The 224,125-nt window shown below is 50.1% G+C and overlaps 5 protein-coding genes across 17 annotated transcripts; 2 read left to right on the top strand and 3 right to left on the bottom strand.

The window, feature by feature from the left end:
* Positions 1–16,912: 16,912 nt before the first annotated feature.
* On the top strand, positions 16,913–63,447 carry Bmerb1 (bMERB domain containing 1). The gene is made up of 6 exons (XM_048333296.1): positions 16,913–17,009; positions 49,692–49,815; positions 57,728–57,801; positions 58,606–58,720; positions 59,876–59,958; positions 62,166–63,447. The coding sequence occupies exons 1-6, from the start codon at positions 16,922–16,924 to the stop codon at positions 62,276–62,278; spliced, it is 597 nt and encodes a 198-aa protein (XP_048189253.1). The 5' UTR covers positions 16,913–16,921; the 3' UTR covers positions 62,279–63,447.
* Positions 63,448–64,891: 1,444 nt separating this feature from the next.
* Marf1 (meiosis regulator and mRNA stability factor 1) lies at positions 64,892–101,857 on the bottom strand. 5 transcript variants are annotated; one of them, XM_048332943.1, is made up of 27 exons: positions 101,761–101,857; positions 97,644–97,845; positions 96,206–96,877; positions 95,386–95,560; positions 93,425–93,651; positions 91,686–91,803; positions 90,994–91,166; positions 87,601–88,026; positions 87,275–87,408; positions 87,073–87,189; positions 86,557–86,746; positions 85,749–85,927; positions 84,386–84,466; positions 81,782–82,018; positions 81,544–81,663; positions 80,802–80,977; positions 79,633–79,853; positions 78,499–78,641; positions 78,203–78,336; positions 77,241–77,443; positions 75,376–75,603; positions 73,024–73,254; positions 72,402–72,614; positions 71,107–71,167; positions 70,897–71,013; positions 68,773–68,943; positions 64,892–67,288 (listed from the first exon to the last, which is right to left on the bottom strand). In XM_048332943.1, the coding sequence occupies exons 2-27, from the start codon at positions 97,785–97,787 to the stop codon at positions 67,041–67,043; spliced, it is 5,139 nt and encodes a 1,712-aa protein (XP_048188900.1). In that variant the 5' UTR covers positions 97,788–97,845; positions 101,761–101,857; the 3' UTR covers positions 64,892–67,040. The 5 variants fall into 5 exon arrangements, with proteins under 5 accessions (XP_048188900.1, XP_048188901.1, XP_048188902.1 ...); XM_048332944.1 differs by having other exon boundaries at positions 86,557–86,689; XM_048332945.1 differs by having other exon boundaries at positions 86,557–86,683.
* Positions 101,858–104,609: 2,752 nt separating this feature from the next.
* On the top strand, positions 104,610–142,393 carry Nde1 (nudE neurodevelopment protein 1). 4 transcript variants are annotated; one of them, XM_048332948.1, is made up of 9 exons: positions 104,610–104,872; positions 114,890–115,013; positions 116,751–116,904; positions 121,206–121,354; positions 123,831–123,967; positions 124,713–124,904; positions 126,377–126,468; positions 127,814–127,965; positions 128,796–129,405. In XM_048332948.1, exons 2-9 carry the CDS (start codon positions 114,931–114,933, stop codon positions 128,884–128,886), a joined length of 1,050 nt encoding a protein of 349 aa, XP_048188905.1. In that variant the 5' UTR covers positions 104,610–104,872; positions 114,890–114,930; the 3' UTR covers positions 128,887–129,405. The 4 variants fall into 4 exon arrangements, with proteins under 4 accessions (XP_048188905.1, XP_048188908.1, XP_048188906.1 ...); XM_048332951.1 differs by lacking the exon at positions 128,796–129,405 and adding an exon at positions 141,404–142,393 and having other exon boundaries at positions 104,614–104,872; XM_048332949.1 differs by lacking the exon at positions 104,610–104,872 and adding an exon at positions 105,634–105,700.
* Myh11 (myosin heavy chain 11) lies at positions 131,530–191,056 on the bottom strand. 4 transcript variants are annotated; one of them, XM_048332940.1, is made up of 43 exons: positions 190,940–191,056; positions 181,020–181,380; positions 177,432–177,588; positions 170,061–170,088; positions 165,671–165,773; positions 164,296–164,316; positions 162,514–162,606; positions 162,019–162,082; positions 161,481–161,579; positions 160,251–160,394; positions 157,602–157,697; positions 156,159–156,277; positions 154,647–154,799; positions 153,618–153,791; positions 153,125–153,298; positions 152,006–152,120; positions 150,628–150,821; positions 149,094–149,215; positions 148,921–148,990; positions 148,604–148,764; positions 147,982–148,090; positions 146,758–146,889; positions 146,447–146,653; positions 145,882–146,019; positions 145,306–145,429; positions 144,968–145,139; positions 143,793–144,005; positions 143,539–143,683; positions 142,734–142,940; positions 141,879–141,983; positions 141,632–141,784; positions 141,290–141,538; positions 140,253–140,465; positions 139,926–140,138; positions 139,651–139,812; positions 139,430–139,558; positions 139,166–139,254; positions 138,739–138,862; positions 138,115–138,323; positions 136,659–136,767; positions 136,401–136,573; positions 134,458–134,496; positions 131,996–132,127 (listed from the first exon to the last, which is right to left on the bottom strand). In XM_048332940.1, the coding sequence occupies exons 2-42, from the start codon at positions 181,362–181,364 to the stop codon at positions 134,466–134,468; spliced, it is 5,838 nt and encodes a 1,945-aa protein (XP_048188897.1). In that variant the 5' UTR covers positions 181,365–181,380; positions 190,940–191,056; the 3' UTR covers positions 131,996–132,127; positions 134,458–134,465. The 4 variants fall into 4 exon arrangements, with proteins under 4 accessions (XP_048188895.1, XP_048188896.1, XP_048188897.1 ...); XM_048332938.1 differs by lacking the exon at positions 134,458–134,496 and having other exon boundaries at positions 131,530–132,127; XM_048332941.1 differs by lacking the exon at positions 164,296–164,316.
* Positions 191,057–199,168: 8,112 nt separating this feature from the next.
* Cep20 (centrosomal protein 20) lies at positions 199,169–210,374 on the bottom strand. 3 transcript variants are annotated; one of them, XM_048332763.1, is made up of 5 exons: positions 210,297–210,374; positions 207,213–207,410; positions 204,601–204,685; positions 201,000–201,136; positions 199,169–199,340 (listed from the first exon to the last, which is right to left on the bottom strand). In XM_048332763.1, exons 1-5 carry the CDS (start codon positions 210,322–210,324, stop codon positions 199,282–199,284), a joined length of 507 nt encoding a protein of 168 aa, XP_048188720.1. In that variant the 5' UTR covers positions 210,325–210,374; the 3' UTR covers positions 199,169–199,281. The 3 variants fall into 3 exon arrangements, 1 of the variants encoding a protein (XP_048188720.1); XR_007208831.1 differs by lacking the exon at positions 201,000–201,136 and having other exon boundaries at positions 204,467–204,685; XR_007208832.1 differs by lacking the exon at positions 199,169–199,340 and having other exon boundaries at positions 201,007–201,136; positions 204,467–204,685.
* Between the last annotated feature and the right edge of the window lie 13,751 nt (positions 210,375–224,125).

The following is a 224,125-nucleotide window of genomic DNA, read 5'->3' as shown; positions in this document are numbered from 1 at the left end:
TGCTCCAGTCTACCATTTTTTAAATTGTTTGTTTTTTGTCAGTCATGAGGCTTGAACTCAGGGCTTGAATGCTATCCCTGAGCTTTTCACTCAACGCTAGTGCCCTACCACTTTGAGCCACAGCACCACTTCCTGTTTCCTGGTGGTTCACTGGAGATAAGAGTCACACAAACTTTATTGCCAGGGCTGGCTTCGAACTGTGATCCTCATATCTCAGCCTCCTGAGTAGCTAAAATGACAGGTGTGAGCCACCAGAGACTGGCTTATTCCAGCATTTTGCTGGCTAAGTGAAGAGACAGTCTTGTAGATGTATCCCTTTTTAAAATTGCATCTTTATTTTTGGTGTCTTTCTGTTGATAGAATTTTTGTTGTGGGAACGGTTTATTATAGTTGAACTTGTGTGACTGGGAGGGGAATAGTAAGTAGCTGTCAGGAAATTAATTTGAAGTGTAGGAGATGAGACATTCTTGTACACAACATTCAGCAGTTATCTCTATGATTTGAACAGGGACGGAACAAATGAAATCAAGTTACATGTAGAGCTCAGGTTTGGGGTTTGTAAACTTTTCAAGCATTGTTCTACCTGAGTGTTTACTGCTTGAGGGTTTTAAATTACAGAACTGAAACCCGGCAATGAGGGGCTGAGAATATGGCCTAGTGGCAAGAGTGCTTGCCTCGTATACATGAAGCCCTGGGTTCGATTCCTCAGCACCACATATATAGAAAACAGCCAGAAGTGGCACTATGGCTCAAGTGGCAGAGTGCTAGCCTTGATCAAAAAGAAGCCAGGGGGCTGGGGATATGGCCTAGTGGCAAGAGTGCCTGCCTCATATACATGAGGCCCTGGGTTCGATTCCCCAGCACCACATATACAGAAAATGGCCAGAAGTGGTGCTGTGGCTCAAGTGGCAGAGTGCTAGCCTTGAGTAAAAAGAAGACAGGGAGGGTGCTCAAGCCCTGAGTCCAAGCCCCAGGACTGGCAAAAAAAAAAAAAAAGAAGCCAGGGACAGTGCTCAGGCCCTGAGTCCAAGCCCCAGGACTGGCAAAACAACAACAACAACAAAAAAAAAACTGAAATGCAAACGACTAGCCCAAAGGGAAAATCTTCCCTGTGTACATGATTACTCCAATAATGGTAAAAAGTCTTGTAGAATTAGGCTGTTTTCTGTGTGTGTGTGTGTGTGTGTGTGTGTGTGTGTGTGTGTGTGTGTGTGCCAGTACTGTGTCAGGATAGAACTCAGGGCCTGGAGGCTGACCCTTATCTTTTTTTTTTTTTTTTTTTGCTAAAGGCTGGAACTCTACCACTTGAACCACATCTCTACTTCTAGCTTTTTGCTGGCTAAGTGAAGGTAGGAGTCTCATGAATTTTCCTGCCTGATCTGCTTTCAAACTATGGTCCCCAGATCTTAGCCTCTTGAGTGGCTAGGATTGCAAGAGTAAGCCACCAATGTCCCCCCCCCCCTTTTTTTTTTTAATGATAAGGTCTCACTATCTAACCCAGAATGGCCTACAACTCACCTAGGTAGCTCAGGTTGGCTTTGAATTCACAATCCTCCTCCTTCAGCTTAGGCTAGTTTTAGTACTTTTATTAGTAAAGAAAAGTGGAGAAAAAAAAATTATACCCAGGTTGAATTCCAGAGAAGATGCTTGCTAATATTTAGAGGACTTAATAAGGGGATATGAAGTCTTACATTAATAAACTGAACAGGATGCTTGATATAAACCCACAAGGGAGAAATAATAATCTGTCAAATTTTTGCAAAGTGTTTTTGCTCCATAATGATAAATACTTCTAAGGCAGAACAAGATTTCTAGGCTTTTGGCCAATAAGGGCTTTGTAAGTAAAAGTAGCAGAGAATTTTCTGCAGGTGATGAGTAGATTCTTGAATAGAGCTAACAAATGCACGTAGTTGATTTAACCCTCTGGGAGAAATTGTAAAGAGCAAAGTATCTATGTCTTGAGTCATTTCTTAACAGTAGGGAGTGATTATATTTTTGCTTGGAGAAATGAACATTTTCCACGTTGCTAAAAAACAAAAAAAAAAACAAACCAGTGCCAGATGCTGGAGTCTCATACCTGCAATCCTCGCTACTCAGGAAGCTGAGATCTGAGAATCATGATTTGAAGCCCACCCAGGCCAATCATTTGTCACTTATCTCTAATTAATCAGCAGAAAAGCCAGCAGTGGAGCTGTGGCACAAGTGGTAGAGGCCCATCTGTGAGCTGAAAGATATGAGGGATGGCAGTCAGGCCCTGAGATCAAGTTCCTAATACCTGCACGGGTGTGCACACAACACACCCATACACTCACACAAATATATGTAAACTAGTAAATTATAAGGCAAGTGCTAAAAGATGTAATCTTTACATGTGAATATGAAGAAAGAAAAAATTACACCTGTGGTATAGCTTGGTTGTAGAGAGGAGGCCTTAATCTCAGCAACACACACACACACACACACACACACAATACAAACCATCAATGAAACATTAACAACTTATTCACTGCTGCCTGCTTTCCTTTTCCTGTCTAACTAGACAGATTCCCCCTTCTTCCAATCAGAACATCTGATACTTGCTCAGTGGTCCTTTCCTAGGATGTTTTGCTCTTGGCTCCTCTGATTGGTGGCTCACACCTGTCATTTGATTGTTGTTGCTAGGTTACTGATTCATTTCCCCTCTGACTCTAGAAAGTGTTGGGATGAGCTCCACTCAATAGGACCTTCAAATAGGGCTTTCCTTTCTTACAGGGTTTAGGCCCCTGGTCACTGAAGAGCGTTGAGCCATGTCTGGGCCTGCATGGCTGTATCTATGTGGGAAATAAACACGAAGACAATGAGAGCCAATGTGTACCTACTCCTCCCCCCACCCCAATACACGCCTTATACCTAGTGGTTACCAGGCCCACCTTTGAACCTGACCCACCAAGGAAGCTTCCAGAGAAAGGCAGCTGGCTCTTCATTTATTCTTCACCAAGTCTATTAATCATTGTAGACGTTTTATGCTCCAGCACTTGAGGATCTGCCTCTTGGCAATCAGAGCTAAGCATTTGGACTTTCTTTGGACATCTTCCTTTCTGTGGATGAATTTTCAAAGTCCGGTTTGAAATCCAAAAGCAAATAACTGACTGACTTCTAGTTTCCCTGCACTGAGTTTCAGCTTTCTCTTCTTTCCCTGGGGCTGGGGAAATGCCATTTATAGGATAAGTGGTGGAGGGGAATTCAAAGGAATAGGTTTCTATAAAACCATTCATTCAGCCACCCATTTAGTCAAGCATTTGTCTATTTTATTTTGAACTCGGGGCCTGGGCTCTGCTCCTGAGCTTCTTTTGCTCAGGACTAGCGCTCTCCCACTTGAGCCACAGCATGAAGAGCTCTATTTTTATTTGAGTCCGGTCTGTGCAGGAGCGTTGTTCAAAACCACAGCCTTCCTTTATTGTCATTTACCAGAATAAATAATGGAACCAAGGGAAAAACTAAGCTGTTTATCTGACCTTGCAGGAAATCAGGATTAGAGCAAGATAGATCAAGTTCCCAGTTTCCATTAGTATGAAAGTGAAATTCCTTCTTCCTTAATCCTTACACAAAAGAACTGAAATAACTATGCCTTCAGTAATCCTTCATTCCCCTATTATTCTCTCTCCCTTCCTTGCCTCAGAAACCTCAAAACGACCAACTCTTTTTGTTTATGTGTCTGTCTTCATCAAGCCCTTCTTCGCCAGTAAAAACATCAATCTCTCCTTTGCCTGGATTTCCCAGATCCTTACTCTATTTTATAGTTAGCATTCCTCAATCTTAGGACTGAAAATAAAGTCCATGCATAGGATTGCACTGAATTGTCATCATTTGGCATAGAGATGTACCTCAGGTGGCAGAGTTCCAAGCCTTGAGTGGAAAAAGCCAAGGGAGATCATGAGACCCTGAGTTCAAGTCCTAGCATTCCCTTTCTCTTACACACACACACACACACACACACACACACACACACACACACTCACAAAGTCAAAACATCTAAATTTTTAAAAAAATTGCTCAAGTCAGGCACGGAGCACCCATGTGTAATCCCAGCGTTTGAAAGGCTAAAGCAGGAGGATTAAACATTTGAGGCCAGTTTGTACTCCATTCTTGAGACCCTGTCTCCCAAACAAACCAAAGCAAAAAACTGCTACAACAAAAGATGAATGAGTTCCCATGATTCCCCATGGGCTGGTTATTTTGAGGGCCTTGGCTCCTACCCACCTCTTCCCGCCATTAAAATCCCCCATGATGGACAGGCCTGGCTGCCGGGATGGAAAAGGGCAAAGCCCTGTCCCTCCTTAGCTTGGACCTAGCTTGGCAGTAGGGTGTGGCCACACTAAAATTGAGGACTCAGACACCAGACACAACCTGAGCCCAGTCACATGTCCCAAATACATATGTGGCAAGCAGTGCAAGATGGATCATAGCATGGTGCCACTAGAGGAAGACTGAACTTTTGTTCCTCGCCTACCATCTTCCAGGGTACTGGCTTGAGCAATAGGTTTAACTAGACAAAGAAGTAGGAATGGGGCAAAAGGTAAGACTGCATAGTTAACCAGTGCTGGAACAGGTGAACGTTCTGGTGTCCCAGTGGTCAGAAACAGTGGTAGAGTTGGTCTCCTGGTTCTTTGTCCCCAAGACTAGTTACAGAGTCACTACCTCCTGTCCACACCCTTCTCCCCATTCCAAGAGGGCCGCAAAGTGACTGTAGGAGAGAATGGCTCAAGACAAAGGACATAAGTAAGCCAGATGTCAGTGGCTTACTCCTGTAATCCCATCTGGGGCTGGGAACATGGCTTAGTGGTAGAGTGCTTGCCTAGCATGTATAAAGCCCTGGGTTCGATTCCTCAGTACCACAATAAACAGAAAATGCCAGAAGTTGCACTTTGGCTCAAGTTGTAGAGTGCTAGCCTTGAGCTGAATTGCTCAGGGACAGTGCCCAGGCCCTGAGTTCGAGCCCCAGGACTGGCAAAAAAAGACAGACAGACAGGAAGAAAGAAAGAAAAGAAAGAAGGAAGGAAGGAGGGAATGGAGGGAGGAAGGAAGAAAGGAAAAGAAACTGAGATCAGAGGATCCCAGTGCTAAGCCAGCTCAGGCATGAATGTCTGTGAGACTTTTTTTGCCGGAGGGAGGTGGGGGGAAGGAGGAGGGCTGGTTGTGGGGCTTGAACTCTGGGCCTTGGTGCTGTCCCTGAGCTCTTTAGCTCAAGCTTAGTGCTCTACCACTTGAGCCACAGTGCCACTTCCGGTTTTCTGCTGGTTAATTGGAGATGAGAGTCTCATGGACTTTCCTGCCCCAGCTGTTTTTTTTTTTTTTTTTTTTTTTTTTTTTTTTTTTTCGCCAGTCCTGAGCCTTGGACTCAGGGCCTGAGCACTGTCCCTGGCTTCTTTTTGCTCAAGGCTAGCACTCTGCCACTTGAGCCACAGCACCACTTCTGGCCATTTTCTATATATGTGGTGCTGGGGAATCGAACCCAGGGCTTCATGTATATGAGGCAAGCACTCTTGCCACTAGGCCATATTCCCAGCCCCGCCCCAGCTGGTTTTGAACTTCGATCCTCAGATCTCAGCCTCCTGAATAGCTAGGGTTACAGGTGTGAGGCACCAGCACCTGGCCATGAGGCTCTTATCTCCAAACTCTTAACTACCAAAAAGCCAGAAATGGTGCTATGATTCAAAGTAGTAGACCAGTAATTCCTTCAGCACAAAAAGCTCAGGGACAGAGCTCAGGCCCTGAGTTCAAGCCCCAGGCCCAGTATGCACATGCACAAGCATGAACACACACAGGGACATAGATTAGAAAAGCAAAAGCAGCCTGGAAGAGCTAGTTTGGACCGTTCCTTCCTAAATATCACTAGAAACCTCATCCTTCTCCCTCTAGGCACCAATTCAGAAACAAGATTTGGGATTCTGCCTGGTTTTAGCAAAGCTATTTATATATCTCTCTGAACTCCACACAGCATTCTTTCAGAGGATTTTAACCTACATAGTATCAAACACGCCTCACCTAACCTTTAGAATGGATGCCATAATTGCAGGCATTGAGCTATAGCTGACTGGATGACATTAGAGTCTCTAGTAAAGGCATTTAAACTGGAGTGTTTTTTTTCTACTTCCTACTGTGGCCAGAATGTCTTTTACAGTAAAGGACCTGAGTCTGGACTTTGGAAACAAAGACTGTAAAATATACAGAACGTATGCAATTCAATAAATACTTGAATGCTGGGCATCGGTGGCTCATACCTGTAATCTTAATATTCTGGAGGCTAAGATCTGAGGATCATGGTTTGAGGCCAGACTGGGCAGGAAAGTCTAGTTTATCCCCAATAAACTACTTAGAAAAAGCCAGAAGTGGCACTGTGGCTCAAGTGGCAGAGTGCTAGCCCTGAGCAAAAGAAGGTCAGAATAAAATAAAATGCAGTAAAATAAAGAATAAATGCTGGATGAAATGGGTGACTGAATGTATGGTTTTATAGAAACCTATTCCTTTGAATTCCCCTCCACCACTTATCCTATAGATGGCATTTCCCCAGCCCCAGGGAAAGAAGAGAAAGCTGAAACTCAGTGCAGGAAAACCAGAAGTCAGTCAGTTATTTGTTTTTGGATTTCAAGCCAGACTTTGGAAATTCATCCACACAAAGGAAGATGTCCAAAGAGTTAGAGTCCAAATGCTTATCTCTGATGCCAAGAGGCAGATCCTCAAGGGCTGGAGCATAAAACGTCTACAATGATTAATAGACTTGGTGAAGAATAAATGAAGAGCCGGCTGCCTTTCTCTGGAAGCTTCTTTGGCAGGGCAAAGGAGGTAAACCCCTCCCCATGGGGGTGAGGCAGGTCAGGTTCAAAAGTGGGCCAGGTGGGGCTGGGAATATGGCCTAGTGGCAAGAGTGCTTGCTTCCTACACATGAAGCTCTCGATTCCCCAGCACCACATATATGGAAAACGGCCAGAAGGGGCACTGTGGCTCAGGTGGCAGAGTGCTAGCCTTGAGCGGGAAGAAGCCAGGGATGGTGCTCAGGCCCTGAGTCCAAGGCCCAGAACTGGCCAAAAAAAAAAAAGTGGGCCAGCTAACCACTAGGTACAAGGTGTGTACGGGGGTAGGGGGAGGAGTAGGTACACATTGGTTCTCATTGTCTTCGTGTTTATTTCCCACAAAGATACAGCCATGCAGGCCCAGACATGGCTCAATGCTCTTCAGTGACCAGGGGCCTAAACCCCATAAGAAAGGAAAGCCCTATTTGAAGGTCCTATTGAGGGGAGCTCATCCCAACACTTTCTAGAGTCAGAGGGGAAATGAATCAGTAACCTAGCAACAACAATCAAATGACAGGTGTGAGCCACCAATCAGAGGAGCCAAGAGCAAAGCATCCTAGGAAGGACCATTGAGCAAATATCAGATGTTCTGATTGGAAGAAGGGGGAAGATATCTAGTTAGGAAAAGCTTAGTGGACAGCACAGCATTTTAAAGCAAATATTTCCCTATCCTAGGAGTGCTTACATGTCTAACTGAAGCCATCACAGCTCAGGGGTAACCTTTGTTTTCGTTTGATTAAAAGTAGAAGATTATTGAAAGCATTTACCTTGGAGGATAAATCTCAAACTAGAGCTATGACTGGAAGGAAAATGGTAAAAAGCAGTCTCTGGTCATTCAAGGATTGGAGTCTCCTAGTATAAGTAGATTCTGCTCCGATTTCACTGAATATTTGTTCCAATCATTTCCATTTGTATAGACTCAGGGAGAGGGGGTGGATTTGGGGTGTCTTGCATTGCTGAGCTAGAAGTGGGAAGCGCAATACTTCTGGTTCATTGGTGTTGCTCTGGGTAGAATTTTGGGCGCTACTGTGAAGGAAACACTCTGTTTCCAGAAAAAGCCAACAGTTGCACACACACAGCAGTAAGGATTTCCATTTACTGCATTATATCCTTCTTTTATTACTAAAATGATTAAATTCTATGATTATTATTTTTTTATATCAGTACCTGCAAAGCAACAGTCTAGTCTGCTTTTTACGACACCTCTGAGCTTTGAAGACCTAGAAAATTTTGTATTAAAAATCTTCTAACTTGGGGCTGGGGATATGGCCTAGTGGCAAGAGTGCTTGCCTCATATACTTGAAGCCCTGGGTTCGATTCCCCAGCACCACATATGCAGAAAACGGCCAGAAGTGGCGCTGTGGCTCAAGTGGTAGAGTGCTAGCTTTGAGCAAAAAGAAGCCAGGGATGGTGCTCAGGCCCTGAGTCCAAGCCCCAGGACTGGCCAAAAAAAAAAAAAAAAAAATCTTGTAACTTGGACTTAAGAGTCTGTTTTTACTAAACGCTCTGACTCTCCACTCGGGTCTGCAGATGGGGAAATAGTTATCAAGAATCAGGATTAAAAACTTGGTGTTTCAGATGGGTGTTGGTGGCTCACGCCTATAATCCTAGCTACTCGGGAGGCTGCGATCTTCTGAGGTTTGTGGTTCGAAGACAGGGAGGGAAGGAAATTCTGTGTGACTCTGATCTCCAAGAAACTACTCAGAAACAGCCAGAAGTGGCGCTGTGGCTGAAGTGGTAGAGAAGTAGCCTTGAGTACAGAGAGGCTCAGGGATGACATCCAGGCCCTGAGTTCAAGCCCCAGAACTGGCAAAAATAAACAAACAACTTGGTGTCTCTGCCTTTATTATTTTTTTTTTTTTGGCCAGTCCTGGGCCTTGGACTCAGGGCCCGAGCACCGTCCCTGGCTTCTTCCCGCTCAAGGCTAGCACTCCGCCACTTGAGCCACAGTGCCGCTTCTGGCCGCTTTCTGTATATGTGGTGCTGGGGAATCGAACCTAGGGCCTCGTGTATCCGAGGCAGGCACTCTTGCCACTAGGCTATATCCCCAGCCCCTCTGCCTTCATTTTTTAAATCTGTCTTCATTTGGTATCCTAAGCCTGGGGTCAGATTCCGGTACAGCTGTGTCTAGAGTTAATCATATTATTTAAAAGTGCTCACATGGGCTGAGAATATGGCCTAGTGGTAAAGTGCTCATCTCATACACATGAGGCCCCGGGTTCTATTCCTCAGCACCACATATACAGAAAAAGCCAGAAGTGTCGCTGTGCTAAAGTGGTAGAGTGCTAGCCTTGAGCAAAAAGAAGCCAGGGACACTGCTCAGGCCCTGAGTTCAAGCTCTAGGACTGGCAAAAAACAAAAAGTGCTCACAAACACACACCCCAATCTGGTAATACAAAGTGGATTAGTTCCACCAGGCTCTGGTGGCTCACACCTGTAATCCTAACTACTCAGGAGGATGAGATGTGAGGATAGCTGTTCCAAGCCATCCTGGGCTAGGAAAGTTTGTGAGACTCTTCTTGTCTTCAATTAACCAGTTAGAAAGTTGGAAGTAGAACTTTGGCTCAAATAGTAAAGAACCATGTCTTGACCAAATCAGCTAAGAGACAGTGCCTAGGCCCTGAGTTCAAGTCCCAGTACTGGCCTAACACACACACACACAGACACACACACCAACAAAGTTACTCTAAGTTTACTATCTGCCTTTTTTTTTTTTTTTGCAAGGCTGAAGACACTGAGAGTAAGATACATTTTCAGCTTTTCAGGGACATCTTAACCAACACATTATTCATCATCAACCTTTCCGAGATCACCAGAGCGACAGCAGCAAGTCTCATCTCCAGCTAGTGACTTCAGCCTTTCAGGAGTTATTGCCTAGTGCTTGTCCCCTCAGACTCCACGTTCATCCTCGGGCCTGTTCCCTGAGGCATTTCTCCTCAGTTCAGCTCAAGTGCCAGACAGAGTGCACCTCCTTCCAGCCCATCCCCTCCCTTACCTCCAGCCAGATTGTGCAGTTAGAACCAGGAGGAACCAGGTCCTGGTTTGACTGCCTTGGTGAAACCACAAGCCCTGCACTTCCCCCTCCATAATCCACCGCTCAGATCCGGACCTTCAAGGCATCACCATGGGGTTGCCATGGTGACCGCTCCCCTCCACTTGGCTCTCCTGGGATAAGTGGCCGGGCCTGGTCTGTGGGGACCCTTGAGAAATCAAGCCTCTGGCCGGGTCTCCATTAACACTGAGCATGTGACATTTCTAAAACAGGGAATGCCAGGCGCTGGTGGTTCGTGCCTCAGGAGGCTGAGATCAGAGGATTGAAGTTCAACTCCAGTCTGGGCAGCAAAGTCTGTGAGACTCTTATCTCCAATGAACCACCAGAAAAATGGAAATGGAGCTGTGGTTCAAAGTGGTTGACTTCAGTGAAAGAGCTCAAGGACAGCACCCAGGCGGCCCTGAGTTCAAGCCCCAGGACCAACCCAAAATAAAAGAACTGGGGGAAATGGGGCCACAGGGCTGCTAGACTTCAAGCTGGGGTGTCAGGAATCTGCTGTCTCCCCAGACAGCTCACTATAGAGCTCCCTTTCTACCGTCTTATCACCCACCTAAGGTATTCGTGCCCTCCATCTGCCCTGTTGTCCTCTGGGTTCGCAAGCCCCCATTTGGATGGTACACTGCAAAGGTGACATTAATTACAAGCTCAGCTGATAATGACTAGCAGTGATTTCCTATTTCCCATCACTGAAGTGGGAGAAGGGGCTTAGTATGCTCAAGGGCCTGGGTTCTATCCCCAGCAACCACAATGAAGTAATAACGTAACAACAATATTCCTTGCAGCCATCTGCTGGTGTCTTTAGGAACCTATTGGTCAGAGATGGTCTAATTCTTTCTTTATATTTAGCATATTCTCTATTAATAAAACTAACATTTGGGCTGGGAATGTGGCTTAGTGGTACAGTGCTTGCCTAGCATGCATGAGGCCCTGGGTTCGATTCCTCAGCACCACATACACAGAAAAAGCCAGAAGTGGGGCTGTGGCTCAAGTGGTAGAGCATTATCCTTGAGCACAGAGAGGCTCAGGGACAGAGCCTAGGCCCTGAGTTCAAGCCTGAGGACCAGCAAAAAGCAAACAAACAAAAAAACTAACATTTAGCCAGATGCTGGTCGATCATCCTTATAATTCTAGCTAGTCCGAAAGATGAGATCTGAGAATTACAGTACAAAGCCAGCCTGGGCAGAAAAGTCTGTGAGACTCTTAGGTCCAGTATACCAACAAAAAAAATGGAAGTGGAGGCGTAGCTCAAGTGATAGAGGACCAGCCTTGAGTGAAAAAGTGAACGGACAATATCTAGGCCCTGAGTTCAAGCTCCAGTACCAGCACCAAAACCAAACACACACAAAAAAAGAAAGCAATATTTGATGGGGCCAAGTGTGATTCAGTTTTCCAATTACCTTTTCATGACAACAACAAATGTTTTTATGATGAGCCAGCATTACCTAGATGCTGACCAAAATGATGTCCCCCATAAATATTGAGTCATCAAAAAAATGTTCCCCTCTGGATGGTGAGTACAGCTCATGTCATGTGCCGTGTTTGCCGTTTGGCCATCTGTGTGTGTGTGCTGGCCCCAGGGAGAAGCCAACCACATTTTCTCACTGTGTGCAAGTATCATTATGTCATAATGAATAGGTAATATTAAATCGGGCTGATGAGTCATATTACAGTAATACAATATTTCCCTTGCCGAATCCCCAAGGTCTCCACAAGGGAATCTATTCTAATAATAAGAATTCTGAGACATGGGCCTTGTGGTGCTCGGGGTGTGCGTGCTAGTTTTGTAATCTCTGGCTGAGCAGGTGCACTTGTGTCAGCCCCAGTGGAGTCAGGCTTAAATGAGGTCCTATATTTGCAAGCTTGAAGGCGCATAGTAGGACCAATTGAACATAGTAGGCCCAGCTGTCTCTCAGCAGGTGACAACACCATCACTGAGTCAAGTCCCCATGTAAAGTGGCATAATATCTGTCTGTCACCTGTGCACATAACTAGACAGAGCACAGGTGCTATTCGGACCTTGAAGCTATTCAGTATGATAACCCACTGTGCATGCCAGTTACTCCTACACACTTTATGTCACCTCTGGATTACTTGCAAGACTCACTACAATGCAGTGTTTGGTTTTATGCTTGAACTCAGGGCCTGGGCACTGTCCCTTTGCTTTTTGCTCAAGGCTAGTGCTCCATTGCTTGAGCCACAGCCTTACTTCTGACTTTTTGCTGGTTAAATGGAGAGAAGAGCCTCATGGCCTTACTTGCCTGTCTGGAGTGGCTCTGAACTCTAAATAATGGCAGGTACAGGTTGGCCTGTCCCACCATGCCTGGCTAGAATTTGAAAGAAAAAGAAACAGACCCAGGTGAGGTGACATGCCATTCGGGGTCACCATCGCGGTGGGTGGCAGCGTCAAGGCTTGAATTCAGATCCTCACGATTTCAAAGACTGGTTTTTTGTTTTTGTTTTTGAAAGCCATGCTGTTCTGATGAGCTTGATGTCATGGATCTTGGAAAGTGCCAACACGTCGAAAACGTGTATCGAATCACCAGGAAGATATTGCATTCCTCTTCCTTTCCATCAACCCTAATGACAGGGATAAAAGTGTCTGGCACTGTCCCCTGCTGCCCTGGCTCTGTGTCCTGTCGCGCGTCCCTTCCGGTCCTTGGCATTCCCGGCAGAGCTGAGGCGCTGGGCCAGGATGAGGAACCAGGCCAGGAAGAGGCACTTAATCACACCACACAGAGGGTTGCCTCAGCCGGTTATAGGACTTGAAGGATTCTATCGCCCTTAACTGATGCAAACAGACGGGACTCAGGCCCTGACGGCAGCTGGCTTTGCTTTGTCCCTTCGGCTTGCTGCGTTCTATGATGCTCATGGCTTTAGAGACTGAATTTACTCCCTCTCCTCCTCCAACCCCACCCCCCCAATTCTTTTTGAGTGATAGAACAACAGCTGCTCAGGAGAGTTGAACGCCATAAAGAAAAAGATCTCTTCCAGTGTCAACTGTGAAATAACCACTGACAACAAGTATATTGGCATGCGGAAGGACAAGCATGGTGGCGCACACCTGTAACTCCAGTGACATGGGAGGTAGAGATAGGAGGAACACAGTCTAGCCCAGGCAGAAAGTGAGATCTTATCTGGAATAAGAAAGAGAAAAACCAAAGCAAAAAAAAAAAAAAAAAAAGAGGTGGGGGGGGCAGTGGGACTGGAGGTATGCTCAAGTAGCGGAGCACTTGCTTAGCAAGCACCAGGCCCTGAGTTCAAACCCTAGTACTGGCTGGACACTGGTGGCTCACACCTGTCATCCTAGCCACCCAAGATGATAAGATCTGAGGATCGGGGTTTGAAGCCAGTCCAGGCAGCAAAGTCCTGGAGACTCTTACCCCCAATAAGCCAGCAAAAAGCCAAAAGTGGAAGAGGACCAGCCTCCAGGGAAGAAGCTAAAGGACAGTGTCTAGACCCTGAGTTCATGCCCCAATGCTGGCATTTTTTAAAAAATTTATTTGTTTATTAATTGAACACAAATTTTTTGACAAGGTGTTGTGCAAAAAGGGTACAGTTACATAGTAGGGCAGTGTGTACATTTCTTGTGATATCTTATGTCCTGTTTTTCTATCTCTTCTCTAGGTCAGGTCCCAATGCTGGCATTTTAAAAACAAAAAACCAACTTCATGGGCTGGGAATGTGGCCTAGTGGTAGAGTGCTTGCCTGGCATGCATGAAGCCCTGGGTTTGATTCCTCAGCACCACATAAACAGAAAAAGCCAGAAGTAGTGCTGTGGCTCAAGTGGTTGAGTGCTAGCCTTGATCAAAAAGGAAGCTCAGGGTCAGTGCTCAGGCCTTGAGTTCAAGCCCCAGGACTGGCAAAAACAAAAGAAACCTCATGAACCAAAACCAAAACCACAACAAAATAGGGCCTTGGTGTAGTGGCAAGCACTTTGTCATCCCAGCCATTTGGGATAGGGAGACAGAAAGATAGTGATTCAGGGCCAGCTCTGGCAAAAAGCCAAAACAAAATCAAGGTCACTTTGTCCAGAAACAAGCCCAGCACGGTAGTAAACACCTGCAATCCTAACTATCCATCCTTTTTCTACAGAGAAGCAGGAAGTAGTCCAAGATCAGCTGGTTACAAAATCAGGAGAGAGGGCTGGGAATATGGCAAGAGTGCTTGCCTCATGTACATGAAGCCTAGGTTCAATTCCTCAGCACCACATATGTAGAAAACGGCCAGAAGTGGTGCTGTGGCTCAAGTGGCAGAGTGCTAACCTTGAGCAAAAAGAAGCCAGGGACAGTGCTCAGGCCCTGAGTCCAAGCCCCAGGACTGGCAAAAAAAAAAAAAAAAAAATCAGGAGAGACTGTCTCTAAAAACAAGTAAACAAACAAACAAAAAAACAACTAACTAAAAGATAAAGCTAAAGGGCTGAGTGTGGCTCAAACTCCCATAGTGCAAAATGAAAATGATTGACCTTGGTCTCTGATTCTAAAAGGAATACACACTAGCGGGGTAGGCACATTGGAGAATACAGGTAATCATTAATTCTCCTGAAAGCTGTAGGAGGTCATTAACTATCAATAACTTGATGTCTTTTTGAGGGTTTTGGAGACTAGTACTGGTGTACAATTCCTGGGGGTTGAAAGTAAACGTGCTATGTTACCCAGCTTACACGTAATTTAAAAAGTCATGCATAACTTAGACCTTATGAGTCATTTTTATTTGTGGAGAAGTTAATAAAAGTTATTCTCTTATTTTTGTACTGTAGTTGGGCTGACTTTGGACTAAGATCCTCAGATCTCAGCCTTGTAAATAGCTAGGATTATAGGCATGAGATACTGGTGCCCAGGGCGATTTTTTTTTAACTAAGAATAGTAAAAATAGCACAATAAAGATCATTGAAGCCATGTTTTTCCCTGTACAGATTATAGTAGATAGTATAGTAGATAGTACAGTAATGGATCTTATTCATTGTCATGGAGTATTTTACTACATAAAATCAATAGTTATTTCTCCAAAGCAGGTACACATATAAATGATCAGCAAACATATGCAATGAAACATAATCAATCATTAATCATTAGGGAAATCCCAATGAATAACCACAATGAAATATCTCTTCATACCAATGAGAAAGAATAACAAATGAAAAATAACTCTTATGGAGAAACTGACTGTCTCGTACATTGCCAAGGGCATCTAATGTTCAGCTTCCATAGAAAACAGTTTGGTCATTTCTCAAAAAAAAAAAAGTTAAGAGTTGGGAATGTGGCTTAGTTAGTGGTAGAGTGCTTGCCTAGCATGCATGAAGCCCTGGGTTCGATTCCTCAGTACTACATAAACAGAAAAAGCCAGAAGTGGCGCTGTGGCTCAAGTGGCAGAGTGCTAGCCTTAAGCAAAAAGGAAGCCAGGGACAGTGCTCAGGCCCTGAGTCCAAGGACCAGGACTGGTAAAAAATAAATAAATAAATAAATAAATAAATAAAAACTACTAGCATAGAAATGTTTAATAGAGTATGATTCACAATAGCCAAAGGGTAAAAAAATCACTCAACTATCCACCAGTGGCTGGCAGGATAAACAAAATTTGGCTTTATCATACAATGGAATATTAACCAGTCTTGAAAAAAAAGAATGAATAATGCTACAATGTACAGGAAACCTCAACAAAAGTATGCTACAGGGAAAGGAGCTAGGTCCCAAAGCCATGCACTGTGATCTCATGCCTATGAAATCTCCGGAAGTGGAAATGTGCAGGGAATGACAGCCCGAATGGTTGGCAAGAGCTGGCTATGGAGTAAGGAATGAGGATGATTAATAACGGGGAGGCCTTGAGCCCAGAAGTTTGAAGCCAGCCTGGGCAATATAGCTAGACTGTGTCTCAAACAGAAAACCCAAACCCCAAACAAAACAACTTATTAATGTTAATATATAGTGCCCTTATTATCTAGGCCTAAATATTTCAGGATTTTGTATGGCATTTCCTTGTTTTCCCTCCAGCTATATAGAAATTCATCATTGATAATAACAAAATTTTTTTGTCATTTGTGGAGTTTGAACTCAGGACCTGGGCACTGTCTTGAGCTTTTGTGCTCACTGCTAGTGCTCTACCACTATGAGCCACAGCTTCACTTCTGGTTTTCTAGTAGTTAATTGGAGATAATAATCTCACAAACTTTCCTGCTAGGGCTGGCTTTGAACTGTGATCCTCAGATCCTCTGTCTTCTGAGTGGCTAGGACTACAGGCACGAGCCCATGGCGTCCAGCCTACTTTATATTTTTAATGCTTCCATCTTTTGTCAGTAAGATGAATCTCCAGGTTCCTGAAAAGTAGAGACCCAAACAGCTTTGTTGTCCCAGTGCCCAAAATCAATCCTCTCTCCCTTCCTGCCCCCCCCCATTTCTCCCTCCCTCCATCTCAGGTCATTGTAAATGCAGAGTCAATGTGGGAGAGGTCCATTTCATATTTAAATCACACATGTGAGCAGACAACAGAAATTCCCATAAAGCCCAAAAGAACACAGGTCAAGGATCATACTTAGCGTGTGCACACTTTTAGAAAGATGTATCTACAGCTGGGGGGGGGGGGGGAGAGGGAGAGAGAGAGGAAGGGAGAGGGCAAGAGGGGCCCCACCAAAACCCTACCAGCCGGCTGACAGCTCACAACGCCCCCTCTTACCTCCCCCCCACCCCAACCAGTCCAGTGCCAAGCTCCGCTTCCAGCTTCAGTATGGGCAGAAGCCCTAATCTTACTTCTTTGCTTGGTTTTACTGTAGTTGTGTTTGTTGTTGCTCTTAAGAGTTGAGCATCTGCCCTCTCTTTCTCCTTACCCAGCCCCCAAAGGCTCCCTTGCTCCGCTACTGCGCATGTGCCCTGCATCCCTGCCCCCCCACCTTGGGTACCAGTCGGAGGAAGAGATGGAGCAGCGCCGTCACGAGCGCCCAGCCCCTTAAAACGCTGCTGGCTGGAGCCGCTTCTTTCCCTGCAGCCCGCGGCAGGGATGGAGTAAAGGGGGGTGGGGGGACCCCTGGACCTACAGGCCGGGCTCAGCAATGGAGTTAAAGCAATCTTTATCCACCCATCTGGAAGCCGAGAAGCCTTTGCGGCGCTATGGGGCGGTGGAGGAGACGGCTTGGAGAAGTGAGTGGTGGGGTGGGGTGGGGGATCCCGTGAGGGGGGCTGGGGGTCCCCGATCCCGCGGAGCTCAGGGGGCATGCTCAGGACGCGCCCCCACAGCCTGGCTGGCGGTGTTGGGGCGCGCAGGGACGCGCAGCCCGCGCTCCCTGCGAACAAAGCGGGAGCCTGGGCTGGGCTTTGCCCGCAAGCCGCCAGGCAGCTCAGCCTGGACCGGGCTTGGACTTGGGAGCCCCTGCGCGGAGGAGGGCTCTCCTCTTCTGCTTGTTAGGGATGCTTTGGGAGGGGGAGTCTGGAGAAGGGGGGAGTGTCCACTGGCAAGAGGTTCAGGGCACACCCGAGAACCCCCAGCGTGCACCCCAACCTCCTCCGGCGCTGGAGGGGGAGGGGAGAGGGCTGGGAGAAGTCAGTCCTGAAGACCCCCCCCCTTTTTTTCCTTCTTCCTGGAGTTAATTTCTGCCCCTAAAGCAAATCTCTTGTGTTTATTCTTCTCTTAATGGTGTTTGGGGGGGGGGGTGCAGAGCATCCCCAAATAAAGGGTTTTTGTTTATAATGAACAGGACACAATAGCTGAAACTCATCTAAGGGTAGAGGCAGCAGCCTTAAAAGCCCAGGGTCACCAGCTGCCCCTGCCAACCTCCAATACCCCCCCCCCTCCAGCTCAGGTGTGTCCCCCACTATCAGGGTGAGAAAGACCCTCTTGCCTTCCCTGAGACTCTGGTAAGACCCTGGGTGACGGGGCTCTGTGCTGTTCACCACCACGAAGAGTTATGTTGGTAAAAGTATTGGAAATGTATTCCTTTTGCTGTCTTTACCTGGAAGAAAATGTGTGTACATGCACACACGTGTGTGTGTGTGTGTGTGTGTGTGTGTGTCCACTTGCTTTCTCCATATCTGGTGCCATCAATTCAGAAAATCTTGGGCTGGTTGAACCATATTCAAGTTGAAAACCACACTCAAATGTGTTCGTTTCTCTTTCCCCTGCTGTAAGGGGTACCATAATGCCATCAGTTTTTTCCTTTCTTTTCTTTCTTGTTTTCACAGATGAGTCCCTTCCTCATCATTTGTATCCTTTCCAATCCCTTTGGCTTTGGTGCTTTGGCATAGCCCCTGTGGCTCACAAGCTCAAAATAAAACCAAGGATGGCCGTCTTTTATGGCTGAGTTAACACTCCCCAAAGAACCCTTAATGTAGCATCTCATCCAACTCCCCAAGGCAGCTCCTGTGGTTTTCTAACTCCTCTGGGCCTGGCTGAAGAAACTAGGACCTATTAGGAGAATTGACTGTTAAGTAGCAGAGTCAGGATTTGGGGATGGGTCGGTGAGAGAGTCCCAGAAGCTGACCATTGGTTTTATACATATGCAATCATCTGGAGCAATGCTGGGCTTTGTAGAGGGAAAGCTGGGCAGGAATGCCAGGAAGCCCTGCTTTAAGACCTTGCTCTGCCCTGAGTGAACTATGTGATTTTTTGGCACATTTCTCTGTGCCCCTCTGTCTCTGTTTTCTGTAAATGGCAACAATAAGTAGTGTCTACCTTCTGGCTTTATTGGGAACAGTAAAAAAAAAAAAAGAAAGACTGTCTGGAGAGCTCATGATAAGTGCCTGATATATATTGACGTTATATATGTGTGTACATGTGTAAATTATTACATAGATTACAGAATCTACATTATTTGCTGTAGAAGAACTTTCCTTGATCCTTGGCAAAGAATCACACAGAGGAATGGGATTGTAACTGCTGTGTTGGACAGTTGCTAAATAAATACACCTGGCCGGCCGTGGTGGTGCACGCCGGTAATCAACAAGGAGGATGAGGCAGGAGGATCACGAGTTCGAGACCAGCTAAATAAACATACCCATACCTTTCCGGTTTCTCACCATTCTATTAAGAAAAAATCAGAGCTAGAGGAAAACTGCAGCCAGTGGCCCCTGAGGATTTTGTACTTCTAATTCCTAGACTACAAACTGTTAAAAGTCTGGGAGAAAGACTCTCTCTCTCTCTCTCTCTCTCTGTGTGTGTGTGTGTGTGTCCTGGGGCTTGAACTCAGGGTCTAGGCACTATCCTTTAGCTTTTTCACATAAGGTTGGCATTCTACCACCTGAGCTAGTTAATAGGAAATAAGAGTCTCAGGGACTCTCCTGCCCAGGCTGGTTTCAAACCACAATCCTCAGATCTCAGCCTCCTGAGTAGCTTGGATTATAGGTGTGAACCACAAGCACCAGCCTTGGAGAAAAGCTTTTCACTCTTTCTCTTCCAAACCCTCAAAGATTCTGAGGCTTATTTCCTGAGCCAACATAAGATCACAGCATTTAATTTTCTTTACACCACTCCCCAATCTATCCCCCCCTTTTCTTCAATTTGTAGATTTCCTTAAATCACACATCCCAAGTACCACTTCTGAACCTTTAATCTGGCAAGTTTTGGTCTTTAGGCTCTTCTCACTTCTGCAAGCATTTTTTTTTTACTAAAATAGCTTTATAGGAATACACAACTCACAGAGGATCCATTCCATAAATCTGAGCCTCCATTTATTTATTAACGAAGTGTGAAAATTAATACTATTGACTCAAGGGCATAACGGTTACTGAACCAATGTACTGGTGCAGGAAATGCTGGAGAATAGAAATTATACATGAAATAGAAGACACATTGTTAACTATTTTATGCAGGACATCGAATATGTATAAATTAAAAAGAATAGAGCAGGCACTGGGGGGCTCATGCCTGTAACCCTAGCTACTCAAAAGGCTGAGATCTCACGATCTCAGTTCAAAGAAAGCACAGGCCAAAAAAAAAAAAAAGTTTGTGAAACTATCTCCAGTTAACCAGCAAAAAGCTGAAAGTGAAGGAGTGGCTCAGTGGTAGAGCACCAGTTTGGAGCAAAAAACAAAAAAAGGTAAGGAACAACACCCAGACCCTGAGTTCAAGCCCTAGTACTGGTGTACACACACACACACACACACACACACACACACACACACACACACACACACTCACAGAGAGACTGTAATATGAGTGGTTTCTAGTTAACGTATCAGGTACTGTCCCGCCTGTCAACCACAGCTTTTAGAAAAGAGCTGATGCGATGCACTATAGCACAGTTTGAACTCTGAAGTGAAGTGAGTGGACTTTACAGCTCCAATCTTTAGGGTGTCGATGTGGGGACCTGACCCTTGCACACACTCCTCTCTGCCCGGTGCTTGTCCTAAGGAGACTTGAGTGAGAGGCACGAGGCGGTATTTGTAGATTCTTCCAAGGTTGACAGCCACAGCTTTCCATCACTGCCATTTACCTGTAAATTCTGTGTAATGACTGTACACCCTTCCCTGTCTCATGGGGAAGGTTTTTCATTACCACTGGCTGCTTGGTTTTCTTTTGTAGTACTGGAGAATCGAACCAGGGTCTCAGGTCTATCCCTAGGATCTTTTTTTGTATTTGACACAGATTCTAGGCGATTGTGCTTATCCACGTTGGGCAGCGTTTTGGGACAGCAGTGAGGTTGTTGTTTTCATGGTGGGTTTTTGTTGGTTGGTTTGCTTTGTTTTGAAAACTCAGTTGGCAAAAATGCATAGTGACATCTCACTGTGGTGAGATATAGAAAAATATTGCTTGCAACCAGCTGTAATGAATTGGAGGAGACACAAAGACAAGGTGGCTTTTGGGAAAATCGTTGAGCTTCTGAAAAGCACAATTGTAGGGTGCTGTGGCAAATGTGAATGTTCCTTAAAGAAAGATGGTTGGGAACAGGTGTCTGTGCTAGCTGGGTCAGAACGCCAAGAGGCAAAAGCGTCAAGATAGAAGTAAATAGGCTGGGAAGAGGAGACACAGGCAGCAAGCTTCCCTCAGGCCCGAGGGAGATGACTGTTATTTAAAAGTCTAAGGATGTGTACTGACTAGCAAGCAGATCATTAAATGGGCTGGTGTTTCCTGCTCCATAAACAAAAATGCAGAGGCAGAAATAATAGAGATTGCTTGACAATCTATGTAACAAAAACCTTCTTGGTGGAAGGTTTGTATATATATTTTTTCATCTGTGTGATTCAATGTTGCTTTCATTATTTTACCTAGGTTTAATAGTATTATTTCGTGTGTGTGTATGTGTGTATGTGTGTGTATGTGTGTGTGCACGTATGTGTATGCTGATTCTAGGGAACTGAGTGCTTGGGTGCTGTCCTTTAGCTTTTTCACTTGAGGCTGGTACTCTACCACTTGATCCACAGCTCCACTTCTACCTTTTTTTTTTTTGTAAATAATGGGACTTGAACTCAAGGCCTGGGTGCTATCCCTGAGAGCTCTTTTGGTCAAGCTCTTTCGGTAGTTTCTCTACCACTTTGAGCCACAGGGCCACTTCCACTTATTTTTGCTGGTTAACTGGAGATTAAAGTCTCACTGAATTTTCTTTTCTTTTCTTTTTTTTTTTTTTGGCCAGTCCTGGGGCTTGGACTCAGGGCCTGAGCACTGTCCCTGGCTTCTTGTTTTGCTCAAGGCTAGCACTCTGCCACTTGAGCCACAGTGCCCCTTTTGGCCGTTTCCTGTATATGTGGTGCTGGGGAATTGAACCCAGGGCTTCATGTATAGGAGGCAAGCACTCTTGCCACTAGACCATATCCCCAGCCCTCACCGAATTTTCTACTTGGGCTTGCTTCAACCTTCAAACTGCTATCTCAGCCTCCTGAATAGCTAGGATTTCAGGTGCACACGCATGCGTGTGCATGTGCGTGTGTGTGTGTGCCAGTCCTGGGGCTTGGACTGAGGATTTGAGCTCTGGGAACTGTCCCTGAGCTTCTTTTGCTCATGGTTAGTACTCTATCACTTGAACTACAGCTTCACTTCTAGCTGTTTTGGTAGTTAGTTGGAAATAAAAGTCTCTTGGATGGGGCTGGGGATATGGCCTAGTGGCAAGATTGCTTGCCTCATATACATGAAGCCCTGGGTTCAATTCCCCAGCACCACATACATAGAAAACGGCCAGAAGTGGTGCTGTGGCTTAAGTGGCAGAGTACTAGCCTTGAGCAAAAAGAAGCCAGGGACAGTGCTCAGGTCCTGAGTCCAAGCCCCAGGACTGGCAAAAAAAAAAAAAAAAAAAAAAAAAAAAAAGTCTCATGGATTTTCTTACCCAGGCTTGTTTTGAAACATAGTCATCAGATCTCAGCCTCCTGAGTAACTAGGATTATAGGTGTGTATATTACTATTATTATTATTAGTAGTAGTAGTAGTATAGAGTGTTAGAACTCAGGGCTTCACACTTGCTAGGCAAGCATTATACTGCTGAACCACATCTCCAGTTGTGAGTTTTGTTACAAAAGCAATGTGTTATTTAAAAAAAAATTCAAGTTCCTCTGAAATATAAAGATAAAAAGTGAAAGACAGGTCTGCTGATGGAGGTAGGTGGAAGAGTACTTGCATCATAGCTAGTTCAGACACCGCCACAAACATAAAGAAAAACAAAAGGCAGAAGATGACATCATCTGCTCCCTCCCAGGTCCATTTGTTCATTGGGTAACTATGTGTGTGTGGGGGAGGGGGCTGCTAAGTACCAAGTGCCATTTTAAGGGCTGTTGAAATACATGGTACTGGGCATGACAGAGGCCCTGCCCACAGCAATGGTCCCACCCACAAGGAGCTCCTATTTAGGAGAAATTTCCTACCAGGCACTTAGGAAATCCATCTACTCTCTTTTTTTTTCTTTTTTTTTGGCCAGTCCTGGGGCTTGGACTCAGGGCCCTGAGCACTGTCCCTGGCTTCTTTGTGCTCAAGGCTAGCACTCTGCCACTTGAGCCACAGCGCCACTTCTGGCCGTTTTTTCTGTATATGTGGTGCTGGGGAATTGAACCCAGGGCCTCATGTATACGAGGCAAGCGCTCTTGCCACTAGGCCATATCCCCAGCCCCTCCATCTACTCTCTTAAGAGATGACTTTGACATCTGTTTGAATGCAAACACCTTTGATATATAATACATGGGAGAGTCAAATGATCAGTGTCTGGAACCCAGTAAATTAGAACACAAGTGGAGATTACTCAGATAGGAGTCAGTATAGGTAGGAATTGTAGTTTGTTCGTTTGTTTTAAAGCCCAGGGTTTATCACTGTGGCAGGATACAGAACTGTAGGATTTTCTGCAAGGGACTTACGTGCAATGGCTATTGTTTCCAAAAGATCACATCAGCTACCAGGTAGAGAGAGATTTAGGGCCATAGAAAGGCCTAATCATTGTCAGTTTAAGCATTATAGGATGTAGCCCTTGCTTCCCCACCGAATCAATCCCATTGTGGGTAAGAAGTAGAAACTCCCTTCAGTGGGACAAGGCTAGAAACAGGAGGTGAGCGGGGGGTTAAGAATCAGAAGATGTGATGTTGGATAGTTCATGCCTGTAATGCCAGCTACTTTGGGAGACAGATTGGAAGGACCATAGTTCTAGGAAAAGCCCAGGCAGAAAAGCTAAGACCACCCTCCCCCAACCCATGGCTGGGTGCAGTGGCGTACACTTTGCATACCAAGGTACATGGAAAGAAGCTGCGATTAGGAGGATCGAGGTTCCAAGATAGCCTAGACAAAAAAAAAAAAAAGTTAGAGACACCTCATCCCCACAGATGGAAGCGGGGTGCAGCTGTGCTTGCCTATCCGTCCAGCGACGACAGAAAGCCTAGTCAGCAGATCATGGCTCAGGCAATCTCACGGATGGAAAGTGAGGCTCTATCTCAAACATAATCAGTGAAAACCAGGACTGGAGGTGTGGCTCAAGTGGTTGGGCACCAACCTAGCAAGCACAGGCCAGGAGTTCAAATACCAACATGGTAAAAATACACATACACATACACACACACACACATACACACACACAATGACAATCTTGGTCAGGCATTTTTGGGGCATGTCTATAACTCCAGTTACTTGGGAAGTGGGGAAGATAGGAAGATCACAGTTTGAGACTAGCCCTGGGCAAAAGCACAAGCTCCTATCTGCAAAGCAAAGGAGTGAGGGGTGAGGAGTGGGGCTTAAGTGGTAGAGTACCTACCTAGTACCAGACGCAGAGACACAGAGGCAGAGAGAGAATTAGAAGATGTAGTTGTGCCTGCTCCACTAGCTAGACCACCAGCTCTACCAGCTCATCAGGGAGCTGGAGGAGCAAGGAGAGGAAGAATGTGAATGTGGTCACGAATACCTCGGAGGTAATTTTGAACAAATCCACTGATGTCTTTTTAATATAACTTTGTGCTTCATTTTATTTTATTTTATTTTCAAATTTTTATTATCAAACTGATGTACAGAGAGCTTACAGTTTCATACGTTAGGCATTGGATACATTACTTGTACTGTTTGTTACCTCGTCCCTCATACCTCCCCTTCCTCCTCCCCCTTTCCCTTTCCCCCCATGAGGTGTTCAGTTCACTTACACCAAACAGTTTTTGTGCTTCATTTTAAATAAGCGTTTGCTTCTAAATGTGTGCATTGTAGGACAAAAATCAGTGGTGCCTAGTCTTGGCCTCTGATGAGTTATTCAACGCTTATTAATACTAAGAGCAGTGCAGGAGTTTATGAGCTCAGTCAGTTCAGCTTTCCCGGCATTCCTACATCTCACACAGGATTCTCATGCCCTCTTTGGGCAGCTGGGGTTGGGGGAGTTAAGAAATCTGCTGGGGTGCTCCCTCAGTCTCCAAGTCCTCCTTGTCAGGGTCTGCTGTCCCTGGTGCAATGCTGGTTGTTTTTAAGATGGCAGCCCCGACCGCGATCCTCCTATTTTAGGCTTCCCTTCGTATTTGGATGACAGGCACACTCCACCTTATCCAGCAGCTATCGGTAGAGGGGGGTGGAGTCTCATGGATTTTCTGCCCAGGCTGACCTGGTACCATGATCCTTAAATCTCAGCCTCCCAAGAAGCTAGGATTAGAGGCGTGAGCTGCAATGCTCAGCCAAGGTTGGCTCTTCACCGGGAGACTCCAGGCAGGAAGCCAGGAGGAGTATTTATTTGCCTTAAGCAGGAGGCTAGAGTAGAATTTCCAGAGGTGAAGGGAGGAGGGGAGGGCATGTGGGGTGAGCTGCCAGCCCAAAGCAGGAAGGATTTCAAAGGCCAGAGTCCTCTGTGAGCCAGCTTTTTGTTTGCTTTTATTTCCTGCTTCTTTCCCCCTCAGCGTAATGAAATCTGGGTCTGCTGGCTTCTGGGTTGTGGGAGTCTGGGCCTGTGTGGTTCACACGTGACTCTCCTGTTACAGAGAGGAGCTGGGGGTGGCAGTCAGCACAAGTAGAGGCTCCCAGACCAACACTCACAAGCGCCCCCGAAGATGCAACTCATTCCTTCCTTGACTGTTCATTTGCTGAAGGGGCCTACTATGTGAATGGCTACTGTGGGAGTGCCTACTGTGTTTCCGTCCCCACACTGCTTCTACCTAGTGTTGCAGAGCTGGGTAATTGGTCCAACTTCCTTAAACCTCAGTGTTCTCATTCTTGAAATGGGCACAGTCAGTCCCGTAGTTCCATGGTGTAATAAGGGAACGCTGGCAGAGTGGCATCTACCATCTACATGTCACCAAATGGTATTGGTGCTGGCAAGATTAAGGTCAGCTCAGGCTAGATGACAACACGCACTGAGCAATGCTTGCCAGGCTGAGAGGAACAAGCTGCTGGTGGCACTGCATGAAAGAGCTCAACTAGATGGGCTCCAGGAAAATCCAAGATGGAAGAAGACTACAGTGCATGACATGGATTATTTTTCCAAACAGGTCATTCATTCACTCACCTATTAGTCTGTTTGTCCATTCATCTTCCCATCTATCCATCCACCCGCTCATCCATCTATCTACCCACCCACCCATCTATTCACCCACTCATCCATCTATCTACCCACCCACCCATCCATCTATCCATCTACCCACACGTCCACCCATCCATCATCCACTCACCCATCTCTCCATCCATCCACCCATCATCCATGCACCTGCCCATTACACATTAACTGACAGCCTTGTCTATGATAGCATTGTAGGCACAGTCTCATTTGGAATAGGGGACAAACGATCCTTGAGCTGGGCTGATTTTAGGTCTAGTGGAAATAGTCCCTGTTTCCAATCATGTAAATGCAGACACTGAAAGATCATTTCCCTCCCGGTCTTCCCAAAACAGAATCAAGGCTGCCTTGCCCTCACAGTTAAATGCTGGCGAGAGATTAATTCTGTTATTTTGCCACAGGAGCGCTTTTGCTGGCCTTTGAGAAGAGGAGTCTTAATAGGGTCAAACGCAGCTTTATGGGCTAAACGGAGAACAATTATCAGCTTCTGTCATCCTGGGAGGCCATGGCCAGAGAGATTCTGAATGCCCTCTCCTCTGCATGCCCCAGGCCCAGTGTCAGGAGCACCGCCCAGCCCTTAGAAGCTTCACCTTCAATCAACCAGCTGCTCAATGCTGGATCCGGTGGCTGTTGATCCATGAAGCTGAGGGGTGCAAATGATCTCATGGTATTTTGTAAATGTTCAAAACAAACAAACAAACAAACACAACAACCCATCGATCAGCTGGGTGCTGGTGGCTCACGCCTGTCATCCTAGCTCCTCAGGGGGTTGAGATCTGAGGATCTCGATTTGAAGCCAGCCTGGGCAGGAAAGTCCCTGTGAGACTCTTATCTCCAAAAACCAGAGGTGGAGATGTGGCCCAAAGTGGTAGAGCGCTAGCCTTGAGCAAAAGAGCTCAGGGATAGCACCAAGGCCCTGAGTTCAAGCCCCATAACTGACCAAAAAAAAAAAAAGAAAGAAAGAAAGAAATCCAGTTGGCTGGAGTCTCGGTAGGTCTGCAGGCCCTGCTCATGGCTTATATGGGCTGCTTCTTGGTGAACACTCTCATTTCCATGACAAGGAATGGCCTCCCTGACCTTGTGACCTTGGGCAGTGGTCTCCGGGGATCCATTTCTGCTTAGTTCCTTCTGTGCTTAGGTATGTGGCACAGGTGAGCCTTGTGGCTCCTAACATCACTGCCATGTGTAATACACTGGATCCTTGTGGAAGCATCCTGATCACACACACAGAGAACAGAATCCTCTCATGCACCGGTAGCAAGACTGCACAGGCCATAGTGCAGTTGTTTCAGGAAAACAATCCAGTAGCCACTGTTTGTGGATGTGGTGGTGGATAAACAACTTTTTTTGTTGGGTTAGTTTTGTGCCAGTTGTGGGGCTTGAACTCAGGGACTGGTTGTTGTCCCTGACCTTTTTGTTCTCAAGGCAACTCTACAACTTGAATCACAGTGCCACTTCTGGCTTTTTCTGATTACTTTCTTGGCAATAGGAGTCTCATGGACTTTCCTGCCTGGTCTGGCTTTGAACTGCAATTCTCAGTCACTAGGATCCTGAGTAGTTAGGATTACAGGCGTGAGCTGCTGGCGCCTGGCTTGCTCACATTTTTTTTTTTTTTTTTTTTTTTTTGCCAGTCCTGGGCCTTGGACTCAGAGCCTGTGCACTGTCCCTGGCTTCTCTTTGCTCAAGGCTAGCACTCTACCACTTGAGCCACAGCTCCACTTCTGGCTTTTTCTGCTTATGTGGTGCTGAGGAATGGAACCCAGGGCTTTGTGCATGCTAGCAAGCACTCTACCGCTAAACCACATTCCCAGCTGCTCACATTCTTGATGCCCTGTGTGACATTTCTTTCCTTTGAGGACAGGACAGGATACCTGTCATGTGCAAAGGTCAGAGTGACCTTCCTTGTCTGCTGTTTTCTCAAATACTGAGGTGCTGTATTTGGGGGTAGCATGTTACAAACCCCAAATCTTTAGCTTCCCTGCCTTTCAGCCTCTCTGCCTTTAACTTAGGATATTTTATCTGAGTATTTTATCATACTGTCTATGGCTTTGAGTGTCTGGCTGGTGTCATTAGTGTGATGTCTTTGGTTCCACTTAGAGATGGAACACGGGTTTATGCACGCATCTGTGGGTGGGTAACAAAAGATGGAATCCACAGTACCACCAAGCTATACCTCAAGCCATAAACACTCCAGTTCCAGATTCAGAGCTTCTAGCCCAAGAAATAGCCCTTCCCTTCTTTTCCTCTTAGTTCCTAGTTCCTACTGATGTCTCAGTTTTCTGTACACACACACACACACACACACACACACACACACAACAGTATTGGACATGTTCAGGATAGAGCGGAGAGAAACACAATCAGAAGCTTCCTGATGCATAAAGGGTCCTCCCCCAAACAACAGGGATTTGCTTTTCCTTGAGGCGTTCCTCCCCCAGCAGTTTCCCACTCACTACACACCAAAGGAGGAACTGTCAGTTCCACTTTAGCACACAGGAAACACTGCAGAGGGGATGACTGGAAATACCCTCCTGGCTCTGGGATCTGGGTCAGTCTAGAGGGGTTGTGATCTGGATGTGTCAGGAGCCTGGCTGGCTCCTCTCACCCCTATCTAAAGATGTGCAAGGAAAGTTGAGGGGCCAGCCAGCCAGTCCATTGTGGCAAACAGCAAGGAGCATTTCTTTTTGATGAGGTTGGAGAGGAGAAAGAACACATGGATTGCTCTTTTTTTAATGCTTCGCTTCTGAATTCCTTGAAACAGAGCTGTACTGAGAAATTAGGTATTCCAATTGTCTGTCTGTCTGTCTGTCTGTCTCTGTATTCAGTGCTATTGCTTTGCCAGAAGGGATGGAATAAAAATGGTTCATACTTTAGCCAGGTATAGTGGCTTATACCTGTAATCCTGGTTACTTGGGAGGCTGAGATTAGGAAGATCACAGTTTGAGGCCAGCAGAGAATACAGGCAAGACCCTTTCTCAACCAATAGCAGATAGTGGTGGCGTCTGTCTGTAATCCCAGCCATGTGGCTGAGATTGGAAGGATTATGGTGGCAAAGGTAAAAGGGGCAGAAAATTCCACGAGACTCATCTCAAAAGAAGAAACTGGGTGTGATGGCATGCCTGTGAGCTCAGCAGATAACATCACAGACACAGGCCTGGGCAGACTCCATCTCAAAATAACCAGAGCGGGAGGGAAAGAGGGGGAATGACGAAGGGGCTCAAGTTGGTAGAGTGCATCTCTCACAAGTGTGAGGCTCTGAGTTCAATCTCCAGTACTGCCTCAGAAAGAATACCTAAATAAAGATTGATTCATGCTGGAATGGTATAGTGCTGTATTTCAATCTATGTATTAAGAAGTTTTTCAAGTCACTTCTAGTATAATCCATCCACTTCTCCACCTCACCCATTACAACCGCATTATAAATCCCAGCACAGGTGCAAGGTGCTTGTCCTAAGGACTAGACAGGTAGTAGAAATCAGGTTGAACCCATTTGATCAGACTGAGTTGTCTTCCTAAAGAATGACTTTCTCCTCCTGACATTGGATGGCCCAATGCCTGCCAGCTCTCTGTAAGCTAAATACTGAATCGGACGGAGATTATAAAAAGACACGGATGCTGCTCTTAACCTTTGCAGCCATTGTTGTTGTCACAGACTAGGGAGATGTACAAACCATTCGTGATTTGGTGGGCCAGCCTCTGTGGTCAATTTACTCTCTTTTGCTAGAAAAAGTAAAACAAAGATGAACTGAATGTGTAGCTTCCGTGCCTCCTAAAGCAGCAGCTTTCCATGTGCTGCAGAAATGTACCCATAGTTCTCATGGGCCAGGCAGCAGGAGACGGAGGGACACGAGGAGGAATAGTGGGTATTAGTCTGCCCTCTGTTGCTATGACAAAATTGTCGAGATAAAACATCTTAAAGGAGTAAAAGCTTATTTCAACTCACTGTTTCAGAGATCTCGGGCCAGGGGTGTGGTTTGTTTTCAGATCCCTGGTGAGGCAGGACATCCAGGCGGGGAGTGAGTCGTAGCTGGGGAGCAAGAGAGGGACAGGTGCTTTTTCTAATATCCCCTTCAAGGGCCGGCTCCTGTCACTCAAGACATAACTTCTTCCCATTAGGCCCCACCTTTTAAAGGTCCTATCCCTTGCCAATAATGCCATAGGCTGGTGACAAAACCTTGGACCCCAGGCCTTTGTGGGGACATCCCAGATCCTAATGACAGGCACGAGCCACTGAATCTCTTCTTATGTTACTATAGAAAGATGATTTTCAGAAAAATGGTCAAATTGTCTCACAAAGATACAGAAATGAATACCTATTGAAGACGGTGTTCTCCCGAATGAGAGAGCCAAGGAGGTATTAGAATAGTGTTGAAAGATCCCAAAGAACAGTCTAATGAAGGGATGAGAAAAATGGGAATGAATATGCAAATGGAGGACCTCTGGTTTTTCCCAGGAGGCATTGGGAAATCCACTGGACAGAGTTCCTGCGGTTTGGGATTATTTCCACATTGTTATCAGTTCCTTACAACTCACAGCATGTGTCAATGTAAGCTCAAAGCCCATGAAGATCCAGACTCCCACAATCTGCATTTCTATATTTCTCCCAGGAAGCAAACATTTCTTTTCTCCATGATTTATGATCCTCCAATGGGGGGAAGAACAAACAGACAATTCACTTCCTCCATGAACCATCCTTTTTTTCTTTGAGCACACATACACAAAAAAAGCAATTTGTTTTCAGGAGCTTTTCCATTCAGAAAATGATCTTTTGTGCATCAAATGATTTCAAATGAAGTCTGATTCACTGGGCAGCAAGAGGGACTTAGAAAAATGATGGAAAATTCAGCCAATTATTTATCTAGATGTTGGCACTGAATGCCAAATGTCTGATGACTTGACACTTAAAAAATAATCTCAACCCATTAGGCACTAGTGTCTCACACCTGTAATCCTAGCTACTCAGGAGGCTGAGATCTAAGGATCACAGTTCAAAGCCAGCCCAGGCAGGAAAGTCCATGAGACTCTTATCTCCAATGAACCACCAAAAAGCTGGGAGTGAAGCTGTGGCTCAAGTAGTAGAGCATCACCCTTGAGGGAAAAAGCTCTAAGGGATAGTGTGTAGGCCCTGAATTCAAGCCTTTAGTACTTGCATAAAAATGAATGAGTGAATGAATGAATGCCTCAACTTGATGTTGGCTTGATTCAAATTAAAAAGGATGTCTAGCATCTACTGATAACCCACTTAAGTACTCATGAGCCAAAAATACCCACTACAAATATATGTATGTGTGTGTGTGTATGTGTGTATATATAAATATCAGGGCCATGGCTGTGTCATCGCCCAGGCTGTTTGGGTGACAGATCTTCCTTCTGAAGAGAAGACTGCTAACAGAGAGGCCGGCAGGGAGTATAAATTTAATACAGATCTGCCACATTGTGTACTTGGTTTCCAGGCAAGTGAGAGATGTGACGTCACTTCCCAGGGGATGTCTGGACAAGGGAGCGAACAGCTAACAAGCATCTACAATTGGCCTTGGAAGAGAAATGGCTCTGGCCACTGTGGGACTGGAAGCAGGTGTCTAGATTTCCAGTATTTATGCAGCTGCTGTTTTCTCTCACCTAAAAATACTGCTAAGCCGCTTGGAGCCGGCAGGTGGGTTTAAACCCCTCCGTGCATGATGACTTGGGAAGCCGGTCTACCCTGTGGAAAAAAGGGTAGAAGAGATCTGCCTGGCCCCAAAAGAGTGTGACAGAGACAGGGTTTAAAGATAGAAATCCTTTGCCAGCCACCCGCCTTTCTCGAAGGCAGCGTTTTCTACACTCGATCCCAGTGACTAGCAGCTGTTATTTAGCAGGTTTTCTAAGAAAGAGCCCACAAATTTGGAAATCACTGGGTAAAACCTAGGGATGGAGGTTTCTTGGCTAGAGGAATCTATGATTGGTAGGGTGCTGGGAGTGGAGCCCAGTTTTTGACCCTTGTTCTTAAAAGCTTTTATGTCCTTTCATTCCCATCCCAGACTCTGCAATCAGGTTTTTTGTTTTGTTTTGTTTTGTTTTTGCCAGTACTGAGGTTTGAACTCAAGATCCTCAAGCTTTCTCTGGGTTTGCTGGCTCATGACTGGTGTTCTACTACTTGAGTCATGCCCCCAGCCTGTTTTTTTTTTTTGCTGGTTACTTTGGAGATAAAGTCTCATGGGCCTTTCTGCCTAGGCTGGCTTTGAAACTGGATCCTCTAGATCTCAGTCTCCTGAATAGCTAAGATTACAAATGTGAGCCTCTGGCACCAGGCTAATTTTTTTTCTCAGTCATGGGTCTTGAACTCAGGGCTAGGATGCTGTCCATGATTCTTTCTGCCCAAGGCTAGTGCTCTACCACTTTGAGCCACAGCATCATTCCAGTTTTCTGGTAGCCAATCGGAGATAAGAGTCTTAGAGACTTTCCTGACTGGGCTGGCTTTGAACCACATCCTCAGCTCTCGGCCCCCTGAGCAGCTAGGATGACACGTGTGAGCCACCGGCTCCAGGTAGCTTAACGAATTCTGTCTGGTCTTCTCTGCACCCTGTGATCTGTCCCTTCCCTCACATCTGAACCTCCCTCCTCTCCAGGCTCCAAAATGTACCTCTGATACAGACAGATTGGAATCTAGTGGACACATCTCCCTCATCATCCTTGCTCAGACCATCCTGAGGGACGATGGCTTTGGGCTTTGGTCCCAGTGTGGCCCACGATCAGGACCTGTGAATATCAGCTGTTAGTATTGGTGGCTTTCCTATTATTATTACCATTATTATTATTATTATTATTACCTGCATCCCTCCCCCATGCTGTTCTCCCCTCCACCTTTATTTCTTCAGCTCTTCCTGTGCGCTAAACTCCACAGGACATTTCCTGCCACAATCCCCCCACGGCTTTCATCGCATGGGCTCAGTGGACGTCACTGGCCACCCACCGAAGGCAAACCCAAGTCCCAGGTCTACCACGAGGTTGAGCCCCACCACAGGGAAATCAGGAACCAACCTCAGCACTCGGGAAGCCCTGGCCCCTCCCCCTTCCCTCCTGTGAGAAAGAGTTCTTCCATTTCTGATTGCTGCTCTCTCTCTCTCTCTCTCTCTCTTTTGCTCTTGCTCTTTACTCTCGCTCTCTTTCTCGCTCCATCCTGTGCCATTGAATGCTTGGTTGGCCTTGATTTGTTCAGTTGCTTGGGGACCAGCTCATCCTGTTGGTGACAAGTGTCTTAGAGCAGGGAAAAGCCTCACCTTCCCCTCAGCAGCCCCCCCCCAATGTTTTCTGTGCAAGCCTAGATGGAAAATAGGCAAACCCCCAGATTCCAGGGGTTTGCTATCCAGATTCCACCCACCACAGATGGAAAATAAGAGAAAAACGTGTTTGTACTGACATGCACAGACTTCCTCCCTCCCTTCCTCATTCCCTTTCCATTTCTTTCATGATTTTGGAGATCAAGCCCAGGGCCCCACCCATGAGTTGTAACATGGCTTCATCCTCAAGCGCTACTCTGTTTTTGTGGTGGTGGTGGTGGTGGTTTTGTACCGGTCCTGGGGCTTGAACTCAGGACCTGGGCGCTGATTCCATTGCAGAGGCTCCCTTCAAACCCAGCAACAATTCTGTTGGTGGAATTTGGTTTAATGAGGGTTCTGGTGTGGGTTGTGTAGCGTGAAAAATCTCTTGGAATGACGATGGCTGAGATGGCTGGGAAAGAGTAGAAAATGTCATCTGCAAAGTTACCCAGCTGTAACGGGCCCGAGGCTGGTGCCCCTATGTCTGAGTCAAGCTGAAATGATTCTCGTTTTAGTGTTGAGATTCTTTGTCTCAAGGGGCAAGTGAGTGCTCTACCACTTGATCTACAGTGCTACTTCTGGCTTTTTCTGAGTAGTTTTGTTGGAGGTAAGAGTCTCACAGATTTTCCTGCTGGCTTTGAACCACAATCCTCAGATCTCAGCCTCCTGAGTAGCTAGGATGACAGGTGTGAGCCACCAGGGCCTGGCTTTTAGTGTGTTTTACAAAAAAGACAAGTTATACTGAAATCAAGACCAGAGGATCAAAACGTATGACTCACGTTGCGAATACCTAAGCGATCTTCTTTTTTTCCTTTCTATTTTCTAACTTGTAACAGTCTAAGCCACAGCCTGTGATTAAATCTCAGTTGTTCAGGTGCAGAGCCAGGGGCCTGTGCTGGTTTAACCAGTTCTCAGACCATGCTTTGGGAAGAGCCAGGAGAACTGGCAGGACTCCAGCCTCCCTGTCTTCCATTGGGTTGGAGCTTTTCTCCCCTGCCATAAGACCGTGGGTCTCTGGTCCCCACCATGAGTCAACATTTAAACGCTGAGATCAAGGCTCAGATGCCATTGAATCTTTTGCTCCTTTCAAACCCAGCAACAATTCTATTGGTAGAATTTGGCTTAATGAGAGTTCTGGTGTGGGTTGTATAGTGTGAAAAAAATCTCTTGGAGCAAAGATGGCTGAGATGGCTAGGGAGAAGTAGAAAATGTCATCTGCAAAGTTACCCAGCAGTAATGGGTCCGACGCTGGTGCTCCAATGTCCACGTCTGGCTGAGATGATTCTTGTTTTAGTACTGAAAAGTCTTTTTTTTAACTTATTTTGTTTGCTTTGTTGGTTGATATATTGAAACAGAGTCAATGTAGCTCAGACTGGCCTGGAACTGGAGATCTTTGTCACTCTGGAGGGCATGGGTCCCATCTGTGTGACACTCTATGCCCAACTGTGAATCTTTTACTTCTTTTTGTTGTTTGTTTGGTTTTGTGTTTTTTGTTTTTTTTTTTGCCAGTCCTGGGGCTTGAATTCAGGGCCTGAGCACGGTCCCTGGATTCTTTTTGCTCAAGGCTAGCACTCTGCCTCTTGAGCCACAGTGTCACTTCCGGCTTTTTCTATATATGTGGTGCTGAGGAATCGAACCCAGGTCTTCATGTATATGAGACAAGCACTTTACCACTAGGCCATATTCCCAGCCCCTGAAAAGTCTTAATTCCCAGGAAACCATCAGGCTCTGTGTGTGTGTGTGTGTGTGTGTGTGTGTGTGTGTGTGTGTGTGTGGTGTTGGGGTTTGAACTCAGGACTTTGTGCTTGCTAGGCAGGCTCTCTACCACCCAAGCCATGCTTCTAGCCTTTTCTTTTTGTATTGGCTATGTATGTGTCTGTCTGTCTGCCAGTCCTGGGGCTTGAACTCAGGGCTTGGGCACTGTCCCTGAGCTCTTTTTGCTCAAGTCTAGTGCTCTACCACTTGGGCCACAGATCCCCTTCCCGCTAGCTCCAGTAGCTAGGATTACAGGTGTGAGCCACTGGCACCTCGCTTGTGAGTGCTATTTCTAACAAATCTCTATTATTCAGCATTGAGGCTATTTCACATTTTTGCTACTATGAAGAATGTCACCCTAAGTCCCTGTATCCATTTTTGTTATGCCTCCGGTTCCTTCCTCTGTGAGAATTCTTCAAAGCAGAATCGCAAAGTCCAAGGCTTGCCAGCGAGACTTAAAAAAATGTGAGAGACAAGTAAGTCTGACTTCATCTTAAGGGGATTCATTTTAAGGCCAAATTAAAACTTCCCACTTTTAAGAGGACATAAAATAGCACCATTCAGATGGCGGAGAGGGAAACGCAGCAGAGCAGGGGTTCTGAGAATGCCTCAGTCTCAGTTCTTGCCCACAACTCAACTAGCTGGCTGACCTTGGCCAGTCCCCTTGTCCTCTCTGTGCATCTGACTCTTCCTTCAAGTTGTCTTCCTTGTCTCGTGGATCTTCCAAATAATGGAGAAAGTCATTGATTGTTTATGTTGACCAGCAGTTCACCACGGGCTTCAAGGACAGGAACACTCCTAGGTGATAAGCGGTTAGCTGTGTTTGTAGCTTCCTCTGCCATCCCTTGCCCACCAGGACTTAGTCCAGCCACCCTGGCCTCCCTGAATTAACTCTTGGTGTTCACAGTTGGTTTATGCCTCCACGAGTTGGTGGATCCCACTTCTGTGATTAGCAGGAAGGGACCCTGGGCTCAGTGAGCTGGGTGGGGATTGGGCATGTCAGGGAAGCCAGCCGCCAGCCTGCTGCCTCCCCTAACCTCAAGCAACACAGGGAACAACCTTCTTCTCTCTCCCCGCTTCCTTCCCTCTCCTCTTCCTTCCCTTTCCCTCACCATTCATCCCTGAGACTTCATTCCATGTGATCTGTGCCAAAACATAATTCTAGGGACCAGGAACAAAGCAGGTCACCCAGACAACGAACATAGCCATGGTGCTTGGGAATGAATCACACAAATCAAAGTCAAATTTCAACATGTCCTAAGTGCTTTGCTGCCCTGGCTGGCTTTGAACCTGGGTCTTCGGATCTCAGCCTCCTGAGTAGCTAGGATGACAGACGTGAGTCACCAGTGCCCAGCAAGAAATCATTCCTAAAGAATAAGTATACCCAATGCAATTTTTGAGATGCAAATAAATATTTGGGGGGTGCTGGTTATTGGGTTTAAACTTAGGATTGTTTGCTTTCTAGACAGATGCTCTACCATTGAACATACCACCCTCCAGCCTTTTTTTGTTTGTTTGCTCTGGTTATTTTTGACGAAAGCTTGCTTTTTTGCCTAAGCCAGCCTGGACCGCGAACCTCTTATTTATGCCTCCTGCTGTAGCTGGGATGAGAAGTTATGTTTCAGCACGCCCAGCTTCCTTCTGTTGAGATGAGCTCTTGGGGAACTCTTGCCTCTAGGCTCTCCCAGAACCACAATCCCCCTGGGTTCCACTTGCCACATAGCTGGGATGATGGATGTAAGATGAAGCCTTGTGCATCTTTTGACTTAGAAACCTCCATCCTCTCAATCTCTACCTCCTGAGAAACCAGAACTACAGACCTGAGCCCCTGACTGTACATGGCTATACAGATCGTGTCTAGAATTTGAGCACATCCTATGCAATACCTGGGAGATACCGATACTAAAAATGTACCGCGCAATTGAAACCCAGCATCCACAGGACATGCTACGTTCATTTATTAGCTGGGCAGCTTCAGATGCAAGGTGTCACAAGGTCATGTGATGAAAGGACCTCAGCAGGTCTGGGGCCCAGTGGGGGCGGGGACTGCTGAGAGGAGGGAGGAACTGGGTGGAACTAGAGGAGGCAGGAAAGAGCAGAATACACAGTAGCCTGGGCCCTTGAGCCTAAACCAGGACCCCTGGGGCTGAATCCCTCAGACTCTACAGAGAGAAGAGCCAACAGGGAAGTGAATAACTCGAGCACACGCAGGAGGATGCTGGACGAGTAAAAGTCAGGTACACAGTATTGATTCTAAAGATGAATAAGATGAATCAGTGGAGGCCTAGCTTCTTGGGCACATCTGATTCTGCTTGTAAACATCCCCCGCCCAGACTTGCAAACCTGGAGAGAGTTCTGGGAGTTTGTCTTGGGTTTAAATGCAAAAGCTAGTTGTATAGCTGGGTTGCCAGAGAGAAAACTTGCATATGGTATGTCACACAGTCTTTCTCAGCTGCTGTGATGAAAAGTTCTAGAAGCAGAGGGCAGGATGTCAGGAAATCTTATAGATGACCTAGGATGTCAGGTACACTGGGTGACAACCCAGCACTTACCAGCAAGCCACACAGCTCCAGGATGCTCAGCAGAGGTAACCCCATACCACTCCGGAATGCCTGAGGCCATGTCTGGGGACATTCTATTTTGGGTCTGGTATGGGGCTTGAACTTAGGGTCTGGATGTTGTCCCTGAGCTTTTAAGCTTAAGACTAGTATTCGGGGCTGGGGATATAGCCTAGCGGCAAGAGTGCCTGCCTCGGATACACGAGGCCCTAGGTTCGATTCCCCAGCACCACATATACAGAAAACGGCCAGAAGCGGCGCTGTGGCTCAAGTGGCAGAGTGCTAGCCTTGAGCGGGAAGAAGCCAGGGACAGTGCTCAGGCCCTGAGTCCAAGGCCCAGGACTGGCAAAAAAAAAAAAAAAAAAAAAAAAAAAAAAAGACTAGTATTCAACCACTTGAGTCACAGCCTTACTTCTGGCTTTTTGATGGTTAATTAGAGATAAGAATCTCACAGTCTTTCAGACTTTCAGGGCCTGGCTGGCTTTGAATTGCTCAGATCTCAGCCTCCTGAGCAGCTAGGATTATAGGTGGGAGCCAACAGTACCTGTTTCCTTTTTTACGTTTGAGACAGTATCTCACTGTTGTTCTTGCTAGCTTCCATCCTCTTTGTGGTCCTTGTGGGCTGGGATTATAGGTATGTATTATCCTTCCTGGTACAGCCTTCACTTTTTTTTGTTTTATTAATTAAATTTTATTGACAAGGTATTGTGCAAAGGGGGTACAGTTACATAATAAGGCAGTGAGTACATTTCTTGTGATATCTTACATCCTCATTTTTCTTTCCCTTCCCTAGATCAGGTAGGCATATATACCAGTGTATCAAAATCATATATAGTAACTACGTAGGGTACACCAAATAAAATTTACCTAGAACTTTAAATGTAACGTCAACTATAGAATCCTCCTGTGTCCTGCTCTTGGAGTTGTTTTTGCTTATCCTCGTCTTATATGATCATGTGTACTCTGTTGAGCTATTGTGATCCACTGAGAGGTCTATTCTAGACCTTTTTATTTTTAGTAGTTGTTTGGTTTTAGATACATAATGTAAAGTCGCTGACCCAAACATGTGGAAATACCATTTGAAAAGAAGTTTGTTGTTTTGCAGACCTGGTCTCTACTGTTCCCCCCACCCCCAACAGTCATATATCAAGGAGATCATGCCCCCTTGTTCTCTGTGTTCTAGGCTTGTCTCTCTCAACATTATTTGTTCAAGTTCTGACCATTTCCCTGTGAATACCAATATTTTATCATTTCTCATCGCTATGTAGTATTCCATTGTGTACAGGTACCACATTTTTTTAATCCATTCATCTGTAGTGGGGCATCTAGGTTGTTTCCATATTTTGACTATTGTGAATTGTGTAGCAATAAACATAGATGTGCAGATATCTTTATGATATCCTGAGACCTGTTGTTTAGGATAGATGCCTAGGAGTGGTATCTGGTACAGCCTTCACTTTAAATGGGATCAACTTAGTTTTTTTTTTGTTGTTGTTTGTTTTGTTTTATCCCCCCCCCCCCACCAAATACACTGAGTGGCACATAAGCCAATGTGACAATTTTGCGTCAGGAGTTAAATTTGCATCAAATATGATTGAAGTAACTTGTAAGAAAGACAGCCTGTGGCTTAGCAGTAGAGTGGTTGCCTAGCATGCATGAAGCCCTGGGTTCGATTCCTTAGCACCACATAAATGGAAAAACCCAGAAGTGGTGCTGTGGCTCAAGAGGTAGTGTGCTAGCCTTGGGCACAAAGAAGCCAGGGACAGTACTCAGGCCCTGAGTTCAAGCCCCAGGACCGGCAAAAAGAAAAAAGAAAGAAAGGAAGGAAGAAAGACAGCACTTCCTTAACTCCTGTTTTTACCCACATTGTTCTTTTGTTTCTAAAATCTCAAGCCTTCTTTTAGTCATTCCCTTTCTGTTTAAAGGGTTTTTCTTAGCTATTCCATAGGGGCAGGTTTGCTAGCAACAAATTCTCTGAGTTTTTCTCTACCTCAGAATGTCTTTATTTCCCTTGACTCCTGAAAGATTTTTTTTTCTTTTTCTAGGTTAAAAAAAATACACTTGGAAAATGTTGAGGTGCTTCCTGCAAGTTGCCATGGTTTCAGAAGAGAAATCTACCGTCATTCAAATCTGTATTCCCCTTTAAGGAACACCTTTTTTTTTTCCCCCTTCTCTCTGGGTCTGTTCAAGATTTTTTTTTCTTTGTTGAGACTTGAACAATGTGTTCCTGGTAGATTTCTTTGGCTTGGTCTTATTTGAGAAGTTCTCTTTTTGAATCCATCATTGTCTTGATCAAATTTGAGGAGGTTTCAGCCACTGTTTCTTTAAGTATCTCTTCAGATATTTAAATGCATGTGGTGGTATACACCTGCAATCCAGCCCTAGGGACATTGAAACAGGAGGATCAGGTGCTTGAGGCCAGCGTGGGCCACACAGTGACACTGCCTCAAGAAAAGAACAAGACAGCTTTTTCTTCATTTCTGCCTTTCTCCTCTCCTGGGATGCTCATGTGGGAAGATTATCTCTTGCTTTTGTCACCTAAGCCACTGAGTCTGTTTGTTTTTAGTGCCAATCCTGGGGCTTGAACTCAGGGCCTAGGCTTATTTTGCTCAAAGCTAGTGCTCTACCACTTTGAGCCACAGAGCCCCTTTTGGTTTCCTGGGGGTTCAATGCAAATAAGAATCTCATGGACTTTTCTTCCCAGGCTGACTTTGAACCTTGATCCTCAGATCTCAGTCTCTTGAATAGCTAGGATGACAGGCATGAGCCACCCGGCACCTGACCCCCTTTTTTTTTTTTGCCAGTCCTGGGCCTTGGACTCAGGGCCTGAGCACTGTCCCGGGCTTCTTTTTGCTCAAGGCTAGCACTCTGCCACTTGAGCCACAGCGCCACTTCTGGCCATTTTCTATATATGTGGTGCTGAGGAATCGAACCCAGGGCTTCATGTATACAAGGCAAGCACTCTTGCCACTAGGCCATATTCCAGGCCCATTTTTTTAATGAAAAAAATTCAAGAAACAAAACAAGCAGCGGAGGAGGCAGCTGGAACTCCTGTGTGCCAGGAGTGTGGAATGAGTCAGGCTCGAACTCAAGGGCAGCCACCAGCAGCCTGACTCACCCTACGCTGCCTGGAGGAGGAGGTCACCGGTGGGGGGAGACACACCCAGGGGTCCCCCATGTGTACAAAAAAGTAGCCCCAACTCCTGAGCTCTGCTGAGTGCAAAGTGGCCACCCACAATCCATGAACACAACCTATGACGGTTCCAATAAAGCTTGGTAGATGGGCTGAGATTTGAGCTCCATGTAAGTTAGCATCATGGTCAATTTCTCCTCTCAACCATTAGAGAATGCAAAGCTCATTCTTCTTTCTTTTAAAAAACACTTTATTCATTTCACTAATTTGTTGTTTATGTGGTACTGAGGAATAGAACCCAGGGCTTCATGCATGTTAGGCAAGCACTCTACCACTGAGCCACATTCCCAGTCCCTTTTCTTTCTTTTTGAGCTGGTTCTGGGGCTGGAACTCAGGGCCTGGGTGCCCTCTCCTGAGCTTTTTCACTCAAGACTAAAGCTCTACCTCTTAAGGCGCAGTACCACTTTTGGCTTTTCTGGTAGTTCCCTGGAGATAAGAGTCTCACGGACATTCCTGCCCAGGCTGGCTCTGAACTTCAATCCTCAGATCTCAGCCTCCTGAGTAGCTAGGGTTACAGGTGTGAGCCACTGGGGCCCAGCTGGGAGGCATTATAATTTGAATATTTGCCTGCTAGAATTCATGTGTTGGAGACTTTTAGGGGAGTCACTAGAACCAGAGGACATCAGGAAGGTGAGGCCATCATGATGGGATTAGTGGCTTTGTAAGAGGAAGAAGAGAGACTGGAGGGAGCAGGTGGCTTGCTGTCTTATCACACCTCCTCCGTCTGCTGGGAAGGCCCTCACTACATGCTGGTACCTTGGTCTTCCTCTCCCTGGAAGGCAGGACTGTTAGCTAAATAAATTTCCTCCTCCTCCTTTCTGAGACAGGGTCTTGCTATATAGCCCAGGCAGGCTTTGAACCCAAGATCCTCCTGCTCTTAATTGCTGGGATTATAGGTGCGTGCCACCAAGCATTGGCTAGCTAAACCTTTCATCTTCATAAATCACCAAGCCTTGGGCATTATGTTATAGGAACAGAAAACTTACAAGACAGAAAGCAGAATCGACAATTGTCTGCTCTGGGACTGGATGGGTATTTAGAGTCTATATGCTCTGAACAAAGTGCCTTAGGGACCTGCCAGGAACAGGAAAGTTGCTACTTGTGCCTCCTCTTTCTGGAGAAGATGCCTGCCTACCTTTTGCAGGTTCCTGTTGTCTTAAAGCCACCCTTCGAGGCTTAGCAAGCCCCAGAGAGCCATAAAGGTTTATTCATCATCTTCCTGGTAGTCAGGTGGCTGATGCAGGCAGTACTCAGGGAACTGAAATTTAGGGGAAGTTGTGACTTGAATAGCGCAAGCCTTGGTCAGCCACTCCTGGCTCTCAGCAAAGAGCCGAACTTTCTAGCTGGGCTCAAAATAGCTGTTTCTGACGTGGCTTCGCTATGATTCATACTGGAGTTTTCCACACTTGAGGGTACTGTGGATAGTTTATTTTTCCCCATATGAGTTGGGCTTTTTCTATCTGCCCTTAGACCCCATCACATACCACTGATATATCCCACTATCCCCATCATTTGGACGCTGCTTTTTTAAATTTTATTTTGCTTTTTTGTGCCATTCCTGGGACTTGAACTCAGGGCCTGCGTGCTGACCTTGAGCTTTTTTGCTCAAAGCTTATGCTCTATCACTTGAGCCACAAGGCCCCTTTTGGCTTTTTTGCTGGTTCATCGGAGATAAGAGTCTCATGGACTTTCCTGCCTGGGCTGGCTTTGAACCGTGATCCTCAGATCTCAGCCCCCTGAGATGTGAGGATTACAGGTGTGAGCCCCCAGTGCTTCAACATACAAATTTTGAGGGGACACAATCACTTTTTTTTTAATTCAACATTAATTATCGGGGGGAAAATTTAGAAAAATCACAATGAAGGGAAATTCAACAACAACAAAATACCTTAATAAGGGTCCTTCAACACTGTCAAGGTCATTGTCCAGGACAAAGAAAGTCTGAGGCACTTTCAGAGCCAAGAGGAGGCATGATCAGGAGGATTACAGCTCAAGGTCAGCCTATAAATAGCCAAGAGGAGTCACGGGAGATGAGGTTGACTAAAGGTCCTGTGGTGTCTTGGGAGGGAGCCTGGCACGGAAAAGGGCCATTAGGTTAAAAACCGAGGAAATCTAAACAAACTATGCATTCTAGATAATTCTAGACAATATCTCAGATTTTCAGCCTGCGTGGTTCTGGCCTTTGGGGTTAACCTTAAAGGCTCACCTTAGGCCTCCAGCAGACTTTCAGCCTGCCACCCTCGTGTTTCCCCTCTTGGCTTTCATTCTGCAAGCCACTGAACTTGGCTCACCTGTGTAGGTACACAGACAGTGTGGGCTGTCTGGCTCCCTAGTTGGTTGTCTGGGGTCCCCTTCAGTGTGACAGCCACCCCTTCCCCTCGCCAAAAGAAACGTCCCGCACAACTCCCTGGTCTCAACACTGTTTTAAAATGGAAATCTTATTTTCCATAGAGCTGATCTTCCTGTCCTCTTTCCAATGTATGAGGAATGAAAGGAGCCTTGTGATTCCCAAGCTAAGCAATTTTTTTTTAACTGAAAGGTTACATGAGAGAGTCCTAATTTATCCTCTCTCCCCTCCCTCCCCCCGCCATATTCTCAGCATTTTCGCCTCACTGAGTCTGATGTTAAATGCTGCCATCTGCTTTTCCCACCCTTCTGTGTGACCTGGGACCCTCTCTGTTTATTCTGATTGGTTCGTGGATTACAAGTGTTAGGGGGAGCCACCAATCACAGCTCAGCTTAGATTCATAATGGTCTGAATTCGTCCTTCTGAAATTGCAGAGCCAGGAAGGTGTATGTGTGTATATGAATGTGGGATTTCCAAAATGGCATTGGTGAATAATAGGATAAACCATCAAAGTGCTAAAAAACAAAACAAAACAATATTAAGTGGCTTAGGCCATTTTCATCGGTGTATCGTTATTCCCAGCTCATCAATCTTCACAGCTTTACTTTGGCAGCCTTCACCATTTCCTTTGAGGTAGAAATACTCCTGATATTATGAGGTCCCCCAAAAGGCCTCTGAAACCAATTCACACCCTTTCTGTTTGGGTTGGGAGCAGTGTCTCAGTGTGGCTTGGTGACTCATGGAAGGTCATTTAGAAGTGCTGCGGACACGGAGTGATGGGAAATGACATGAATAATCTCCTGGGACTCGGGTGTCCTCGCCCTCAAAGCCCCACATCAGAGGTAACCTCCATTATTCAAAGAAAACCTTTCTGGAATCCTGCTTGGGCGCAGCAGCAGCCTGTCTGTGGCAGAGTCATCGGGACACCATGCTTATTATTAAGTGATTACTCTCCGCCTTGGAAAGGGCATTCCAGAACAATCTGGCCCCAGTGTGAAGTATCCTATGACCAAAGAAAAGAGATGGATTCACCTAGCACTGCACAGAGTTCAGTCACTAGGCTCAGCCAAGAGCAGGTCATCCGCCCAAGGTCAGCAGTTGGAAAGAAGCAGAAGCAGGATTTGAACCCAGGTCAGGTCAGTTTTCCACCAGCACCCATGTCTTAGGAAATGCTGATGATGCACCACCGAACACTAGAGACAAGTCAACTTAGAAAGAGATCAGGCTTCCTTTGGCTCACAGTTGGAAGTTCAAACAGACCAAGATCCATTGACTCCATTGCTTTGGGCCTGAGGCAGGGTTAACAGCTCATGGTAGGAGCTCATGGAAGAGCAAAGCTGTTCATCTGATGGCTGAGAAGTGAGAGAGGAAGAAGACAGCGGGGGTTCTATCATCCCGTTCAAGATCACATCCCAAATGACCAGAAGGCCTCCCATACTACGCCCTACCCAATAGCTCCGAGCTGGGGACCAAGCCCTTAATGTGTGGGGTTTTCAGAGAGCAAAACAAAACTGTAACACCCCTTAGTACTTGAAGGCCAGAAAAATCAAGTGAAGCTGAGAATACAGAAAACTCAGAAAAGATGAAAAAGGTGTGTGTGTCGGGGGGGGGTGGGTGTTGCACAAGCTAGGCACTGGTAGCTTGTGCTTGTAATCCCAGCTACTTGGGAGGCTGAGGTCTGAGGATCAAAGTTCAAAGCCAGCTCATGCAAGAAAGTTTGTGAGACTTTCTTTTTTATATCTCCATTAACCACCCACAAAACTGGACATGGAGGTGGAGCTCAAGCCTTGAGTGGACAAACCAGGCCTTGAGTTCAAGCTCCAGTAGTGGCACACACACACACACACACACACGCACACACGCACACATGCACACGCACACATGCACACACGCACAGGTTGTGTACAGAAAAACAATTTTTGCCAGAATCTGGAGGCAAAGCAGGTACCCTCTGCTACAAAGTGTCCTTGCAGGGTATGATAGAAAGGGACGCTGGATGAAGGGGCCACACTGCCAAAGGAAGGCGACACCTCTCCAGCCGCCAGCCAACCAGCTGCCTCCTTCGCAAGGCTGGCTGGGGGACCCAGCAGCCAGGAGCTTGTGAGTTAAAGGCAGTTTCCTTTCCTCCTTGGGAGACGGTGACTCATTAAGAGCAAGTGACTTCTGTGCCCAACACTCACATTATCACTGAGAAGCAGGGCGGCTCTGCCCTGGGGCTGGCATGAGCAAGCTCCTGTGCTTCAGGACCATGGATGGCAACAAAGCTGGCTGGCCACCGGTAGCTGTGGAAATGCATCCAGAGACTGGCTCCCTGGTGAGAGGGCTCAGGTAGAGTGCCCAGGTATTTAAGGTAACAGGAAGAACTTCCAGTAGATACCTGGGGGGGGGGGGGGAAGGTGAAGATGAGCAGTTTAAAGGCTGGAGCTTAATGGGGCTGCCATGTTTCTACTTAAAGGAGACAGAGTCTGCTGGGTGCTAGTGGCTCTCACCTGTCGTCCTAGCTCCACAGGAGGCTGAGAGCTGAGAACCAAGGTTCGAAGCCAGCCTGGGTTTATTTCCAATTGCCCAGCAAAATGCTGAATGTGGAGGCGGACTCTCCTTTGTTTGAAATGCTTGGGACCAGCAGTGTTCGCAGATTTTGAAGGTTTGCAGAATGGAGATTATTTGCGCGACCCTAATCTGAAAACCCGGAATCCAGGATGCACCAAAGGGTTTTCTGGGAGGAGGAAGGGGGCACGAGATGTAGATCATTCTGGGTTTTCAAATCCCGGATGCTCACTCTGGCCTGTTTCTTCTATGGTGATGGTGACATCACGGAGGTGGTGACACTGGCAGGTACAAAGTGAGCCTAATTAAGGTAAATGACAAGGGTTTGGGAGTAGGGTCAACCTCATTTGACTTGTCTGTTCATTTGTGCAGGGCTGGGAATAGAACCAAGAACTTCACGCTGCCCACTGGGCAGCAGGCCAGTGCCCAGATTCTATTTTAAACCTCACCCCCATCCCTCTTTATATCTGTCACCCCACAGTCCTGACCATACAGGCCAGCTTTGGGGGTCAGGTGAAGTCATGCACAGATCCTGGCTCAGGACAAATGCTCTGTAAATACTATCCTTGTTACTAAGGTAAATTCGGCCTTTTTAAACTTCAAACCAGAGGGGGGAAAATATCACCTAGGCGGAGGTTAGCAAACTTTCCCTTAAAGAGCCCTTTTACAGCTTTGAGAGTGGCCAGGTCTCTGTTGGCAGTCCCCAGTTCTGCCGTGGTTGTGCCAAAGCAACCATGAGACTTAACACGGGCAAGCATGTCCTGTGTCCTAATACAACTTAGCCATCACAGAATGGGGCGCCAGGGATTCACATCTGTAACCCTAGCTACTCAGGGGGTAAGGTGTGAGAGATCCCGGTGTGTGGCCAGTTGGGGGCAGAAAAGTTGGCAAGACTCCATTTCCCAAATAACCAGCAAAAAGCCCAGGCTGGAAGCATGGCTCAAGTGGTAGAGCACCAGACAAACAAGCAAGTTCAAGGCCCCGAGTTCAAGCCTCAGAATGAGCCACACATGCACACACACACACACCCCAAAACAAACAAACACCTTACAACATCGGACCTGGGGCTGGATTCGATCTGTTGTGAAGAATCTGACTGAAATCAAGACTTCCTTTCTTTTACTCTGGGCAGGAAGGCATCCCTGAGCGAAATCCTGCAACCTCTGTCCCAATTTAAATCGGAGCTGAAAGCTACACCTGGGAACCTGGCAGCCGCCCCCGCCCTCCCCCAGGAGGGAGGGAAATGGCACCTCGTGGGGTGTGATGAACGCTGACTACCCCAGCCCCACCCCAGGGTGTGTGATGCCATTTCCAGCATCTCCCCCAGGTTGCCCATCTCAACCGTGATGTAATGTGAGCGTTCCATCCACAGCCACCCATGCAGTTAGCCGTCCCCAAGACACGATGACACGGTGGCTAAGGCAGGCATGGGTGCTTTCAGAGAGAGAGAGAGAGAGAGAAAGAGAGAGAGAAAGAGAGAGAGAGAGCAATAGCACACTGGGTGTCCACTGAAAATGTGCTCCAATTTATGGTGGTATTAGAGGCAGATGAATATGTCCCTCCCCCACTACCTATATAGAGATTGAACTCAGGGCCTTGAGCTTGCTTGCTTAGATGGTGCCTCTACCACTTGAGCTACACCTCCAGCCCAGCTTTGTGCTGGCTAATAGGAGGCGGAGTCTCTCTCAGGTTTTTCTGCCCTGGCTGGCCTTCAACTGAGATCCAGAGGATCTTGGGAAGGTAGGATTACAGACGCGAGCCTGTGGGCATCTGACATCTGACAAGACAGCTGACCCGCCTGTCCGACTGACCATCGTGGCTTGGCTGGCACGGCTCACTCTAGGCATAGTGGTTGCCCCATGAGGGCCTGGGGCGGAGTAAGAGCTGAAGTTTTCCGCCACGACACAGAGTCAAAAGATCAGCACACCGCATTGCTAGCCTGCAGAATGACCTTAAGTTCAAAGTTCAAATTTCCTCCTTCCTTTCCCACCACAGCAGTGCCATGTGAGGCAACTGGACACCCCTCTAATGCCGACCCCGGAAGTTCACGCGCGGAGACGACCCAGTGCGTGAAATGTACCCCACGCGTGGGAAATTTCCCATGAACCCTCTGTTCCCGAGTCTCTCTCTTCCCACGTCCCAGCCACGGTGCCCCGTGATCGCTGCCCCTACTTCCCATCACTCTGCCCCCCACAACCCACTTTGCACCCCCAGCTGCCATCTGCTGCACCAAACACCTGACCTGTCTCCTCTGTGTCGCCATCCTTGATTCTCTTACAAACCCAAGCTGTCCCCAAAGGCAGGCCATGGGTGCCTTCCACCTTGCTGGTTTTGATTGGTGGATGGTTGGCACATGGACAGTCACCTGAGGGGCTACCTGTAATCCTAGCTACTCAGGAGGCTGAGATTTGAGGATTGTAGTTCAAAGCCAGCCTGGGCAGGAGAGTCTGCGATTTTCTTCTCTCTAATGAATCACCAAAAAAGCTGGAAGCGAAGCTGTGGCTCAAGGGGTAGAGCACCAGAGGTTTTATATTTTTTCCCCTCAAGACAATGCCTGTGTCCTGAGTTCAAGCCCCAGACACACAGACACACAGACACACAGAAACATGTAGACACACAACAGAGAACACAGTGCCATTTTATTTTTATTTATTTATTTTGCCAGTCCTGGGCGTTGGACTCAGGGCCTGAGCACTGTCCTGGCTTCTCTTTGCTCAAGGCTAGCAATCTGCCACTTGAGTCACAGCGCCACTTCTGGCCATTTTCTGTATATGTGGTGCTGGGGAATCGAACCCAGGGATTCAAGTATACGAAGCAAGCGCTTGCCACTAGGCCATATCCCCAGCCCCCACGGTGCCATTTTAGACCTGGTACTTCACCCTGGGAATGCAGCCTACATGGATCTCTTAGATGGATGCAAAGGGTCAGTGTTGGGGACACTCCCCTTAGGGTGCCGAGGGAAATCAGTAACTGTGGCCAAAGCTGGGTAAACAATTTGTAACAGGTTGCAAAGAGGAAAGCAGCCAGGCTTTGTCTTCGCTACTGAGGAAGAGCTTTGTGGTGTGCTGAGGCTGGCAGGTTTACAGTACTATATTTGTGTTATTCCACAACAGCGATGCATAGACACACATATGCCGAAGGCACCAGAAGCCACCCATGGATTAACATCTTGCACTACTAATACTTGGGTACATATTGTCACTCTCTTAAAAAATTAAAATTTCTCTGTGTGTGTGTGTGTGTGTGTGTGTGTGTACCGTATATATAAAACTCTATACTCAGATTGCAGATCCCTTATTCAAAGTGTTTCAGATCAGAAGCATTTGAGACCTCAGACCTCTTTTCTTTCCTTCCCAACTTCAGGATATTTGCATACGCATATGCATAATAAAACTCCTTGGGAATGACCGAGTCTGATCCTGACATTCATTCAGGATTCAAAGACACCCTGTACACAGACTGAAGTGGCTTTTTATCTGTTTGTTTGTTGTTGTTGTTGTTTTTAACAGCATTAGTCCTTTTCATGACTGCCGTTATTTTTCATTGTCATATTGTTATTACTGATATTTTATTATGTATTTTTTCAATACTGGGGATTTAGGACCCTATGTTTGTTTGCTAGGTAAGCCACGAACCACTCTTCTACCACACCCTAGTCTTTTGCTTAATAATAATAAGGTAATTATTATTATTGTGTGCCAGTCCTAGGGCTTGAACTCAGGGCCTGGGCACTATCCCTGAGTTCTTTCTGCTCAAGGCTAGCACTCTACCACTTTGAGCCATAGCTCCACTTCTGGTTTTCTGGTGGTTCACTGGAGATAAGTCTCATGGGACTCTCCTGCCTGGGCTGCCTTTGAACATCAATCCTCAGATCTCAGACTCCTGAGTAGCTAGGATTATAGGCATGAGCCACCAGTGCCCAGTGGACCAAACTACATTCGAACTATAGCACCATGGCAAATGTGTTTTCTAGCTCTCAAGGGCCCCCTCACAAGCAAACGGATCTAGGTATGCGTGGCCCTGCCATGTCAAAGGGTCGTCCAGGCTGTCCCTGAACAATAGTACAGCCTGCCTGTCATGTAGTACTTCTTTCTTTGAGACAGCATCTCACTATGTAGCCCCCACCTCCTGGGAACTAGGATTACACCACATCCCAGGGGAACTCGTGTGGTCTCTGGTCCTAAGGCCTGTGTGTCTTGCCTCTGCACAGGCCAGCTGGACGTCATCTCCATGGCTGAGACCAGCATGATGCCGGAGGAGATCGAACTGGAGATGGCAAAGATCCAGCGGCTCCGGGAGGTTCTGGTCCGCCGGGAGTCAGAGCTCAGGTTCATGTGAGTGCCAAGGGTAGGGCTTGGACAAGAGGTGGGTTGGGAGAGCAGCGAGGCAGCCTGGAGAAGCGGATATTTGGCAATTACTCTGTGTGTGTGTGTGTGTGTGTGTGTGTGTGTGTGTGTGTGTGTGTGTGTTGGTTAATTGGAGATAAGAATCACACAGAGTTCACTGCTGGGGCTGGCTTTGAATCGTGATCCTCAGATCCCAGCCTCCCGCCTCCCCTGTTGCTGGGGTTACAGGCATGAGCCACCGTTCTTGGGGCAGGCACAGCGTAGCCTTTTCCTGTCTCATTTCTGGGGCTTGGTGAGGCCCTGAGCTTTACTAGAACAAGTCAGTGCCTCTATTTTATCCACCACGTGCCTGTGAGCTCTTGCTTGAGGCCTCTAGGTGCCCCTCCCACCCCCAGCCTTTCCATCCCTCCCACCAGGCTGGTCCTCCGGCCTCTCCTATCCTGTCCCTACGCATCAAGGAACCCTCCCAGAGGCCGCCCACCTCCTCCAACTCCTTTGCTCACCCTCCATCCCAGCCCTGAGTCACATCATTAGCTTTTAATAACTCCCGCAGGCTCTGGCCGCCCAGCTCCACTTCTCTGTGGCTCTGAGATCAGCAGCTCCTGCTGTTTATCTGGGTTCCAGATAATTAAGCATCTGCTGCCTCCGAGCTGGATGGAGCCGCTTATCTCCATCTCCCGCTTGCTGTCCTTGGGTCTTCATGAAAGGGCTGCCCACCCTCTTTTCTCTGTGTGCTTCCCATGGTTCCATGTTTTAATCAGCCAGTCAGACTCCAAGCTGACAGGTACACTGGAAAGGGCAGATTTCATGAGCACAGCCCTGCGATGAAGTCTCGGAACATGATTTTATGATGAATCACCTGGTGCAATGAAGAGGTCTGGCCCTGGGAACCTGGCCGAGATGGGGGTGGGCACAGCCCTAGAGGGAGAGAATTATCACATGTACCCATCTTGTAGATGAGGAAACTGAGGTACTAAGCCATCATGTCACCCAACCAGTGGTGTAAAATAGCAGAAAATTGTATAACCCAGGCTTTTATACAGCCCATCCAGATGCTTGGGACCCATTGCAACTGGTTTTGGATCTCATTGTTGCTTTCCTCTTCCTCCTCTTCCCTCTCCTCCCCTCTTCCTGTTCCTCTTCTCCTCCTCACTCATCCTCCTCATATTCCATTTATTCTTCTTCTCTTCTTCTTCTTCATCCTCCTCTTCCTCCTCCCCTTCTTCTATTTCTTCTTCTCCACTTCTCTTCCTCCTCCCTCCTCCTCCTCCACATCCATCCTCCCTTCTTCCATTTATTATTCTCCTCCTCTTTTTCCTCTTCCTCCTCCTCCTCCTCCTCCTCTTCAGCAGCATTAGGGATCGAACCCAGTGTTTCACAGTTGCTGCACTCTGCCACTTAAGCCATGTCTCAGTGCTTTTTTTTTTTTTTTGTCTTCAAATTGGGTCTCATGCTTTTGCCTGGGCTAATCTTTAACTCTGATCCTTCTCCTTCTTCCTCCTGAGTAACTGGGATTATAAAGGGCACCCACTACATCTACCGTGCCCATCAAATAGAGTCTTGACAGCTTTTGCCCCGGTTGAACTGCAAATCCTATTTTGTAGCTGAGATTACAGGTATGAGCCACCATGCCCAGCCCCTCATTCTACTTCTAGAGGACACGATTTTGCTCATGATAGCTTTGGTCTTTCCATCTTTACAATGAGGACAATGAAATCTCCCTGACCAGGCTGTAGCAAGGGATGAAAAATGAGTGACAGCCCATGAAAAATGGATGGGCTTTGTGGAGGAGGGGCTGGAGCCTAGGGCCTCATGTATGCCAGGAAAGCACTGTGCCACCGAGATCTGCCTAGCCCTCCTCCTTTATGTATGGACACTGTGTGGGAGTGAGGGCTAGGGTGGGGGGGGGGGTGTCGACTGTTTGCTTCTCCTTGAGAACACTCAGAAGACAGCCCTCCCCCGGAGAGATGCTGGGGTTCAGAGTGTGGGGTGATGAATTCAGTCTCTCCGACTCTCCCTCCCAATCATCAGATGCAGCTTCGCCATGGGGCCTACACTTCATTAGGGATCATTTTCCCCAGACACTTGCATTTTTCGTTTCTTTTTCCTGAGCCCATGGCTTTGAAGTCTGTTAAGAAGAGCTTTAAGCCCCAGTCAAATAAAGCATGTGTGTTTATGCAACCTAACAGGTCTCCGCCACACTGGGGAGCGTGCGTTAACCTGTTGCACTCCGGCTAAGAATAGCATTTGCTAAGAACAGGTCACCTGCCACAGCCCCGGCACACATCAGGGAGTGACACTACCCGCACAAGAGCTGAGAAACAATTTGCCTTGAACAAAATAGACAAGGCTATGAGCGGGGGGTGGGGGGGGGGAGGAAGGAACAGCAAAGGATCAGAGAAGCTGGAGACAGGAGAGAGGGGCGAATATTCCAGAATAGATAGGGCTCTAGATGCAAGGAAGCTCCTGCTGGCTTTGTGGGTGTACTGGGGCTGGGTGGCGGGGGGTGGGAGAGAAATATACCTGAGTCACAAGTATCTTCAAACCCAAGTTGCCTTTTGTGGTCAGAGCAAGGTGTAAGAGCTGGGCATGGTGTTTTGTGACTGCAATCCCAACTACTCAGGAGGCAAAGATCAAGAGGACTGTGTCTCCTGGCCAGCTCAGGTATAAGCTTCATGAAGCCTCATCTTAACCAGTAAAAAACTAGGTGTGGTGCCGCATACCTTTCACCTACACAGAAAGTGTAAATAGGAGGATGACAGTCCTGGTGGGCTCAAGTATAAACATGAGATCAAATTTTGTTGTTGTTGCTTTTGTTGTCAGCCATGGGGCTTGAATTCAGGGGCTGGGCATTGTCCCTGAGCTCTGTTGCTCAAAGCAAGCACTCTATCACATGAGCCACACATGGCTTTTTTTTTTTTTTTTTTTTGGGTAGGTCATTGGCGATAAGAGTCTCATGAACTTTCCTGCTTGGGCTGGCTTTGAACCACAATCCTCAGACCTCAGCCTCCTCGGTAGCTAGGATTACAAGTGTGAGCCATCAGTGCCTCACAAAGAGGGTTACAACTTCAACCTGTGAGCAAGGGGGGAGCACACAGGCACATCCCACCCGAACCCCAGTGCATCCACACCTAGGAAAGAAGAGCAAGCGCTCACTCTAGAACCTGCACCTTGACTTCTACAAAGACCCCTGGAGCGATGTTCTCCGCCAGTAGTCTCATGTGGCTACTTCCGTTTCAATGAATGAAAAGAAAACTTCTAAATGCAGTCCCTCTGTAGCCCCAGCTGTACTTCAAGTACTCATTCATATAGGATAGCTACTGGCTATTTCCTGGCAAGTGCACATTTTTTTTTTGGTTAGATGTATCTATGGTAGCAAGTTGTATAGGGTTGGGTATGGTGACCTATGCCTTTAATCCCAGCATGCAAGAGGCTGAGGCAGTAGGACTATACCTGCCTTATAGACCTTGAGGACTGCATGAGAAGGCATCGGGACCATTTTCAGCGTGGCAGGAAATTGTCCACTGACTGTTAGCTGTTGCTGGTATCAGCAGAAGCAATGGGCTAGCCTGAGCGCTAGGCAGGTGACAGTCCATTGGAGACACAGAAGGACCCAAGCGCTAAGAGCTCAGAATAACAGCATTATTGATGGCAGAATGCTAAGCAGGATGTTGAATTGGATTTCTCCGTGGGTGACTCAGTGCCTTGATGATGCTATCGTCCCTTCAGAATGTCTCTCATGAGATCTGAAAAATTTCCACTGGCACTTGGGGTCTCTAGGCCTGGTTTCCAGGAAGCCTGGGACTCAGTGTCCCCTACCCTCAGCCTGCCTGTCTGCCCCCACTGGCACAGACTGACTGTCCTGGGCTGTCATCACTGCACGACAGGCAAGAAGCACAGACAAGCCACAGCCCCTTAACAAGGGGGCACAGTCTGCTTAGGGAGAAAGCCAAATGGTGAGATAGTGTGTGTGTGGAGGGGGGGTTGCTGAGGGAGGGGAGGAATCACTGATCTAGCCTGGGAGCACCAAGAAGTTTCCAGAAGGAAGTTCTGGGCTGTCTTCAAGGAAGTAGTAGGAGACAAAACTGTTCTGATTTGAGAGGAGGAGTTGGGCAAAGAGTTGGAGAATGGTGGCCCAGGACTCCAGGCTCAAAAACTAGATGAGAGGGCTGGGGATATAGCCTAGTGGCAAGAGTGCCTGCCTCGGATACACGAGGCCCTAGGTTCGATTCCCCAGCACCACATATGCAGAAAACGGCCAGAAGCGGCGCTGTGGCTCAAGTGGCAGAGTGCTAGCCTTGAGCGGGAAGAAGCCAGGGACAGTGCTCAGGCCCTGAGTCCAAGGCCCAGGACTGGCCAAAAAAAAAAAAAAACCACAACTAGATGAGGTTCAGATGGCATGGCACAGAGGGGCTGCAGCCGGGGGTCTTGATCACCCAAGACTGGCCATACTGGTCGTTGGAGGAAGGGGTGGTCATTAAAAAAGACAGGGTGGAGCCAGAAGTGGTGCTGTGGCTCAAGTGGTAGAATGCTAGCTTTGAGCAAAAAGAAGCTCAGGGACAGTGTCTAGGCCCTGAGCTCAAACCCCAGCTCAGGGACAGTGCCCAGGCCCGGGGTTCAAACCCCAGGACAGCAACTGACAAAGATGGAGGCAGACACAGAGGTCATTTAAATGAGGGTCTGAGAGGGTCCAGCCTGCTGACCTGCTCATGTCCGGCCTCTGGGTCTCCAGTATAATACTGAGAAATGACTGAGTCCAGAGGCTCTTAGAGACATGTCAGCATGTCTGTGCTGCCCAGCGACTGCCTGTAAGCTTGGAAAATCAGCAATAGCTGAGCAAATGCATCCATTCCTTTCCCCTAGCAGGAGAGAGGGCAGCTCATCCTGTGACTAGGGTTAGCTTGAGGGGTGACTCAGCTTAAGGGCAAATATCATAGGTTCCTTTTCAGGTGTGATGGTACCCAGATAGGCTGGAAGACTCTTATGAGAGGCACAGACAGCCCTGCAAATGGCTAGGGGGTGTAGCTTAGGGTTAGAGTTGTTTTGTTCTGTAAGCACAAGGTCCTGAGTCCAATCCCCAGCACCACCAAAAGAAAAAAAAAACATGTAGCTTACAACTAGATGGCATCCAGCCAATATAAAGGGTAGAACTGAGAACCTGCTCCCATCTGGGTGGGTAGAAGCAGGTTATAGCCTTTCTGCTGGCAGAGGGGGGCTTTGAGGGGGTGTCACTGAAACCCCACCTTTCATGCATGAGGCTACAGAGGTCCAGAGAAATGACCTGCCCAAGATCACAGGTGTTCAAGGTCACAGAGTAGATAGTGGTGGGGCTGAGACTTGAACGGGGGCCTGCCTACTTATCCCAAACCACTTTTCCATCTCCAAGGTTAGACATCCCTCCCTCCTCTTCCCCACATCCCAAACTTGCCAGAAAGGAACCAGATAAATACTGCTTTTTAAAAGTCAACCCTTTCCTCTGGCAGTCTGCTCTGCTTGCATATTTCAGCCTCTGTTGGTTCTCCACCAGGCTGCCACTAACCCAGCCGCTGGCACCTCCTGACCTGGTCATTTTCAAAGACATCTGGGAATGCTGGGGCACTATTATCCTGACAGAGCCCCATCACCTCCCCCTGCCCAGAGCTGCTTAAAATGACCCGTTTTCTACCACGACCCCAGCAGGAAGGGTTGGGATGAAGGATGGTTGTGATTGCTTTTTCTTCTGCATCTGCCAGATTGTCAGAGATTTGTCTCTCTCTCTCTCCATCATCTCAACCAACAAAACAACTGAGCATGATGGTTGGTGTGCACCTGCCATCCCAGTTGTATGGGAAGCATAAACAGGAGGCCCATGATCCAGGCCCAAGCGTACAGACACACAAGACCCTACTTGAAAAATAAAAATGGCTAGGGGTGTGGCTCAAGCAGTAGAGTGCCTGCCTGGCAAGTGCAAGGCCTTGAGTTTAAACTCTGGAAGTGCCACACACACACACACACACACACACACACACACACACACACATACACACACAGTTTCCAGGTTATCCCATTTCTCAGATCCATCCATTTCTTCTTTCCCCTTTTCCTGCCTGCTTCTTCCTCACAGCGAATTAAAACACAAACAGCACTTCTTAGAGCACACTGTGCACACCCCACCCCCTGGCACTGTGTCCAGTACTTAGCACACACCACAGTCCCAGACAGAAATCCTAGAGTCATTTCTAGTTTCACGATGGCGAATGTGTAACTCACAAGTTCATCCCTGAACACCGTGGCCCCCTTTGTGCCAAAACCCTGGCTCCATTTGTCTTTATGTCTCCAGCTTCTCCTCTCTCACCCTTCCATCATGATCAAGAAAGACTCTGAGTCGGAACCCCACATTTCCGAACTTGAGCAGGGTTTCTTTTGGCCAGGGTCATTGTCTGTGCCCTGAAGTAAATCGATTTAGCAGCCTGCCTGGTATCTACCCACTTGATGCCAGCGGCCACCCCCACACAATCCACGCTGATGCAATCACCAAATATATCTCCTATTGTCCTCAGGGACCAGCGTGCCCAATCTCTGAGTTACTTGTGGAGGATTCTGGAAGGTCTCCAGTTAAATGATTACTAAAGAAACCCACAGGAACAGTCTGTGCCCCTCTGGGTGAGCCTGGCTCCTTGGAGCAGCTGCCACCTGCTTGCCTGTTCTGGGGCAGAGCTTGAGGGATGACTGGCGTGCCTCCGGCAGTGAGAGGTTGAGGGTTGAAGCCAGGGGTCCCTGCCTCCAGAGGGGGAGCAGGCTGGGAGGAGGCTGGAACTGCCACGAGCAGGGGTCCACTCACAGAGGAGCCGGCAGACCTGATTCCCGATGCCACTGCCGAAGGAGGGGCGACAGGTGAAATACTCAGGTGCACCTCACACGACAAAGCTCAGGCACAGGCCCGGTGGACCAGCTGAGCTCCGCTGCCTGTTGCCACACTGGAAAAGTGAGAATTTTCATGCTCTCCTTGTCCTACCCAGATCATTTTCAGAAGCACAGTAGGATGTGTCACCAAATGACACACGCCATCCTCTTCAGAGGCCGTGGAGCACAGCCAGCCTTCCGTGTCCCAGGGCTCCCACACCCACAGATTTGAAAAATAATCGAGGATCACAGATCCTGGGGGGTGGGGGCGGGGAGCAGGACAAGAAAAACAAAACTGTGTGTAAGCCAGGGTACCGTGGCTCCCATTTGTAATCCTGGCTACTCAGGAGGCTGAGATCTGAACATGGACGATTTGAAGCCAGCCTGGGCAGAAAAGTCCATGACACTCTTTATCTCCGATCAATGACCAAAAACTTGGAAGTGGAATGGTGGCTCAAGTGGTAGAGCACCAGCTTTGAGCAAAAAAAGCTCAGGGATAGCACTCAGGCCCCGAGTCCAAGCTTCAGGACCAGCACAACAAACAAAAACAAAAACAAAAACGAACTGTGTCTACACTGCCCAAGCCCAGACTTTAGCACCTTGCCATTCTCTCCTGCATGATGGTGTCAGTGATTTAAAGCACATAGGAGAGGTGTGAGTTCTCTACTGGTCCAGTGGGTTTTGAGGTCACCTTCAGGACATCCTGTGTTCCCCGCCCCCCACGACAAAGGTGTGACTCTATGTCGTCATGGTCCCCCTCTGTCCCAGCTACCACACTGGTAGCCTTGTGAGGGTGGCAGGTGCCATTCCCAATGCCCCAAAACATTCACACAGACTGATAAGGACTCTGCAGTCACCCAGGCGTCCCTCAGTCCAGCCGGCTGCCCCCCTCCCCCCCCCCCCCGCCAGCAGACACTGGCCTTTAGAGATGAGGATGGGCCCGCTCCCACAGGGAGGTGCTGGGTGTACCCGCTGTGTCTTTTAACCTGCTGTTGCATGGTGTCCTGTGTCCCCCTAGGATGGACGACATCCAGTTGTGCAAAGACATCATGGATTTGAAACAGGAGCTGCAGAACTTGGTCGCCATCCCAGGTAATGACTTTACCCAATGTTAACACCTGCTCCAGGTTCCTCGCCCACCCTGCTGATACTCCGGACGTCTAGGAGACTTCCCATAGTTACATTCAACTATTTCTTTTTGTTTTGAGATAGTCTTACTTATGTATTCCAGGCTGGACTGGAACTCGCAATCCTCCTGCCTCAGCCTCCCAAGTACTAGGATTATAGACCTCGCCCACTTCGTTTCCATTTCTTTCTCTTTCTTTTCTTTCTTCCTTGCTTTTTTTCCCTTCCTTCTTCCCTCCCTTCCCTCCTTCCTTTCCTTCTTTCTCTTTTGTTGGTTGAACTCAGGGCCCGGGTGCTGTCCCTGAGGTTCCTCCTTCCACCCCCCCCCACCCCAAGCATTCTATCACTTTGAGCCACAGCGCCACTTCCGGCTTTCTGGTGGTTAATTGGAGATATGTGTCTCAAGGAGGAAACTTCCCTGGCTGGTTTTGAACCACAATCCTCAGATCTCAGCCTCTTGAGTAGCTAGGATGAGAGGTGTGAGCCACCAGTGCCCTGCACCCCTTTATTTCAGCTGTCGCTTTTTTTTTTTTTTTTTTTTGGCCAGTCCTGGGCCTTGGACTCAGGGCCTGAGCACTGTCCCTGGCTTCTTCCCGCTCAAGGCTAGCACTCTGCCACTTGAGCCACAGCGCCGCTTCTGGCCGTTTTCTGTATATGTGGTGCTGGGGAATCGAACCTAGGGCCTCGTGTATCCGAGGCAGGCACTCTTGCCACTAGGCTATATCCCCAGCCCTCAGCTGTCGCTTTTAACAATGTTTTTCTTCGCCCCAGAAAAAGAAAAGACCAAGTTACAGAAGCAGAGAGAGGATGAGCTTATCCAGAAGATCCATAAACTGGTGCAGAAAAGAGATTTCTTGGTAGACGACGCTGAGGTAGAACGGTTAAGGTGAGTGGGCTGTATGGCTCCAGCCCTGGGCTGCCAACCTCCACTGGTCCACGTGTCCTCCAAACTCATCATCACCTGGGGACTCCCTGCAGCACTCCCGGGACTCGGCCTTCTTTTTTTTTTTTTTTTTTTTGGCCAGTCCTGGGCCTTGGACTCAGGGCCTGAGCACTGTCCCTGGCTTCCTTTTTGCTCAAGGCTAGCACTCTGCCACTTGAGCCACAGCGCCACTTCTGGCCGTTTTCTGTATATGTGGTGCTGGGGAATCGAACCCAGGGCCTCATGTATATGAGGCAAGCGCTCTCGCCACTAGGCCATATCCCCAGCCCCTCGGCCTTCTTAGCTAGCAAGCCTGTCCTCTGCCATCACTCCCCAGACACAGAACCCAAACAGATCCCAGCCTTCTGATGGGAGGATCCACCTCCTGCCTGGGTGTCTTAGCTGAGGAGCCCAGTGGGGGATTCCATCCTGGAACACTAGGCAGAACGCTGGCCATGCCTCTCCTGCAGTCTCTACAGACCCCACCCCTCTATGCTAACTGGTTGCCTTCTCTATGTCCCACTCTCTTCTTTCCATTCTTCACTTTAGTGGCTCTGAGGTTCTTTCCTATGTATTTGCACCCAGCTTCTTGACCCAGATGGACCACCCCAGGCCCTGGAGCTGAGGCGAAGTAATAGGCTCCAGAAAAGGCAGGGCCTGGGTTCAGCTCTGAGCAGTGATTCTTGAATGGTTTTGTCTCAGCCAAAAGCTCTCTCGTCTTCCCCTGTGACCTCTGAGTTCTCTTTCCATTATTCCTGGAGGCCTTGAAGGGCTGAAATGACCTCAGCTCTTGTTTTCTGAGACCTGCCTGTGCAGGTTGGAGGAGCTCAGGTGATGGGTGGCTTGAAGGTACAGTTCGCTGAATTTACATCAGGGAAGCTGTGTTCTAGAAAAGTTCCTGCTTCTGCCCTGGATTCCCACTCTAGGGCTGGGATGGCATTTATTGACCCACTGTTGATAGGTCTCTGCTTTAGAATGAGGCTAACAATATCACTACATAAGCACTACCCACAAAGCCCCATAAATGGTCTTGTGGCCTGGGATAGCCTCACTTCAATGGTTTCTTGTTATTTTTCTGTACTTACTATACTTTTCTCTTTTATATACTTGCCTTCCCAGGGAGCAAGAAGAAGACAAAGAAATGGCAGATTTTCTGAGAATCAAGTTAAAACCTCTAGACAAAGTAACGAGATCTCCAGCCAGTGAGTTCACCCCACTTCCTACTGTCCCATAAAAGAGAATAGGAGATTTCAAGCAGGTGTCGGCTGGAGCCAGACGGCTGTCACCAAACACTTCCTAGAGATCAAATCTGAGGATGGGATGGCTGCAGCGGGGGGCAAGTTCATAGGCCCGTAGCCTATGCCATTTCCCAGGGACTCCAGGTCTGGTTCAATGCTACCTTGAAATTCTATTTCTTTTCTTTTTGCTGATCTTTAGGGCTTGGAACTTAGGTGCTCTGTCTCTGAGCACTCTACCACTTGAGCCACAGCTTCACTTCTGGCTTTTTTTTTTGGTTATTAATTGGAGACAGTTTCTTGGACTTTTCTGTCTGGGCTGGCTTTCAACCTCAATCTTCAATTCTCAGCCTCCTGAGTCACTAGGATTACAGGTGTGAGCCACTGGTGCCCGTTGAAATTCTCTACTGCTTGAAATAGGGGCTCTGAACCCCTAAATCTACATAGCTGGTCCTGGCAAACACAGGGCTTGGTGTGTGATTGGTGGCTATTGAGATTCAAGGAACTCTGGCCTCTTATGAGGTCTGGGATCTGTAAGGGCCAGAAGTGCCTCTCTCCGGATGTTAAGAGTGATGACACACCTGGAGCAGAAGTGTTTCACGCCAAATACATTTGGGAAGTGGTACATACTCGAACACTCTCCCCAAGAGGTCCCCAGCATCCATGAGGAGGTGGTAAGTGGTAATGGAACTGCTTTTCCATCAGAGGGTGCACAGCCTCCTGCATGGATGACCCAGAACAATCCCCAGGAAGATGAGATCTCAATAGAAAAATTTAAAAAACAACAACCATAAAGAATTGAGCCAATGAGGGGCTGTTCAAGTACCCAATTTAACACAACTATCTTAAAGAGACTAGTAAGTATACTTGAAGTATTAAAGAGAGAAGAAATGAAAAACAAAATGAAATAAGGATGTGGAGAGAGAATGGGTACAACTGTAAAAAAAAATTTTGCCTTGTGAAAACATCATTGTTCATGAATTAAAAACTCAATGGATTAAATGCAGAGAAGGCCCTGAATCTACACTGTGCTACTGCTAAATCAATCAACCAATCAATATATGAATAAATAAATAGGTGCTGAGGTGTGGCTCAAGTGGTGGAGTATTCACCTAGCAAGCACAAGATCTTGAGTAAGAACTTCAATAACACCAAGAAGAAAGGAAACATTAAAAAAAAATTAAAGCTGTGCACTGGCGGGCTCATACCTGTAATTCTAGTGATGCAAGAGGCTGAGATCTGAAGATCATAGTTCGAAGCCAGCTTGGGCAGAAAAGTCCCTGAGACTCTTACTGCCAATTAACCAGAAAAATGCTAGAACTAGAGGCATAGTTCAAGTGGTAGGACACCAGCCATAAGTGAAAAAGCTAAGCAAGAGTAAAATATCTGAGTTCAAGGCCTGGTACCAACACGAAATAATTTTTTTTTTTTTTTTTTTTGCCAGTGCTGGGCCTTGGACTCAGGGCCTGAGCACTGTCCCTGGCTTCTTTTTGCTCAAGGCTAGCACTCTGCCACTTGAGCCACAGCGCCACTTCTGGCCGTTTTCCATATATTTGGTACTGGGGAATTGAACCCAGGGCTTCATGTATACGAGGTAGGCTCTCTTGCCACTAGGCCATATTCCCAGCCCCACAAGATAATTTTTTAAATGAATTAAGTAAACACACAAACACAGAGGTACAGTGTTTGTAAATTGGCAATTTATATATTGGCATGATTTATAAACTGGAAGGCAGACCTGAGGAAATTTACCCAGAAGGCAGCACAAACAGGAGGTGGAAAGTAGAAGACAGAATGACAAGATCCAACTTGCATTTAATAGGCATTTCAGGAGGAGAGAAAACAGATGAGAGGCAGAAAGGTCTAGAAAGGTAACATATTAAATATTTCCTAGAACTAAAAGTCACAATGAACTCCTTACAGTGCAAGAACTTGAACCAGATTTCCCATTTATCCTTCACTCAACACTTCTTGAACACCAGGCCCAGTATTAGGCTTGGAAAGCACAGAGCTAAAAGCTAAGGTAAGGAGCCAGGAACTGAGAGCCACAGGACGTGGGCACCTCACTGACTATGAAACAATGCACACCAGCTCCCCATACCATCTGATCAAGGACTGGCCGAAGGCTGGGTGGGAGCTGGGCTCGCCTCACCTCTCCCTTTTCCTTGCTGCAGGCTCCCGGACCGAGAAGAAAGCAGAGCCCCCACCTAGCAAACCCACTGTGGCCAAGACAGGGCTGGCACTCATCAAGGACTGCTGCGGGACAACCCAGTGCAACATCATGTAACAGCCCCCTTCCCACGCAGGGTGCCCTTGGGGCCGCGGGGACCCCCTCCCACCCTCTTGTCGTCATAGCCCCCATTTCACTGGGGCTCAAGAACTCTCCAAGGCCGAAAGGGTTGGGGGCAAGCGTGCCTGCCACCAGAGGCCATGGGCATGCAGGCGGGCCTGGCCGCCCCGTAGAGTGTACCATAGGGAACCCCTCACCGTGCATGGCCCCCCAGAGCATGCCCAACCCAGCAGTCTGTCTCTACGTGTATCCGGCCGCCAGGAAAGGTCCTTCCTCCAGTGTAGCTCCAACTTCTCTCTAGCTGTAATCTAATCTAATGTGCGAATGGACAGGGAGCAGGGCCTGCTCCCCAGGTGTGTATAGTTGTGACTTTCAATAATCTAGCACCATGTTGCACACGTTTCCCCCCACCCCCCCCCCAGCTCTGCTGTCAGGCCAGTTCTTAATGGGCACAGAATCTGTGTCCCTCTCCATCCTCTCCCAGGACCTGTGCCCTAAGGGCTCTTCAGTCCACGCATCTCTTAGGTGCCACCAGCGAACTGCATTCTGGGAGCACCATGGCCTTGTCCGTAAACACTGAGCTTGTGTGTGGAGTTGTGGTCGCATCCCCGGCTTCTCCTTCCTCCCCCCACCCTACCCCCTGTGCTGTGTCAGGGCACGGTTCACATCAGGGGCTACCCACTGCACTCGGGACTATTCCTTTGCTTGCCACGCCTGATCTGGTGGTGTGGGGGTGGGCAGCCTGGGCAAAGGCAGATCCAGTGCTTGATGAGATAGCAGAGAGCTGAAGGCTTCAATGCCAAGGCCAGGGCAGACAAGAAAGGGGACGTAGAACATTCTTCACCAAACCAGGCCCACAGACAGATTTCTAGAAAGAACGGCACAAGCAAGAAAGGCAGCCCAGGTCGCATCCTTTGGTGGTGTCTTTGAACCAGCCTAACAATTCCACCTGTGTAACTTGATGTACATTACTTTGCTACAGCCAGCCCGGCACAGCCTGTGTGACCTGTCTGTACGTGTGTTTGTGTGCGTGTGAGTGTGTGTGTGTATGTATGTGTGTCGTGACCGGCCTGAGTAGTTAAGCTTAACTCAAGACTCACTGATACGTCATCCTTCTTCAGAGAAAAATAAAAAATGGAAACTACGTGCACAGCATTTTAAAAGTTTTTACTTTTTTCTTAATTATGGAAGTAACTCATGTATATAGTAAAATCATTTTAAAAGTATAGAAAGTATGAAGACTTTTTTTTTTAATACTTACAATTCCTCCACGGAGAGACCAAGACCTCTGATAGTTTGGCGTATTTTCTTTGGATTGAGATTCAAAGCCAGCCTGGGCAGGAAAGTCCATGCAATTCTCATCTCCAATTAACCACTAGAAAGCTGGACGCGGAGCTGTGGCTCAAATGGTAGAGCGCTAGCCCTGAGCAAAGAAAAGCTCAGGCCCTGAGTTCAGGCACACACACACTATTTATATGGAGCAGGGCACAGTGGTTCATGTCTATAATCCCAGGCACCTGGGAGGCTGGGATTCAGAGGATCTTGGTTCAAGGCCAGCCCAAGACTCCCCATCAGCCAATAAGAAGTTGCTGGTATACACCTGTCACCCTAGCTACTGGGGAAGCATTAAGTAGCTACTTAGGGAGAATCATAGCCTTGGCAAAAACCAGAACTCTATTGGGGGCATGGCTCAAGTGGTAGAGCCCCTGGGTAGGGTTCCCACCCACAGGGTTTCAGGGTAGGGAGGGGGCACCGACAACCAACGAGCAAGTGTGTCTCCTCACCCTCCACGGCCAATCTGTACTGAGGTGCCATGAGCACTCCACTTCCAAATCCTGCTGTGGGAGCCATGGGGGCCTCACAGAGTCTGGGGGTCAGAAGGCACTCCTGAGGAAGGACACTTCCTGGTAATAAGACACTGGGGGAGCTGGGGGACCCCATACCATCCCCTTAGCCCACTCTGAGGGGGCACCATGGCAGCTCAGCTCTTTGTCTAAAACTTTAAGATGTGTTGAATGCGTTGCCAAAAATCCCTAGAAGCTTGTACTAACAGACTTAAAGAATTGCACTTCACATAGTGGTGCAGGTCTGTAATCTCAACACTCAGGAGGCAGAGTTCAGGAGGCAGGATTAGTAGTTCAAAGTCAGCCTGGGCTATAGGGCAAGACCTCGTGTCAAGAACACAAAAAGGAAGGAAGAAACATTGTACTTTACTGAGAAGCAGTTTACTGGTCTCTTCTGGGTGCATCCATATCCTTGCAAGGGGTGGATGTGAAGGAAGGTCCAGAGCGTATGCGCAAGGCTATCTCAGACCAGCCTGCTTGAAGAGCCAGGAGGGAGAGCCTGGGACTCCACAGATCTTCCCTGGAATGCCGGGTGGGTGGCTGCTGAGTTTCCCACACATGGGAAGAGGCTAGAGGAGGGCTGGAAAACTTGGCCTCAGCCACACAGCCAACACCTGCCTGAGGTGAGCTGAGTCGCAAGGGCCTCTGACCTCCCCACCCCCCGCTTTTATTAGAAGAGGAGAAAAGTTGGGGGCTACCCAGACTAAGAGCTGATGGGGCTGGCTCATGATCCTCCCCACAAAGAGACGACACTCCTCTCTTCAGATGCTTGCTTGTGAAGTTTATTGACAACTGTTTGGTCCCAACACACAAAACAGCACTTGAACCACAAAAAAAAAAAAAGTGTCCAAACAAAAGAGATGGTTAAGAAAAACATCTCTTTCCCTCAAGCTCGATCCACCACAAACAGTGCATGATGGGAGAGGGGGCTGTGACATCTGTCTCATCTGGTGCAGCTTTCCACCGAGATCAAGCGTCCCACTGTCCCAAAGCCACACATCATCGCCTATCACTTAATTATGCCTCTGAATAAAAAAATAGACAGCGACCGGCCTGGCCACCAGGGAGCTCAGCAACCCCACGGCCAGCTCCTGCTGCCATCTCACACTTTACACAGCAATCGGTGGTCACGCTCCATCCCACACTCCGCCGCCACGCCAGTCGGCACACTCACATCCCAGGCAGTGCCAGCAGCCCGGGGGGCTTGCCAGGGACACCCAGCACACACAGGCCACACTCCGTCCCACGAAGGCAAACAACCCTCAAGTCCATGTGTGCGAACCCCACCTCAGGAGGTCTCAGTAAGGCAATGGCCGCTCTCAACACTGATTCTGCCACACCGTCTAAAAGCGCCTTCCACACACCACACATTCTACTTCCTGCCACCTATGTCTGTAGTGCCACGGCCCTCGTCAGGATCCCGGGAGGGAGGGCCGCTGTGCTTGGACCGTCCTCCCACGGGCTTCCATCTTGACTGGGGCCACAGGTTGAGAACTGAGAATCACCAGCTTCATTGGAAAGATTTGGGGAACAAAAACCTAGCTTGTAAAAAAAAATCTCTCTGCAGCCCTTATTTTGTGGCATTTCATCAAAATGCTGGCTCACACAATCAGACTCCATTTCCTGGCTTTCTAGAAGTTACAAAAATACAAACATTTCCCCCAAAGAAACCATCTTGCTAGTGGAAGACCTTACTAGTGGAAGACCCAAGGCCTTCTTTGCCTGACAAATACAACCCATTGTAAATGCCAGGTTCTCCGGCAGGGATGAGAGGCTACCTACAAGTGGACAGCTCAGGCACCCAGAGAGGAAGGCCATTCCACAGGGCAGTAGCCCCATACCAACAGCAGACACTGCCAATCTCAAACGTGCTTCCAACGGCGAGAAGTAACAGGGGTAGAGACAGACACACTATTAAAAGGTGCTTATCCAACAGACAGACACGCACGTCTTCGCACAGAGCTTCCCAGCTGCCCAAAACCAGCTTGAAAAGTGACAAAAACAAGGTTAAGCTCATCAACCTTGGCCTTCAACTTGTACCGATAGCTTTCCGGACTCTTCCTAGTGGACACGGTGTGGATCCCGCTCACCGCTCCACTCTGATTTGTGATTTATGCATCCAATGCATAGTTTAGAAAATCAGACTCTCATTATTACTGCCTCTCGACACACAGTTATGTGTGCTGTAATCCAAACGCTGACTTTCAATCTATGACACCAAGACCGTCTCCTTCTCCTTAACCTGATCCATAGCACACTGGAACTGAGTGCGGAAGAGAAGCTTAAAACACCCTCCACTTTCTAGAAAGCTCCTAAATGGAACCCCAAGATGGAAACACTTAAAAAAATCTGTGATGAAGCCACATACTTATCGACTACAGACATAGTTAAACAAAAACAAGCGACACACACACACCAAGCTGCAGGGACGCCAGGAACCTTCCTCTCGCTCCCTGAAGACGTGGGCTCCTCCCCACCCTCCTCGCACCGGGGACAGGCTCTGCTTCAGAGCCACTCAGTGCATTAGGTGCAGAGTGCCAGCGCGCGGGGACACCGCGCCAGCGAGCACGATGCAGGCTCCCCGGTGCCGAGGGGTGCAACCCAGGGCCGGCTCATTGCGGACTGCCTCCCACTGGCTGAGGGCTCGCTGCCCCCTCTGCCACCACAGCATTCAGAGTTACAGGAGATTTGGTAAAATACATGGAAGGATTCTTTAAGAAATGCCGGAATTTTTCAAATAATTGGAAAGAAGAAAAAGAAAAATGCCAGCTGCAGCTGTGCTCAGAGCGAGAGCGAGGGAGCAGGTGGGCCACGCTGGGAAGGGGCCCCCCAGAAACAGAAAAGGTCGCTTTTTGAGCCCATGTGTGTGCAGAATCAGACCTTGTCCCCATGCTAACCCTCCATTCAGATGGGGGTTAGAGCTTGGTGACAGGGGTAAAGGAGAAGTTGGCTGCCAATTTGACTTTGTTTTTGGGTGGCTGCTTTTTGGCTGGGCTTTCCATAGGGTCTCTGCCAAGCTGTGGCTCAAGGGTGTCCAAGGAGGGGCTGGGGGACACTGGGGGAGCTGCTGGGGTGCAGAATGGGCTGGAACCAGAGGGCAGCTTTTCCTTCGTTACTGGTACTGTGATTTCAATGTTTTCTTCTTGGTTTAAAATCATAATTTCTATAAACACAGAAAAGCAAATATTCAGTTCTAAGGACACATTCATTTTCAGTTCCTTACTTGCATTCTTTCAAAATAAACTTTTTTTTTTTTTTTTTTTGTGCTGGTCCTGGGGCTTGAACTCATAGCTTGGACACAGTCCCTGAGCTTTTTGTTCTCAAGGACAGCACTGTCCCACTTGCGCCACAGCCGCCCTCCTGCTTTTTGGTGGTTAATCAGAGATAAAGTCTCACAAACTTTCCTGCCTTGGCTGACTTTGAACCACGATCCTCAGTAGGTGGGGTCCTAAGCAGCTAGGATTACAGGAATGAGCCACCAGCAGGCAGCTCAAAAGATACTGAAACAAGCAAACAAAAAACCCCTGTCCATCTGTCACATCTATGCCACAATTTGCACATTAGCTGGATGGCCAGTATTGTGTGCCACTCATCAGATATTTATAAACTGCACATCCCTAACCACAGTGTCTAGAGACCCTCACTTTCCAGGCCTTGGACTGGATCTCTGTCCATCTATCCTGTCGGGTCTTTATGGAGCCCATGCCCCAGGTGACCTTTCTGAGCTACGCGTGGCCTGAGAGTCGGAGTTCTGGTTCTCCGCATGGCCGGGTGCCAGGGCTGTGAGAGAACTGGGTTGTAGCAGTGTCCCTGGAGAACCACGGCATACAGGACCTGGGAAATACCCAGCACTGCACCTGCAGGGGCTCCTGTTCTAGATGCTGTGTGGGGTGAGAGGTCAAAGGGCAGGGCTCTGGTCCCATGCACATGGCAGGAGTCATGTGCACTGAAGGCACAGAAGCCCAGCCCCAGGGAGAAGCTACTCATGTCAACCCACCACCAATGCTAGTTGTGCACTGGGCATGCTCACAGGCGGGTCTCCCTCCAGAAGGCAGCTGGATGCCCTTCCCCTCCCAGACCCTACCCAGGCTGACAGTGCAGGTCTTCCCTGGTGACCAGTGAACTGTCTGGGGAGCCTGAGGGTGGGTGAGCCCAGCAGCAATCTTGGGCTGCTAAGTAGAGCAGGCAGGAGAGGGACGACATGGCTGCAATAGGATAGCTGGACCTTCTCGTAGGGAATGCACAAAGATAAGATGCCCTGGGTTCAAATCATGGCTCTTCCCCTGCTTCGTCAAGTACCAGGGAGCTTTCTGGCTCTAACAGATACAAACTATGCTTCAGTCAGTGCCCTGTGACGAGGGAGTTACTCATGGCTATGCCGTCAGTCTTGTGTAGGGGAAGGGCCTGTGGTACCTCACTCCAGGCTGGCACTTGTCTGGACACGGCCAAAAGACAGAGACCAGAGATTCAGAAGCCTCAGGACCCTGGGGCCTCCAGCACAGAGACAGGCTTGGGCTGAAGCCTACCTGGGGACTAGGGCAAGGCAGGCGGGCCCCAACTCCTCACACAGCCCTCCTACCCACCATGCCCCTCGAGCACTTGCCATCTAGAGGACAACAAAACCCCCTACTGCACTGTGTGACCCACCAGAAGGCTCTTGAGGGCGCTCCTCGAACTGAATGAGGTCGGCAGGCTGCAGGACCACGGGGTCTGGTCTCAGCTGAGGGGACGGCAGGCATGAAGGGACAGGTGCGCACAGAAGGTCCACGGGGGAGCTGCTGGCCAGGTGGAGAAGCTCCTGCTCTGTTTCACTGGGCCCTGGCAAGAGAAGGCCAGATTCGGTCTGAATGGGTGCAAAGCCAGTTGGCGCCTGGGATCTTCTAAGCCTTGGAGTTGGCAGAAGGACTGAGTTCTCACAACCCCTCTGGTAAAAGATGCCACAGGCCAGTGGTCTCCTACAGCTTTGAGTCTTAGAACACAGGTCCTTCACAGATGGCCAGGTGGGAAAGGGCTCTGCTATCACTTTCTGAGCGTGGAAACACAGGACCATGGGGCAGAACACAAAGGAACTAAGTGAGCTGAAGCTTTCAGAAGACAGGGGCCTTGGCTCTGACAGTCCTCACAATCGTGACCTGGAATCTTGGGTCCTCAGCTGCAGGATAGAGGGAGCTGGACCCTCCAAGGGGAAGGCTGTGGAAGGCGATGGCTGAAAGCAGGTGCTGTAGCCATGTAAGATGCTAGCAATACTTGTCATATATCCATTCACCATACAGGTGGGAATTCTGCCTCATTTTTAAGCAGGGCTGGGGATCGAACCCAAGGTCTCCAGCATGTTAGACAGGAGCTCTACCACTTAGGCCACACCCCTAGCCTTTTTGTTTGCATTTTTTCTGAGACAGGATCTTGCTAACTTTGCTCAAGCTGGTCTTGAACTTGAGATCCTCGTGACTGACTCCTGAGTAGATGCAATTACAGACATACCACAGTGCCTGTGAAGTTAACATTCTTGTAACAATAGGTTCAAAGTCCTTCAGTAAAGTTAAAGCTGCTTTGATATTTGAGAGCTGGTTTGTATCTGCTACAGAACTGGGCCCATGTAACATCCATGTGACTCAATGTCCTTTGGGGACAGGGCAGGGCTGTCAAGTTTTGCCACAGGAAGTCCTGGGGCAGAGGGGTTCCTGGACTCAACTTCCCCCAGGCTCCTCGAAGCCATCCTGACCAGGCCTGCCCTGCTTCCTCTCTGTGCACTCTTCTATGACATGTCCAGTTCTAGCCAGAGCCCCTCCTCACCCATATCTGATCACCCATACTATGCAATCAAACTCTTCAGCTCTCCTCCTCTAGAGAAGTCCTGGGCCTGCCTGCAGAGTTCCACGGGGTCAACTCTGCAGGATTTCCTGTCCTGTGGTGCTCTCCTCTCCGTTGTCTTGAGGACTCCCTCTGCTCCTGGGCTCTCAATCCCTCGAGAATCTAACTGCTGTGTTTGGAGACATCCCCCGCCCCCCAAACCAATACTGGAAGAGTCTTAAATTACTATTTTACCAAGTATCATAAAACTCTTAAAAAGCTGAGTGCCGGTGGCTCACGCCTATCATCCTAGCTACTCTGGAGGCTGAGTCTGAGGATCATGGTCCAAAGCTGGCCTTTGGGCAGGAAAGTCACGAGACTCTTATCTCCAATGAAATACCAGAACCAGTAGTTGTGCTGTGACTCAAAGTGGTAGAGCATCAGCCTTGAGCTGAAGAGCTCAGGGGCAGTGCCCAGGCCCAGAGATTCAAGCCCTATGACTGACCAAAACAAAACAAAACAAAAAAACCTAATGATGGGAGTGTCAGTATCTTTTTTTTTTTTTTTTAAAGATTAACTTTTTTTTTTTTGCCAGTCCTGGGCCTTGGACTCAGGGCCTGAGCACTGTCCCTGGCTTCTTTTTGTTCAAGGCTGTAGCACTCTGCCACTTGAGCCACAGCACCCCTTCTGGCCATTTTCTATATATGTGGTGCTAAGGAATCGAACCCAGGGCTTCATGTATAGGAGGGCAAGCACTCTTGCCACTAGGCCATATTCCCAGCTGTCAGTATCTTTTATAGGCCTTACCAGTAGTAGCCATGCAATGCCATCACACACAGCTCACAGACGTTCTGTGAGCCAAATATCCAAAAGTTAAATGAATGCTTCATTTAAGTAATGAAATGACCACCTGGCCTCCTTTCCTCCACACAACCTGCACCCCAAGCTATAAACCCACTTTTCTTCTCATACCACTGCTACCTGCTTTGGGCTGCCGTTCTGGGGCAGGACATGGTCTGGGCATCTCCGGGATTCCCTCGTTGTCCGCCTGCAGGTTTTCGTGACCGGTGAGGGAGAGGCTGAGTGAGCCTAGCCTGCCTAGAGGACAAGGAGTGTGCTGTGAGGAGAAGCCGGCAGGAGAATCTCGCTGTTCCAGGGGTGGGGGTGGGAGTGCACTGGGTGCTTACTTACTCTTCATGTCATTTTTTAGTGCTACGATTCTCTTATGACCGTGTCCTTTTATCCACACCACCTGCACACAGACAGTAGTAACCAGTTAGGCAGTGGTCTAAAGCATAAGTGCCTGCCACACACATACTAGCAACCAAATTCATATCAAGAACAAACTTTTCTATGCTTCTTCTTTAGCTTTTAAAGCAACAGAAAAAAGCTGACACAAGCCTGCGCCTTAGGAGTAAGCCACTGAAAAATCATGAGACATAAATTGAGACTATTTTCATGCATGTGTGCTGGTCCTCTGCCTTGAACTCAGGACCTAGGTGCTTTCCTGCTCAAGGCTAGTGGTCTACCACTTGAGCCAGAGCTCCACTTTTGGTGGTTGGTTGGAGAGTCCCACAGACTTTCCTGCCCCACCTGGCTTTGAACTAGGATCTCAGAGTTCAGCCTCCTGAGTAGCTAGGATTATAGACATGAACCACCTGTACCTTGGAAAAACCATTCTTTATGGATTTCAGAGACTGCCTTCCCACCACCAGCTCTGCCATACATTGAGGGAGTTCTCAGTTGAGAATTTACCATTCCTTCTAGAACTAAACTCAATCTACAGGAGCAGCAGCACTCTTAGAGGACCTCTATGAGCTCAGTGCTCAAGTGGAATTTGGGACTTAGGACTCTGCTGTCTGCTGGCTTAGCGGGGCCAGGCTGAGGCATGGTCCTCGGATCCCAGCGATCTCCACATGGGCTGCCAGCCCGTCCCCGAGCTCAGCTACAAGCAGTCTTCCTTGCCTCATCCCTTGCCTGAAATGCCTGGGATCAGAAATAACTCAGATTTGGAAGCATTTGCATAGACATAATAAGGTACCTTGGGGACAGGGCCCAGATGTAAACCAAGCCATTCATGAAGCCTCTACCACTGCCCTGTCACCCTGGCTGCTGCCATGTCCTTCAGGCACCGACGGATGCCTGGTGCACTGGCTCCTCGTGCCCTCCACGGGCCAAAGCTGGCAGGTCTGCTCAGGCTGCCCTCTCCCTTCCCACCCCATTCCCTGCTGTAAGTTCATCCCCTGTGCCCAGGTGCCCTGCCTGCAGTGCCACCTAGCGCCTCCCCAAGGGCAGGGTCTGGGCTTATTCACTTGGCATAGGACATGAATAAAATATGTATAAAATCAGTGCAAACACTAGATGTATTTATCTGGTGCCAACAGTGCATTTTCAAAGAATGGGATCAAGATGCCTGTCACTCGGCAGTCTCCTGTTTCTGTTCAGGAGCTAGGCCTGTAGCTCCCCGGAAGCTGAGCAGCACCCACCTGGGGAATGGCGCCCAAGAGCTCTTCCACGCTGCCAAAGCCATAGGTCTTGGGCTGCAGTGTCTCCCCAACATACTTGGCATAGGCCATGGCGAAGTCGTGAAGGCAGATCTGCTGGTAGTGGTACGTGTGAAGCAGAGACCGCACGTTCTTTGCAAATAAATACAGACTCGTGAGCTTCACGTACTCTTCTGTCTTCTCATTTGTAAAAACCTGGTCCAAAAGAGAGCAAGGATAGAAACTTCCCGAATGAGTTTGTCTGAAAGGTGACCAGGGACTGGGAATATGGCCTAGTGGTAAAATACTCGTCTTGTATATATGAAGCCCTGGGTTTGATTCCTCAGCACCACATATATAGAAAAAGCCGGAAGTGGCGATGTGGCTCAAGTGGCAGAGTGCTAGCCTTGAGCAAAAAAAAAAAAAGAAGCCAGGGATAGTGCTCAGGACCTGAGTCTAAGCCCCAGGACTGGCAAACAAACAAACCCAAAACCCAAAACAAAAAAAAGAAAAGGTGACCAGCCTCATAGATCTCTAGGGTTCTCTCCTCTTGGCACACACATCTACCAATGGGTCATGCAGAAATACCCGGCTTTGCAGCTTTCCACACAATGGTTCCACGCACCTCAACCAAGTAAGGCAGGCTCTTCAGCAGCTCAGTCAGAGTCATGAACCCATATTCACAGGGGTTGAGAGGAGCTCCTTGTGTGGTTTCATAATGTCTCCTGAGCTCATCCACAGAAAGATGGGTGGCTCCTTCCCAGGACATCAACAACACCAGCAGCTGGGCGGTGAGGGACCGCAGAGACTTCCGGTTGATGAGCTGAATCTGTTTGCCAGATTCAATGTCAGCAACCTGGGGAAATGAGAACGCACACTTTTCAGAGTTCAGGAGAGATGGTGGGGGGCCCGCGCAATGCCGCTCACTTCATGTTTGTCTGATGAGACCACAGAGGAAATAGTTCCAATGTCTCTATCCAGCTGAAATAAAGAGAGGGGATTTACCATAGCAACAATGGCTGCAGCTAAGGCATCCATCTTGGGTGACCCTGGGGAAGAAGCTGAGCTACTCTACTTCCTCACCCATCCCTTCCTCCCATCCTCCCCATGGCAAGGAGATGCAGGCTGGATAATACCCACTGGCCCGGGCTGGTGACCTGGGGGCGGCTGTGTCCAAAGGGGGACCGGGATTGCATGGGGAGGTGGGCTGGGGGAGTCAGAGAGCCCTCTGACCACAACACAAGCTGCACTTTTCTAGGAAGTTAGGGCCAATGATTAAAGTTGGTATTTTCATCTGACTAAATGGCTCCTGCTCAACGATTTCAGGTTCTCAAGGATGGAGGGCTTAGGTGAAAACGCCTGTGACAGACACCATCACCTAGATACCAAACACCAGGTCCAGCAACAAGAAACAGACAATGGACAGCAGAAGGCCCTGGGCCTATACTAGAACCAAGGCAGATGGGTGGACAGGCAAGCCAACACCCTGGACACTCAACCTCCCGCTCTCAATGACATCCTCTCCAACTCAGTTCTATGGCCAACAGCTGTCCCCAGGGACACACCCCAGCTTGTCTTTACCACCATGCCTGCACCCTGCCCACCGTGCCTGGTGGGATGCCAGACATGGAGCGGTCATCACTTTCCTTCCTCTTCTCACTTATCTGCAGCCTCACCAGCTCTGGCCCGCCACTCCCCATCCACAAGCCATCTCCTTCCTTCCCTTTCTTCATCCATCTTGTCATACTCTTTCGTTCCTTCATAGCCCACCTCTGCTTCCCGGCCTGCTGTCCCGAGCTACCCGCCTGACTGCTCCTTCCCCCAGGCCATCTGCTGGGCTCATGACCCCCTGCCAGACCCCAGGGCTTTCTGCCACAGCTCAGACCCAATCCACCTTGAACCCTGCTGACCTAAGGTTGTTCATCCCACCTTCTATGTGCTTTCCCAGATGACAAACACTGTGGCGACTTCTACAAGCACCACGCCATGCGCCTTCCCTTTTGTAACGTTCTGTAAGAGCCACCACTCCTTCCACTCCACCTCTTGCTCTCTGCTCATCTTTCTCTCCACAGGTCCTTCTCTGTGGCTCTCAAATACACTCCAGACTCTCCAACTGGAAAACTGCCTCCCAGAACCTCCCTTGTTCCCGCTTCCCAGCTTCCCATTGGCCCCCTTCAGAAAGCTATGGGAAGACCCAGTGCCTTCCTCACCTTTCCTTATTCCTGAGCCCTCCCAGCAGTGCCAATTTCACATCACAGCAGCCAGCAACACTAGACACCAGCAGTGAGCTAAGAGCCACAGTTAGGCTCATCCCTCGCTGACTCCCATCCCATGGCAAGGGCTGCTGCTGTCATGTCCCTGCCTCAGTACAAGGCCCCTCCTTCCTGATGCTCCTCCACTCCTGTGCGTCCTCCCAACCCCCAGCTGATCAGGACACGACTACAGTTCTGCACCTGAAATGTCGTCCTGTCCCACGTCCCCTTCCATCTCTTCCCTTGGCAGTGCCTTTTTCTAGTCCTTGCTCATGTCAGCTCTACCTACACCTGGGAAGAGGGCAGGGCAGGGCAGAGGAGAAAGTGGCCCTCTGATACAAGTTCCCCAAACCTACTCCTAAGTGATTCAAGATCTGGAGAGAAATGGTATGTGATTACACTTTCTGTGAACCCTGGAGATGAGGGTGTATGTAGAAGTCAGCCCTGCTGAGACTGACACACGGGAGCACACGCTCCCTAGGATAACAGGGGACTGACTGCACACCTCAGTTCATACTGGCCATATAAACACGCAGAGGGAAGATCACAACTTGCAAGTGCCAGCCAAGCCACATGCTAGCACCCTGAAATATACTAGTGACATACAATCAAGTTGTGAACCAACAACCAGCAGTCCAGGGTGCACACAGAGGTACCCTAAAACACATTATACACCCCACTGCAGATCTGGTCACAGTCCTGTCAGGCAAGAGCAATCTGCTTACCTTGACCACATGGCAGAGCTTCTGTGTTAAAGCTGAAACTGAACTGACGTCATAGTCTTGGAGACGAAACGTGTACCCAAACGTTTTGGCGTATTCTGTAAGGAGGTCTGTCATCATAAGGCAGTTATCTTTCTGGGACCGCAGGAGTTTAACGAACTGGGCAGCTAGAGCTTTGAAGCGTTCCACTTCTGTCAAAGTAAGGACTTTTTCTTCCCCACACTCTAACACCTTGGAAAACACAAGGAAGATTAGGATTGATCTTGAAAGTAAAAGGTATTAAGTATGTTAAGTATGTTAGTGTTGTCTAACAGGCACGGAAGTGCTGTTTGGCAACATGAAAAAGCTGTGGGGACTGATTGTACAACCTGCAAGCACTTGCTGCTAAAACAAATACTTAAGAATGGTTAAGATGGCCAGGTGCTAGGGGCTCACACCTATAATCCTAGCTACTCAGGAGGCTAAAATCTGAGAACCATTGAGAACCATTTGAGAGCTTGCCTGATCAGACAAACCCAAAAGACTGCTATCTCCAAAGAGCCAGCAAAAAGCCGGCGAGGGGTGCTGGTGGTTCACGCTTATAATTCTAACTACTCAGGAGGCTGAGATCTGAGGATCACGGTTCAAAGCCAGCCTAGGCAGGAAAGGCCATGAGACTCTTATCTCCAATTAACCACCAGAAAACCAGAAGTGATGCTGTGGCTCCAAGTGGTAGAGTACTAGCCTTGAGCAAAAGAGCTCAGGGACAGTGCCTAGGCCCTGAGTTCAAGCCCCACGACTGATTTAAAAAAAAAAAAAAATGCCAGCAGAAATGTTGCTCTGGAGGGGTCTGAGTGGCAAAGCATTAGTTACAAGGGAAAAAGCTAAGCAGAGTGTGAGAGGCCCTGAGTTTACACATACACACTCACTCTTTCTCTCACATGGACACACAGAGGTAAGACAGTCAAGGCTGTTATATGTATTCTCAGTCAGTAAGAAACTCTAAAAGCACATTAAGAGTCAAATATACTAATGAGATCAAGGGTAGAAATCCGGTTTCACCACTCATGTGGCAGCACATATCTATAATCCCAGCACTCAGAAGGCCGAAGCACGGGAAGATCAGGTGTTTGAGGCAGCTTGGGCTTCAAAAGAGTTCAACGTGGGGGCTGGGGATATAGCCTAGTGGCAAGAGTGCCTGCCTCGGATACACGAGGCCCTAGGTTCGATTCCCCAGCACCACATATACAGAAAAAACGGCCAGAAGCGGCGCTGTGGCTCAGGTGGCAGAGTGCTAGCCTTGAGCGGGAAGAAGCCAGGGACAGTGCTCAGGCCCTGAGTCCAAGGCCCAGGACTGGCCAAAAAAAAAAAAAAAAAAAGAGTTCAACGTTAGCTGGGGTTACACAGCGAGACATTACCTCAAAAAAACAAAATGACAACCAGCCAACATCAAAGAAAACAAGAAAAGCATCAGAGTTTCCTCTTGGGCTCACACCTCAGAGCTCCCGAGGAAAAAACTCATCTCAGGACACTAAGTTCTTGGGTCCTTTTGCCAGTGACTACTCAGAACACAACTCTTTTAAGGAAGGGAGGTGGGGGGAAGGTCTGAATGTTTCCAGGCCCAACCCAAAGTTTCCCTGGGATTTGAGATGTGAACCACCGCACACAGCAGAAGAGAGATTCTTTATTTAAGAAAAATCAGCATATATTTACTTTAGCTAGTATTTTAAAACCCCAGAACCTAACAGCTTCTCTGATAGGACTATTTCAGGCTATGAGATTCTTCCTTAATTCCCTACTTACCAGGTAAACAGGTCCTGCAAATGAGAGACAAGACTTACATGCAATGGCTAGGACAATACAAACAGGACTGCCATCTCTTTGCTTACTTGTAAGATATCAGGTATGGCTTCAAAAAGTTCAAGTAGTTTGGTAAAGCCATAGTAGGCGAGTTTGCACTGCCGGCCAAAGTGGTGGTGGTAGGAGGGGATGAACTTGTTGAAGGGCATGCGGAAGTGGGGCTGGTGCCGCATCAGGTCCACAACATCCTTGGAGAACTGCTTGGTCCTCTCGATCTCATCCTGGGTACGCTCTTAACAACATAGAGACAAATGCTCAACCAGCCCTCCCAGTCTCCCCATTGTGTAAGAAGTCTCCAACAGTTCACAAGACTCTATCTTTGCCTCCCCCACTCCAACTGTGTGCTTAATCAAGTAAACCAGAAGTTGTTCCCATGAAATTGTACTTGTGGTCATTCACCTGATTTTACCTAGCCATGTGATTTTCAGTTAAATGTGGTGAGAAGCATATGAGACAGTGATTTGCAGAGGAAGAGAGGAGAAAGTGTTTAGCTTAGCTTTCAGTTTTGTTTCTAATGACTTTTAACTGATAATGGAAAAATATAAGACTACAGACTTGAGCTCTGGCTCACTATGACCCTGGGCCACAAGTACTACAGAGGAACACGGGTTGAGGACCACAGTCAGGGGCAACAGAGGCCATAACCACTTAGCCTCCCCATCTCCCAGGCCTGAGGCTGGAACCACTAAGATGCAACAACAGAAGCTGGCAATCCTCTCAACAAGCACGAGCTTGCAGCTGACAAGACTCAAGTGATAGCTCTGTAAACAGATTCTCCCTGGTAAACAGCCTCAGATGGGCCGGGATGGCATTTCACAAAGTCTCCCCTTGAAGTGAACGCTGAGATGTCCATGTGCTCTTCTTCATGACACTCCACAGCGCACAGGAGCTCTGCACAGCCCAGCACCAACTTTTGAGCTACACTTTCCAGCATGGGAGGGGGAAAGCACACCCCTGAAAGCACCCCATTTTATGACCATAAGGCACTCACCTCTTTTGGGGATACAAATCACCATGTCATTGTCCTGCTGGGACAAGCAGATGACGGTGTCAGGAATCTCTGCTATGATGTCGGTCAACTCACACACACCATATTCTGTGACATCCCAGTCCTTGGAGAAACACCTAGGTTTGAACAAGGAAAGGATAAAAGGGGAGTAAGTAGCCTTGCTGCTACCACTGCCAAGTTTCCAAACGAGTGCTACCCAGAGAAGTTACAAGCAAATGAAAACTGGGGAGAAGAAAAAGCTTTAAAAACACTTGCCTTTCTCCCTCCCACCGACTCACCAGTGATAAGCCTGAGAGAACTCTCTCACAACAACTTGCTTGCTGGCCTGGGATTTGAGAAGTTTTAGTAAGTCCTGAGTGAAGCGCTTCACCTGGGCTCTGTGGGTGAGGGTCAGCAAACGCTTGGAGCCCATGCCAAGAATCTGAAAAGCAGACATCTGACTAAGATTCAGACGACACCTTCTTATCACCCGTCTTTCCCTCTCCCCTCAGAGAACAAAGGGTGCGATTTCAAACATAATACATCAATAAAATGTTGTCATAAAGAACAAGATCCAAGTTTCTGGGGCTACTTTCTTTGGTCATACACACTATATAACTGCTCTCAAATAATCCTAAGTGCAGAGAAGCAAAGCACGCCAACAGTCTGGGGGGTAATTTTTACTCTAAAAGAGCTGACCTCTTCCAAGTCCCTTTTACAAGTGGGAAACTGTTCTAGCACCATCGTCAGGCAAAGCTAATAGGAAGGGCTTCACTGGTTGCAATGCTAGGTTGCAGCCCAGGACCTAATCTTCAGCTCACTGAGACGAATGGCTAAGGCCTTGATGTTACATAGGAACCATTGTGTAAGCATGTGGACATTCACAGATACTCCTGCCTAAGACTGAGCAGTTCTAGAGGGAACTATGCTAGGAAGAAGGATTGAACCTATAGAGATGACAGGAAAAATACTCCACAGGCCTCTAAGGACTTTCTATAAGGAAGCTGGAAACTTGACGCTTCCAGAAAAGTTGAGAAGCCAGCTTGTATAATTTTCCTATACTCTGAAGAATGCATTTATAACTTATGTAGGTCAAAACTGATACCTTAGGAATTAGGTTAGTTTTTTGTTTTGTTTTGTTTTCTTCCAGTCCAGGGGCTTGAACTCAGGACCTGGGCACTGTCCCTGAGCTTCTTTTGCACAAGGCTGGCACTCAACCACTTAAGCCACAGTGTCACTTCTGGCTTTTTCTGTTTATGTGGTACTGAGGAATTGAACCCAAGGCTTCATGCATGTTAGGCAAGTACTCTACAGCTAAGCCACATTCAGAGCCCAGGAATTAGGTTAGTATCGAGCTTGTTTCTTTCCCTGGGGCAGCCGAAGTTACAGATGAATGTCCATCTTTAAACAAAGAATCCCTTGGCCTTGATTACCTGCAGCACGTGAGGCACTGCTTCTAACAACTCAATCAGCTTGGAGTAGCCATAGTCTGAAACACGGCACTGCTTTGCAAAATGGTGGTGGTAAGACGGGATAAAATTACTAATGGGTATGACACAAGATGGCTGGTTCTTCAGTAAGTCAATGACTTCTCTACTGAACTGGATCAGCTGTGGGTTCCCTACAGGACTTTTAGATCGCAGGAGCCAAGGGTCTAGGGAGAGAAAGAACATGCGTCAGTGTGAAGTAAGATTCCATCAGCTCAAAGAACGGCCATCAATGTTGTAGTTCCAAGTTTAAATTCAACCACGAGCACCTCAAAGATCACATTCTGTACTCAGATACCAGAGACCACATCATTTACTGCCAAGCCACTCACATGAACCTCTCCAAGTCAAGGTGTGAAAGTAAAGCAGTTTATCACAGTATGAATTATAGCAGAAGTGAAGATCACACAGGGATTTCCTAGTTTAGATACTATTTCCAAGATCCATTTGAACTTGAGGGGCATAGAGAACAGACTTTCCCACTGAGCTAAAATATAAATGGTCATCGGAGAAGTAGTTGTAAAAACACCACTCATCACAACTGACTCATAGTGGAGCTGAAAATGCTACCCAGAAAACTATGGGAAAGCAATGTCTTTGAAGTATCATGGCAATCCCAACACCAGGGAGGCAGAGGCAGAACGAGCCTAAGTTTGATACCGGCCTGGCTACACAATGACAAATACTTGGTCTCAAAATAAACAACAACAAAACCAATCAGCCAGGCACCGGTCGCTCACATCTATAATCAAGTGGCTCTACTACTTGAGCCACAGTTATTTCCAGCTTTTTTTTGTAGTGTATTGGAGATAAAGCCAGCCCAGGCTGCAATCCTTAGATCTCAGTCTCCCGAGCAGCTAGGACTACAGCTGTTACCAGTGTCTGACTCTGAAATTATTTTAAAATGTGAATTATTAATAAGCCAAACAAAAGCATCGCAAAATAAAGTAGCTAAAGAGATGGAACAACTGAAACTTGGATTGTAAGTGTTTTGCATAATGTATGCTGATTTGGTTCTGCCAAATCTTCAGCATTTTGAAAAGTTTTTGAAGATGAGACAGACGTGTGTTTTCACACTTGGCAAACGCGCTGCGGTTTTAAAAGGTACCACCTACCAGCGTTGGGGGGTGGGGGCTTGTTGTGAATCCACTTGACCACCTTGATGCCATTCTGGGCAGTGGTGATGTTCACACCTGGGATGCAGGTGATGAAGTGCTCTAAGGGGACGCCCCCGTGGCTTGCCCGCACTACTTCCAGGTCCCCAAATTCTGCAGCATAGCACTCTGCAAAGCTGAAGAGAGCAAGTGGTTACGGTTTAGTGGAAAAGCAAAGCGCATGCTACACAGTACTTATTATCAGGCTCCCTTAAGAAGTAACCTCTGTTGAAATGGGTTCTGCAATGGAGGGGGAGGCTGTGGCCTCAGCTTCGGTGGTCCTTTCTCATGGTGCCAGGATCCCCGAACTCTGCTCTAGCAGAGGGGCTTAAGTAACGGTGACAGGGCTCCAGGTCTGTTTTTCTCCCACTTTAGCCTTCTGGGGTGATAAGGCCAAAATGCCTTACGACTGTGGCCTGAGAGTGAGCAAATGTACATTTGGAGAATTCTTTTCTGAGTAGCTGAGCTGTGCACTCTTGGCCTCTGCAGTTTTCTATTAGGGCATGTATGATGCCTCTCTTCCCCTGGAGAAGACATCATTCACCTAGGGTTTAGTTGAGGCATCAAGCACAAAGCCAAGGGGCCGGATCCCATTCCAGAGGGGTTCAGGCTACAAGGAGGGCTACTGTGAGGACCAATGCCCCCCCCCCCCCGCCCCCAGCCAATGTATCAGAGCAGCAGACCTCCTGATGAAAGCACTCACCTTAACAAAGGCACAGTGCCCTCATGGGTCTGGAGTAGACTATGAACTTGGGGCGCAAATGTCTTCAAAGACAGAATCACAAAAGGAATCTTGTACGAGTCTGGATCGAACTCATGTTCACTGCAGAAGAGAGAACAAAACAGCCACTGATATTGCCCAAGGTTTCCATGTTCACAGGAAATGAACAGATACTAAACAGCTTACAAAAGGAGCACTTCTGGAGGAAAGAGGGACATACCTGAAGTCCTTATTCAAGCAATGCCGTTTGCAGACAGGCTCATGGTACTCCAATTCCTCAAATATGATTGGGCTGCAGTTTGTGGAGGAGCCATCGTGCGACTGGGAAGACCCCAGGGGGCTCTGGCGGGCCTGACTGCTGGGCAAGAGGCATACCAGCCGCCCACTTCCCTGTTCACGGACTGCAACTGTGTCAGTTAACTTATATAAATCTGACACATTCAACTTGTGTCCAAACCTACAAACAAAAGGAGGGAGGGAGGGAGACCAAATCAGGATGTTTTTCTTTGGTTGCACAGAAACACCTGTTTTGTTGAAATAAAAAGCATGCTTTTTCTCTCTTAAAAAGTAAAATGATCCAGGTGCTAGTGGCTCATGCCTGTAATTTTAGCTACTCAGGAGGCTGAGATCTGAAGATCGTGGTTTTCAAAGCCAGCCAGGGCAGGAAAGTCTGTGAGACTCTTATCTCCAATTAGCCACCAGGAAACGAGAAGTGGAGCTGTGGCTCCTAGTGGTAGAGCAATAGCCTTGAACTGTTGCAGGGACAGTGCCCAGGCTCTGAGTTTAAGCCCCATGAATGACAAAAAATAAAAGGTAAAGCGAAGCTGGGCATGGAGGCTCACTGGGCACTGTGGCTCACATTTTTATTACTGGCCACCTGGGAGGCAGAGAACTGGAGAACAGGGGTCCTAAGCCAGGATGAGAACAAAGTTAGCAAGGCCTCCTCTCAATCAATGAAGTGGGCCTGGTGCATAAGCCTGTGATCCAAGATATGCAGAAGGTCCACTGTCAGAGGCTGGTCCTGAGCAGAAACTCAAAACTTTACTTGAAAAATAACTAAAGCCAAAAAAGGACTTGGGGGCGTGGCTCAAGAGATAAAACAAATATGAGTTCAAACTCCAGTACTGCAAAGAATCAAAAGTAAAACTAGACTGTCCTACTGTGCACAAACCCCCGTGCTGCGGCGCGAATGATGCTTGGTCAAGCTCCCTGGCAGCACTGTGCTGCTGTCTGCCCTGCACAACGGCCGCAGCATCTGGTGGTCTCCCCTAAATATGCCAGCGGCTGCACAGACCCTCACCCGAGTTTCTTAGATGTACATTACCTACTGTGACCTCTGTTGATGCAGCATCTCCCGCCCCCCCCCCCAAAAAAAGCCCTCAACCTGCCCCCTCCCACCGCTGACTACCTGCCCTGCAGCTCTGGTCATACAGTCTAGTTCCACTGCACTGGGTATTAGGGTGGAAGCTCCTTCTTTCTCTTCCTACAGCAGCAGTTCAGAGTGGAGTCTGGAGCAGCGCTCTGCTTGTCTCCTTGCTCTGCTTGTGCTACCTCAGCCACCCTTGCCACTAGGGAAGTCTTCATAACGTACAGTTCTGTCTCCATACTTCTCTACCGCCCAGGGAAAAGTGGTGCCACTCTTAATTTTCCCTCCTATGCATCCTCAGAGCATGGTCTCATCCCTGCCCCTTCTTTTCAGTGGCTCTTTTCTTTGACTTACAGAAGAACATGTGCATCTTCTCTTTGCTTCCAGTAGCTCCTAGGGGACAAGGGCCATGCCCTGCCCAGCTCTGCATTCCTATCATTCCACTGACACCTGCCAAGTGCCCACCATACACAAAGTGCCACAGACTGGGTAGGTCAGACCCAGACTCTGTGCAGAGTAGTTATAGCCCAGAAAGTACTCAAAAATGGCATGCAGTGAATAATTAATCAGCAAGGGAAAGTGTGGCTTTGGAAACTGAGTCTAAATTGCTAGCCCAGAAATTTTTAAAAACTTAATGTTGGGGGCTGGGAATATGGCCTAGTGGCAAGAGTGCTTGCCTCGTATACATGAAGCCCTGGGTTCAATTCCCCAGCACCACATATACAGAAAAGGCCAGAGGTGGCGCTGTGGCTCAAGTGGCTAGCCTTGAGCAAAAAGAAGCCAGGGACAGTGCTCAGGCCCTGATTCCAGTCCCCAGAACTGGCCAAAAACAGAAAAACAAACAAACAAAAACTTAATGTTAAATTCAGATTTTAAATGTCTCAGTTTGACTTCCTTTACCAGGCTGGCATTTCTCTGAGTCACATCTAGGGGGGTGGGGGGAGGGAAGGTGACATTGGGGTGAGTCTAAGGTACCTTGTATGACATATACATTGTATGATATATAGAAATGTCAAAGTGAAACCCCCTTTTACAACTAGTTGATGCTAATAAAAAATGTGTGCATGTGTGTAGAAACCAAAAAGACACAGTGCCAGGCTCTGGTGGCTCATACTTGTAATTCTAGCTACTCCAGAAGCTGAGATCTCAGTATCATGGTTCAAAGCCAACCCCAGGCAGGAAAGTCCATGAGCCAAAAGTCCACAAGACTCTTTTATTTCCAAGTAACCACCAAAAAGCCAGAAGTGAAGCTGTGGCTCAAATGGTAGAGTGCGAGCCTTGAGCAAAAAAAAGCTCAAAGGCAGTGCCTAGATCTTGAGTTCAAGCCCCGGGGCTGGCACAAATAAAGAAAAGAAAAATAAACAGTAACAATAACAAAATAACAATTTCTTCTATATCTTGTGCATGGAAGTGGGCTGTCAATATAAGCTGGACCTGGAAATAACCAACCTCACTTACTTTTTTTCATAGAGATCCGTGAATTTAAAAAGTGGCAAACAGCAGGCAGGGGCATCCTGAAGGATGGATATTGTTTCTGCACTGTAAGAGAACATTTGGAGAACATACCATTTCCTCTATGCTATGAAATAAAATTTTAAAAGACTTCATAAAATTAACATGGCATATATACAAATTCTGCTATATGAGGATTTATTCTCTAGAAACATTTTTAAAAGGGTCTTGGGGACAAGCCAATAAAGGAAGTCACCCTCTAGACTTCTTATCAGTCTCAATGGTTCCATGCCTCTATAGTAGGAAGGTACCTGCTCCTTGCAGAAAAACACCAGTCTCCTGCAATCAATCAGGTAAAACAGCCTGCAATTGTTTTATACAGCAGATGTAAGCTTAGGGCTGGAATCCCCATACACAATATTGGCCACACAACCCAATACCTAACAATTTCAACTAAGGTTTGGGTGGCAGGGTTTTTTTTGTTGTTGTTTGTTTTTTGCCAGTCCTGGGGCTGGAACTCAGGACCTAGGCACTGTCCTTGAGCTCCTTTTGCTCAAGGCTAACACTCTACCACTTGAGCCACAGCACCACTTCTGGCTTTTTCTGTGTATGTGGTACTGAGGAATCGAACCCAGGGCTTCATACATGCTTTGCAAGCGATCTACCACTAAGCCACCTTCCCAGCCTTTTTTTCTTTTTTAGAAGCTAGCCCCAAAAAACACTCAATGAGAAAAATATACACAAAAACAAAAAGCACAACTCTTAAATGCAATTAGCTTTGATCCACAGGAGTAAGGATGATTCTCATTTATGTTTCTCAATTTTTCAATATTATTTGAATATGATTTTTATTCCAAGAAAAAACCCTCAATTTAAAATCTTTGAGTAGTATAAAGTTAGAGGAAAGCAAAAGGGTCACAAGGCTCAGCTGGTACTGAAAAAGACTTAGGGACTGGATGTGTACTTGACACTAAGGCCTGATCTCAATCGGAGCCTTTGGAAGCTTGGTAGATCTAGCCTTCAGAGACAAAATCCACCTTCTGCTACTTGAAGGCAATTGGTTGGCATTTTTAAGTGTGTCAGCTTTCATGCAGGCACTCTACTATTTCTAGAACCTGTTCTGGATATTTACCATACTACTTTACTTGCAGTGCCTGTCTCTTCAAGCTGTGTGTGTCTGCCTTTGATTAATGACTCACACAAGGGTCCAGTAGCTTATCTCTACTGCTGCTGACAGAATAGGCATTGCTTCAGATGCCATCACCACAAGAGGGCTGGTAACACAGGATAAAATCTACCTTTTAATTTCCCAAACTGTTTGTGGATCAAATGTTAGCTCCCCAAAGAAATGACTTTTTTTTTTTTTTACCTCAGTAAAGACAATGATTTATTAGCAGCTCCTGTGGCAAGTGAGACGAGGATCTTCTTGCTTCCTATCTTATACCTGTGGAGGCCATTCACTGCACAGATTGCTTCTTGCAAGTTCTCCATCTGGACAATGGCCTTGAGCTGATAGTCAGTATGGGGGCTGAGCTCGACACTCTTTACCTGCAACAGAGCAAAGGAGAACATGATGACACTGTGAAACTGAACCACTAAGGATCATGTTCGTGGACTTCAGAGCTTCTGGGAGGGAATGTGTCTGAATATCTTTCTGCCAACCACATCCCAGGTGACAGGGCCAAGGTGACCCTCAGAGGCACGGACCTGGCTGTTTTACCTGCACTGTGCACATGGCTCTCTAAGGTAGACTCAGAGGCCAAAACATGAGAGGAGTTTCTAGGCCTTCTCCAGACCTAGCAAACCCTTAAGTTCATGAAAGGTGCATCTGCTAGCAAACTACCACTACAAATGTAATGATATACATTAGAATAGAAACAAAATTAGTCAGCATCATTTTCAAATATTTTTTCTGTATCCCCCCCCTGCCAAAATGTCATTTAAATTGCTGCTAAGACAAGTACAGCTTGCTGCTAGCTTTCCTGCTCGGAGGGCTATAGCTAATGGGCTGGACATGCAACACTAACTACCCAGAACAGGCACTGGGAAAAGGCAGGGCTTGGAACCTGGTCCATTACCATATATATCCTGGACGTGGTCACATGCTTCAAATGTACTTCTCTAGCCAGGAAATGCTGCCAAAGGATGCAAGAAGCAAGAGCAGAAGTGGAAGGTACCTTGCCATGCCTAGAAAACGCCTCCTGGATGAGCTGCTGGAGCTCCTTCCGGGACAGCCTGTAGTCTATGTTGCTGACCTGGATGTCAGCACCATTTGCGAAAGGGTCCAGGCAGTCAGCTCCGCTGCTGGAATTGGCAACATTGAAAGCAAGCGGGGAGGCTCTGTTTAAAAGGTTTGGAGACATACTCCTGCCAAAAACACACACAATGGTTTCATTATCAGGCTTTGTTGGGAAGCTGTGTATAGAAATGGCTTTTCCACCTGGTTTCTGAATGTCTTCTCCTTTTAAAATACCTGCTAATTTAGATGTACTATCTAAACTCTGTTAAGTCCTTATTAATGACCAACTGATTACTTAATAGCAAATACCCTTTCACTGGATTAAAGTTACAGGGAGAAATTAAAGAGCCTTGATGAGTTAACTTTCTCCTTTGGTGTTTCTCAAACCTGTCTCCTGGGTAACCATTCTGGGGTTGAGAGGCTGGACTGAAGAGTGAGCGGAGGAGAGACTTGCCTTGACACGATCAGCTTGCTGAAGGCCGACGGGTAGCTCACTTGGAAGACCATCTGGTCTTTCTCTTTCTTCTCTATGGGGGAACTGCTAACACTCCGGGCGCTAAGGCTCTCTTTCCTAACATGAGGGAAAAGAGAGGAAGGCTCACATCAGCGAATACCAGAAGCTCTTATGCGGAAGAAGAGTAATGTGTAGTACGTACTTGTGGCCACCTCTGTGAGGAGGCTCTGCCGCTCCTGAGCTTTTCGAGGTGGGCTGGGACATGACAGCCAGCCTCCCGGCGGGCTGGTGCTCACTGTTGCGGTGGCCTGACTTGGACTCCGCACGGCACAGCTCCTTAAATGACACAAGAGCAATGGGTTGAACATGCAAGGACCCAAGATGCGGTGGGTGCTGCAGAGAACACTGCAGTTGGCTCAGAGATGACTGAAATACAAACAGGACACGCCAAGCTCCAGCAGGCACTCAAGATAGAACCAGAACCTAAACCTGCTGTTGGCCTCAGAAAGTGAGAGGTCTCTGAATTACCTGTAAACTTTTCACATGGGTGTTTTTTGTAGCAGATCCGGAGTGAGCTTGTGACCCTTTCCCTGGAGTGGATTTGGCACTGGAAGGTTGTTCACTTGTGTCTTTGACGAGGCACAGCTTTTGATTCTTAAGCTTTTTGGGAGACTTCACTTTATCAGCAAGTGCGTTTGAATTCCTTGCTTCACAGAGTTCTCTGTGTTTCGGGGTAAATGACACAATGATCCGATTGCCGAAGACATCTTCATTCTCCATGCGCTTCTGCGCCCTCTCGGCACTGTCCTGGTTTATGAAGCGGAGAATGGCGCTGCAGCCGGTGATGCTCAGCACCTTCCCACCACAGTTGTCAGAGAGGCGGCGGAGCCTGTTACTGATGCTCTTGCCATCCTTGTTTGCCGGGAGGTTATACACGTACAGCAGAGTGTGGCACTGTTAACACAGAGAAAAGTGTCACCGAGGGCCCACTAAAGGTGAATCAAAAGGCTAACTTCAGGCAACTCTCAGGCAGGCAAATGTCAGAGATAGATCTGCCAGCTTGGACATAAAAGTTCTTGGAATGCCATGTCAACCAATGGGTGGGGGGCACAGTGGCATGGGCCTATCATGTCCAGTGACACACGGAGATGAGAGGAAGATGGCAGCCCAGAGAAACTGAGCATAAAGCAAGACCCTACCTAGAAAACAATTGTGCAAAAAGGGGGCCGGAGGTGTGGTTCAAGTGGTAGAGCACCTGCCTACCAAGTTTGAGGCCCTAAATTCAATCCTGAGTACCACAAAAAAATAAAATAAAATAAAGCCGTGTGCCAGTGGCTCATGCCTGTCATCCTAGCTACTCAGGAGGCTGAGATCTGAGGATTGCGGTTCAAAGCCAGCCCACACAGGCGAGTCCATGAGACTCTTATCTCCAATTAACTACTAGAAAACCGGAAGTGGCACTTTGGCTCAAGCGGTAGAGTGCTCACGTTGAGCTGAAGAGCTCAGGGAGCGCTCCCAGGCCCAGAGTTCAAGCCCCACAACTGACAATATAAAGTAAAAAGAAAAGAACAGACACTCGAATGTACTGTTAAGAGTACAAATCAATGTCATCTTCCTGGAGGGCAACATAGATCCTGTCAACAAAATTCTGACCCACACCATCACACCGTAAATCTCATCCTCCAAACCATTAGCCTGGAAACTCAGATGACATGGTGACATTGCTGAAGACAGTGAAAACTGGGTAGAAACAAAATGTCCAATAACAGGTAGAATGAACAAGTTATCAATCAAAAATTAGCTACAAAAGTATGTTAATAATTTGCAAGTTTTTAAAATGTAGTACTTATGTCTATCTACATCTATCTATATTATACATATAGACACACACTAACCTGAAAATACATCCAAGCTACATGAATTAAATTTTAAAAAGAGAAGATGGCTGGTTACCAGTGGCCCATATCTACCATTCTAGACATTCAGGAGCTTGAGACCCAGAGGATCATGGTTTGAGGCCAGCCTTGGCAAAAAAGTTTCTATCTCTGATATAATATAATAAACTAAAAAAACCCAGGCTTGGGACCTGGTACAAATGGTAGACCACTAACCTAGCAAGCAGCCAGAGCAAGCTTGAAGCCCTGAGTTCACACCTTAGAAGGAAGTGAGGAAGCCTGGTGCTAATGACCCATCTGTAATCCTAGCTACTCAGGAAGCTGGGACCTAAGGACTGTGGTTCAAAGCCAGTCTGGGCAGACAAAGCCAAGAAACTCTTACCTTCAACTGACAACCTCAAAAAGCTAAAGTGGAGCTGTGATTCAAGTGGCAGAGCCTTGAGCAGAACAGCTAAATAAAAGCCTACAACCCTGAGTTCAAGCCCCAGTATTTGCACACACAAAAAAAGGATATGCAGATAAAAATGATCAAGGTTATTATATTAGCCTATGTCACTGTCACAAAGACCCTTACTATGTACAGTGTAAGAGGCCTATAACAAAAACCTGCAGAACATAAACAGGTGACATTAGTTTTTAATTCTCCATCTTCGAATCTGGAGGACAATACTACAGTGTTAACAGTGTGCTCTGTGCAGGGCAGGGCTGCAGGGCTTTCCCCTTCCATGCTTCTACATCCTGCTTGTTGCTGTTCTCACAAGGAATGCATTACTTTTCTAATCAGAGGCTTTCCTTTTCATGTGAGGGGTATTGACCAAATCTCACTTCTGCTGTTACACCTGGGACTCACTAGCAGAGCCAATGGCGGAACAATTTTTTTTTTTTTAAACAGTGAGAGACTAAAGGCCATAAAAGAAGAAAATGTGTTTTACTTGTGACTAGTGAATAAGAAAAAAGGCTTTCAAAGTGGGAAAGCTTACACCACAACTGATTTAAAGGCCTTCAAAATTAGGAAAGAATATGAAACAGAAGTGAATGGGAGGAAATGCAGTTAACAGCCTCAACTACAACCAGTGGCTATGGATGAGGGTGAGTTAGGGAGAGGCTCAGGAGAACTGCAGGCAGGCCCAAGATCCCCACTGAGAACTGGCTACGGCTTATGCTTTCTATTGGGCCAGACTCCAGACCTCTGGGCGCCTACAGAGTGGCAGGGAGAGCCTGAATTAGAAGGCCCTGGGGGGAGCCTCTCCTGTGCTGCCCTTCTCAATGTTTTCCCAGTGAAATCATTTCTAAGATGCATCTGTAACTCTAAAGTGGTTGGTTAGACTGTAGTTAAGCTGCGGGACTGCCCACTCTCCTGGGTCAGCCACATGACAACTCTTCTGCAGGATTACTGATTCTTCAAATGTTATGCATGTACTCAAACGGTAAACCCAGCTCAGCATTGTCAAAACATAGTTTTCCACTCAAGCCTGACAGAATGCTGCTCTTCCAGGTGCTGCTGTGGGCCCTCTGGGCCCATGGTTTAACTGGCTGCAGGTGTAGCCATCACAACAGCCCCACTGGCGCCCGTGCATGACAAGGAAGGCCTTCCATGAAATCCAAATCCAGTCTCAGAGGCCTATGGACCCTACAGACCCAGTGACTTAAGAGTTTGTCATTATTATTTATTTGTCTCCAAACACAAGGATGTGTGAACTCTCACCGTGTTCTCTACCTATAACACTTGGAAGCAAAAACAACAAATGATTTTTCACCCAGTGAGATAAACCACTGCCAGCACTGAAGACAGGGCAAGTGATGAGCCAATGCTGTGCAATTACTAGAAAATTATTATAGACAAAGGGCCAGTCCACACATCTCCATTCTCTAGATGTGTATAAGCAGAAGTAAAGGTTCCCAGGCCTCGTATCAGAATCCAACCAGCGTCTGATGAGGAATGGGTTCCCCTGCCTTGGTGAGCAATGTCCCTCTACCTCAAGAATCCATTGCCGGAAACTGGCAAAGACAGCATGAAGCTACTTACTGGCATCTTTAGTGGCAACCGGGGGGGCAAGTCAGAAATGAACTCCTCAAATCTGATCAGCTCGTTAGCATGGTGCAGCAGTGCTTCGGAGGCCTGGTTCTTATGCACCAAAATGATGTGGAAACCATGTCTGTGTCTCAGGTCACTGAGCTCCAGTGCGAAGTTGACATCAGCTGGAAGACACAGCCCATTCCCGTTCCCCACATTAGAAACATTCGTACAACCACAGCGAAGCCCGCTGGGAGGAAGGGAGGAAGGAAGGAAGTTTCCCTTTGGAACTGAAGCACACTTTGCAGCAGAATTCATGTGGCAGACTGTGACATCACATACCTAGGCAGAGTCACTAATTCCTACAGAATTAGTATTAGCATTAGAGGGAAGGAACAGGCTGGAGAAACTCATCTGGAAAGTGCTCGTCTTGCTTTTATTTTTTTCTTTCTTTTTTTAAGTTAGTAATATTCAGCCCAGGGAAATAAAGATTCCAATTCCCTTTCACAATTGTGGCCTGGCAAAAAGAGTTCACATGCCTAAGAGAAAATACAAAAGCTCCCAAAGACTCCATATTTCTTCTTGTAAACAATTTTCAACAAGTCACCAGCATGACCTGTGCATTTCAGCCTCTAAGGAGTATATTTTGCCTTATAATCATTCCCATAGAGAGTGTAGTAGAAATTAGATGTCTGCACACTTACTGGACACAAGAACCACAGTGGCGGGAGCAGTATGAGTGTTTGCGAACCTCCGGAGACTCTGCCGGAGTTTATCGTCAGCAGCGTTCTTCGCAGTAGCGTTGATATGAGCAACGGTCACCTGCATTAATTTATAGTAAGAGCCAGAATTAGAACATCACTGCACACTCTGGCCACACATTAGTGGATAATTACATTTGCTTGTTTGTTTTGCTGCCTCGCCCAGGATGGCCTTGAACTCAGAGTCCTCCAGCTTCAGTCTCCTGAGTGCTGGGATAACAGGTGTATGCCATTACATCTGGCACCTACCAGGTAATTCTGGAGGAAAGAAACGCTCCTATTATTGTTAGGATAAACGATTACAGCTGGATCTCAATGTTAGGAAAGAACACAATTATAGATGGACCTCAATAATTTCAAAACTGATTCTACAAATGAATTAACTGGATCTGTTACTATGCCTGCTCTCTTGCTGTTAATTTGCTTTTCAGGAAATAGGCTGGGAAAAGGAAGTTTGAAGTCACTAAATTTCCCTAACACTTTTGCCCACAATTTGGAGGTGGTGGGGGAATTTGTATGATTTAGGTACAGTGTGGGTTGTACTATGTCACCTGTCTATGCTATCCATCATTTGTAGCTCTCTATGATCTGGAGGGAGGAGGAAGGAGTAAACCTGCAAGGCAATCAAACTCATTCATTCTGATAAAATGATCAGGCTCACCCACAACAGTCTCCAAAGCAAAGACCAGCTTATTTTGAGAGATGCTTCAGCCACATGCAAAACACCATAGGATTTTGTGGTGTCAAAGTGATTCCTTATTTATTTATTTATTTTTTGGCCAGTCCTGGACCTCGGACTCAGGGCCTGAGCACTGTCCCTGGCTTCTTTTTGCTCAAGGCTAGCACTCTGCCACTTGAGCCACAGCGCCACTTCTGGCCTTTTTCTGTATATGTGGTGCTGGGGAATTGAACCAAGGGCTTCATGTATATGAGGCAAGAGCTCTTGCCACTAGGCCATATCCCCAGCCCCGTGATTCCTTATTTAAGGGTGCTAGCCAGGCATCGGTGGCTCATGCCTATAATCCTAGCTACTCAGGAGGCTGAGATCTGAGGATCGTGGTTCAAAGCCAGCCCAGATGGGAAAGTCTATGACACTCTTATCTCCAAGGAACTTCCAAAAGGTCCGAAGTAGAGCTATAGTTCAAGTGGCAGAGCACTATCCTTGAGCCAAAAAAAAAAAAAGAAGCTGAGGGATAGCACTAAGACCCTGAGTTCAAGCCTCAGGACTGGCACACATACAATATAAGAGTCATGTTCTAGTTCCAGCTTCATAGCACAAATATGAGGGTCTGGAAACCTGGGTTTCAGCCCTATCTGTTTTGCTTATTGCTATGTGGTCTTAAAATAGCTGGTTCCTTTCCCAGAGCTTTAGATTCATAGAGAAGCCACAGAAACTACAGGAGACAATACACACAGGTAAAGGAGCCTTAGAGTCACAGCACAGCCATGAAAACTACAGTAAGCAACACATAGGTAACACTTTTACCAACAGAACATAAAAATATAGGAAGCACTACTGAAAGATCAAACAACTTTCAATATTTTCTATCTCTTGAGGAATAATCTTTTAATTTACTTGAAAATTAAGCACAATTACAGTATCACTGAATTAGAAATTGTTTTTGTTACAGGCTCATTCTCCTATCAAAGCAGACTAACAATTTTAAAAACCAATTTCTTACCTGGCAGTTATTCAGCTCTTGAATAACTTCTTTATTTTCTTTACTGATATCACACACACAGATGAATTCTGCTTCTCTGTGCCCTTTAAAAAACTTCTCACGGATTCTCTGGACAACAGTTGTAGCTGATCGGCCAGAGGGAACCGAGCAGTTTTCAATATCCCAAAACACTCCAATCGGGGGTAAGTTTTCTAGCACTTGCCCAGCTATTCCAACTTCGGGTGAACCTTAAGGAAAGTTAAAAGACTTCAAGTTACATGGAACAAAAGAGAAGTGGTGAATTAAAACACAGTAACAGGAAATTACCCATCCTTGTCAGTGAAGGAAAAACCAAATCCCTGGTGGAAGTAGAACTGAAGGACAGTGGCCTCCTGGCCAACCCAATAGGCAACCCAACCCTAAGAATATCCCATAGCCATAAGAAACCTGTCTCTAAGCACAAACAGGCTCATGCTGGCCAACATTGCATAGTTAGTTGGATGCTGTGGCTCCTGGGCCTGATTTCAGCCCTTAGTCCACACCTGTCTACCTGCTGGGCCTGGAAGGCACTGAGAAGACCCAGGTGGAGAAGCTACTGCTGCTGACCTTAATTACTCATGATACCGCATGAACGTCTGATCTCACACTGTACAAACACCCTCAAACTCTCAGGTTTTCAAATACTGTTCATGATCACCTACTACTTAGTTGTTGTAAATATTTAGGAACCTCAGTTGACCCCTAATCTCCTCCAGCACTCAATTTCTCATAATATACTCCCCATTTGTCTATAGTTTCTCACTTCACACAGCTTTAGCTCCACATAAGGGCAAATGACTTACTAATCTATAATGAAATGTCTCTTTTCTTTTTTTCATTGGTATTGGGATTTGAACTGAAAAGGTTTGGCTCTTGCTAGGCAGGTACTCCTACCACTTGAATTATGCTTCCACTAATGTTTTTTGGCTGGTTAGAGACAGAACCTCATGGACTTCTCCTGACAGGCTTGGCTTCAAACCACTATCTTTCAGATCTCAGCCCATTACATAGTTAAGATTACTGGTATGAGACCCTGTTTCTGATTATTGAGATGTGAGGATCTCACTTTTCTTTTTTTGCCCAGATTGGCCTTGATAATGATTCTATTTATGCTCCCCACCATAGCTAGGATGACAGGAGAATGCTGCATCCTGCTTTTTCTGTGAGATAGAAGTTTCACCAACTGTTTTGCACAGGTTGGCATGGAACTGTGATCCTCCCAATCTCAGCCTCCTATGCAGGTGGGAACGGCAGGCATATACCACTCCTTCCAGCTAATGGGTGAGATGGGGTCTTGTAAACTTTTTTGCCTGGCTAGCCTTAAAATGTGATCTTCCTGATCTCTGCCTTCTCAACAGCTAGGATTATAGGTGAGTCATTGGAATTCTACAAATAGATGGAAAGCGAGACTCATAAACACTTTTGAATTCACATACCACTTTAAAACAATAAGGGAGGGGCTGGGAATATGGCCTACTGGCAAGAGTGCTTGCCTTGTATACATGAAGCCCTGCGTTTGATTCCTCAGCACCACATACATAGGAAAAGCCAGAAGTGGCGCTGTGGCTCAAGTGGTAGAGTGCTAGCCTTGAACAAAAAGAAACCAGGGACAGTGCTCAAGCCCTGAGTTTAAGCCCCAGGACTGGCAAAAAAAAAAAAGACCATAAGGAAGCCAGGTGCTGGTGACTAACACTTGAAATCCTCAGGAGGCTGAGATCTGAGGATGGCCAGCCTAGGCAGAAAGTATGTGAGACTCTTATCACCGATAAGCCAGCAAAAAGACTGTAAATATTAAGCAAAAGCCAGAGGCCATGAGGTTAAGCCCCACTATTGGCACAAAACAAAACGTCCACAAGGAATATATGAAAGGTAATTCAGTGCAATGTTAGCACCAGACATTGAGAATCACTCAGTTGCACATTCCATGGTATACTGTCATTTACCGAATTTTGAAGCAGCTTTGCCTAGGCTGGTTGCCAATAACAACGCGGTCTCCTTCCCCGTTCCCTGGGTTCCACAGCCATTACACAGAGGAATAGCAAGGGGTGCCGCTTGAGTATTTGGAGGTGGTATATTTGGCCAGACTTTAGTAGCATCAATTATACTATTTCTTGCCGGCTGTTTAAAAAAAATTTTTTTTTAAAGAAGCAGGTACATCATTTTAGAAGCTAAAGTCACAATCAATACCTGAAAATGCACTTCCACCTGCTAATTAATCTTTCTCCCAACTATTAGCTCTCAATTCTTTACTTCATGTCAGTAAGAGACCTTAAATGTCTGGGCCCAGACTCACATACTCAATGTGAGTCTGCAACAGCGCACACCGCCCCCTCACGTTATACTGGGGTAGTAATGTCACTGGAGGCCAAGTGTGACTGAGGCCATGCTGCAGGTTCCCCATACGATTGCCAAAGGCAGTAGGGCGTTACCTACATTCCAGTTCAGCCAAGCAATTATGGATGAAACACAGCATGTAGGCTTTGCTGAACTGGGTTTCACAGGCTGGAAGTGGATTTCTTGGAGCCAGAGGCTCTAAAATCACAAACTACTCCAGTAATTAATCTGTAACTTGCTTTCAAACAGCCTCTCAATGTACCTTTGTTTGTCGTAAGGGCCAACAGCCAATAGGCTGAGGGGGGAGACCTACATATGAAGTAGCTTCAGCCTTGGGCACCATGAGGACTTTGCAAGTTAAATCCACTAAGAGAGCCATTCCTCAAACTTCAGACCCACTTGACATGAAAAAACGAAAAGCTTACAAACCTTGCCGAGACAGTCTTCACAGTAAAGTGAGCCCTTTAAACACACCGGAGGAACCACATTCAGGTGCAAAGAGCTGGTGCACAAGTGAGGTGTCAGCTCGGGCTGTGGGAGGGGCTCCTCCAGGAGCCCAGGAGCCCCGCCGGGGAAATCAGAGCAGGGGAAGTAGGCAGCAGAGGTGCAGCCCTGGAGCGCCGGACATGGGTACAGCTTGTGCACGGTACTGTGACAGGGCTGGAAGTGGAGCTTCCCACAACAGGACAGGTGCTTGCAGGAAGACAGATTACTCTCGAGACACATGCCGGGAAAGTCACTCGTGATGCCTGCCAAGGTGTTCCTGGCTGAGGCATTCTGGAGTGAAGATGCAGACTGGAGGGCAAACCCTGACCCCACCTGACATGTGATTGTCCTGGTGCTGTGAGAGTCTAAGAGTGCGCCTGCGTGAATCAAGCCGCCGCCACCACCACCACCATGGCACATTGGCGAAGTGGATGGCTCATTGGGGCAGTGAGCACAGCAGCTTACTTGGGGGACGGTTGAAAGCTGTATTTTCCGTTGCTGGAGAGGATGAGTATCAGGACTTGGAACTGCTGGGAAAAGTTTTGAGCCGGCATGGAGGGGTGATGGGACGTCCTTTAATTCCACAGCAGCTTTCTTGTTCTCCATGGACTCTTTCTGATAAGATCGGAACACAAGTCAACTCTGTGAGGCCTGACACCACAGAACGAGTCCCAGCTCCACCACCACAAAAACAAAACAACAACAAAAAAACCCTACGCATGAAGGCAGACACGTTTCAATATTCAAGAGAAATATTCAACAGGCTCTTTTTTTTTTTCTTCACCCTAATCCTAGGGCTTGAACTCGGGGCCTGAGCACTGTCCTTGGCTTCGTTTTGCTCAAGGGTAGCACTCTGCCACTTGAGCCACCGCGCCACTTCTGGCCATTTTCTATATATGTGGTGGGAAGGAATCGAACCTAGGGCTTCATGTATAAGAGGCAAGCATTCTTGCCACTAGGCCATATTCCCAGCTCTACAACAGACTCTCAATAAGATCTTGTCCATCAATCGTTCCTAATTTACAAGACTCAAAATTAAGAAGGCTATGGTAAATATAAAATATAATTTTTACTGTTCTCCATTTTGCTGCACATCTTGGGGATTTAGCACTTTAATAAGAAAACAAATCCTCCCCCCGCCCCCCCTCACATACCAAATATAACAGTGAGTTCTGAAAGCATGCACTGTTACTCAGAATGGAAGACAGAGGTAAAACAAGGTTCCCATAAGATCAGGAGCCCTAATCTGCTACAGGAGCCAATATAAACTTGACAGACAGGGAAACATGGCACAGAGTCAAAGGAGAAAGGTCGTATCCTAGGACAAATGGACCTCTCCTCTGTTCACAGTGCAGTCTGCCATGCCCTTGCACATAATTACCGTTTGGGAACTACGTGGCAATGTCTGCTCAGGACGGGAGAAGCAATTAGAGAATTTCCAAAACCATGGCTTAGCATCATTGTCTGGTTGAAGCCATCCAAGCGCTCTACTGCAGGGGCCCTCGGTTTCCTTTCCTTCCATCATACAGCCCCACGGAGTGCTTCAACATTCTTCCATCTTCCCTTCCTTTCATTCTTCCACCCTGTCAAGAGAGTCATATGCCCATGTTATTTCCTTGCGCAAGAACACATTGTATAATATATTGAAACCTAAGACTACAATTGTAGGTTCAGTGCAGTGGCTCCCAACAAGTCAAATCTTTAACGAAGAATAGACCTGGGTGTTTGGTGGCTCACTTTTTGTAATCCAAGCTACTCAGGAGGCTGTGACCTGAGGACTGAGGTTCAAAGCCAGCCTGGGTAGCAAATTCTGTGAAACTCTCGTCTCTAATTTACCAAAAGTTTAAGTCCCAGGACTGGCACAAAAAGGTAGGAAAAAAAAGATAAAGGATAACAGAGTATATTACAGGCTGCTAGGTCGGGTAAATTTGGTTGTCTGTGTATGCTTAAAATCTACATTGATTTGATTTTTTTAAAGTCTATATTTTGCCAGTCCTTGGGTTCCATAGCTCTTAAGAATGACCTGACCTGAATGACTCCTGCATATATATATGTACATATATATACACATATATACATGTATACACATATACACATATATACATATATACATATATATATATATATATATATATATATATATATATATAGCTGTGCTTGGAAGAAGGAGCTAACTGCAGGATACTGCAAATCCTTGAGTGTGAATTCGCTTCACTTGGCTACAGCCAACCTCCTCCAGCTCCAAGCAGCCTGCTTCTATGGCTTTTCTTAATTCCTCTCAGCTATGTCTCCCTAAAGGCTCTGCTGAGGAGAGGCAGGAAGCCTCTTGGTTTAAGAATCTCATGATCAGCCTCTCGCCTTGTCTCTAGGAGTAGAATGGCCAAAGTAAATGTCAGCTATGGACTCTGAACTCTTATTCTGCCAGAGAGCAAACCACATCAATCTCCTAGTTTATTTATGAGGAAAATCGACCCTGAAGCAACTCCTACGTCACAGATGTACTCTATTTACTCTAGTATTAACAGCACACCTACAAGTCTTAAACAGTGCAATCAAAACCAATCCACACTCACTGAGGAGGCAGCTGGCCCACAGTGAGGGGAAATAAACCACCACTCAGTCCTTACGTACAGCAGCCATTCCTGGAAGAATAACTTAACAGACATTTCACCTGGGCACGCAGAAAAAGAATTTCTTTTAGCTAGATCTTCTGAGATGTTCTTTCCAGGGGTTGGGGATATAGTTCAATGGCTGAATGCTGTCTAGCAGGCACAAGGCCCTGGGTTTAATTACCAGCACAACCAAAACCAACCCAAAATACCTCTTTCCAAAAGATTTAACATCTATATGTCAGAGGGAGGGCAGACAGTTACAGGTTTAGAGAACTGATCACATCAAACAGAAAGCCAACTCAGTGCTCATATTTAAATGTGTTGTAAATGAAGGATATATCTTGCTGTTTTTAATTCCTGAAGAAAAATTAAACATGAAGCTCAAATTTCAGTAACTATGTGTCTGACTAAGACGTCCACTCACTCTTTTCCTTTTATGCTCGTACTAGAGCTTGAACTCAAGGCCTAGGTGCTGTCCTTTAGCTTTTTCACTCAAGACTGGTACTCTATTTATTGAGCCACAGCTCCTCCTCCAGCATTTTGGTAGTTAAATGGAGATAGGAGCCTCATGGTCTTTCCTGCCAGGGCTGTTTTCAAACTTCACTCCTCAGACATCAGCCTTCTGCGTACCTAAGATTACAGGCATGAGCACCCACTCACTCATTTAAACACTGTCTACAGCTGCTTTTGCACCATGATGACAGGAGTTAAGTCTCTGCAACAGAGATGTGGCCACAAAACCTAAAAAAATTTACTATTGGATCTGTTAGAGCTATAAAACTTTTAAAGTTCTATTTCTACTATGACAATATAGCGCAGCGGCAGCATACACACTTAGCAGGTGCAAGGCCTGAGTTGAAAGTTCCTATGCGCATGCGCACACAGACACAGACAGACAGACACAGACAGACAGACACAGACAGACACACACAGAGTTTCTAGTTCCTAGAACTAATTTTTCTCCCTTTATCTTACAGCACTAAAAAGAAAAAAAAATAGCTAAGGGCACTCCACAGGCTATTTTCACCATTCCATCGCCTGCCAAGCGCAGGGCCGGCTAGATAGCAGAAATGAAATAAGTATCTGTTCAATTAGGGGATAAAGCAGACCATGTGCCTACTACACAGTGGGGACTCTTTAATTCAGAGACAGAGACAAAGTAGCCTACTAGCACAGATACTATGAGACGTGCTTTGTACTATTTATATCAGGCCAGAAGAACTTGTGATGGTCACTGAACACACAATCCCACAAGGTTTTTCAAACCTCTTCAAAGCCAGATATTGAAAGTGAGGAAACACTGATAGTATAATAATTTACGAAGTTTTTTTTTATTTAGTCCTTTTTATTTCCTCATCGAGAAAAACTAGTTTGTGGCAAGGGGCCAATGGCTCATGCCTGTAATCCCAGCTACTCATGAAGCTGAGATCTAAGAATGGCAGTTTGAAGGCAGCCCAGGAAGGAAAGTCTGTGAAAAAAAAAAAAAAAGAGCCCAAAGTGGATCTGTGGTTCACAGAAGTTCAGGAACAATGCCTCAGGACTGGAACAAAACCAAAACAGAAATAAAACTGACTTGCTGGCTACCATGAAGCAGGCCTGTACTGAGCAAAGGAATACAAATGAAAAAAAGGGAGGGTGCAATGGATTTCATTTTCCCCCTCAACACTAGTGTGAGGTAGCTAGAAGAGTCACACTTTACACACAGAAACTTGAGATCACACAATTATTGTAGAAAGGACACACAGGCTTGTCCACCTCTTCCGTACCATGATCTCAATACTGCCAGCATAATAAAAATAAAAACTTGTTAGTGGCCATGAACATTTCCCAACGATTCCCAGGAATGCCACAGAGAATGCCACAAAGATAGCCAACCTGGGTTCTGTTTGAGTGGGTGTCCCCCTTCTGCCACTATCTTTTGCCTCTGGCAATTTAGATACTGGCTGAGATCTCTGGCTATGACCTCATACTGCTTGCATGTGGGTCCCTTTCTACCTGGAAAGTTTTGGGAACTTTGTGAACCTGAGATCTCATCTCTTCTGCATCTGGTAATACTAGTTAACTGCCTGTTTGATTATATCCAGTAGGTCACATGAAACACTTAGTAAATGGCCTTGCCCTTAACCACTCAATCTCACCCTGGACTCTGTGTGTGTGCTTGCTACTTATTTCTCTCTCCTTTAAAAAATATGAATTCCACGACAGCAGAGAATAAGGCAACACAGCTACAAGCACCCAGCAAAGTGCTTGGCAGATGTCCATAAATAATCCTTGAACCGAATGAATTGCTCAGTAAATGTTAACAGTAAATGTCAGAGATGTTGACGACCAGAAAAGATACAAAAGTAGCTGGAAAGCTAAATACCGGGATAAGAAGATGCCTGGGGGAAAGGGGAAAATCTCCAGGCGGGTGGCGAACCTGGATGACTTACATCTTGCGGGGGGGGTGGGGGGAGCTTGGAGTCACCCTTGGGGGAGGGTGTAATTCTCTCAGGTGGGTTTGTACTTGACACCCGCCCCTATCTGTCCCCCAACTTCGCACAGCTCTCCCGTTCGGTTCCTCCTCACACCTGGAGGCCCCAACAGGGAGCGGGGAAACAGGTGCGTGCGTGCGGGCTCGCGGGGCCGAGCACCCCCAAAGGGGCAAAGCGCCACCGAGACGGCGGAGTGCAGCCCTGAGGGGGTCACGGGCCGCGTGGGGCCTCGCCCGGCGGGGGCCAGTCCTTCCTCCGGCCCCACCACCTCCAGTCAGCCCGCCAGCTCTAAGTGCGGGAAGGGGGGGGGCGGTCCTCCGCTTCCTCCCCTCACACCGCGCACCGCCACCCCCGGAGCTCCCAAAAAGGCGGCTCCGCCAGAGTCAAGCCCCGAAGCTGACAGGAAACTCACCTGGGCCGCGGGCTCCACCGGTGCTCACATTCCAACCCCGCCACCTTCCCCCCGCCCCCCCCCCCAGGCCCTTTGTTTTGATTCCCGACTCCGCCGCTCCCGCCGCCGCCGCCAAGCGCGCCCTCCACTTCCGCTTCCGCACCGCGCCCGCCCCTGTCGCAAAACCGACGCTCTTCTCTCCGGCTCGCCCCGCCCCTCTCTCGCTCTGCCCCGCCCCCTTGCTCCGCCGCGGCCTCCCCCGCGCGGGGCATGCTGGGAGCCGCGGGGGGGGCGGGGCCTCGCGGCCCTGCAGCCTCGTCAGGCTCAGTCCCCTCCCGATAAACCCCTAAATAGCGTCTTTCCCGGGGGGCCACCCGGGCTTCTTCGGCCGGAACCCCCAGTTTAAAGAGGTCTGCTCCCCGCGGAGCCGGATGGAGCGTCGGAGCGGAGGATTAGGGAGCTTGTGAGGCGGGGCCGAAGGGAAACCGGCGCGGTGGCGTTCGCGCGGCCGGGCGGCGCCTCGGGCCTGCGACGCGGGGCCGGGTCGGGCCCCGACGCCCTACGGCCTTGCCCGCTCCGTCCGTGGCCTCCCGGCGTCACGTGACAGCACTGCTGCATTTTTAAAAACCAAATGGCGCATATCCACAATCCTTTAATCTACTGCAGCCTAGCGGCGGGTGGAGGAAAGAAGAGAAACGTGGCACGCGGGCTTTTCGTTATTTACCTCTCCTATGCCCGTCCAGGGCTTGAACTCAGGGCCCGGAGCTCCCCCCTTCTCCCCAAGGCTCGTGCTCCCCCACCTGAGCCACAGCTCCACTTCTGACTTTTTTGGGGGTCACGGTGAGGAGAGCTGGCTTTGAACCTGGATCCTCAGATCTCCCAGTCCCTTGGAGTTATTTGCTAGGTGCTCTCCCCACCCCCCCCCCCAATTTCCCCACGAAGTATGTTGACCCAGCTGGTGCAAATTAAGTCGCACAAAGGCCGAATTGAATCTTGCCACTAACAATTAGAGCAGTCTTTGGTGACTTTACTTAGGGAGGAAACATTTTAAGTTTTCAAAAGTGGTCCAGGCGGCTCATTCCTGGGCCAGCAAAGGAGATCTTTGGAGTTAGGGAAGTTCTGCAAAACCACAACCGCTTTTAATGCGGGGGCTGGAGGCACACTGGTGGCAAGTGGAAAATGAGAATCGGGTTTTTTTTGTTTGTTTGTTTTTCCTGGCTCTCGTTTGTAGTGATATCATTAAGCAATCTGCATTAAATATCCCCTTAGACACCCCCATAGGTTGGGGATTGGGGCAGGCAATATGAAACCGGTATCAAACATTTTCTAGAATGCACAAGGTAGACATCACCTGCCTAATGCTTAGGTATTTAGTATTGTGAGGCCTTCATGGGGTCTTTGGTGGGGTAATATTTTCCAAGTGGGAACTAAAACATGAAAACTTTTTTTTTTGCCTGCACTAGGGTTTGAACTTGGGGTTTCAGCTTGCTTAATTGGTGCCACGCAACTTGAGCCACACCTGCAGCCCTGCTTTTTTGTTTTCTGCTTTTTCCTGTCATTTTAGAGCTGAAATCCTGGCAGACTTTCCCCTGGGCTGACCTTCATCCTCGGGATCTCAGCCTAATGTGTAACAAGGATCACAAGTTGTGAGCCACCATGTATCTGGCTAACACTTTATTTTTTAAAGCACCAAGACAAATATCGTAGTCTACAGATTTCCCACCCTCCTTTTTATCCTAGCAGAGTATTTTTGAACATATATTAATACATGTCAAAAAGGAAACTTAAAAAAAATGATGCTGGATTTTTAATTTTTATTTTCTTCCAAACCACAAGAGTTCAGGAACTTTTTTTTTTCCAGGCAGAGAAGAGTTTATTGGGGGAGAGCAAACTGCCAGCCTGCACAAGATGGCATCGTGGGGAGACAAAAGGGAAAGAGAGAAAGGAAAGTAAGAGGAAAATCTGGGGTTGGGAATGTGGCCTAGTGGTAGAGTGCTTGTCTAGCATACATGAGCATGCATGAAATCCTGGAAGCGATTCCTCAGCACCACATCTACAGAAAAAGCCGGAAGTGGTGCTGAGGCTCAGGAGGTATATTGCTAGCCTTGAGCAAAAAAGGAGCCAGGGACGGTGCTCAGATCCTGAGTTCAAGTCCCAGGACTGGCAAAGAGAGAGAAGGAGACAGAGCACAGAAAACATTTTGGTTGACTTGGCATTCTTTGAAGTTCAAAAGTGCCTAGTCTAGGGCCAGGGGTATTGCTCAAAATGGTAGAGTACCTGCTTAGCAAGTGGAAGAGTTTGAGTTCAAATCCCTTAGAACCACTAAAAACGTGTATCTGCAAGTACAATAGCTTTTTTCATATATATATATATAGCATATATATATGTGTGTGCGTTAGGCTATTGAGAATACCAGCTTTATGTAGGAGATAATTACCTATCGAAATACATTTTGAGTAGGGTGCCAGTGACTCACACCTGTAATCCTATTTTCTCAGGAGGCTGAGATCTGAAGATCAGAATTTTTAGACAGCCCAAGCAAGAAAGCCAGTGAGATTCTCATCTTTAATTGACTACCAGGAAATGAAGTGGAGCTGTGGCTCAAAGTGGTAGAGCCACTAGCCTTGAGTGAAAAAGCTCAGGGACAGCGCCCAGGGCCTGAGTTAAAGCCCCACAAACTGGTCAAAAACATAATTTTTTAAATCTTGATCTATGCAAAAGAATGCTTTAAAATTTCTCTTAGCATGTATCTTAAAAATGAATTGTCTGTTAATTTGAAACCTATTTAGTATTGGCTTTCCCCCCCTTGTCTCAATAATACTCTTCTCATTTGCGAAACAAGGGTGAAGATTTGTTTTATTTTTTTTTGAAGACGTCTTTTTAGTAGTTAACTAGCTACTCTACATTTGATTCAACACAAATTTTTCTCAGAGTTTTGGTTCTGCTTTGTTAGGTTTAATGTTTGAAATGGTAAAATTGGATGGAAGGCTCTAAGAAGAAGCTGAGCTCTTGGCTCAGTCACATCTCAAAGCTACAAGTAAACGAACTTTAAAAGAAATAGTTTAAAGTACATCTGCAAACCTGCTACTGAGGAGGCTGAGATCTGAGAACCACTGTTTGAAACCAGCCTAAGGTAGGAAAATCTATGAGACTTATTATCTCCAGTTAACTACCAAAAAGCTGGAAGTGGAGCCTGTGGCTCAAGCGGTTAAAAAAACAAAACAAAACAAAACAAACAAAAAACAACAACTCAGGGATAGCGCCCAGGCCCCCGAGTTCGAGCCCCGGTAATGGCACCTTTTCTTTTCTTTTTTTTTTTTTTAAATGTGTTGCCCAACATCAACCCCATTTTCCCGAACGTTTACTTTTCCACCCTTTTGGGGACACTGAGATCCAAGTCGTTTAGAGGAGCCGATGGATGCCATTTAAACGGTACCAGGGCCTTACCAGACTGCTTCAGTGAACTCGCCCCAAGCACGACTGGGGAGTGCGGGGTGCGGGGCTGAAGCCAAATCCCCGCACGCCCCCCGAAGGAAGGCAATGAAGATCCTGTTGTGGGCACAAAGCAGCGGGAAGGTGCTGGTCGGACCTTCGGAGCATCGGAGTCGGAATAGGCTCACTAACGGGAAGAAGCGGCGTGAAGACACCGGCGTGTTCTCGGGAGATGCGTGGCCCACGAGCCCGGGCGGGACCCCCGCGTCCCGGGCGCCTCCGGCGGCCGCGAACGGCAGACCCGGCCCCGACCGAGGCGCCTCCCGCCCGGCCTGGGGAAAAAAGTTTCCAAACGTCGCTGCTCGGCGCGGATTGGCCGAGCCGGACGCGGACCTGGGACGCGGCAGCCAATGGGCGGCGCGGGCCGCGAGCGCGCGGGGGGGTGGGGTGGGGGGTGGGGGGGCGAGCGCCCCGGCTGCCCCGCCCTGGCCGGAGCTGCCGCCAGATCCGCGCCGTCCGTGGGACCCGGGTAAGTCCAGCTTCCGTGTCCCCCGGTGGGGTGATGACCCCCCCCCCGGGAAGCCTCCCCGCACTCCCACGCTCTCGGGTCTCCCCCTCCAGCCCTCCCTCGCCGTGCAGCGACGCCCGATTGCGCGTCGCAGAACCCCCAATTCCCGCCCTCGGAGAGCCTCCTTCCTAACTTTGCGCCCTCACCAACTTTGTCCCTGGCTCCGCGCGCGTCTCCGCCCCGATCGTCCCCAAACCCCGCCGCCCCGACGGTCCCCAGACCCCTCCAGCCTGCTCGGCCCTCCGAGCCCCCTCCTGGGTGCCAGTCCCCGTCCCCTTTCCAGACCTCCGTCCCTGCTCCCCCGCCCTCCCTCCCTCCCGGTCTTCCCTCCAGCGCCTCCCCGTACCCCACAGCCACCCGAGTCCCGGGCGCACTCCCCCCTCCTGAGGGAGCGTGCGGAGCCCCTGGGTGCCTGCTCGCCTTTCGTCTCTGCCGCGGGACGGCTCACATTTCTCCTACCTGCACTTTGGCGCGGGATTGGATAAAAGGCAAAGTGCTTATTCCGCACTTGGAGGTTGGCCCGGCTTTCCTGGTTTCCGGAGGTCGCAGCCACCTCCCCCAGGGTGGTTGGGGGTGCATCACCTTGACCCCCTGCTAAGGGGACGCCACTCCACCCCCCCCCAATTACCTTGACCCCCTGCTAGGGAGAGGCCACTCTAACCCCCCATCACCTTGAACCCCCTAAGGTGACGCCACTCTCCACTCCCCCATCACATTGACCCCCTGCTAAGGGGACACCACTGCCCCCCTCCCACCCCCTAGGAATCTCAGGCTCTCGGGATCCCCACCCTTCCCAGATCCTTTGTCCAGGGTTTGTACCAGGTCGTGCCTCTTTTCCTCCCACTCCGAGCCCGAGGTCTCTGTTAGCTTCCTATCTCAAGAAAGAAGGCCTTTTTGTAGCGTGTGCCGCGCTTTGGTTTGTCATTTTCTGAGCTCGTTTTGTTTTAGTGTATTGCCGGCTAGGACAAGGGTAGACGCTTTGAAGAGTAATCGGATAGCAGCGACTCCCGGAGCCTCCAGTCATCTGACCACCCTGCACCCCCTCTTCCCACCACACTGGCATTTAAGTTTTGAAACTTAAGTCATCGCCCTTAGTTTGTGTGTGGGGACCTCTGGTTTGTGTATTTTACTCTGTTCTGAGTATTTTACTAACTTGGCTTGCCCTATTAGCCTGTTCTTTTCAAAGTAGATTCTTTCCACACCAGATAATTTCCCAACATGAACCTGCCAGTGTAGGAGTCTGTGCTTGTATCTCATCCTGTGTTTGAACCTATTACCAGGATGGAGTCCCTCTGCACCTGCCTTTCTCAGTAGTACCTTACTCTTAGGAGGTGTTCAAGAAATGATTGAAAGTCCAGTGTGGTGGTGCATGCTGGTAATTCTAGCACTATGATTGAGAGTTCAAAGCCAGGCTGGGCTACTTAGCAAGTTCCAGGCCAGTCTAGCTACAGGGAAAAAGACCCTGTCTCAGAGAACAGACAACCAAATGATTGAAAAGGAAAAATCACAGCAGAAAATTTTCTTTAGCGCCTAGGTCCAGTAGAAAAAAAGTATCTTGGAGCAATGGGTGTCCTTTTTTTGGTTCCAAGTATAAGCTTTGTGTGTATGTGAACTTAGGGCCTTGGCTCTGTCCTTAAGCTTTTGTGCTCAAAGCTAGTGCTCTACCACTTGAGCCACAGCTAAACTTCCAGCTTTTTGGTGGTTAATTGGATATGAGGGTCTCACAAACTTTTCTGCCCCAGCTGGCTTTGAACTGGTATCCTCAGATCGCCACCTCCTAAGTGGCCGGGATTACAGGTGTGAGCCACCAGTGCCCAGTGTAAAACTTTTTAAATTTTCAAAATTAACATATGCTTGCTTTAGTGTGGGTATGGGGAGGGTGGGATTGAACTCAGGGCTCATAAGTTCATTCTCCCATCACCAACCTTTTTTTACTTTGTTTTCAGATAGGCTGTTACTCTGTAGCCCAAGTTAGCCTTGAATTTGTGATCTTTCTTCCCTTAGTAGCTGGGATTGTAGGTAGGTGTGTGCCACATGCCTGGCTTCAAAAGTTTTTGCTTTTTGTTTTGTCAATCCTGGGGATTGAACTCAGGGCCTGGGCACTGCTCCTGAGCTCTTTAGCTCAAGGCTAGTGCTCTACCACTTGGGCCACTGCTCTACTTCCAGCTTTTCTAGTGTTTAATTGGAGGTAAGTGTCATGACTTACCTGCCTGCCTGGCTTTAAATCACGATCCTCACATCTCAGCTTCCTGAGTAGGGTTATGAGCATGAGCCACCAGCACCCAGCCAAAAGTGTTTTTTCCTTTCATTTAAAGTCTACTCTAGGTAGATGTGGTAGTGCATGCCTATGATCTCAGCACTTAGGAGACAGGAGGATCTCAAGTTCAAGGCTCAAGGCTATCATTGGCTATATACTGAGCTCCAGATCAGGATGCAAAACACAGTGAGACCCTGTCTCTGGAAGCAAAACAAAACTGGGTTGAGGGTGATGTGTCACACCTGTAATCCCAGCTGCTCCAAGATTTCCAGGGCAAATGTGAGAGATCCCATCATAAAACATTACCAAAAACCAAACAGCAACACAAACCCACCTAATTTAAAAAGGGCTGGGAACATGGCTCAAGTGGTAGAGCACTTGAGTAGTTCAAACCCCAGGACTGGCAAAAACGATAAAAGCCAGTCTTCTAGAAAGAAGTGTGAGGGGTACCAACTCCTCAGTCTCAGTGACCGGCTCTACCCACATTCTTCTCCCTCCTTCCAGACCCTGGTAATGTGTCATACAGAAATATCTAGCTCTTCTTAAGCAGTGCAGGCCTCCAACTGGGCTCCCTTGGCAAGTTTCTCTAGTGTTCTTTGTCTAGCGAAGGGTGGGTATGTCACCCAGTGCGTGTCTTTGCGTGCCTCATGCCTTGTCTGGTGGGTCATACAGACTCAGAAGCCAGGCAAGCTGACTCTCGACAGATTTTGCCCAGTGAGGTCAGGTCTGCCAGGAACATGTGCAGACACCGCTGTTCCTTCAGCTCTGTAGTTTGTGTTGAGAAGGCTGTTAATGCTTTCTTTCTCCATGTGTGTTGTTCCTGATCAGCTGTGCTGGCGTTCTTTACTCAAAAGAAAGCTGAAAGACATCTTTTTTTTCCCCTAGAGTTTTGAAATCAGGGTATCTCAAATGTGTTTTCAGATTTTTCTGTTAATTTTAATCCTAAAAACAAAAACCATGCTGGGAGGGAGGGAAGTACAGTTGTTCATGCCTGGAATCCTAGCTGCCCAAGAGGCTGAGATGGGGAGGATGGAGAGATTTGAGACCAGCCCAAGGGAAAAAGTTTACATGCCTGATTCCATCTCATTCAGTGAAAAGCTGAGCAGAGTTGGGGGGTTACTCAGTGGAAGAGCACTTGCCTGGCAAGTGAGTTCCGTCTTCAGCTCGGGGGGAGGGGCGGGGAGCTGGGTATGGTGATGCATGCCTGTCATCTCAGCTACTGGGAAAACATAAATAGGAGAGTCACAGTCTGTCGTGGCCCAGACAAAAAGCAACAGGCTTGGGGGCACGGGCTTAGGTTGTAGAGCACCTGCCTAGCAAGCACAAGGGCTTGAGCTCAAACCCCAGTACCACTACCACCATCAACAACAAAATAATTCAAAAACCATTCTGAAATCCATTTGGGGGAGTTATTTTTTAGCTATGTAGTCGTACACAGTGATTTCAATTTCAGAAGTCAAGTTATGAGTACAATGCATCTTGACCAATGTCACCCCTTCCATCATTCATTCCCATCTTTCCCCATCCTGTGGTTCAGTTTTTACAAAATACACATTGAATATAATAACTGCATTTGCCCTCTCATCCTCCATTTTATGTCCTCCCTCTCTGCCTCCTCAAAGGGGATTTTTTTTTTTTTTTTTTTTTTTTTTGGTGCTGGGGATGAAATACGGGGCCTTGCGCATGTTAGGCAAACACTCTACCATTTCATCTAAACTCATATCCCTTTCTATTTTGCTTTTAAAGAAAAACTATTCTTAAATCCTCTTTTAAGTAGTTACATAAAGGGGGTTACCATTAACATTTACTTTTTAGATGCTTTTTTTGGGGGGGGGGTATCTCATTAACTCTGCCAAGGCTGACCTGGAACTTGAGGTCCTCCTACTTCTGCCTCCTAAGTAGTTCGGCACTAGCAGGCCCAGCTGCTGACATTGTATTTTATTTTTTTGTGCTGGTCCTAGGGCTTGAACTCAGGGATTGAGCATTGTCCCTGAGCATTTTTGTTTAAGGCTAGCGTCCCATCACTTGAGTCATGGCTCTACTTTTGTCTTTTGGTAGTTAAAGAGTCTCATGGACCTTCCTTCCTAGGTTGACTTTGAACTGTGATCCTCAGATCTTAGCCTCCTGAGTGGCTAGGATTATAGGTGTGAGCCACTGGTCCCAGCTTTGGAATCAGTTTTTTGATACTTTTTATACTGCTGGGTCACAGTTTGTTGTTCCATATAAATATATATGCTGTAGTATACTTACTTGAGGCTCCCATGAGACTTGTCTACTGAGGTGCTAGGGCACCATTACTATGATGATGGTGATAATGATGGTGATGATGTACTGAGCATGCAAGTTATTTGCATACAGATAAACTAATGATTGTACTGTTATAAAGCTATTGGTACAAAGCAGCATGTGTATTAACATGTATTGCAGCTCCCTCTCTCCCTTCCTCCCTCCCTTCCATCCTCTAGTGAGGGTACTGGGGCCCAAACTCAGCTTGGGCTCTTACTCAGCTTGCTTTCTTTCTTCTTCTTTTTTTTTTTTTTTTAAGCTTTCTTAACCAAAGCTGGTGCTCTATCATTTGAGCCTGCCTCCATCTGTCATTTTGTTAGCTAAAGATGGAGTCTCAGACTTTCCTGCCCAGCTTCCATTCTTGGTCCTCCAGATCTCAGCCTCTTGAGTAGTTAGGCCCACAGGCATGAGCCCTTCCTTAGCTGTAGTGTCTTTAAAAAGACTGTGGGTCAAGGAAACAAGTGAACCTGACCTTTACTCACTCTGCAAGTCCCTGGAGGCCTTGAACTTGACCTACAAGACAGCTCACACTTGGGTTTGTTCACTTGAACCCTCACTCTTTTTTTTTTTTTTGGCCAGTCCTGGGGCTTGGACTCAGGGCCTGAGCACTGTCCCTGGCTTCTTTTTGCTCAAGGCTAGCACTCTGCTACTTGAGCCACAGCGCCACTTCTGGCCGTTTTCTGTATATGTGGTGCTGGGGAATTGAACCCAGGGCTTCATATATAGGAGGCGAGCACTCTTGCCACTAGGCCATATTCCCAGCCCCTGAACACTCACTTTTGATGGCCAGAATGTACAGGGTTTTGCTCTAGTCTGCTCCTTAGAAACAAAGCAATTGTTTTTGCTTTCCTCTTAGAATAGAACAACTTCGAGAGAGAGGTCCATGTCCTTTGGGGGGAAAAATGTCTTAAATGTCCAGCTCGTGCTAGATAGCAGGTGATAACCGCACCAAGGAAGCAGTCCTGCATGAAGGGAGACTTTGTGAGTCCTCTCGCCTGTTTTCCATGGCACAGAGCAGTGGGGAAGTACTTTCCGAGACATTCCCACATGGCAAGAGAAAAATCTTTTGTTTTTAAGAGTGTGGTTTCCTAACCAGTGAGGAGCAGCTGCCACTTCCCTCTGTGCTTCTAGCACACGTGTTCCACAGGGTTCAGTTGAACTGTCCTTCCTGTACCTTCTGTCCTTTTGTTGGCATAGAAAGGGTATGCAGGCCGTGACACTGTCCAGGTCTCTTGCTGCTTTTTCCCTCTTCCTCGAGGTCCAGAACCAGACCCTTCTTAGCACCATGCTCTGTCACAATGGAATGTGCCTCCCCAGACGTGTCCCCTGCATTCCTTTCGAGTCTCAAGCCTCAGTAGCCAAGATAACAGATTAGAAACCCCCAAAATACATCTGCCATAGCATGCAGGAAGGGCATGAAGAAACTCCACTCGCTGCAGCCGGGTGCCTATAGCTCATGCCTATAATCCTAGCTACTCCAGAGGCTGAGATTTGAAGGATCAAGGTTTGAAGGCAAGCCCCAGACAGGAAAGTGTATGAGACTCTTTGATCTCTAGTTATGCTGCTAAGAAGCTGGAAGTTGTGCTGTGGCTCAAGAGGTAGAGTGGCCAGTATTGAAGGAAACGTTAAGGGACATCACCTTGGCCCTGAGTTCAAGCCCCAGTACCATCACAGAAAAAAAATTCATGAAGTAAGGTCTGGGCTTGTGGTTCCAGTGATAGAGCAGCTGTCTGACAAGTACAAGGTCCTGACTCTAAAGCCTAACAATTCCAGAAACATTCTAGACCAAGGAACATGGGAGCAAGCCTGGTGGGCCCAAGGGAGAAGGAGAAGACCATGTGGCTGGGTCCTGAGGAGAGAGAGGCGTTATCCAAATAGCGGCTACCTTGGACCTGATCTATGATCCGTTTCCAACTGCAGGAAACATCCATCTACCTTGGTTGTTCCTAATTCCTCAGCACCTTACCCTTCTGCAAACTGACCTTGCTTCAAAACTGAGACTGTCCTAAGCAACAGGGTTGCCGAGGTCTAACCAACACAGTGCTCATGTCTACAACACCTTCGTTCTGGGCCCTTGACACCATGGTCCTGGTTTGGGGACTACATGTGACCTGAAAGGGCACCGAGAGTGGGGGGGACGGTGGGGGAAAGGGGGGCTTGAGTTCAGCTACACTCCTTACCTTGGTGATTACTGTTAACCAGCGGTGTAGCAGCTGGCTCAGGGATTGGACCAAACCCAGTTCTATACTCTTTATGCTTTCAAGAAATAAGATCCTGCCCCACACGTTCAGCATGTGCTGCCTGGGGCAGAAGGGCAGCCATAGGCAGTGAGCCAGGACAGGGAGTCGCCTTGCTCATAGCGTTAAGTCTGCCCTTGTTCAAATGGTACCATCAGTTCTAGTGCTTTCTCTCGCTCCTTCTCCCCCCTTCTCCCTTTCCCTCTTTCTCTTTCTCCCTCTCCCCTCCCTTCTGTCTCCATTTTGCTCCCTCTCCCCCTCCCCACCTCCCTCTTCCTCTCTCTCTCCCTGTATCTGTCTGTCTGCCTGTCTCTGTCTCTGTCACTGGCACCTTCCTCTCTTGGTTGCACTCTCAGATGCGCTCTCCTGTGATGGTAAGAACAGCGGAACTCTTCTGTCTACTGTAATGGAAGGGCTTTCTCTGGATAACTGCAAAGGGCCTAGACCTGGACACTCATTGGCCCATCCTTGTCATTGGCTCAGTGTCTTCATGCATGCAATCATTATTCACTCACTCAAGATAGGGTCTTCCTATGTAGTCCAGGGAGCCCTTGAACCTGTGATCCATTTTGCCTCAGCTGGGATTGCAGGTGTGTACCATCATGCCTGGTCCCCACTCTTTATTCTCCTTCTCTATGGTGTAACTCTTCTTCCTGACACCACCAGTGACCGCATTTCTAGTCCTTATCTCAGCACCATCTCTCTAACATCCCTCTTGCTGTGGAATGTTCCATGAGAACAAGCTCCTGATTCTTGCCCATCTCACTGTTTCCCATCTCTGGTGGCACTTTCCTTCTTTGCCGGCCTCTCCAGTGTTGGCCTTCTCCCCATTCCTATGCAGTCCTGGTGATGTTTCTTGTGGTTGTGGCTTAAGGAAAGAGAGAACTGACTACAGGGACTCACATTGACGCTGGTGCCTCAGGTTCTGTGTCCAGGGGTCTAGATCCCGTTTCATCTAAGCATGCTGGGGTTGTGTCAAGCTAAAAATAGCCTAGACTAGGTGTATGTGGACTCCTGGTCTACACCACCCCCTCCTTCCTACCGGGAGTGAGCATGCTGGTACTTTCCACCCCTTGTGACCAGGATTGTTGGCCGGGTGCTGGTCTGCTTCCTTTCTTTCTCTTCTCCCATCTAATGTAATCCAGGAAACCTGCCCTCCCTCTCTCCCTTCCTTCCTTCCTTCCTTTCTTCCTTCCTTCCTGCCTTCCTTCCTTCCTTCCTTCCTCCCTTCCTTCCTGCCTTCCTTCCTTCCTTCCTTCCTCCCTTCCTTCCTTCCTTCCTTTCTTGAGATAGGGGCTTCACTTTGTTGCCAATGCACACACCACTGTGCCTGGCCAGTTCTGCCTTCTAAATATTTTTTGAGTCCATGGCTGCTCCTCCCTTCCCTCCTCCTTCTCACATCTAATTCAGGCCACCCCCTTTTCTTTTTTGGGTTCCTCCAGGTTGAGCTATTTCAGTAGAGGAGCCCATCTGCCGCCCTCCTCCCAGTCCTCCAGTGGCTCCCATTGCTGCTGAGTGCTTTCCTTTTGTGGTTTGTTTGTGACAAGGTCTTGCTCTGTAGCCCAGGCTGGCCCTCACTGAAAATCCTTCTGCCTCTGCTTCCTCAGGGCTGGGATTACAGGCACCCACCACCAGACCTGGCTCACTGCTAAATTTCTGAACAAGTCAGATAAGTGCTCTGTGATTTGACTTCTCTATTGTAATCTGCCCAGTGTTTCCATCCCCTCCTCAACCTTCAGCCTCCCTCCCAACCCTGGCTGTGTCTCCCTTTTCTCCTGTTCAGTTCTTTCTCCTCCATTTGTTGCTTTCCCATTCTTTCTTATTCTTTTCTCATGGTGCTCATGCACACACACACACACACACACACACACACACACACACACCCCCCTTCCAGGAAGCCCTCCTTGATTCTCAGGTTGAGTTTGGGATGTCCTGACTATCTGGTACTGCAGAGATGCTTCTAATTTTGACTAATGGTTTCTCAGGTACACACCCATATCCAGACACATCCAAGTATGTGCTCTGAATATATGACACTTCTTGAATGTCATCACCATGGGTCAATTTGCATGTGATTTACATGGATTTACATGTAATTTACATGCCCCCATGAGGCCCCTTAAAGAGGCAGGAGGGACCTTGGAGACATCTTGCTTGGATCTCTAGGTTCTGTTGTCGTTGCTCAATAAGTACTCGTGGAATGATAAATACAACTTGATATTAAGCCCTTGGATGTGAGCAGTAGTGGGCTGTCTTAGTTTTCACATGTCAGCATGCCAATCTACCATGAAGTTCAGGGTTTTTATTTAATTCTTGTGTTGAAGAGCAGCTGTCTGTCCCAGCCTGGGACTTTACAGCCTTGCCTCGCAGACACCATGTCACAGGAAGCGTGAACACTTGCTAGGTCCACAATGGAGGACCCAGGAAGGACCTTCGGCTCCGAGGAGGAAGAGGCCACCTACTGGAAAGACCTGGCAATGACTTACAAGCAGAGGTCAGTCCTTCAGGTTCTGCTCTTGTCTGTTGTTGCGGGCCTATGTGTGTGCTGTGAAAACCAGCCTGTGAGGGAACTTGTTGCTGTGTCCTGCAGGTGAGGACACGGGGCAGCAGGGAAGGCAGGTGACCCACCCGGGGTCACAGCCGTGAGGAGCAGAGCGGGACCTTAGCACTGCATGATGAGGCCCTTCACCATCCCATGGTGCTGCTTTTCACCTCATGTTCTAGAAGGATCTTGTCTGTCCTTCAACCCGGGATCTGCTCAGATCTTCCCCTAGGGGAAGAAACTTCCTCAAAATCTGCGACTGCCCATGTCTGGTAGTGCTGGAGGGAAGAGCGGTGTGGAGTGTGCTGAGCACTTCTCCAAGAGTTTTATGATCACCACATATTCAAAGTCACATTCTAGTCCTCATTTCCTTTCTCCTTGAGCTCCCAGTCCTCCTTCCTCGGTCTTTGATACTGGGATTACAGACATGCACTACCATAGCAGGTCCTCTCTTAGTTTCTCTTTCTCTTTTTGTCTGTCTTTTGTGCTGGTACTGGGGCTTGAACTCAGGGCTTCATGCTCTTGCTTGGTTTTTTTGCTCAAGGCTGGTGATTTACCATGAGTCATGTCTCCAGTTCCCAGCTTTTTCGCTGGTTAATTGGAGATAAGTCTCATTGACTTTTCTGCCTGGGTAAGCTTTGAGCTGTGATCCTCAAATCTCAGCCTCTTCAGCAGCTAGGATTACAGACAGGAGCCACTATCACCCAGCAAGTTTCTTTACTTTTGGTTGCACTTAAAATTAGTGGAAAGTCCCTTACAGTGTAAGGCTTGAGGGCAAGCTGAGGTTTGGGGTGTTCTGAGAACAGATAATGAGGAAGTGGTAAGTTAACATTTACCGAGGGTTGCTTTCTGGAGAACAACACTGAAGTAAGTCTCTCAGAAGCTACAACATCTTGTAGATTTGCTACAGGTTGGGCTTTTAAAACAAAATTGAGTGGGTGTTAAGTGAACTGGTTAAGAAATGGCTCTGGTGCTGGGCATGCCCAGGTTAGGTTCGAGTTCTGCTTCTGATGTCTGGTATGACCTGGAGACAAGTCATTCAACCTGTCTAAATTACATCTCTCATACACAAAGAGGATTAAAGATGCAAAGATGACTGGGTAAAGAAATGGTGTCCATGGCACATCCCACACCCAGTACATGTTAATGCACATAAAAGTGGGCACCAATAGCTCACACCTGTAATCCTAGCTACTCAGGAGGCGGAGGTCTGAGGATCAAAGTTTAAGGCCAGCCCAGGCAGGAAAGTCTATGAGACGCTTATCTCTAACCACCAAAATGCCAAAGTGGCGCTTCGGCTCAGGTGGTAGAGCACCAGCTTTGGGCAATAAAGCTAAGGGGCTATGTCTAAGCCCTGAGTTTAAGCCCTAGGACTAGCACAAACTTTTTTTAGTCTTTTGTGGGGGTGGGGGGTGTCATTTGTAGGACTAGAACTCAGGGCTTAGGCGCTGTCCTTGAGCTCTTTTGCTCAAAGCTAGTGCTCCACTACACTACTTTGAGCCACAGCTCCACTTCTGGTTTCCTGGTGGGTAATTGGAGATAAGAGTCTCACAGACTTTCCTGCCTGGGTTGCCTCTGAACTGTGATCCTCAAATCTCAGCCTCCTGAGTAGCTTGGATTAGAGAGATGAGCCACCAGCACCCAGCAAATAAACCCGTTCTTATTGGACCTCTGGGAATTGTGCGGCAGGGCAGAGAACACTCAAGAGGAACTCCGGGAATTCCAGGAGGGAAGCAGAGAATATGAAGCTGAATTGGAGACACAGCTGCAACAGATCGAGACCAGGAACCGAGATCTCCTGTCTGAAAACAACCGCCTGCGGATGGAGCTCGAAGCGGTGAAGGTGAGGGTTTCAGGGCTGTGTTGGGAGGTGAGGGTAGGTAGGTGGACCGCCCGCCTACATGGTGGGCCAGGCTGAGAAAAGCAGCCGCACAGGCCGAGGATGCCACCCTGCCCACTCCTAGCTAGCTGCAGGCATGGTGGGGGTGTGGTCACTGCCCAAGCAAGCCCCCCCCTGGAGTCCTAGATTGTCAATTGAGGGGGGCCTTGGGACTGCCATGCGCTGTGGGAGGGAAGCTTCGCAGTGTGCTTGTGTTTTGGAAAGAGTAAGAGGTCCCCAAGTGTCCAGAGAGAACCATTGAACCTGCAGAGGACCTGTTGCTCACAGCGCATGAGTTCGGGTGGAGACGGAGGGAAGAAATCCAAACCTCTGGTGCCACCACCAGCACAATCTGGCCAGTCACCTGAGGGATGTCAGCTGAGTCATTGTGACAAAAACACAGAGGCCTGCGATGGACCCAGACCTCACGTCCCAAGGCCACAGCTGAGTGTGTTTGTGGGGTGTGGTTTCCCTTGGAATTTTCTGGAATCAAGGCTAATGACTTAGGATCCATCCCCTTTTGTCTGGATGCCTCTTAAATAAAGAGCGTGGGTGGGATGGGATGGCGAGAGTCACGCCTCGGTGCTGGCCCATGGGTGTGCGTGGGCATGTGCAAGCCCTTGCGTGCTGGGGGTGGGGGCCTGGGCTGCTGCTTCCTGGCCAGGACGCAGCGTCAGAAGGGCCCCAGCAGCAGGAGGCTGTGGGTGACCTTCCTGTCATCGCCCACCCCACAAGTCGGGTGAGTCACTGGGTCCCTTGGCCGGCGTCTTTGTCTGGGGCCCTGCCGCGCCCCTCTGGCACCAGGCTCCATGACATCACCTCCTGGCTCTTCCATGAGCTGAGTCTGAAAGAGGAACTTGCCTTTGCCTCCAGCTTTCGCATGAAATCTTGGGCCTTTCGTGTTTTTTAAATCTGAGAGAAAGCAGAGACAAGAAAAGAGAGAGGAGAAAAACAAAACCAGGAGTAGGCATGGCATCCCTTACTGACTTGCACCATTTGGCATCATGTTGTTGTTGCTGGTTTTTGTGTTAGTACTAAGGTTTGAACTGAGGACCTGGGTACTGTCCCTTAGCTTTTTCACTCAAGGCTGGTGCTCTCCTACTTTGAGCGCTTTGGGTGGTTAATTGAAAATATGAGTCTCAGACTTTCCTGCCCAGGCTGACATTGACCCTTTATTCTCAGATCCTCAGCCTCCTGAGTAGCTAGGATTACAAGTGTGAGCCACCAGAGTCCAGGTCAGCATGCAGTGGCCTGGACTGGACCTTGGCTCTGGTAACTTTGGGCTAGTTATTGGAGCCTTGACTCCCACACCTGTGGGAGGGGATGAACTAGCCAAGACTAGCACAGATGTAGTGAATGTTCATTGATGTAGTGGGTAGCACCCAATCACTGAGACTTATCTGGACTTGTCGCCACCCTTAGAAAGCACTGGACAATCACTGGGTTTCCTTTGGTAATTGACAACCACTGTTCTCTTCCTTTTCCCCATCTCTGCTCTTCCTATCCCAAATGCTCCTTGATTTACCCTCTGCTGGAGTGCCTTGGGTCAAGTTAGGACAGTTGGCACACTAAGTACCTGACTTCCTCTTTTATTTATCTATCTATTTATTTAGTCGGTCATAGGACTTGAACTCTGGGCCCAGACACTGTCCCTGAGCTCTTTAGCTTAAGCCTAGCATTCTATCACTTGAGCCACAGCACCACTTCTGGTTTTCTGAGTGATTTCTTGGAGATAAGAGTCTCATGGACTTTTCTGCCTGGTATGGCTTTGAGCCACAATCCTCAGATCTCAGCCTCCTGAGTAGCTAAGATTACAGGTGTGAGCCATCAGTGCCGGCTCTCTTCTTTTATTTTTACGTTTTATTGTTAAGTAGTTGCACAGAGGGGTTACAGTTCCATAAGTCAGATTATGAAGAAAATGCTTTCCTTCATTCTTCCCCATTTTCCCCTTCGCATGCCCACCCTCAAGTTATGTAGCTCATTTTTTTTAACATAATGTACATTGAATACAACTTCCGCTTTTCCTCACCTTCTTCCATTCCCATGTAGCCCCTTCGTCCATCCCTCAACAATGTTTCCACTTCCTGGTGTTCCTTTTGATAAACTGTACTTTAGTTGAGAGGAGTTATACCTTTGGATTTCTCCCTAACTACACACTTCTTTAGTCAGTTTGTTAGTATGTAAATGCAATGAGCCCTGTATATGTTACTGTACACATTTGCATTTTTAGATCTGGTTTCCTCATGAAAGAAAATGTCAATCTCTCGGAGCCTGGCTTACATCACTTAACATCTTTTGTTTGAGGTCCATCCATCTCCCTGCAAATGACAATAATATTCTTTTGAATAACTGTAAAATTCCATTATGTATATGTACCATATTTTCTTGATCCACTCATCTATTGTAAGGCATCTGGGCTGTTTCCATAACTTAGCTATTGTGAGTAATGTAGCAATGAACATGGAATAAAGCAGCAAATGTCTTTACCTGATGTGTAGCGTTCTGGGTAGATGCCTGGGAGTGGTATGGCAGGATATTAGGGAGCGTCTGTGTTTAGTTTTGTGAGGAATCTCCAAACTGCCATCCAGAGTGATTGTACTAGTTTCCATTCCCACCAGTAGTGCAGTCAGTGCTGGCCAGTCTTACCTGGTGAGATAGAATCTCAGTGTTGGTTTGATTTGAATTTCCTTTATGATCAGGGATAGTGACCATTTCCTCATGTGTTTGTTAGCCATTCTTCTGAGAAGTTTCTTTAGCTCTTTTGCTCATTTATTGATTAGGTTATTAATTTGGAGGGTATTGGTTTCTTGGGCTCCTTGTATATATTTTGAATATAACTGCTAAAGGTCTCCCAATCTGTCAGCTGTCTTTTTGGTTTTGTAACTGTGTCCTTTACTGTGCAGAAACTTATTATTTTGGTGTATTCTTATTTGTCAAGTCTTGTTCCTGTTTGCTGAGGCCCTGGTACTCTTCAGAAAATTTCTGCCTTTGTCTATGAGTCCTTGTGTTTTTCCTGCTCCTTCTTGTAGTAGTTTCAAAATTACAGGTCCGCCGTTGAGGTCTTTGATCGATTTTGAGTTGATGTTGGTGCCAGGTGCCAGGCTGGAAGGCACTGTCAGTCCTGCACATGTGAGTGTCCAGTTCCCCAGCGCCAAGTACTGACGAGGCTACCTGATGGCATCCTGATGGGAGCGGCCAGCAGCCGCAGCTCATCGCAGGCGCTCGGTGGTGCTAGTGTGTGAAACGGCCTTGTGTCCAATCACGCGTGAGGCTTCAAGGCTGTATGGATGGGGCTGGGAATATGGCCTAGTGGCAAGAATGCTCGCCTCATATACATAAAGCCCTGGGTTCAATTCCTCAGCACCACATATATAGAAAAGGCCAGAAGTGGCACTGTGACTCAAGTGGCAGAGTGCTAGCCTTGAGCAAAAAGAAGCCAGGAACAGTGCTCAGGCCCTGAACCCAAGCCCCAGGACTGACAAAAATAAATAAATAAAATGAAAATGAAAAAAAAAAAAGGCTGTACGGAGCTTTCTTTGCCTGTAGATAACTTAAATGTTTGCTTTTTTTAAAAAAATGAAGATTGATGAAGGTGGACACTGATGGCTCATCACATCTGTAATCTTAGATCTCAGGAGGCTAAGGTTTGAGGATTGTGGTTCAAAGCCAGCCATGACAGACAAATCCAAGAGACATGTCTCCAATTTACCACCAAAAAGCTGAAGTACTGTGGCTCAAGGGGTAGAGCCTTAACCTTGAGCAAAGAAAAAGCTCAGGAACAGCACTCAGGCCCTGAGTTTAAAGTCCAGGACTGGCTTAAAATAATAATAATAATAAAGTTGGTGGCAGCAGGGAGCAGTTTGGGGAACAGGACAGGGTCACAGGTATGGGGGACCAGGAGGCAGAATGCACTCAGGATGTGGTTGAGACAGTCAATCAGGGTGAGACAACCACCTGTCATGTCCCCCTCACCCCCAACACACACAGATTCCAGGTGTGTGGAGAGATGGTTCTGTGGACTGAGCTTTAGGGGACAGGAGAGGAGGAGGTGTGGAGCTGCCTCATGGATGACGGCCAGGAGGTGCCCCTAGAGACCATCCAACGAGGGGGGAGGGGGGAGGGACCCCCTAAGAAGTCAGGGTGCTTGTTGGGGGGGCAGGCAGAAAGACTGCGGTGGGAGCGCAGGCCCTCGAGGAGCCAGCCAGCAGGAAAGAGAGGAGCCAGAGCTTGCCTCCGAGTCAGTGCGGATGGATTCTGTCCTTCAGGAGAAGCTAGAGGTGCAGCACTCGGAAGGCTACCGGCAGATCTCAGCCCTGGAGGACGACCTGGCACAGACAAAGGCAATCAAAGATCAGCTGCAGAAATACATCCGGGAGCTGGAGCAAGCCAACGATGACCTGGAGAGAGCCAAGCGGTATATAGGGCGGGGGTGCAGGGTCTCCTGCTCGGAATTCCCCTCATTTCCTTTTTGGGTGTAGGGGGTGGTAACAGTATTTGAGCTCAGGGCCTCATGCTTACTAGGCAAGCATTCTACCACTTAAGCCAAACCTCTACCCCATTTTGCTTTAGTTTTTTTCAGATAGGATCTCACATGTTGCTGGGGCCAGCCTAGACCACGGTCCTTCTATGCACACTTCCTGGATAGCTGGGATGACAGGCATGTGCCACTGAACCCAGCTTTTTATTAGCTAAGTTGGTAGTGGGTTATCTCTTGAACTTTTGTCTAGCTGGCCTTTAACTTGAGTCCTACCCATCTCTTGCTTCCTGAGTAGTAAGGAGTACAGGCATGAACCACTGTGTCTTGCTAAAGAACAGTATTTCTTAAATTGCTACTCTGGTTTAGCATAATAACAGCATCCATGGCGTGATGATTCTGACTGTAAGCAATTTTCTGTGTGTGTCTTCCAGTACCAGGCCTTAAACTCAGGGCCTCACATTCTCACTTGGCTTTTCTGCTCCAGCTTGATGCTCTACAGACTTGCCTGCCTGGGCTGATTTTGAGCCCATGATCCTCAGATCTCAGCCTCCTGAGTAGCTAGGATTATAGGAATAAGTCACTGGCACCTGGCTACAGGCACTTAAAAAAAAATAACAACAAAATGCCCATGTTTTGTGCCCCATAAATCCCTATAGATTAAGGAAACAACGTTTAGATGTAAATGGCATACACTGAGTTGCCCACAGCTACAGTGTACAGTTCTCTTGGCTTTGACACAGGGACACATTCACATAGCTCAGGCTCCAAACTGGGGACATGCCCTTTGGCCCCAGAGTCTCTTGTTCTTTTCTTTTCTTTTTTTTTTTTTTTTTGGCGGTTGTCTTGGGGATGGCACCGAGCTGCTTCTATTTCTTCCCCTTAGTTAGTACAGTGTCACTTCCTACAAAGTGTAACAACTCTGCAGTTGCTTTGCCTGCTAGCCTGGCTTGATGCTGTGCTGGAATGCAGTTGTCTGTATGTCCATCACACACAGGAAAAAATGCACTCCCAGCTGCCAGGATAGAATAAAGGTAAATAAAGCCAAGTGCCAGTGGCTCACACCTGGAATCCTTGCTACTCAGGAAGCTGAGGATCCAAGTTCAAAGCCATCCCAGGCAGACAAATCCACGAGCCTCCTCATCTCCAACTAACCACCAGAAAGCCAGAAGTGGAATTGTGGTAGAGTGCCAGCCTTGAGGGAAAAAGCTCAGGGACAGTGCCCAGGCCCTGAGTTCAACCCCCTAGCGTGCGCACGCGCTCCTTCTGTGTGTGTGTGTGTGTGTGTGTGTGTGTGTGTGTGTGTGTCTCTCACACACACACACACAGAAATATACAGAGAAAAGAATAGAGTCTTCAAAATGCCTTCCTCGTGCTCTCCGCCCTCCTCTCCCCCCTCCCCGTTGCCCGCCTGTGCACACTGCTTTACCTCTGCCACTTTCGCTTGGCAGTAGATCTTGGGCATTGTTATGCCCGAGGACACAGCAATCCTTGTTCTGTTTTCCTTTTGTTTTGACATGCCTGTGCTCTTCTGTTGGACAGTTGGTGATGTGCGGTACAATAACTATTTGTTAATAACGTGGTGGGTTTTTGTTGCTCTCCAGCCTGGCTCTTTCGCTGGTTATTGTGCAGCCTGGAGTCTTGCTGGCCTTCCTGTCTGGGCTGACTTAGCCTCGAGAGCAGCTGAGGTGGCAGGTGACTCCTGTGCCTGGCCAGGTGTTTTCCCCGTCGCACTTTGTCCCTCAGGAGAATGTCAGCCTGAAGGCCCCTGGACAGTGGCTGCATGTTAGAAACTTGTGTGTGTGTGCCAGTACTAGGTCTTGAACTCAGGGCCCTCACTCAAGGCTAGCACTCTACCATTTGAGCCACAGTTCTACTTCTAGCTTATTTTTTGATGGTTAGAGATAAAAGTCTCACAGACTTTCCTGCTGGGGCTGGCTTCAAGCCCTAGTCCTCAAGTCTTAGCCTCCCGAGTTAGTTAGGATTAGAGGCATGAGCCATCAGCTTCCATCAACCTTTTTTCTTTCTTTTAATTTTGGCAGTACTGGGGGCTCTAAACTTGCTAAGTAGGTGAGCTACCTCTTGAGCCATACCTTCAGCCCTGGAACTTTTTAAAACTTTCACCTGTAGTCACTGAGAGGTGATTAAACACAGGCTGCTAAATTGGGTGTACAGTGCTGGTTGATATGATTTCTGGTCAGCACCTTGGCTCAAGGCTGAGAGCTCTGTGGGTGTAAACCCAGTCCTCCAATTTCCACCCCCCCCCACCCGTGCACCCTGAGTTCTGACAGGTCCCCCTGGGCAGGTGAAGAGACCCCCAAAGGCCAAGTGATTTGGGCCTCAGGTCCCCTCAGGCAAAAGACACACACACACGCGCCCTTGTTCTCTGGGATAACCTGGCCTTTCTCTCACCCAGAGCCACGATCATGTCTCTCGAAGACTTTGAACAACGCCTAAATCAAGCCATTGAAAGAAACGCCTTCCTGGAGAGTGAGCTTGACGAGAAGGAGAATCTTCTGGAATCTGTCCAGAGACTGAAGGATGAAGCCAGAGGTCAGGGATGCTGGCTTGTTCTATATCTTCATCTGTGTGATGCCCCCTCCCCTCTGTGCCAGCCTCGGGTGCTGTGGCCTGCCCCCTGCCCCAGCCTCTGCCTCCTGCCCCGGCCTCTGCCTGACTCCTGTCATCTTCAGCACTTGCAAGCAGAGCTATCAGATGAAGAAGCTGTGGGGTTTCAGAGATGACGCCTTTGTTTGGGGAGTTCCCCCTCTGGGAAGAAGTCCTTTCAAGAAGGACGCTTCCCATACATGAATCACACACACCAAGAGAGCTTGATGCTCAGTTTGTGGGCAAGAATGTGTCTTTTGGCTGACTCGCCAGCCCATTCTTTTTGTGACTTGTCATAATTAAAAACAAAAAAGGCCTGAACTCAGGGCCTCGAGCTTGCTTGCTAATGGCAGGTGCTCTACTACCTGAGCCATGTCTCCAGTTCAGCTTTTTGGTGGTTAATTGGAGCTGGACTCTCCAAGACATTTCTGTCCTGGCTAGATGAAAATCATCTTGCAGATCTCAGCCTCCTAAGTAGCTAAGATCAAAGGTATGAGACACTCGTACCCATCAACTTTTTTTTTAGCCTTTTAACTCAAAATGAAAATCCTTTCCTTTCTACATACCTGCTGGGCCAGGCCGAGGAGGTTTCCGTCCACTGAGGGCTCCTCCATCTGCAGGCTTTCACCTGGCCTGTAGCTACCTCATCCCCCAAGCAAGGGCTGAATGTCTGGCTGCTTTCCCCACACAGATCTGCGGCAGGAGCTGGCTGTGCAGCAGAAGCAGGAGAAGCCACGGACGCCTGTGGGCGGCAGGGCAGCGGGCGCGGAGAGGATGGACACGGCCGTGCAGGCCACAGGCTCTGTGCCCACCACCCCCGTGGCCCAGCGAGGACCCACCTCCTGTCTAAACACACCAGCGGCCGCGGCGGCGTTCCGACGGGGTAGGCATCCTCTGCCTCACACAGCTCGCCCCAGGGAGGACTCGGGGTGTGTCCAGGGTCGGAGCGTGTGACCCAGGCCAGCCTCTGCAGCAGGGAACAATATGGAAGGCTCAGGGTGGCGGGCAGAGTGAAAAATGAGAGGCGGGTGCTGGGTGTGAAGCCGGGGTGGGCTGTGGAGTGTACGGTAAGAATTCAAGCCAGTCCAGAAGGGGTGCGGCCATTGCGCCCAGGCCACAGGGAATGCCGGTCCAGCGTTCACCGAAAGCCAGATCCCAGAGTGTCTTCCTGTAGTCCCAGCTACTCGGGAGGCAGAGATAGGAAGATTATGGTCCTTGAGTCCTTGGAAAAAAGCAGGAAACCCTATCTAAAATGTGTATAAAGAAGTAAAGCGAACTGGGTGCCAGTGGCTCACACCTGTCATCCTAGCTGCTCAGAAAGCTGAGATCTGAGGCTCGCGGTTCAAAGCCAGCCTGGGCAAGAAAGCTTATGAGACTTATCTCCAGCTAACCAGCAAAAAAGCCAGAAGTAGAGCAGTGGCCCAAGTGGTAAGAGTGCTAGCCTTGAGCACCCAGGTCCTGAGTTCAAGCCCTAGGACTGGCACGATAAATAACAAATCAGTAACAGCTAAAGGATCAAAGGACCAGGGACATGGCTCAAGTAGTAGAGTGCTTACTGTGGCCCTGAGTTCATTCCCTGTTAAAACCAAAACCAAGCAATAAAGATGATGATGTACCATTTGTAGATGTACCATTTGTAAAGAAATGGAAAGATTTGGAAAATAGTATGTTGAGTGAAGTAAGTCCTGCCCAGAAGGACAAAGGTTGCATACTTCCCCTTGTGTGTGGAAGGTAGATTCAGCGTATAAACTTATAAGTAAATACATTGGGTGGAACACAAGCGTAGTAACTGAAATACGGTAAATCTAGGGGACATCTCAAATAGTATAATTCCTTAGAAAGGCAAAACCCAAAGTTCCGCAAAATAAAACACCAGGAAGCAGATATTCACAATGGGTGGGGTGGGGCCAGCAGGAAAGAGGTGGATGAATGAAGGAGAGAAGAGGGAGAGAAAGCAGTCCATGTATCTACTCCAGAGTGAAGAAGAGGGAGGAGAGGGGTGGAAGGGGGGAGGAGGAGGAGGTTACATTGAAAGGGGTGACATTGATTAAGATACATTGTATCCTTAAACTTTGTTAAATGATAACTTCTTGGTACAACTACTCAAAGGTAATAACCAGAAAAGAGATTAATGTGTAGAAAGTAAATGTTTACTATAATCCTCCCAAAGACGCAAAGCTGATGGTCCAGCAGGGCCTGGCACATTGTCTGGTTGACTCCTGCGTGAACTGGGGTCCCACTGCGAGTGACAGGGATGGCATCAGCTCTGCCCCTCCCCCACGGTTTGCCCTTGGAGGTGTGGGCACGCGACTGTGGACTGGGCATCGCATGTGACATGAGCTTCTCATGCCCCAGGTCTGGACAGCTCCCACGGTGGGACTCCACTCACACCTGCAGCCCGCATCTCAGCCCTCAACATCGTGGGAGACCTGCTGCGGAAAGTGGGGGTAAGGCGGCCTCCTGGGGGTTTCCTGGGTCATCTGCTGTCTTTCCGGCTGTGGAGGGCTTCATTCCACCAGGCCTCTCCTCATCATGAGTCTCAGCCACCCAAGCCATTATTAACCAGTCTCTCGATGCTTCTATTGCTATCAAGCCAACTCCTGCTCATCGCTGGAGCTAGCTGTATTGTTTTTATTTTTGTGCTGGTTCTGGAGCTTGAATTCAGGGCCTGGGTGCTATCCCTGGGCTTTTTTACTCAAAGCTGATGCTCTACTTCTTTTAGAGATAAGAGTCTCAAGCGCTTTCCTGCCTTGGCTGGCTTTGAACCTTGATCCTTAGATCTTAGCCTACTGAGTAGGATTATAGGCATGAGCCACTGGCATCTAAGTTGGGGTATCATTAAAAAAAAAAAAAAAAACTTTTTTCCTTCAAGCATTTGAGAGAATAGGATAGTATATATGGCTTTGATTTGAGAGAAACACAAGCTATTTAAGAATCATTTTCTGCTGGGCACAGTGGTATACACCTGTAATTCCAGCTCTCTGGTTGGTGAGGCAGCAGGACCAAGAGTTTGCGGGCACCCTTGAACCTATTTCATAAATGAAGAAAAAGAGACAACAAAAAACCCTTCCACCCCTCTCTTGGGGGAGGAGCTTGCAGTTCAGCGGGGCATCTTGAAGTCCAGGATAAAACACTTGCCTCTCCAGGTCAGTGTGATCACAGGGAGCAGTTGTCTTACTCTGAAGCAGTGAGCTAGGCATACTATCTAAGAGTATTGTATTGTTTTTTTTTTTTTTTCTGTGGGTTTTGGGGCTTGAACTCAGGGCCTGAGTGCCCTCCCTGAGCTCTTGATTGCTCAAGGCTAGCACTCTGCCACATTGAGCCACAGCACCACTTCTGATTTTTTTTGGTGGTTAATTGGAGATAAGAGTCTGACGGCCTTTTCTGCCCAGGCTAGCTTTGAACCGTGATCCTCAGATGTCAGCCTCCTGAGCAGCCAGGCTTACAGTGGTGAGCTACAGACGCCTGGCCTAGGACTTTCTCTTATTCTTACAAAGGACATTTCTGAGGCCATATCCTTCCTCTCCCGCCGGCCTGGCTCTTTTCTTGGCTGTGGGTTCTGGCTCTGCTTTTCTGTTTTGTGAGCGGGCCTCTGCGTGGATTAGCAGAGTGAGGGATGGCGTCGCTGCCTCTCCGGCTTCCTCCGTCCTGTTTCCTGGCTTGGTCACGTATTTCCTTACCTGGGGTTCTGGGAGCCCCTGGAGTGCCCCCCTCCCCCCCCCCCGCCATGTTTGTGGGTGGCGGTGTGGGTGTGGCTTGTGTTGTCTGTCACTCTCGCCCTTCTCTCTGCAGGCCCTGGAATCCAAGCTGGCGTCCTGTCGGAACTTCATGTACGATCAGTCCCCAAACCGGACGAGTGGCCCAGCCTCAGGGCGGGGGAGCAAGAGCAGAGACAGCGGTGACCGGCGGCCCGGGGGTACCAGCATGCCTTTGGGGGACAAAGGGTCAGTACCTCTCCTTGCTCCCCCTCGGGACCCCTGCCTGCCCCACCCATCACCATCTGATTTTGTTGGTGGTGCCCATGCTGAGGCTTGAACTTGTGGCCTGGGCACTGTGCCTTAGCTTTTTTGCTGAAGGCTGGCACTCTTCCACTTGAGCCACAGCTCCACTAATGACTCTTTGGTGGCTAATTGGAGATAAGAGTCGCATGGACTTGCCTATTTGGGCTGGCTTCGAACTGAGATGGGAGATCCTCAGACCTCAGCCTCCTGAGTAGCTGGGTTCCTATCCACAAGCCTGGTGCGTCACCCTGAGTTTATGTGGCACAATGTGCAGGCGTGCCTTCCCCTCAGCCTCCGCTCCCTCCTCCTGAGGTAGAGTCAGGTCCTGTGTGGCTTCGAGCTTTTCTCTTGGCTGGTCATGGGGCTTGAACTCAGGGCCCCGGGCACTGTCCATGAGCCTCTGTGCTGAAGGCTAGCGCTCTACCACTTGAACCACACCGCCACTTCTAGGTTTTTCTCAATATTTCATTGAAGATAAGCTGGCTTTGAATCACAATCCTCAGATCTCAGCCTCCTGAATAGCTGGGATTACAAGTGTGAGCCACTAGCGCCCCAGCTTGGCTTTGAGCTTCCAACGTGGGGGTTTTGCTGTTTGACCTTGGGGGTGTGACCTTGGAGAGCCTGGTGGCCAGCCTCTTTCCCTTCATTCCACAGGAGAGAACGTTGAGGCCCGGGAGACCCGGCTCCCGACCCTCGGTACTCGACCCTGTGGGCGCTGTGGCTTGTCGCTCTGTCCCAGCCCGCCCCCTAAATGTGCTTTGCTCTGTCTGAAGGTTGGGGAAACGCCTGGAGTTCGGGAAGCCGCCCTTGAGCCCTTCACCTGCGCTGCCGTCCACCCAGGGTGTGGTCAAGCTGTTGCTTTAGGACCTGGGGAGCCGGAGCCCCTTCCGTCTGCCTGCCTGCCTGCCTGTCTGTCTGTCCGTCTGTCCTGCGTTGTCCACTCCCTACCCGCCTGTCAGCTTTTGTTCTTTCTTCCTTGTTGGGGAGCTGAGCGCATGGCGCCGCAGCTCCTCTGTGCTGTGTGCCCGAGCCCGTCCCTGCAGGTGGCCACCGCGGCCCGGTGTCGTCCTGCACACAGCGTCACCGTCCCTGCGTGCTGTCGATGAGGCCCCAGCGTGGGGGGCCACGCCACAGGCACCTGAGTCCAGTGTCCCCTGTCTCCTGCAGAGGGCCGTGTGCCCCCCACTTTTCCCACGCGGGCCCCCCTCCCGGGCTCCTCCCAGAGGGCACTGCCTTCCAGGACAAACCAGCCCCCCCCAGGGTGCTGCGGCCTGTGCAGGAGTGCGGTGAAGGCAGCTCTGTGCGGGGTCTGTGGGCACGCCTGCACCCCTGGGACTCGTGAAGCTTCTTCTGGGGAGGTTTGTGGGTGCATGCCTGACCGTGGCGCCCAGGCCCGTGGGCACACTGCGCGCAGCCACCCCTGGCCGTCCCAAGGGGAAGGGTGACACGGAGCCGCCCTGGGCGTGTGGAGCCCGGCCCAGGATCTCTCGCCCTGGGCTGGGAGCTGTGCCACTGCTGCCGTCCTGCCATCCCTGCCTTGAGACACACTTGTGTGTCACACCGCACATGTGCTGTCCCCCCCCACATTTGTGTCATAGTGCACACACACCCCCCCGGGATACACTCGTGTGTCACAGTGCAGACGCACCACCACACCCTAGGATACACTCCTGTGTCACAGTGCAGACGCACCACCACACCCTAGGATACACTCCTGTGTCACAGTTCACACGGACCACCACCCCCCGGGATACACTTGTGTGTCAGTGTGCACTCGGCTCTCGTCCTTTGCTGGACAGGTGCAGCCAGCCTCACGTCGGGGCCAGGACCCCGCCAGGCTGCAGACACTCGTGACGGGGACATGTGTCCCCTAAGACGTGCAGACCTGTGTTGGCAGAAGGTGGACTTCTTTTTCTATGGAACAATAAAATGAGGAGACCCCTGTGCTCAGCTCTGCTGTGGTGTGGTCAGGGAAATCCAGTCTTTAAATGTTGGTGTAGAAAGCAGCAACAGGCTTAAGAGGCCCAGCGGGGGGCGGAGGGGGGTCCTGCGCATCCCCTGGGGTCTGGACTCCGGGTGGCGTCTTCTGTCTGTGTGGCCGTCCTGTGCCCAGCCGGCCTGCAGGACTCTGCGTGGATTCCGAGGCAGGTCCACCCAGGCTGCACTGGGAAGGCCCCGCCCTAAGAATGGCTTCCAGGCTCCTCCTAAAGTCCAGGCTGACCTCACCGAGGTCCTCCTGCCCACCTCCCGATGGCTCCTAGGCTCTTAGGTGCTGTTGCTGTTTTTTGTTTTTAATAGTGATTGTGACAAAGCTGACGTTGCCCGCCGGGGCAACACATTGACTGTCCAGCTTTTACAGAGGCACGGTGTTGGTTTGTGTTTAACAGAATGAAAGTCCAGTCTGTATATCTGTGTATCACCGTAGGAACGGGGAAGCTTAGGACCAGGGCTGCTGAAGATTTGGGGGGTTGGGATGAGGATGAACTGTGTGTGTGGGTGGAAGGAGGAACCCTGGCAATGACTCCGGTGGAAGCATGGATGCGCCTGCTTGCTGTCCCAGCCCGGCGTCGGGCCCGGGATGTGTCACCTGAGGCGTGGGGTTTCAGCTAGGGGCTGTGTGGTGTTCTGCAGGGGTGGGTGTGGACTGATGTCCTCAGTCACACGCTAGGGCGCGGGAGAGGGCCGGGCCACCAGGCAGCCCCTTGGGAGTCATGCTGCACGTGTCCCCTCGGGGGGAGGTGACAGTACTGGGGGTTGAATTCAGCCTTTTGCTTGTGAAGTTGGGGTTCTACCAAGTAAACTTCACCTCTGGCAACATTTTACATGGATTGTTACCCATAGTAGGGTCTCAATGTGGGGCTTCGAGCTCACACAACTTGTGTTTGGATGGTGCTTTACTACCTGAATCATGCCTCCAGCCAAGCTTTTTGCTGTTTCATTGGAATTGGAATCTCATGAGCTTTTGTGCTTAGGTTGGCTTCAAACCGTAGTCCTCCTGAGAGCTTCCTGAGTAGCGGGTTTACAGGTGTGAGCCCCCAGTGCCTGGCTTGGTTATTTTCAGTGTTGTGTTTGTACTTTATACCAGCTCACTAGGGACGGCAGCCCTGCCACTGTGCCCAGCTACCGCACATTCTCCTCCCACTGCCGGGGTAACAGGCGTACGTCACCACACCCATACCTGGGCCGGCCACAGGCCTTGAGCTACTCTCCCTCAGTCTTCCCGCACCGCTAGAGTCACAGGTTTGGGCCATTGCTTCCTGTTGTTCGTGGTTTGCCTTTTCTTCTTGCATGTGTGACCCGGGAGGAAGGCAGAGCCTCACACCCACAGGTAAGCGCCACAGCATGAGCCACACCCACCTTCAGCCCTGCCCTCCGAAGGCAGCTGGATCTCCGTTTATCTCACCCGGGCAGGCCTCAGTTTCCCAGCTTGCCAAATAGCCCTGGCTTCCTATCATGGCTGGGGTTGACAGGGCTTGACAGGTAAATCCAACTACCTCCTGGTGCCCTAGAACCTTTTATTAGTGAACGTGTTGGCAAGAACAAGTGGGGTGCAAACAAAGTGTCACAGCTCTGCTTGAGGCCGGGGGGCTCTCCACGTTAATCCCGGGACTATAGGAGGTGCGTGGCGGGCAGGACAGGGGAAGAAAGTTTCCTAGGCAAGGGGCTTCCCAGAGGGGCTGGGGGGTCCGCAGGGAAGGGAACGAGTTAGGGCTGGGGGAGGCGGTGATACCCATTTGGGAGCTCCTCAATTCGTGGACACCCAGTCGCTGGTGACTGGGTGGTCACTGCAGGTGTTTTGCCCAAAACTGGCCATCCAGGCCCTGGCCACCATCAGCAAGCTGGGCCACGTCTCCAGTGGACTTGAGACCTGGGGTGGACGCCCACGGCTGGGCGGGTGGTGCGGCATGGTGGGGTGAGGGTGCGGGCCCCATCTGCAGTTCCAGGAGGGACCAGAGGCCGCGGGGCCTGGTGCGCTCACTCGCTGGATTTCATCCCATTGAAGTCCCCATCCCTTGACTCTGTCTCTTCCTCGGAGCCATCCTCGATGACTCTTCGGCCCCCGGACCTTCTGGAAGGGATGAACGACGAGGTCTCGTTTCCTCGCCTGTGGGGTTGAAGCAGAAAACACACCCGGCTTCAGTCCTGGCCTTCCAGTTGGGTCAATTTTTTTCTAAGAGGCTGAGATATCAAATGCCCGCAGTGCATGGAGACGAGTCCCAGCCACCCTGCTCCAGCGAGACCTGCTGGCAGGTTGAGGTATGGCGGTGGACCGTGTCTAATCCGGAGAACTGTCTGGCTTGGTCACCCTCGTCCCTACTGTCTGGGTTTGGAGTAGAAGGGCAGGTGATGGCTGACTGGCCTCCTTGCTTTATTTGGGGGGTGGGGAGGTATAGAGCAGCCTGCTGTGCTGCAGAAGGTGAGGAGGGCAGAGCTAGGCCTTCAGCTGAGAGAACTTGAAACCCCACGGCCAGGGCAGTGGTTAGGGAGACAGGTGGGAAACAAAGGCACCCCCTGCGGGCGCCAAGCTTCCCAAGGCAAATTCCCCAAAGGTGCAGACATGGCTGGAGGGCCGCAGACTCCGCACTGTGGATGTTGTCACCTGAGGCAGAAAGTTGGAGCTCAGTGAAGGCTTGTGAGCTGTGTAAATCACATCTTTGTGCATGTTTGTGCCGCTCCTGGGGCTTGAACTCAGGGCCTGGGCACCGTCCCTGAGCTTTTTTTTTCCCCCTCAAAACTGGTACTCTACCACTCCTCTTCTGCCTCTTTTGGTAGTTAAAGTGTCTTGTAGATTTGTCTGCCTAGGTTGGTTTTGATCCTCCGTCCTTAGCTCTCAGTCTCCTGAGCAGCACAGATGACAGGTGTAAGCCGCTGGTACCCAGCTTGTAAACTGCATCTTGGCCCAGGGCGCCGGCAGTGCCCCGCCCCTCCCCCTGCCCCTCCCCCCTCTCGGGCCTTTGCACAGCACTCTTTGCCATCCAGGCTCACCCTTCACAGGAAGGGCTGATCCTGGGGGGGGGGGGGGGGGGGCGGGCAGGAGGGGGAAGAATCAAATCCTCTGGGCACTAGCCTTCTCTGGAACTTTCTAAGGTTGAACATAACCGTAGCTCTGTTATCAGTCCCCATGTTACCCGACTCAGAGAACTAGCCTTCACTCGCTTTAGGACACCTGAGCCACCAGCCCACTCCGGGCAGGAAGGCAGGGTAAGAAGCCAGGAGATGAGCCCACGCACAGACCCTCCAACCGAGGGAGCAGCTCAGACAGGCAGAACCAGAGGCGTAAGCCAGGCCCAGGGAGCTCCCGATCGCCGAGAAGGGGACCCCAGGAGGAGCCTGTACAGCGGTCAGGAATCAATACTTAAATGTAAGCACACACACAGGAGTGCGCACACAGCCCACCCCCCCTTCTCCCACCCCCCGGCCGCTGCACAGCGAGACTTGTAGACTTCCACTCCTTTCCAGTATGGACAAAAGGTTCTGGAAGGTTCTGGGGTGGAGAAATGAACATCAGCCTCCCTTATGCTCACATCACAGGACCCTCCTCCCCCCAGTGGGTGGACTTGCCTGGGAAAGGGGGGCACTGCCTCTTGGCACCATCTGCTTGCTGGTCAGAGGAGCTTAGGGATCTCCTGCCCCCTGACCTCAGCGGCAGAGCTGCCCGGGGCCCCAAGCCCCTGCTCCACCTTTCCTGGGTGGGTTTACATCCAGCCTCCAGAGGCTTCGGGCCTGGAGAACTTCCTTTCCTTGGTCTCGAGTCGCCTGTCTAAGGCACGGGCACGCAGGTGCCCCCTGCCAACCCTCACGCGAGCTCCCGGCAAAACGAGTCCCCGCTCTCAGTATTTGGGAGCAGGAGCCCAGCTGAGAGTCTCCAAAAGAAAAGACAAACGAGGGCTCATTTGGCCCTTCTGAGCAAAAACTCAGGCCCGTTACCAATTCACCGTGCAGACCGGTCCCTAAGAGCCCCGAGAGGCCGAGGCCCCCGCGCCCCATTGAGCTGGGCCGGGTGCCCACTCCCTGCATGCAGGCCCGGGAGGGGGCACGGCCGGTGCCAGCCACATGCTCAGGTGCTCAGCGGAGCCGTGGGTGCAGAGCTGTGGGGGGCCGTGGGCTGTGACCCGGACTGGGCAGGTGGGGGCTGTGCCCAGTCTCCAGGACTGTCACGTTGATTCCACTGACTTCTTCCCCGGTATGGGGGTGGCGGCACCCCGCATCCTGACAGTGTAAGAGTGGCGGCTCAGCGTAAAGAAAAACCGTGACATGCCAGCCAACAAGTGCCTGCAGAGGACGTAAGGCCCTGCGGTTTGGATGAAATGTCTACGCCAGGTTTGGGGGCGGGGGGGAAGAATTTGCAAGGATTTGAAGAGAGGGGGTAGGGAGGGGGTGCAGGGCAGAAAAGGAACAGAGTGTGACACGGGCCGCGGAGCCGGAGCGGGGTACCTGGAGGGTCACTGCGAGGTTTCCTGTGGGAGGGGCCCTCTGAAACAGAGACAGACGCCCGCCAGGTCACCACGCCCGCCGGGGATGCGGAAGGCAGCGAGGACAGAGGCACTGACAGCACTCGGCCTGGGCCCTGAGGGCGCCAGGGTGAAGGGCAGTGCCGGGCTGGCGGCGGCTGGGCCTTTGCTCGTTCTGTCTCTGCCTCCAGCCGGAGGACAGCGGCCCGTGCTGGGCCCGTCAAGCCCGGGCAGCGCCTAGGCGCCTTCTCTGGCGGGTAGAAACCCGCTCAGTAAGGCTTTGCTCCCCGAAGAGCCTCCTCACCCGCTCCGGCCTCCGCCTGCATCTGTGCCCTGTGTTCCAGCCCAGCCTGGGCACCTAGAGGAGCCCAGGGGGCCATGTCCAGTCCCCAGCACACACTCGGGGTGCTCCCCGGACCCCTCAGTGTGAGAGCTGCTCCGGCCCACGGTCCCTGAGCCACACTCTCCCCTCCTCCAGGGGGCTCTGCGTCCCCCATCACCCCACGCTGGCGCCCCAGTGCCCCACTGGCCTCCAAGCCATTTTGAGTGGCCTCCGAGCCATCACCCGGCTGGAATCCTCCCCAACGCCCCTAGCCAGGGCAGGGTCTGCTCATCACGTGGGCCTCGCCATCTTTCTTTAACGCAGAAGTAGGCCTTCTCTCTGGGCCCTAGTCTCAGTTGGGGGGACCACACTAGTGAGAGGTCAGCCATTGCACTCTTTCAAGTGTGTTTAATGTTGTTGTGATCTATTAGTTGTGCGCAGTGTGGCCGCAGGTGAACCATGGTTCATTCAAAGCCACTGTCCCTGCCGGGAAGAACAGGACGGATGGGGTTGTGGACAGGTAGCAGGGCGTGGTGACACGGAGGCGAGGGGCGGTGGCAGAGAAGGAAGTGAGGATAGAAATGTTGGACGGGGTGACTTGAGGGTTGCGAGCGGGGACAGCACTCGTGGTGGAGAGGCGGACAGATCACCAGGCTCCTAGCTGGACGCACGCACTGCAGCCCCGCCTGGGCTGCACTGGCCAGCATGGGGTGCAGTGGGGAGGCCGAGGTCCGTGGGGGGGGGGGGAGCGGCATGGACCAGGGTGCGAGCCATGGCTGGATTCTCGCGCAGTGTGTTTAAGGGAGTCGTGTGCGCTCCCCGGCATTAGCTGGGGCTGGGGCAGCTGCTGCCGAGCTCCGCGTTCCGCGTCCCAGGTGGGGAGGCTGGGACTGGGGTTAGGGTGGGTGCGCGCACCTGAGTGGGAAGGTCAGGTGTGGTTAGTTCTGGAAAGATCCTGAACCGGACAGGGAGGAGAGGAGAAGGAGAGGACAGAGTGCTTGGAGCTAAGATGGCACCTGCGGTGGATGGGTCAGGGTTGGTGCGTGTTGCTGGTGAGAACCTGCAGGAAGCCCAGAGCAGGACAGAACCCAGCCCAGGACAGAGAGCTTTCCAGAACCTCCGCCATGCTGTAGGGGCAGAAAGCCCTCAGGAAAGGGGTGGGAGCTGTTCACAGTCCCATGATGGGCCGATCTCAGGACAGAAGACGCTGTTCCCCTCCATTCCCCTCCTCCTCCTCTCCTCCTCTGCCTCTACACCCCCTTCCCCCTCCTTTCCATCCTCTTTCTCCTCCCCTCCATTGTCTTCCTCATCCTCCTCCCCCTTCTCCCACCTGCTCATCATCTCCCTCCTCTTCCTCCTTTTCTCATCCTCTCTTACCTCCTCCCCATCTTTCTTTCCCTATTCCTTCTTCTTCTGCTCCTCTCTTCCTCTTCCTTGTCCTTTTACTCTTCCACTTCCTCTCCTGTCTCCTGTGCTTTCCCTCCTCCTCATCTCCCTCCTCCTCTTCCCCTTCCTCCCTCCCCTCCTCCTTCCACGGTGGGCTGGGCACGGGATGTGGGAGGCGGTCTGGGTCTCGAGTGCTCCCCTCTCGGGCTGGGCCTCACCTGAGCTTGCTCTTGAGCGCGCTCATCTCGCGGCCCATGGCCTCGTTGCTCTCGGTGGCCTCGTCCAGCTCCCGCTGCAGCTTCCTGCGGTTGGCATTGATGCGCTGGGACTCCTCCTCCGCCTCCTCCAGCTGCCTCTTGAGTTGCTTGACCTTGGCGTTGCCTTTCTCCGCCTATGAGGGACAAGTTGGGGCTCAGCGGGGCGCCCGGGGGCTGTGAGGGGCAGGGAGGTCTGAGGTGCAGGCGGGGCAGGGCTACCTGCTCCTTGTACTGCTCCGCCATCTTGTGCTCATCCTCCACCTGCAGCAGCACCTCCTTCAGCTTCTTTTCCTTCTGCTTCAGTGCCTTGGCGGCCGCCTGCTTCTCCCTACACACAACCAGGAAAGGGGGGTGCTTGTGAGCCCAACCCCAGGGCAAGGTGCACCCCACACCAGGCTCAGACACAACTCTCTGTGGAGTTGGAAATCCTGAGAGTGAAGGTTCAAGACCAGCCTGGGCAAACACTGAGACACACTCCCCCCCACACACACACACACCTTTTGTTTAACTTATTATGAGCAAAAGAACAATCTTAAGTTTTCTTCTGAGTAGCCAACCTTTTTTTTCCAGTTTTCTTTTTGTTTTGTGGGGTGTTTTGTGTTTTTTTTTTTTTTTTTTGGCCAGTCCTGGGCCTTGGACTCAGGGCCTGAGCACTGTCCCTGGCTTCTTTTTGCTCAAGGCTAGCACTCTGCCACTTGAGCCACAGCGCCGCTTCTGGCCATTTTCTGTATATGTGGTGCTGGGGAATTGAACCCAGGGCCTCATGTATATGAGGCAGGCACTCTTGCCACTAGGCCATATCCCCAGCCCGGGTTTTTGGTTTTTTTTGTTGGTTTGTTTTTTGCTAGTCGTGGAGCTTGAACTCAGGGCCTGAGCACTGTCCCTGGCTTCTTTCTGCTCAAGGCTAGCACTCTACCACTTGAGCCACAGCGCCGCTTCTGGCCATTTTCTATATATGTGTTGCTGAGGAATCGAACCCAGGGCTTCCTGTGTACGAGGCAAGCACTCTTTGCCACTAGGCCATATCCCCAGCCCCCTTGATGGAGACATTTTACGGCATCTTCATACTCACACATAATTGCAATGTATTTCAAAGTTACATACCTTCTTATTTTTCCTTCCTATTCCTAAGTAGCTCCAGAGTTGGAATTGTGTCTGTTCATGTCTATGCAGGTGTATGTGCGTCTTTTGTTAGAATGAGGCCTATCTGAGAGGTGGCACACACCTCTCATCCCAGCTCCTAGCTAGTGTAAATAGCATCCCAGGCCAGGCCAGCCCAGGAAATAAAACCAAGACCCTGTTTGAAAGAAATAAGTTTAAAATTAAAGGGCTGGCAAGCCTGCTGGTGGCTCACGCTTGTAAATTCTAGCTACTCAGGAGACTGAGAGCAGAGGATATTAGTTCAAAGCCAGTCCAGGCCGGAAAGTCCCTGGTGAGGGATGGAGGTGCACGGCAATAATATATAAATAATTGAGATGCTCGCGGTGTGACGGTCACAGCGCGTGTGATGTCATGCACGTGTCAGTGTGCGAGGGGGGCAAAGCCCTGAGCGCTCCTGACGGCCGCAGGGCCGGGGATGTTGCCGACGCCGCCCTGCACTCCTGCCTCCACTCCTCCCTCCGCACCACCGACCGAGCTCGTTCTGAGCCGGCGGAGCTGAGGCTCGGCCGCTCACCTGGCCTCCTGCTCCGCCTGCTCCTCCAGCTGCGCGACCTTGGCCTCCAGCGCCGCGATGGTGGACTTGAACTTGGACCTGACGGCGCCTTCCATCTCCTGCAGCTTCCCGCGCAGCTCCTTGTTCTGCCGCTCCAGCTGCTGCCGCGCGCTCTCGTTCTTCTGGGCCGCGCTGCGCTCCGTGGCCAGCTCGTTGCTGAGCTGCTCGGCCTGCAGCGGGGGGGGGGGGGGCAGAGAGGGGGGCAGAGAGGGGCACATCGAGGCTCGGATCAACCCCAGCCTCCTCCTCCGTGAGTCCCTGGGACAGGGCCTCCCAGCTCAGTCTTCCTGTCTCCAACTCCCGAGTAGCTGGGATTACAGGAGTGTTCCACCATACCTGGCTTCCACAACCATCCCCTGACCAGCGCTAGCCTCACGTGGGAGGGATGCTGTACCCAGGCTAAGAACAGCGAGGGAGGGCATCCCGGGCCTGCCTCTTGTTGGGGGCACATAGGGCCCTGGTCTCTAACATCAGCTGCCCCCCCCAGCCTAGTGCAGGACTTGGGGAGACAGCCGGGCACTGTGTCTCATCAGTACAGGTATCACAGCTTGCCCAGCTAGGCCCACACCCCGCCTGGGGCTTCACCTGCTGGGTGGCCTTGCGGACGCGATCACTCATGGCCTCCATGTTGCCCTGCTCCTCCTCCAGCTCCTCCTCCAGCTGCGCGATCCGGGCCTCCAGGCGCCTCTTCTCGTCCTGCAGCGTGTTCCTGGGGGGGTGCAGCCATCTTGGGACCTGTCCCCCATCCCCCGGGGAACACCCCCCCAGTGTTCTCATGTTAATTATGGAGAGGCCCGCAAGGTCCCCTCCCCCAGCTAGCAAGAGGGAGGACGGAGCAGGAACCAGTTCTCCCCTCCTGCTCCCCAACACTCCCCATTCAGAGGGAGTGGACGCAGCCACCCCTCTTCACCGGGGATCTGTGCCTGATGAGGGAGCTCAGTCGGCCATCAGCATTCCCCTAGGGTCCGCATGCACCCCAGGAGCTGTGGCCCTGGTCCCCTGTGCCCCGAACCTTCCAGACAGGCTGCTGGCCAGCTCCTCGGACAGCTCCTCCTTCTCCAGGTCAGCCTGCTTCCGTGCCCGCTCGGCCGCCGCCAGGTCCTGCGGCGGGAGGAGACGGCTTGTTGCGCCCCACAGAGGGGCCCATCACCCCAGCTCCACGCCCCCCTGCAGTCTCTAGAGACCCTGAAGTGCGGGGCCCCTGGGTTCAGGAAGGCCCTGTGTGTCCCTCTTGGCTTGCTCTGGGAGACTGGTATTTGGGGGGGGAGGGCGCTACCTCCTGGAGCTGCATGAGGTCGGCCTCCAGGCTCTTGGCCTTCTTCTCATTCTCCTTGGCTGTGGCAAAGATCTCATCCCTGGAGGCCCGCGCGTCCTCCAGCTCTCTCTGGAAGTCCTTCATCTGGGCCTGCGCGGGGCACATGCGCCGGGGCGTCCTGAGGGGGTCCTCGCTCGTGCCCGTCCACCGCCCCGGCACCCGCCCGCCCGCTCGCCCCGCACCTGCAGCTTGCGGAGCTGCTTGATGGCCTCCTCCCGCCCCTTGACGGCCGAGTCGGCCTGCAGCTCCAGGTCCTTCAGGTCTCCCTCCAGCTTCTTCTTGGCCGCCGCCGCCAGCGTGCGCTGCTTCCGCTCGTCCTCCAGCTCCGTCTCCAGCTCATGCAGCTGCGTGCAGGTCGGGCAGAGCCGCCCGGTGAGCCCCGCGCTCCAGGCAGCCCCTGCCCACCCCCCGGGGGGGGCCTCCCCCCCCCCCAGCTCTCCACAGAGCCCCGGGCCACCTGCCGCTGCAGCTGCCGCCGCTTCTCTTCGTTCTGCTCATCCCGGGCCTGCAGGTCCCGCTCGAACTGGCCCTTGAGCGCCTGCATGTTGACCTCGAGCCGCAGCTTGGCGTCCTCCGTGGCCTGCAGCTCATCCTCCAGCTCCTCCAGCTGCGTGCGCATCTCCTCCATCTGCGTCTCCAGGGCGCGCTTGGACTTCTCCAGCTCGTGCACCTGTGGGCGGGGCCTCCCCCAGGGTGAGGCCTCATTGCGCTCCCCCCCATCCTCCACCCTCACCCCAGGTCCTGGCCATGACCTGCAACCTGCGGCCCGGCACGCGTGACTTACGTTCTTGCCCACGTCATCCTTGGAGCTGACCAGGTCTTCCATCTCGGCTTTGAGCATCTTGTTGGTCCTCTCCAGCTCCTCCTTGGCCTCCAGCGCCTCCTCCAGGGCCCGGGCCAGGGACAGCGCCTTGGTTTCCTTCTCCCTGGCTTCGGCCTCCGCGCGGTCCCTCTCATCCGCGTATTTCGAAGAGATGTTCTTCTCCTCGGCCAGCAACTGCCGCGCGACACAGAGCAGGCTGAGGCGCCTGGAGCCCTCGCTACTCTACCACACCGCGGCTTCCTGTTACTTCTTTTTTGCTGGTCCTGGGGCTTGAACTCAGGGCCTAGGCGCTGTCCTTGAGTCCTTGTGCTCAAAGCTAGCGCTCTACTGCTTGAGCCACAGCGCCGCTTCCGACTTTTGCAGAGTATTTTATTGGAGATAGGAGTCTCACGGACACTCTTGCCTAGGCTGGCTTTGAACCACCATCTTCAGATCTCAACCACCTGAGTAGCTAGGATTCCCAGCGTGAGCCATCGGCACCCGGCATTAATGTAGCGGCTCTCCGGGGCTTCCCTGTCTTGGTTCTACTTTGCCAGGCTTGAATTTGATACAGTGAACCTTATCAGGGGAACGCTTTGCATGTGACGCACAAGCGCAGTCGTCTCTGCGCATGCACCTGGGTTGCCGGCAGGAATGGGCCTCAGTTCCTCTCCAAGCTAGAACCTAAGTGAGCAAGGACTGTGAATAGGGCCTAGTGGTAGTGTTTGCCTTATATACACAAAGCCCTGGGTTCAATTCCCCAGCACCACATATATAGAAAACGGCCAGAATGGGCGCTGTGGCTCAAGTGGTAGAGTGCTAGCCTTGAGCAAAAAGAAGCCAGGGACAGTGCTCAGGCCCTGAGTCCAAGGCCCAGGACTGGCACCAAAAACAAAACTAAGTGAGCACCACTTTGCAGGTGACCCCCGTGGCGTTAGGCTCTAGAAAAGTCTAGGCAGCGGCCCCCACGGCTATGGAAGGCAAACCCCCGGGCTCTGGGCCCCGGGCCGAGCCCCTACCTGGTCAAACTTCTTCTGCTTCTTCTCCAGGTTGGACACGAGCTGCCGCTGGTTGTCCAGGTCCACCAGCAGGTCGTCCAGCTCCTGCTGAAGTCTGTTCTTGGTCTTTTCCAGTTTGTCGTAGGCGGCGGCCTTCTCCTCATACTGCTGCGTGAGGCCCTCGATCTCCTTCTGGAACCTCTTCTTGCCCTCCTCCATTGCCTCCACGGTGCTGGCCAGCTCCTGCAGCTTCTTCTTGGAGTCGGAGAGCTGGAGGGGGCGCGGCGGGGCAGGGTGAGGGCTGAGCCCCCCCGGCTGCCGGCTGCCCGCCCGCCTGGGAGGGGACCGGGCCGCGGGGCGCACCTGCACGGTGAGCGTGGCCACGTGGCGCTCCAGGCCCTGCCGCGCCTCGGCCTCCTCGTCCAGCTGCTCCTGCAGGCCGTTGCGCTCCTCCTCCAGCTGCCGCAGCTTGGTGGACACGTGCAGCTTCTGGCGCGTTTCTTCCTGGAGCAGCTCCTGCGGGGCCGGCATGGGGGTTCCAGAGAGCCGCCCCAGCCGGAACCGAACCCGGGCCCCACCCCGGGCCCCTGGAGGACGCGGAGCCTCTCACCTGGGTGTCCTGCAGCTGGGAGCTCAGGGACGCCACGTCCTTGGCCAGCTTGATGGCCTTGCCCTCCGCCTCGTTGAGCAGGCTCGTGACGCTCTCCACTTCGTTCTGATCGAGAAGGAGACCCCGTGAGCAGAATCGTGCAGAACAGGGCCCTCGCTAAGCGAGACGAGCCCGGCAGGGTCCAGGACGAGAGAAGGCACCGACCAGCCCTGAGAGACGCCCTTCACGCGCGCGCGCGCGGTTCCCGGCCCCCCAAAACTGTACTGCTGAGAACCCGGGTGAGCCCCAGCTGGGTTGCCAGGGCCCAGCAGCAGGGCTGAGCCCGGAGGTGCTGAGGCGCTGTGCGGAGGATGATGTGGGCGCCCCGTGGACACCCAAGGCTGCTGCACCCATGCCCTTTCACCCGCACACCACAACCAAAGACACAGACGGCACTCCCAAGCCTCTGCCCAACCCCCAACGCCATTCACAGTGAGGTCACGCGTGGTTGTGGGTAATAAAACCTCCGCCATTGAGTCACTGCACGCGTGAGAAATTGTACTTCCTTCCCCGGCCCCCACACCCCCGCCGCACACGCACCCAGCCCTGGGCAGCATGCCTGGCATGCCAGGCCACGCACGTGGCACCTCAGGAAGACAGACGGCAGCCACCCAGCCACGGGGCCCTACGGCCATGCCCCCTCCGGCCGTCCCTGAGCACAGGGCCTTTGCACATGCTGCCCCGCTGGCCCCGCAGGTTCCTTCTCTTTCTACTCGAGGCTCCCGTGTCGCACGTCGTTCTCGTCGCCATGCAACTGCACGTTGCGTGACGAAGGGCGCGGAGCTGGCGTCCCGGGCTGGGGCGGGGCGCGCTCACCTGCAGCTTGTGGGCCTTGTCGCTGAGCTCGGCGCGCGCGCGCTCGCCGTCGCTGCACTTGGACTGCAGCTCCTGCAGCTGCGCCTCCAGCTTCTTGCGCCTGTGCTCCACCTCCTGCTTGGCCTGGCCCAGCGCCCGCAGCTCCCCGGCCAGGTCCGCGTTCTCCTTCTCCAGCGTCTGCTTGCTCTTGTCCACATTCGCCTTGGCCTGGGGGAGGAGGGGGACGTGGGGGGCGGGGGGGTTGCGGCCTCCCTGCCCTTGGCTGTGCTGCTCACACCCCCATGCCGCCTCGCCCGGGGCGGGAGGCACTTAGATCCGTGCTGACGGCCATTCTGTCCCACTCCTTCCGTAAGCGGGGACTATTCCCAGCCCTTCTTGGGTTTGTTTTGGTCCATACTTGGGTTTGAACTCGGGGCCTTGCCGCCGCTCTGTCAGCTGAGCCCCCTCAGCCCCCCTGGCGCCAGGAATTTTCCAGATAGGATCTCACTTTCCTGCTCAGGTCCACTTGGACTGTGCTCCTCCTGTTTGCACTTCCACAAGAGCCGGGATGACGGGCGCACGCCACAGCTCCCGGCTCACTCGTGGAGATGAAGTCTTGGCTGCGTTCTCTTCCCAGGCCCGGCTCCGCACCGCCCCCACGGCTGGGATTACAGGCAGGGGCTCCCGCCCCCGGCTCTGTCCTCAGCGCACCTGACTGAACCTTCGCGTGGAAATTTCCCACCCCGGCGTGGTCGGTTTGAGATTGGGGAGCGTGTCTGACCTGACCTGGGGGCCCCCTCCAGCAGGGCGCTGGCTCACCACGTACCCTCTTGAGCTGCTCCAGCTGCTCCGTGAGCTCCTCCACCGCCTGTGCGTGCTTCTGCCGCATCTCCTGCACCTGCGCCTCGTGGGAGCGCGTCTCCTCGTCCAGGGCCTTCTTCAGCACCGTCACCTCCTGCTCCCGCTTGGCCCTGGGCGACAAGAGCCAGGGGTCACCCCCAAAATGGACAGGGACTCCGGGACGCAGAGCTGAGCACCCCGCGGCCCGGTCCCGGAGGCCCGCGCGGGGCGGGGCAGCACCTGAGCTCCTGCTGCGTGGCCGTGCTGTCCAGCGTGTCCTCCAGCTCCGTCTTGAGCGCCTCCAGCTCCTCGCCCAGGTCCCGCTTCTGCTTCTCCGCCTTGTTCCGGGCCGCGCGCTCCGAGTCCAGGTCCTCCTGCAGGTCGGAGATGTGGCCCTCCAGCTCGCGGATCTTCTTCAGGGCGTTGTTCTTCTGCGCGATCTCATCGTCCAGCCTGCCGGGGGGCGGGGGCACCGGGGCTGAGGGGGCCAGCTCCTCACGACACCCCAAACTCTCACGTCCAGGGATTTCAAAAGACACCCCCCACACGGCGGGGAGGCTCTGTGTGGAACGAGAGTGCCAAGAGTGTACAAGCAGGGGGTGCCTGTAATCCCAGCGCCTGGGAGGCTGAGGCAGGACCATCTCCGGTTCCACACCAGCCGGGGCTACATGGTGACACCCTATCTCAAGAAAAAAGGAAAAGAAAAGGAAAAAAGCCCAGTATCGGTGGCTCACGCCTGTCGTCCTAGCTACTAAGGAGGCTGAGATCTGAGGATCGTGGTTCAAAGACACAGCCCAGGAAGAAAAGTCCTTGAGACTCTCACCTCCAATTAAACAAAAATAAAACCAGAAGTGGAGCTGCGGCTCAAGTGGCAGAGCAAAAAAAAAAGTGGAAGGATAGTGCCCAGGCTGAGTTCAAGCCCCAGTACAGGCACATACACGTGTGCACACACACACGCACACGAGACAGCTTCTTTCCCTCGTATACGTTTCCGGCAGGGCTGGGGATTGAACCCAGAGCCCTCTGCGCATCCGCGAAGCAGGCCCTGGGCCCTCGTGATGCTTTCCGCCTGGTCCCTGACGCTCTGTCCCCCCACCTCCTCTCTCTAGGGGCGGCACGGTGGCCTCCACACCGGGCCCCTCCCTGGTGGGGTGACGCCCTGGGGCGGTGGGTGGGGGGGGAGTAGGGTGACCGGATGACGGCGTGGTCAAGACATGATCTGAGGGGAGGCGCGAGAGACTCGGGCCAGCAGAGCACTGCGCCAGCGGGCGACAGCAGCAAGCGAGGAAGAGCGAGCCCGCAGGGTGGACCGGCCGCAGTACGCAGGCGCGGGCGCCGTCCGTGGCGCAGGGCCGCGGTGTGTGAGCAGGGAGGGGGCGGCCCCGCCCGCCCCGGCGGCGCCCGCCCCGCGCTACCTGGCCAGCGCGGCCTGCAGCTCCTCCTCCTTCTTGGCCAGCTGCGCCCTGAGCTCGGCGATCTGCGCCTGCAGCTCCGCGATCTGCTCGTGGAAGTCGCTGGCGTCGCCCTCCAGCTTCCGCTTCAGCTTCTCCAGCTCCTGCCGGCTCTTCTCCTCCTTCTTCAGCCGCACTGCCGTCAGGAGCGGGGCGTCAGGAGCGGGGCGCCTTGCCACCGCCCCCCTCCCCCCACCCCACCCCGCGCCGGCCTCCCGTGGCCCTGTGTGGCCTCCATCCCCCGTCCTCCACTGCTCAGCCTCCTGAGTCGCGGGGATGACTGAGCCGCTTCCCCGGCTCACCCTCCAGCTCCGAGATCATCGACTCGTGCTTGTTCTTCAGCTTCGTGAGGTTCTTGGCCTTCTCCTCCTCCTCCGCCAGGTTGGTGGTTAAGTCGCTGATCCTTTCTTCCAGAAGCTTCCGCTCCTGTGTTGATGGGTGGGGAGGGGGACAGGAGGGAACACGGTCAGCTGTTCCTAAGTCACCTACTTAGGTTTTGCTTCTCGTATTCCTATACGGACAGTTGAGACAGAGGCTCGCGTTAGAGGGATTGAAGTGCTAGAGCGGTTCCGTGACCCACTGGCGACCTGTCATCTCATCCCTCCTGCGCATGCCCAGCTCCAGGGGCGCTCTTTCCAGCCCTGCCCCACACCACCGCGTCCCTGCCCCAGGGCCTTTGCACAGTGGGCCGCTCTAGATGACTCTGCTATTACATTCCACGTCTCTGCTCGTCCTTTGCTAGAAAGCCTCCCCGGGAGGCCTCCCCACATCCCCGAGGTCAATGTCTTCAGATCCCAGTCCCCACAGTGAGGTCTTTCTGCACACCCCACCCCCCGAGGCCCTGGCACAGGGAAGAGGTTCAGGGGTCCCCGCCACACCTTGGAGAGTTTGTTGTTCTGGTCATCCATGACCAGGATGTCATCCTCCAGCTTCTTGATCTTGGCCTCGGCCGTGACCTTCTCCAGCTGCAGCTTCTGCCGGGCTGCCTCCTCCTCCTCCAGCTGCTCCTCCAGGTCCTGGAGTGGGGGGGGGGGCGGCAGGGGAGAAACCCAAGGTGAACTCAGACACCCACAAACTCCAGGGCAAGGCAGAGCCTCCACCGTCGCCTCGCATGCTTGGTGGAGCTCTCCGTCCCCTTCTCCGTACAGTAGGGTAATGGGCGCCATGGCGGTTCTGAAATATGCACACGACTCTGGGGGGTGGGGCAGCCTATCACCATGCCCTGGGGGACCCCAGCAGCCCCTCAGCAGGCGTACACGCCATCCTGAGCCAAAACCACCCAGCTGAGCCTTTTCCGAGCATTCATCATGTCAGCTGAGTATGATTTCCAGTCTGGGCTGTTTTGTTACACAGCAGTAGCTGACACACAGGCACCAGGAGCGAGGTCAGAGGACAGAGCGAGCAGAGGCCATGAGGACTCGCTCCCTCCCAGGGCAGCCTTACTAGCATCTGCTGCGCCATCTTCTTCCTCTCCGCCTGCAGCTGCTGGCCCCGGTCCTCCTCCTCCTCCAGGCGGGCCTCCATCTCGTGCAGAATTTCCTCCAGCTCCTGCTTCTTGGCGGCCAGCCGGACCCGCATCTCTTCGGCCTCCGCGTACAGCTCCGTCTCCGCCTGGAGCTGCTCCTGAAGCAGGTTCTTCTCCTCGGCCAGCTGCACAGGGGGGTGGGAGGGTGCTGGTGAGAGCCCTCCCCCCCATCTCGTTCTGTCACCCACCCACCCCCACCCCCACAGCCCTGGCGGCACGTTTGCTGCACCTGCGTGTGCTTCTGCTCCAACTCCTTGAGCTCGCTCTCAGCCTTCTGCTGGCGCTCCTTGGTCTTCTGCAGCTCATCCTCCTTGGCCTGCATCTCCTCCTCCTGCCGCGTCACCTGCAGCAGCGGCTTCACCTGCACGCACACACGGACACACCCGTCTCACACGCCTGCCCGGCTCAGAGCCGGAGGGGAAGGGGGAGGGACCAGAGCGGCCGCTGCGTGTTCGGTGTGCACAGGACACACCATGACATGGGTGCAGTGGGCATCTGTGCAGGGCAGGGGCAAAGGCCGGGGCCCGGGGCCTTACTGGTCATCATTCTTACCATTGGTTTTCGTTTATGCTAGGTCTGGGGCTTGAACTCTGGGTCTGGGCGCTGTCCCTGAGCTCCCTGCGCTCAAGGCTAGCACTCTACTTTCCTGCCCAGGCTGGCTTCAAACCAGGATGCTCAGATCTCAGCCTCCTGAGTCACTAGGATTATAAGCATGAGCCACCGGCACCTGGACTTTTTTTTTTTTTGGCCAGTCCTGGGCCTTGGACTCAGGGCCTGAGCACTGTCCCTGGCTTCTTCCCGCTCAAGGCTAGCACTCTGCCACTTGAGCCACAGCGCCCCTTCTGGCCGTTTTCTGTATATGTGGTGCTGGGGAATTGAACCCAGGGCTTCATGTATACGAGGCGAGCACTCTTGCCACTAGGCCATATCCCCAGCCCGGACATATATTTTTTTTTCTTTTTAATGTCTTAACCTGTCCGAGCCTTTTTGTGCTTAAGGCTAGCGCTCTACCATTTGAGCCACAGCGCCACTTTAGGCTCTTTCCTGGTAGTTGCTTGGAGATGAGTCTCATGGACTTTCCTGCCCGAGCTGGCGTCAAGCTGCGATCCTCAGATCTCAGCCTCCTGAGCTGCTAGGATGACAGGCGTGAGCCACCGGTGCCCGCGCGGTGAGGCGGTTTTCTTAGCATAGTTTTTCAGGTGTTGGGTCAGAAGATGGCCATTTCGACATAGCGGGCCCCCTCCTGCCCTTCGCTGATCTGTCTCTTTGCCCAGCTGGCCATGGCCTGGCACACGGGAGACAAGGCGGGGGCCAACTCCCCCACGGGAGGGCGCGGACAGGGTGCGGCCGGATATGGCAACTGGGCTGACTCAGGGCCACTGAGAGCTGTCAGCAGAGGGGGTCCACGGGGCTGGGGGGCAGGCGGTCTCTGAGGAGAGGGCGGAGCACCCACCTTGGTGAACAGCCTCCACCACTGCCAGTTGCGCAGCTTCAGGTAGGCGGCGCAGTTCCGCTGGATCACCCGCATGGCCGTCAGCTGCTGCTGCCGCTTGGTGAAGGCCCTGGAGGGAGGGAGGCAGCCTCCAGGGACGGGCCTCCCCTGGCCTCCCCATCCCCGCCACAGGGGACGGCCGGCCCCCTCTGCCTGGAGCTTGGAGCCCCAGCACCACCCTTCTCAAAGGCCCAGGGGGACCCAGACCCACAGCCAGACCCAACACCCCTAGGAGACAAACCCACGCCGCCTCTTCCCTCTGCGACCCCTCCACGACCAGCGTTCCTCACAAACCCATTCTCTCCTTGGTTGTCTCTGAGAAATCTCAAACCAAACCAGCACTCTGCCATGTAAGGGCAGACTGGCTGGAAGAAAGCACAGAAGAGTCATGGCCGCCATCTTGGCCGCCATCCCAGATCAAGGCTAGAAGGGCCCGGAGATGCTGGCAGTGGGAAGGGTGGCAGGGCAGAACTTAGTTAAGAAGGCCAGGAAGCGGGGTCCACTGTGAGAACCAAGTGCTCTCCAGATCCGCCCCGGCAATCCCGAGCCCACTTGGCACGGATGGGGGGAGGGGGATCTTTACTTTCTGGCCAGGTAGCCCCGACACATGGCCTGGAAGGCCATGATGACGTCGGTGATCTTCAGGTCCCGCTCCTCCTCCAGGTGGGCCAGGACGCCGGTGCGGAAGAAGATCTTGCTCTGCCCGATCCTGTATAGGTTGGGGTCGAGCTCCAGGGCTTTGATCTGCAGGGAGGGTAGGCAGGAGGAGAAGGGCTCCCGTGTCCAGCCGGGCCATCTGGCCGACGGCGGGGCCTCTCCCACCCCCGCAGGAGCAGGGGGCAGTGGGGGCCAGGGCTGGACGTCCAGCAGGAGCTGGGGGGAGGCCGGGGCTGGGCTTACCATGAGAATGCAGGCCTGCTTCCCATCCATGAAGCCTTTGGGGATGGCATTTGCCGCCAGGATCTCATAGCTTGGAACAGAGGGCAGGAGTCACCCCAGGTCCCGGCGGTGGTGCTGCGCCCTCCCTGGCCCAGGCCCCGACCCCCCAGGGCACCCCAGCCGATGGCACTCACCGCTGGCGGAACTCCTGGAAAACAATCCTGTTGGGGAAGCCCTGGCGGCAGATGCGGATGCCCTCCAGCACGCCATTGCAGCGCAGCTGCTCCAGCACCAGAAACGCGTCCAGCTTGCCCGACTGCACAGGCAGAGGGAGCCGTGACCGCCGCGCCCCAGAGCGCGGGACCCCCCCCCCCCAGAGCAGCCTGGGACCCATTCCCCTTGCGGGTCTGGGGTCCTCACAGGGTGCAGCCAGGGGTAGGGCGGGGGGATCACACATCCTTAGTCCTACCCCCTTCCTTTTGGTCGATCCTGGGACTTGAACTCAGGGCCTGGGCGCTGTCCCCCAGTTCTTTTTGCTCAAGGCTAGCGCCACAGCACCACTTCTGGTTTTTGAGTGGTTCATTGGAAGTGAGAGTCACATGGGAACTTCTCTGCCCGGGCTGGTTTTGAACTAGGATCCTAGATCTCGGCCTCTTGAGTAGCTAGGAAGACAGGCCTGAGCCACTGACACCTGGCCTATCCCCTTTCTTTAAAGTAAAACCAAGTCGAACTGTGTAATCTAGGCTGGCCTCAGACTTTTGGTCCTCGTGCTCCAGCCTCCTGAGTACGGGCATTACAGGTGTGGGCTGCCATACCCAGCTATTTTTTTTTTTTTGCCAGTCTTGGGGCTTGAACTCAGGGCCTGAGCACTGTCCCTGGCTTCTTTTGCTCAAGGCTAGCACTCTACCACTTGAGCCACAGCACCACTTCTGGCTGTTTTCTATATATGTGGTGCAGCGGAATCGAACCCAGGGCTTCGTGTATACGAGGCAAGCACCCTTGCCACTAGGCCATATTCCCAGCGCCACACCCAGCTTTCTATGGCACTATGTGTCTTTTGCTCTCTACATACTGGCACATTAGCATCCCCTTGGTAGGAAGTGGGGCTTCTTCCTCTCTCTCCCCTCCCTCCCTCCCTTCCTGTCCATCATCCTCTCTACAGCCCTTCCCCTCCCCTCCCCCCAGCTCCACCCGGTTTTCACCACCACTGTCCTCTTCCATGCACTGCCACCCTCTTCTCCCCCCTGGACAACCACAGCGGCCTCCTGCCTCATCTCTCTCTCTAGTCCTGCCTCTGCCCCTCACTTGTTAATCCATACATGCGATGGTGACCTATTCCAGCTAAACTCCTTCCTACGGCTTCCTATGAATGGCTGAGCTCCGTTCAACACAGAAGGAACCCCACATTCTCACCCCTGCCTGCCTATCTACTCCGTCTAAGCAATGGGATCCCTGCCTTACACCGTATCTGTGCCTAGCATTCCTCTTCCCCCCTCCACCCCGTGGCCTCTGGCTTTGAGGGCTGCTCTGTACGTATGCACTGGAGGAATGGCACATGGATGTACGGCCTGTGCACCTCCAGGAATGAGGAATGGACTCCCATTTGGGCATCCCCTGCCCCCCCCCCCAGGCAGATGGGGCTCTTGGAGTGGGCAGGGCTGGGGGCAGGGCAGCCAGCTCCCTTCCTGGCGGGCCCCTGTGGCGCCCCCTCGTGGATGCCCAGCTCACCCTCTTCTCGTGGTTGGGGATGATGCAACGCACGAAGTTGGGCGTGGTGTTGCGCAGCGTGGTCATCAGCTTGCCCAGCTGCTCCTTATACAGCTGGCCCACCGTGCGGAACATGCCTTTCTTGGTCTTGGAGGCACTGGGCAGGGAGCTCTCGGTCATCTTGGCCATCTGGTCCAGGCCCACGATGCGGTCCACTGCGGGGCGCAGGCAAGGCTGTGCTCACCTCCAGGCTCCACCCTGGCCGCAGGCCGGAGGCCCCGGACACGAGGGTGGTGGGTGAGGAGGGGTCTCCGGGAGACCCCAAGGCCCCTCTGAGGGCTCTGCCCCTCTCCTCTCCTCTCCTCTGCTGACCAAAGCCAGCAGGGGGAAAGGCCAGGGGGTGGGGTGGGGATGGGCTTCCAGCAGCCTCATTTGGGGGCAGCCCAAGATTGCCTGAGTGACAGGGGCCTTTCTTGCTGCCCAGGCCTTGAGTGAGACAAGAGTCCCTCAGATCTGCCCACCCCAGGCTGGATTTGAACCATGATCTTCGGATCTCAACCTCCTGAGGAGCTAGGATTGCAGGAGTGAGTCGGCAGCACCCCGAGAAATCCTTTTCCTTTAGGATGAAGTCAGAGCCTCCCAGCCCTGCGGGTTCCACTCGGGGCACGCTCGGCCCTCCAGCCCGCCCTCCGCCTGCGCCGTCTCTCAGGCTCCCTCTAACAAGCTGCTTGCCTGACTGTCTCTCCCCCCCACCCCCCACCCAGCTTCCTGACACCCAGGGTTTGTCAGGGTGCAGTTTCAGAGCCCAGGCACAGCTGACCCCTCCCTATGCCTAAATTAAAGGGTGGCAGGTTTGTGGCCCAAGACGACCCACACTCTGGGCACCCAGGACCAGAGCCAAAACAGCAGTGCCCCACCCACACCCACTGCCCCACCCTGGACGGCCCACAGCTTCCTGCTTCCCCAAGGGAACATGCTAGAAATCCAGGTTCCGAGCCCCACAGCCACGGAGCTTCTGGCCAAGAATGGCCGGGGAGGGGCTGGGCTTTCGCCAGGCCCTGCTGACCACTGGCTGGACTTGGCGTGCTGCTAGCCCCGGGTCAGCCTCCGGAGCAGGACCCTGCCGTGTCCACGCAGCTCACTAGTGACCGCGGGGAAGCTGAGCCACTCGGCCACTTCCCCAGGCCCTCGCGGCTGGTGGCAAGTCCCTCCATTTGGGTGCGTGGCTCCCCTTCTCCTGCCCCATCTCCCTTCTCCAGCCAGAGCCCCGCCCTCGGGACTGTCTCCCCCTGGGGTCCAGGCATGGCCGCGGGGTGGCAGGTGCGCGCCTCTCCCCTGCTCCTGGAGCGCAGGAGCCGGCACCCGGGGCAGCGGGAAGAGGCGGAGGCCCGGGACTCACCGTCCTTCCACAGGTCGGCCACAAACTTGTCCGAGGAGGCGTTGAGAAGGGAAGTCACGTTGTCGTTCAGCGGGTCCATGTTCTTTGTCAGCCAGGCACTCGCGTTGTAGTCCACCTGTCCAGGAGCACACCCCACAGGTCAGGCACCCTGGCATCAGGCGGACACAGATGGCCAGACCCAAGTCCACCCATCTCCCTTCCGGGTCTTCTGAGATTGGACAGGAAGTGATGTCATGGGCGCCATGTTGGGTCAACACGTGCGCCAAGAAAGAGGCCACACACAGACCTGGCCCTGCACACAGTAGGGCAGCAGCAAATACAGTTAGGGGGATTATGGGATGTCAGTTGTTATGGCGACAGCTAGACCTAATCTATAAGGAGACTTGAGGGAAAAAAACCTCACACACTTAGAAAAGTCAGGAAATGAAAAGGAAACAAGCCAGGCACCATTGGCTCACACCTAGAATCCTAGCTCCTCAAAAGGCTAACATCTGAGGGCCAAAGTTCAAAGCCAGCCCAGGCAGGGGAAGGCCATAAGACTCTTATCTGCAATTAGTGAGCAAAAATCTGGGAGTGGAGCTGTGGCTCAAGTGGTAGGGCGATACACAGGCCTAAGCCAAGGTTTGCACGTGGGCAGCCATGAGGTGACAATGGGGGTGACGACAGTGATGAGTCTCATCTCTCGCAGTACCCTGGCTGCAGCTACCCGGCTGCAGCCCGCTGCCAATGACAAAGGTGTTTTTTTTTCTTTTTTGGCCAGTCCTGGGGCTTGAACTCAGGGCCTGAGCACTGTCCCTGGCTTCTTATTGCTCAAGGCTAGCACTCTACCACTTGAGCCACAGCGCCACTTCTGGCTTTTTCTGTGTATGTGGTACTGAGGAACGGAACCCAGGGCTTCATGCATGCTAGGCAAGCACTCTACCGCTAAGCCACATTCCCAGCCCGAGATTTTTGTTAAACCCAAGTGCTGGTCTGCCAGTCTGGCCGCCATGATGAAACACACAGAGAAGTTACAAGCATGGAGGCTGTATTTAGGATATGCTCGAAGTGGCTGCAAGTATTCTGTGGGGACCACGTGGGGACCACCTAGCTTCCCCTGCCCCAGCCCCGCCCTCGCACCTTCCCCGCATAGTGGATGATGGAGAATTCCGTCTTGTCCTTGAGCTGCTTGGGCTTCTGGAACTTGGGGTGGTTGCCCTGCTCAGAACACAGCTTCTCCACGAAGGACTTGTCAGTGGCTTTGGGGAACCAGCACTCCTCGTCCAGCAGGGCCAGCACGCCTGGGGGGTTGTTCTAAGGACGACAAGGCAGGCAGGGACAGAGTCAGGCATCGGGTCGCCCCAGTAGGCCAGGGAGAGCAAGGCAGTTCTCTCACTCCATCTCCATAGGTGCCTACCACTCAGGATGGATTTCTTCCCCCGCTTCTCCCAGTCGATCTTCCAATTACCCCTTGGCCAATAGGAGGCGGGCACCAAAGGACATGTTCTCTATCGCCCCCTGCTGCCCGATGCTTGCGGAACAGCCTTACCTCTGGGGCCTTGCAAGGCTATTCAGCTAGGATGCCCAGGCGCAAAGCATTGCCCGCGGCCTAGGGAGAGGGCAGGCCGCTCACCGGGCGCTCGATGAGCTCGATGCAGGGCTGCAGGTCCAGGCCGAAGTCGATGAAGTTCCACTCGATGCCCTCGCGCTGGTACTCCTCCTGCTCCAGGATGAACATGGTGTGGTTGAACAGCTGCTGCAGCTTCTCGTTGGTGTAGTTGATGCACAGCTGCTCGAAGGAGTTCACCTGTGGGGATGTGGGGGGAGTAGAAGGGCAATGATGTCAGAGGGGGAGCTCCTCCCCCAAGACCCCCCACACCATGGTCTTCCCTGAAGAGAGACCTTGTCCTTGCCACCTCAGCACCCAGGGAGAGCCTGACATCCTGCGCGGCGTGGCTCTCCTGCAGCGGTGTGAGGGTGCTTATTGTTCCTACCTGCGGCGTTCATCTACGGGCACCACATAGGCACAGACTCATCACCTTACAGCTGGGGAAACTGAGGCTCAGACCCAGAATGTCCATAGCAGATGTCTTTGGTGTATCCTTAAACCTTTAAGATTCTCTCTTCCTCTCTCCCTCCCTCCCTCCCACTCTTCCTCCCTCCCTCCTTTCCTCTCCTCTGACCTGCCTCCAGCAACTATGTCTACACCATGTGCAATTCTTCACTGAGCTTGTAAACAGTGCCTGGCTTGGGGGTAATCATGGGGATCAATTCAGGTTAATGTGGGGGCAGTAAGATGCCCCACTCCAAGATTCTGGGTGGAACTCGGAAATGGGATATGGGAAGTCCTCCTCCCCTTGCTGAGAGAAGATTGCGTGGAGCTGTGGCAGCCATCTTGCCACCATGAGGGGAGAACCTACCTGAACCAATATGGCAGGCAGGCAGGCCCTACCTATGGGATCCAGCTGTACTCCTGGCTGCCCCATTGCACAAACCAGCATATTCCCCATTGGCTTTCTGTCTGGTATAGCATCAAGCTTCTTATCTCAGCTAAACAGCTTTGTCTCCTCCAGTGGCCTTCCTCTGACACAATGCTTCCTTCACGGGAAGTCCCCTCCCCGAGGACCAAGGCCATGGCTGCCACCACCCCACCCAGCTATACCTCAAAGATCTCAAATCCAGCAATGTCCAGGATCCCCAGGAAGGACGCCCCCTGCCGATGGGTCTTGTCCAGGGCTTTGTTCACGCGGGTGAGTATCCAGCGGAAAAGCCGCTCGTAGGTGGCCTTGGCCAAGGCCTCGATGGCGAAGTCAGCCTGCAGGGGGCGTAGGGGGACATGCTACTACCTGAGACCAGCTTGTTCCCAACATCAAGCAAGGCTGAAGGTGCAGACTTCTGATTTCCCCCGCCGCCCCCCCCCCCCACAGTCCTTTAAAACAGGAGAAATAAAGGGGCAAGAGGTAATCTGCAAGAACCCTGAACGAAGAGGGGGAAGATCTCAGAAATGGCCGCACAGGGAAACACCTCTTGCCAGAGACCATGAAACCTGTACTGCCAAGTAGAGGTACACCAGCATTTCTGTAGTAAGCGCCCCCCCACCCCCACCCAGTCAGGCCTTCAGGTAAGAGATCAGAGAAGGTCCCGAGCGAGTGATGCTGCTCTTCTTATTTAGCACCAAATCCTCAAAATCTGACGTGGGGCTTTGAATATTCTATTGTTGAGTAGATAAGGGATACAGAAATGGATGGGTAGGTGAATGGATGGATGGATGATGGACAGATGCATCATGGATGATAGGTAGGTGGATGGATGTGTAGATGGATGGGTGGATGATGGATGGTGGGTGGATGAGTAGATGGATGATAGATGGATGGTGGGTGGGTGGATAAGTGGATAGATGACGGATGATGGGTAGATAGATGGCAGGTAGATGGAAGGATGAGAGGATGGATGAGTGGATGGACGGCTGAGAGGTGAATGGATAGATGGATGGATAGTGGGTGGATGAAGGGATGGATGACAGATGGATAGATGATAGGTCGGTGGATGGATGATGAGTGGATAGATGGATGAGGGGATGGATGGATGAGAGGTGGATGGATGGATGGTGATGGATGGTGGGTGGATGAGGGGATGAATGATGCTGAATGGATGAGGGGATGGATGGATGAGAGGTGGATGGGTGGATGGTGGGTGGATGAGGGGAGAGATGATGCTGGATGGATGGATGGCAGGTAAATGGATGACAGGTAGATAGATGGATGAGTAGATAGACAGATGAGAGGCGGATGGATGGATGGTGATGGATGGTGGGTGGATGAGGGGATGAATGATGCTGAATGGATGAGGGATGGATGGATGAGAGGTGGATGGGTGGATGGTGATGGATGGTGATGGATGGTGGGTGGATGGATAGTGATGGATGATGCTGGATGGATGGCAGTAGATGGATGGATGACGGGTAGATAGATGGATGAGTAGATGGACGGATGAGCGGTAGATCGATAGATGGTGGGTGGATGAGTGGATGGAGGATGGGTGGATGAATAAAAGAGCAGATGGATGGATGGATATATGAGTGGGGTAGATAGATAAGTGAGTTTGGGGTGGGTGAGTGGACAGAGGGAAGGTGACTAGAAGATTTTGTAGGAACCATGGCCAGGGTATCATATACCTGTTCTTTCGTCTGAGCTTTCTGCACCACATCCCGTCCAACTTTGATACGTGGGGTCAGGATGGCTCTGGTGAAGTCTGTCACGTTAATTCCTGCGAGGTGGCAAACTTTCTGTGCAGCTGGATGAAAGAGAGATCTGTGTGTGCATCACAAAAGAGCACCACTGCCCCCCGTGGCCATCTGCATCGTGTGTGTGTGTGTGTGTGTGTGTGTGTGTGTGTGTGTGTGTGCGCGCGCCAGTCCTGGATCTTGAACTCAGGGCCTGGGTGCTCAAGGCTAGAGCTCTACCACTTGACTCACAGCTCCGCTTCTGGTTTTCTGATGGTTAATTGGAGGTAAGAGTTTCAGGGACTTTGCTGCCTGGGCTGGCTTTGAGCTGTGATCCTCAGATCTCAGCCTCCTGAGTAACTAGGATGACAGGCCTGAGCTGCTGGCACCTGGCTTACATTTCTCATTCCCAGAAGGTTTCTGGCAGCATGTGGAGTTAATATGCAAGAAATGCTGATTTGGGGTGACTGTGAGGAGGGGTAGAATCAGCATAAACATAACTTGGGGTGCAGCTGCTCAGACCTCAAACAGCAAACTGGGGCCTCTCCCAGGTTCAGCCACCAGCTGTGTGGTGGAAAGCAGGCCATCCACCCACAAACCCAAAATGTTCCCTGTTTATTCACAGGTAGCATGATCACATTTAGAGGTAACAAAAACCCAAGTCCAGTTAAATGTGAATCTCAAATAAATGAAAACACTTTTTTTTAAGGCTGGCACCAGTAGCTCACCAGTAGCCTGTCATCCTAGCTACTCAGGAGGCTGAGATCTGAGGATCAAAGTTCAAAGCCAGCCCAGAGAGGAAGTCTGTGAGACTGATCTCCAATTTACTACCAAAGAGGCCAGAACTGCAGCTGTGGCTCAAGTGGTAGAGCACCAGCCTGGAGCTCAGAAGCTCAAGGACAGCGCCCAGGCCCCGAATTCAAACCCCAGGATTGTCACACACACAAATAATCAAATAAAGCAAAACACTGATTCAAGACTTCACTGGGAAGTTTGCAGAGAGAGAGATCAGCAGCCAGAAGGACCCCATCAGCTGCTATCCAGGCCCCCCATGCCTTCTACCTCCCCCCACAAACTCAACATTGACTCTTCATCCTTGGGACACAGGTTCGAGGAAGCCTGATACTGCTGCTGGCCCAGGACTGCTTATTGTGCCAGCAGCTTGTGTGCGTACGTGCGTGTGTGCATGTATGCATGTATGTGTGCGTGTATCTTGGGTAAGGGGGCAGAGACTACAAGCCATCACAAGACAGAACCCTGGCACCCACATGGTGGTAGGTAGAGCTTATGGGAGGAGCGTGGTGTCTCTCTCCAGATCGCTGTTTGCCGTGGACCCTAGCTGGACAGGCACTGTCCCCCACCCCACCAGTCTCCAAAGCCACCGGCCCCACCCACCTGTGTTGTCAGGCATGGACGCCTGGTCTGTGTTTCTCTCCTTCTTAAAGACAATGTTGCCCAGCTGCAGGACGGAGGACACCACCTTCAATATGGCTGAGGGGGGGAGAGAAGAAAAGACACAGCAGTGTCAACGCGGAGCCGCCTGGATGGAGCAGGAGACGTACAAGTCCCGTGAGGTGTGCCAGCCGGGCGGGCACCGGGCGTGGGGACTCAGTCCTTGCAGATGACCCTGCATCATGCAGAGTACTATGCTGCTGGGGAAAAGCAAGCCCCAGCCTGTCCACCTAGGGCAGCCGGCTGGCTGCTGTTACAAATATAGTTGTATTGACACACCATGGCGACACCCATGCGGTTCCAGATCCTCCTAGGTCATCTGTCTGCCGCAGGGGCAAAGCTGCACGACCACAACCAGCACCCCATGGCCCCCATCAGTGACCTGAGAGTGGGCCGAGCAGGGGGTGCCTCACCCAAGGTGGGGACAGCACCGGTGAGCACCAAGCAACCAGGCTTCGTCTAAGCTCCATTTCCACTTGGGCCCTGGCAGACATTATTCAAGGACTTTAAAGAACAGACGATGTCTTCCCACTGGCAAAGCCCAAAGAACCAGTCCCTGCTCTACCCACAATTGACTGCGTGTTGTGCGGCCTCGACTACCCTGGGCCTTCCTCGCCATGTGTACAAATGTCACCTTACGGTGCTGTTGGGTATTAACAGCGCATATGAAATAGCACGTAACCCAGCGCTGTGACCTCCTTGCTTCATTCTTATGATTGTTTCGGTTATTTCTGAAAGACGGCCTATGCTTGGCCCAAGCTAGCCTTGAACTCTCGGCCCTCCTGCCAAGTGCTGGGATTACAGGCAGGAGCCGATGCACCCAGTTTATTTCTCTCCAGTTTAAATATCTTCTAAGGATTTCCACAGAGGCCCACTGTTTCACGTGAAACAGTTCCATTCTTTCAACGGTAGACAGTAATTTAGTAAAACTTTTCAGTAAAACATTCTATTCTATTTATTTCTATATATTTAAAAATATATATACACATTAAAATATATATGTATATGTAGAGACACTGAACTATCAGTGACGGGGAGCAACTGAGCAAATAGCTGGCACACAGCAAGAACTGTGCGTGTGTGTGTGTGTATGTGTGTGTGTGTGCCAGTCCTGAGGCTTGAACACTGTCCCTGAGGGGTTTTTTGGTGGTTGTTGTTCAAGGCTAGCTCTCTACCATTTGAGCCACAGCTCCACATTCAGCCTGTTTGGTGCTCAACTGCAGGTCAGAGTCTCACGAGCTTTCCTGCCTGGGCTGACTTTGAGTCATGATCCTCAGATTGTAGCTTCCCTGGGTAGCTGGGATTACAGGCATGGGCCACAGCACATGTGTGTGTGTGTGTGTGTGTGTGTGTGTGTGTGTGTGTGTGTGTGTTTTGAAAGATCCAAAGCGAAATCATGCCATGTCCCAAATAAGAACAAATCCTCCCTGAGGAGCCCACAGTCTTGGATGCGAGACAGTACTCTGGCCGAGAGCTAGAAACATCACCCATAGTCAGCTGAGCCCAGAACCTTCTTTTCCAGCCCAGCCCTGAGCCGGCCTGCACTGGGGACCAAGCGTGTTTCAGGGCCGCCTCCTTCTCCCCATTCTCCAGCCAAAAGACCCTGGTCGTAGCATCATTACCTCTCCCACAGCCCCGCCATGAGGAATAGCTCATGAGCATGCCAATCAAACAGGGCCAACAAGCTCCATCCGGGGACTACAGCGGCCAACTTGCTCTGCGCTCCGGACACAGAGCCAAAGCATTAGTTGCTGCCAAGTCGATGTGACTTAAATCGAGATAATGCTGGTGACCAATGGAGGATGAGAGAAATCTGAGCACCTAGATCCAGCTAATCCTGAGACCCGACCTCTGAATTTCTCCGTGTTATGAGTGAACGACTGTCCTTCCGGCCTGTTTGGGTTCAGCTTTGGCCTTGAGGGGGAAGGGCAGAGGAGAGCGCTCCAGAGACGCCGCCGCCCTTCTCCCAGCCCTGGGGGAATGCGGAAGCAGGCCACGATTCTCTGGGTCCGGAACCAGAAGAACTGGCTTTGCGAAAAGCCCCCCAACTTTCTCGCCAGCCCATGTGCTCCCCATTCTCGTGGGCTTTTGCCCCTGGGGTGTCGCTATCCAAGTGACGTTAGCTCATGAGGGGGTCCTATGACAAGCTCGCCAGCCTATCATCAGCTCTTGGCCGATCACCCCCTTTTCTCGTCACCCCCTACTATATCAACTGCTAGCCACTCCCTTATTAAATCAGATTTGCTCTTGAAGCGTCTCTGAGATCCGCGTACGTCTGGCTTTCTTCACGGGTAAGGAGGGAGGTAAAGCGATCTCGTACGGCCGCGTGCACCTGAGGTCTTTCCTGAGCCCTCCACTCCACTCTGGCCTTACCTGCGGGTCGGGTGACCAGGGGAGAGGGTGAGAAAGGGAGCAATTACAGTAGAGTAGAGCCTGAACCCCCGCGCCAGGGGAGGCGACCCGAGCCCGGCACCGGCCATTGGGTCCCTTGCAACTGAAAAAGCCCCCGCGCAGCCAGAGCACGCACAAGCCACCCAGGGTACAGCTGGCACCCTTCCTTCCCAGCAAACACAGGCACGAACCCTGCCTCACCTAGCTGCTCCTCCTCGTTGAAGCCCATGATGGACATGGCCTCCAGGGTCTCCTGGAACATCTCGTCATCCTGGGCGGCGGGGATGGGCACGTAGCCATTGGAGAGGAACGTGTAGTTGTTGAAGCCCTCCAGCAGCAGGTCATCTGCAGGGGGCGGGGGAGGTGAGGCGCGTGTCTCCCCCAGGCCTGACTCCTTGTGGGGCATCATCACCTCCATCCCCAAGGTCTGGCCGGTTTCTGCCACCACGCAGGGCCACCAGAAAACAAAGCTGCCCCCAGCCATGCTGTCCTAAGTCCACCTGCTCCTCGCATGTCCCTTCCCGTCACTCAAGGCCGGCGCTCTGCCACGTGAGCCACAGCTCCGTGTCCGGCTTTTGAGTGGCTAAGTGGAGATTCCTGTCCCGTAGGCTTTTCTGCCCAGGCTTGGACCCTCCGTCTTCAGATCCCAGCCTCCTGAGCAGCCGGGGCTATGGGCATGAGCCACAAGTGCTGGGCTCAAACAGCATTCTCCGCCTGTGCCTCTCCCAGGGTGCCGATCCCCTATAGTGCCTGCCTTAAACAATCCTCTTCTAGCTGCTGCTGGTGCAAATCACTACGATGAAACATCACCTGTCACATATTCTGGAATCCACATCACACTGCACAGAACAGGGAACAGAGGAAATGGGGAAGGTGGGAGGAGGGGGGAGGAAAGAGGAGAGGAGGGTGGGGGGAAAGGTGGAAGGGAGGAGAAGGAGAGAAGAGGATAGAGGAGGGAGCAGGAGGGAGGAGGGAAGAGGAGAGGAGAAGAAGGAGGGAGGAAGGAGGACGAGGGAGGAAGGAAAAGGAGGGAGTGGGAAGAGGGAGAGAGGGAAGGAAGGAGGAAGAGGGAGAGAAGGAGGGAGGGAGGGGGAGGAGAGAAGAAGAGAGGAGGGAAGGTGAAGAGGGAGGAAGGAAGGGGAGAGGGAGGAGGTAGGAAGGGAGGAGGGAGGGAGGGAGGAAGAGCTTCTTGACCTGGGTCCTATGAGGTCCAGGTCCTAGTCACTTCTAGACCCTGCAGACGGAGTGTCCGCATTGCTCAGCGTGCTGGCCTGTGGTGCACGTGAGCGCCCGTGTGTGCCCCTGGAGGCAGGCTGTCCGTGTGGAGCGTGCAGCCTGACTGCCTGCTCGGGGGTCAGTGGTGGCTCCGGGCTCCCCTCCCCCACCTTCCCCTACCCCTCCCCCCCCCCCCCCCGCCGCCCTGTCACTCACTCTTCATCTTGTCCTTGGCCCCCGCGATCATGTAGTAGAAGATGTGGAAGGTCCTCTCATCCCGGGCCTGGCGGATGGCTCGCGACTTCTCCAACAGGTCTGGGCACAAGAGTTAAGGATTCTAGAAACATCACTTCCATGTCCAGCTCATCTAACGTTGCCCTGGGGCCCCAGGAGGGCTGAGAGGCTTGGCCTTTGCCGCCCCTCCCCACATACATGGGGGACCATCCAGTTCTTTCTCTTTGTCCAAGGTCCCGGAGGACCTGTGGGGCCACAGGGTGCTCCTGCTGGATGCCCCCCCAAACCAGAAGGAGACAGGAGTCATGTGCCCCCAGCATGAGGCCTATGGTGGCCCAGGTAGTGCTGATCCTGCCCCAGCCAGCGTCCATGGCCAGCGCCATGGACTCCTCTCCATCCCGAGCCAGATTTAGACATGAGGGAGAGGCATCTGCTGCCCCGTGGCACTGCACGACCCCCCTCAGGAGGCGGGGGTCCCATGGCCCCTGCGCAGCCCCCAGGAGGGGTGTCTGAGGGATACAGGTCTCGATGTTGGCCCCCACGATGTAGCCAGTGACGTCAAAGTTGATGCGGATGAATTTGCCCTGCATGAGAAAACTGAGTTCAGACAGCTCAGGCCAACCCCCAGCTGCAGGTTCCTAACTGCGGGGGAGGGGGGGGAGTAGGTAATGTGGGGACCCCAGGGGGCACAGTGGGGAATGGGGCCTCTGGCAAACGCTCAGAGCCCCCTCAGCTCTGTGAAGAGCTAGTCAGAGGCTGAGGACCGTGTACCACCCTTTTGTGTGCTACCCTTTGGCTCCTGCAATGGTCCTGCATCTATGATGAGTGCACCCAACTCAAGATGGAAAAACTGAGGCTGGCAGGGACTAAGGGGTGCCCCATCGCGACTCGGCTGACCGGAGGCAGCGCTGCCCTGGGGGGGCAAAGGCTGCTGACTTTTCCCAGACCTCCCCTCAACACACACACACACACACACACACACACACACACACACACACACGGCTCTACTGCTTACAAATCTGGAGGAATTGTCGTTCTTGACGGTTTTGGCGTTGCCGAAGGCCTCCAGGATGGGGTTGGCCTGTAGCAGCTGCTTCTCCAGCTCCCCCTATAAGGCCAAGCACGGTGGGAAGGGGCTGACCCTGGGCTCTGGGCACGCAGGCGCTCTCCTGCCTGCCAGCCTCTCTTAGACCTTGGGCAAAGCCAGGAGAGGCCTCTGCCACCAAGGACGCATGTTTGCGAGCAGGGCCACTCCTCTGTCTGTCCTACAGCTGCACAGTCGGCAACCGGCTCTACGGCCCACGGTGGCCCACTGGAGCCCACATCTCCCTCAACAAATCACCCTCCACGCGTGAGGCCTCCTGTGGAAAATGGGGAGCCCCCAGCTTGGCCAGGGATGCTAGGATAGACGGTGGCACGAAGCTTTTGAAGCGGGTTAAACGCAGCCGCCCACAGGCGCTCACGCGATCAACCATGGCAGGAAAGGGCTAACCAGGAGGTTAAGCCATGCCAAAAAGCCACGAAGCCGCTCTGCCAGTCCCGGACTTGAAGGCCCCAGCTGGCCCCGGCTGCCTTCTGCGACAGGATGGAGTCTGGGTTTTCTCCTCCTCCTCCTCCTCCTCCCTGACAGCCCAGCCAGCGCCCCAGAATCTGGGGATGGGGGTGGGGCAGACATCTAGAAGCAGCAGCAGCAGGCCTGGGACTGGAAGCAACCACTGATTTCTGCATCTTGGGGGTGGGGGGCGGTCCCATAGCAAGATGGGACCCAGGCCTCGTCTCCATGGAAACCGTACCCCAAGTGGAATCACCCAGGATGGTCAAGGGGCTTCCTTTGGCTTGCAAGAAGCAGACTAAAGTTTTTTTTTTTTTTCTTTTTTCCAGTCCTGGGCTTGGACTCAGGGCCTGAGCACTGTCCCTGGCTTCCTTTTGCTCAAGGCTAGCACTCTGCCACTTGAGCCACAGCGCCACTTCTGGCCATTTTCTGTATATGTGGTGCTGGGGAATTGTATACGAGGCAAGCACTCTTGCCACTAGGCCATATTCCCAGCCCTAAAGTTGTATTGTCCAGACAAAGCTGGGGTTCCAATGCCCACCCCATCCTCCGGCTCTGGAACCAGGATGCTGGCAGGGGGGTGAAAAGGCCCTCCGGGGAGAGGGTCACACATGGAGACCTCATGTCACAGATGAGACGCGGCCCACAGCAGTGACTCAGCCACACGGTGGCTCCTCTGCCCCAGCATCCACTCGAGACACCCCTGGCACCCCAAGCTCGGCGTTAGACAAGAGCAGGCAGAGGGCATGGCGAGACCAGGTCCCCAGGGGCCTCACCAAGCCACCCACGCCAGGGCGTCGCCACCCCGCCAGGCTCTGCAGCCCCAGGCCAAGCATCGGCATGCAGAGGATGGATGGATGGCACTGCACACGCATGCACAGGAACACACGTGCACAGGGTGGGGCGGAGCCATGCTACGGACTGTCAATCAAGCCAGGGAGGCGGGGCCTAGCACTCCTATAAAACCACCGACAAGGCTCTCAACCAGACAGGAGCGGAACAGCTTCAGGTCCCTGCACTCGGGGACCAGGGGTGGGCTCACAGGGAAGGGGCAAGGAGTCCACTCTGAACTAGGGATCCCAAAGGGGGGTCCGTGGGTGGCCGGTGGGCTTCCACGCCGTGTCCTGGCACTGGACAGTACAGCGGGACCCATCGGCCACCATCAGGGACACCCACGGGTGCAGCAAAGCATGCAGGTCTAACTCCACGCCGTGCCGTCACACCACAGAGCACGCCGTTACTCACGTAGGCAAAGGACGGGCCTTGCTGCGGTCGCACCATTCGGTGAGGAACAAACGTCAGTGTTATTTCAGTCATATACATCTGCCCAGGTCTGAGCTCTCAACACCCCCAGTGGCTTGGGCGCCCCAGATTGACAAGAGCACCTACCCCCCGCTCCCCACCCAATGCTACATCCTGCCTCTACCCATCTCCCTCCCCGGCCTCCCTTCTTAGACACATTGTGAACGTTTTCTATAACTGCTGTGTGTGTGTGCGTGTGTGTGTGTGTGTGTGTGTGTTTGTATGAGTGTGTGTTACTGGGGTTTGAACTCAGGTCCTCACACTTACTAGGCAGGTGCCCAACCACTTAGGCTATTCCTCCAGTTCCTTACTGCTTCAGTTATTTCTCAAATAAGCTCTGACACTCTGACTTGGGGCTGGCCTCAGATCACGATCCTCCTACCTCTGCCTCCAAGTAGCTGGAATTACAGGCATGCATGCACTACCTCACCTGACCTGAGATCAGGGGGAAAATATTCAGGCGCATGGATGACCCCTGAAAAGATGACCCCTTGTTTTTACCCTGTAGGAATGGGCAGCAGTGAACAGTGTATTTTCACTGCCGTGTGAAGTTGAAGGCCATTTCTCCCCTAGGTGCCAGAGACACTTGGCCAGCCCCAGCCACGCCTTGCTTCCTGGGCTTGTTTGAGAAGGGGAGGACCCTGAGGCTGGGGTCAGCCCCAAGCCAGGTGTCCTGGGGGACCTCCGGACGCTGCCCTGCCACGCGTCGGCCACCCTGCCAAGCCCTCGCCTCGGAGGGCTCCAAGCGAGATGCAGAATGGTGGGTGGGGGTAACATCCCCGCCACGGTCAGACGTGGCCCCCGTCATTCTGCTGCGGTCCTGTCCCTACGCCTTCGGGCAGAGGCACTGGCAGGACCTGGGTCCCCTTCAGCCCCGTTCTCTGGTCAGCAGGACTGTGGCGTGGCGTGGGTCAGGGAAGAATTTCTGGGAGCCCTAAGGGGTACTGTGGGGGGCTGGGCCATTGCACCCCTGGCCCTGCTGGGGGGAGGGTCTGGAGCACCCCAGGACCTCAGCCATGAGTTACCAGAGGGCAAAAGTTACCAAGGCTGCATGCCAACATGGCCCCAACGTGCTCAAGCCTGGGAGACGGGCCTCAGAGGGCTGTGCTGCACCTCCACCCTGGGGTCCCCACCCGGGGGACATGCGTGGTCACCACCGTGGAGGGGGTGGGTCCTACCCCAGTGCTACTGCCCACAGGACATCCAGTCAGCCCTGAGAAGCCCAGAGCGCCATGGTTAGGCCGCTCGGGGCCCTGTGCACCATCCCCTGCCCTCCCCCCCCCCCCAGAACCCTTCCAGCCCCCCGGCCCTGGCTCACCGTGATGCTGGTGTCCTTCTTGCCCTTGTGCGACGAGGCCACCACCGCCAGGTACTGGATCACCTTCTTGGTGTTCTCCGTCTTGCCGGCTCCAGACTCGCCTCTGGTGGGAAAGGGGCAGTCCAGGCCTCGGCCTCACACAGGGCACCAAGCATACAGGCGGACCTCGGCCATGCCAGACACACCCCGGGGGGGAAACTGAGGCCTCCAGAGGGTGTGACTAGCTGGGAGGGGCTGAGTTGGGCCTCCACCCCTGGTAACACCTAAGCAGGGGAACCTCAGGTCTAATGCTCACAAAGGATTAAACAACAACAACCACAAACTCCCTGATCTTTGCTACCAAGGGTTGAATGCAGGCATGCCTGAAGTTTAGTTGTTTGTGATGGGGTCTGGCTGTGTAGCTGCGCTGGAACTCAAAATCCTCCTTCCCTGGCCTTCCTGAATGCTGGGATTACAGGTGTGTGCTACCATGCCTGGCTGGAATTGTCTACTGTGTGTGTGTCTGTGCACACGTGTGTGTGTGCACGCACTAGTCTGGAGCTTGAACTTGGGGCCTGGGTGCTGTCCCTGAGCATTTGTGCTCAAGGAAAGCTAGCACTCCACCAGTTGGAGCCACAGTGGTATTTCTGGCTTTCTGGTAGTTCACTGGAGGTTAGGATCTCACAGATGGCTTTGAACCACAACCCTCAGATCTCAGCCTTCTAGGTAGCTGGGATTACAGGCGTGAGCCACTGCACCCAGCCTGGAACTGTCTATATTGAAGGCACCTTAGCACTGTTGGGCCCAGAAAGGCCAGACAGGAGGTGGTTTGTGAGCAAGGACTTAAGTAGCTCTCAGGGTAGCAAACCTCAATGTAAGCCCTAGAAGTTGCCAATGTGGAAAAAAGAACAGGTTAGCCCACTGGCCCCTGGGCAGATACAAACGCTTTCTTCATCTGTGAAATTTCTCCTTCCCTCCCCACCTTGAGAGTCAGGGGTCTGACTAATGGTCTCAGTCAAACCCTGTCTGAGGTAATTTATGCTAAGGTATATATGACTGATATGTTCTGATTAGCAGGATTTTTTTTTAATTAAAAAAATCATTGGGGGCTGGGGATATAGCCTAGTGGCAAGAGTGCCTGCCTCGGATACACGAGGCCCTAGGTTCGATTCCCCAGCACCACATATACAGAAAACGGCCAGAAACGGCGCTGTGGCTCAAGTGGCAGAGTGCTAGCCTTGAGCGGGAAGAAGCCAGGGACAGTGCTCAGGCCCTGAGTCCAAGGCCCAGGACTGGCCAAAAAAAAAAAAAAAAAAAATCATTGGGGGCTGGGAATATGGCCTAGTGGCAAGAGTGCTTGCCTCCTACACATGAGGCTCTCGGTTCAATTCCCCAGCACCACATATATGGAAAACGGCCAGAAGTGGCGCTGTGGCTCAAGTGGCAGAGTGCTAGCCTTGAGCAAGAAGAAGCCAGGGACAGTGCTCAGGCCCTGAGTCCAAGCCCCAGGACTGGCCAAAAAAAAAATTTAAAAAAATCATTGGGTGCCAGTGGTTCATGCCTATTATCCCAGCTACTCAGAGGCTAAGATCTGGGGATCACAGTTTGAAGCCAGCAGGAGCAGGAAAGTCCATGAGACTCTTATGTCCAATTAACCACCAGAAAACTGCAGGTGGAGCTGCAGTTCAAAGGGGCAGAGCGCTAGCCTTGAGTGAAAAAGCTCAGGGACAGCAATCCAGGCCCTGAGTTCAAGTCCCATGACCAACAACAACAACAGAAAAAAAAAACACCCTTCTAGAACATGAAGGGGGCATTTTTTCACCATAGTGGCTTTTCTGGGGGCTCTGGTGACCTGTGTTTGTAACAAGAGGCTGGCACGGAGGGGCCGCCCCATCCCGGGGCCCCCCGATTTCCTCTGGCTCCCACTTTCTGAGTGGAAAACAGGAAAAGACAGAGTCTCCACTCCAGCTTTCCTTGTCCCCATCTCCTTCTGCCTGGACTCTCCTGTGATCTGAGCTCACTGAAACATTCTACAGCAGAAGAAAGCCTGGTTTTTTGTGTTTTTTTTTAAGTCTGGAGAAGAATGCGTCCACCCCCCCCACCCCCCCATCCTCGCCAAGGTCGGCTCAAGGTTCCTTGTGCTGAACCAGGATGGCCAGAGCCAGCCCAACCTCAATTCTTCTTCCTAATTAGGAAATGGAGAAATTAATATTCTCTGCCAAGCTCCCCTTGATAACTTTGCTCATGCTGGAAACAAAAAAGAAGAAAGAAACACATGTCTCAACTTGCAGGCCGGATCCGTCCACCGGGCCCACTGTCCTGAAAAACATTTGCTCGTTGCTTCTGGTGAACTCCTTCCTAAAGGCAGGGCTGATGAGTCCATGTGTAGTCAGAAGCAAGTCCAGCCCAGCGTGGGCAAGCAACTTTCCCTGGGTCACACAGCAAGGCAGGGACCCAGTGTGAACTCATAGTCAGATCCAATTTCAGGGCAAGAACTGATAGGAACTGAATGGCTATCTGTACAAAGCCCCGCACTCCCGTAGCTCTTCATGTCATCCACCTAGCTAAGAAAGGACTCATCAATTATTATCATCCACTAGGGGAAACTGAGGCCTGGAGAGGCCGAAGGAGTTTCTCAAGCTCTCACAGTTGCCTCTGCTAACCTACAGATTGGAAATAGGGAAAGAGCAAGATTTGAATTCAGGTCCTGCCATTATCTTCTATTCATTCTGATAATTAAAATAAGGAGAAAGACAGAGGATGCTCCAGCCCTACCTCCATCAAAATAATTCCAAAAAAAATCTAAAATCTTCCCTGGCCTTAGCAGGCACTGGGAAAATGTAAGCAAGGAACAATGAGTTAAGCCACTCAGTCATGTACACTATGGCATATATGAATGAGCTGGGTTCTGATGAGAGCAAAAGGGAGGAGGGGGACATTCTTACGGGAAGCCAAGCACACGGCTGGTCCGAAGACAACCCCAGCAGAAGACGATTCTCACCAGCCACCCCTGGCTCTTCCCCACAGTCTCCTTCCTTTCCCTCCCTGCCCCCAGCTGTGCCACTGCAAGGAGCGGGGTACAAACTCTGCATCTCTGCTTCTCCCCAGTGGGCTGCTTCCAAGTTTTCCTGACAAAAATAAACCATCCGGAGGCTTTGCCAAAGAAAACACCCCACTTTCCAGGCCCAGGGGTTGGAGCCCGGCAGAGACAGACTTATCTCCTGTTCTGACCCTGGAGCCCATGCATGAAGACGCCACCCAGGTCAGAGCCCCTACTTCCATCCTTGGGAACTTGGTGCTCAGCTCTGGCCCTCCAGGGGGCCCCCCAGTGGCCAGATGTGGCCTCCCGGCCTTGTAGTGACCCTCACTCAGCACAGCCCATGGCTGGGTGGGTGGAAAGATGAGTGAATGCAAATGAAAGGAGAGGTGGATGAATTGAGGGACAGAAGGATGGACAAATGGATGGGTGAGAGGAAGGACGGAGGGAAGGAGAGAAAGAGGGAAGGATGGAAGGATGGGCTGATAGATAAGATGGGCAAATGGATAGATGGCATTATGGCAAATGGATAGATGGATTGGGTTGGATAATGGATGAATGGATGGGTGGATGGGTGGATGGGAGTGAGTGAGTGGATAGATGATAGGTAGGTGGATGGTGGCTGATAGTTGAATGGATGAATGGATGGATGGGTGGTTAGGTGGATGATGGATGAATGGATGGATGGGTGGATGGGTGGATGGATAGATGGGTGGGTAGATAGATGGATGGGTGGGTGGATAGATGGGTGGTTAGGTAGATGATGGGTGAATGGATAGATAGATGGATGGGTGGATGGATAGATGGATGGGTGCATGGATGGGTGGTTAGGTGGATGGGTGATAGATGGATGGATGAATGGATAGGTGGGTGGATGGGCGGATAGATGGATGGATGGGTGGTTAGGTAGATGGGTGAGTGATGGACAGATGGATGGGTGGATAGATGGATGATGGATGGATGGGTGGGTGGATAGATGGGTGGATGGGTGGGTGGGTAGTGACCCATCTGAGATTTTCATCAACCTTACTTACCACCCAGGCCCCCATCCCTACTAGGTGCCTAGCACTTGGCACATGGCAAGTATTTGCTACCAGAATCTGCCTTTATGACCTTACAAGCTTGCTGTGAGGAGTACTAGGGGTAAAGCTTCCCCCCCCCCGAAAGTCAGCACACAGGCTCCAATCTTTAACCCAAGTGCTCTCAGGCATGGCTGGCGTTTAGGTGTGCCTGTCTGTGTGAGAACACCACTCTTGGTGTTTAATGAGCATCTACCCCATGCCGGGAAGGGAGGTGGACCCTTAGAGCAGTGAACGGATCGGGTGTCCCGTGGGCTTCGACTCGCACAGGAGGGGGTGAGGCAGATCCACTTACGTGCACAGAATGGACTGGTCCTCGCGATCTGCAGACAGAAAGGAGAGAGAACAGGGCTCTGAGCTCCGAGGAGCCTCATTCGAAAGCACCCACACTCTGGCCTGGCTGCTGAGACTGGGGAACACCGGGTCTCAGCCCCCGGGGCACAGCTCCAGGGTTCTCAGGAGAAAGCCGCCTGCAGAGCTGGGGGCAGGCGGGAGAGGGACAGGCAGAGGAACCCATACCTACCCTGTGCCTGAAAACTGGGCAGTCCAAATCACCTCCCATACCCTGGGGCTTGAACTCAGGGCCTGGGCGCTGTCCCTGAGCCCTATTGCTCAAGGCTGGCTGGCACTCTACCACTTGAGCCACAGCGCCACTTCTGGATTTTTCTGTGATTAACTGGAGATCAGAGTCTCATGGACTTTGCTGCCTGCACTGGCTTGGAACTGCGATCCTCAGATCTCAGCCTCCCGAGTAGCTAGGATGACAGGCATGAGCCACCAGTGCCTGGTTTTAATTAATTAATTTTTGAATCGGGTCTGGAACTTCTGCCAGGGGATGCCATCTTCTTACCTCTGCCTCCCAGAAGGCTGGGATTCCTGCACACCCCCTGCTGTCCCGGCCCCATCTGAGGAAGGACTTTGGTGGTGGGCGGGCAGGCGTGGCTAACGGGCTGGGATGGGGCCAAGGGTTCCCAGCAGGCTTTGCCCAGAGCCAGGAGATTTATAGGGTCACAGCCTCCGAGGCCTTGTGCCACCCGCCCGAGGCCGCTCTCTAGCCCCGGACATTCTCATCAGAAACCCAGCGTGGGAACTGCACAGAACACTGTGTGTGGAGCGGCCTGCCAGCCCCACCCTCCTGCAGGGCAGAGTTGTCCGCTTCCTCCCAGGAGCATGAACTCCCAGAGGGGCCGGGCCGCCCTCCCAGAGTACTGAGGCTTCTCTTCCCCAGCACCACCAAGCAACTCTGCTCCTCCCACCCCATCCAGTCTTTCTTGCAAGGGAATGTCGATTCATCATCTCACAACCACATGGAAGGGCACCCAAGTGTCCCCCTGTAAACCCTCTCAGATATAGCCCAGTACTCTGTCCCCACCCCTGTGTGTGACCTTGTGTGTCCAGATTCTGTCACTGAGGATGTTTTCAAGGCTCATCTCTATTGTACTAGGCATTGGTACTTAATTCCTTTTCATAACTAAATAGTACTCCATTGTGTGGCTAGATCACATGTTTATTTCTCCACCAATGGACATCTGGGTTGGTTTTTGTTGTTGTTTTGGTTTTACTTTGTTTTTACCACCTAGTTGTGGATACGTGTTCCAGACAGCATCCATATTCAAGTTTTTAATTGAGTACTCATTTTATATTCTTTTAGTATAGATACATGAACCTTGAAAACATGACACAAAGTACACCAAGCTCATCAGAAAAGGCCATCATCTCAAGTCGTGTGCCGGTGGCTTGCTCACACATGTAACCCTAGATACTCAGGAGGCTGAGATATAAAGATCACAGTTTAAAGCCAGCTGGGGAAGAAAAGTCCATGGAACTCTTATCACCAGTTAATCAACAAAAAAGTCAGAAGTGGAGCTGTTGTTCAACTGGTAGAGTGCTAGCCTTCAGCACAGAAGCTCAGGGATAGTGCCCAGGCCCTGAGTTCAAGTCCCAGGACTAGCAAACACACACACACACACACACACACACACACACACACACACACACGCCATATCTTATGCTTCCATTTATATGAACTGTCTAGAATACTTAAGTCTACAGAGGCAGAAACTAGATCCCCAGTTACTTCTTTGGAGGGTGATGAAAATATCGATTTAAAATCCCAGGGTGGGCATGTAGCTCAGTGGTAGAGAGCCTGCCCCAGATGTACAAGGCCCTGGGGTCAATCCCGCCACCACCCCCCCCCCCGACACACATAAAATGGTTGGCTTCAGGACCCTGTAATAATTAAGTTAGGATTGATCAATTATGACACCCCAGAGTAGAAAGATTTTTCAAAATCTGCTCATTGTATACCTTCTCTGAGTGCAGAGGGCTGACATCTTAAACTTCAGAGCCTGATAGGTTTATTCAATTTTTTTTCGTTATTCTCTTTTTTTTTAAATTTTTATTATCAAACTGATGTACAGAGAGGTTACAGTTTCATACGTTAGGCATTGGATACATTTCTTGTACTGTTTGTTACCTTGTCCCTCATGTCCCCCTCCCTCCCCCCCTTTCCCTCCCCCCACCCCAGATGTTCAGTTCACTTACACCAAACAGTTTTGCAAGTATTGCTTTTGTAGTTATTTCTCCTTTTTAGGTTTATTCAATTATTAAACTGCCTTCACTCATTAAACTGTTAGCACTTATTAAAGTGCTATTAAGGGCTGGGGATATAGCCTAGTGGCAAGAGTGCCTGCCTCGGATACACGAGGCCCTAGGTTCGATTCCCCAGCACCACATATACAGAGAACGGCCAGAAGTGGCGCTGTGGCTCAAGTGGCAGAGTGCTAGCCTTGAGCGGGAAGAAGCCAGGGACAGTGCTCAGGCCCTGAGTCCAAGGCCCAGGACTGGCAAAAAAAAAAAAAAAGTGCTATTAAAGCGGAGGTCAAGTGTTCAAAGGTATGCCCGGAAGACGGCTGGGATCACCCCACGTGGAGGGCTCAGCTGAGAGCCCTGGGCACCTGTGTCCCTTGTCTGCTGACAGCAGCCACTTGACAAGGGGGTGAAGACAAGACAGTTGTGAGCCAGGCCAGCTCCGCAGGACAGAATGCAGTCCACTCTGCCGGCTCCGCCTCCCCTGCTCTCTGAGGCCCTCAAGCTTTCCTCACGTCCCTGAATCACTCAACAGCCACCTCCCAGACCCAGGGCTTCCGCTCACAAAGGGGGAAGAGCCAGTAGTCTGGGGGCGGGGGGGGGGGAACCAGGCTGCGCCTCCCTCCTGCTGCTGGAAAGGACACCATGCTCACATCCAGTTAGCTGACCTGCAGCCCAGTCCTTCTGTTTCCTGTGGGCCTCAGTTTCCCCAGGTGTTAAAAGGGGGCTCATCATAGTATCCGCCCACCAAGCATATGTGCACAATCAGAAGAATGCACCACTTGCTATTTCATAAGAGCCACTGAGGAAAACACTAGAAGCAAAAGGAAATCTTCGTTGGTCTGCCTTACTCTGTAACTGGAAACTGTGTTGCTTCGCTGGGTGTGCCAGTCCATGCCTATAATCCCACCTACAGGTGGGAGGAGCTTAGCCCAAGCCCAGCCTGGAAAACTATGCAAGACCCTGTCTGAAAAACAAAAAACCCAAAATAACAACAAACCCTAAAGCAAAAAGGGCTGGAACCCCACCTCCATATCACCTCTATAATAACAATTACAAATACATACACTGCAAATGAACTATACAACTTGTGGGTGGGGGATGAGAAGGGAAAACTGGGAGAGAGGGAGGGAAGGGGTGACATGGTCCAAAGAGAAACATCTTCTTTACCCAACTTATATAACTGTCACCCCTCTGTACATCACTTTTATAATAACAAGTAAAAGATTAAAAATAATACAAAGTTTGCCGGGGGAAAATATCGACCATAATATTGTTTATTTCATGATACCACCTCTGCTCCTAGGAGTGAATTGGAAACCTATCCAAAATGTTCATGCACTTTTGTCTGTATCACCAAAAATAAAGAACCTTCTTGCTTAAAAAAAAGGAATAAAAATGAAAACTACAGAACCAGTTCAAGAGCTCCATCAGGGGAGCAAGAAGACTGCTAGCCGGGTGCCAGTGGCTCACACCTGTTGTCCTAGCTACTCGGGACACTGAGATCTGAGGATCACAGTGCAAATCCAGTCGAGGCAGGAAAGTCTGTGAGACTCTTATCTCCAATAAACAACCAGAAAAACAGAGTGGTGCTGTGGCTCAAGTGGTGGAACACTAGCCCTGAGCTGAAGAACTAGGATAGTGCTCAGGTCCAGAGTTCAAGCCCCACGTCCAACAACAACAGAGAAAAAAGATGACTTCTGCTACATGGGTGCAGAAGGAAATATGAAGGAAATGCTCTTCCCAAATTTCCCTGAACTTCAGGATGAAGAATGTGTTTGTGTAACATTCCAAGGGGTCCACTAAGTCTCCAGAACAATGAGGGGGGGACACAGATCCAGGGCAAGTCCTAGTGATATGCACAGGAAAATAACAATGAGTCTAGCCAAGCACCAATGTTCACTTCTGTAATCTCAACCACTCAGGAGGCTGAGATCTAGAGACATGTGGTTCCAGTCCAGGCAAAAACGTCATTTAGAAAGCCAGTGGCAATAATTAAGTACTCAGAAACTAGGTTGAGGGATGGGGGGGGAAGGGCAATTGCTATCTGGAGGGGAAAATAATACGTCACACAGTCAAAGAAAAAGTAATCGCAAGACAGTACAGAGAATACCATCTACATAGCCATAATAATCTAAGCTCTAAATAGCACTTATATGAATACTCGGAATGATGTTTTATGAAGCTCATTAAGCTTAAGTATCAGGAATCTGTGAGATGAGGAAATATGAGCAGGCCAACGAGATGAATGGGCTTCCATAGGTAAAAGCCAACAGGTGATGCGTAAAGCTGGAAATATTTTTAGTTGCCAGTAATAGAATCAAGCTATATCAAGATAAAGAGGCAAACACCTCCAGATCAATCCTAGAAGTTGATAACTGCTGACCTTAACAATCCTTCATGAATGATTTCACTGGAAACCATCTACACAGATACTTTTCGTGAAAAATCAACACTCATTTTTTTAAAAGGGAGCCAAAAATACTTGTATGCATTGATGTGGAACATTCTAGTACAATGAGGACAAGTGTATATAAATATCACCATTTGTAGGGAAAACAGTGGGGAGAAAACCAGATATTTAAGTTCCTTAGTTTTCTTTTTGTCAGAGGTGCATGGTGTGAAAGTAATTGTGTGCAAAGTTTTCAATCATTTTGTGCAAGAAAAAAAATTGCTTCATATTGTAGAAATCCCCAATCATGGCACCAAAAAGGTTCAGAGCATCTGGGATTTTTTCTTTTCTTTTTTGGTCAGTCATGGAGCTTGAACTCAGGGCCCGGGCGCTGTCCCTGAGCTTTTTTACTCAAGGCTAGTGCTGTACCAGTTTGTGCCACAGTGCCACTTCCAGTTTTCTGGTGGTTCATTGGAAGAGAGAACAGTCTCATGGCCTTTCCTGCCTAGGCTGGCTTCAAACCAAGATTTTCAGATTTCAGCCTCGTCAGTAGCTGGGATTACAGGTATGAGCCACCGGTGCCTGGTACATTTGGAATTTGGGGATGAATAGATTGCTGGTTAAGTACCTGGCACTCATACGTGCCACTAAGTACTTCCGATGTAGTACTTCATTTGATCCTCATGACAACCCTATGAGGGAAGTGGTGGCTAGTACAGTTCTTTTCCACAGAGTCAGCAGTGGGTACAAAGAGGTTCAATAGCTCATCCAAGCCCACACAGCACACGAGTGGCAAAGCCAGCATTTGAAGACAGGATGGTCTGAATTAATGTCCTGAACTAACGCGGTCACTGCTAGACAGTACTGTCTCTGTAGAAGGAGAGAAGCTTCTAAGAAAAACATGGAGGTGATTGTATGAGGATGTCATTTGTATCAAATTCAACAACAAGCTAGATGGACGGTGTCAGGATTACCAGGAATTGGGCAGGAGAGGGCATTTTATTTTTTTATTTATTTTTTTTTTTTGGCCAGTCCTGGGCCTTGGACTCAGGGCCTGAGCACTGTCCCTGGCTTCCTTTTTGCTCAAGGCTAGCACTCTGCCACTTGAGCCACAGCGCCGCTTCTGGCCGTTTTCTGTATATGTGGTGCTGGGGAATCGAACCTAGGGCCTCGTGTATCCGAGGCAGGCACTCTTGCCACTAGGCCATATCCCCAGCCCCAGGAGAGGGCATTTTAAAGAGGGAACTTCCTAGAAACATGTCACATCTTGTTCTACTATTATGACACCTAACAAATTAGTTTTTTGTTTTTGTTTTTGCCAGTCCTGGGCTTGGACTCAGGGCCTGAGCACTGTCCCTGGCTTCTTTTTGCTCAAGGCTAGCACTCTGCCACTTGAGCCACAGCGCCACTTCTGGCCTTTTCTACATATGTGGTGCTGGGGAATCGAACTCAGGGCTTCATGTATGCAAGGCAAGCACTCTTGCCACTAGGCCATATTCCCAGCCCTAAAAAATTAGTTTTAAGCTGGGTACTTTAAATAGGCACATTTTACCCCCAGTCACTGTTTATATTGACTTTTACCACAGTACGTTTATTATTATTACTGATATAATCGGGCTAAGACTCCTTCATCTGAAAATCTGAAAGCCAACACTTTTGGGCCCCTCTATAAGACACAAGCAGGAAATTCAATTTGATTCTCTTTTTCTGAGAATGAGACTCAAGCTGACCTCCAGTTGGAGATCCTCCCGCCTCAGCCTCCCAAGTGCTGGGATTACAGGCATACTGCACTATGCCCAACTTCATGTACAGAATTATGTAAAAGTATTATATAACACTTCCTCCAACCTATGGGTGCAAGGTAGATTTGAAACTTAAGTAATTTTCCTCTCTGGACTGGGGTCCCATCCCCAAGATATCTCAATATATGCGAATGTTCTAAAATCAACCCATAATTTGACATCTGAAACACTTCGGGCCATGTTATACTTGAATGCAATGCCCCTCAGGCTGTCATACCTGGGCAAGAGGGTAATATGTAAAAAAGCCTTCCAGCTAGCTGGGCTCTGGTGGCTCACGCCTGTAATCCTAGCTGCTCAGGGGGGCTGAGAAGATCACAGTTCAAAGCCAGCCAGGGCAGGAAAATCCATGAGACTGTCTCCAAATGACCACCAGAAAACTGGAAGTGAAGCTATGGCACAGGTGGAAGAGTGGTAGCCTTGAGCCAAAAAGCTCAGGCCCCATAATGACAGACAAAAACAACCATAAAAAGTCTTCAGGCTGGCATGAAGAAAGGCAAGAGAGGGGCTGAGCCTCCCCCTGTGCCGATGAGGAAACCGAGGCTGGAGAGGGAAAGGCATGTGTCCACACTCCCAAGGGAGTCTGAGATGGATGCCAAGGTGGCTCTTGGAGCCCTTCCCCTCTCTCCTCTTCCCCAGGAAGCTGGCATGGCTAGCCAGGGCTGCCTGGGGGGGGGGGGGGGGGGAGGGCTGAGTGTTGCCCATATTTGCCCAGGCAGCCTCCCCCTCCCCCTCCCACCGCCACAGACATCGCTTTGCTTTTCTTCCTTTTTCAGTCACAGCCCTGGGTCCCGGGTACTGCTTGCCAAGCTGGCATTCCTGGCAGGGATTCAGGGAGGCCGCCAGGGAAGCAGCACAGGCCGAGCAGAGCGGTGGCTGGCCCTACCTTGCAGCATGCTCCTATAGGCCGTGTCAGCGATGGCGTAGATGTGGGGGGGCATCTCGTGCCGCTTCTTCCCCTTGTACATGTCCACGATCTTCTCCGAGTAGATGGGCAGCTGCTTGTAGGGGTTCACTACCACGCAGAACAGCCCGGAGTAGGTCTGCACACACGGGAGGAAGGACAGTCAGATGCGTGGATGGACGGATGGGCTCTCCTGTGTCCTGACAGAGGCAGGGACCAAGGCTCAAGAAATAGGGGGGCAGGTACCCTGGATGACTGGGCTATCTTTGATTTTCTGTGTGATTTTAGATGGGCCTGGGTTCAAATCTCAGCCCCTGTGTCTTAGATGGCTGCCACTGCTGTCCTAGCTCAGAACTGCCCAGGGAGGCCACCAGCTCCCCATCTATGTCTGACAGGAGGGGAAACTGAGGCATGGGGAGATTGTGGCCACAGCCCAGAACTTGACCCTAAGTATGTTTCTCCAGAGCTCCTGCTTGTGCGGGACCACTAATGGAGCCTGCTGTCTTCCATAAACTGGACGCACACTGGTAGGAAGCACTGGGCCAGCCCTCCCCACGGGCAGCCTGGACGAAGGGGCCAGGTGTGACCACAGAATGGGGGGTCCACTGTGGGAAAAATCCACAGACACAGAAAGCACTCCCATCACTCCCCAAGGTTAGAGAGAGGAGAGGCTGTCAGTGAGTTTGGAGGTTGTGAAAATGTCCTGGGGCCAGTGTGTGGCTACGGTTCACCAGGCGTGGGCTCCAGGTTGACAGGGCAAACAATAAGAATTTCCCTGGCTGATGGATGGCTGAGATGGAACTAAAAAGAAATCAGTCTGGTCATTCTGAAAAGTATCAGAAGTGGAGCATGGGGCAGGGGGAGGAAGACAGGGCCTGGGGCCAGGCAGCACTCCCACGCACTGGACGGTGAAGGCCCAGGCAGAGGCCAGGCTAGGGATAGAGCTCACTGTGTCACAGCCACGGCCAATCAAACAACAGGGCTTAGGTGAGGTGGCCGAAGACCCCAGCAAAACCCTACAGCACTCTCTCATTCACTCGTTTTCATTCACTCATTCGTTTGCTCGTTTATTCATGCACTCGCTCATTCATCTTATTCACTCTATCTGGTGTGTCTTAGGCTCGTGTCAGGTCATAGGAGGTGGCAGAACCGGACTGCTGGAGGTTGTCTGATTGGGGGTTGAGGCTGACCATCAGCGGGCCACACGGCCGGTGGAGGCAGAGGGATGAATGGCAGGCTGGGAATGGCTGGGAAGTGTGAAGATCTGTCAGGTCCGGAGTGAACAGGGTCACACGAAACCAGTTTGAACAACCATCAGCCACCTACTAAGCACATACTAATACCAGGTCTGAGCCAGAAACCAGAAGGAAATAAATCTTTGGCAGCCATGGCTCTCCCAGAAATTTCTAGATCATGGGCCAGGTGTGGTGGTGCACACCGATCATGCCAGCTCTTTGAAAAGCCGATGTGGGAGGATCTCTGTCTGGGGCCTGCCTGGGAAAGATAACAAGACTATCTCTGAAAAACGGAAAACGCGAAAGGCCTTGTGGGTTCATGAGCCCACCCCTCCTAACAAACCGGGCTGTGCCTGGTGGAGGCGGGGATAGCAAGCTCGGCTGTGCCTGGCGGGGGCGGGGCTAGCAAGCCCAGCAGTGCTGGGCGGGGCTAGCAAGCTGGGCTGGGCTGGGCGGGGGCGGGGCTAGCAAGCTGGGCTGTGCCTGGAGGGGGCGGGACTAACAAGCTGGGCTGTGCCGGGGGGCGGGGCTAGCAAGCTGGGCTGTGCTTGGCGGGGGTGGGGCTAACAAGTTGGGCTGTGCCTGGAGGGGGCGGGACTAACAAGCTGGGCTGTGCCGGGGGGCGGGGCTAGCAAGCTGGGCTGTGCTTGGAGGGGGCGGGGCTAACAAGTTGGGCTGTGCCTGGAGGGGGCGGGACTAACAAGCTGGGCTGTGCCGGGGGGGCGGGGCTAGCAAGCTGGGCTGTGCTTGGAGGGGGCGGGGCTAACAAGTTGGGCTGTGCCTGTCGGGGGCGGGGCTTGTTAGCCCCGCCCCCATCCTCTGCCCCCTCCTCCATGAGGCCCTGGGTCTATATGAAGCGGGGAAATTGAGGCCGAAGGTTCAAGCGCGGGGAGGGGGGGGCAGCGGTGGCATCACGAGGCAGAAAGCATTTCTATCTAATCCACCCAGAGGAGCTCAGCGGGAATTTGAGGCTTTTCTTGTTTTTTAATCTCTTTCAGATGACACCCTGGAAAGGGGGGGGGGGATCTTTCATCTATTTTGGACTCAAAGATCATGTCAGAGGATGGAGAAGGCCTGTGCTCCACTTCCTGGCATGGGGAACACCTCTTAGACGGACCCCAAGGAACCCAGTCCTCACACGCACACAGCTCCCTCCCGACTGGGGCCCTTGGGAAAGCCCACATGCCAACCTCGGAGGAGAATGTTTCCACACAAAAATGCCGTGCACACACGAAACTTCCTTCACTCAGAGAAAGAAAGATGGGCCTTCAGGGCCTGGGTGTGCTTGCCTAGCAATGGAACAAGCTACTGAAGTGAGTGGACATGCATTAAATGACAGACATAGGCTGGGTATGGTAACTCATGCCTATAATCCCTGCTATGCAGAAGGCACAGATAGGAGGATGGAGAACCCAGGTCTACCTGCACAAAAGGTGGCCCTCTCCAAAATAATAATAATGAAGCAAAAAGGACTAGGGGAGTAACTCAAATGGTAAAGCACCTGCCTAGCAAGTGTGACTCTGCCCAATGCAGCATAAAACAAAACAATAACCAATGAAGTGTGTGTCGGTCTAAGGCCTAGACTAGGGATATCACATGATACAGCTGTAGCCCTTCAGAGGTAGCTGGGGGTGGGGAACCTCACTCAAGCAAGGGTCTACCACTTGAGCCATGTTCCCAGTCCTCTTGCTTTTAGTTTGTTCTTAATAGGATCTTGCACTAACTTGGCCTGGTCTGGAAAAAGAAAATAAAAGAATGTTCTAGATCTGTGCCACCTAACTGTACCAAACACAGTGCCTGTTGAGTGCTTGATCTGGGGCGAAGATACCACTGAAGAGATGAAATTTTAAATAAGAGTATTTAAGACATTTTCTATTGCTGGGTACTGGCGGCTCACACCTGTCATCCTAGCTACTCAGGAGGCTGAGATCTGAGGATCATGGTTCACAGCCAGCCAGGGTGGACTCTTATCTCTAATGAACCACCAGAAAACCGGAAGTGGAACTGTGGCTCAAAGAAGCGGTAGAGCACTGGCCTTGAGCAGAATTAGAGCACTCAGGTTGTACGTTCAAGCCCCACGACTGACAAATAAAAATAAACAAGTTTATATTTGAACACAGTTATTTAAACACCTCAATAACTCTCCTTTAACCTGTAAATATGTATCTTTAACCTGATTAAAGGTAGGCCCACGTGGCCAGTGGCTGGCCATGGCTGGGGCCATGCTAGGCCACTGAGGCCTGAAGTTAACCCAATAGGGGAGTAGGGTGGGGATACCCATCCCCGCCATCGCTTAGCACCCCCAAGCCCGCACCCCGGGCCCCAAGTCACTCACGTAGATGAGGCCAGAGAAGTAGCGCTCCCTCAGGTTGTGCAGCACCGAGGCCTCATTGAGGCAGGTGAGCTCCGCCATGTCCTCCACCTTGGAGAACTTGGGCGGGTTCATCTTCTGGATGTCATCCTTGCCCACCGTCACCTTCTTGCCATTCTCCACCAGCTCTACCACCACCTCGTCGCCCTTCTCCTCCTTCACGCTGGCTGCCTCGAAGCCCTGCTTCTCGGATGGGACCCACACCAGCTTCTTGGCCACCCAGTCTGCCTGCGCCATCGGGCTGTTGAGGAAGTTCTTGTCCACGAAGAGAAACTTCTCGTCATCGCTCAGCTGACCCTTCTGCGCCATGGTGCCCACGGGTGCCCTGTGCGGGACGGACACACGGTCAGCGGTCAGCAGCAGGCCAGAAGGGAGCCCCACACCACCCCTATAGTCTACAGAAGAATCCAGAAGGTATGAGAATGCTCCCCTCCCAGTTTCTATTGTCAAAAGATGCAAATAGCCACATGGATGGCACATGCCTGTCATCCTAGCTACTCAGAAGGTTGAGATCCGAGGATCACGGTTCAAAGCCAGCCTTCAAAGGAAAGTCCCTGAGCTGTGGCACAAGTGGTAGGCCACCGCCTTGAGTGAAAAGCTAAGGGACAGCACCAGGGCCCTGAGTTCAAGCCCCAGGGCCAGCACAAGAAAATAATATAAAAGAGGAAGGGGCAGGGGTAATAGCTCATGGCTGTCACCCAAAGTACTTGGGAGGTAGAGATTAGTGGGTTATGACTCAGTGAGCAAAACTAATAAGACTTTATCTCAAAAACAAGAGTGATATGGTAGTGCATACCTGTACTCTCAGCTACATAGGAGGTAGAGTAGGAGGATCACCTTCTGAGGTGGGCCTAAGCAAAAGCCCGAGTCCCTATCTGAAAGACACTGGAGCAAAAAGGACTGGGGAGGCGGTTCAATTGGCAGAGCACTCGCCTCAACACAAGGCTCTGAATTTAAACCCCAGTACCACCGAACAAGGAAGAAGGAAGGAAGCAAGGAAGGAATTATAAAACAACAGCCATAAAATCACACTTCCTCTTTTCAAATATACTGGCAACCTATCTAGAGGAGTACACATTGATCAAATACAGTTATTTTTATCTTCTATTATATGACTTTCCCCATTTATCCACATTTACTCCTGATAGAGTACATACGACGTACAATTTGCCATCTTAGTCTTCTTTGTGGGCAATACCGGGGTTTGAACTCAGGGCTTTGCACTTGCCAGGCAGGCCCTCTACTACAGGCACCACACCTGAGACCCCATCTTCAGTGAAGTGGAGGGGGGCCCAACCCAACCACCCCTCTCCACAACATCCTTGACCTTGCAAAACTGAAGTGCTGTCAAGTACTGACAACACACCCCGCTCGCTCCTTCCACCAGCCTCAGCACCCACTGCTCCACCTCCCCTTCCATATCTCTGTGCCAAGTTCCTCCTGGGAGGAGAGGCATAGACTATGTATCTTTCTTGCACTCGGGGCAGTGTCCTCAACACTGTCAGAATTTCCTTTTTTAAGGCAGAATAGTATTCCATTGTATGGACAGACCACAGCCGGTCTATTCATTTATCCACGGGTACCTGGATTGCTTCCCCATCTTTGCAATGGTACATAATGCTATAGTGAGCGTAGGCATGCTGCCCTTTATGCATTCTTTGTCAGATTGGACCTTTGAGAACTCTTGATTACATTGGTGATCAGTAGATTTTATAAGGCCATTCGGAGGGACCATGGCATGAGGAAAAGGTGAGGATGGGAAGAGAAGCGGTTGTAGATTGTGTGCCTGTTTGGCTTGGCTAAGAGGGAAAAGAAGAGCAACACCCACTGTGGTCAGGGAAGTGGGAGCCGGGACTCCATAGAGATCAGAGAGCCCCAGAACTACGCCTATGCCTGGATCAGAGCCAAGCTTCTTAGAGTGCAGCCTAGAGGATCTACGTATGGGGGTGGGGGGCCCTCTACGAGCTGACTCAAAAAGAACAGAAAGTCAGGAAAAGATGGCTCATAACCCCAGCTACTCAAGAGGCTGAGATCTGGGGATCACAACGTGAAGCCAGCCTGGGCAGACAAATCCGAGACTCTCATCTTCAGCAGCAAAAAGCCAGAAGTGGAGCTGTGTCTCTAGTGGTAGAGCACCAGTCCTGAGTGAAAAAGCTCAGGGACAAACAGCAAAACCCAAGATATCAAAAAGACATTTGTACTTCCATGTTTATCGCCGCACAATTCACAATAGCCAAAATATGGAAACAACCCAGATGCCCCTCCACAGACGAATGGATCCAAAAAATATGGTACTTATACACAATGGAATACTACATAGCGATTAGGAATGGTGAAACATTGTTATTCGCAGGGAAATGGTCAGAACTTGAACAAATAATGTTGAGCAAGACAAGCCTAGAACACAGAAAACAAAGGGGCATGATCTCCCTGATATATGACTGTTAACAAAGGGAGACGGAGAGACAGTAGAGACCAAGTCTGGGAAACCAAAAACTGCTTGTCAAATAGTATTCCCCACAGGATTGGGGCAGCGACCCAACAGTATGTAACTAAAACCAAACAATTACTCAATATATAAAGGTCAAAAATTGACCTCTCAGGGGAATACAATAGCTCAAAAGCTAGGTATGTACGTTCATATAAGACTACTGTCCACATATGGTCTAATATCGACATTACATTTAAAGCCCTAGGCGAACTTTCTTGTGTGTGGCCACGTGGCTACTGTATATGTTCTCGATACATTGTGTATTGTATATATGTCTACCTGACCTAGAGAAGAGATAGAAAAACTGGATGTAAGATATCACAAGAAATGTACACACTGCCCTACTATGTAATTGTACCCTTTTTGCACAACACCTTGTCAAAAGATTTGTGTTCAATTAATAAACAAATAAAAAAAAAAAAGAAAAAGCTCAGGGACAGCACCCAGGCCCCAAGTTCAAGCCCCAGGACTGGCACCAAAATATAAAAAAATTAAAGCCCAGGATTCTTTTTCTAGATTTCCCCCCAGTGTGAGGAAGGAGCCGGGGGTGGGTATGACCGGCCGTGAAGCACACCTAAACCTACTTGTCCAATCGCCACCACTTATGGGGCAGCTCAGTGCCCCTGAGAGCCTCCATGGGATTTGCAGAATGTTCCATTTCTTTGGAGCAGCAGCTGACGCACTGTGCAGCTTTGCCTGGTCAGGCCATGTGCATGAGCTGCCTTCACTTAGCCAGAGGAACAAGCAATGCAACCGGAAAATAAAAGCAGGCAGGGGGATGGGGGCAGGGAGGGGGGCTCATCTGATCCAAGATGAAAACACAGGAACATAGAGCAAGTGCAGAGACTGAGTCCCTGCCCGAAGGAGGCGAGGAGCCCCCCCCCCCCCGCCCCGCTTTGATGCCATCACCCTGATGAAGTGCAAAATCCTCTTTGGTCAGAGGGAAACCAGCTGCACAGGCCTTTCCCAGACTGGGCTCCTTGGAACCCTAAGGCCCTGGAATTTCTGGAGGCTGCCCCCAGAGCCTGAAACGTGCAATGTGAACGCTCTACCATGTCAGTCACATCCCAGCCCTTGGTTTTTCTTTTTCTGTTTTTGTTTTGTTTTGTTTCTGAGACAGAGCCTTGTGTTACCCTTGCACAGCTTGGCCTGGAACTTGTGGTTCTTCTGCCTTTGCTTCTGCAGGAGCTGGGATTACAGGTGTGCACTACCATACCTGGCGTTCCCTGGGGTATTGGAGATGGGGTAGGAAGAGGGAAGGTGAAAAGGTCTCCCCATCATGGTACTGATGTGACCACTGATGTGGTTAGGAAGGTGCCAGGCATTATCTGCCTTTCACTAAGACCCACAGTGCACACTGGGACCTCTAACTTCCTGGCTATCATTCTTATCTACTAACCTGGAGCTCCCTAAAATAATGCTTGGCTATATAATGACCTTGAGAAAATTTAGTAAGCTCATCAAATTATACCCACAACGAGCACAAAGCTGCTAAAGCATGCTGAATGCTGTGTGTGTGTGTGTGTGTGTGTGTGTGTGTGTGTGTGTGTGTTTTCCTGGGCACTGCCCCTGAGGTTTTTCCTCAAGGCTGGTGATCAACCACATGAGACACAGCTCCACTTTTGGCTTCTTGCTGCTTAATTGGAGATGAGAGTCTCTTAGATTTGTCTGCCCAGGCTGGCTTCACACTGTGATCCTCGGATCTCAGCCTCCTCAATAGCTAGGGTTATAGGTACAACCCACCAGCACCAGGCATAAATAGCAGCTGTTATGTGTGTGTGTCTGTGTGCAAGAAAGTATCAGGGGGGCTGGGGATATGGCCTAGTGGCAAGAGCGCTTGCCTCTTATACACGAAGCACTGGGTTTGATTCCCCAGCACCACATATACAGAAAATGGCCAGAAGTGGCGCTGTGACTCAAGTGGCAGAGTGCTAGCCTTGAGCAAGAAGAAGCCAGGGACAGTGCTCAGGCCCTGAGTCCAAGGCCCAGGACTGGCAAAAAAAAAAAAAAAAAAAAGTATCAGGGCTTGAAAAGTTGCTTGGCTTTCTTGCTCACAGCTGGTGCTCGACCACTTGAGCCATGTGTCCAGCCTATCTTTTTTTGTGGTGTTGGGGATCAAACCCAGAATCTCATACATGCTAGGTATGTACTCTACCATGGAGCTATAGCTCCAGCCCCAGCTGGCTCTCCAGGAGAGCCAGACCTGAGGATCATGGTTTGAAGCCAGCCTGGGCAAGAAGGTCTTTGAGACTCTCATCTCCAATTAACCACCAAAACGTCAGAAGTGGCGCTGTGGCAAGTGCTATAGCACCAGCCTTGAGCAAAGAAGTCAAATGAGAGCATAAAACCCTGAGCTTAAGTCCTAGAACTGGCACAAATATAAACAACAAAAAATATATAAATGCACAGTGCAGATGTGACAGGTACAAAGGGGATTTTGCAGTCCTTCTCTACAACCACTTGCCAATATTTAGCACTTTAAAAGGGCATGGCCATGCTAGGCACCGTGGCTCATGCCTGCAATCCTGGCTACTCAGGAGGCTGAGATCTGAGGATCATGGTTCAAGGCCAGACTGGGCAGGAAAGTCCTTGACATTCTTATCTCTAATAAACTACCAAAAAGCTGGAAGTAGAGCTGTGGCTTAAGGATAGTGCCCAGGCCCTGAATTCAAACCCCAGGATCAGTACCAAAAAAATAAATAAAATAAGCACAAGGCCATTAACTTAGTGATTTCATTACAGGAAATTCATGCCACAAACACATTTTAGTAGATGAAAAGAGATACACAGGGTGAACGTCCTTAATCCAAGAAGCTCCAAAATGTCTGACTTTTGGGGTGCCAACAAGATGTCTCCCTTGACCCTAAGTGGTAGGTTGCACTTCAAACATGTAACTAAAATGACTGCCTAAAACAAACATCCGTGACAGCATGTGCAGACTCACACGCGCAAACATGCTAACTGCAGCAGGGTAGACTTGGGAGGATTCTGACGGGGTTACTTACAGCCCCACAAAATGAACACTAGGAGGCTGGACCATTGCTGTCATGTGAAGATGAAGCCAGGCTACTGGAGGGGAGAGGAGGGGCTGGGAGAGATGGGGGGGCACCGGGGACGGGGTGACACTGATCAACCCACAGGTTAACCTCAAAGCCCCTGATGCAGCTACTTGAATAATAACAAATAAAAATAACCCCCCCCCCCCACAAAAAAGGCCTCATTACACAGCTAAGGTGTGCACAGCACAGAAAGGAACGCCGTGTCCCTACTTGCATCCCATCCCCAAGGCATCTCATGATGCAAAGACAAACACTCCCAAATCCCCCTGAAGCCCCCAAATCCAAGCCCCTGAGGGTCCCAGGCACCCAGGAGAAGGGAGCGCCCTGTCCTGGTTGCAAGGGTTCCTTCAAATTCTTGCTAGGATGTCTCCGAGCTCAGTGCTCCTCCTCATGTTGGGGAGGCCGGGCAGGCATCTCGGGAGCAATGGAAGGTGTGGAAAGACTCCTTAGAGGCCCAGAGTGAATCGTAAGTGATTCATACACTGACATGTTCAATTGAAACCCCTGACAACATTTAGATGATATAATTGGGAAGGAAGGCAATAATGAGGGAGTCACTCTCCCTCCCTCCCTCCCTCCCTTCCTTCCTTTCTTTTCTTCCTTTTCTTCCTTCCTTCCATCCTTCTTCTAGTGTCTGTGTCTCAAAGGCTTTTTGGCCTCTACTAGCCTCAAATCTCGATCCTCACATCTCAGCCTCCTTATTATCTAAGATTACAGGTGTGAGCCACCATCCCTCCACACAGAAGTCATTTCAAATTACTGGTTGGATCGCTCTGATCCCTCCAAAGAGGAACAGGGTTTATAAAAAGCAACAACACAAAAGGAAATTTAGGGACACATTTGTGCTTTAGAGTTTCCTGGGGTTTGGCTATCTATGAGCTGTGCCACATGGAAGAAATTCCTTACCATCTCTGTTCATGTTTGTTAGAAATGACCGTCCACTGAAGTTTGACCTGGTGCTGGGTTGACCTTCACTGATGGATGGGGGTGACACTGGTTGAGACAAGTTGTACTTACAAATTGATATGTTGTATTGAAACCTCTTGGGTTGGGGATATGGCCTAGTGGCAAGAGCGCTTGCCTCGTATACTTGAAGCCCTGGGTTCGATTCCCCAGCACCACATATACAGAAAATGGCCAGAAGTGGCGCTGTGACTCAAGTGGTAGAGTGCTAGCCTTGAGCAAAAAGAAGCCAGGGACAGTGCTCAGGGCCTGAGTCCAAGGCCCAGGACTGGCAAAAAAGAAAGAAACCTCTTTGTACAACTACTTAAATAAAACTATATATTTTTTAAAGGCTTCACACCCCTTCCTCCCCAAAGGGAGGAGAAAACCCCGGGCTTGTGGAACCCTGTTTTCTTTATTGACTGGTTGAGCTATGGAGCAAGTCTATGAATCTACTTTTATGAATGAGAGCCAGTGGCAGTGGGACCTGCTCTAAAGACTTGCCATAAATGCTGTCCAGCAACAGTGCCCAATACACACTGGGTATCAAGGACTCATGCCTACAGCCCTATCTACTCAGGAGTATGAGATCTAGAGGATGGAGGTTCAAGGCCAGGAAAGGCAGAAAAATCCCAGACTCTGTCTCCAAAAATACCTGGCAAAAAGCCAGGCTGGAGGCACCAGCCAAGCAAGCCAAGCAAGTTTGAGGTCCTGAGTTCAAACTATGATACTACAAGAGAGGGGGAGGAGGGAGGGAGGGAGGGAGGGAGGGAGGGGGAGGGGGGAGAGAGCTCCCCCCAAAACACACTGGGCATTTTCCTTATTCCTATTTTTTTTTGTCAGTCCTGAGGCTTGGACTTGGGGCCTGAGCACTGTCCCTGGCTTATTTTTACTCAAGGCTAGCACTCTGCCACTAGAGCCACAGTGCCACTTCTGTTTTTTTCTGTTTATATGGTACTGAGGAACTGAACCCAGGGCTTCATGCATGCTAGGTAAGCAGTCTACTGCTAAGCCATATTCCTAGCCCTCCTTAGTCCCACTGTACAGACAGAAAAGTTGAGGTTTCCTGAAGGCCAGTGAAAGTGGCTTTAAAATCTGCTTGTGGCCTGTTGTGATTCTCATAGATTTGAAAGTGGGCTTTTGTTTCCTAGAAAAATTGAGCATATTTTAGACTTGCCTGGTGGTGCCTTATAGCTTCAATTACACTTGTTCGGATAGAATGCCCAGAGGAAAGGGAGAGACAATGACCATCAAAAAAAAATTTTTTTAAACCTTAAGTAAAAAAAAACCATGGTCCTTTCCCTCCAAATATCCTGGACTTGGCTCCCCCATATCTTCCTGAGGGGGGACCAGAAGTCCCCAGGGCTCAGCCAGCAAGGCTGGGTTGTTGGCCGGGGGGGCTGGGCGCTGGAAAACACTACCATACATGGGCATGTTTGCCTCCATCTCAGCCCTCCCAGAAAAGTAATGATAAATCCATAACAAATACCTTGTACGGAATCGTGCGTCTATTTCAGACATGATAATAAAAAAAAATACAGCATTGAGGAGTTGAACTTGGGAGGTTACTCAAAGGCGGCCCTAGGAATCCAGAAGCACCTTAGGTCATCAGCTCCAACAACAGAACAAACTGTTTTATGTTCTTTTAAATTCCCCAAAAGTTCAGTTTATGTTTTCTTCAAAGAGAAGATGATAAATATTTACGATTCTGGAAGAATTTGGTCCTACCAGAAACCTCACTTCCAAAGAGATTGGGTCCACAGTAAAGGGGGAAAAAAAAAAGTAAATGATGAAGGTGAGGTCAAGGGTATAAAACTGGCATCAGATTAATCAGGGAATGGGCTTGACCATTTATCTGCTGTGTTCCACAGGTGGTGTCTCAGCCTCTCCGCGCTTCAGCTGTCTTCTACACTAAACAGGCACTTAATGCCACTCTGATGAAGTTGGAGCAATGATTAAATGAGATCAGTTAAGAGATCTCATAATAATTATGTGGCATCAGGCACCTGGAGCTCACACCTGTAATCCTAGCTACTTAAGGAGAATGACATCCGAGGATCACAGTTAGAAGCCAGATGAGATAGGAAAGTCTGTGAGACTATCTCCAATTACACACACACACACACACACACACACACACACACACACACACACAGGAAGTAGAGCTGAGGCTCAAGTGCTCAAGTGGTAGACCTCTCCAGCCTAGAGCAAAAAAGCTAAAGGACAGTTCCCAAACCCTGAGTTCAATCCCCATGATCAAGACAAAATAATAATTACTGTTATGGCACAATGATAATAGAGCCCCATCAATAGTAGCTGTCTTGGTGGAAGACTCCAACGGCTTTCAGAATCATCTTCCACATCTTATTTCACATCCTGTTATTCACCACGTTCTGATCAGCCCCTTCAAGCTCCCTTCTTTCAAACCCTCAACCCTCAAATGTAGTTCTAAGCAAACCAAAGAACTGAAGACAGAACCAAACAAGATATAGCTATGCAAAGGAGTTTATTAACAGTCCGGCCTGACTTCCTTTGGAAAAACTGGCCAGCACACAACATAATCAGACCTTAATATTACCTGGAACTGCTCACTTCCTGCCCTGGGTTTCTAAATATTTCCTTTCTATTTTTTTGCTCCTGGACTTTTTGTGATGCTTTTCTACAACCTGCAAGACCCCCGTCAGCCAGCTCAGCTTTTCTGGCTACTCCAACATCACAGTAAGCTTTGTCTTCATGCAGGAAAGGCCAGCCTCATCTAACCTAGGGCAAGTGTAGGTCCTGGATGCAATCTGGGACTTCCCAAGCCCCGGATTTCTGGGACCTCTGAAGTCAACCTTTAGAGGATGGAGGACTTGGATCTGGGTACACAAGTCTTACACCAACCAGACTCACCTCCCCCGGAGTATTGACAGGTCCTCCTCTCCCTGGTCCAAGGGCCCCTACTTTTAACTTGATTCAACGTGTCAACATAACCCAGGGCAGCGATCCATTCACCAATGGACTCGCTCTCTCCATCCGAGGCACAGTAAAGTGCTCCAAGGCACTTTTTTTTCTTTTTGGTACCCAGGATAACCGTGCAAAGGCAGCTACTGGGCATGAGGTTACCAGCCTGCAGGGCCTCAAGCGAAAACCACCTGTGAGTCCCCCTGAGTCACCTGTGAGAATCACCAGGACCCCCTTCCTGCTACACTCTAGCCATTCATTTTCCCAGAGTAGTTTTTCCCAAAACTGGAGGAACCCTGGCGTTGGGCCCGGGCTTGGCATCTGGAGGATGGACTGCTCGGCATAGTCTCCTAAGTGAGAGGATGACAGAAACCCTCCCCCAGCGCTCCCCCAGCCCAGCTGGACCCTCCAGCCCTCCCCTCTGCCCCAGGAAGGCCAGCAGTACTCACAGTCCTCTGGGGGGCTAGGAGAGGAGACACCGGATGGAGACTCAGATCTGGCGTGCTTCCCAGGCCCGGGCGTCCAAATCCCCTGCGCACCCCGGACGCCCGGCTTTATAGAGACCCCACTCAGCCAGCGGGTGGGAAAAGGGTGGTGGGGCGGGGCTAGAGGCTGGGCCTGGTGGGAGGGGCGGGGCCTGTCTTTAAGACTCAGGGTGGCCCGCAGGGTGGGGAAGGTGTGGGGCGGGGCCTGGCGGAGATGGGCGGAGTCTGGAGGGGCGGGGCCTGTCTATATAAAGGCCCTGCACGCCCAGTGGGGTGGGAAAGCTGGGGCCTGGTGCCCAGGGTTCGGGCGTGGAGGACGAGGCATGAGGGGCAAGGGCGGGGGCTGGCGGGACGGGGTGGGTCCAGCCTCGCTTTCCGCTGAGTCCCCTGCAGGACCCCCGGGGAATCGCTGTCACCTGCCCCTAGGCGCACCTGGCCGCGGTCACATGGAGAAGATCCGTCCTGGCGGGTCTGACCGTTGCCGGTGGCCACTGGGGGTCCCTAGAGGTGGCGTCTGTGGGGGAACACTGACGAATTTCTTCCCTGAGCCAACGCCAGCCGCCTGGGCTGATTTAATTAACCTCTTCCTGCTCTGATCGGCGTTCCTTATTCCTTCCTATACCCCGCCCCACTCCCCCCACCCCCTCCCCGGGGTTCGTCGCCCGCCGCGGTGGGGACCGGTGACTTTTTGAACTTTGCAAAGTGCAAAGCAGGAGTCTCCCCTCCCCACACCGCCTCTCCTTGGGTGCGGAGAATTGTGCGGGAAGGGGGCGCTTTCTGGAAAAAAAAAAGTAACTTTTTCCGGAAGACTACTCCCACCCCAGCCACCAGAGTAAACGTGGGTCGCCAGCGCTCCGGTGTCCCCCCCAGCTGTGCCTCCGCTTGCGGGCAAGGGGTGGGGGATGCGGAGCATGGGAATTGCCTGAGTCTGCAAGGTGCTGTCCAGGTGCAGAGAACCCCGGGGGGAGGGGGGGCTTCCCCGGCTCTACCAAGGACCTCATGTGTCCCCCGGGGGTGGAGGTCCTTTTAGACTAAGGTGCCGCCAGGATCCCCGTCCCAATCTCTCCCCAGGACATTGGGCCTGGCTTCTCTGGCTCCTCTCTGGCTCTAGCTCCCTCCGTCTCTCCATCAGTTGTCACTCTGTCTGTCTGGTTGCCCCCCCCCCCGCCCGTGCTTCTCTCCCTGTCACACGCGCGCGCGCACACACACACACACACAGGCCGTAAAAGGAAGACGAGGCAGCGGACTGGCCCCATGCCAAGGCCGGGACGCCGCACTCCCCGGGGCGCACGGGCTCCGAGGTCCGGGGCCGAGCCGGTCCTCTCTCCCGGGTCCTCCCTCCCCAGCCCTGGGCGGGGGACAACCCAAAAAGGCCAGGCGCCGGAGCCTTTCTGCAGGAACTCCCCGAGCCGCATACCAGCCGGGCTGCCCGCTCCCACTGACTAAATATGGTGCCGTGCGCACGGCCAGCGGGTGGGGTGCTCCTAGCGCTGGCCACCCAGCCCCGCGGGGTGCCAAGGGGGACCCCACGGCTTGGGGCAGAGCCCGAAGGGACGGCCTCGCCCACGTGGGGCCCCTGCCGCTGCAAGCCCGAGGTTAGCGATGGTGGGGGGGGGGGGCGTTGGGAAGACCCGAGGGAAGCTCAGAATTTGGCCGCTGCCCATTTCCAACAATCCCTGCCCCCTGCAAGGGTGTCTTTATCCATGTGTGTTGGCGGTGGGAACTCTGCGGACAGTGCTGGGAGTGTGTGTGTGTGTGTGTGTGTGTGTGTGTGTGTGTGTGTGTGTGTGTGTCAGTAGTAGCCTGAACTCAGGCTCTTGTGTTCTCTCCCTTGGCTTTTTTTTTTTTTTTTTTGCTGAAGGTGTCCTACCACTTGAGCCACAGCTCCACTTCCGGCATTTGGGTTGGAGATAAGAGTCTCACAAACTTTCCTACCAGGGTTATCTTCAAAACCTGATCCTCAGATCTCAGCCTAAGTAGATAGGATGGCAGGTGTGAGCCACCTGTTGTCAGCTCCTCCTAGCTTTTTGTAAACCATCCTTAAGCTGATATCAGATACACAAGGGACATGTTTGTTGTTCTGTGGCCAGTCAGGGGGTATGAGGGAAGGCCCAGAGCTGTCTAACATCTCTCTCTCTCTCTCTCTCTCTCTCTCTCTCTCTCTCTCTCTCTCTCTCCTCCTCATGGGCATGTGTGTGTGTACACACACACAGTCCTCTCTGCAGCCAAATCAATATTGACTCCTCTGACCTCTGTCCAACGCCAAGTCTGCCTGGTGGTCACCACTGAAAACATCCACACCCTGCCCTGCCCTGCCCACACAGCACAGCCCCTGGCCTTGGTGGGCTGTCAGGGCCAGGACCTCCTGGCTGGGGGGGTGGGGTCAGGGGTGAAGCTCTTGGCAATGTGATGAATGGGCTGCGTCCACAGGCCTTAAGCATCTGCACTGTAAAAGGAGTGGAAACTGCGCTCAGCAGAGGAAGAAGGGAAAGGGGAAGACAGTGCTCAGCATCCTGGTTTTGTCTTGGAGCAGACTGGACGGAGCCAGAAGGAACCCCGGCTCTGCCAGTGGTCCCAACAGTGCTGCTTCCCCAGTCTTGCTCTGATTATTTAGGAAAGCATTGCAACTTCCAATGGAGTCAGTGTGTTACCAAGACTAGGAGACTTCCAGTATTTTCTCACCAAATCGTGTAATATTACTGTGCCATATGCTCCTGCGACCTCTAGCCCCCCATTCTACCATTGCGATTCCAGGTTTGGACAAACCAAACCACCTGTCTCAGTAGCAAGGTAATTAGTAAAACAGCAGAAAGTCCAATCCTGGCCTGGCTAGTTGAGTCCATTAAGTAAATGGAAGTCTAAAGGCTTAGACGTTGGGTGGGATATGAATCCAGAACCTTGTTTTTACTGGGCAAGTGTTCTACCATTGAGCTACACCACCAGCCCAGGAGTCTGGGATTTGGAGTTTCAGATCTGCTAAGCACCAGCCAAGCAACCTCTTCCCTTTTCTCAAGGAAAAGCAGTGCACAGGTCTTGTGCCCAACTCTGCTCTGGCAGCCCTGCTGGGCTGTTAGGCCGGTGTTGAGGCCTTACATAAATGATTTCATACCTTCCTGGCACTCTCTTCTGTACCCAGGGACGGTATGTTCACTTAAGTGACTCAATAAATATCTCTGCAAGTACAGGATTCAAGCACTTGGATCTTGGAGGTGCATTGTTCTTCGAATGAAATCAGATGCCTCTGTCTTGTTTCTCATGGCTAAAAAGGTCAGTTATTTTAAGAGGGAAGGAAAGAAGCTACTCTAAAAAAATGTTTCCTTGACTGAATGCTGTCAAGAAAGTTTCCTTGGCATTCTTTGCTGAGAAGGGCTGGACATGGGACTTTCCATGAACTTAAGAATCAAGATGGCAAAGAGGAAATTTCTCTGTTGGAGTCTGTGTGAGTGTGTGTGAGTCCTGAGGCTTAAACTCCGGGCCTGGATGCTGTTTCTGAGCTTCTTTTGCTCTAGGCTAGTGCTTTACCACTTGAGCCACAGCACCACTTACTTGGTGCTTAATTGGAGTTAAGTGTCTCACCAGGCTGGGAACATGGCTTAGTGGTAGAGTGCTTGCCTAGCATGCATGCAGCTCTGGGTTCGATTCCTCAGCACCACATAAACAGAAAAAACCAGAAGTGGTGCTATGGCTCAAGTGGCAAAAATGCTAGCTTTGAGCAAAAAGAAGCCAGGGACAGTGCTCAAGCCCTGAGTTCAAGCCCCAGGACTGGGGGAAAAAAAAGTCTCAGGGACTTTCCTGCCTGGGCTTGCTTTGAACCAAGATCATCAGATCTCAGCATCTTGAGCAGCTAGGATTACAGGTGTGAGCCATTAGCACCCAGCTTTTTATTTTTTTAATCAACTAGCTTTTTATTTGCTAATAGCTTAAAAAAAATACCCCGTGTGGTCTCTTCTTGTGTGTGCCTCAGGATTTAGTGATGTGAAAGTGTATGAACCAAGTCCTAGTGGCTCCCTTTGAAGCAGGTGTCTCCCTACCACAAGCAGCTGAGCTCCAAGCGCCTGCATGAGCCTGCCTGGTCACCTCCCATGCACTGATTCCCAACTCTTGTCTCCAGGGATTATCTGTTCTCTATCTCTATGGGGAAAGGCCCTAAAATTCTCAGGAAAAATAGCCTTAGGGTTTCTGTTTGTTTAAAACCAAACACACTCTTACCAGGTGATCCAGCAAGTCATATTTCTTAGGGATTTACTCAAAAGGGTCGAAAATTTACACAAATGTGCTTTATTCACAATTGTCCCCAAATGGGAGCAAGTGGGAAGTCATCCAGTAGGTGAATGGAAAAGGATGAAATAGTCAATGCTAAAAAGAAATGAGGTATTAAACCACGAAGACAGGAAGGACTCTTAAAAGACACATTGCTGAATGGGGCATGGTGGTGCACACTGTAATCCCAGTATTTGGGAAGAAAAGGGAGGAAGATCATGAGTTCAAGGCCAGCTTGGGCTGGCCTAGTGAGACCTGGTTTCAAAAAAAAAAAAAAAAAGCACACATCACTAAAGTGAAAGATGTTGACTGAAAACTGAATTATTTCAGCCACTGAGTATTTCACAAAAGGCAGGAAGAGTGGTACAGAGGACTATAGAGCAATGAGACCATGTTACTTATTATTATAATGGCCAATAGACGGCACTGTACTTGTGTCCAAATTGTGGAGGACACACCAAGAGCAAGCCTGATGTAAACTTCAAGACAGATGAACCCTGTGGGGCAGGAGAGCGGATGGAAGAAGGTGGAGGGGTGGGTAGATGGGAGCTCTCCACTTCTACTCAGTGTGTGTGTGTGTGTGTGTGTGTGTGTGTGTGTGTGTGTGCGTGTATGTGTGTGTGTGTGTCAGGACTGGAGCTTGAACTAAGGCCTTACATACCTGCTCAGCTTTCTTGTTCACAGCTGGTGCTCTATCACTTGGGCCAAGTCTCCAGACCAGCTTTTTTGCTGGCTCATTGGAAATAAAGTCTCACAGACTTTTCTGACAAGGCTGACTTCAAACCATGATCCTCCAGATCTCAGCCTCTTGAGTAGCTAGTATTTCAAGTGTGAGCCACTGGTGCCTGGCCATCCATTTAGTTTTAGTGCAAAGAACCTGCTCTAAAAAAAAAGAAATCTATTTTAAGAAGGTAGTTTTACCTCCCTACTTTGATTTAAAAGAATCATTAAGATAACATAATTCTTGCATGAAGGTTGTTGCAAAAATCAAATACCAAGTGTCTGGGAAGCATTGTGCAAAGGCCTTTAACTCTCACATCTATTAATCCTTCACACACAAATACCGACTTTACATAACCGGGCAGGCATGCAAGTTGTACACAAACGGGTTCTTGCACATAATTAGAAAGCTATTAGTTTGTTCTAAGCAAACATATATCCTAGGCTTAAATCTATCACCTTCAAAAGCCAGATCCCGGACTGCAAGTCTTTAGTTTGCCATTCCCAGTGCCACCTCTCTGAAAGCCCATCCAGTCGCAGTTCCCACCAGGTTTGAGCAAAGCCAGGTTTTCTCCTCGATCTTGTCCAGCCTTTCCAGCAGCCATTTACGAGAAGTCCGTGGCTTTTGGGCTGCCTGCCTCTTCAACTCACTGGCCTGCAGCTCTTCCTTTTGGGGCTGGAAGTGTCTTGGCCTACACACTTTCTTAAACTACTACATTATAAACTGATTCTGATATGGGTGCTGTAGGCTCATGTCTGTAATCCCAGCTCCTCAGGAGGCTGAGATCTGAGGTTCATGGTTCCAAACCAGCCTAGGAATAAAAGTCCTTAAGACTTTTATCTCCAGTTAACCACCAAAAAGCCAAAGTGAAGCTGTGGTAGAGCTCTAGACTTGCACAAAATAAGCTAAGGAACAGCACCCAGAGCCTAGCCCAAGAACTTGACACGCACACACGCACACAGTTTCAGCTCCTTAAGCCCCAAGTATAGCAATTTCTAGAGCACACTTTCTAAGAACAGTCATCCTTTTTGCACAGTGGTAAAAATCTCAGTGAAGGTTTGAAAATAGATGGTGTTGTGTTTTTCTGTGCTGTACATGCTCTCAGGTTACAGTACTGTCCCTCAGATACATATCACCACCGCAGAAGTGACAGGCTGGTCAGTCCCCTGCATGAAGGGGAGCTGATTCTCAAGGATGGAAACTGCACACGCGCGCACGCGGACCCCCCCCCCACAAACCAGGGTAATGCATGTGAAAGCACCTTTAAAGGACTACCGTGACAGCTCAGTTTGGCTCCCATTCTGATGGTTTTCAATCAGTTATAATTTTGATCAAGTTATAATTGCTAGCATTTTTTTTTCTCACCCCAGGCCCACATGGCTGCAATTCCTGAGGTAAGCTCAGTGTCTTCTGCCAACACCCTTGGGATGTAAACCAAGGCCTCTGGGAGAATCTAGATATTTCTATTCTCACATGTAATATGCGGGAATTCATTACTGCAATCAGGTATCACAGATTGAAAACTGGAAATGCGCTCATCTAAGCTATCACTAGAAGTCACCAAAAGGGTTTCCCAAAATCTTTTGGATGGTGAACTATGGATCCGTGATTTTCTGTGTTTAGATTCAAATCCTTGGTTAGCTCTGAGAGGTGAAGCCGGACCTGCATCACCAAATATAAGATCAGACATTTCGGTAACTTTGTGCCTCAGCACCACAAGGGACACCAGTGTCACTGATGGTGCCCTCAGTTGCCCAGCCTGTGGGAACCATTTAGCATGGTGCCAGGCACCCAGGCAGCTTCATTCTGGAACCTTTTATCATAGGTGTTGTTCTCCGTGACAGGGTCTGTTGGTTCTACACTGTGAAAGCTTCCTTGAAGCCAGGTGTTGGTGATTCACACCTGTAATGCTAGCTACTCAAGGAGACTGGGATGAAGAATGCAGTTCAAAGCCAGGCTGGGCAGGAAAATCTATGTGACTTTTATCCCCACTAAACTACCAAAAATGCTGGAAGTGGAGCTGTGGCTCAAGTGGTAGTACACTAGCCTTGAGCAAAAAGAAGCTCAGAACAATGCCTATGTCATAGGCCCTGAGTTCAAGTCCCAGGACCAGCACACACACAAAAATACTTTAACTGGGCACTGTAAGAGCCCTCCCTATTCTGTTCCAAGAAGAAAAATGGATGTTTAGTGAGACTATCAGAGCGCTGGTGAGTGGGGCCTGCCCTGCAGAGCCATGTGGGAGGAGTGCTCCACGGGGCTTCCCCATAGCCTGCCTCTTTTCAGGCTGCATTCCGATGGAGCAAAATCAACTTTGCTTCAGAGAGCACAACTACAAAAATTACTCTCCATCTACCTTGTCATTAAATCTTCCAGGAGCCAAACTGGCCTAGGAAAAAGAACTGATATGCAGTTTGGAGGTTCAACTTTCAAGTATTAATTCAAATGTTCAAGTCTAGTTAGGGTTATCTGAAAACAGTTACTTCAAATGAAAGAAAGGGAAAAAAATCAAACAGAAATTAGCTTTTCTGGTTTTAATGTTTTCAAAAAATTTTCTTTCAAAATATGAATTTTTTTGTTGTTGTTATTGTTGCTGTTTTTGTTGGACTAGGCTCTGTGTCCCTAAGCTTCTTTTGCTAAGGGATAGTGCTCTACCACTTGAGCCACAGTGCCACTTCCAGCTTTGGTAGTTTATTTTTTTATTTATTCTTTTTTTTTGGCCAGTCCTGGGCCTTGGACTCAGGGCCTGAGCACTGTCCCTGGCTTCTTTTTTGCTCAAGGCTAGCACTCTGCCATTTGAGCCACAGCGCCACTTCTGGCCATTTTCTGTATATGTGGTGCTGGGGAATCAAACCCAGGGCCTCATGTATACGAGGCAAGCACTCTTGCCACTAGGCCATATCCCCAGCCCCAGCTTTGGTAGTTTATTGGAGTTAAGAGTCTCACAAACTTTCCTGCCCAGGCTGGCTTCAAACCATGATCCTCAGATTCCAGACTCCTGAGTAGCTGGGATTACAGGCATGAGCTTCTGGTGCCTGGCCTCATGTACTTACAAATCCATATAATCACAGTAGAAGGAAATTAGATTAACAGATCATATCAAAGAGCAGGACATGGAAAAAGACCTGTAGAATATGCTAAAAGAATAGTCAAAGTACTAAAAACCTAATTCATTCTTACACACTTCAGGACCTTTAAAACATAAGAACAAGTTCTTTGGTCACATCCAGTGAGCTTTATTCACAAATCCAGAGCAACATGAGAGCTATGAGATGCAAACATGGGGATGCGCAGTGAGATGTTGTATCAAGTCCCATGTTGCTCATTATCTCTTCTCTGCGTTGACATCAGCACCAGTCCCCTGCTCCCTTTTCAGGCAGTCATCTAGAAAGAAGAGAAAGGAGGCTAGTACTCACCCAGAGGAGATGGGCAGGCAGTACATGCACTGTGCACCCGTGGGGCAGGACAGCAAACATTGGGGAGCACTGGCTAAGTTCTGTAGATGACTGGGTGTGGCAAAAAAAAACCCTTATTCCCCCCACATATGAGGAAGGCAGATGGCTTCCTCCCCGGGAGTCACTCCAGTCATTCCAGTGTTCCTTGATGATTCGGGTCCTGCTAGCCAGACCCCAGCTGTGTTTAAGGGTCAGACCTCTCTTCTATTGGGGAAGGATGCGTGTTCAATCAGCAGGTGAATCGGGCAGAGCTCTCCTTTAAACAACAAGCCTTCCAACAGCAGCCCCCTCTTGTGGTAAGAAAGAAATGGGCAATTTACATCATCCTACCAAAATGGTAAAATCTTCAGGGGATTGTGGAAAATGCTCTGAGAAGCCCACAACCTGCCAATAAAGGTCCACACGGCCAGAAGAAGCAGAGGCATCCAGGACCACTGATGGTCCAGGGCGATGGTCCAAAGCCTCCATTCCACTCACTTTGGAGCTCCACAATTGCGCAGTCATAAAAACAGACACACAGAGGCACACTACAGCACCACAAAACCAAATACCAGACCCAAATCTGCACATCAGGACAGTGGCAGAAAACCTGTGTAACACTACACAGCCAGCCACACACAGCAACACAGGGCCTGGAGTATGGCACAAGGAGAGTGCCTGCAGCAAGCAAGGCTGAGTTCCAACCACAGTACTGCCAACGCACACAGTGTGTGCCTAGGATTGTGTCCCAAGTGATATCTGGCAGGGTACTAACAGGGTCAATCTTGCTCACAGTCGCTTAAGGAATGACACAACTACCCTGGGGGCATTTCAGTAGTCAAGAGTGACACTCTTGTGGTAAGTGGCTAGAACACTGCACCATAGGACAGCCACCAAGCTACAACCAGCCAGCCAAACCATCACTGAATGCCACTGTAAACAGTGAGCACTGGAAGAAAGCGGGCTGCTGTGCGGGGCACCCACTGCCTGCAACACTGCCCTGTGCCCTGCTGCGCCCTGGAAACAGTCAGGGTGCTCTGCTTCTCCTCTCTCAGCAATCCCACCTGCTGCTGCTGTCTTGGGGGAGGAAACACTGATCACATGATTAGAACTACCATTGCAGGCTGGGAATATGGCCTAGTGGCAAGAGTGCTTGCCTCCTAGACATGAAGCTCTCGATTCGATTCCCCAGCACCACATATATGGATAATGGCCAGAAGGGGCGCTGTGGCTCAGGTGGCAGAGTGTTAGCCTTGAGCGGGAAGGAGCCAGGGACAGTGCTCAGGCCCTGAGTCCAAGGCCCAGGACTGGCCAAAAAAACAAAAAACAAAAAACTACCATTGCAGCATGCTCAGGATCTGCACCATCCCCAGGGCAGCATGTGGTATGTGACAATCAGGTCCTCACTCATACAGAAATAGAGATAATCTCAAAGAATTCCCCCTCACACCCTCTAAGATGTTCCATCTAAAAAGCATTTTGTTTTCTCAAGACGAAGTATGATAGGCTAACTACACTAGATATAAACGGACTAAAACTGACCTAAACGCTCAGGAGAAACTGTGAAGACAAAACTGAAGCTAAGGGCAGAATCTCGGGGAACTCATACCCATCCGCCTTCTTCCACTGGACTGCCTGCCAAGATGTGGCCTGGGAGGCTGCCGTGAGGACTCGCTCACAAATGCATGGTGGGTGCCATCCTTTGGGCCATGCAAGAAATGACCTAAAATTCCATACAGAAGAGGTCTACAGCAGGAAGAAAACAAAACACCAGTTAGCTTTGCATGAATAGGAAACATTTTAAACATTTCCTTTGAAAGGCAAGCCTATCAGGCATGAGGGTGCATGCTAGTCATCCCAACTACATAGAAGGTAAAGGCAGGAGGATCAGAGTCTCATGCTGGCCCAGACAAATAAAAAACAAAAGGCCTGGGTGTGCGGCTCAAGTGATAAAAGAGTACTTGCCTAGCAAGCTCAAAGATCTGAATCAAATTCCCAGTAATCTCCCACACCCTAAGAAAAATCAAATCCATAAAAAAAATTTGGTAAGCTATGACACTTAATAGTTAAGGCATTCACTAGACCTAAAAAGTCACAATTATCCAAATATGGATGAAACACATGTTAAAACCCAGAGAAAGGAAATAAAATTTCAACCAATTCACAGGAATTCAGCTTGTAAACGTCAAGCTGGGTAGGCAACCTCCCCATCCCAAGCACTGCTGGATCTGCTGATGTGGGCGCTCACAAAGCACTGCCGCACACGAGCACAGCACGCAAGCCCAGCTGCCTCGCTCAAAGCCTGCCTCGCACTTGCCAGCTGTGGGATCCGAGCGAGCCTCATAAACATCCCCGCTCTATAAATGGGGAGAAGCACGATCCATGTCACAAGGAAGTTATGCAGTAATGAGTTCATAAATGTCAAGCATTTAATGCCATGCCTGGCACACACTAAATGGCAGATAAATTTTACCTATACAAGAGTTGAGTAATAATATTTAAAAAGTTATGTTAGGTCAGGTGCAGTGGCTGGCTCAAGCCTACAACTCAGGAGGCACTCAGGAGGCAAAATCAGAAAGATGGAAGGCTGAGGCCAGCCTGGGCAAAAACTTCAAGAGACCCCATCTCAACCAATAAAAATCTGGGCATAGTGTTTTAGAGTGGTCATGCCACCTACTCTGAAACACAAAGAAGATGGAGGTTCAGGCTGGCCTGGAACTTTTGGTCCCCCTGCCTCAGCCTCTCCAGGGCTGGGATGACAGGTATGCACAATCACGCTTAGTTTTCATATGCTCATTTAAGGCTGCTATTTAGTAAGAGAACAAACAAACCAACTTCACGTATGACTTGGTTATATGTGAAACAAATGTCGAATCTCAGAAACACAGAAACTCGAAGGACTAAAAAGCCACAAAGTTTCTCTGTCAACTTTGCATGTGAATTTGACCAAGAAGATAAAGGATGCTCCCACAGAAGCGGGGTGCAGAAGACAGGGGGCCAGGGATTCTAGAATGGGGAAGAGCACCAAGTTACAAGGTTCTTCAAAGCACAAGGGAAGTTGGAGGAGGAGCAGATGCAATGACAGGGATGGAAGGACTGGGGCTGAAGCCCTTGGCTATGAATCAGGACTCGATCATGCACCAAATGGAAAGTTATTTCATGTTTTAAAAAAAATAATAAGCTAGGTGCCAGTTGCTCACACATGTACTAGCTACTCAGGAGGCTGAGATCTGAGGATTGCGATCCAAAGCAAGCCCAGACAGGGAAGTCTGAGAGACTCTTATCTCCAATAAACTACTCAGAAAAAGCCCCAAGTAGCACTATGGCTCAATGGTAGAGGGTTAGCCTTGAGTACAAAGAGGCTCAGGGAGAGCACCCAGGCCCTGAGTTTAAGCCCCAGAACTGGCAAAAAAAAAAAAAAAAACCAACAAAACAAAACAATAGCTGCCTTAAGAATGACAGAGGACAAGGGAAGAGGTAAGGGAGAAGAAAGTGACTGGAGACAAAGGAACTGGTCAGGAGGCTTGTGAACATGTAGTGTGCACAGAGGTGAATCAGTGGGACCTGGAAAGGGACTGGTCAAGAAAGGAGAATACTGGAGGCTTCAGTAGACTTGGTGAGAACTGGTTGGGTACAAGAACAGCCCATGGGGAAGGTGCGAGGAAACAAACGCAACTATGCATCTGAGACACAACTAAGCAGATGTGATGCTTCCACACCAGAAGTGGTCAGGATTAAAGCAAATGCCATGTGCTGGCTAAAGACTCAAGAGGACTTAGAACAGGAGGGAGGAGGACAAGAAGGAAAATGAAGACAGAATGGGTAGTGCCCTTGGCTTACAGCTCTGAGGGGTCCACAAAGAACTGAGAGTAACAGGGAGACAGGGCGAGAGGACCATGAGCAGCCATGAGAGGAAGAATTCTGCCCCAAGGATGCTTTGGAGATACAGGGAGCATACTAGGTGCAGGTGCTGGAGCAGTGCACCACACAGGGTGGCAGGTCATCTGGAAGAGAACCTGTACAGAATGCATATCACTGGAATCATTTTGTTGCCTAGCAAACACAATGGAAAAATAGAGCATCCAGTGAAATCAAATTCTTATAGAAATCTCTTGCTAGGGAGGCTATTCTAAGGTTTGTCCTCAGGCCTTCAAGGAACTTCAGGGGAAATGGTGATGAGTCTTAGACACAGAGAGGGCAAAGTCGAAGACAGACTCCTAAGTTGACCTGAAGGAAGCAGTGGAGAGGAAAAGAGTTAAGTAAGAAGAAAACAACCCAAAGGGCAAGGCCTTGAAGAATAGGATCAAGAAGCCAAGAGGATTGGGGCTGGGGATATAGCCTAGTGGCAAGAGTGCCTGCCTCGGATACACGAGGCCCTAGGTTCGATTCCCCAGCACCACATATACAGAAAACGGCCCAGAAGCGGTGCTGTGGCTCAAGTGGCTGAGTGCTAGCCTTGAGTGGGAAGAAGCCAGGGACAGTGCTCAGGCCCTGAGTCCAAGGCCCAGGACTGGCCAAAAAAAAAAAGAAGCCAAGAGGAAGTCGGGTGCCAGTGGCTCCTATCTGTAATCATAGATACTCAGGAGACTGAGATCTGAGGATCACTGAAGCCAGACTAGGCAGGAAAATTTGTGAGATTCTTACCTACAATTCACCACCAAAAGCTGAAAGTGAAGCTGTAGCTCAAATGGTAGAGCACTAGTCTTGAGAAAAATACTGGGGGACAGTGTCCAGGCCCTGAGTTTAAGCCTTGGCACTAGCACAAAAGAGAGGAAGAGAGGATAGAGAGGAGGGGAGAGAGGGAAGGGGGGGAAAAGGGGGAAGGAAGAAGGAAGGGAGGGAGAGGGGGGAGGGAGCAGGAAGAGAGAGAGAGAGAGATTCCTTTAGAAAGAGTCAAGGGCTGGAAGTACAGCCCAGTGGTGGAGCACCTGTATGGCATGTTAGAGGCCTGGGTTCTGCCCCATCCCACCCCCAGCACGAGGATGGAAGTGGGGGTGCTGCATCCTATGAAGCCAGAGGACGGCTTCAGAGGACTGCAGTGAGTAGAACGGGTGTGGCTTATGCACTGCTGCTCACCTTGGATGGGGTACAAGGCTTGACACACACGAGATCTTAAATATCCGCTTGATTGACAAGAAAGGAAACTGCCACCCTGCAATTGTGGCTCCAATATACAACATCTGAAAACCTGCATTATCCAAACTTCTTACATTGTGTTATCCTTTGATTCTTCAAAGGCATTTAGTTCACGGATGAGAAATTGTCTGTCCAATGGAACTACAGGTTGACCAGATTCTGGGAGAAGAAGAAATTATAACAACACTGAGTCTGTTCATATAGATAGCAAATCTGATTCTGCTTAGCCCCTTTCTTCCAGACACAGGTATTTTTCAGACTTTGGAATGATGCTAGCTCATACCAAGACAAATGCAACTGCATGCAGTTTTATGATTTCAAATTTTGTTAAATGCATAAATTTCATAATATCCAACATACATTCCCTTTAAGCCCCCACTTCTTTATCGTTTGTTTGCTTGTTTTGGTGTGATATGAGGGCTCGAAATGAAGACCTTCTGCTCTCACTTGTTTTTTTCACTCATGTCTGGCACTCTATCATTTGAGCCACAGCTCCATTTCTAGCTTGTTGATGGTAAACTTGAGATAAGAGTGTCTCATGGACTTTCTAGCCTGGGCTGGCTTCAACCCTCAAGGCACCCTGGGTAGGCAAGTCTATGAGACTTTCTCTCCAATTAACCGGGGGGGCGGGGAACCTAGAAAAAGAGGTATGGATCAAGTGATATAGCACCAGCTATTATAAGTGAAAGCATGAGGCCCTGAATTTAAGTCACAGTACTGACACACAACCCCCCCCCCCAAAAAAAAATTAAGCCCACTAACAGGCACTAGCATAGCATTCCCCAGTGATGATGCTATACTATTCACCAGGGTGAAACCCAGCACAGCTGAATCGCAAGTGTACAATTAAGGAGGTGCATGGCTCCATTTCCACGACATCCTGGCAAAGGCAAATGCAGCAAGAGCAGGCCAGGGGCTGCAGGACCCAGGACTGGGGAAGAGGCTGATCACAAGGGCACAAGACAGCTTTGTGGGCTGCGAATATGGCCTAGTGGCAAGAGTGCTTGCCTTGTATAAATGAAGCCCTGGGTTCAATTCCTCAGCACCACATATATAGAAAAGGCCAGAAGTGGTGCTGTGGCTCAAGTGGCAAAGTGCTAGCCTTGAACATAAAGAAGCCAGGGACAGTGCTCAGGCCATAAGTCCAAGCCCCAAGACTGGCAAAAAAAAAAAAAAAGAGAGAGCTTTGTGAGGGCACAAAATGTCCTATGGCTCAACTGTGACTAGGGATGGTTACACAGTGGAACATGTTCAACCAAACCCACATAACCATATACTAAGAAAAAGTCCATTTTCTTGAGTGCAAATTGTACCTCACCCTTTTTTAAAAGCCAAAACATTTTCTGGGCACCGGGGGTTCATTTCTGTAATCCTAGCTACTTGGGGCTAATATATAAAATATGATCCTGGTTTGAAGCCAGACCAGGCAGACAAATCCAAGATACTAATTCCAATTATCCAGCAAAAAAAAGCTGGAAGTAATGTTTATCGCGGCACAATTCACAATAGCCAAAATATGGAAACAACCCAGATGCCCCTCCACAGATGAATGGGTCCAAAAAATATGGTACCTATACACAATGGAATACTACATAGCGATTAGGAATGGTGAAATATTGTTATTCGCAGGGAAATGGTCAGAACTCGAACAAATAATGTTGAGCGAGACAAGCCTAGAACACAGAAAACAAAGGGGCATGATCTCCCTGATATATGACTGTTAACAAAGGGTGCCGGAGAGACAGTAGAGACCAGGTCTGTGAAACCAAAAACTGCTTGTCAAATGGTATTTCCCACAGGATTGGGGCAGCGACCCAACAGTATGTAACTAAAACCAAACAACTACTCAACATATAAAGGTCAAAAATTGACCTCTCAGTGGAATACAATAGCTCAAAAGCTATGTATGTACGTTCATATAAGACTACTGTTGACATATTGTCTAATATCGACATTACATTTAAAGCCCTAGGCGAATTTTCTTGGGCTTGGCCACATGGCTACTGTATATGTTCTTGATACATTGCATATTGTATATATGTCTACCTGACCTAGAGAAGGGAAAGAAAAACAGAGCGTAAGATATCACAAGAAATGTACACACTGCCCTACTATGTAACTGTACCCTTTTTGCACAATACCTTGTCAAAAAAATTTGTGTTCAATTAATATATAAATTAAAAAAAAAAAGCTAGAAGTAGAGATGTGGCTCAAATGGTAGACTGCTAGCAGCAGTGAATGAAGAAGCCAAGCAAGAGCATGAGGCTGAGAGTTCAAGCCCCAATACTACACACACACAAAAAAGTCAAAACACTGATTGCGAAACCTGATTACTATCACTATATATTTCACTGTAGGAGCCCCAAGGCACACAGCTATCTGATGGCCCTCTCAAGAAGCTTCCTGTCCTGTGTGATCGTGAAAGCTGCCTAGAACCAGCTGAGGAAAACAGAAACTGACACTCAAACTGACACTTATACCACAAAAACACAGCCAGTTGTCAAGTGAAGATAGAAAGGCAAAGTTAGTTTCTCCTCCTGTGTCAGTTTTAGAACCTGCTGAAGCTATGGAAAGAGCCCATGGAACTCTCCTGTTCCATGTGCCCATGTGACAGCAAACCTCATGAAATGAGATCCCTTAAAGGACTTGGAGACTCTGTCCTAGGTGACAAACAAGAGTCACTCACCTGCCATGAGCACAGATTCTGTGTACTTATATTTGTTGAAATCCAGGTACTCCCGAATGAGTTCATTAATGAGAAGGTTCTCATGAGACAGCGATGGCCGGGGTTCTTGGTCATCATCCAGGGCATTGAAAACTTCGGCTCGGATCCTCGCCTTTAAGTGTCCTAGCACCCCTCTCTTTTCCAAGGTGTCCTTTAACACTGTGAAGTATAAAATGTGAATGCTTCAGTTGAGAATTCTGTCTTGGGCATACTCTGAACAATGCATACTCTGAACAAGGGAAAGGACCTCTGTCTAAAACACTGTGACATTAACTATCACAAACCACAATGCTAAAAGGAAAAAAAAAATTAAGTTCCCAATTTACTATGACTTACTCCCAATCTATGTGAGTACCTTCAATACTAGGGACTGTAGTTTGGTACATACTCTTTTTTTTTGTTTTTTGGTTTTTTTTTTTTTGCCAGTCCTGGGGCTTGGACTCAGGGCCTGAGCGCTGTCCCTGGCTTCTTTTTGCTCAAGGCTAGCACTCTGCCACTTAAGCCACAGCGCCACTTCTGGCCATTTTCTGTATATGTGGTGCTGGGGAATTGAACCCAGGGCCTCATGTATACGAGGCAGGCACTCTTGCCACTAGGCCATATTCCCAGCCCCATACTCTTTTTTTTTTTTTTTTTTTTGCCAGTACTGGGGCTTGAACTCAGGACCTGGGCACTGTCGCTGAGCTTCTTTTGCTCAAGGCTAGCACTCTACCACTTGAGCCACAACACCACTTCCAGCATTTTCTGTTTATGTGGTATTGAGGAATTGAACCCAGGGCTTCATGCATGCTAGGCAAGCACTCTACCACTAAGTCACATTCCCAGCCCGGTACATATTCTTTGATGAATCAAAAGAGGAGGATGGAATTCCTATTAGCTTGCTGAGACTTGTGCTTACTCCCAATTCTTCCAAACATTTTCAGAAGAGTTTATCACTGCAGAAGGCTTCTGGTCATCCCCACTGACTTCCAGTCCACAAAGATGATTGAAGCAAACAACTACATTTCCTAAAAGGAATGTCATGTTTTAAAAAGCTTCAATAGCTACTCCTTAGTGTATGGTCTGCTCTGACTGAAAAGATGTTTTAGAGGTTTTGCTTTAGGACAATTGTGAGTTAACCCCTTATGACAGCAAGGTTTTGAAATATTATGCGAAGTTAAAAAATTTATCACAGGACCTTTGCAGACCCCGAGACTTGTATGCAGAATGTAACCTAACATCTTGATCACTATGGCCAACATCAGAAACTGGGATCATGAAGTTCAGCCACTGGTACTTAGTATGGACTATGAGGGGGGCTAGGGCTGAATTAACACCATCCCCCGCAGTGGGGTGATATCAGTCTAGAAGCTTCCTTTCTCAAACAACCCTTAGTGGCCAAGTGACAATCCATGGTTTCTAGAATATGGTGAGAGCTCACAAAAGCAACCGTGAGAATACCACAGTACCCCATCGTAAGGGTGAAGTGAAGTTGAATATAGCACCTTGCCTTACCAAACACACCACATTACTTTCCCACAACGGTAACAATTCATGAAGAGATAACGCCTGTGCAGGCATGGCTGTCAACATTAGTGTGCGCAGTGTGTATGTGTGTGTGTGTGTGTGTGTGAGAGAGAGAGAGAGATTGATTCCTGGGGATTGAACTCAGGGCCTGACTGCTGTCTCAGAGCTATTTCGCTTAAGGTTGGTACTCTACCTACTACTTAAGCCACAGCTCCACTTTTGGCTTTTTTGTTGGTCAAGTGAAGATAAGGGTCTCACAGACTTTCTTGCCCAGACTGACTTCCTCAGATCTCATCTTCCTGAGGAGCTAGGATTACAGATGTGAGCCACCAGTGCCCAGGAACATCAACGTTTTTAAGCTTTAATAAATAACAAGTGATTAACAAGCTATTATCTTAAGAGTGTACCCTACTGTGAAAGCATCCCTTCAACCTTTTTGCAGGTATGTTAAGCACAGCTACCAGGCAGTCTTTGGAACAGGCCCATAAAAGGAGAGCAGAGCCTTATCATACTTCTTGGACCGGCGTTGAACCCCTGTTCTCTTAATTCCATCTTTGGAAGTTAAGATGAAGAGATATCCTCTACCGGCCCACCCCCCACCCCACCCCACCCCACCCCACACACACTGGCAAGAATCCCTTCCAAGCACTCTGCAGTACAGCCTCAAACCTGGCAGAGGAGTAAGGAGGCTGCAATGGGCAAACCTGCATTTCTTTCACTGCCTTGGGGAAGGGGGGGGGGGCGGTTAACAATCCCTGCCTCAGTTGCCTTCCCCAAAATAATTACTTCTACCTCTCGGAGAAAGCCAGGACAAAAGGGATAGAAACTATGCTTTCAAAAGGTAAAAAGCTCATAAATCTAAAGGTCATCAGTTAGGAAGCAAGTATTCAGGCCACCCTAAAAGCCAGGCCATGCTGCCTGGGGGGCTCAGTGTCGTTCTAACTCTCTCTGCTGTGGTCCTTAGAATACTGTGGACAGAAACCTTCCTCAGAAAACAGGTCTTAAGCCGGTGTGGTTGACACCTATCTCCTAGCTGCTCAGGAGGCTGAGAGGTGAGGATGGCCAGCCTGGGCAGGAGAGGTCTGTGAGCCTCTTATCTCCAATTAACTATTCCTCCCACTCCTGGGGGGTGAAAAGCCTGAAGTGGAGCCGTGGCTCAATTGGTGGAACGCCAGCCTTGAGGGGAAAAGCTCAGGGCCGAGGAGGCCCAGGCCCCGGGTTCAAGCCCCAGGACCGGCACCAGTGAAAAGAAAAAGAAAAAAAAGTGAAAGGAAAGTGAAAAGAGAAAGGGAAGGGAAAGGAAAAGGAAAAGAAAAAAAAAAAAGATCTCGGCGTCCCCCGGCTCCGCCCCCTCCCGGCGCCGCCTCAGCGGCCCGGCATCCCGACGCGCCCCACGGGCCGGGCTCAACCCCAGCGCCCCTCCGCCCCGCGTGCTCCTCCGTCCCCGCGTACTCCTCCGTCCCGTCCTCCCAGGCGGAAGCTCCAGCTCCTCCCGTTCGTCCCGCTCGTCCTGACGCCCAGCCTCCCGTTACCACTCACCGGTCTTCAGCTCAGTAACAGTCGCCATTTTTCAACCGCCAGAACGCGTTTCCGCTGTGCGCATGCGCAGCTTCACCCCTTCCCCCCCCCCCCCCACCGCCCCGCCCTACTCCGCGGCGTGGCCGGCAGCCAACAGGCGCACAGTTACCCACACGTGCGAACCCGCCTCTCTCGGTTTATGCTGTCCTGACCGCGATTGGGTGAATGGCGAATGTCCGGTGAGATTCTCACCAATCAGCGAGCTTGGTAGGCGGGCTTCACTGAGGGAGGCGGAGCCAGGAGAGAGTCTTCCCAGCCTTCACCTGTGGGTGCTGGTGGATGCTTAATGTTTACCTGCGGGGCCTTTGGGCCTCCGCGAGGCGCTCACTTCTGCGGGTGCTCACCTTCGCAGCCCCGAGGACTGACGGACCACCTTGTAGATGTCAAACCCAGACGGCAGAAGCATCAGGGGAAGACTTGGTAGAAGATGACCACCGAGGATCCACATTTCTTTCTTTCTTTTTATAAATTGTTATTATAAAAGTGATGTACAGATGTGTTACAGTTACATAAGTCAGGTAATATATATGTATGTATATATACACATACATACACACACATATATATATAAAGAGAGAGAGAGAGACATAGCCAGGCCTGGGCCTTGAACTCTGGGCCTGGGCTCTGTCCCAGAGCTCATTTTGCTCAAGGCTAGCACTCTACCACTTGAGCTCCAGCACCACTTCCTGCTTTTTCTGTTGATTAATCAGAAATGTGAGTCTCACCGACTTTCCCACAATGTCTGGCTTGGAATTGTGATCAACAGATCTCAGCCTCCTGAGTAGCTAGGATTACAAACATGAGCCACCAGCTCCTGGCTTAAGAATACATTTCTTTATGGGCAAGATTACCCCTTCCCTTGTGGTCTGCATTTCTGTTAAGTTCCCAGGTGCCAGCTGGGCACCAGTGGCTCACAACTGTAATCCTAGCTACTCCGGAAACTGAGCTCTGAGAATCAAGGTTCATAAGCCAGCCCAGACAGGAAAGTACATAAGACTCTTTGATTAATCATCAAAAAGCCAAACATGAAGCTGTGGCTGAAGAGGTAGAGTGCTAGCCTTAGGTGAAAAGCTCAGGAATAACGCCCAGGTCCTGAGTTCAAGCCTCGGGACACACACACACACGTGCACTTGCACGCATATGCACACACTGGCTGGAAGTGGTGGTCCATATCTGCAATACCAGCTGCTCCAGGGGCTGTGACAGGAGCATCACTTAAGCCCAGAAGTTTAGGTCAGCCTGGATGGTATAACAAAATGCCAGCTTTTGAAAGAAAAAAAAATGAACAGGTAAAAACGTGCACAGCAATGGAGTAACACACTATGGTTCAGGGTGTGGCAAGACAAGCACGCCAGGGCTAATTAGTGAGTGGGCCAACTGGTACCATTACCCAGAGGCAGTTGGGCAAAATCAAAATCAACCTTTCACTCCTTTTAGCCCATTGATATTCTAGTTCTAGAATATATCTCAAGCCAGGCTGACACCAGGAATTCCAGCTACTCAAGAGACTGAGATCTGGAGGATCAAGGTTTGAAGCCAGCTAGGGCAGAAAAAGCACACAAGACTCTGTGTCCAGTTAACCAGCAAAAAAGCCAGGCTGGAAACCTAGCTCATGTGGTAGAGCCAGTTGTGGGCAAGCAAGCCAAGCAGGGGGGGAAGGTTCTGAGTTTAGGCCTTATCTCCACCATCAAAACAAACAAAAAGTGTGTTTGTCTTATGCCTAATAGTCACGTATGTATCTGGTATGTGTTGGAACACTCTTTACAGTAGACCAGAACTACGCACAGTGCCCAGAAAGCAAACCATTGTCAATACTAAGTGCTGGCTTAGCTAACCCATGTCGCTGGTAGGGAAGCAAAGTCACTTTGGGAAGCAGTTTGGCACTTGTATTCACATACTGATGACCCAGTAAACCCAATCCCAGGATTTTATTCAAGAGACCTCAAATCTTAAATCCACACAAAAGCTGGTCCACTAATAGCAGATTTCTTCATAATTACCCCAAAACTAGAACCAACTCAGTGTCTCATGACTGCCCAAGAGGCTCACAAATCATAGAGCATGTATACATGTGCCAAAAATGCATAACATTGTCTACTTTTTTTAAAAAAGTGTGGTACTTCCTGAAGTGTGGGCTGAGACTACAGCAGTCTACCCTGAAGCCTGGCTTCCTCCTCACATGGAGGGACCTCCAAGACCCTGTACACTCTCCCTCTCTCCCTCTCTATCTTCCTAGGGGGGCTGGGGACTGAGCCCATCCTGAGGAGCAGTGATGGGTGGGGCTGCCTCCCGTCCCTACCTGCCCCACTTGCTCAGGTGTACAGTGCTGACTCAACCCTCAGTCATGCTGCCCCAGAAAGGCGTTCCCCCCTGGCACCTGGAAGCAGCCAGCACTGGGCACCCGGCACCAGACTGGGCTGCACTTCTGGGGGAGGGTGGCTTCATTTCACCTTTAGTCCCCTGGCCCTGAATATATGCCCCAGTACTGCACAAAAGAGAGCCAGAGAGCCAGAGAGAAAAGAAAAAATTAACACAGTATTTGTGCTTTTTTTTCTCCTGTGAGGAACATCCAGTGCAAGTCAACTAATACTCATTCTTTTCCTTGTCCTGATGCTACAGACAAAGGAACTGCACAGAGCAGCTTGAATAGGCTCCACAGTTGGCAACTTTCATGCACTCTTTGTTGGTGCCTGTGCCCGGGACAGCATCTCTCACTTCCCTGCACTGAAATCCCAGTGCCCTTTTGATCTGGTCCCTTTGCCACTATGCCTGGGGCCCTTGAAGCCCCTCCTCATCCCCTATGGCTGGATCCTTATTGGCTGGCCTGAGCCAGTCATGGCAGAGACAAGAGAGGGACATATGGATGTGGCCCACAGAGTCAGAATTATTAAATAACAATAGATTCACAAGCTATGTCTATTTCGTTGTCATTTTTCTTTTCTTTTTTTTTTTTTTTTTTTTTGCCAGTTAGGCTTGCCAGAGCCTGAGCACAGTCCTTGGCTTCTTTTTGCTCAAGGCTAGCACACTAGCTCTTAAGCCACAGCGCCATTTCTGGCTTTGTCTATATATGTGATGCTGGGGAATCGAACCCAGGCTTCATGTGTGCGAGGCAAGCACTCTACCACTAGGCCACAATCCCAGCCTCATTGTCATTTTTCTTGATACCCATGAGCCACTTCTTAAAGAGATTCTTTTATCTCAATCTTAATTGATAAGACTCTCAGATCACAGATTGCATTTCCCAATAATATAAAAGTTGCAGAATTGCTAAGAGAGAGTTAAGAGAGAGTTACAGGGTTCATATGGAAGGAAAGAGCAGAGGGGCTGATACGCCTGTAAAGAAGGTCACTGAAGAAGTCATTGACTTGCATTTCTTGCATGAGGGGCAGGAAGTATATGGAAATGTCTCTTCCCTCTCTTTCTCTCTCTTCTATTAAACTCCTTTGCCGCGGCGGGGGTTGGGGGGGGGGGGGGGGGGCAGGGGCAGGGCCCAGTGGGACATGTCAATAATCCCAGCTCCTTATGGAGGCTGAGGACAATGGTTCAAAGGCAACCCAGGCAGGAAAGTCCATGAGACATCAGTAAACCAAAACAAAAAGCCAGAAGTAGTACTGTTCCCAGGCTCCTGGGCAGGGGCGCGCGCGCGCGCGCGCACACACACACACACACACACACACACACACACACACACAGACAGGACTTCTCCTTAAGTCCCTGTCTTCAGAGAGTTTTGTTACTTTTCTTTCAGGGCTTTCCTTTCACTTTCAAATAAACTTACTGTTTACCTTAGAAAGAAAGAAAAAAGAAAGTCACTGCAGGTGGTTAGATAAGATACTGAATCAAATACACAATTGTTCTCAGGCACAAATACTTTATCACAGAGTGGTTTCAGCCTTATCTTGTCACTGACTGCTCTGAATGAGTGGGCTTGTGTGCTTGTTTGAACGGGTGCGTACGTGTGCAAGTATGTGTGCATGCACACCCGCACACACGTGCGTCCTTTTTTGGTGCTCATTCTAGGACTTAAACTCAAGGCCTAGGTGCTGCCCTTGAGCTATTTTAGTGCTCTACCTCATGAGCCACAGCTCCATTTTGGGTGTTTATGGTAGTTAATTGGAGATAAAAATCTTGAGCTGGATGCCAGTGGCTCAGGCCTGTAATCCTAGCTATGTAGGAGGCTGAGAACCGAGAGGATCACAGTTTGAAGCCAGCCTGGGCAGAAAAACAAGAAGGGGATCTGTGGCCCAAAGTGGTAGAGCACGAAGAGCTCAGGGACAGCACCCAGGACCTGAGTTCAAGCCCCAAGACTGACCAACACACACACACACACACACACACACACACACACACACACACACACACGGGCTGGGGATATGGCCTAGTGGCTAGAGTGCTTGCCTTCTATACATGAAGCCCTGGGTTCGATTCCCCAGCACCACATATATAGAAAACGGCCAGAAGTGGCGCTGTGGCTCAAGTGGCAGAGTGCTAGCCTTGAGCAAAAAAAAAGCCAGGGACAGTGCTCAGGCCCTGAGTCCAAGCCCCAGGACTGCCAAAAAAAAAAACAAACCAGACACACACACAGACACCACACACACACACACACACACACACACACACACACACACACAGAGAGTCTCATGGACTAGCTTCAAACCATGATCCTCAGATCTCAGTCTCCTGAGTAGCTAGGATTACAGGTGTGAATCATGGGTGCCCAGCTTTTACCAGTATCTTTATCAGCCCTTTGATGACATTTTACGGGAGACCATCTTGGGGTCTTGGGGTTGATTCTACATGGGATGAATCTTGTGTGCAAACTTGTGGCCTGGCCAGTGGGCCCCATTGCTTGTTTTGTCTCAGCATTTGCACTCGGTGTGCGGCGACCTGTTGTTTCACAAAGCCACAGTCACTCAGGGCAAGGCCCAGCCTCAAACTTACTGTTCCTTCCAACATGGTATCAGACTGGAGCAGGGCATGGCCTGTCTCCACGATCATCTCTCTTGGGCCATTCATTTCTGGCTTGTGCCCAAGCCTCGTCATCTCTCCTGGAAGAGTCTGAGCTAGAGGCCCAGTAAGTCCCAGCTCCCCTAAAAGAAGAGGTCAGGGGCATTTTGAGGAGGAACGAGGTAAGGCCTGCTTGGAGTCTAACCACTGATCCCTTTGGAAGTTGCATTTGCTGTGTAATCTTGACTCAGGAATAAATGCTGCCAGCCTGTGAAGGGCTGTTGACTCATCCAGGGATCCCACCTTTTCAGTGGCTACCTTCTGCCTCACCCTGAAATCATGGGGATTTATCAGTGGCACGGTGTGCCAGCCAGGAGACTCCTGTTGCAGCTGAGCTTATGGGAACAGAGTGGGCAGATTGCTGCCAAGGTCACGGGCGGGTGGGAAGCCTGGCTTGGATGAAAATTGTTCTGATGCCTTTCTGGGAAGCAGATTAAAATGATCAGTGTGAATCCTCTTCACAGGTCCCTTGCAAACCGCTGTGTTCTGGGGAAATTTTCCTTACATCATTGGGGCTTTTTTGTTCGTGTTTGTTTGTGAGTTCTTGTTCATTTCTGGACAAAACCAATGAATCACTCCCTCTTTGATTTTCAGGCTCCACTAAGACTGTGGGCTAAACTCTCCTCTTTTCTTTGGATATTAGCCCAGTAACAGGAAATTCTATAAGTTGTCCTGATTTTGCAAGATGGCAGCAATGTATTTCTTCCTTTCGATTTTTATTTCTGTTTAATTTGTGGTTTTGGGGATTGAACCTTCCTTATGATAAAGTTTCTTTAGATGAGAGTTTCTAAATTTAGTTTAGTTGAATTTATCCATCTATTCCATTTTTAAAATTATATTCTTCGTATCTTATTAGAAGTTCTTCATTACTAAAAAAAAAAAAAAAAGTTTTGGCTGGGAATGTGACTTAGCGGTAGAGTGCTTGCCTAGCATGGATGAAGCCCTGGGTTCCATTCCTCAGTACCACATACACAGAAAAAGCAGGAAGTGGTGCTATGACTCAAGTGGTAGAACATTAGCCTTGAGCAAAAGGAGCTCAGTGACAGTACTCAGGCCCTGAGTTCAAGCCCGAGGACTGACCAAAAAAAATTTTTTTTGATACATGGTACAGCAAATCCTTCGCCTTTTTGTTTTATTTGTTTCCCTTTACTTTCCTAAATGTGTCTTGGCTGCTTTGCCTCTTTTACTTCTCACACCAGATCTAGAATCAGCTAATCAAGTTAAAAGAGGAAAGGAAGAAAATAAAGCTGAAATTTTGATCAGATTTGTATTTTATTTCTAGATGGATGCACAGAGAATTAACCCCTTCCCATTGTATATATTTCACTCAATGAACCTGGATTTATTGGTCCATTTAATCTGTTTTTTTCATGTCTCTTTATAATAGTCCCCTAAGAGGTTTTGTACATATTCTGTGATTTTATTTTATTTTATTTTTTTTGCCAGTCCTGGGGCTTGGACTCAGGGCCTGAGCACTGTCCCTGGCTTCTTTTTGCTCAAAACTAGCACTCTAGCTCTTAATCCACAGCGCCACTTCTGGCTTTTTCTATATATGTGGTACTGGGGGAACCGAACCCAGGGCTTCATGTATACAAGGCGAGCACTTTACCACTAGGTCTTATTCCCAGCCCCCTCTGTGATTTTTTTTTAAAGATATTTTTATTAGGAACTCTTTGGGTATAGAAAGAAGACTTACTTTTTAACACCCCGCCCCCTTTTGTAACTTTGGGTTTTTATTTTATTTATTTAATTTTATGTATATGTTTTTCTACCAGCCCTGGGGTTTGAACTCAGGGCTTGTGAGCTTTTGTGCTCAAGTCCAGTGCTTTATCACTTGAGCCACGGCTCTACTTTCAGCTTTTTATGGTTAGTTGGAGATAAGAGTCTCATGGACATTCCTGCCCAAGCTGGCTTTGAGCCAGGATCCTTGTGTCTCAGCCTCCCAAGTAGCTAGGATGACTTGGTGGTGGTCATACACATAGAAAGAGTGGGGATAAAGACTGGAACCAATGTCTAGGAGACAGAAAGCTCAGTGCTAAGATGCTGAGCTTAGGAGCCAGGGTGGCACTTCATAGGCAGGGACTGTCTGGACCAGAGCTGGGGCAAATTTTTTTCCAAATGGAAGAATCCATAGCATGGAATTTGATCCCATCTTCAAAAGTTTAAGAGCCATCATGCAGAAAAGAGATTAGTCTTTTGTACTGGAGTGAGATGGAGTTCCAGGAAGACTGAGTTGATCCCAAGAACAAATAAACTTTTACTAGAAGCTTTGTTATAAAACAATGGATGGAGAGTTTGACCCCAGCCCCTGACCAGGGACTTACTCAAGCCTTCTCTGTGCCCAGTGTCTGCCTAGGGGGGTAGGGCTGGGCTTGGCTAAGAAGCATGGGAGCTCGTATGTCCCTTCCCACGGGACTGTGGGCTACAATGACCAGCAGGCAGCACTGTCCAGGGTTTGGGACCCTTTGCTCTGGTACCCCAATTTCATCAATAGTGAGCCTCTTACAGTCTGGTGAGAGAAAACATAGGGATACTGTTCCTGTCTTTGGAGCAAATCTGTATGTTTGTAAAGCTATATTCTAAAGATGTTCATTTAGTACTTAAGACAGAATAGTTCCTACAGGGCTGTATCTCTAGGCTGCCCCCTCAAATATATGTGTGTGTGTGTGTGTGTGTGTGTGTATTCCTCTCTCTATATATACGTACGTATATACATATATACGTACGTATATATGTACATACATATATGTATATATATACACATATGTATACACACACACACACACACACACACACACATATATGTCCTTGGGTTTGAATTCAGGGTCTAAGCACTGTCCCTGAGCTTTTGTGCTCAAGGCTAGTACTCTACCACTCAAGCTCCACTTGCACTTTTTTTTTTTGGTGGTAAATTGGAGATAAAAGTCTCACGTACTTTTCTGCCTGGGTTGGCTATGAACTGTGATCCTCGGATCTCAGCCTCACCAATGAGGTGTATTTCCATCTATATGAGACATGGAGATTGGGAAGATGGTGGTTTGAAGCCAGTCCAGTGCCCCCCTCCGAAAATGTTATCTAGACCCCATTTCCATCAGTACGTGGAACACGGTGACATGTATCTGCAATCCCAACTGTGTGGGAGGCAATAGGAAGGAGGATTACAATTTGAGGCCAGCCCTGGGAAGCAGGAGAGATTTTATCTGAAACATAACCAAAGCAAACAAAAGGGAAATGGGGTGTAGCTCATTTGGTAAGATTGCATTCTGAGTTCAAACCCTGGCAGTGCTACCAAAAGAAATGAAGGGGCTTTGCTTGCTGTGGCACTGCTGTTGCTCTTTTCTGAATGCTCATCACTGTCTTCTAGAGGAGCAGTCTGAGATGTCATATAACTCAGTGGGACAACAAGGCTGTGCTGCTTTGGGGGCTTGAACTCAGGGTGCCTTCCCTAAGCTTTTTACTTAGGTTGATGCTCTATCACTTGAGCCACCGCTCCACTTCCAGCTTTCTGGTGGTTAACTGGAGATAAGAGTCTCATGGACTTTTCTTCTTGGACTGGTTTTGAACCATGATCCTCACAGCTCAGCCTCCTGAGTAGGATTATAAGTGAGTGCCATTGGCACCTGGCTCTTTCGTGTGTTTTTGCATCTAATGATCTCAAGTCATAAGTATTCAATGCATTTATGGTTTAAGTCACAAGTACTCAGAGCTATACAAATTTATCTTGCAGATAATTCTCCTCTTTACTCTTCCTACTGGAATCTCAGCTCCACACTACAGGATTTGTTACATTCTGCACTGATTTATCCAGAGCTTCTAGAGCCAATGTCAGCAAACTTTCTCTCTAAAGATCCAGAAGTCAGGCACTGCTGGCTCACACCTAGCTACTCAGGAGGCTGAGATCTGAGGGTTGTGATTTAAAGCCAGTCAGGGAAGAAAAGTCTCTTGAGTCTCTCTCTCTCCCTCTCTCTCTGTCAGTTGTGGAACTTGAACTCAGGGCCTGGGCACTGTCCCTGAGGCTCTTTGTCCACAAGGCTAGCATTCTACCACTTAGCCATAGAGTCACTTCTGTTTTTTGAATTGTTAATTGGAAATAAAGAGTCTCAGAGGGACTTTTCTGCTCGGACTGGCTTTGAACCTCCATCCTCAGATCTCAGCCTCCTGAGTAGATAGGATGACAGATGTAAGTCACCGGTCCCCAGCTTGCTCACATTCTTGATGCCCTGTGTGACATTTCTTTCCTTTGGGTATAGGACAGGACACCTGTCATGTGTGAAGGTCAGAGTGACCTTCCCTGTCTGCTGTTCAGAGAACCATCAGTGGGGCCAACACTGAGGAAGGATCACCCTGTGACAAGGAAAGATGGGCAGAGGACAGGCCAGCTTTTCCTTGTACTTGTCCTTTCTCTCTCCCACCTCTTTCCCCTTTCCACTGCTTTTCCATTTTCTAAAATATATTTATTTGTTTGTTTTTGAGACAGAGTATCACTAGGTAGCCCTGGCTGGCTTTGAACTTGAATCTGAGATACTCCTGCCTCCGTCTCCAGGATGCTGGGATTACAGATGATCACCAGTACCAGGCCCAACTTGGTTTTTTCTTTTTAAGTCACTATGTTTTGGATTATTATTGTTATTATTATTTTGCCAGTCCTAGGCCTGAACTCAGGGTATGGGTGTTGTCCCTGAGCTTTTTTTTTTTTTTTTTTTAATGTCCTCAAGGCTAGGTAGTGCTCTACCACGTGAGCCACAGCTCCACTTCCATCTTTTTCTAAGTAGTTTATTGGAGGTAAGTGTCTCATGGACTTTCCTGCCAAGACAGGCTTCGAACTGCCTGTCAGATCTCAACTTCCTGAGTAGCTTTAGCTGTAGTCACAGGTGTGGGCCACTGGTGCCCAGATTGTTTGGGGGTTGCCTGCTAGATCAGTTCTTTACCATTGAGCTATGCACTCTAGGTCTAATTACTATTTTAATTTGTGATAAGACATAAACATAACATAAAGGTGGCCTGTTTTAAGCATCACAAAGCGTGTAGGCCTGTAGTATTTCTTGTGTCCCTATTGCAATTTGCGTGTCACCGCCATCCCTAGCTTTACCTCTGTAGCCATTCTGTGATGGCTCACCATGCCTCCTCTTCTGGAAATGGCTATGTTACTTCTGGTCTCCATAACTGTGTGTCCACTGAGAACCTCCCTTCGGTGGCCTTGACAACAGCCATCCTTCTTCCTGCCTCCCAGGCTGGAGAATATTCTGCTGTGCATAAATAACACATTTGATTTATCTACTCATCCATGGCTGGCTGGCCGGCCTCCTCTGCTTTGGCTGTTGCAAATAATGCTGAGATAAGCAGGAATCAGTAAATGTCTGCCCCCTCCTCAATTTTCCTTCTTCTGAGCGTATGCCCATAAGCGAAATTGCTGAATCACTTCTAGTTTACAAAAAGAAAAGCATAATTTATATGTTTTTTTATTTTATATTATATATTATTTTATTTTGTTCTGTGAGAGAGGCTCACGAAGTTATCAACACTGGCCTGGAAGTCAGTGTGTACCCCCAGGCTAACCTCCAACTCTCCATCTGTTGGCTTCTGCCTCCTGAGTGCCAGGACTACAGGTATGAACCAGCACACAGGTTCCAATAAGGTTTTCCATGGAGGACCATGGGAGGTCTTCAGGAGGATGTGTGGCTGCCCTGAGAGTTCTGGTGCCAACAGGAGGAAGAAGAAATGGGGGAGACCCAGGAGAAGGCAGGTTTGGGGGAGGCATCTAGGGATGAGGTGACCCCAGCTTAAAGCTTGCAGTCTGGCTGCAGAAAGCGACCAGAAGCAAAGTAATAAATGAACAATTGAAAAGAGAGAAAAGTACTGTTCAGGGTGCTATGATTACAGGCAAACAAAACAACTTCTGGGTCATTTTTGTTGCCCCCTCCGCCCCCCCCCCCCGCCCCGCTCACCTCACCCCAGGGTCTCCATGTAGTTCAAGGTGAGCTTTGGTGCTGGGATTACAGAGGTATGCTACCTTACTTGGCTCTGAATTTTCCTTATTTTTATGTTCATTTCATTTCATGTTGGCTCTGGGCTGCTAAAGCTTGGAATCTTAATCTCAAATTACTGAGGTCGATTCTGGGAGCTTGGTGCAGGGCCCAGAGCTTCTCAGGCTCACAGAGTTTGTTATTAGTCAAGAGCCTCAGATGGAGAGCAAAGGGCTTGAGGAGGAGGCTTATAGGGAGTGGTTTGGGTCAGTGGTTAAAATATTTGCCCAAGAGGACTGGTGCTTAAGAGCACGGATGAGCCTTCCTGGCCCAAACCCCAGCTGGAGGATCTGCGCTCTCATTTTCTCACCGCTCAGCCCTTCCTGGTTTATTCTGTCATTCACTCTTCCCCTCTCTCTTTTCTTGGTGGCACTCACACAGCTAATCAGCATCCCACCATTGACCCACATCTAGCTCTGCCTACTCTGTCAGAGGCGGAGGTGATCTTTTGTTTGGCTCACTGCTATGCCTCTACCATTTAACTGCAGGCTAGGTTTGAACACTAGTGTTCAACACTGATATCAGAGCTTGAACTCAGGGCTTGGGCACTGTCCCTGAACTACTTTCTTCCCCCTCAAGTTTAGTACTCTATCACTTGAGTCACATCTCCACTTTCAGCTTTCTCTTCTTTTGTGGTTAGTTGGAGAGGAGAGTCTTAGGGACTTTCCTTCCTGCTTTTGAACTGAGATCTTAGCTCTCAGACTCCTGAGTAGCTAGGATTACAGGCATGAGCAAGTTAAGTGTAATCTTGAAGAATTTGCCCTGAGCGTCTGACAATGTTTTTGCTGGCCGGCACAGCCCTGGGATCTCGCAGGAATTGCTGTGTCACTCTGTAGTTTCACACAGATGTTTAGCTTAACAGAAATTACTCCTTTTATGCCAAGGGAGTTATGTTTGCATTTTTTCATGAGTAATAAACATGAATGCCCTTTCCTGTGTTTATTCTATTGTGTGTGTGTGGGAAGGGGATTGGCTAAAAGACTGAATGAGTAAAGAGGGTAAGAATGCAAATGAAATCTGACTTTGTCTCTTTCTGAAGATGGTTCCATGGCTTTCCACTGCTCCTCCCTTGGCCTCCAATCTTGGGCAGGCTTGGATTCTCAATTTCTTCTTGGCTCCCAGGGTTCCCTTCAAGAATTTGCCTGCGTCTGAGATTTTCCACAGCTGCTTCCCCCCTCCCCCGCCCCCCTAGCTCTTGAACCTGGACCCATTGCTTGATCTAAACTCAAAAGATCTTTTCTTCCAAGAAGCCTTCTCCATTTCTACCCTTAGCAGACCAGGGCTCGGTTGAGGCCCTGTTATATTTTCATCTTTCTTCCTGACTTTTGACCACAGTTGTAAATATACTCATCTGCTTTCTTTACACTACGTTTTACATGTCTGTAAATTGGGGCACTTAGGGGGCTGAGGCTGGAGGGTCAAAGGCAGTCCTGGGTAACACAGTAAAAACACAGCTTTTGTCTCTAAACACAATACAAAACAACAACAACAACAACAAAACCCAATTCCACTTTCCAAACATTTGAATGGTTTCTAGCAAGACACCTGTCTAAGGGACATGTTCCTATAGGGAATTGTCACCTGAAGTAATTATTCCTTAAAACTCACTTGCCCCAAGGGGCACCTGGCACAGAACCCTGAAAAGCTTATCTCCTCTCTTCTTCCCTCTCAGGCTTCTCCTGCTTTATTTTCTGCTACTGTCATGTGAGGGCAGGAGAGGTGAAAAACCTCACCTGAGGCAAGGACTAAGGAAGGTAGAAGGCATTGCTAGAATCTGAGAGAAAGCCTGAGACTTCCAGGTTCCAGCTCCTCTCTTGTTGGCTGCTTGAATCTCAAGCATTCCAGGGTACTATGGCATCGGGGTGGGCATTACTGATCCCCATCCCCCAACCTCCCCATCCCAACCACTCTGCTCTCATGAAAAATTGGGTTTAGACATTTACCATCTAAATGGGCCTTGACAAATGACTCTGACTGGCTCTGTGCCTCCATCCTACAAAATGGGGAAGGAGAATAGTATTACTTATCTTGAGGGCTGTGTGAACTACAGGTTAACAGCTGCTAACAGCTAACTGTGCAGCCTTGCTTAGGGAAGCTTAGGTCACACAGATGTCTATTCACTAGTGTTAACTAGCAGGCCTCCGTTTCTTTGCCTCTGAGATGAGGATCAATAACTGGTTGTGCATTGGTGTCTCCTGCCTTTGATCCCAGTTATGCAGGAGACTGAGACATGAGCATCAAGGTTTGAACCCAGGTCAGGCAGGCAAAATCCATGAGACTCTTATTTCTATTTGACCACCAGAAAACAGGAAGTGGAGCTGTGCCTCAATGGTAGAGTGCCAGAGGGTGCCAGGTCTCGAGTTCGAGCCCAGATACCGGCAGTCACAAAAAGAAAAGTCACTGGTTAGTTCCTGGGTGGTGTTCGTGGGGGTGGAGGTTGTAAAGGGTAGACCAACCAGTGAGTGTTGAAGGTCAGCCTGGATGACTTAGCAAGATCCAATTTTGAAATAAGCACAGGGCTGGAGGTGAGTGATTGCCTGGTAGGGCCCTGGGTTCCAGCCCCAGGCATGCGGTGGGAGGGGCCGAGTCTCCACTTCTGGTGGAGTCAGTGTGTGTGGCCCAGTTCGGATCCCAGCCCTGCCAGTTGGGAGTCAGGTGACCACCTAGGTCTCCCCACCCAGCTTCTGTCCTTCCCTGCACGGAGGGGAAGTACTGACAGGGTCCGTGAGGATGCCGAGGTCGGGGCCACCCCGCAGGCCG

This window comes from Perognathus longimembris, chromosome 23, assembly GCF_023159225.1.
Source record: "Perognathus longimembris pacificus isolate PPM17 chromosome 23, ASM2315922v1, whole genome shotgun sequence".
NCBI classification, from domain to species: domain Eukaryota; kingdom Metazoa; phylum Chordata; class Mammalia; order Rodentia; family Heteromyidae; genus Perognathus; species Perognathus longimembris.
The sequence above is the reverse complement of the archived record's forward strand: the minus strand, read 5'-3'. Positions and strand labels throughout refer to the sequence as shown.

Bases quoted from the DNA above. Each gene is read 5' to 3' on its own strand.
- Bmerb1 (XM_048333296.1), top strand. From the start codon at position 16,922: ATGGAGTTAAAGCAATCTTTATCCACCCATCTGGAAGCCGAGAAGCCT. The intron at 57,802-58,605 runs GTAATGACTTTA...TCTTCGCCCCAG, and splicing joins GAACTTGGTCGCCATCCCAG to AAAAAGAAAAGACCAAGTTA. The intron at 58,721-59,875 runs GTGAGTGGGCTG...TTGCCTTCCCAG, and splicing joins GCTGAGGTAGAACGGTTAAG to GGAGCAAGAAGAAGACAAAG.
- Marf1 (XM_048332943.1), bottom strand. From the start codon at position 97,787: ATGATGGAAGGAAAGGAAACCGAGGGCCCCTGCAGTAGAGCGCTTGGA. The intron at 79,854-80,801 runs GTAGGTGGTACC...TTCTCTCCCTAG, and splicing joins GCCCCCACCCCCCAACGCTG to ACCCTTGGCTCCTGCGATCT. The intron at 71,014-71,106 runs GTAAGTAAGCAC...CTTGTCCTCTAG, and splicing joins ACTAAAAAATGACATGAAGA to GCAGGCTAGGCTCACTCAGC.
- Nde1 (XM_048332948.1), top strand. From the start codon at position 114,931: ATGGAGGACCCAGGAAGGACCTTCGGCTCCGAGGAGGAAGAGGCCACC. The intron at 115,014-116,750 runs GTCAGTCCTTCA...ATTGTGCGGCAG, and splicing joins GCAATGACTTACAAGCAGAG to GGCAGAGAACACTCAAGAGG. The intron at 116,905-121,205 runs GTGAGGGTTTCA...TCTGTCCTTCAG, and splicing joins TGGAGCTCGAAGCGGTGAAG to GAGAAGCTAGAGGTGCAGCA.
- Myh11 (XM_048332938.1), bottom strand. From the start codon at position 181,364: ATGGCGCAGAAGGGTCAGCTGAGCGATGACGAGAAGTTTCTCTTCGTG. The intron at 148,765-148,920 runs GTAAGCCCAGCC...CCCTCCCTGCAG, and splicing joins AGCAGGCCTGCATTCTCATG to ATCAAAGCCCTGGAGCTCGA. The intron at 141,785-141,878 runs GTGAGAGGCTCC...CCGGCCCCGCAG, and splicing joins CCCAGCTGCAGGACACCCAG to GAGCTGCTCCAGGAAGAAAC.
- Cep20 (XM_048332763.1), bottom strand. From the start codon at position 210,324: ATGGCGACTGTTACTGAGCTGAAGACCG. The intron at 207,411-210,296 runs GTGAGTGGTAAC...TATACTTCACAG, and splicing joins TGTTACTGAGCTGAAGACCG to TGTTAAAGGACACCTTGGAA. The intron at 199,341-200,999 runs GTATGAGTTCCC...TCTTCTTTCTAG, and splicing joins CAGTGGAAGAAGGCGGATGG to ATGACTGCCTGAAAAGGGAG.